Below are 279,855 nucleotides of genomic sequence, written 5' to 3' on the forward strand. Positions count from 1 at the left end.
GCCTTATCTTTCTCATCTTTAAACAAGAGTTGCTTGAAAGTGGGCTTGAATTTCTCAACCTTGTCTTGTTTCTTTGTCTCATTGATTCACCACTTGCCAACCTCTAGATTCTTTGGTTTGATCATCTTTGGCTTAGCATTGACATGCCCCTCGGTGGCTAAAGTGTTCTTCGCAGTCTTGACTAATCCTTTGGCTTTAGGAGTTTTTTCAAGTAACACATCTTTCAACAAGTTTTTGTTCTCCCCCAAAGATTTTGGCCTTTCTTCACCAACGATTACGTCTTTCCATTTAGCTGATTTGGCTTGAGTTGGCCGAATTAACACGCTCTTGTCTTGTAGATCAACTATATTAACCAGGAACGGTTAAAGGTCTACTTGCATCTCCGCAAACTCCAATCTTCCTTCATTAATGGTCGATTGAATCTGTTGCCGGAAAACATAGAGCCACCTTGTGATCTTGACCGCCGGCAAGTCTCTCCCGCTTTCGATCCCTCGAGCCGTCTTGTCACTTGCATCGGTATCCCTTTCGCTTGACTTCGTCAACACGCCGTCTTCATCCTCCATCTCATGCTTTGCTTGACCTCCGTGTGTACAACTAGGATCACCCTTGACTCTGCCCGGCTCCCTTGATCGTCCGGCACCAAGCTCCATGCTTATCCTCGATCTTCTCATTGTTAGCCGCTAAATTGCATCCATCACCTCCACACCATAAGACAAGCAAACATGTACATCCAACACCATTTAACTCTATCACAAGTTAGTCAAAATAAAAATCCCTATAAAAATGACACATCTATAAAACCATGAATGTCAGATGATCCGGTGTTCACTCATGCTGAGCGCCGGACCATCCGGCATGTTTAACTTAGCAGATCATGCCGATTAAAATCCTCTCTAAAAAAATAATCCGGTGTGTATTCATGCCCATCGTCGGACCATCCGGCATATTTATTCTTATCGAAACCTGTTTTACACCCTCTTTAGAAAAATTACTCCGGCAAAGCATCCAACATACACATTTCCCATCGTTAAACCATCCAGCGTATACAAGTCCGCAAGAGCCAATTTGCAAGCTCTCTACAAGAAAAATTCCAGTGTTCACTGATGCCCAACGCCGGACCATCCGGCGTGTACTTCAACTTTTACTTCTTTGTTGAAATGCTCCAGCGTGTACTGCATATGAACATCGGATCATCCGACGAGTTCATTTTCTTCAGCATTAGATCATTCGGTGTGTACAATTTTCTTGGACTCATCACAAATATGTCAACTCTATTTTCTCTGTAACTTTGGTTAGTTATAATCATAATTGTGCTACATAATCATGCCCGTGCAATCTCAAAAATGTCAAACCACAGCAACATCATTGTCAAGCACTCATCGCATATAAACCAAGGCACAATACAACTCTATTTCTCAATCTCCCCTTTGATGAGTGCATTGACAATTTCACAAAGCACAAAGAATTAGTTTTAAAAAAATCCAAGAAGCTCATCCAAGTGACCAAGAACTCAATAAAGAGCAAAAAAGATATCAGTTGGCATAAGAAGATTGCAAAAGCCCGAAGATTGCAATGGAAACTCAAATGCTCCCTCTCGATGAATGCATAGGATTTTTATAGCATATTTTCTCCTTTCTCATTTATGCAAGATTCTTTGAGCATAGCATATTTTCTCCCCCTTTGTTAATGCAAACATCAAGAACAAAAACACCATGCAATACATTACATTCAATCCTAATGAGTTTTCACAAGTATACCACAAAGCATTTGCAAGAGCGAGAAACGTCAAAGGGCTATGAAGAGTGGAATGAGGAGCTCCCAATTGCACAAATGCTCGAAAAGATATAGTTACACAAGCTAAACTGAAGAATTGTAGGCTCATTTAGGTTCACATAGTCGAATCATGTTAAATGAGATCACCACATAAGCATCCACTTGTGCTGAGGCAATAAAAGTATTAAGAACTAGCCAACTTCAATCTCAAACTTAGACAAACAAGCATTCATGACAGAAGGCTTTGCAAACGCTTACATGTGAAATCAAGACTTAGTTAGATCAAGTGAGTAAAACAAAATTGATCATTTTGGCATATTTTTATTTTTATTTTTATCCTCAAGTTGCCTCTTATCCAAGCGAAGTGTCGCGTGACTGGGTACAACAAATACCTTGAGGCTTCATGACAACTGTATTGGATCACATTTGAGCACAAAAACCTTGATTCTACAAGATTTTTCAATTTTCACAAGTTATCAAGTCTTCACAAGATCAAATCAAGTAGTGTCTTTACGACACAAGAAACATATATTCCCTTAAGGTTCTATCATGAGCTAAACATTGGACAAAGACAGAAAATATAGTACAATATTTCTCAATCCACTGTCTTGAACTAAGAAGCCTAAAGCAAGATATTCATCAAACTAGCCTTAACACGAGCATTAACTAAGACAAAGAAATGACATACATGGTGATCAAGATTGAAGCATTTCATAGTCTATATGATTCATAAAATTGTCAAATATCATCTTTATAAAAGCTAGCTTGCTTGAAATATTTTCATGTCAAAGCATTAAGAGGGGCTTAAGATTAAAAGATTGCTCCATACAACTACTCAACTTAGTCGAAATTCAAGTCTAGCAACTAAAAATGCTAAAGACATACAAGCCAAAGCTCAACTACTATATTTATCTTACAAGATGAGATGCAATGCAAATGCAATAAATGTAAGATAGAATATGTACAATTGCTACTCCCCCTCACACAATGTCATAGGGATGGTAAACACCAAGCTCTCCCCTCAGAAAAGAAAATCTGGAAGCATTAAGAGACTTGGTGAAAATATCAACAAGTTGATTTTAGGTATCTGTCAGAGGATGAACTCCTGTCGCAGGGATCCCGAGAGACCCCTTTTTAGATATTCGGCCGGGGGGATGATCCTGGACAAGCTTGTTTGGGAAATAAGCGGGAACAAAAATAAATGCAGTGGCTGGTGGGAGATGATCGTCCTAGTGCGAGAAAGATGGGTGCACCGGGGTTTAGACAGGTTCGGGCCGCACGGAGGCGTAAAACCCTACTCCTGTATGAGTGCTATATTTATCCTTGAAGGGAATTCTTCAAGGATGTATCTGGTTACAGGGGAGAGCCGTTTACAGAGAGCTTGAGGCTCTCGTGTTCTAGCTCGGCTTGAGCTGGTTCGAGCGTGGGCGTTGTCGGGCTTTTTTGCCTTGTTTACCTTGTTCTTCGGTCTGTCTCCAGAGAGCTTTCTTTTTGAGTTCTCCATCCTTTCCTTTTATAGGCGCGCCGACCTCGACTTATCCAGAATGGGAAAGAGGGGGCGCGAATACCAAGGCGCCACGGAGAAAGGCATTATCATTCCGTCTCGGCGAAGTGACAGGGGCGGTGGAAAAATGCGGCGCGCATCCGACCACCCGCCACTGTGGATGCCCACCGGCACCATTAAGGGGGCCTACCGGGCAGCCTCAGAAGGTGCCCGGTGCGCCACCCTGTCTTGTTCTTCTGCCAGGGCAGGGTGGCAGGCGGAGCGCTTCGATTCTGGCAACGTTATCCCGAGGCACCCGGATGAAACGGGACGGGACCCGTGCATTAAATGCACCCACGCCCCCTCGCCAGTGCATGGCAGGGTCTGACGCTAGGGCGTGGGCTGCTGAGAATGTCAGGATGTCAGGATGTCAGGCCGCGCGTGCCTATTAAATGCGGCATTAGGCCCTTGACTGGCTGACACCTCGACGATGGGACCCCTTGGGTCGTCAGACGATCTTGCGCGAACCTTCGGGGAACCGAGTCCTCGGGGGCTGCCACGTGCAGCCCCGAGCACTCTCTCCCGAGCACTCCGGTGAGACCTTCGGGGAACCGAGTCCTCGGGGGCTGCCACGCCGCCGGAAGACGCGACGCTGAAGCCGGTGTTGGATCGCATCCTGGAACTGCGCGAGTCCGGGCTGACCTCCGTCATGGTGGTCGTGGACTTCCTGCGCCGTCGGCTGGCGCCTTTGCGAGAGCGGGCCCGGCCGAGCTGGTTCTATACCGGGCCGGAGGACATCACCAGGACCCAGATCGGCGCGAGCTGGGATCTGGGGCAGGCGGAACTGCGGGGGATGACAAGGGTGATCACCGGAACGGAGGACATGGGCCGGACGGAGCTCCCGTGGCCGGAGATGGCGCTCTGCGCCAACCCTAACCGGGTGGCCATTATGGCGGGGCTGCCGGAGTTTGACGCCCAGGGGCCCGTGGACCGGCCAAGAAGCCGGAGTCCCGAGGCCTCCGAACTCCCCGGGCTGGAGGAGTTACTGGGCGAGGAGGTCGCTGGCAGCTCGGCGCGGGCTGGCGAAGGGGTCGCCGCAGGCGGCAACCGCCGTGCCAGGGAGGAGGGCGCCACCGAAATCGTCGAAGAGGTGGCGCCGGGAGATTGGGGAAAACGTCCCCGGGCCCTGATCCTAGTGCCAGACTCTCCGCCGTCGCCAACGGCAGTGGCGGCATTCCCGGTGCTGGAGCCGCGCTTGGTGCGGATGGGGCCTGCGCCGGCGCCCGCGACCCGCATGGCGGAAACCGGGACCCGCGCGGCGGCACCCGTGGCCCGCACGGCGGCGCCCGAGGCCCGCGCAGCGGTTCAGCCGAGCCCCCAGCGGAAGAGGCGGCGGGAGGAGTCCGGACCGACGGCGCCGGACCCAAACATCAGGCTCCCAGCGGCCAAATGGCGGTATCGGTGAGTCTCCTTTCTTGCTTCTCCATGGGCATTTCTGGCCCAAACTAAGCTTCGGCATTTTTCATTCGTCTCCCGTAGGCCGGCCGCAGGCGCTACTGTGACGGAGAAAGAGCGGGCGCCGAGACCAGAGCCGAGCCCGCCTGCCGTTGCGTCGGAGGCGGGCACCGGAACGGCGGAGGCGCCAATTGTCGTGGCGGCCAGCAGGAGAGAGACGGAGGCGGCGGCCGAGAGGAGGACGGAGCAAACGTCCGGATCCTTGGCGCCGGCGGAACCTACCCCGGGCGCGGAGAGCCCGGGGTGGATGACGGTGGAGGTGGACGCTTTGCCGGGGCCGGCGGACAGGGCGGCCGATGCGGGGATGCGGCCGCCGTCCGAGTCTTCGGCGCCGGCGGAGCCTACCCCGGGCAGGCAGAGCCCGGGGCAGATGGCAGCGCAGGGCCCTGCAGAGAGCTCGGCCCCCCTGGAGGCACTCTGCGGAGAAGCCTGGGCCCCACCGGTGCCCGGCCAGCCCGCCGACCCTTTCCTGGCCGCCATTGAAGGCGTCCAAGTAGCGGTCGGGCGGCTGGGCGCAGCGGTGAACGCCAAGGAGGGGGAGCTCGAGGCCGAGCGCGCCCGCCTGGCGTTGGAGAAGGCGCAGCTGGCGGGCGCCCAGGAGGAGGCCCGTGTGGCGGCCGCGCGGGAGCAGAAGCTCCTAGAAGATATCCGCGCGGAAGTCGCGCGGGAACAGGAAGTTTTGAAGACCGCGCGGGCAGAAGCCGCGCGGGAGCGAGAAGACGCCGCCCGCCTGGCTGAGGCGTCGAGGCAGCAAGCTGCCGAGGCCCTTACCATGATGGGGCAGGCACAGGAGAGGGAGGTAGCAATCGCAGCCCGGGAGCAGGCTGCGGAGGAGCGGCAAGCCGAGCTGGCCCGCCGGGAGGGCACGACCGAGAAGACGTGCACCGACCTCTAGCGCAGGGAAGACGACCTTCGGAAGATCAGGGAAGAGATCCACCGTTGGGAGGAGGACGTTTCCTTGCGGGAGGTGAACAACGAACTATTAGCGTCGGAGCTCGATGTTCGGGAGGATTCGGTGACTCAGCAGGAGGACGCGCTGGCCCGGCGGGAGGGCGAGCTGAGTCGCTGAGAAGGCGAACTGAGTCGCCGAGAGGGCGAGGCTGACGCGGCGGTGGCGGCCATGGCGACCAGGGCGGAGCAGAACGCGAAGCATGAGGCGGAACTGGCCGCCCGCGAACGCGCTTTATCCGAGATGGTGGCCAAGACGAAGCAGGCTGCCGCCCCCGCAGCAGTTGGCGGTTCTTCCGGTCCGGTCAGGAACCAGGGACTCGAGGCACAGCTGCGGGCCGCCAAGGAGAAGCTCGAGACCGCCTTTGTCTCACGGGTCAACCTCGAGCATATGCTGGAAGACATACTCCGGCGGATGCGGCGGGCCGTAGAGAATGGTGGTCTCGGACGGCTCGTTGAAGGCGAGAAGGGCGACGGCCCCGCACGACAAGTGTTGGGGCTGCAGCAGGTCTGCGAGCGCCTCGAGGCCCTGCCTTGGGCAGTCCAGGAACTCGCTGCCCGGGAGGGACGTGGCTTGGCACATGCAGTAGCCGAGCACGTTCTGGCCTGCTACCGAAGCAGGGACCCAAACTTCCCGCTGGAGCCGGCGCAGGAGGGAGTGGTCGAGGCTGAGGGAGAGGCCGCCCGGGTAGCGATTCGGAGTACCGCCGCCGTGGTGGCGGCCGGCTTCAGGCGAGAGGTGCCGCCGCCGCCAGCCCCCAGGGACGACTCAGAGGATTCAGCCGACGCCTCTACTGCCGACTAGATCTTTTGTAGTCTTTTTTCTTTTGTTGTCTTGATAAATGTAGATGTAGGAGTGAACCCTTAGAAAATGCCTTGTATATATCCTGTGAATATTAATGGCAGCTTTTCCTTGGGCTCGCAACTCCAGTTTCTCTGAGTGTTTGACGTTTCTTCTGGTGTTTCTCTGAGTGTTTGACGTTTCTGCCTTGTATATCTCCCGTACTTCACTTAGAAGTCTGGTGTTTCCCGACCTTCCCGTCCCCGAGGATGAAGTTGTCCTGATCGCTGTTGCTGGCGCAGTCGGCCTTTGAGCTCTCGCGAGTCCGCATTGCCTAAGTTAAGAAACGTAGACACAGACTCCCTTGCCCGGGAGATAGATCGATCCCGCTCGGAACACGCCGTGCCTAGTGAACACTTTTTCACTTTGCGACCACTCAGTTAGTAGAAGGGAGACGCGTGCGGGCGAGAATGTGACCAAGAGTCCTTGCGGTCCAGTGGTGCCCGGGCTTAAAACGGGCCGGACCGAGCACTGACAGCCCGCCCCCGAGACCTGAGCTCTGGACTACCCGAGCAGCTCGAGCGATAGGATTACCCAGGGTACCCGAGGACTCGGTAGTGCTCAGGGTCCTTAAAAGCGGACCGAACACCACGACCACCACGAAGGGCTTCGGTCAGACATTACCGCACGCGCGCTACTCCTTTCTGCAAACCGCTCTGTCGTTCTGGGAAAAAGTAGACGCGCGGCAGGGTTTTTGCGTGCGAGGAAACCACCTCACCGAACAGATTAAGGTGCGAGAGCCCTCGAGAATGACTCGGGAACATAAATTTACTGAAAGCAGACTTGTCTGAATATAACCACTCACTGGACAGCTGTCGGCCTTCCGGCCCACCGATCCAGGAGGAGTGTGCTTCCGAGCTCGGGTGCCCGGGGACTTGATTCTTTCAACGGAGCGCCCGAGTGCCCAAAGGTATACGAGGCTCCTGGGGTCGGGTGATCTCGACCACCCATGCCTAAGTGGTAGGACCACCCGAGGACCCTTGGGGCCGACCAGAGACCGGGGCATTGGAGCCCTCACGGCTGAACTGCTCGTGATTGCCAGCTTGTGACTTAAGAGAGAATATAGAATTTCTTTGTCTGGTGCGCTCTGTTAGTGCGGTACTTACTATAGACTGCTCCCGTTTTCGACCCGAGACCTCTCGAATACCCAAACCGGCGGACAAGAGCGGGCAGAGGCATAACCCAGAGGTCCTATGGTTCGGTGGCGCCTAGGTATGACAGACCAGACCGAGCACCGACAGCCCGCTCCGGGGGCCCGAGCTCCGGACTACTCGAGCAGCTCGAGTGATGGGATTACCCAGAGCACCCCGAAACTCGGTAGTGCCCGGGAGCCTGCCACGACACCGAACACCACATCCTACCATGCCGGACGTAAGTCAGCGGCGACTGCTCGCATGCATACCGATCGGGATTCTTTTATCAGCGGGAAAAAGAGAGAGAGTGAACTTTTTCTCGCACAACCGAGCACCTCACCAGACAGATTAAACATACGGAATCCAGAAAAAATATTTTGACATAGCGATTGCTTATTGAAATACTGAATGTGCAATATTTACAAGGTTGGGCGACATCGACTTACCCAAGGGGCGAAGCCCTAGGACTGCTTGGGCGGGGAGAAGCCCCCGGCCTTGCTGACCTGAGCCGCGAGCACGACCATCTACGGGTAGAAGCATCGGAGATGCTCGATGTTCCACGGATTCGGGAGTGGCTGTCCTTCCTCCGTCGCCAACCTGAAAGAACCTGCCCGCGGGACCGCGATCACGGTGAAGGGACCTTCCCACACAGGGGACAGCTTATTCATTCCTTCGCGCGACTGGACGCGTCGGAGAACTAGGTCCCCCACCTCGAGAGACCGGGCCCGGACATGGCGCAGATGATAACGCCGCAGACTCTGCTGGTACCGAGCCGCCCGGACAGCGGCACGCCGCCGGCGTTCTTCCAGGTAGTCCACGTCGTCGCGTCTTTGCCACTCCTGCTCACCCTCAGAGTATGCATGCACTCGAGGGGAGCCCAGAGTGAGCTCGGAGGGGAGGACTGCTTCGGCGCCATAGACGAGGAAGAACGGAGTCTCCCCGGTGGCGCGGCTTGGCGTAGTCCGATTAGCCCACAGCACGGCTGGCAGCTCGTCCACCCATCCCTTCCCGTGCTTAGCGAGCACGTTATAGGTCCGGGTTTTGAGGCCCTTCAGTATCTCCGCGTTGGCGCGCTCGACCTGCCCGTTACTCCGAGGATGAGCGACGGAAGCGAAGCAAAGCTTGATGCCGAGATCTTCGCAATAGTCCCCGAACAAGGCACTAGTGAACTGGGTGCCGTTGTCGGTGATGATCCGGTTCGGGACGCCAAAGCGGCTGGTGATGCCGTGGATAAACTGGAGCGCCGTGTTTTTGGTCACCTTGATGACTGGGACCGCCTCCGGCCACTTGGTGAACTTGTCGATAGCGACATATAGGTATGCATAGCCCCCGACTGCTCGGGGGAATGGACCCAGAATGTCCAAACCCCAGACCGCGAAAGGCCATGACAGGGGAATGGTATGAAGAGCCTGAGCTGGCTGGTGAATCTGCTTTGCATGGAACTGGCACGCCCTGCAGCGCCGAACCAGCTCGGAAGCATCCTGGAGAGCTGTAGGCCAGTAGAAACCTTGCCGAAAGGCCTTCCCGACCAGCGTGCGGAACGATGAATGGCCACCGCACTCGCCCTCGTGGACCTCAGCGAGAAGATCGCCGCCTTCTGCCCGGGAGATGCATTTCAGGAGGACACTTCCTGCGCTACGCCGGTAGAGATCCCCATCTACTATGGCATAGCGTCTGGACTGCCGAGCAACCCTTTCGGCAGACGCCTCATCCCCAGGTAGGAACTTTTCTTTGAAGTACCCTCGGATGTCAGACATCCACGAGGCATCTTGAGAACATTCGGCGAGCACAGCGCACTCGCCGGACTGCGGCGCCCTGACGGGGCTTCCCACTGAGGGCACCACCGGGGTCCCCTGAATTGAGTTCGAGGTTTCCCCTTCATCCTGTTCGGCAGGCAGGACGGAAGGCCGTGTGAGTCTTTCTTCAAAGACTCCGACAGGGACGTGCACACGTGAGGAGGCCAGGCGAGAGAGCTCGTCGGCCAGAGCGTTGTCGCGGCGAGGGATGTGCCGCAACTCGAGGCCATCGAAGCGTCTCTCGAGCTTCCTGACTGCAGCCACGTACGCCGCCATTTGAGGATCCGTGCACTGGTACTCCTTGGATACCTGGTTGACGACCAGTTGGGAGTCCCCTTTGACCAGGAGGCGACGAATCCCGAGCCCCACCGCAGCCCGGAGGCCGGCGATGAGACCTTCATACTCCGCCATGTTGTTGGATGCGCGGAATTGCAACTGCACGACGTACCGGAGCTCTTCACCTGTTGGGGAGGTGAGAACCACTCCGGCCCCTGCGCCTTTAAGCGAGAGGGAGCCGTCGAAGTGCATGACCCAGTACCCGGGCGTCATGCCCGGGATAGGTAGAGATCTCTTCCGGGATAATGTAGGGGACGGGCGTCCATTCTGCCAAGAAGTCGGAGAGTGCCTGGCTTTTGATTGCCTGGCGACAGACGAAGTTTAGGTCGAACTCCGCCAGCTCGACCGCCCATTTGACAACGCGCCCGGTGCCTTCCCGGTTCCGGAGAATGGGTCCCAGTGGATAAGTGGTAACCACCGAGACCTTGTGCGCCTGGAAGTAGTGGCGCAGCTTCTGGGAGGCGACGAGTACGGCATAGAGTAGCTTCTGCGCGTGGGGATACCTTGTCTTGGCTTCCCGGAGGACTTCGCTGACGAAGTACACCGGTCGCTGTACCCGGCGGGCCCGGACTGTGGCCCCACCCGGGGGGCTGCCGCAGCCCCTAGGGTCGGCGGCATGGTCGGGGCTGGCCGGGCACTCGGGCTCGACTCCTTGGCTGGGAAGAGCAGTGTGCTCGAGCTCGACCCCTTGCCCAGGGGGAGCCACGAGGACAAGTGAGTGGTCGGGGGCCTCTGGGAGCTGGGACCCAGCACCCGGCCCCGAACACTCGTCGCGCTCCACCACCAGCACTATGCTCACGACCTGAGGAGTGACCGAAACGTAGAGTAGTAGGGGCTCACCTTGAGAGGGAGCCACCAACACGGGTGGCGAAGTAAGGTACTTCTTTAAGTCGCGGAAGGCCTGCTCGGCCTCCGGCGTTCAGTCGAAACGACCGGATATCTTCAGCAGCTTGAAGAGAGGGAGTCCTCGCTCCCCGAGCTTGGAGATAAAGCGCCCGAGAGCTGCCATGCAGTCGGTGAGACGCTGGACCTCCTTGAGTCGGGCCGGGGGTCGCATCCGCTCGATGGCCCGAATCTTCTCCGGATTGACCTCGATTCCTCGGCCAGAAACCAAGAAACCAAGGAGCTTGCCCGCCAGCACCCCGAAGACACACTTCTCCGGGTTCAGCTTGAGGCGGGTAGTGCGGAGACTGTTGAAAGTCTCGGAAAGGTCCTCGAGCAGGGTGGCGCGGTCTCGGGTTTTGACCACGAGATCGTCGATGTAAGCTTCGATGTTGCGACCAACCTGCGAGTCAAGAGTAATACGAATAGCGCGCTGGAAAAAGGATCCAGCGTTGCGCAGGCCGAAAGGCATTGACATGTAGCAATAAGTCCCCACCGGAGTGGTAAAAGCAGTTTTTTCCTCGTCCCCTACGGCCATGCGAATCTGGTGATACCCAGAGTTTGCATCTAGGAAGCATAAAAGATCGCATCCCGCAGTTGAATCTATAATTTGATCAATGCGAGGTAAGGGGAAGGGATCTTTAGGGCAAGCCTTGTTAAGGTCGGTGTAGTCCACGAACATGCGAAGCTTGCCGTTGGCCTTCGGGACGATGACTGGGTTTGCTAGCCAGTCGGGGTGGAGGACTTCTCGGATGAATCCAGCGTCAAGGAGCTTGCTGACCTGCTCGCGGATAAACTCCTAGCGCTCTGGCGCCTGCCGCCGGACCTTCTGCTTCACCGGGCGGGCGTCCGGACGCACCGCCAAGTGATGCTCGATCACCTCCCTAGGGATCCCGGGCATGTCGGACGGTTGCCAGGCAAACACGTCTATGTTAGCCCGGAGGAAGGCGACGAGCGCGCTTTCCTATTTGTTGCCCAGGTCGCCGCCGATACGGACGACCTGGGTAGCGTCTTCGCCCACCACGACCTCCTTCGTTGGAACAGAGGTGTCGGCGGCGAGTCGGGCTTTGGATGAAGAGGGTCCCGGGCCCCCTGTAGAGCCATCGATCTCGGCCTGCGCTGAGACCAGAGCCATGTATGATTGTTCAGCGCAGGAGACGGCGCCGCCGGAATCGGCGATCACAGAGATGGAGCCTGCGGGGCCGGGCATCTTAACCGTAAGGTATGCATAATGCACGGCCATCATAAACTTGGCGAGCGCCGGGCGCCCGAGGATGGCGTTGTAGGGGAGAGGGAGCTCCGCGACATCGAAGAGGACACACTCCGTGCGGAAGTTGTCCCGGCTCCCGAACGTTACAGGCAACTCAACCTACCCGAGGGGCAGGGAGTGCCCGGGGGTCACTCCACAGAAGGGGAGCGACGGCTTTAGGTATCGGGAGGACACCTGCAGCTTCTCAAAAGCCTCTTTGGAAAGGAGGTTGAGGCCGGCACCACCGTCGATCAGCACTCTGCCGACCTTGACATTGCAGATAGTGGGAGACACTACCAGAGGTAGCCGTCCCACGGCTGCAGTACTGGCGGGGTGATCAGCCATGCTGAACGTGATCGGAGCATCCGACCACTTCAGGGGCCTGGCGGCCTCCTCGCTCGGGGTTGCCGAGCACACCTCGCGTCGCATGACCTTGATGCCGCGGCGCGAGCAGGGTGTGTAAGCGCCCCCGTCGATGAAGGAGACGGCGTGCTCGGGCTCCTGGAAGCCGAGCTCGGCGTTGTCGGGGGCGACCTCAGTATCGCCTCCTCCGCGGGACTCGTCGCGCTCCCTCTGGCGCTGCTCCACAAGCCCTTTGACCGTACGGCACTCCGTGAGGTCGTGCCATCTGGTCTGGTGTATGGGACACCATTTACCTGGCTCGGGCCCCGCGGGAGCGGGGGCCCTCGCTGGAGCAGGAGCTCGGCCGGGGGCCGGGGATCTTGCTGGAGCCGGGGCCCTTGTGGGCACGGAGGCCCGAGGAGGAGCCCGAGCAGGGGCCCTGACGGGGCGTCGATCGACACCCGGCCGGCGCTCTTGCCGATGGTCGGGCTCTTGCGGCACCCTGTGAGCCGGGACCTGGGTTGGCTCAACGGGAGCGGCCTCGCGCTTCCTCCTCTTCTTCTTTTCCCGCTTGTCGGAGCGGGAAGAACTTGGCTGGTCGGAGGCGGGGCGAGGAGCATGCCACGCCCTGGCCTCCGCGGCCTTGGCGCACTTATCGGCCAGTGCGAAGAGTTCCGCAGTGGTCTCGATCTCGTGCGTACCTAGCTTTTCGAGCATCCGCTCATCGCGGACGCCCTGCCGGAAAGCAACAATAACAGCATGGGGGGCCACTCGTGGAATGGTGTTGCGAACCTGGCTGAAGCGCTGTATAAAGCGCCGTAGCGTCTCCCCTTCCTGCTGTTGGACGGCGTGAAGGTCGCACTCCAAACCGGGGCGCGTAAACGTGCCCTGAAAGTTGGCCACGAACTGGTGGCACAGGTCATCCCAGGAGCCGATAGACCCTGGGGGTAAGTTCATAAGCCAAGAGCGGGCGGAGCCCCTCAGGGCAACATGAAAGTAGTTTGCCATCACCTTTTCGTTGCCTCCGGCCGCTTGGACGACCGTCGTGTAGATCTGGAGGAACTCGACGGGGTCGATGGACCCGTCGTACTTCTCCGGCAGCTCGGGGCGGAACTTGGATGGCCACCTGACCCGGCAGAGCTCGGCGGTGAAGGCACGGCAGCCGGTGCCGTACCCCGCAGCGCGAGCGGGGGTCCTCAGTGGCGAGTGGCGGCGAGCCAGGGATCCCCGGTGGCCTTGGTCCGGGAAAGAGGAAGCCTGGTCCTCTGCCCCGACCCCCTGCCGGGTCTCCCGCTGACGCTCGAGAGTAACTCGGGCATCCTCGTGGCCCCTCCGCTCGTCAAGGCGCAAACGAAGGTCTGAAAGGACAATGATGTCGCCTAGAGGGGGGTGAATAGGCGTTTTTACAAAAATTCAACCATTTCTACCGTTGGCCTAAACTTGCAGCGGAATATAAACTAACGAGTTTTTCACAAGAGAAAAACCTAAATATGCTAGGCTCAACTAGTGCACAATCACCCTAAATAAGTGTGGAAATTACAATCCTAAGGTGACAAAAATTACTCAATTCTAGCAAGAGATATGCAATAAAACATAAATTGAAAAAGGCTGAAAATACTGTTCATATGCCTGGAATTACTGTTCACCCCGGAGTCTCCGGTGTAGTCCGGATACTCCGGTGTGTACAGGTCCGGAAACTCCGGTAAAGTCCGGATTCTCCGGTTTCTGTACAGAACAGAGCCCGAAACTGAATAAAATTAATGAGTGGAGAGTTCTAGCTCAAACCAAGTGATGTCGTGTGTTCCCGGAGATGATTCCAAGTAGATTCACGAAGAACCTACACTCAAATACACACAAACAAGTAGATCGAGCAATATGCACAAAGATTTGAGCAAGAACATAAAGTAAGGAAACAATAGAGGAGACACAAAGATTTGTTTCCCGAAGTTCGGATTCACCACCGTGAATCCTACGTCTCCGTTGAGGAAGCTCCAACGAGCCGGGTCTCTTTCAACCGCTTTCCTCGATCCACTAGCTTTATCTCTTCCCTTTCGGAGGCGAGATCGACCTTCACAAACTTTCCCGCGGCTCACCACACGCGCGGGAGCTCACCGGGCAACACCTAGCCGGCTAGGAGGCTTCACCTCCAAGAGTAACAAACGCGACAACGAACTTCTTGCCGAGAACTCAAGTGCTCAAGATTGGATTTTGCTCACTTGCACTCAATCTTCCAATCTCTCAACCCAACTCTCTTTTCTTCTCAAATCACACACTAGAATGGAGTGGGAGAGGTTCTTTTGGCTCTAAAAATGTGTTCTTTTCGTGCCCTTCCAGCAGCCCCAAAGGATGGGGTGAGTGGGGTATAAATAGCCCACTCCAAACAACTAGCCGTTACTGTTTTTGACAGAACTGACCGGAGTATCCGGTGAACACCGGAGTATCCGGCCCTAAATCCAAATACGGCGTCAGAACGGTCACAGAATGTGTCAGAACTAGCCGTTATGCTCTTTTCTGGACTTTTACCGGAGTATCCGGCCTACACCGGAGTCTCCGGTCGACACTTAACCCAGAAAACACCCCCGGAGACTTCCCGAAGTCTCCGGCCACTCCAGGTACCGGAGTATCCGGACTTCACCGGAGTATCCGGACTACACCGGAGTCTCCGGCCTTTCCAGGTACCGGAGAATCCGGTCTTCACCGGAGTCTCCGAGTACAGCACAGCTGACCTCCGAAAAACGGCGATAACTTTTGATCCCGGAGTCCGATTTCGACGATTTTGGACTCTATGGAAAGCTTATTCAGAGGGCTACACATCCCAACTGAATTCATGACCTAAAACACATAGGATCAAATTAGGAACACTCCAAAACCCATTTTGGACACTTCCCCACTTTCCGCTCCGGACTCTTAACAACAAACTCTCACTTTGGGTTTGGTTGGGAACTCTTGAGCACTGAGACGCGACAATTAGCTCACGTTGCATCCCTCTTAATAGTGCGGCATACCTATACTCAAATTCAAAGATAAAACTCGTTTGAACCACTTTGAGCATTTGAAAACTTTCAAGTACCGCTTCTTTTTCTTTCAAACCTTGAGGGTTACCAACTTCCATATATTCTTCACTCCATCTCTTCTTGATTCTTCATATGATTGATGTGAATCATCCATAGCTTCCCATAGCCTCGCACGGTCCATCGGCGCAAAGCCTTCACTCGCTCTTCACCACCGCCTTGGTCCTTCGGCGCCAAGCCATTTGCTTGCCCTTCACCACGGATGGTCCATCGCAGCCGAGTCTTGCTTGCCCTTCACCGTTTTGCCATAGAAAACCACTTTGTATTCGACATCTTCAATGAATTCACTTTTTCATATATGGAGTCCACTCTTGTTCTTCACTCTTGGCATATATGATTTCAATTCAACTTATGCCTTTTTATGGATCCTAACCCCAACTCACTCTCAAGCACAAAGTACATGGGTTAGTCCATAAAACCTAAATGACAACATTTATACCTTAAGTTACTTGATCTCCACAAGTAACTTATTAGCCTTCATGCATATTGTCAATCTTCATATAGAACCTAACCCCACTCATTCTTAAACACATAGCACACGGGTTAGTCCATAAAACTCTATTGACAAGTCATACCTTTAGTTACTTGATCTCCACAAGTAACTTAGCCTTCAAGCTTGTTGCTAATCTTATTGAGCTTATTCTTCTTCTCATGAGCATCACTAAAAGCTCATTTACTTTTGATGCAATTCTTTGAACTCATGGCATTTCTCAAAGAATCCATGCTTCATCATTTATGCATCTCCTATGGAATAACCTAATAGCAATTCTCAATATGATTGTTAGTCCATAGGCATTGTCATCACTCAAGCTTCTTCTTCTTTTTATGAGCATCACCAAGAGCTCATTTATCTAGATGCATATTTTCAATCTTCCCATTCACCTAGAGTTCATGCATGTCTCTTCTCCATGCATCACCTATTGAACAACCTACTAACAATATCAACAACATTGTTAGTCCATATGTATTGTCATTAATTACCAAAACCACACATAGGGGTTAGATGCACTTTCAAGGTCCCGGGCTTCAGACACGGCCAGGGGGACGGCACTCCGCCTGGAGACCCCTCGGCCCGTGCGGGTGTTGCCCGTTGAGGAGCCGGCTCTGGCGGCACCATGCTAGGAAGTGGTGCGAGGACTCCCGGCCTGCACCTGGCGACGAACAGTGCCGACCAAAGCAACGACATCTTGGATCCACCGACCTTCCGGAGTGTCCGGCGTGGCCTGAACGGGCGGGTGCCTAAGGAGAGCATGTGCTGCAAGCAGCGCGCTCCCTGGGCCGGCCTCGCTGAAAGCGAGCCTGCATCGAGGTGGCACCCGACGTGGTCCAGAGGCGGACCTAGCGGCCGGGGTCCCGACCACCTGCTGGGGGTCGGAAAGTGCGTCGGCAGCGGCGGCGGCGGCCCTGATGGGCCCAGCGCCTTGATCCCCTTGAGCGGGAAAAACCGCGCACGTGGATGGCGGCTGCTGCTGGCATGCAGTAGCGACTGGGCTCCCCCTGACGTCGGGCAGCGCTCCGTCACTGGAAGTGGAGCCGGAACGCTGGAGACGGTGCCCACCGGCCATCTTTTCCTGTGGGAAAAAAGCGAAACAAACAATCCAGGGATATTCCCCCCTACTTGGCGCGCCAGCTGTCGGAGGATGAACTCCTGTCGCAGGGATCCCGAGAGACCCCTTTTTAGAGATTCGACCGGGGGAATGATCCTGGACAAGCTTGTTTGGGAAATAAGCGGGAACGAAAATAAATGCAGTGGCTGGTGGGAGATGATCGTCCTAGTGTGAGAAAGATGGGTGCACCGGGGTTTAGACAGGTTCGGGCCGCACGGAGGCGTAAAACCCTACTCCTGTATGAGTGCTATATTTATCCTTGAAGGGAATTCTTCAAGGATGTATCTGGTTACAGGGGAGAGCCGTTTACAGAGAGCTTGAGGCTCTCGTGTTCTAGCTCGGCTTGAGCTGGTTCGAGCGTGGGCGTTGTCAGGCTTTTTTGCCTTGTTTACCTTGTTCTTCGGTCTGTCTCCAGAGAGCTTTCTTTTTGAGTTCTCCATCCTTTCCTTTTATAGGCGCGCCGACCTCGACTTATCTAGAATGGGAAAGAGGGGGCGCGAATGCCAAGGCGCTACGGAGAAAGGCGTTATCATTCCGTCTCGGCGAAGTGACAGGGGCGGTGGAAAAATGCGGCGCGCATCCGACCACCCGCCACTGTGGATGCCCACCGGCGCCATTAAGGGGGCCTACCGGGCAGCCTCAGAAGGTGCCCGGTGCGCCCAACCTGTCTTGTTCTTCTGCCAGGGCAGGGTGGCAGGCGGAGCGCTTCCATTATGGCAACGTTATCCCGAGGCACCCGGATGAAACGGGACGGGACCCGTGCATTAAATGGACCCACGCCCTCTCGCCAGTGCATGGCAGGGTCTGACGCTAGGGCGTGGGCTGCTGAGAATGTCAGGATGTCAGGATGTCAGGCCGCGCGTGCCTATTAAATGCGGCATTGGGCCCTTGACTGGCTGACACCTCGACGATGGGACCCATTGGGTCGTCAGACGATCTTGCGCGAACCTTCGGGGAACCGAGTCCTCGGGGGCTGCCACGTGCAGCCCCGAGCACTCTCTCCCGAGCACTCCGGTGAGACCTTCGGGGAACCGAGTCCTCGGGGGCTGCCACGTGCAGCCCCGAGCACTCTCTCCCGAGCACTTGGGTGAGACCTTCGGGGAACCGAGTCCTCGGGGGCTGCCACGTGCAGCCCCGAGCACTCTCTCCCGAGCGGTGTTTTGGATCATCGGGGGACTACAGTACTCGGGGGTAAGCGAGAACCCTTCCGAGCACTTCCTTCCCGGTATTTGGGCTCTGCGGATCATCGGGGAACTGGGGTGCTCGGGATCCAGAGGCGGCGTCCCTGAGCACCTTCTCCCGGGACTTAGCTTCTTCTTATCTTGCGGGGTGGACCTTGCGGGATGGTGACATGTGGCGGATGGCCGGCCCGGTCTCGGGACTCAGGGACCCCTGGTTCCGAATACACCGACAGTATCTATGTATTTCAGCTCAATGTCTCCATTCTCATTGTGGTCTCTCAAAAAATGGAATCTCACATCTATATGTTTGGTTCTAAAATATTGGATTGGGTTATTGGTTAGGCTTATGGCATTGGTGTTATCACATCTATATGTTTGGTTCTAAAATGTTGGATTGGGTTATTGGTTAGACTTATGGCATTGGTGTTATCACACAGGAGTGGCACACTATTAAAGTTTAATCCAAAGTCTCTCAAAGTAGCAACCATTCATAAAATCTAAGAACAACAGCTAGCAGCATCAACATATTTAGCTTTAGCAGTTGACTTCGCAACACTAGACTGTTTACGAGAAAACCAACACACAAGAGAAGTTCCCAAGAAATAACAAGTACCAGAGGTACTCTTCCTGTCAATTCTACAACCAGCAAAATTCGCATATGAGAAACCACGAAAAGAGGGGGAAGAAGATGCAGAAAATCAAAAACCATACTTGAGGATGTGTTTGAGATATCTCAATATTCGCTTCACTGTTTGGCGGTGAGATGTCCTTAGTGATGCTTGAAAGTGAGCACAGAAGAAAATGACGAAGTGGATGTCAGATCTTATCGCCGTTAGATATAGGAGGGAGCCAATCATGCTCTTGTACTCTTGCTGGTCTACATCCAGATCAAGTACGATCAAGGTAGCCATCAGTGTTGCCAAGGGCTTTGCATTGCTCATGTCCAACTTCTTCAGCAAATTCTTGGTGTATTTCATCTGGTGGACAAATATACCTTGCTTAGATTGTTTGATTTGTAGCCCAATGAAGAAGTCAAGTTCGCCCATCATTGATATTTTAAATTCTCTACTCATAGTATCTGTAAACTTGGTCACAAGTGCATGAGAAGAGCCAAAAAAATGATATCATCCACGTATATCTGAACAAGTAGGAAATCATTGACATTCCTAAAGGTAAACAAAGTTTTATCCACTGACCCCATCACATACTCATACTCTAGTAAGAGAGACTTAATCCTATCATACCAAGCGCTAGGCGCTTGCTTAAGCTCATATAAAGCTTTCTAAAACTTGTATATTCTATGTGAGTATTTGGGATGCTCAAAACCTGGGATTGCTTGACATAGACCTCTTTCTCTATGAAATCATTTAGGAAAGCACTTTTGAAATACATTTGGTATAACTTAAAACCTTGGGATGCCGTAAATGCTAGGAGATCCTAATGGCTTCTAGTCTAGCTACTAGAGCAAATATCTCTCCAAAGTTTATCCCCTCTTTTTGAGTGAAACCTTGAGCCACAAGTCTATCCTTGTTTCTCACTACAGACACATCCTTCCCATGTTTGTTTTTGAAAACTCATTTAAGGCCAATGGTGTGAACATTTGGGGGTGACTCTACAAGGACTCAAACTTAGTTTCTCTCAAAATTTTCTAATTCTTCATGCATGGTATTGACCCAATGTGAATCAGAAAGATCATATCCAACATCATAGGGCTCAAAAGATGCAACAAATGTAGAATCAGTGAAATGGGCATTTTGAGCAGATATTGACCTCGTTACCCTCTCACCAAGCTCGTTGATTATCAGCTGCAGGAATGTCTCCACTGAATGTGTTGGGGGGTGCCTCGCACTGTAAGACGACCTCTCCCTCAATCGCTGTAGGTTCAGGCTCAAAAGTAACTGAAGTAGACGTAGAGGCTAAAGGACCATCTACCGGTGTCGAATAAGCAGGAACCAGCTCAGGAGAAGGTGTGATGGTAGGAAGTAGTAGATTATCCTCATCAACACCTAGAGTTGGAAGGTTGTCGTGTATGAAGATGCTTTCATTCATCTCTTGTTCACCTGGATACTCAAGAACAGTGCTAGCATAAGGGGTTGATTCATCAAAGGTCACATCAACGGATTCCATGATGGTGTTAGTGTTAAAATTATAAGCCCTGTAAGAATGACCATAAAGTGAATAACTCAAGAATATCTCATCGGAAGAACATGACTCAAACTTATCAAGATTGCCACGCTTTAGGATGAAGCAACAACATCCAAAAACTTTCAAATGAGAAACTTTCACCTTCCTCCCAAAACGTAGCTCATAAGATGTCACATTCAAGATCAAGCACAAGAAAATCTAATTGGAAATATAGCAAGCGGTGCTAATAGCATCAGCCCAAAACTTTCTAAGAGCTCTATGCTTATTGAGCATCATCCTAGCCATCTTCACCAAAGTCAAATTCTTCCTTTCAGCCACGCCATTCTACTGAGGAACGCGCGGGGCAAAAAATTGATGCTCAATGCCATATTTAAGGCAGAAAGCATCAAAGCGATAGTTTTTAAACTCGGTGCCATTATCACTGTGAATTGCTTTCAATGCACTAGGGAGTTCCTTAACAATCTCAAAACTAAGCTCTGAAAGTGTTAGAAGACTTCATCCTTGCTCACTAGAAAGAACACCCAAGAGTAGTGAGAAAAATCATTAATAATGACAAGTACAAACCATTTTTCACCCACTGAAAGAGCCCGGGAAGGACTAACAATGTCCATATGGAGAAGTTTTCCCGCTCATTTAGTCATCACCAGATTGACTAGTGGGTGAAAAGCGGCAACCATCCCACCATACCGATAAGGAGCATAAACTAGATTCTTCTCAAACTTAAGCTTAGATAATCCTCGGATCAAGCCTAGGGCACTCAAACGAGAAAACAAATTAAAACTCATGTTCCCTAGTCTCCTATGCCACATCCAAAGCTCAGAAGAGGGTTGAGTAAGTAAGCATCGAGAAAAACCAAAAGACTTAGAAAAATTAGCTCCAAAGATTTTTCCTACTTGAGAAATCCAGTACATCAAAGCACCCGAGGAATCAACAACTCTAGAAGTATCACGCTTGAAGCACACCTCCAAGTCCTCATCCAGCAACTAAGATACAAAAAGCAAATTGTATCCTAGATGCTCCACTAAGCTATATCCTTGATAGTGAAACTCTCATTCACTCTTACCATACATTTGCATTCACTCTACCTTTTCTATCATCCCTGAATGTGATGTACTCATGTTGCTTCGTCGGGGTGAGGCTGAAGAATCATGATGCATCTCCGGTCATATGGCGCGAACAAACAAAGTCAATGAGCCACTTGTTTTCCAAGCCTCCGCCTGCCACCTATATATGAGAAGAACAATAGGTGGATAGCTCAGTACTAGGGTTAGACAAGAACCTTTTGGGAATCTAGTACTAGGTCATCTACCTTGAAGCAGTATAAGCATGTGCATGAAAATCAATACTAGTGCGCTGAGAGCGAGTGCCACGATAGGAAAAACATGGCCCGCCAAAGTGTGGCAGCTCAAAGCCTCTTTCACGTGAACCAAAACCATATGAATCATGGTAAAATCTACACTAGGCAACATCTCTAGGAGGAAACTGAGAAGCGTCGAAACCACATGAGTAAGAACGAGGAAGATGCTCATGTACAACTGAAGAGGAGTGATACATGTCCTGAGTACTCCACTCTCACTCACGCCGTCATCCCTCCTACGATGAAATAAAAATCCAAATAGGTGACCCTCTCTCTGCCAGTAGGTGCAGTAGTAGCATCTTTTAAGAACTGGAGTACCGGTCACTCTAGGCTCTCTCTCTCTCTCTCTCAGGGGATTTCATCTTTGGCTATGAAGCTTTCTTGGGTTGTGGTGTGAATTTCTTCTTTATGGGTTGTGGTGTGAGTTTTTTCTTTGTGGGTTGTGATGGGGTATTGATCTTAGATTTCTCGACCTCAAGGGTAGTAGGTGTGGTAAAAACTGTCTTACCATCCGCATTGTAAGGTACCATCTCAAAACATAACCCCAAAGCTAAACCTGTCTTATCTGTACATATTTTGGTCTTGGCCAAAATCAAGTTCATCTTGTACTTGCCTTCTAAGCATTTCTCCTTAAGAGAAAGGAGATAATCATTCTCAATCATGAGCTTTTTCACTTGCCCTCTAACCCATTTGAGTTTGTTCTTAAGGATAATACAGGTAGAACAATTTGGCTGCACATCCTCAAAGCTCTATGCACTCTTCAATCTAGATACTATCTTCTTAATATGCTTGTCTTTCATCTCAACATCCTTTTGCAAGCAAAGTGCAATTCTTGCAAGCACCCAAGAGAGTAGACCTAGACTCCTCCTCAGGGAGCTTCTTCTCGGTAGTCTCAAGCCAACTGACGACTTGAGCATGCAAAGTCTAAAGCTCGGTAAGCTTACTCATGACCATAAGGTAGCTCTCACACTCTTTATCTTTTGCCCTAGACTTCAACATGGCAAAGCCACATGTCACACACTCATATCTAGACTTGACCTCCTTCCATTCATGAACCACTTTCTTAAGTAACATATCTTGACTAACAAGAGCGTCATTCAAAGTATCAACCAAAATAGAAAGTTGGTCATAGGAAAGGGATACCTCATAAGGATCATGCTCGGGGTCGTCCTTGTTGTCCGCTGTGAAGTAAATGCCGGTGAAGTCCTTGTTCTTCCTCTTGTACATCACGGTTTGATCCACCTTCTCTGAGCTCTCCTCCTCACTTGAGGAGGTGTCGCTATCGCTGAGAACCAGATGCTGCCTTGGCCAACTTGTCATGGTTCTTGAAGAAGGACTTCTTGAACTTCTTGTGCTTGTCATGGTCATGATTGCAGTCTTCCCTTTTCTTGAGCTTGAGGCAGTCCGCCTTGAAGTGGGTGGTGTCACCACGCTCAAAGCAGGCCCGAGGACCATCCCATGTCTGGTCTCGATAGTTGTAGAAGCAGGTGAACTTCTTGACAATCAGTGCAAGATCATCATCATCGAGAGAATCCACCTACTCCTCTGTGATGGAGACCAAAGAAGATAAAGCAAAACCACTCAGTGAAGAGTTAGCACAAGAAATACCAACTCCAAACTGACTGTCACCGCTAGGTCCTGAAACCAATACCATGTTTTGAGACAAAGGGTTTCCTAAGCCTATACTCGTCGCCTCGGTGATCTCGGTGGACTTGAGCTTGCTGAAGAGTTCATCACAAATCAATGTATCATAACTGGATAACTCTTCAATGCTCAAGATCTTTACTTCTCATATGCTATGGTCAAGAGCATAGAGAAGCTTGATCGCTCTTTCATGAGCAGAGTAGGGCAAAACCCTAGTAGATCTAATGTTCCTCACAATTCCATCAAATCTAGCAAACATAGCATCCGAAGACACTCTAGGGTCTTGCATAGACATTTGACATTCTTCGTTGTATGTGCTCTGTCGTCTAGTCTTAATTTGGTTAGTGCCTTCATGGAAGACATTGAGAGTAGTCCAAATTTCCCTGGTTTTACGAAGGTGTTAAACTTTGCCAAACTCATTACGACTCAAGCTAGTGAATAATATATTTCTAGCCTTGTTGTTGACTTCATATTGTAACAGAAATCTCATAGTTGGAGTCCACAACCTCTCATATTAAACTTTTTTGGCTTAAGAGATAAGCCTCCATGCGCACATTCCAGTATGAAAAGCCTTCAGTGACTATCATATTCCCAAGGGGTTGATGGAAATCAAGAGGCGGGGATTTCCCTGGACCTCTAGCAGAGAGGCAAGTTTGTCATTGAGTACGTGCATGTGTTCAACCACCTTGCACAATTTGCGTCGAAAGAGGTCAACAACGATCAGAAGAAGCGATATCGTTTTGTGAATGGCCTCTCATCCAAGATGCAAGACCGCTTATCAGCTTATGAGTTCACCAATTTTAACAAGTTGGTGAGCACCTCTCTCACAGTCGAGTTCAAGATGAAGAACCATTAAGAGGAAAAGAAGCACAAGAGGGTCTCATCACCTTCCATGGGTGGGAGCTCTCAACATCCACGGACGAAAAGTCAACCTCCTCCATGTCTCGCGGTGACTTCGGCTGCTCCACGACTAATGTAGGTAGTTTGATGTCCATCCTCCTCGTCGCAAGGGCAACCTCCAGGACCTGCAGGATCGCAAGGGAGTGTAATGGGTGACCCAGGCAGCTCATGTTACAACTGTGGGCATGTCGGCCACTTTGCACGAGTTTGCCCTTTTCGAAGCCGAGAGCCATGGTGACTTCTCCAAGGCCTTCACTGTCAGCCCAGCCCACTCCACAAGCTTCCAAGATGGTGCATATTCCCAAGCGTGGTCAAGTGAACCACATCACCGTCGAGGGAGCTCGAGAGGATGACAGTGTGCCCATCGGTACGCTACTTGTGAATTCTCACCCAACAGTTGTACTTTTCGATTCTAGTACATCTCATTCATTCATCAAGGAAGGTTATGTCTTGAGTCACAATATGATCACTCAGACCCTACCTTCTTCATTCCATATCGATGCACTTGGTGCTAAGCTACAAACTAATCAGTTTGTTCCTTTGGTTAATATTCTTATTTAAGGGGTTCCATTCTCTACAAATTTCATCCTGCTTGATACTAGAGGAGTGGATGTCATATTAGGAATGAATTGGCTAATCCGATATGGTGCTCGTATTGGTTGCGCAAAGTGGGTTGTTTCTCTCAAAAATTCAAGTGTGTGTAGATTTTTATTCACCTTGGAGAGGGTGGTCCCCACTTATATGCCTTGATGAGTGTGGCAACCCCGAGTCTTCTGGATATTCATGTGGTCTATGAGTTTCCTGATTCTTCCCAAACGAATTGCCAGGAAGGCCACCCGACCGAGAAGTAGAATTCTCTATTGAGCTTTTACCCGTACAGCCTGATTTTGAAGAGGTCTTATCGGATGCCTCCAAATGAATTGGCAGAGATGAAGAAGTGGATTCAAGAGTTGCTCTCGAAGGGTTTCATTCATCCAAACTCCTCACCTTGGGGATACCTGATACTTTTTGTGAAGAAGAAGGACCAAACTCTGTGGATGTGTGTTGATTAACGTCCGTTAAATGAGGTCACTGTAAAGAATAAGTATCCACTTCCTCGGATTAACATTTTGTTTGATTAGTTGACCGGTGCCCGGGTTTTCTCCAAGATTGATTTGAGATTAGCCTATGAAGATATTCCAAATAAAGATCCGACCGGAGGATATTCCAAAGATGGTTTTCTCTACCCGTTACAAGCTCTATGAGTATACTGTTATGTCCTTTGGCCTAATCAATGCACTGGTATTCTTTGTGTATTTGATGAACACGGTCTTCATGTAGGAACTCGGTAAGTTTATCGTAGTATTCATTGATGATATTCTCATCTACTCCAAGATTGAAGCAAAACATACAGATCATCTCCAAGTTGTTCTTGGTCGACTACGAGATCACAGACTCTATGACAAGATCAGTAAGTGCGAGTTCTGACTCAAAGAAGTCATTTTTCTAGGTCATGTCTTATCTAAGAACGGAGTCGCTGTTGACCCGAGCAAAGTACAAGAAGTCCTCAATTGGGTTCAACCCAAGAATGTCATTGACATCTAGAGTTTTTTCAAACTCGCGGGTTATTACCGCCGGTTCATCAAAAACTTCTCCAAGATTTTCAAACCCATGACTGAGCTTTTAAAGTAAGGGAGTGTATTTGAGTGGTCAGGTGAATATGAGTCAGCTTTCCAAACCTTGAAGAAACTAATCATGGCCGCTTCTGTTCTTGCTCAACCTAAAGTAGACAAGAGTTTCAATGTCTATTGCCATGCTTCCCTCATAGGCCTCGGGTGTGTTCTCATGCAAGAAAACCGAGTTGTTTCTTAAGCTTCACACCAATTGAAGCGGCATGAAGAGAACTACCCGACTCATGACGTAGAGCTTGTGGCAGTTGTGTACGCTCTAAAAGTTTGGCGCCACTACCAATTGGGTAATCTTTGTTGTATCTACATAGATCACAAAAATCTCAAGTATATTTTCACTCAAGTTAATCTGAACATGAGACAAAGAAGATAGCTTGAGCTGATCAAGGATTATGAGCGGGAAGTTCATTATCACCCCGGCAAAGCAAATGTTGTCACTAATGCACTGAGTCGAAAGGCTCGATGCAATTATCTCTCGCTCCAGCCTAAAGTCACCACGCTTTGTGATGATTTCTGAAGACTCAAACTCAAGATAGTTTTGGAGGGATTTCTTGCAAACCTGAGGATCAAATCTACCCTCTTGGATCAAATCAGAGAAGCTGAAAAGGATGACAAGGGTATGTCCCGAATTCGAGACAAAATGAAGGAAGGCAAGGCTGCCTATTTCTCTGAAGATGATTAGGGTGTCTTGTGGTTCGAGAAGAGACTAGTGGTCCCTAATGTTCCGAAGCTGAGAAAGAAGAATCTGGATGAAGCTCATGATTCAAGGTTATCCATTCACCCGGGGAGTACCAAGATGTACCAAGACCTCAAGTCCAGATTTTGGTGGACCCGCATGAAGCGAGAAATCGCTCGTTATATCACTGAGTGTGATGTTTGCCGAAGAGTAAAGGACAAACACCTCAAGCCAGCGGGTATGCTTCAGCTCTTACCTATTACCTCTTGCAAATGGGAGGAGATCGGTATGGATTTAATTATCGGATTACCTAAGACCTCTCGAGGGTATGACTCGATTTTGGTAATTGTGGACCGACTATGAAGTTAGCGCACTTCCTCCCTATGAAGACTCGATACAATGCCAAAGACTATGCGGAGCTATACCTCACTCGAATTGTTTGTCTTCATGGAATTCTGAAGAAGATCATCTCTGATTGAGGCACTCAGTTCACCTCTCATTTTTGAAAGAGTCTTCATGAAGCCATGGGAAACGATATCTTCCATAACACCGCTTATCATCCCCAAACTGATGGTCAAACCGAGAAGGTAAATCAAATTCTGGAATACATGTTGCAAGCTTGTGCTCTTACATATAGGAAGAAATGGGAGATTTGCTTACCATTTGCTGAGTTCTCCTACAACAATAGCTATCAATCGAGCATTGAAATGTCGCTATTTGAAACTCTCTATGGCCGAAGATACCGAACATCGTTGAATTGGTCCGAGTCTAGCGAAAGAACTTTTCTAGACCTGAATTTGGTCAAAGAGGTAGAAGAGCATGTTCTGAGTATTCACCAGTGTCTCCTCATGACTCAATCTCGTCAAAAGAATTATGCAGATCGCCACCGAAGAGAACTTGTGTTTGCCATTGGAGATTTTGCATATTTCAAGGTGTCTCCTCTCAAGGGGATTTGGCGCTTTCAAGTCAGAGGGAAGTTGGCTCCTCGCTATGTAGGGCCTTTGCAAATCGTTGCTTAGCGAGGAGAGGTGGCTTATTAGCTAGAGCTACTTTCATCCCTCTCCGCTGTGCACAACATCTTTCATGTCTCACAATTGAAGAAATGCCTTCGGGTCTCTACTGAAGTCATTGAAGTAAACCAGGATTTGCAGCCGAATCTCTCTTGTTGCGAGTGACCCATACGGATTTTAGATAAAGCTGAGCGCAAGACTCAATGTCACTCCATCAAGTTCATCAAAGTGCAATGGATTAATCACTTAGAACACGAAGCGGCGTGGGAATGTAAAGATCGATTATGTGCCGATTATCTCGAGTTCTTCTCTAACCTATGAGTGTTACCTTAGTGCTATCTCTCACGGCATGGTATTTTGATGTCATCCGCATCATTTCTTTGCCGCTCAATTCATGAAGTTCCTAGAGTCATCGTACTGTCTTCTAAGCTCACCCGAATCTCGGGACGAGATTCTTTTAAGGGGGGAATTTTGTCACATCCCAAAACCCGTAATCATGCAGCATTAGCATCATTTATAATTTTTACCAATTTTATTTTTGGAGCACTAGAGCACCTCGGTTTGGATAATAAAAGAGAGAAAGAATAGAATTTGCAGTTGAAATACCTTGTTTCTCTGATGCATGGGACCCACTAGAGTTGGCCAACCACCCCCTCACTCTCCCTCAGCTGCAGCCCCACCCCCTCACTCCTCCCCACGCCTCCTCACCCTCTCTCCCAACTGAAACAGCAACATGAGCTGTTGCCCCCCCCCCCCCCGCCCTCTCAATCTCTCTCCCATTCTCCCCCCAGAATCCCACTTCAAGGAGCCAAATCAAAGTATGCATGTCACACCATGGCATTCCCTAGCTCATTATCTTCACATCCATCCAATTCTTCTGCGCAAGCATAAAGGATTCGAGCCATTCTTGACCTCTTTTGGTGTTCTTGATGTTTATAGCTAATTAGAGGATTTTGGATGAGTAGGAGCTAGGACAATTCGTGTTGTGGAGTTGGTGGATGAAGTATATAACCTATGTGCTAGCACAAAACCCTTTTTTCCCTTGGATTTGTGAGGTTTGCAAATCGAATCAACCAAAGTTCCTTGCAAAACCCATGTTCTGCTAGAACCTGGAAGTTCCAGGTTCAACTCGAAAATTCCGGGTAAACCGAATTGAATTATATTCAGAAAATCGCGTAGGTCTAGTGTGTAAATTGAGTCTATAACTCTTGGGCTAGTGCATACACATGTTTATATGGGATAAATTTAACATGCAATGTGAATCGGCAAGGAGATCAACAAGAACGTGTTTTCTTCCAGAACCCAGATGTTCCGGGTTTGTAACCCAAAAGTTCTGGGTGATCCTAGTTAGAGCTAACCAAGAACCCCCACCCGAAAGTTCCGGGTATAGCCTGGAAGTTCCGGGCTCTAACCGAGCACCCTCGCTTGGAGCCTCACCCGGAGTATCCGACCCAACCCGGAAGTAACAGGTATAACTCAGAAGTTCAGGATTGATCCGATTTAGGATTAGCTAAGCACCCCCATTCGGAAGCAAATCCAGATATTCCAACCCGACCCAGAGGTTCCGACCTCAACCCAGAACCTCCGTGCCAATCAAAAAGTAGCAACCCGAGGACCCCCACCCAGAGGTTAACCCGGAAGTTCCGAGTTCAACCTGGAACTTCTGGATTCTAACAGAGTTTTTGAACTTGTTAGATTGTAGACTTCGTTAATCTTTCACATCACTTGTAATTTTAACTTATTGTTATGCATCTTGTGGCATACATCTTTGCATTTCTTTCATGCTCATCATTGCATGCGTTCTTCTTTAGAGAACGAAGAACCGAAGTGTGATGCGGGCATGACCGAGGGTTCTCCGAAATTCTGTGAGTGTTGTGCAGGTAGCATTAGGCAGGTGCCGGAGCAGTAAGGCAAGTATTTAAGCATACTCTGCCTACTATTTTGGATCATCTGGTGTCTATGTGATGAATTATGTCATATGTATGTTGCGCATGTAAGCAAGTCAGTGTCAGGAAATAGTGGGTAGCTCCTATGTTGTTGCATTTGTTCCTACCTTAGTTATTTGATGTTTTCTATCCTTGTAATCTGGGCTCAACGATGTGGTTGTCTAACTTAAAAGTTAAACAAGATGCTTAGTAGGGTATTAGGTCATCGATAGAAGTTGAATGGTGGAATATCCATCGTTCGTGAGGTATAGGTTTAATTATTGTTCACAATGACAATAACAATGATGGATTGATGAGTAGAGAGAATGAGAAGAGATGTGGGCAGTGCTAGGGGTAGGTCAGGAGAGGAACCTGAATGCCATAGACCACTTGCATCGGTTAAGTATCGTTTGTCGGTGTCTTGGCTTTAGCACTTTCCGTACTAACCAAATGTTGATCTAATGGTAAGATAAGTTGATTAACATATGCCATGCTAACGCTTGGCGTGCGTCCCTATGACGAGTAAGAGAAAAAGAATAGGATAAGCAAGGTGGCATAGAGCCGAAGGTGTCTAAGACACGCTCACGGTAACCCCGATGCTATAGGAGCATGTGCAAGTGGGTAATTCTGAGTATGAGAAAGTTTGACATGAGCACCCCTTGTGTGGGCCTATGTGGTCATGCAAGCCAAATGGTCCTCGAGTCATGTAGGTAAAGATGTACCCACTGCATGGTGTAAAAACAATTCAAATTGCCACACTCTCGGTCATGAGCATGCTTCTTTCCATCTGCATCGGTCGTAGAGTCAGGAATGTGGGATGATATGGTATGGTATGTTGGGATGTAGTTGAGATGGTTCTATTCTCAGATATATTTATGATGGTTCAAGTTACATATATGTTTATGTCGCTGATTATAGGATAGAATTGTACAGGTGGTCATGTGTAGTTGCTAACACATTTATGTCAAAATTGTTTTCGCATGTGAATCTACTTAACATTGTGGTCGTTCCTTGCTAATCATCCAAATGCATAATCCTTGGAGTTGGGTTATTTATATGTACCCATTATAGATTAAGTCTTGTGAGTACCTTCGTACTCACGCTGCTCTTTCACGTTCTATAGGTAAGGAAGAGCTAGTGTTTGGCTACTTCACGCCCGCCGATGTAGGTGGTGGGTATGAGTAGTGCAAACTACTCGAGTGACGAGCTTTTGGGTGGTGCCTCAGGGCAATGGCTCCACCCACCTTTTATTGTCAATAGATTATTTTGTTTTCGTTGTGTAGTGTCTTGTAAATGTTTATGGCAATGTAATAACTTAGTGACATGTAATATATTTTAATTACTCACTTTTTCTTAAGCTTGTTGTGATAACGTATGTTAGAAAGACGTGTGTTCTGATCTTGGGCACAAAACACATATCGGGAATACCGGAATAATATTTTGGTTCATTATTGCAGTCATAATTATGGAAATACTCAACTTAATGATTAATTAGAATATTATTTGGACGGTTCCTCACACCTAGCTCCCTCGATCGTCCGACACCAAGCTCCCCACTTAGCCCCGAACTTCTCACCATCGGTCGTCATGTTGCATCCATCACCTACACACCATAAGATAATCAAACATGTACATCCAACGCCATTTAACTACATCACAAGTTAGTTGAAATCAAAATCCCTATAGAAATGACACGTGTGAAAAATCGTGAACGTTAGATGATCCGGTGTTCACTCCTCCTGAGCGCTGGACCATCCGGCGTGTTCAACTCAACAGGCCAGGCCATTGAAATCCTCTCTGCAAGAAATAGTTCAGCGTGTATTCATACCCATCGCTGAACCATCTAGCGTATTCATTCTTACCGGAAGCCATTTTGCACCTTCTCTGAAAAAATTACTCCGACGAAGCATCCATCATACACATTTTTGATCACTAGACTATCCGACGTATATAAGTCCTTCAGAGCCAGTTTGCAATCTCTCTAAAAAAAACTCAAGCGTTCACGGATGCCCAACGATGGATGTGTACTTTAACTTTTGCTTCTTGTTGAAATGCTCTGGCTTGTACTGCATATGAACGTTGAATCATTCTCTGTGTATAATTTTTCTAGATTCAGTCACAAACACGTCAACTCTATTTGCTTAATCGCAACACGTGTTTTGTGCCTAAGATCGGAACTCATGTCTTTCCAACATATAGCATCACAAAAAAGTTTAAGAAAGAGTGAGCAACATATAGCATTACAAGTTCTTAAGCATTCAATAATTTACATCAAAAGAAAGCTAGGAGGATAAAAAACAGATCACCTCCTAACTAAAACTAGAAACTACGCAGCGGAAGATTAACATCTATGAACCAACAAAGCTAGGTGAAGCCATATGCTCTTAGGCTCCACCCAAAAGCCTCGCCACACGAGTAGTTTGCACTACTCATTCCCATCACCTACATCGGCGAGCTTGAAGTAGCCAAACACGAGCTCCTCCTCACCGGTAGAACCTGAAAGAGCAACATGAGTATAAAGGTCCATAATGGGTGCATATATTGACCAGACTCCAATGATTATGCATTTAAGTTATTAGCAAGGAGTAGGCGACAAGGTTAAGTAAATCCATATGTGAAAGCAACCAAGACTTCTATGTGTGAGCATCTATACTTAACTCAAGGCATATCTACCCTGCAACATCAACCTGCACATAATTGTAAAAGGAACCATCTCATATAGTCAATAACCCTCAACAACCACACCCGACATACCAATCAACCAAAATCCGGAAACTCTACGACCAATACGGATGGACAGAAGCATGCTCATAACTGAAAGCGCGGTAATTTGAATTGTTCTTACACCCTGTAGGGGTACAACTTTACCCAGATGACTCGGGTCCATCATCTTGACCTCCGAGATAACCTTTCTCATACCAGGAACTACCCACTTGCACATGCTCCTATGGCACCAGGTTAACCGTGAGCATATCCCGAACATTTCTGACTCCCCGCCATCTTTCTTCTCCTTAATGCGTCATAGGGCCGCAAGGCAAGCGTCAACATGACGTATGATACTCAGCTCATTCATTCATTATCCGAATATATGGTTGTACGAAAAGTGCTAAAGTCAACGGCACCGACGAACGGTGCTTAAACGATGCAATTTGTCTGTGGCATCTAAGCTCCTATCCTGACCTACCCCTAGCACCACTCATATCTTGCCTCATCTTCACATCTCATACAACTCACATCATTATCATTACGTTTGTAAACATTAAGTAAGCCATAAGCTCACGAACAACAGTTGAACCATTGCTCGTCTTCTACCGAGGACCTAAGTATTGCTAAGCATTTCGAATAACTTGTAAATTAGACATCAACAATGTTATCAAGGCTACAATGATATGGATAATCAACAACTTAAAGTAGAGTTAATGCAAAACAATATAGGTTCTACCTATAAACTTAACATCAACATCGCTAAACATGCAAACATACATAAGTGACAACTTATCAGTTTAGATTTCATTCAATTCAAACTAAAGGATGCAATATACTTAGGTGTTTGTCTTTCTGCTCTAGCGTTTATCTGATACTCCCGGCTCAACACTCAAAGAACTCAGGTAGATTGACGTCGCCTTCACTCGTTTAGATCGCTGGCGTAACACTCTCTAAACAAAAAAAGAATGCATTGAATAAATAATCAAATGGTGAAAAAGTATGCATATGATGCATGCTTGAATATTAATATAGCGTCGTGATTCGAAAAATTTGCAAATGACCAACAAATGATTAGGGTTCCGAAGTTTGAAACTCGGGCAAGGTAACCAAAGTACATACAGTCTTGAAGGGATGGCAGTCAGACCGATATGGAGGTGGCGGTCTGATCATCGACTTGCAGAAGGCTTTGGCGCATGGCGGTCAGACCGACGATATGTCGACGGTCAGACCATGAGACCCTACCAATGTCACTTTGTGAGGTCGCCGGCGAAGGCTCTAGCGAAACCTTCGACCATGAAAGGTACCAAAATGCTCTATGTGACTAGTGGAGTACTTCTAAAGTGATTTGGATAATATTTACCGAGCTAAACTCAAAATACCCATGAATAAACCCTAGGCTAGGGTTAAGCTTGGGTCTAAATGGAATGGGAATCGATTAGAGCTTGAGAACAATTGGAAAATAGTAGGGGACATCTCACCTTAGCGTAGGAAAGTCTTCTATTGGAGGGGATCACTCCGAGGAAGCTCCAGTTTGGAGATCGGGCTCCAGGGTGGTGTAGGAACTTGATGTGGATGAACGCACATAGGAACTCCTCCGACAAAGAAAATGAAGTGGATGAGCTCGAGGAAGCCTTCGGGGGGCTCAAGGAAGTTCCCTTTGTTGATCTTCGGTCATCATGCACGTCAAGGTGGTCTCTCCCTCTCTCTTAGTGTGGGTGAAGGAGTGAGTGAGAGTGAGAGTGTGTGTGAGAGAATTGGCTGGTTTTCTTAAGTGAAGCCTCTGCGTTGTGATGGTCAAACCGCAGGATGGGTCGGTCAGATCGTGGGAAGCTCACGTGGCAAGCCTACGTGGCTATCCCTTAACGGTCAGATCGTGGGGAATCCCAGTCAAACCACAAGAGCGATCCCGCGCTGAAAACTTGATTCTATTCTCTTTTTATATTCTTTTTCATTTCCATGTCATTTAGGTTTTCCTAAAGAGTTAAAAACTACCTCTAAATACTTTTAAAACATGTTTATACTCAAGTTATCAAACGAATACGTATAAATATAATGTTATGATAATTATAAATACTACAGCAACTATGGTTAGTTATGATCATAACTACAGTATATAAATATACTCATATAATCTTAAAATTATCAAAACACATCATCACTATTATCAATCATTTATCACGTATAAAACAAAATATATTTTAACTTGATTTCTCAACACCCTACCTGCCAAATCTGGCAGAAAATATTCCTCATTTCGCATGAACCCCGTCGATAATTGGCTTCCATGCTTCCACTTGCTCCTTTGTCCAAATGCCAGGAGTATCTTTGTACCTTGTACGCATACAGAAAACATTACTTCTTTAGAAATCACTGATCTGTGAAAAGGAAAATTGACATGACAACATATAGTTTAAGAAGTCGCAGCCTGAGGATCTAGCAGGCGCACCCTTGAGCAGTGTCGGACACTCTAGTGACCTTAGCAATCAAAAGGACTCCTTTAGTTGTTCTTTGTTGATAATACAGTATGGCATGGGGCTGAGGAACGTCACCACCGTAGGACCGTTGCCTTGTCAGTGGTGCAAGAACCACCCAATACAGAAATGGAGGTTCTTAGGAACAAAGGGATATTACGAAATTGTTGATAAATACGTCTTGCCATACTCCCAGAATAAATTCATTGAACTTTCCTTCGCAGTTCGAAAAGGAAAAAGAAACAGTTGGACCTTTTTTTGCCACCCATAGAATAACAACTCGTTAACAGCAACTGTTTCGACAAATACCACACTCGCCATTCTTTTGATCACCCCAAGATTTCGGAATAAGAATCTCTTCCACATGCAAGACGTAAGCAAGCGTTTGAGAGGGGGGGGGGGGGATGGGGATTGCGGAACCTGGTATTCCTATGAACAGCAGAGCAGTATCCAAATAATTAAAAACAAAGAAAGCTAAACCTCCACAGGAGAACAAAGATCATGCAATCGTCTTCTGCCGGCCATGGATGTCATCTTCCTTCTTTGGCAAAAGCAGTGCTACTTTGTTTAGACGCTTTGACACCCAAATGGTACCCCGTACCCCTCTTGCGCAACTCGCATGAACAGAGGATATCAAACGAATAATTTCTTGGAGAAGTAATCAAACACCATTTGCTAATTGAGGATTAGGAAATTGGGATAGGTGGAACCAGGCACAGAGAGACGGAGCGGTTATACCTGTGGGAAAGATCAAATCTTCCCTTCTTGTAGGGGGTGAGGAGGGGCACTCTACTCATCTTTCCCTCTCTGTCCTATCTCTGTACCTACCCCTTCCCCTTTCTCCTTTACCTTGGTACCTCTCTTTAAGCTCGCAAGTTGGGGATGATAATTGGTGAGCGGAGAGAGACTAATGGCGTGCTCACATTTGGAGGCAGAGCAGTGAGGTGGTGGGTGCTGGTGGTTGATTCAACGAACCTGGCCCGATTCCCGACGTTGGCTTCCAAGATCGCTCAAGAAAGAGACAAGACAACAGCAGGCAACAGTCTTACTGAGGTCACTGATGCGGTCATGGAGGGACGCGAATTCTCTGCAGTTACTGTATAGAGATTGATAAGGTTTGAGCTCACATATCAGCATATGTGTATTACTGAGGGTCCTGATCTGTTATAGAGGAGTTATGACCGGGTGAAATTACAAGGTCTGTTTCTTGTAGCTTTCTGCACGTAATGAGTTACTGACACCCGCTTCTAAACGGCACGTACAGATCGATGAAAACGGACGGTATAAATGTGTTACGATCGGTTTTCTATATTTTTTCTAATTATTTTTGAATTTTTGGACTTACACGAAAATAAAATAAAAACGGTTTTACTGTTTTCGCTACCATATTGCCAGTGTCCTGTTTTTATCACGAATTTTTCATTTTTTTTTAATGGAGACCAAACGTCACGAATCATAATATAGGATGTATGCCAAGCCTAGCTAGCCCGTCTAAATATCAACCTATCCTAAACTTCACCCAGGTCATAGTAGTCCAGTCTCAGTCAGCTGCTAATCTACTGTTGTCATTCAAGCTCATGTGCCTACGCTGCCTCTAACCCTAGCTTTTATATGACGGTATGTTGTGTCGAGTACTCGAGTTACGACATAGTGGCTATTTTTGAGTTGAGATTTATGTCACTATGTGGTTTATTTATTATGAGTTATTTTTATTGTTGTGAATTAATTATATGTCGTATCAATACTTAAAGTTATGGTACTATGGGTCAGTGTTGTCGATTTAACTTATCGGTTTTCGATCAATACCAACATGTTTTCGTTCAGATTGGTTCGTTTTCGATATCCCGATATTCCTGAGTTCATACCTATTTCTAGCTTTCTTATTTATTTTCAAGAGAAAATGTAAAAATAAAAATAGTTATTTGATTTTTCTATTTTCGTCTGTTTTCATCCTTACATAGAAGCTAGAAATGGCCCAAACATTGGAAATTATACACATTCCAAATAAAACCTTACCTAGAAGCCTTCAAATTTTTTGAAACATGACGCAACTATAGGTGAGGTTAGGATCTAAATTCACACAAAATTCAAGTGAATTCGATCTTGTTTAAGAGAGATTTTTTTGACAAATATCAGGTGTGTATGCGCTAGTGCAAATGCACCTGAAATTTGTTATTTTTGTTCTCTCAAACAAGATCGAGTTTTGACATGAAATGTTGTGTGGATGTAGAATATAGTCTCACCCATATGTGACAGAAGTTTCAAAAATTTTGAAGACTTCTAGGTAGAGTTTCTACGGAATTTGCGTAATTTCCAGTTTTTAGACCATATGCACCCTGTGAACAGCCGCTATTGGCCAAGATGTTGCCGAAACTGTTTTTTTTTTCACATCTCATACACTTCAATCTTGAATTTTACCTTTTTTCACATCTCCTGCACCCCATCGCCTAAATTTTGTATCTCTTACAGTCAACAGCGAGCTCCGTAGCAATTTGAGTTTGGGAGGGGAATTTTCAGAGTCCGGTGGTGGCAAATGCGAGTGTGGGACGGCAAGACGGCAAAAACATCGCCGACCATGGGAGGCCAAGGACCACAGGTTAAAAAAAGGTCAGATGGGGGAGGGGAGACAATGGAAAACCATCGTGCTAGTATGGTGCGGCCGGCAACAAGGACGCTATCGAAGATGGGAGGAGGCAGGCGGGGTGGGGATAAGCAGAGAGAGAAAGGGTGTGAGAGAGAGATGGACACAAAGCAAACTGGGCGGGAGGTATAAGACAATGTGAGGTGCGTTGGATCATGATCTGGCGGTCCAGATTGCTCGACTACAACTGCCTTCGCTTTTAGTCACATGTGATTTAGCAACCCTTAAGAAATTGCATATACGCTGGCCACTAAATGTCGCGAGTACCTCTACAAATACAATTGTTGCAACTCCACAAATATGCTCGGTGCAAAATCACCTTTGAGCAGGGGGGCAGATCGAGAAAAGGTATCATTGGGGTTACTCTAGTAAATATAATGGTACTCTTGCTACTTAAAAGAAACTTTTGTATACTCGACGAGGATTTATACTTGAACTAGGAAGAAGTCATTGGGTCACACGACCCCAATGCTCGCTTACTCGATTAATATGTCAAGGTACTATCTACTCAAGAGTACCATGATGTGATCTCTGCCTAGTGTGTTGGCATGAAAATGATGGAAGGGGAAGAAGTTAACAAAGCAGTAGGTACCACTAGACTGATTGCTTCATCTTGTCCCATGGAGCACACTGAAACGGCCCATTCAATTTACGTCAGGACAGATATGTTAATATCGTATCGTCTAAGGGAAATTTTACACTGAAGTTGTACTTGATGAGCCGTGAATGCAATTATTATACTTGTAGCAAGACATTTGCAACTTGAAATGACTTTCATTTGCGATTTCCAACCTCTCTTTTTTAAGGGAAGATGCTCGCAAACTATCTTCCTGGAGCAGTTTTCGGCCGAGTTCAGCAGCCTGGGCCTAAACCGAATAGCAGGCCAATGGCTTCCCCTCTTGTGATGGCAACAGCCCCACAGCTTTCGACGTGTGTGACTCCACAGTCATTTGCACCGAGCGCTCACATGACGCGTTCGGCTCCGACCCAGAGGCGCTCGGCAGTCGGCACACACACGACACATGGACCATGGCGCCGGCGCTCGGCGAGGCCGGGTTGCTCTGTGTCCACACGACGAGGAGCCGCTCATGGCGCGGCCCGATGAACAAGCGGAGGCGAGGCACACCCTGATCCGACCGAGGAGAGACTCGTTCAAGGGGGCATTCATTTTCACCGGCGCGTGCACAAGGGAGGAAGGTAACCCCGCCGTCGCAGACCTCGTGGCATTCGGGCGGCTGTTCGTGGCGAACCCCGACTTGCGCCGGCGGTTCGAGCTGGACGCGCCGCTCAAGAAGTACCACCGGATCCGGTTGTCTACCGACTCGATCGGGATCCTATCATTTTTTGTGATAGGATCGGATGGTAGAATCATAATTTTATCAATATTTTAAAAATATATATATATTTAATAAGAATTACAATATGTTCTAAGAAATAGATATTTGTAATGTTTATTTAACTAAATTTCATCAAATTTTGTAAATTCGAGTGCACTTTTTCACAACAAATTCAATTTACCTTAGTTTTATATTATTTAAAAATTACCTTAGGATCACATAAGTTTTGCCCAATTTTTAACGTTAACAATAAGATTGTTAGAACGAGATCTTATGTTTTATCCTATCATCTTATGTGATGCTACACTATTCAGTATTCACTTGATAATACACAAAGATCATGATCTGGTGAGATTTAGAGTGCGTTTGTTTGAAGGATAATGTTGGATGGGATATGAATATCTTTATATTTTATGATGAGATGATCTAATTTTCTGTTTGGTTAGATGAATGAGATGAGTCAGTTTTCTATTTGGTTGGTGAGATTAAAGTGAATAGCATGAGCCAGATTTCTATTTAGTTGAGTGAATTGGATAAGCTGAGTTTGCTACGATGATCTTTAATGAACTTACCACTTGATTTATGTATTCACTCTAATGTTATGATGAGTTGGTTATGAGTTTTCTGTTATGATGGTTCTTGATTGTGTAGCATTTGGATAAATTTGTGTATGTTTGAATTTTTTTTTAATTCAAATTGAATTAAAAAGAGAATATCATATGAAATGATAAAAATGCATATAAACGGAGCATTACAAAGGAACTCACTTTTTCATCAAATAACCTAGAGTTGAAAATATTTTTATAAATTATTAAATCACATGAGAAAAATATTAGTGATTTTTACCTGATTTTTGGTAATTTATTTGAGGTATTAAAATTTTCTAGAAGTTATAAAAGGAGGTTTCTTTAAAGATTTTTAATTAAATATTGGCTTAGGATTTTTTATCAAACTAATTAAAATAGATTGCTAGTGAGCTCTATTTTTATTATAAAAATATTTAAAAAATTTGAACCACTTATATCTCTAGATAAAATCAAGAGTTAAAAAAAATATAAGCGCCCACATGCTCAACAAGCGATGCCGGATAGCTCTTTCCGGCCGTTTAGCCCGGATCCCCTCCAGCATCCTAAGGGTATATTATCTTTTCCCATCCAACTAAATACTAAAAAAATGATATGCTTATCTCACATCCATCCAACCAAACATACCTTACTATCTACCAACTGACAAACTGATAGACAGTAGGATTCTAGTATTATCAGAATCCTAACAACCTTGCCGACTACCAATTCCTTGATTCTTCCAACTGATCAAAAATAAAACTAATAATTAAGGGGTGTCATATGTTTTAAGAATTAAAACTAATAAAACCTCTGTAATTCATACAGGTATATTTATGAGAAGTGCTCCGGTGGAACTTTCTTAAAAACATGAATTCTAAGGCATGTTTAATTAATTAATTAAGCCATATTAATAATGATTTTAACCATTGGTAGGCCCGGGCCTGGCCTTACCTTGCCCAGTCCAGTTCAGCCCATCCCAAGTGAACTCTTGATCTAATCGTGTATGTTCGGTTGTTCCTCATTTCACTGTGACTCGGCTGATTGGAGCTAAATGAGCTCTACTTCGCGCCGCCATCATCCTTTTGCCCTCGTCCACTCCCTCCCATCTCCCTCATCGGCATGCACTTTATGGTCTCTTGCGGCCACGTCATCTGCGCACCCTGCACTGCCTAACCTCACCATCGCACTAACCCCTTGACTCCTCCCTGAGCTGCCTCGCCAATCGCCAGTTCGCCTCTCTCTTCAACACCTCCTCCCCTCTCCCACTCTGGTTGTGCGGATGTTGTCGTCGGTGTCGTTGTGGCCACCACAACACCCCGCCTGTCCTTGGCTTCCCCTTCGCACGAGACATTCATGACTTTGGGGATGACGATGACTCTGTAGCTATGGTCGCAGCCGCCGTCGGTGTAACACCATGAATTTTAGCATTTAGATAATAGCCAAAAATCACTCCAAATTTGAACTTTGTATAAAGAGGGCAACTAAAATGAATAATAATTAAATTGGATTAAGTATTCCAAACTCACCTCGAATTAAAGAACATTTAATTCTAAAACCTTGCATTAAATTTCCATGTGCATTTTGGTTTTATTAGGTGATTCTTGGTTCTTTCAAATCTAGATCTAACCAAACCCTAGACCCAATCCCTATTTCCTAAAGGAAAAGGTCCATATTGCCTCCTTCAACTATTGTTCGAGTCTGTTTTTTCCACCTGAATCGTAAAACCAGATATCTCACCTCATTCAACTATTCAAACTGGTGCAATATACCTCCTTAGCTAGTTTTGATGGCGGTTTTCTCCTACGTGGCTCACACATGATGGTGGGACCCACATGTCATATGACATCTCATCATCTTCTTCATCTTCTCCATCTTTCCCAGCCGATCCCCATGGGCGGCGACCAGCAGGGCCTCTAACTGATCCTCCCTTCAGCGCCATGGGCAACGATAGCAAGGCCTCCGGTTGGTTCTCCTCCTCTGCCTCGGTGGGCGGCAACAGTAGCTCCGCCCCAATCGTTCCCAGTGGGAGAGCAACTGGGCCTCGGTGGGACAGCAACACAGCTCAGTGAGGCAGCACAATAGAGCTCGGCAGGGTGGTAACAGGGCTTCGACCTCCTCAATCCACGGCAATGACAATCCTTGGCGTAGTGGGATGCGCAGCACAGCTTGGCGTGCTACGGCAGCAGGAGCTCCAGCCCATGAGGAGTGGGAGGAGACGACCGTGACCGACAAGAATTTGGTCTTCATCGTGAGGACCAATGCTACGGCGAGTGAGGAGAAGAAGAAGAAGCAGCGAACCCCATAGTAGGAGGCGACGAAGCAGATGTCGATGGTCATGGTGCCATCGATGCCAGTGTGCACGTCGAGCTGCACCAAGGAGGAGGTGGACACGATCCTCATCCTGTGCGGCCGGCTCAGCCTAACCAACCATCTACTAGCCTGCAGAAGGAAGGAGGCGGACTGGGGCTCACTGAGAAAGAGAGCGACAGTCGGAGTGGAAGAAGACTTGATGAAGTGGAGCAGAGCGACGACGGGGTACAAGGCTTGTGCACGATCCCCACTGGTCTAGAGTTCATCCTTGGCATCGGTGCGTCCTAGTCGCTCCTCGGCTTGAGTGACAAGCCACGATTAGGGACGCTCGGGATTCCACCGCAGGGCTCTCCTCCGGTACCTGAGGATTGTGCGAGAGGATCACGAATGCATCCACCATAGAGAGAAGGAGATAGTGCTCAATGAGCGTGAAGGGGAAGCCTGCCAGGGGGTTCTCGGGCCAAGGGCCCGGCTGTGGCCCGATCGGTGGCGTGTGGCCGAGGCACTCAATCACCGCGGAGAGGCACGCCGACGTCAGGCTAAAGGAAAAGGGACGAGCACAAAAGAAGGAGGAGTGCGAGGAGAAGCTCACCGTGTGCTTGTTTGGCCGGAAAGAGCGTTGTAGCGGCGGCTCAACATGCGATCGGATCGGGTGGTGGCCGAAGTTGGGGAAGATGAGGCCGACGCACTCAATTTAGGTCAAGAAAGGGCTGAACAGGGTTCGGGCGTTGTGGATGGTGCTCGGTGGCAGCTTTGCGCTTTGCTCTATGCTCTGGACGAGAGAGGGAAGAATGAGGGAGAGGGAGAGGACGGAGGTGCAGCTCCCTTTAAAGGGCTCGGGATGACAGCGTCCATGGGCTAGTGAGCTCTATTTTTTTGAGAGAGAGAAAGAAGAGGAAAGAAGAAAAGATGAGATGTCATATGACAAGTGGGACCCACTACCACGTGTGACCCACACTAGACAAAACCACTGTCAAAATCACGCGAGGAGGGAAAAATTCCATTATAGATAGTTAAAAAAAGTAAAATATCTGATCTTACGATTGATAAAGAGAAAAACAGACTCGAACGCTAGCTGAGGAGGCAAAATGAACTAAACATTTTCAGTTCCCTCTAAACCTATCGGGCCGAAAGCCCCTACCTCCCTAACCTAAACCCCTCCTGCGAACCCCGGCCTTGTTCCCTTTTTCAGCCCAACCCACCAAAAGCGGAGGCCATCCTCGTTTCTCTCGCAACGCGTTGAGTCAGCCCAGCCGCCCTCCCTCTCATCTGCGCCAACTGCCGCAGCGAACTGGCCTGTTGGGCCCAACCGCATGGGCGTCGTGCCCCGGCCGCTTTCCCTTTTGTCGCTCGCTGACGAGTGGGGTCTGCCGCCTGGCCGTCGTCTTCCACCTCGCAATCACCCCACAAAATGACTGCCAAGCCTTATCCCCGAAGCTGGTCGAGCCGTTGGAGCGCCCGTGAGCGCCTCGGGTTCCCCCTCCTCTCACCCTCTTTGCCCGGTTGCCGTGACCAGGCCTCGACTGCTGCTCGCCTGCCGTCTCAGGGCGACGCGATTCGAAATCGCGCCCGCCCGTGAAGCCACCGCGCGCGCCCGAGCCCGAGAGCTTCCCAAACCCTAGCCACCCTCGTTTCCCCTGTAAATGGAGCCCTCTCCGCTCATTCCCTTCCCCTCCCTCCATTCCACCTCTCGGCCGCCACTTTTCCCCACCGAGACCACCCACTCCCTCTCTTTTCTCCCTCTGCCCCGGTGAGGGCAGCCGACCGCGACCCTCACCACCGGTAAGCGCACCCGCCACCCGTGCTCCTTGCGGCCTCGCTGCTCATCCTTGGAGGCTAACCGTGCCGATGGTTGGCCTTGAAGGCAGCAGGGAAAGGAAGATCCGCCACCGCCGTCGGAGGATCGCCGACCCAGCTTTCGTTCGCCGCCGTCTCTCTCCCTGGTGAGCCTCCTCGCCATTGCACCTCCCTTGTCCCTCATCGCGCGGTTCCCTAACCGGCAACCGCCCCCCTTTCGCAGCTCGAAGATGACCGGAGATCGGGGCACGTGAAGGAGACGCCGCCGGCAGCATCTCCCTCTCTTCCGAGTTTCGGTGCGGCTTCCCCGTGCTCCCTTCTCCCTCTCCGTGCGCTAGCCAGCTCCCCCTTCTCTTCCTCACTGAGCACTGCACAAGCACTATCTCTTTTCCCCACCGCCGGCCATCCTCAGGTGACTAGCGCGGCACCAGCATGCGCCATGGCTTCCCCTCTTCACGTAAAGCTGCCTAATGCCTAGGTTAGAGCCGTTAGTTGCCGCCGCCTTCTTCTCGGTTCCTCTTACTTAACTGCACCTTAACTGCACCGTGTGAAGTAGCCACCGTCATGTGAGCTGCACGGGGTGACATAGTTACTGACACGTGTGACTCATTTAAATTGGAACACATATTAGTGGTCACATCATGATATAGTTAAGTTAGAGCATCTCTTTCTCGTCGTCTCAACGTAGGAGATGGTATTCCTTTGTTTCAAAGGACCATGTAGGAGATGGTATTCAAATCCTATAAAATTTCTCTAAACATCCTATGTTCCAAATGACCTTTAGTTTTGAATCATGTTAAGGGCCCTTTCAAGTTTTGGATGAAGGGTGACTAAAATAACCTCCTGCCATATCTTATGACGGAAAACGAGGTAGTAAATGAATAGAGTTATTAGAGGTAGTTTGCAAACCTTCAAGTATATGTAAACAAAATTTCTAGTGAAAAAATCCAAGTATCTGTAAACGGAGGGAGTGCTTACAAGCACACATCAAAGACATCACCAAACTATAATAACTATAAGTTGGAGATGTGTGATGTAGGTAAGTTTAATTTCGTATCGCCTAGCATCCAACGGCCACCAGCCATGTACTGCAACCAGTGCATTTTTTGGTTTGATGCATCATGGGATTTTCACGATGGCACAAATGGCCACGATACGCCAAGAACCATGTGCTCCTTTTGCACCATCTTAATATTTAATAAAAATGTGAACAAACCATCAATTCATATGTTGAATTACCTTGTAAAACCGAATTAGTTCAGATCGATAACTTCTCTTCATTCAGTCCAACGAAACGTAGATACATAAAAACAATTCCATCCAATGAAGAACCTCCAATTGTTGCTTTCCAATTATGTAGCAAGCCAGCTCCCAGATCGCTGGAGCAAGAGTCGGACCAAGGACATCCAGCTCTTCCATATTTTCTTCTGTTTTGGTAGATGCCATTATCCCCTCCTGTGGAGCTCACTGGCTCACAGTCCTCAAGAAATGGGTGATCCGTGTAGCCGACAACAGGATCATCGGTATAGAATGTTGATCGATCGTACTTGTTCAGAGGAGAGTTCAAACGTCGGCAGGACAGGATTAGCCAAGAACAAGCGACCATACACGACCATGTCAGTGTATCCATCAGCCACAACTTTGTTTCCCTCCTCCCTGTCGTACCCTCCACCAACCATGAACGTTCCGTTGAAGGCCTTCCTCATTTGGTTCCACCGCACCGGAGTACAGGATGTTGTATTTTGTTCAGTTCCTGAGCCATGTAGACACCCAATGTGTATGGGTCTGAGTCATGCCATCTGAGGTACTTGCCATGAGAGAGGCGGATCCCGACACGGTCGGACCCAACCTTGCCACCACGGCGTCAACTACCTCAAGGGCAAAGCAACAGCAGTTTGTCAGTTATCATCTCGGTTAACTCCAATAATCTACCGAGTCCTAAGGGCATGTACAATACAAAATACAAAGACTCTTATCTAGCTGCTTAAAGAGAGAGAAAAATACTACATCATCAAGTAAATATGCAAGAACCTCAATCTACAATGGGAATTACTATTTTATAGATGTTTAAAGGGACCGTTAAATTTAAGAGCTCGTTTAAGTGTCTTCGCCCACAATGCACCTGAGCTGCTTCCACCATTTTTGCCTCAAGTAACAACCAAGCGCCAGACTCCACCAGGTCGCAGGCAAACTGTTCAACGCGTCGATCTCCAGAGGGAGCAGCGACTCCGCCTGCAAGCGTCCTTGAGCGATCGGGTTGGCCTCCACCGTGACATGATATCCGAAAGGTCCGAATTGTCTCTAGTTGGGGTCCGCGAGTTGAACTTAGTTTTGGACCCGGAAATTCCGGGTGAATCCGAAACCTCCAGATTCTGTTAAATTGTCGATGTTCTAAGTGAAGCTAACTCCGAATGAATTCGAATATTCTAGATTGAGCTAGAATTTACTGAAACGGCTAGTTTTAGGTATAAATATCCCCTCACCCCCTTCTCTCATGGCCTGCCAACCTAACCCGTGACAAACCCATTGAAAGCACCACTAGAGCACTCCCCATTCCCTTTGGCTTTAATTCTTGCTAGGTTTTGAAAGTTAGATGAGAGATTTGATATTGAGTGCAAGTGAGCATCATTCTCATCTTTGAGCACTTACTCATTGTCAAGCCACATCGACATCGAGTTTGCTACTCTTGGAGGTTCATCAACCTAGATGGCTAGACGTCACTCACCGAGCACCCAAACTTGTAGAGTGCCACAAGAAGTTTGTGGAGGCTCCTTCAAACCTCCGCAAAGGAAGTGGACAATTGAGTAAAACCGAGCTCAATCTTTTTGTCGCTTGATGATGTAAAGAGTTGAAATAGATTCGCGTCTTTGTGAGCTCCTCAATGGAGACGTAGGATTCTTAGATTCGAACTTTAGAAACAAATCACTTGTCTCGTTGCTTATGTTCTCATGTTCATGTGTTCATTTTTGTTCTAGTTGACTTTTGATAACTCACCCCGATTTACTTGTTTGTGTGATTGTGGCTGCAAAAAGACTTATGGAAAGAACTTACCACATCTCTTGTGACCTGTAGTAACATCTAAAATACTCTAGGAGTGCCTAGACGTTGTTCGATTTCATACTCTGTATTCGGAAAGTCCGGGTTAAGCTCATAACTTCTGATACCCAGAAGTTTCAAATTAAACCCAAATGTTCCAGATTTTGTTTAATCCGATGCAAAATTTTAATTTTTTAGAAACGCCTATTCACCCCCTTTAGGTGACATCACAAACCTTCATAGTGCCGCAAGTTGACACCTGGGCGATGGTGGCGTGGTGGCTAGAGTTAGGTGTGAGGACTAGGAGTGGAGACTTGGGGTGGCAAGCCGTACGCGTCGTTGCGGGTAGGGGTCTAGCAGGGTTGACAGGTGAGTCGGGCCAGCATGGGCATGGCCTAGCTCGGGCACGAGACGGCCCAGGAGGCACGGCACGGCCCGGGCACGGACGGCCCAGCACGGCACGGTCGGCCCATCACGCTAACGGGTTAAACGGGTCGGGATTGCAAAAAATTCAAAAAAATTGCAAAAATCACCATTTTTCACCTATAAATAGAGGAGCATTCTACCCTTCCATTCCACACCAGCAACACCATTTTCTCTCTTGTTTCCTCCTCTCATTCTTGTCTCAAAGTTCCTGAGAATTAGCGATAATTTAGCAAAATTAGTTTGAATTGTTGCAAAAAAATCCGAGCAATTCCAAAACCGTCATCCTACTGACTTGTTGTCTTGAAGTTGAAGAAATCTTGGTGATTTTTTTGTATCGTTGTTGAGTCTTATTTTATTATTAGTTTTATTACTTGATTATTTCTAACTCTGAATATTTGCAATTTTTGTAGTGTCATTCGATATTGATCATGGATGCCGGTGATCATGATACATCCATAGATCATAATTTTTTTCTCCAAGGACTCACAGGGGACTACGACCCATTTGATACTAGTGCTGCAAGTGATGATGGACCCGACGGTGAACCTCCGGTTGGTTCACATGCAGGTGATGCAGCAGCAGTTCCATCGTCAGGCTCTACAAGTGCGCACACATTAGCAAGCACCGGGCCTAAAAGATCAAGAACCGGTACTTTTCAAGTTTGGCAAGACTTTAAAAGGTTCTACAAAGAGGAAGATAGGGTAAGTGTCAGGTATACTAGGTGTTATATTTACAAACATGAATTATCTGCAAAACCCTCGGGTGGAACGGGGCACTTGAAGAGGCACGTCACAAGTTTCAAGCGAAAGAGTGGAGCAGCCATGAAGCAGACGGTGTTGCAGTACAACCCCGACGGCTCTGTTTGTCATTGGGAGTACGACTCTGCCAATGCTCGAAAAGAGCTATGTCGCTTCATTGCAAGAGCGGATCTACCACTCAATATCGGTGAGTCTGCTGCAATGGTGGCACGAGCACAAGACGAATTATCCAGTGCTTTCACTGTTAGCACGAGATTTGTTAACGGTTCCTGTATCTACAGTTTTTTCTGAGGCCGCCTTCAGTCTTACTGGAAGGATAATCGAAGAGAGAAGAACAAATCTGTCAAGTAAGATGATTGAAATACTCACCATAGTAAAGGATTGGGAACAAGTTGAAGCACGAATGCAACACACTACAGAAAACACTGAGCTTGAAGAATCATTCCAAAATTGGTATCTAGATGCTGATGAGAACGTGTAATTTCAAATTTTCTGAGTTAGGTTGTACTCTTTTTTCCTTTGCTAGAAAGGTTTTTAATGAGGCAACCTATCAATAAAGCTCATTTTTAGAATTAATCATGTGTCCCTATTATTTCTAAGTTTTTTTTATTTTATTCATGTTTTTTGTTTATTTTTTTTAAAATAACCCCTACGGCCCCACCCCCACCCACCTCTCCTCTCATCTTGGCCTATAAATACCATCTCAAACTCCATGTGTTCTCATCGGCCACACATCTCTCTTTTCATAGTTGCTAGCCAAGTAACCAGTAGCCACTTCACATCAAGAAACCAATTCCATATTTTAATTCATAGATCAAGACGCTGAGAACTCGCATGCATGATCATGGGTGTGGCAACATTTTAAAAAGGTCTTTAGAAAAATTAACAGGGAACAGGTAAGATTTGCTATGTGTAATATATGCAGCAAAAAATTAGGTGCCAGATCTCTAAATAGAACGGGACACTTGAAGAAGCATATTAAATATTGCAAGCAAAATTCTAGAGTTTCTAATGAAACCATATAATTTTCGAAGCATAATCATAGGTTGTACTCTTTTTTCCTTCTAGTAGAAAGGTTTTTAACGAGGCAACCAATCAATAAAGCTCTTATGTATTTATTTTCTATATTTTTATTATTATTTTGGATTTTTTTAGCTATTATTTTTTATTTTTTTCTATTTTCGGAGTGCTGACGGGCCCAGCATGCCTCCACCGTGCCGACCAAGCCCGTCGTGCCTTCCCGTGCCGACCTAGCCCGTCATGCCTCCACCGTGCCGGTCGGGCCCGCCGTGCCAAACGGGCCCGTCGTGCCTCCACCGTGCCGATTGGGCCCTCCGTGCCGAACGAGCCCATCGTGCCGACCGTGCCGTGGGCCGACCCGGCACGGCATGGTAACAGCTGGGCCGTGCCGTGGGCCGCCGACTCGACACGTGGGCCAGCACGGCACGGCCCGTTATAGTAAATGGGCCAATCGGGCCGTGCCGAGCTAAGTCCGTGCCGGGCCGACCCGATTGGTCCATTTAGTCATCTTTAGAACCGATCACTGAACATAAAAAAAAACTAATAATTTTGGTGGTTCGGTTACAATTTGGTTCGGTTTATCGGTACCAGTATTATTATTATTATTATTTTGCCCAAGGCCTACCTATCATAAAGAAATTGGCTGCACCTTAATTACTTAATTTTTCTGCAGTACCTAGTAATCTTCAGGATGTTGACTTGGCCATAGTGAGAACTGCAAGCATAGTAATAGATGGTTTTCTTTGTAACTTGTTTTTCTTTTCTCTTTTGTTAACTATCAGCTTAGGCCCTCTCCAACAGGATCTGCAAATTTGAGGATTCTAGTGCTACAGTACTTTGCAGGGTACTGTAGCACTAAGAAATTCGTCTCCAACAGAGTCTGTATCCAGTGATACAGTGCTGCTACAGTGTTAGAGATATGGGATACTGTAATAGTGATAGGGGATGCTGTAATAGTATTTTGAGGATGAAAATTTGAGGTAGCTGTTGGAGATGGTCTTACCAGCATCTATAGCATTTCTTGCAGCTGTTCTGAAATGATTGACGTCATCGGGGATCTCTTCTACAGTTAAGCGTATTGGAAATCCGGAAATGGATCTTCTGACTTCGCTAAGCAAAACAGTACCGTGACTTTAGCTTTGTTGTGAGCCTGGATTGGAAATGGATGATCAAGATTTAGTGCCACAGTAATCTACAGTATGCTACAGTACCTACATTGCTTTGCTTCAGCAAGTCAGATGATCCATTTCCTGGAACTTCATGTAGTCATCTTCATTCTTTTCCACTGGCTTATCTGTGCTTGAGATGGGTTCTTCCTCTGGAAATACAAATGATAACCATCCTTCATAGTCATTATTGCTTCGAAAAGATCAGATGAAATTATTCAACTAATTTATAAATTCAGATGCAATGCGGCACTACTAGAGTACAAACATACTGAAATAATTAATTTTTCAGTTCAGTGTTGGAGCAGAAAGAGAGCAAGTGAGGCTCCAGTGGTTGCACCAAAACCAGAAAAAGAAGATTCCTTGCAGCAGAAGATACAAAAGATGACCTATAAATATGTATAACGGAACCACATAATACTCGGGTTAAATTTAGTTGTATATGTTACAGGTTGAGGGCTATGTTGAGTGTGGGAAGAAGATAGCATTCTCCAAACATCATTTTGCATTCATCATGATGGTTACGACATAGAAATGGAAGGGATCATGTAAGAAACATTTACCCATGTCAGATGCTCTTCCGACATGCCAAATCTGGCAGAAGAATACTAAACTCATTCCTTGAGCATCAGATGGCACCCCTGCGACTTCAGCAATCATAAGCCCCCCCTCTGTAGCCCACTGTGAGTAGTACAGTATGGCATGAGATTGTGGGAGTCTGGGAGATTGCCAAATGATCTGGATCCTGTTAGGGGTGCCAGCACAATTCTGCATGAAGAAAGTGAACAGAGAGAAGATGACAGGTAGCACTGTAGTATGCCATTTACCGGTCCAATGCAATGCATGTAGTCAGAAGACTTGATAGAGCCTTCTCAGACTTTTCTTACTCCTAAAGTATCAGTATGTGAAGGACATGGTTGTTTATAGTTTGATTTTGACAAGTGAACTACTCACAGAAAACATTATCTTTCCATACCTGCATTCTTTTAACACAGGTTGTGCATTTGTTATGATCACACCGAAACATTGAATATGTTTTGTGTGAGTTCAATGGTGTTTACCATTTCAAGCAATATCCTGCTTGTTTTAATATCATCATAGTTACAAAAATGATTGATATTAAGAAACAGATCAATGTCTATCCCAAAGGCACGGAACATGCAGCAGAAAGGAAGAAATAATTACAGTCAGTACACAAACTCTACCCATACAAGACATGTCTGTATAAGAAGAACATAGTGTATGAAGAGAAGAAAAGGCAAACTTTAGATGATTGCCAAAACAAAGGTGATGAATTTGCAGGTCAATAACACAACTGATGCATCAGAAAGTTTGAAGAACAGAAGAAAGCAAGGAGATATAGGAAACTGACAAATGAAGCCATCCGAGTTTACTGAAACTCTGGCTGAAAATGACTGAAAAGGTTGTCCAACTAATCTGTGTGAGAGCCTGAATCTTCCCGTTTCATAAGGACTCGGAAGAGGCATAGCCTCCATGATGGCCCTCGCTCTTGCTCCTCTGCTACTACTCTTTAGAGGAACCTGAGAATGGCTTGCTATTTAATGTCTAGTGCACTACAGGATGATACTTACATAAAATATAAGAACTTGAAGTAAGAGAGAATATAGTGCTTTTACATAGTTGGCAAGATTCCTCTTTTTGAGTGCCTTGAAGGGACAAATGCCACACCCATCCCCACACCTATATAATGATGCTGGTGGGGAGGTAGCACATCAACAGAAAAGAACAGGCTAAGAAACCTTATACACCCTTTTAACTATATGATGAAATACAAGTTTGGGTGTTCTTTCTTAAGAAAATAAAGAAAATACAATACAAAAACTCCAATAATGCAACAATGGATGTCTAAATGTCAATTTTCATCTTAGACACTGATTTAGTCTAGTGTGGCAGAAAAAAATGTAAATCTTCCATCAGTATTTCTTCACAATGGCATTTATGATGAATACAGTGTAAAGAATCACATAAGAAAATCTTACCCATGTCATATGCTGTTCCAACATGCCAAATCTTGCAGAAGAATATCCTAGTCTTTCCATGCACCATCACAACTGGCTTCCAGGCCTTTACTTGTTCCTTGGCCCATTATACGTGGAGCACGCAAAGTTGCATGTATACCTGGAGCATCCGGCGACACAATGCCGCTTCTGCAATCAGAAGGCCTCCCCTTGTAGCCCTTTGTGAGAAGTGCAGGGCTGTGATATGATCTTGATCTTGTTAATGGTGCCAACACAAGGCTCACAAACCTTAGACGCTTCCAAACCTTAGACGCTTCCAAACAATCTCAAAGAATGTTTAAGGAAATATTATACAAGACACTGAAAACATAACAAGGTATGACTGAATGTCAATTCTAACCTCAGACAATAATCTCATGAGTCCTGACCATGTCAACATGTTAATAGCTGGTGGGACTTATTATCTGGATAGTCTTATTCTAGAATATTTGATGGAATGAAAACGTAAGAAGGCTAGAAGTAAAAGGATCTGGTGATCTTCTTTAATTCAAGCATAAGTTCTTACAGTACAGCGTAGTGTAAGATTTGCTGTCCATATCTGCTATATCATATATAGAGCTTCAAGTGTTACTGAAGATTGACTGAACATAAGTAACATAGCCACAGGAGAGAATTCAAAATTATAAAGTGCACTGTATTAGCCATAAACATTAGTTCGTCAATGGTAACCAGGAAAATATGTGAAGTACACAACTGAAGCCCCTGGATTGTGTCAAAAAAGAAAATTCAAATTCAGGTCTGCATCCTCTGTTCCAGATTACAATTCCTTGTTTTCCTCGGCCATTTCCCTTTTATAGGCCTGCAACCGTTCTTTGAATTTCTTGCTTTCTTCAAAGTTTACTTTTCTCTTCAAAGCTTTCTGGATTTCAAAGTGAGTAGCACAGAATTTAGAGGGAATACAAAAATCCGGAGTTTCAATTCTGACATTGGAACAAATAAATAAATCTTAGTATCAGTTCTAACACAGGACAAAGAGGTGTGTACCTCCTGCCGAAAGCACTGATCTAGCTTAATCTTAAGATCGGTGCATTCGCCAAAGAACTTCTTTACGGGGTGATCCACATGGCACTTCTGGAAAGCTTCAATAATCTGGGTGACAAATTTACATGAACTCTATGAAGAATTGCGCAAAATATACAGCTCAAATGCAAAAAGGCTTTAAAAAACCCAGAGATCAGCACAAAGTTAATCATACCTCAGCACACATAGGATGCCTGTGTAAGGTTAGAGGGGGATGCATCTCCGGAGATGTCAAGACGCAAGCCTGCATGATCGCTGACCATGTTAGGAAACGGGGGCGACCTTAGATTGGGGGATGAAGGTTTAATTGAGCCCCCGAAACTTATTTTTTACTGCTATCAGTAGCCTCTCCTAACAGGCAAACATCAGACGAATCTGCGACGAACTGGACGGATTAGAGCATCCATCGCAGCAAGGACGACTCGGGTTTGATCGCTGACAGCAAAGAAAAGATCCTGCGGAATAAAACTCACTCATAGAACAATGCATCCAAGCAGGCTAGGGCTTCCTTACCAGCAAAAGAGGAAACCAATCCAAGTCCGGACGGATCTCCAATGAAATCGACGCCTGTCTAGTTGATGGGGAGGAGGTACAGGAGGAGGAGGATTACAATGGAAGAATTCCTTCGAGGTGGCCTGCTTCGCTTCGGTGCAACGGATCCTGGAGGCGTACGCCGCCTCGAGGGAAGGAGGAACAGAGGAAGAAGACGAGGGCTGGAGCGGCGAGGGGTATTTTTGTACTTTCCAAAGGTCCTTCTCACAAACATGCCACTTTTGGACCAGAAAAATGCAGCTAGACCCGGGTTTTGAATTCGATTTTGCTAATATTTGGCAACTATGCGGGTTTTGAAGTCGATTTTGCTAATTCATGAAAGTCTATGAGATTCTATTTCATACCTATGAATTGATTGTCGTTGTTTGTCTCTTGACGTATGATTTAGTCAGCACAAACAAATGTATATGAGCATGTGATGGATATATGAGTGAGTTGTATGTTGATGGTTGAGGGCGATCATCTATTCTATATTTTTGAAATACATATTTGATAATGCTCTAGTTCTAACGGATCATAAACGTTCTAATTGAAACTGAAGTTCTAATTGAAACTGAATTTTCCCTTCATCAACTTAGCTCGCACACTTTCATGTTCAACCAAATCTTGATTTGTCAGAGCTCACTTAGCTCGCACACTTTCAGTGCTAGAGCTTTGTCATCTTCGTTGCAGCCTTGCTTGGTTCTCTATTGAATAGAGGCCACTTCACTCTCTCTACATACACTCTATCGACCAAATCACTTGATCACACACGGTTGTGCCTCCCTCTTGCTCTTATCCTCCCTCCTTCTCCAAGTCTAATCATTGCTTTCCCTCCCCGTCCTGCCCCTTGCATTATATCCTCCTCTCTTCAGTGCCAAAGCTTTGGCAAGTCATTGCTGGTCAAAATCAAAAGATGAGGCCTCTCCCTCTCTATGCCCACCTCTCTTTTCGCTCTCCTCCCTTCTTAATTTGCTTTTCACTCCCATTCTCCTTTTCTCCTCCCCTACTGCTCCTCTTCCCCTTTCATCAAAGAGACATATCTCTAGTGAGTCATCGTTGCAAGGGATGGACAACAGATGTGAGCTTTGCTCTCCTGCACGCCTCATCACTCCTCTACAGCAAGCATGTTACCTGACTTTGTAGATAAATATTGTGTGCATTTTGGACAAAGGTTGCATGCGTTTTGGATGGATGTTCTAGTGATTTCAAAAATTTGTTGTAGTAATTGTTTCGATTTGTTGCAATAGGCCTTTCAATTTGTTGTGGTAGGTCTTTCAATTTGTTATAATATGCCTTTCTATTCCTGTGCGGTAAACATGTTGCATGGCTTTTAGATGGATGTTGCATGCGTTTTTGGCGGATGTTGCAGTAATTTCAAAATTTTGTTGTAGTCTATCTTTTTATTTCCTTTGCAGTAAACATGGTGTATGGCATTTAGATGTATGTTGCATGCCTTTTGGGTGGATGTTGCTTTGATTTCAAAAATTTGTTGTAGTAGTTGTTTTGATTTGTGATAGTTTATATTTCTATTTGTTGCGCACCCTAACCCAGAATGGGTGTTTTTGGATGATTTAGGGGCAAAAACTCTTATTTCCTTTTATTTTAAGGATGTAAGACATGTTTCATGTGATTTTCCTGATCTATAGGCTAGGGGAGTCAAACTCATCGATGTTTTCTAGAGGTGTAGTTCGAGGATGAGCCTCCAAAAGACAAAGAAGGGGATTCACCAAGGATGTTGCGGGCAACAACGAAGAATATTGTGGTGGGAGTTTTTTTTAATCATATGGTAGAGAGATTGTGCATCTACTCCAATCATACTGCACGAAGAGCGTCCGATGCTATCATCGGGATCGGAGGTCTAGGCACTAACAGCGCCCATACAGATTTGGTTGTTTTAATGCACCTTAAATGGTCGTTTTAAGTCGCATCATAGGTCAAAAAATAATTTTGTGCCTCTCTTTAGTCTTCACCAATGAAAATATTTTTCCTATCTTTAAAAAATTGTCTTTTGAATTGTTTGTTGGGTTTAGCTATTTATTTTCCTCTGTTATACTACTACATAAAAGGTCATCACCGCTGATTCAAAATTGACATCACTGCCGATTTTTAAACCAACAGTGAATAAGCGGTAGTGATAATCCATGATTATCACTGTTGGTTCCAGAACCGACAGTGATTGTACATATCACTGTCGGTTCGTAACACGAACTGGTAGTGATATAAGATATACTGTCGGTTCTTGATCTTACTCCGCTTGATTTGTATACTTATCACTGTCGGTTCTAGCTATGAACCGGCAGTGATATTGTATTCAGGACCAAAAAATTAAAAAATTAAGCATTAATAGTGATACTTAAATGAGATTAGTATTACTAATCACCATATAAATAAATTTTATATTATACTAAATTTTATATTATACTAATTACACCAAAAGTTGCCATCATGCATACGACAACACGCAAAACCCTAAACCGCATGCAAAAACCTTAACACGCACATCGACTAACCCTAAGCTAGCTAGATACCCCCGGCTGAGATGATACTCGACCCACAAACGGAAGTCATCGTCATCGTCCTCGTCTTCGTTGTGGGCATTGTCAGCGCCATCGCCGAGGTCCTCCTCCTCCTCTTCCAAGCTCGTCCAGGCCTTCGGCTTGTCGATGAAGAGATCACACACCTCGTCGTCCGACGAGGGGGATCCCAACAAAACACCAAAGTCCAAGGAGGTCAGAGGTGCCTCGTTCTATGACCCACCTAGTGGGGCCTCCTCCTCCTAGGACGAGATTACGGGTGTGGGAGGCGTCCTTGAAGAAGGCGATGGAGGCAGCAGTGGGCGAGAGCGAGAGAGCGCGTGCGTGCGAGAGAGAGAGAGAGAGAGAGAGAGAGAGAGAGAGAGAGAGAGAGAGAGAGAGAGAGAGCAAAACTGCGAGAGTGAGCAACATTTAAAGTCGCTGGAGAAGCCGAGCAGTTGGGCGCGTGAAGCCAAGCAGTCGGGCACGTGAAGACGTACGGGTTTTAAGTATCATTGTTGTACGATGTCATTTTGTCGTATATTTGCACAACGTATATACACATATACATAAAAAAGAAGAAAGAGAGTCTGGGCTGCCATTCGTTCTCCTCTCTTTTCCCTTTTTAGCCTAATCGTCATGTGCTTTTCTTTTTCTTTGCGTGAAGCCAGAGGGAGAGGGGGAGAGAGGCCAGAAAAGAGAGAGGAGATCTAGAGAGAGAAGAGAGGAGAGAAGAGAGAGAAAGCCATCCTTGCCGCATAGGTCCTCTCGCCACTGCCAATGGCCATCGTCATTGATGCCTAATGTGGTGGGTTCCCGCTATGATCACCTCTTCATCCTCTCTACTACAAGTGTGCTTCGGCCAGCCTTCATTCCATGGCCGTGAGGTGTGCAGGTGTTGCTCCAGCTGGCCTTGCTGCCGCGACCGTCGAGAGGTGCTTTGTTTGATTTGGTGGCTGGCGGTTCTTTTGATCTGTGATGAGTTCCAGTCGGCCCTATTGCCACTATCTTCGAGAGGTGCTTTGTTTGATTTGGTGGCCGACGATTCTTTTGATTTGTGATGAGGTCTAGCCGGCATTGCTGCTGCAACCGTCGAGAGGTGCTTTGTTTGATTTGGTGGTTAGCGGTGCTTTTGATCTGTGATGAGCTTCGGCTGGCCTAGTTGCCACGATTGTCGGAATGTGCTTTGTTTGATTTGGTTGCCGGTGGTGCTTTTGATTGTGATGAGCTCTAGCCGATGCTTGCGTTGTGGTCGTGTGGGTGCAGGTGTGATCGGGCCAGCCTTTTGTCGTTGCTGTTGATATGTGGTGGTCATCTTTAGTTTTGTCGATCTGTGATGGGCTTTGGCTAGTGTTTATGCCATAGACATGGAAGTGTGTGGACATGGCGCTTGCCATTGAGATGTTTCCATCGTGCTGCCCTGTGGGTGTTATCTCTGGCCAGTCTTGTGTTGTTCCCGCTGAGTTCGTGCCTGTGCGTTTATCTTTGGTTGGATGCCGTTGAGTTCCTGTCACCAGTCGGGTGTACCGTGCCGCTGAATGGCTAGGTGGGCTATGCCGCTGGTGTGCGTGTTTCGGTCACCTGATTTAACTTGTGCATTGACGTGTGTATTTGTCGTCGTTTCTTCTATCTAGGCATATATGTGCATGAGCATGTGTGATGCTGCATTTGTGTGTGCGTGTGGTTGCTAGCTCATACGTGTTAGTGTGACCTCCCTATGCCTGCGCGACATACTGGAGTGCTTGAAGCCTGGTCAGCACGTGCACTGTCGAGGTGCCATCCGTGGTATTATGATCTGCTGGTGATACTCTTTTCTGTTGGTGATGACCCTGTGCCCGTGTTGTCACTTGGTGAAGAGCTGATGTTGCTATGTCTTAGCACTTGGGCCTGTGCTTGATATCCTTGTTGGGTTATGCTGTTACTTTGGTATGGAAACTGATGGGGGTTCATGTAGCCGCGGGGCATGATGCCGCCGACCGAGAGTCAGTACCGTCGACATTCATTGTTGGCTTGGTAATTTGAGGGTCGTTGTGTGTATATGCTCGATCTGTCATTGTCATTATGCGTGCCACCTTAGCTGTTGGTACATTCCATATTATTTGATCTGGCCATGTGGGGTGCTGTTGTTGCATTCTGCTATCATGCTGCTTGTTGATAATTCTCTTTGAGTTGTGGTGGCTATTTGATCTACTAAATATTTGATTGTTACCCTCTTTATTAATGATGGATGATGAATGTATGGTTAAGTCTCTCTCTCTTTCTGTGTTGTGGAAGCTATTTAGTGCTGATGTATCCTTCTTTTGTCATCCCTGTTGCCTACTTGTTGGCTTGAGATGCTGATGTCAGTCTATGTTGCCTCGGTGGCTCGATGCTTATAATGCTCTTGCCCTAGCTATGATGATGGTTGCTTGTATCACTGCGGATGTTGTTTGCTTACATGTTACTTTGTGATGTTTGAGTAAGCAATGGAGAGATCATTGTTGTCGGTTGCCACTGCTTGCTCACATAGCCTTTGTGGCTTCGTTATTATTACCACGCCTATGTGGCAGAAGCCTTTGTGGCTTGCCCCTTTGTTGCCTTTCGGAGTCGGACGATGAGGTTAAGTCTGAGGCCCGAGGAAGTTAGTGAACTTTATTCATTCACGACGTTAGGCTCCTGGTCGCGGCCTCGCTGTCGCACCGGTTGTAGCTATGCGTCATGTCGTGCTTCTAGCTCACCTCGATTACATACTATTTTGAGATTGTTTAGCCGATGTTGACCCGAAATACATAAACAGTCTAAGAAGCTCATGCTAGACTATTATCCTGTTTTTTCTTCTTTTATTTTCTAATGCAATTACTTTGCTTTGTTTGTGTTGCTTGTGACTACAGCTTTGCAGACTCGAAGACAACCTCTATAAGACGACTGGCAACGTAGCTTAATCGAAGATAGCTCAAGAGATAGGCGTAATTAACTGGAGGCTTTACGAGGCCACGGGAACCAGGATGACGTAGTCATCAGATTGGAAGCTCTAGTCAGATAGGTGTGCGTATGTGTGGGGCAGAATGTGTAATCGACAAAACTTGTACTTTATGAGTTCATAATGAATGAATAAAGTTCAGTGTTTGTATTACATTGCTACTATTTCTTTCGTATACTTTACGTATACTAGCACGCCCGCAAATGATCTATTCCAAGTTTATACAATACACAGCTCGAAAGTCGAGTTTCGAATCTGCGAAACAGATTTCGAATGAGCGAAACAGTTGCTAGTTCATAAACACAACCGGCAGTGATAGCCATTACCATCGTCGGTTATAAAAAAGTACATCTTTTGATGAGCTAATATCTCTGTCAGCTCGTGTTATAGACCGACAGTGATAATTTAAATATCATTGCCGGTTTGTAATAAGAACGGACAGAGTTAATCGTTATCACTCCCGGTTCTTGCTGGCTCAACTTTTTATGTGCGGCTAAAGCTTTCGAACTGGCAGTGAAGAGGAGGTGTGGATGATCCTTTTGTGTAGTGTTAGAAATTTTTTGATGGAGAAACATCCAATATACTTACATAATTAACTTAAAAACATCGCTTAGATTAAATGAACCCAAATAAGAAGGGGGCATTTCAGGATTTGCCACTCTTAACACCGAGTGGCAGGCAATTTACCACCCAGGTCCAGTTTCATAGACTCAGGATGGCCCACATGTCAACCTCAGCGGAAAATTGGCACCTGTTAAGGGTGGCAAATCCAGAAATTATCCAATAAGAAGAGGCTATTCAAATAGAGAGTTCAATATTTCAACACCAATTCGTGCAAGATGTGCATGCATAACAAGACATATTGTAATATAGATGAAAAATACAATATAAGAATAAAACTTCTTATCATTGATCGTTCATCACAAAACAAAGTAGAATGTATGCAAAACAAATGCTGCCGCCTACTTCCAATCCAAACACACGCTCTACATCAGTACATCTATACTCGATGCGTGACAAAAAAAAGAGTTAAATTCTTCTGTTTTTCTGCATGCACACAGAATTTAATCACTGATTACACACCAATATGTATCCTTGGCTCTTATTACACCAAACCAGCAACAAATAATACGACATATACAGTACACATCGTAAACACCAAAACTAATCCAAACAAATCAAATTATATAACCCCAAGAAACCGCATTTGCAGGAGCTCATGCACACCTGTTTATGATTTCCATTGATCTTTATCGAGTTTACCTCCCATACCCCCATAAATCCATCTCTCCACCTCGTTGGCCGGAACTCATGGTGCCGGTCATCTGCTGCACCGCCGCGCTCCCACCGTTGCTGAACCCATCCATCGCCTGCCACTGCTCAGCGGCCGTGCCGCTCGCCTGGTCTCTGCCTTCGCCCAGCAGGCCACCGTCCGCAGCGACGCCGTCGCTGCTGCCGACGTCTAGGCCGCCAGCTGTGTGCTCGACCGGCAAGCCGGAGAAGTCGTAGACGGCGTCGGCCACGGGCCGGTGGTTGGTGAGGAGGTCCTGGACCTGCACGTGGTGGGAGTAGGCATGCTGCGGCTCCGGGGCCTGCATCTGCTGGGAGTAGTAGGAGGCGTGGTGGTAGTACTGATGCGGGTGCGTGTAGTGGGACGCCAGGGCGACCCTGGCCTGGTCGTGGTGGCCGCCCAGCGGCGGGGACATGGCCAGGTGGCCACCGGCATCCGCGCCCTGGCTCGTGCTCCCTTCACCGCCGCCAATCTTGAAGAAGCACTTCTTCTTGAACACGCGGCAGGCCACCCATCCGTCCTCCTGCACGTACGACGAACACACCATGCATCAACAAAAAACTACACATGAAGCTACGTGAAACCCTAACACGCGTGCATGCGCGCACCAGCACGCCGGAGTTTCGCATGCATGCATGTTGGGGAGGAACTGATCGGGAGAGCTTACGCTGGTGCCTCCCTGTGCGTCGTCGACGTCCTCGAGGCGGTACTCGTGCATGATCCAGTCGGTCTTCTGGCCGTGCGGGGCGCGGCCACGGTAGAAGACTAGCGTCTTGCGCATGCCGATCTTTTGGTAGCTGGTGCGGATGCACTTGTCCCGGCCCGTGGCCTTCCAGAAGCCGGCCGTCGTCGCCCGGTTCGTCCTCGATCCCGTCGGGTACTTGCGGTCCTTGTGGCTGAAGAAGTACCAGTCGTTCTGCGGCGCCGAACCGATCCGGCACCTCTCTGCATCCATCCATGGCCATGCACGCACACGTAGGTGTCAACAACAAGAAAAAGCTATCACCATGGACATGCAGGGGATGGATTGTTAGCACTTATCTTGACCAGTGGTTGTTTAGTGTCTTTGCACGAATTAGTGTATGCATGGTCAATTGCATGTACGTGCAGTATATGTGTTTCGAGTCTAGCATGTAATAGGTGTTGGTTGAATCTGTGTGTTCCAAGTTGTACAGCGTGTGTGGCCGGATGACTTGAGTCGAGTCCTTGAATAATTCGCTAGTGTATACATGCATGTGTGCATGTCTAGTTGGTTGAGCACGTCCGGCGGCGTGGTTCGTGGTCTTGTTAGAGGACCGCTTCATGTGTTTGTTGAGTCAGTCGTGCATGAGTAATGTACATGTTCTTAGTGGCTTAAGAATAGGACTAGTGGTTGAGTGCGTTGGAGTTTGTTGATGATCAGGGTGCTTTGCTATATGAGAAGAGATGCATGAAATGGCGTTGGCCTGTGTGTGCTACGTTGCAAAACTATCTGTGTTGTTTGGTTGTTGTGTGAGTGCATCATATCCACCGGAGAGGCAAGGCAGGAAAGCCTGTGCGTGTGTGTTTGTGCCAAACGCAGGAGAGATCGGAGAGTGCCCAACATGCATGAGCTAGCTTACTCAGTTTACCTTGCAGGTCCCATGGCTCGATCTTGTTGAGGTCGACCTCCGTGATGACCTCGAGGTCGAACTTCTCGAAGCCGACCTTCTTCTTGAGGTAGTAGAGCAGCAGCTCCTCGTCGGTCGGGTGGAACCGGAATCCCGGCGGCACGCCGTTGCTGGACGAGAAGGCCGCCATTCGATCGATAGGTTCTAAACCTTCAATAATTTTGACGCGGGAGAGGCCTGTAGCGCGTATATATACACGCGTGCCGACCTCCATGGGCAGGTCACAGGTGCATCAGCACAGGCATCTAGTTGTAAGCCGTTGCTGCAGGCAGGCGATCGAGGGTGGTGGGGGAGAGTTGACGCCGGCCGCCACGGCGGTGGACGGGGATAAAAGTTGGTCGCGTATGACGCAAGGCACGGCCATGAGCGCGCGGGTAGCTCGATTGCCCAGAGGTCAGCTGCATTATTCTACGCCGTTAACGATCCCGAGGCTCGTTGTTTAGGGATCGCTTAATTGCTCTCAAAGCAAGTGCTAGCTTTGGAAGAGCTAGCTGCAATCCACACGGCTACTAATATCTTATTACTATAGTATTATGTATAGCACGTAGTTTTCCCCGTAATTGCATTAAATTAGTTATTCGATCATCCATTGACAGGCGACGATGATGATTGTATGCGGTGGTGGTACTATAGTTGTGTAAATAAAGGATTAAGTTGTGATTGTTAGCTATACCTAGAGATATCGTTCTTGTGTGACGAATCCTTTTTCATGAACATGCCCATGCACAGGATTTGAGGACTAGCTAGTGACGAATCCTTCTCACTGTTTCAGTTTCTCCTTGCAGTAGGCCTATCGTCTCCTATTTTCCTGTGAAGAGTAACTGTAGTCATCCTACCTCATTACATCTATGAACATCTTATCTATTTATTTGTTTCTTATCAATCACTTATACCTTTTATTCTCAATCTTATGTTCCTTTCTTGCTCCCTGACCCAGCATCAATTGATCTACTGGCATCGAGTTTGTGTTGCCGGCTCGTTGAAGCTAGTTCATGTTTAATCTAATCAGGGCCTTGGGGAGCAAATCTCTGCACCAAATAATTTGTGTGTTTGAGTGGTAATCTAGTTTTCAGCCATGTCATCTAGAACTAGGACGGAAAATACAACATTAGTGTTGACGACGTTAACTTGGATTGTTCAACTAGTGAAAATAATAATGACGACGTTGATATAGTTGTTAATGTAGTAATGTTGATACTTCTTTTCAGCCTGACATATTTGGTCCAATATATATTGATGCCAATAATGGTTGACATCTTAGGTAAAAAGGTCCTAAAAAGATTTATCAATTAGTCGAGATGAATGATGCTTTTTAAGTGAAGGTTATATGCTAGTTCGAAGGCATGTGTTTCACTAGCAATATATTCAATCCTTAGTCTGTTTGAAGTTGTATATAGTACAGTTATATTATAGAATTTTTTTAGTAGTTAAGTTGAGGGCCTAGTTTAAAATTTAGCACATGGCCTCAGGATTTTCCGGGACAGCCCTGATAATCAAGAGTGGGTTCTACAAGAAAATTACCGCTGATCTGAGTAAATTTCGGGAAGTGAATAAACCAGGGAATTTCTGGTTTTCTACTGTCAATTATTTTGCTCTGCATGCAATTCATGCAAGTTTGGGATTACTTGGACACTGGAGGAGGCAGGGGTGACTAAAATTAAACTAGATCATGTGTGGCCCAACACTTCGTACCGACACCTAAACCAACCGATCTCCCTAGGGACTGAGCACCACACACACACACACACACGCACGCACGCAGGCGCAGCTTCCACTATACCTTAGCTGAGCTTAACTAGAACTGAAGGATAAGTTGACATCCATCCTCAGGCACTAAACTAGAATTCTATACTTCGCCAACGCCAACTGATCAAACCAATTCTAAAGCATACTGAAATAGTTGCAGCAGAACTAATTAGGGCATGGTGGCATGGACACCGAAAAGTTCAGCCAAAAAAAGAAGGTTCTGAAAACTTAAGTTCCCAAACTTCATACATCTCTCAAACTGAACAGGAATTGAACTTGATCACAAACCTAACGAAACACGGGTGGTCTTGTATTTCCGGTAGCTATATATATTTTTTGACGGGCAAATATAGGACTGGCTATGTAGACCTCGTTTACATACATTACCGGTTAACTGAAATATCATGGAACTTAACCAAATATAGCAACCAGTCAGCATGATTAGTGTGAGCATGAGTTACGGGGCGCTCCATGTGAGGGGCAGGCCACCGAGCCACGACTCGAGGGGAGTCGTCGTCCATGGTGCACCTTGAGTGAGATCTACTGCTCCGCCGTCACCGTGACGCTCCGCCCGCGGCGGGGCTCCCGACGAGGCTGGGCGGCCGGGGGCTCGTGCGGGCGCGGGGCGCGCGCTCGCTCGCTTCGGTTGCATGCGTAGCGTAGCACGCACTACTCGATGGGGATCAACGGAAGAAACCTCAAGGCTAGCTAGCTCCCACCGTTTGCGCGCGCTTTGAGTGAGAGATCGAAGCCTGTACGCGCGCCCGCGCGGCAAATGATTAGGCGAGCCTAGCGTTGAGTTTACTGCAATTAACCGGCTGTGCGGTGCGAGCTCGATCTGGGATTATTACCACCTGACCTAGGAATAGGATCGATAGGAGTAGGACTCCAGGCTCCAGCTGATGCTGGTCTCAGCTTGCTTCCTGTGCAATTTGCTTGCTGCTCCTGGTAAACTTGTGTGCGTGGTGAAACGTACTCCGATGTACTTGCCATGAAAACTTGTGCCTCCAGCCTCAGTTTTAAACTGCCAATCTGCCACGCATCGGTGCTTGTTTGCTTAAGGTATCTGCTGCTCTGTTTGGGCGGATGATTCAAGACAGCAAGCTTTCCTCGGAATGAATGCAACTATAAGAGCATCTGAGTGCAACCGAAACTTTTACTGAAGAAGCCTCCTATGTTTATAGACATTTTTATCAAGTCTTGTATACGGAGTGTTCACTGTCCATCCTTTCCTCAAGCAAAAAGAACTTGGACTACTGGAGGAACTAGATAATTTATATTAAGAAGGAAATACGCACAAAAATTCTGCGACCACACCACTCCACTACCAACAGTTTCTCAAGGATGTGGGCAATGTCTAGAACAATACCAAATGAATTTTACAGGAGTAGGTGTAAATCTTCAGAACTTCCTTCGCGATTGCCATGTCCATACGAGCCGGATGACTCATTATGCTTTGAGTGGTTTGAGTTTTTTTGTCTTTTGGACTGTGTACATCTTAATCATGTAGAGGCTAGAAGTAATTTTTTATATGATTGTATCCGCTTGTTATGACGCGATAATAGTTAATAAAGTTTTTATTATTGAAAAAAAGGAAAAATAAGAAATCCCTCTACGAGGCTTAATTTATCAGCTAATCTTTATTCCAATAGTAAGACAGGTGGCTCATCTCGAATATAATAAGATATTAGCATTAGAAACTATAGAATGATTTGCTTTCTATTCAAGTGTCATAAAGTGGATTCCGTTGAAGATGATCAAAGTAGTGTTTAATGATTAATCCCTCACAAAGTCAATCATGTGAATTGTGGATACTAAAGTAGCGTTTAGTCTCTTCAGCCATGCATGCTGGCATGCGGCACCCCTTTCGCGCGCTCTTATCTGCGTGCGAGTTACGTGATCGAGTAGTTCACCAGGTCCCTTTACAAAAATAAAAATCTAATATCGGACTAAGAATTTTCTACGACTCAACTAAAGTAATTTGTATGAGGTCAACGAAACTGGAGCATGTATATATCAACAAAAGATTGCAATGCTGTTGTTTAGGAGCAACTGAGCTATGCACCTGTATAGAATAAACAGCACAAGAAATTGTGGTGATGTTGTGGGTTCAAACTCCCATTCTCCTTCCTTAAAGAAGGTGTAGATGCGATTCTTACCGGCGTATTCTCGTTTAAATGTTGTTGTTCTGCATAAAACTTTCTGAATCTTATGCATAATTTGCACTACAGGGAACATAGTTGTAATCAGTGTGCTTGTACTTTCTTCTGAAGAGAACGGCCATAAAAGCTGTGATCAACACCTTCTTGAACTCTGAAGATGTTGCAATGAGCACTCCAGCAAGAAAAGATTGGAAAGACAGCATCGGGATCCTCCCCCTCCTCTCCTGCAAGTACGACTTGAGCCCCTCCTCCATGTTCTTGCCCAGTTTTCGGTCATCAGCTGGGCTATTTACCTCCTTAGACATCGTTCTAGCCAAGCATCGTGCGAGCACAACCGTATCCTCCAGGTTGCAAGAGCCACCCTGGCCAAGAAAAGGTCCCATCGCATGCATGGCGTTGCCTGCTACAGTCACCGTGCCCTATTGTAGGATCATGTGCCATGGTGCCCGGTAGCAGAGCTGCATGAAGCTCAGAGGAGATGTCACAGCGTCGTACCAGGTCGACGATCTCTTCAGGGAACCCTGCATTGCCTGCAGCGTTACCTTCTGGATGAGCCCCACGTCCCTGCTGTTGGCACACTCTGGAATCCGATGAAATGATAAGAATGGGTGTTCACTGTTTACCGTCCGACAAAACAAAGGGCAATGTGCATCTTTCTATCTTGGTCCCTTTGAATGTTTCAAACCTTTGGGAGGTTGAGATTAAATCGCAGAGAAGTAGGCAGCCTTATCATCTATGGGTATGAGCCGAAAGTTTATTCCATCGTCAGTTAGTTGCAAGAAGCGATTCCCATAGTTGTGGCCTTCCAGATTGTTAGAGCATGAAAACGTGCCCCAAATTGAAAACAGCAAGAAGCCTACTCACTAAGGAGGACTCAAGCTTGAAGATGGCTAATAACTTTGAGGAGAGGAAGAGAGAAAGTCTGTGTCATATGGAGGGGAAAATCTGGCTTCTCTCCCTACCCTTTGAGAACTTATTTAATAGAGAGAAGGGGCAGAGGAAAGTACCACCGTGCCCCTGAGATATTATGCTACAATCATATGCATAGGAGGGTATTCTGGACCTTTCACCATTTTACATACCATGTGGTAGCGGGGATATTATGATCATTATAGCAATGCTACAGTACACCATCTAAATATCCCAAGTTGTAGCGTTCCCCCCACCCACAGCACACCCTCATCTGCTAGTTCCAAGGTTCTGAGGGGTAAGCGGATGCACAATGAATTAGCTCCAGCCCCTTTGAAGTCTGGATATCTTGGGTGGCCTTCTGTTGTTGCAGCGTGGGCACCTTCGTTCCGAAGTAAGTGCCGCGAGGTTCGCCAAGGTCACCTGTCGAGGGTGATAAGGGCGTAGCTTGATGGAGTCGCACCACCTAAAGCATCGTTGTGGCGGGGCTCGACGGAGAAAGGCCACCAGGACTCCCTCGACGGCTCCAAAGGTGGAGTTCGACAGTGTCACCCGCTGAGGGTGACGATGGGGTAGCTCGGTGGAGTCATAGCGGCAGTTCGTGACCCTTTAACGGATAGCCGCGGTGAGGCTCAACTGAGGCAGGGCCATCCGGAGCCATACAACGAGGCCGGAGGTGAAGGTGACAGCGAGGCCGAGGGAGGCGGTCCATGACCCCTTTAACAGTTAGACACAACGAGGCTCAATGAAGGCAAGGCCGTCCGGAGCCCCACGGCAATGATCGGAGGTGAAGTCGACGGAGGTAGGGCCGGAAGTGAAGGCGATTGTGAGACCGAGGGAGGCAATCCATGACCCTCTCAGTGGTTATCCACAACGAAGCTTGATAGAAGCATGATTGCACCCCGTGACGATGGCTGAAAGTGAAGGCAACAACTAGACCGAGGGAGGCAGTCCGTGATACCCTCAGCGGTTAGTCGTAGTGAGGCTTAATAAATGTAGGGCCTTCTGGAGCCATGCGATAATGGCTGGAGATGAAGTCGACGGTGATATGGAGGCAGTTCGCTACCCCCTCAGCGGTAGACACGGTGAGGCCCTACAAAGGCATGATCATTCGAAGCCACACGACAATGGCCAAAGGTGAAGTTACGGAGAGACCGAGGGAGGAAGTCCGCTACCCCCTCAGTGGTAGACGCAGCGAGGCTCTACAGAGGCAGGGCCATCCGAAGCCCCACAGTGTTGGCCGGAGCGACCCCCTCAGCATGTTATCGAGGCAATGCTTGACAGAGGCAGCCCGTCCAGAGCACCACGGCGGTAGCTGAATGCAATGTTAATGGCAAGGCTGAGGTTGGCGGTCTGTAACCCCCTCAGTCAGCGACCCCCTCAGTGGTAAGCCACAGTGAGGCTCGACAGAGGCAGGGCCATCCAGAGCCCTGCATCGATGGCCAGAAGGGAAAGCAACAGTGAGGCCAAGGGAGGTAGTTCGCAACCCCCACACCAGTTAGCCGCGGCGAGGCTCGACGGAGGCAGGACCGTCTGGAGCGTCGTGACGATAGCCTGAGGTGGAGTCGATAGCGAGGCTGAGGGAGGCGGTCCGCTACCCCCTCAGCGGTAGATGCGGCGAGGCTCTATGGAGGCTGGGCCGTTCGGAGCCCCACGGCGATGGCCGGATGTGAAGGCGACGACAAGCCTGAGGGAGGAAGTCCATGACCCCCTCAGCGGTTAGCCACGATGAGGCTCGACGGAGGCAAGACTGACCGAAGCATCGTGGTGGTAGCCGATGGCGGAATCGATGGGCGAGGCTGAGGGAGGCAGTCCACTACCCCTTCAGTAGTACACATAGCGAGTCTTGACGGAGGTAGGGCCCTACGGAGCCCGCAAGAATGGCTGAAAGTGAAGTCGACGTCAAGGCCGAGTGAGGCAATCAGCTACCCCTCAGCGGTAGATGTGACGATGCTCGACGAAGGCAGGGCCAGCCGTAGCGTCGTAGCGAGGCTGGTCACGGTGATGCTCGATGGAGGTGAGGACATCTGGAGCACCACAACGGTAGCCGAAGGAGGAGTCAATGGGAAGGCTAAGGCAGGCGGTCTGTAACCCCCTCAGTCTGCGACCCCCTCAGCGGTTAGCCGTAGTGAGGCTTGACGGAGGTGAGGCCGAGGGGTCATCATGATGATAACGAGGCCCCTGAGCCACCCTATTTCGAATCCCACTCATGTTTCTCAGGACCTTGACCCTTGCATTGTTCCTGATCCAGCGTTGCACGATGCTTACCATCATGGGCGTCCTGATCCCTGGCTCCCCTCACGTCTCGTTCATGAGGAAGTGGTGGGCGCGTCCTGCAACATACGTGCAGTGTGTATTGCACGGAGTGTCATCCCGTGTAGTGTGACATGTCGTATGTGGTGCACGACGCATCATCCCTGACCCCCTCGTGTCTTTTGATAACTAGTGAGAGGATGGCACATCCCGCACCCGACGTGCCGTATGTGGCGCACGACGCATCATCCCTGGTGAAGGATTTGATGCTCGATGTGATGGAGGCCATGACGCAAGTGGCGAAGAGTATAGCTCTCGACGCGACCGAGGCTGATGCCTTCGAGGTGGCAGAGGGCATGGGCCTCAACATGAGTGACAAAGGTTTTTGACCTCGACGCGATCGAGGCTGATGCCCTCGAGGTGGCGGTGGGTTTGGATCTCATCGCAACTGAAGCTGATGCCTTTGAGGTGGCAGTGGGTGTGGACCTTGACATAAGTGGTGGAGGATTTTATCCTCGACATGACCGAGGCTGGTGCCTTTGAGGTGATGAAAGGTTTTGACCTCAATGCAACCGAGGCTAATACCTTCGAGGTGGCGGAGGGTGTGGACCTCGATGCGAGTGGCAGAGGGTTTTGACCTCGACGTGACCGAGTCTGATACCTTTAAGGTGGCAGAGGGTTTGGACCTTGACGTGACCGAGGTTTATGCCTTCGAGGTGGAGGAGGGTTTGGACCTCAACGCGAGTGGCAGAGGGTTTTGACCTGGATGCGACCGAGGCTGATGCCTTCGAGGTGGCGAAGGGTGTGAACCTAGACACGAGTGGTGGAGGGTTTTGACCTTGACATGACCAAGGCTGATGCCTTCAAGGTGGCAGAGGGTTTGGACCTCGATGCTAGTGATGGAGGGTTTGGACCTCAACGTGAGTAGCGGAGGGTTTGGTTCTCGATGCGACCAAGAATAATGCCTTCAAGGTGACGGAGGGTGTGGACCTCAATGCGACTGAAGCTGATGACTTTGAGGTGGCGGAGGGTGTGGAACTCGACGCGAGTGGCGAAGGGTTTTTGCCTCGACATGACTGAGGCTAATGCCTTCGAGGTAGCGAAGTTAGTGCCACTATCATGGGATTTTGCCAGGGCACGATGCCATCAAGGCAGGGTGTCACACCACCGAGGCTTATAGCCTACGATGTGTGGAGTTTTCAAGGCTCATAGCCTCAGAGCGCATGTGGGCCTCCGGTATGCCGTGGCCTGTGGAGCAAAGGGTTCGAAGACCTGTTGCGGAGGAGTCTCCCCATTTAGAGGGGGCCTCGCCATGCGGTAGGGGCCTCCCCATTTCGAGGGGTTTCCCTGTTCCGAGGGCCTCCTTGTTCCAAGGGGCTCGTCGTTCGGAGGGGCCTCCCCATTGCGAGGGGTCTCCCTATTCAGGGGGCCTCACTATTCTGAGGGGCTTCCCCGTTCCAAGGGCCTCGCTGTTCGGAGGGGGCCTCCCCGTTCGGGGGCCCCCGTTATTTTGAGGGGCCTCCTCGTTGCGAAAGGGGCCTCATCGTTCGGAGGTGGATCCTCCATGCATGGTTTAGTGGAGGAAATATTTTCAAGATGCAATAACTTCTAACACCATCCAACTGTGGCCATTTGCTTTTGGTATAAGCTAGAGGATAGCTAGCTTGCTTTTGTTACAAGCTAGATGTTAGCTAGCTGACAGGAGACAGAGGTGATTGGATAACATCTAATAAATATGGCAGGCCTTTTGACCATGCTCCAAGCTCGCATGCCCCTAGATTGACTTAAGTGTACCACTTTTTTTAAGGAGTGGTCGGCAGGCAGCCAGCTTAAGATATTTTAATGCTATCGCATGCTGCCTTTCTAGACGTAAAATAATGTGGCATTCACTGTGATCCTAGCAACACATGGCTCCTATAGCATAAAGTAGTATAGACTACACACGTCGCGATTTAGCAATGAATGTGAGCATGGTGGGCACATAGCATGTCGCGGGAGACACGGCAGGCCCTTGGCCATGCCTACCCAGATTCACATGATGCTAGCGTGTGCCCACAACCCCTATTAAAATAGGTTAGCATATAGCCGGTAGTGGTAGGCAGCTAGAGCCGCGTGCTACTTGAGCAGTTCATGTGACGTGTCAACTATCACTACCTAGTCTTCACATTTAAGCGACATTGGGCGCGCTGCAACCACTGTGCTAGGATAGGAAGCATGTCAAAGTATTACTTGACAACTCACGATGGATTTTAACGTAGAGATATGCATGACGCTTACCTCCATGTGTGTCCTCGTGTGGACCAACCTCCGGGTCCAAAGGTGCCTCGTCTCGAAGCTACAAACGCTCTCGGGAGCACATCGATGGTGGCCTTTCTCCCTGCCGTGAGGCTACAGTGGCAATGTCGAACCCGCAAAATGCGACAACGGTTCCATGCGCTCGCAATGGCATGGCGGTGTTGCCCCTCGCATGTAGTTCCATGGGGCGAGCCTGCAACAGGTACAGATGTAGGGCCATGGTCTTCCCTTGGACGCCTGATGTGCGTGGCGAGCCTGTGGAAGATGATAGCGCTTCTGCGCGCTCACAGCCGCATGGCCGTTGTGCGTGGCGACCGTCCCCGATGCTCTATTCTGCAAGAAATTTCCCTGCGACTCTCAGTCTCGTGATCCTTTCCTGGTGATCTCTTCTCTAGTTTCCCATGGACAGCGCTATCTATTGGAGCACAAAAATGTGCCTTGAATAGAACATGGTGAGAATCCTGCTCACTAAGGATGACTCAAGCTTGAAGATGGCTAATAGACTTGAGGAGAAGAAAGAGAGAATCTATGTTGTATGGAAGCGAAAATCTGGTCTCTCCCCCTGCCCTTTTAGGAATTATTTTATAGAGAGAAGGAGTAGAGAAAAGTACAACTTTATCCCTAAGATATTATGTTACAATCATGTGCATAAGAGGATATTCTAGACTTTTCACTATTTTACATACCACATGGTATCGGGGATATTATAATCGCTATAGTAATATTACAGTACACCTTTTAAATATCTCAGGCTGGGGTATTTTCCCCGATATAGATAAATAGTAAAACCCTATAGCAAGAATTTCACCGCCTTCAGACCCAAGAACTTTGCCACTACTGAATTTGATCTATCACGGCCACTTACGAGCTGTTGACATCACAATTCCATTGTTGTAATACCCTTTTCCGTCTTGTGCTTGTTCTTGGTTTGACTTATTACATTGTTAGAGTGAGAAGGCAAAAAAATCCACGTTTAACATTACCTTTGCTTTGATGATACTACCGTCACTGGTTGAGACGATTGGAAAGCGAGTAATCGGTTCTATAGAAATTGCTTCAACACCTGGCACCCAAAGTGGATTGATCGTGCAGGTAAATTTTCTGCTAGTGTTTCGACAAGGTCACGTCTTTCAGGCACAGTGCTTCAATCCTGCAGTCAGAGCAAACAACATTGAAAATTAGAGAATAGTGACTAGTTCATTCTGCTCCTGAATTTGCAGTGCCATTTCTTCCTTACAACCTTGACTGTTGTTGTGTTTACAGGTGCTGGAAACGGTTCTAAAACAAAGGCAAACCAAAGTAGTATTTCTCCTCCGAACTCACCTGTATGATACCACAACTGTTCTGCCATCATGAATTGCCCTTTTATCCCTTCTACATACAGAATTAAACGTGAGAGCAATAGACATGACAAACAAAGAGCAACAATATCTGGAAACATAGTTACTAGTAGCTAGCAATATGCCTATAAAGCATGACCATTGTCTTCATAACTAATAACTGAAAAGAAGTCCAAAACAATGCTGAGAAGGAGACCCATTCAAATAGGCATGTCAGGCCAGGCCAGCATGACCTGATAGCCCATTTAGTTTAACAGGCCATATCATGTTGGCACGTATGCTGCGCTCTTATTCACGGTATGGCTCATCAGCCACCGTGCCGTGTCGAGTCGACTCAGACACGGTTGAGCACTACAAGGCCCGATGGGCACGGTCGGCCCAGCAGCACTCTAAAAATAGAAAAAATAAAAAGCTAATATATATATATATATAATTGATAAAAATGAGTTTTATTGATTAGTTGTCTCGTTAAAAACTTTCTACTAGAAGAAAAAATAAGTACAACCTATGCTCCAAAAATTACATAATTTCATTAGGAACTTCATATTTTTTCTTGTAACATGTATTATGCTTCCTGAAGTGCCTCGTTCCACTTGTAAACATGACACATAATTCATGACTGTATATATTACACTTAGCCAATCTTACATATTTCCCATTTATTTCTCTAAAGATCTTTGCAAAATGTTGACATACTGATGATTATGCATACGAGTTCTCGATGTCTTGATCTATGAATGGAAATATAGAATTGAATTGTTGAAGTGGGTAAGTGGCTTTAGCTAGAAAGTAGAAAAAGAGATATTAGTGACCGATGGGAACTCTTTTGTTGTGCTTCTCGGGGCTGTACTCGTCGAGGCTTGCCCGCACACGTCGATACGGTGCGATGAGGCTTTGTATCTCCGTCTTCCTCGTTGGCAGCAACGACGGCAAATAGGATTTCTAGATAGCAGCTTGCTTGATGTGTCTTGCCTCGCTTATTGACTCATTTGATTGCATATCACTATGAGTATTTAAGGTTTCCTCTCTCTATGTTCTGTACAACACTTATGCTCGATGTTGAATAAAGGTTTAAGATTGGGCATGTTCCTTAAGTACATTAGCATATACTTGTAGTTTCTCTTGTCGTTGGTTGATTCTGGTGGTAACTAGAGGCTTTTCGATGTGTATGTTATTTATGTTCATATATATTGAGCTACACTTGGTATTGGGTCCTCAGTTTCTGCCTGTTAATCTAATCCTAGATTGGTGCTGCAGTATGATCTGAATATACATAATGCATATGTCTTTAGATGGATTGCTAGTTCGAATTGTAGTCATTGTCTTTGGTAATTTTGTAGTTCAGTTCCATCTCTGTCTTGGTTGTTTTGCTCTTACTGTGCCGACTTTGTGTATTCTAGTTTTGGACCACAGTATTGTCCAGGACAAGAATTTAGAACTTGAGAAGTCAGATCAGGTTATAATTTTGCTAGATGAGATCTTAAGAATATTGGCTAATTAATGAAATACTTGTTATGACAATTAGGGGGCAAGATCTTTATGGTCCTGGGGCTAATTGTCAAATCTTTTCTAAGAGCAACTTCACAAAAGATGTATGTGTGTTGTTCAGTTCTTATGTCACACATGTTCCTGGTTACTGTTGTTATAGAATTGCAGTTGTTTTGTTACTGTTCATGTGCAATGAATTTATGTTATTAAGCTACTATGTTTATATATGAAATAATATCAATGCTCAAATTATCACATTATTCACAACATATTTTTAACCCACTCGAGTGAAGATGCATTACTCTTAAAATTTGTAGGTGGGTTGGTTATTGCCTTAATGTGGTCTATTAGCTTTAATTAACAAAGATGTTATTGTATATAGTATTTTTAAAAGAGCACACCAATATGGGTCTGACTGTTGGACGGTCGTAGTTTGTGAGACTTGGGTAATCTCTATTAAGCTCATAAAAAGATCAAGTAGTATGACCTATAAGCTCCACTCACAAGGTAGCCTACAGGCAGCCAAATACCATTTATAACTTTAAGTGAAACTTATTCGCACAAAACTTGTAATTTAAGATATAGTCTATTGTTCAAGTTGTGAATGAGTGTAACTCGAAGCTCTAGATGGATATTCAACTTAATAGTCTCCACCGCTAGTATATAAACCAACAGAGGGGATTAGATAAATCTCTATAGGACTTTGAGATCTGGTGAGGGATTGTTAGAATTATAGGGACCTATATAATTTTAATAATTCTTAATAAATCTCAAAGGGTCATCTTGTGGAGAGACTACCCATCATGAGGTCTTCCGTCTATTAGTACCATAATGCTAATCGAGGTGGAGGTGAGGATTTTCTTCCTATATATATTTAAAGGCCTCTATCTCATTAGAGATAATAATATGGACTACTAATTAGATAGCATCCCTTAATTTGGAAACACTCTCATTACGTGAGTCTATATAAGGATTAGAATTTTTGCCTCTTCATCTTCCAGTTGCGATGTCGCTTTAGTCTACTCTATCCCAGCGTCGGTGTGCACCGGCGAACGGAAAAACAGATCTCTGAAACCCTCGCTCTTGAAACCTTGCACCAGAAGAGGGAGAATAAGATTTTTAGGAAGCGTTCCGCGTGACTGCTCAAATTATTTACTATGGTTCATCTTTCTAGTCGGCTGGACGCCACCTGCTATCATCGTCAATAAATCCAGCGCATCATCAATAGAATCGATCATGCCATGAACACGGCCCAATTCACATCTTTAGCGATCTCTACAGCGCAGGACCAGTACGTAAAAATTATGTTACTCGTACTGTTTTTCCGCGGTTACTAATTTCGAGTATAGTTTATCTAGTCATATATAGTGCAATTATATGTATATCTAGATTATACTATGATAATATTAATATGTTATTACATCAGTTTGTGCTTATGAATATCTAAATTATGCTATGATAATATTAATATGGCAGTTCATCGGTTTACACTCATGAATAATTTATAGATTAAATTAAATTAAAAGAGCTTATATTTCCAACACATTTTATGCGGTGATGACGTCTACTTCCAGGCATGAGGCCGGCAGCGATGCCTCTGCATGGATGCAACTGGGGCTTTGGGCATGGCTTAGCTCATGGCTGCTTCGCCTTCAATGACGGTGTCGACGTATGTTTGGAGTGGTCCCAAGGCTTACAGTGCGGAGTAGGGCACGATGTGGCTCAATGAACGCCATAACCGAGCTCCCGCCGACCAGCCCGCTATGGCTGCTTCTTTCAGGTTCTCTGCCGCGTAAGTGAGGTATTCTTTGTTGAGTTTTTTATTTTTATTTTTTAATATTTGCAAAAATATATAGTTATTTTAAAATATTGCACATCTAGTCTATTATTAAAAAGGTAATAATAAGGTGTTACTCATACAACAAGTGATACCTTGTAAGATATACACCGTAATAGATAAAAATTAAATATTTTAACTAACATAGTGTCCATGTTAAAATATGGACCAACCAACATACGCTTAGTTATCATCCTTTAAAAGGGTGACATGATTGCTTTTATAGACTTAAAAAAGTAAAAGCATGCATACATGTATGTTGTTGCTCTGCATGTGTATCCAGAAGCATGTATGCGCCGTATATGAAAAGATATCAAACGATAACCTTTTTAGTGGATCTAGTATTGGTGAGGGTATTTAATTTTTGATCGTTATGGTATGGGTCTTATAGAATGTTGCATGTTGGATGTGTGAGGTATTGCTCTCGCTCCCCTAACAGTGATGATAATTTAAATGTACAATATTTTAAAATAATAGTATATTTTTATAAATATTAAAAAATAAATTAAAAATATAATTCTTTGTTCACCGTTGCGCTCTTTGGCGGCCTGGATCCATTGTGGTTGGATCTGCGCTATTGCGTCGCCTGTTCGCAAACTCCACGTTCCAGCCAGCTTGCTAGCACTGATGGGCTTGAAGGTTCATGCCCTATGCATCCAGGCTGATTGCAGAAAATTAATCCATTTTGCCATTACAGAAAAGTGTGTTGCATTACGTGTCAATTTGCTATTGGCCCAAAAACACTGACTGCAATTCAAAAGAAAATTAGCTAAATATTAGGTAGTCAGTCACATTTCGAATGAGAACTTCTGCTTTGATCTCGGAACTTCCAATCGCAAGAAATACTCCAAAGGCCATTCAAATCTTGGTGAGGACCCGGGAGTCCAAACATTCTCAGTATGCGAATACATTTAACATGGACCAGCGGCCACGAGGGCCCAAAAGAAAATCTTTCGGTGTATTTAAGAAAATCTTTACTAACGCACTTTGAGATTTGGGCACAACGGTGTTGATTTTATTTTCTTCCTCTCCTCCCGATGCATGCCTTCTGAACTCGCCCTCCTAAGTGATGGCCCAGCGGCGATTCTGTGGCAACGCCTCTTTGACAGAGGTTAGGATTAGGATTGACAATTGGAATAGTGAGATATCTCCGGAGGTCAATTAGCCCAACGATGGTGGGCTAGACAATGATGTGGCAAGGGTGTTGTCTGCCACTGTGGTTGAGGATGACCGATTGGGCGGCTGGCGGCAAGGACGACTGCACGAGAAAGGTTAGAGAGGGGGTAGAGGGAGAGGATTCGGCATCGGGACTCACCACAGAGGAGGAGGATAGGATAGGGTGTCTCGATAGAGAGGGAGGAGGAGGAGGAGGTTGGGTCGGGTGGGGCAGTGAAAGAAAAGTGACGTGTCAACGATAGAGGTGATCATAGGATGATGACGACGAAGTGGCAGGGAGACAGAGCGTGGAGTAGGGGCGGAGCTAGAGGCAACAACGGCTCAGGGTGAAGAAGAAGATGGCCGTGGGCGTACTCCGTGTAAGCCGTGGGCCACGCTGCCCGGAGGCTAAGAGTAGCACGCCCGTTGTATAGGGAGTGAGTGACCGACGGATCCACATCGGATTTGTCATTCCACCACGTTTCCGAGTATCTTCATTTGAATTCTGGAACACCTACTGAAGGACAGTTTGTGGAAGTTGCAAAATAAAAGGTCGTACACCCCAATTGGATTCTGGCCCATCCAAGCACCTTCTAGGCCACTTGCTGAGTTGCTCGCTCGCATGTCTCTAGCCCCTTCTCTACGTTCGATCCCCTCTATGATCACACATTGATTGGAAGCGAAAAAAGTTAATAACACTTTACAAACCCCATACAGCATCAGCTCGAGTTGCTCAACTCAAACACCGATCCCCACTCACGCCATCACACCAACTCCAACCGAGGCATACCAACTCCAAGTGCACCAAAACCTCTCCAAGAACGCAAAACCTCCTCATAAATCGTAGCAACGAGACATCTCATAAGCTCACGCCGAAAGGCGACCAAGGGCGCGAGACCATGTCATCGTTGCCGGAGGACGACGCGGGCAGCGACCCGCCGGTCGCGTGGTGGAAAACAGCCTCGCCGGTGGGCGGCGACGTCGTCCTCTCCGGTGTCGTCCTCCTCTTCGTGGCCCTCGCCTTCGCGTTCGTCCTGTACCACTACTTCACGGCCAGTCGCCGCGGCCCGCGGGACGGCGTGTTGGTGTCGTCGTCGAGCGGCCAGCGCGGCACGTACAGAGGTGATGCCGCGGCTGGCACCAGCGACCGAGGCGGCGTCGACCCGGCGGTGCTCCAGAAGTTGCCGGTGATGGTGTACAGGGCGAAGGACAGCGCGGGAGAGGCGCTGGAGTGCGTCGTGTGCCTCGCCGAGCTCGCCGACGGTGAGGCGGCCAGGTTCTTGCCCGGGTGCGGGCACGGTTTCCACGCCGAGTGCGTCGACCTGTGGCTGCGGGGCCACTCCACCTGCCCGCTCTGCCGCCTCGACATCGACAAGACGGACGCCCTCCTTGCGCCCTCCCCGTCGGCCCTCCCTCCGGCGCTGCCGGAGCCCGCGAACTACCCAACAAACCTGCCGACGAACGTCCTGTTCTGGGGTTCCCAGGACACGGTGACGACCGCGACAACCGCCGGCCCGAGCTCTCCCGGTGGAGCATCAGCGGCCCTGGTCATCGAGATCCGTGAGACGGCACCGGCTGTGGCGCCGCCGCGTGAAGGTGACGCGGAGAAGGCGCAGGGCTTGGCGAGGATGAGCTCGCTCAGGCGGCTGTGGAACAGAGGGAGGCATGAGGCGGCTGCTACGAGCTCCCCCGTTCGTGCTGCGGCTGCTGCCGTGCCGCTGCAGATGATGACACTGAGCGAGCACCTGCATCGCTGACAGTGAAGTGTGTTACAAGATGAAACGTGTACTTGGACTTGCACATACAAAGCCTGACGGTGGAGTTAGGAAAGTTGGCCTTTTGGTTTTCTGCTCTACACGCGAACGTATTAGACCTTTGTTGCATGCTAACCCGGTAGATTGACAACATCCGAGTGCATAGTACAAAGCTGCAGTTTAACTATTCCCTCTCGAAAAAATTGCTTAAGTTCAAGTTTGTTGGCCCCAAGAAATTTCCGATCTTCACCGCCATAAATCAAACACCGACAATAACCCGATCATTTATTTCTTTCTGGGACCTCACATTGGTCACTGCCCACGAAGCGACACTAGTGCACCCAGAAGCACCATGGAGGCATGGAGCCGGTGACTCACTGACTCCACTGAACGACAAGCATGTACAGTAACATCTCATAAGAGACCAGCACACCCACAATGGAGAAATGCAAAATAGCATGAGCTTAGTACACACGATTTATGTCAACCGTTTGTCCCTATTATATAATATTTATCTCTCTTAATTCTTCTCGTCTACTGTACAATTTTTTTATAATACTTCTCTAGCACGAATCTTAATGCAAATGAATAATTGTGATAAGCCATATATGAGCGTACACATAAGAAAATTTCCTTTCCACCAACAATGCAATGGAACTACGGACGAACAACAGCGGTGCCCCATCGCCACGCTCTCCTTCACTCTGCCTGCACCGCAATTTGCCTCCCCCTCGATCGTCGTCCTTCCAGGCTACCTTTCCTGGAGTGAGCCCCTATGCGTATCACGTAAACTTAGGCCTGGCTCGCTGACTCTGGTTTGGATGTCGAGACACATGGCTTTCTATGTGGCGGCTCAGCGACGCGCGCTGGTTGTACATCGTGTTAGAATATATGAGCTTACTCTAATATATTTGAGTAATTCTAAATAAATCTTAAATACTCAACTAAATAGAGGTAAGATGTATCTTTTAATCTCACCTTGCTAGTGGAGGTGAAGGGAGACTAATTTATAAGAAACTGTATACTCCACCAACTTAGCAGTGTGGATGAGATGACTAGGAGAACAACCCCACGCACTCGCTCTCTCATCAGACCAGGGCCGAAGGGCGCGTGTGCACGGCACCTGCGTGAATGGTCTGTCGAAATTGGATCCAGTAGCTTGCGCAGGTGCGACCTCCTTTTGCAGTTTTATTCTCTTTACTGCATGGACAAACATATACATATGTAAATCGTGTCGGTTAACAATCCGATCGTGGCACGTAACCAAGTCTAATCGTGGCGCATCTCAACCGTGCAATTCTCTCTCTATATATATGTAAATCGTGTCGGTTAAGAATCCAATCGTGACACGTAATCGAGTCTGATCGTGGCGCATCTCAACCATGTAATTCTCTCTCTATATATATATATACTCTCTCTATATATATATAGAGAGAGAGAGAGTGTGTGTGTGTGTGTGTGTGTGTGCCATCGCCACAAAGGATAAGGATACATACGCAATTAGGGTTTTTGCCTCTTCTCTTTGTTGCATCACCATATGTAGTCTATTTCATCACACAGCGTCAGTGTGCACTGACAAACGGGAGAGCAAGTCTCTAGAACCTATCGCTATTGGGATTTTGCATCGGGAGAGGGCGAATAAGGTTTTTAGAATACGCTCGGCATGACTACTCACGATCCACTTCCTCTACGTCATCGCGGTCTACTTCCTCTTCATCGTCTTCTGCTGCATTGCCATCACGGGGGGCTTCTATATCGCACACTTCCATCAAGTATGTTTATTGTGATCTGTCATGTTCATCATGCATGTTTTCTTGCTGCTTTCATTCTGGAATATATTAGAGAGGTATAAATTTAGAATAGACACTTGCAGTATGATGATAGTCAATATGTTCCTTGTCATGTTATATTTAGGAAGTAAATTAAATTTGAAAGTGTGCATTTATTCGACAATCTAAAAAACTTATTGTAGGTAAAGATGACTAGTTTTACTGATGCACTGAGGCTGGATAAGTTTATCGATGTGCACTTAGATGGCAAATTAAAGCCACTCTCTGGCTTATGGCTATGAACTGCTACTGGGTTGAGTCCGGTAAGCCTGCAAGAACTCTATCCTCTGATGAGAAGAAGTTCAAGGAAGCTAGCACACTCTTTGTAGGATCTATTCTTAGCGCTCTTACCGATCATCTATATGATGTGTACATGCACATAAATGATGCAAAGAAGTTATGAGACACACTGAATACAAAATTTGGTGTGTCAAATGCGGGCATTGAGTTGTATGTCATAAATTAGTATTATGACTACAATATGGCTGATAATCAGTCAATAGTCGAGTAGGCTCATGAGATTCAATGCATTATGAAGGAACTAGAACTCCTAAAGTGTGAATTGCCCGATAGGTTTATGGTTGGGGGCGTCATTGCCAAATTGCCTCCCTCATATAGGAATTTTGCCACTCCTCTAAAACACAATGGACAAGAAATCTCTGTTGAGAGCGTAATCGCGTCTCTTGATATTGAGTAAAAAGATCGAGCTAAGGATATGCATGCTAAAGGAGGCGATAGACAGTCTAGCATAAATATGGTGCAACAGTCCTCTAATGGAAAGTTCAAAAGGAAATATTACAAGGCTAAACAAACCACCAACTTCAAGTAGAAGATGATGAACAAAAATGATAAACCTTGTTTCATGTGCAGCGAGGTTGGACATTGAGCTAAATATTGTCAATGCCGCAAAGGGAAAAAGGGTTAATCAAGGAAAGAACACCAAGTTTGTCAAAGTGATCATTGACAACATTGAAGATGGAACTATTGTGTATGGTAAATTACCTATTTTTCTTTCAGTGAATCAATCTACCAATTAGTGGATTGATACTGGGGTAATGTATATGTATGTGCTGATATTTCATTGTTCTCTTCTTATCAGGTGGCTCGGGGTTCTTTTGTCCTAATGGGGAATTAGTCTCCTGCTTTTGCTCATGGTGTTGACACGGTAGATCTGAAGTTTACTTCGGAAAAGATTGTGTAGCTGAGGAATGTGCAGCATGTCCCTTCAATAAACAATAATCTAGTTAGTGATTCCCTTCTATGTAGAGATGTGTTTAAGGTGTTATTTGAGTCTAATAAAGTAGTCGTGTCAAAATATGAACTTTTTACTGGTTAAGGCCATGAGGACGGAGGCATGTTCCACTTTTCCCTTTCTAATTTCTGCAATAAATCTGAGAACCATATTTGTGGCAATAATAATAGAGATGAGGCTAGTGTTTGGCACTCATAGTTATATCACATAAATTTTGGTGGCATGTATAGGCTTTCCAGCTTGAATTTTATTTTAAAATTTTTCATTGTCAAAGGTTCTAAGTGTCAAAGTTGTATGCAATCTAAACAATCTCATAAGCCTCATAAGGCTATCGAGGAGAGAAATTTGGACCGTTGTAACCCATACATTCAGATATTTGCTAAATGAATGGTGTGTTGACAAATAGTGAAAAAAGATATTTCATGACTTTAATTGATGACGCGTCTAGATTTTATTATGTGTGCTTGTTGAAAATAAAAGATAAGGCTCTAGACTACTTTAAAATCTATAAAGCAGAAGTTGAAAATCAATTGAAAATAAAAATCAAAAGACTTAGATGAAATCATGGTGGAGAGTATTTTGCTAGTGATTTCGACTTATTCTAAAAGGAATATGGAATTATTCATGAGAGAACACTTCCCTAATCACTCCAATCAAATGGGTAGCCAAAAGGAAGAACTGTATCCTGATTGACTTGTGTCGGAGGGTGAACTCCTGTCGCAGGGATCCCGAGAGACCCCTTTTTAGAGATTCGGCCGAGGGGATGATCCTGGATAAGCTTGTTTGGGAAGTAAGCGGGAACGGAAACAAATGCAATGGCTGGTGGGAGATGATCGCCCTAATGCGAGAAAAATGGGTGCACCGGGGTTTAGACAGGTTCGGGCCGCACGGGGGCGTAACACCCTACTCCTGTGTGAGCGCTATATTTATCCTTGAAGGGAATTCTTCAAGGATGTATCTGGTTCCAAGGGGAGAGCCGTTTACAAAGAGCTTGAGGCTCTCGTGCTCTAGCTTGGCTTGAGCTGGTTCGAGCGTCTGCGTCCTCTTCTTCACACACTTCCGGTCCCCTTTTACGTGTTCTCCATCCTTTCCTTTTATAGGCGCGCCGACCTCAATATATCCTGAATGGGAAAGAGGGGATGCGAATGCCAAGGTGCCACGGAGAAAGGCGTAATCATTTCGTCTTGGCGAAGTGACAGGGGCGGTGGAGAAATGCAGCGCGCATCCGACCACCCGCCACTGTGGAAGCCCTCGGGCGCCATAAAGGGGGCCCACCGGGCAGCCTCAGAGGTGCCCGGTGCGCCCACCCTGTCTTGTTCTTCTGCCAGGGCAGGGTGGCAGGCGGAGCGCTTCGATTCTGGCAACGTTATCCCGAGGCACCCGGATGAAACGGGACGGGACCCGTGCATTTAATGGACCCACGCCCCCCTGCCAGTGCATGGTAGGGTCTGACACTGGGGCGTGGGCAGCTGAGAATGTCAGGATGTCAGGATGTCAGGCCGCGCGTGCCTATTAAATGTGGCATTGGGCCTTTGACTGGCTGACACCCCGACGATGGGACCCTTCGGGTCGTCGAATGATCTTGCGCGAACCTTCGGGGAACCGGGTCCTGGGGAGCCGCCACGCGCAGCCCCGAGCACTCTCTCCCGAGGACTTCGGTGAGACCTTCGGGGAACCGAGTCCTCGGGGGCTGCCACGTGCAGCCCCGAGCACTCTCTCCCGAGCACTTCGGTGGGACCTTCGGGGAACCGAGTCCTCGGGGGCTGCCACGTGCAGCCCCGAGCACTCTCTCCCGAGCACGTGGGTGAGACCTTCGGGGAACCGAGTCTTCGGGGGCTGCCACGTGCAGCCCCGAGCACTCTCTTCCGAGCACTTGGGTGAGGCCTTCGGGGAACCGAGTCCTCGGGGGCTGCCACGTGCAGCCCCGAGCACTCTCTCCCGAGCACGTGGGTGAGGCCTTCGGGGAACCGAGTCTTCGGGGGCTGCCACGTGCAGCCCCGAGCACTCTCTCCCGAGCACTTGGGTGAGGCCTTCGGGGAACCGAGTCCTCGGGGGCTGCCACGTGCAGCCCCGAGCACTCTCTCCCGAGCACTTCCTTCCCGATATTTGGGCTCTGCGGATCATCGGGGAACTGGGGTGCTCGGGGACCAGAGGCGGCGGCCCCGAGCACCTTCTCCCGGGACTTAGCTTCTTCTCACCTTGCAGGGTGGTGACATGTGGCGGATGGACGGCCTGGTCTCGGGACTTAGGGACCCCTGGTTCCGAATACACCGACAGCAGCCCCCGGGCCCGTTGGTAGGTGACGGGACGGAGACTGCGAATGGGCCCTTCGTCGCGGCCAAGGCCGAGGCTGGTGCAGACGCCATGTGGCAAGCTTCCGAGAGGTGGCCCTTGCGGACCCGAACCTCAAGTACGCCCCAACGGGAAAATGAGTGGACGCGTGTCCACACAACTTCTGAAGGGTATAATGACCATACGGGCGGCACGCGCGGTCGCCGCGCAGATTGAGGAAAATACGCCTGGCAGCCGCTGACATCGCGCGATCGGCGGGAGATTCGCCTGGCAGTTGAGTCAATCGAGGCGACGCTTCGCCGAACGAACCGTTTGGGCGGCAGTTTTTGAACTTTGAGATATAAAAGGGGGAACGGATCGGTCCGTTCCCCTCTTTACGCTCTTTCGCACTTGTGCTCCTACCTTCTTTGTGCTCCGAAGCCCTTTGGAAATTCTCAGGCGACCGGAGCATTCTTCCTTCTCTCTCTCTCCACCACCAAAACACCTTCCATCTTGTCGAGATGACGAGGGTTGGAGGAGGACGCCGGGACAAGGCTTCGGACAGCATCTTGCCGGAGTCTCGTCTGAGGAACAAGGAGGCGGCGGACAAGATTAGGAAGCTGCTGGTGCCGGAGGGGCAGGAAGGTGCTGTGGTGGTGAGGCCGGCGACTCTGACGCCGGCGACGACCGTCCTTGGGAGGATCATCCTCTTCACTTCCTTTGTGGCGGCGGGGTTGGTGCCGCCGTTCTCCGCTTTCTTCCTGCAAGTGCTGGAGACGTACGGCATTCAACTGGTGCACCTAAGCCCCAACTCTGTGGTGGTGTTGGCGGTCTTCGCGCATCTCTGCGAAATGTTCGTGGGGGTGATGCCGTCGGCGATGCTGCTTCGTCATTTCTTCGTCCTTCGGCCGGTGGGGAAGAAGAGGGGGCACTCCACGGCGGACGTCGTGGGGTGCTGCAACCTTCGGCTCCGGGACGGCCTGGGGGATCGTTACATTCCCCAGGTGCTGCGCAGCAAGTGGGAGGAGTGGCGACGGGACTGGTTCTTCGTCGACGTCGACCCCCACGAGCGCCTCGAGCTGCCGGAGGCGGCGGCGGAACCTCGGCGATCGACGTGGGAGGCGCCGCCACCAGAAGATGCGAGACTGAAGCCGGTGCTGGAGCGCATCCTGGAGCTACGCGAGTGCGGGCTGACCTCAGTCATGGTGGTTGTGGACTTCCTGCGCCGTCGGCTGGCGCCTTTGCGAGAGCGGGCCCGGCCAAGCTGGTTCTACACCGGGCCAGAGGACATCACCAGGACCCAGATCGGCGCGAGCTGGGATCTGGGGCAGGCGGAGCTGCGGGGGATGACACGGGTGATCACCGGAACGGAGGACATGAGCCGGACGGAGCTCCCGTGGCCGGAGATGGCGCTCTGCGCCAACCCCAACCGGGTGGCCATTATGGCGGGGCTGCCGGAGTTCGACGCCCAGGGGCCTGTGGACCGGCCACGAAGTCGGAGTCCCGAGGCCTCCGAACTCCCCGGGCTGGAAGAGCTACTTGGCGAGGAGGTCGCTGGCAGCTCGGCACGGGCTGGCGACGGGGCCGCCGCAAGCAGTAGCCGCCGTGCCAGAGAGGAGGGCGCCACTGAAGTCGTAGAGGAGGTGGCGCCGGGAGACCGGGGAAAGCGTCCCCGGGCCCTGATCCTAGTGCCGGACTCTCCGCCGTCGCCAACGGCAGCGGTGGCATTTCCGGTGCTGGAGCCGCGCCTGGTGCGGATGGGGCCTGCATCGGCGCCCGCGACCCGCATGGCGGAGACCGAGACCCGCGCGGCGGCACCTGAGGCCCGCACGACGGCGCCCGTGGCCCGCGCAGCGGTTCAGCCGAGCCCCCAGCGGAAGAGGCGGCGGGAGGAGTCCGGACCGACGGCACCGGACCCGGACATCAGGCTCCCAGCGGCCAAATGGCGGTACCGATGAGTCTCTTTTCTTGCTTCTCCATAGGCATTTCTGGCCCGAACTAAGCTTCGGCATTTTTCATTTGTCTCTCGTAGGCCGGCCGCAGTCGCTACTGCGACGGAGAAAGAGCGGGCGCCGAGACTAGAAACGAGCCTGCCTGCTGTTGCAGCGGAGGTGGGCACCGGAACGGCGGAGGCGCCAATCGTCGTGGCGGCCAGCGGGAGAGAGACGGAGGCGGCGGCCGAGAGGAGGACGGAGCAAGCGTCTGGATCCTTGGCGCCGGTGGAACCTACCCCGGGCGCGGAGAGCCCGGGGCGGATGACGGTGGAGGTGGATGTTTTGCCGGGGCCGGCGGACAGGGCGGCCGATGCGGGAATGCGGCCGCCGTCCGAGACCTCGGCGCCGGCGGAGCCTACCCCGGGCAGGCAGAGCCCGGGGCAGATGGCAGCGCAGGGCCCTGCAGAGAGCTCGGCCCCCCTGGAGGCACTCTGCGGAGAAGCCTGGGCCCCACTGGGGCCCGGCCAGCCCGCCGACCCCTTCCTGGCCGCCATTGAAGGCGTCCAAGTAGCAGTCGGGCGGCTGGGCGCAGCGGTGAACGCCAAGGAGGGGGAGCTCGAGGCCGAGAGCGCCCGCCTGGCGTTGGAGAAGGCGCAGCTGGCGGGCGCGCAAGAGGAGGCCCGTGCGGCGGCCGCGCGGGAGCAGAAGTTCCTAGAAGACATCCGCGCGGAAGTTGCGCGGGAACAGGAAGTTTTGAAGATCGGGCGGGCAGAAGCCGCGTGGGAGCGAGAAGACGCCGCCCGCCTGGCTGAGGCGTCGAGGCAGCAAGCTGTCGAGGCCCTTGCCAGGATGGGGCAGGCGCAGGAGAGGGAGGTGGCAATCGCAGCCCGCGAGCAGGCTGCGGAGGAGCGGCAAGCCGAGCTGGCCCGCCGGGAGGGCGCGGCCGAGAAGACGTGCGCTGACCTCCAGCGCAGGGAAGACGACCTTCGGAAGATCAGGGAGAAGATTCACCGTTGGGAGGAGCACGTTTCCTTGCGGGAGGTGAACAGCGAACTATTGGCGTCGGAGCTCGACGTTCGGGAGGATTCGGTGACTCAGCAGGAGGACGTGCTGGCCCGGCGGGAGGGCGAGCTGAGTCGCCGAGAAGGTGAATTGAGTCGCCGAGAGGGCGAGGCTGACGCAGCAGCGGCGGCAATGGTGACCAGGGCGGAGAAAAACGCGAAGCACGAGGCGGAACTGACCACCCGTGAACGCGCTTTGTCCGAGATGGTGGCCAAGATGAAGCAGGCTGCCGCCCCCGCAGCAGTTTGCAGTTCTTCTGGTCCGGTCGGGGACCAGGGACTCGAGGCACAGCTGCGGGCCACCAAGGAGAAGCTCGAGACTGCCTTTGTCTCGCGGGTTAACCTCGAGCATATGCTGGAAGACATACTCCGGCGGATGCGGCGGGCCGTAGAGAAGGGTGGCCTCGGACGGCTCATTGAAGGCGAGAAGGGCGACGGCCCCGCACGATAAGTGTTGGGGCTGCAGCAGGTCTGCGAGCGCCTCGAGGCCCTGCCTTGGGCGGTCCAGGAACTCGCCGCCCGGGAGGGACGTGGCTTGGCGCATGCAGTGGCCGAGCACGTCCTGGCCTGCTACCGAAGCAGGGACCCTAACTTCCCGCTGGAGCCGGCGCGGGAGGGAGTGGTCGAGGCTGAGGGAGAGGCCGCCCGGGCAGCGGTCCGGAGTACCGCCGCCGAGGTGGCGGCCGGCTTCAGGCGAGAGGTGCCACCGCCGCCAGCGCCCGGGGACGACTCGGAGGATTCAACCGACGCCTCTGCTGCCGACTAGACCTTTTGTACCCTTTTTTCTTTTGTTGTTGATGTAGGAGTGAACCCTTAGAAAATGCCTTGTATCTATCCCGTGAATTTTAATGGCAATTTTTCCTTGAGCTCGTAACTCCAGTTTCTCTGAGTGTATGATGCTTCTTCTGGTGTTTTGCCCGGAAGTCCCGGGGAGTACTCAGTCGAGCCGTTCCCGACCTTCCCGTCCCTGAGGATAAAGTGGTCCTGATTGCTGTTACTGGCGCAGTCGGCCCTCGAGCTCTCGCGAGTCCGCATTGCCTAAGTTAAGAACAAAGACAGACTTCCTTGCCCGGGAGATGGATCGATCCTGCTCGGAACACGCCGTGCCTAATGAACACTTTTTCACTTTGTGACCACTCAGTTAGTAGAAGGGAGACGCGTGCGGGCGAGAATGTGACCAAGAGTCCTCGTGGTCCGGTGGTGCCCGGGCTTGAAACGGGCCGGACCGAGCACTGACAGCCTGCCCCCGAGACCTGAGCTCCAGACTACCCGAGTAGCTCGAGCGATAGGATTACCCAGGGTACCCGAGGACTCAGTAGTGCTCGGGGTCCTTAAAAGCGGACCGAACACCACGAACACCACGACCACCACGAAGGGCTTCGGTCAGACATTATCGCAAGCACGCTACTCTTTTCTGCAAACCGTTCTGTCGTTCCGGGAAAAAGTAGTCACGCGGCAGGGTTTTTGCGTGCGAGGATACCACCTCGCCGAACAGATTAAACCGCGAGAGCCCCCGAGAGTGACTCGAGGACATAAATTTACTGAAGGTAGATTTGTCTGAATATAACCACTCACCGGACAGCTGTCGGCCTTCCGGCCCATCGATCCAGGAGGGATGTGCTTCCGAGCTCAGGTGCCCGGGAACTTAATTCTTTTAACGGGGCGCCCGAGCGCCCGGAGGCGCACGAGGCTCCTAGGGTCGGGTGATCTCGACCACCCATGCCTAAGTGGTAGGACCACCCGAGGACCCTTGGGGCCGACCAGAGACCGGGGCATTGAAGCCCTCGCGGCCGAGCTGCTCGTGATCGCCAGCCTGTGACTTTAAAAGAGAAAATAGGATTTCTTTGTCTGGTGCGCTCTGTCAGTGCGGTACTTGCTATAGACTACTCTCGTTTTCGACCCAAGACCTCTCGAACACCCAAACCGGCGGACAAGAGCGGGCAGAGGCGTAACCCAGAGGTCCTATGGTTTGGTGGCGCCCGGATATGACAGACCAGACCGAGCACCGACAGCCCGCTCCGGGGGCCCGAGCTCCGGACTACTCGAGCAGCTCGAGCGATGGGATTACCCAGAGCACCCCGAAACTCGGTAGTGCCCGGGAGCCTGTCATGACACCGAACATCACAGCCTACCATGCCGGACGTAAGTTAGCGGCGATTGCTCGCATGCATACCGATCGGGATTCTTTTATCAACGGGGAAAAAGAGAGAGCGAACTTTTTCTCGCACAACCGAGCACCTCACCAGACAGATTAAACATACGGAATCCAGAAAAAATATTTTGACATAGCGATTGCTTATTGAAATACTGAATGCGTAATATTTACAAGGTTGGGCGACAGCGACTTACCCAAGGGGCGAAGCCCTCGGACTGCTTGGGCGGGGAGAAGCCCCCGGCCTTGCCGACCTGAGCCGCGAGCACGACCATCTACGGGTAGAAGCGTCGGAGATGCTCGATGTTCCATGGATTCGGGAGGGGCTGTCCTTCCTCCGTCGCCAACCTGAAAGAACCCGCCCGCGGGACCGCGATCACGGTGAAGGGACCTTCCCACACAGGGGACAGCTTATTCATTCCTTCGCGCGACTGGACGCGTCGGAGAACTAGGTCCCCCACCTCGAGAGACCGGGCCCGGATATGGCGCAGATGATAACGCCGCAGACTCTGTTGATACCGAGCCGCCCGGACAGCGGCACGCCGCCGGCGCTCTTCCAGGTAGTCCACGTCGTCGCGTCTTTGCCGCTCCTGCTCACCCTCAGAGTATGCATGCACTCGAGGGGAGCCCAGAGTGAGCTCGGAGGGGAGGACTGCTTCGGCGCCATAGACGAGGAAGAACGGAGTCTCCCCGGTGGCGCGGCTTGGCGTAGTCCGATTGGCCCACAGCACGGCTGGCAGCTCATCCACCCATCCCTTCCCGTGCTTAGCGAGCACGTTATAGGTCCGGGTTTTAAGGCCCTTTAGTATCTCCGCGTTGGCGCGCTCGACCTGCCCGTTACTCCGAGGATGAGCGACGGAAGCGAAGCAAAGCTTGATGCCGAGATCTTCGCAATAATCCCCGAACAAGGCACTCGTGAACTGGGTGCCGTTGTCGGTGATGATCCGGTTGGGGACGCCAAAGCGGCTAGTGATGCCGCGGATAAACTGGAGCGCCGTGTTTTTGGTCACCTTGATGACTGGGAGCGCCTCCGGCCACTTGGTGAATTTGTTGATAGCGACATATAGGTATGCATAGCCCCCGACTGCTCGGGGGAATGGACCCAGAATGTCCAAACCCCAGACCGCGAAAGGCCATGACAGGGGAATGGTATGGAGAGCCTGAGTTGGCTGGTGAATCTGCTTTGCATGGAACTGGCACGCCCTGCAGCGCCGAACCAGCTCGGAAGCATCCTGGAGAGCTGTAGGCCAGTAGAAAACCTTGCCGGAAGGCTTTCCCGACCAGCGTGCGGAACGATGAATGGCCACCGCACTCGCCCTCGTGGACCTCAGCGAGAAGATCGCCGCCTTCTGCCCGAGAGATGCATTTCAGGAGGACACCTCCTGCGCTACGCCGGTAGAGATCCCCATCTACTATGGCATAGCGCCTGGACTACCGAGCAACTCTTTCGGCAGACGCCTCATCCTCGGGTAGGAATTTTTCTTTCAAGTACCCTCGGATGTCAGACATCCACGAGGCATCTTGAGAACATTCGGCGAGCACATCGCACTCGCCGGACGGCGGCGCCCTGACGGGGCTTCCCACTGAGGGCACCGCCGGGGTCCCCTGAATTGAGTTCGAGGTTTCCCCTTCATCCTGTTCGGCAGGCAGGACGGAAGGCCGTGCGAGTCTTTCTTCAAAGACTCCGGCAGGGACACGCGCACGTGAGGAGGCCAGGCGAGAGAGCTCATCGGCCGGAGCATTGTCGCGGCGAGGGATATGCCGCAATTCGAGGCCATCGAAGCGTCTCTCGAGCTTCCTGACTGCGGCCACGTACGCCGCCATTTGAGGATCCGTGCACTGGTACTCCTTGGATACCTGGTTGACGACCAGTTGGGAGTCCCCTTTGACCAGGAGGCGACGAATCCCGAGCCCCACCGCAGCCCGGAGGCCGGCGATGAGACCTTCATACTCTGCCATGTTGTTGGATGCGCGGAACTGCAACTGTACGACGTACCGGAGCTCTTCACCCGTTGGGGAGGTGAGAACCACTCCGGCCCCTGCGCCTTTCAGCGAGAGGGAGCCATCGAAGTGCATAACCCAGTACCCGGGCGCGTCGTGCCCGGGATAGGCAGAGACCTCTTCTGGGACGACGCAAGGGACGGGCGTCCACTCTGCCAAGAAGTCGGAGACTGCCTAGCTTTTGATTGCCTGGCAACAGACGAAGTGTAGGTCGAACTCCGCCAGCTCGACCGCCCATTTGACAACGCGCCCGGTGCCTTCCCGGTTCCGGAGAATGGGTCCCAGTGGATAAGTGGTAACCACCGAGATCTTGTGCGCCTGGAAGTAGTGGCGCAGCTTTCGGGAGGCGATGAGCACGGCATAGAGTAGCTTCTGTGCCTGGGGATACCTTGTCTTGGCCTCCCGGAGGACCTCGCTGACGAAGTACACCGGTCGTTGTACCTGGCGGGCCCGGACGGTGGCCCCACCCGGGGGGCTGCCCAGCCCCCAGGGTCGGCGGTATGGTCGGGGCTGGCCGGGCACTCGGGCTCGATTCCTTGGCTGGGAAGAGCAGTGTGCTCGGGCTCGACCCCTTGCCCAGGGGGAGCCATGAGGACAAGCGAGTGGTCGGGGGCCTCTGGGAGCTGGGACCCAGCACCCGGCCCCGAATACTCGTCGCGCTCCACCACCAGTACTACGCTCACAACCTGAGGAGTGGCCGAAACGTAGAGTAGCAGGGGCTCACCTTGAGAGGGAGCCACCAACACGGGTGGCGAAGTAAGGTACTTCTTTAAGTCGCGGAAGGCCTGCCCGGCCTCCGGCGTCCAGTCAAAACGACCGGATTTCTTCAAAAGTTTGAAGAGGGGGAGCCCTCGCTCCCCGAGCTTGGAGATGAAGCGCCCGAGGGCTGCCATGCAGCCGGCGAGGCGCTGGACCTTGTATCTATCCCGTGAATACTAAGACACGACTGACCCTAGCATGTTTGGCCATGGCGCAACAGCATGTAGACGTCGGTAGTTGTTGTTGGAGAACCTGCCACTTGGATTGCTAGAGCTATTGCTGGTGCGCGAGGAGTCACCTGTGGTAGTGTTAGAGGAGGTACCGGAGGAATCGCCACTGCTGGAGGTTGTCAAGTCCCAAATTCTATAATCGCATGATTAAGCTTAATCATGCATCATTACCATCATAATTAATTTTGAGGTAAATTATTTTGGCGCACTAGAGCACTTCGTTTGAAATCAATTGGATGAGAGAAAGAAATTCGAGAGAGAAAAGAATTAAATTCGCAGTTAAAACGGACATCTTTCTCTCTAACATATGGGACCCACCCGGCCCCACACCTCCTTCACTCCAAAGGGGCAGGCCACCTACCCTCTCTCTCTCCTCCTCACTCTCCCTCGCATCCCCACCCGAGCTCCCTCTCCCTCTCACTTCCTTCTCAAGCACTCTCTCCCTTTCTCCCTCAAATCCGCGCTCTAGGAGCCGAATCAAGGTGAGCATGTGGTACCATTACGATCATGAGCTCGTAAGCTATCCATCCCTCCAATTCATTTTCATTTTCCCATAGGATTTAAGCCGGATTTGGTGTCTCTTGGTGTTTAGGGTGGAAACGTGAAGAACACCGGGTTTTTCATCTTCTGAGCCTTTCCTCCTTCAACCAACGGTCCTCAAGCTCGGCAAAACATCTTAGGTGAGTCTCCTAGGCTCCCATGGCATGGATGCGCGAATTGGTTGGTCGAAATCCAAGAATTTGGAGTTAGGGTTGAAGTCCATGAGTTCTTGATGTTTTGGTAGCAATAGTCAAGTTTTTGTCGATTTCAGCATATGCGTGTGATCCTATGCAGTAGAGGAGGTCAAGGTGATGTTCTAGGTCCAAATCCCAACCCCAAAGGTCGCTAGAATCATCGCCGGCGAGCTCGCCAAGTTTCCCCAGCTGAATACAGCGGTCTGACCGCCAGCTCAGGCCGGTCAGACCGCCAGGGGCCAAAACCCTTTGTACACTGGCAGTCTGACCGCCCATATACCTACGGTCTGACCGCTGTCAGCTGTTTCAACACAGTTTTTCGTTGGCTGAAATTTGTAAAATTCATAATAAATTCTCTGTAACTCCAAAAATTATGAAACCAATTTTTTTGTTTCATAATGAACCACTACATCTATTAAAAATATCCCCAGCCATTAAATGTTGAATTAAATTTCTGATATTAATTAATTAGGTTAAAGCTTCATTAATTCATGATAATTCTTCACAAGTCCAAAGTGGGTGAATCTAATTTTGCTAGTTTTCTTATAACTTGTTCTAGCTAGGAAAAATATTTTCATGCATTGTAAAGAATATTTTTATGGCATTTCATCTTGTGCATATTGTGGCATGCATTGTTGCACTTTATTCATACTCATGGTATTGCACGCATTATTCTTTTTAGAGAACGTCGAGCCAGTGATCCAGGAGAGCGAGGAAAACTTTGGGCAGCCACTTGAACAGCAAGGCAAGCATCTAACATATTGCACCATGTTAATTGAATTGAATGAAGTCTAAATATTGATAAATTATGTTTATGTATATGTTTGCATGTATAGGGAGTTGATGTCGGAAACAAATGGGTAGAACCTACGCTAATTACATTCTTTTATCTTGATGACTTGTTCATCCACGTTCTTTGTAGCTTTGAGATGATGTTATGTCTAGGTACAAGTTCGACTTATATGTTTTGCCATACTTAGGTCTTTCGGTAGAAGTCAAACGATGGCGTTTTTCGTTGTTCGCGAGCATAGGATTTACTTTTGTCGCATACATACATGGTTGAGGTTGTTATGGTTGGTTGAGTGGTGAGTATGAGACAAGATGTGGGCAGTGTTAGGGGTGTCATCTGCCCTCAAGGAAAGTTCAGGGGTAATTCGGGAAGGGAACTCGGACACCGTAGGCCGCTTGTATCATTTAAGGCCGTCTGTCGGTATAGTTGGCTTTAACACTTACCTTACTCACCACATGCCGATCTAATAGTAAAGCGAGCCGAATACCTTCGTAGCTGTGGCTTTGTGGGGCCTGAACATCGACGGTGTGAGCGGACGGGCTTATAAGTGGTACTAGTTTGCTCCGGGAGTAGTTCTAGTATCGCCGTGCCGAGCGATGCATGCCGCACAAGGTTGAGACTGGTTAGAAAAGGTTGACACGGGTACCCCCCTTGTGTGCACTTTAGTGGGTGGCACAAGCCGTATGGTCCCCGAGTCGTGTGGGTCCAGGAGTATCCCTCTGCAGTGTGTAAAAATAGTTCGAACTGCCGCGCTCTCGGTCATGAGCATGCTATGTTTTATTTGTATCGATCATAGAGTTCTCGCTTGTGGATGATGGTTTGGATATGTAGTTTGTGGTTCGGATATGTGGAAGGTGGTTGAGATGGCACTTGTTATACATTGATACTATTATGGTTACAGTTTCATATGATCAGTTGGTAGTTGCAGGGTAATTTCATATATGTTGGTTAAGTTAGTTGCTCACACATATTTCTAGATTGCTTACCGCTTTAATTAACTTAACCGCATGTTTATATTCTTGCTAACAGCTCAATGCATAATCCTTGGAGTCGGGATATTATATACACATATTGTGTAAGTCTTGTGAGTAACTTCATACTCATGGTGCTGCCCTTAAGTTGATGCAGATACTCCGGCTACTGAGGAAGGAGCGGTGTTCGACTACTTTGTGCCTGCCGATCAGGGTGGCGAGCAGGAGTAGTGCATCCTACTCTGAAGCTCGAGCTTTTGGAGTGGAGCCTAAGGGCATGTGGCTCCACTCTCTTTTGTTGTCTAGTTTATTCTTTCTACTGCGTAGATCTTTGGATAGTTAGGAGTTGAGGGGTTTTGTCTCCTCCTAGCTCGCTTTTATTATAAATTGTTGGAATCAGTTACATACTTAATTTTTGTAATGTAAATATTTGTTACTTGCTCTTTATTAAGCTATGTTGTGATGTAATATATTAAAGGTATGTGTTCTGATCCTTGGACACAAAACACGTGTCGAGACTACCAGAACAGGATTCTGGTTAATTATTAAGGTTAGATTATAAATAATGATCCTTCTAATAATTAATTAGAATACTGTTTGGACGGTTCCTCACAGAGGTTTCCTTTCCGCCGGTGTTGGAGTAAAGTACAGAGGATGGCGCATTGTCAAAGGACGGTGAGGTGAGCTCCTTGAGTAGCAGGGCAGATTGAACCTCAACGTACGAAGAGAGGAGGCGCTGCATGCAGAGGAGTGTGCGCATGTGAGCGTAGAGCTGGCCGAGCCCCCGAAGCGTGTTGTGGACAAGGTTCTCGTTGGTGATGGCGGTGCCGACGATGACAAGCTCATCGGCGAGAGATTTTTGTCGGTGGCAGCAATCGCCAATGGACATGGTGCCCTGTTGAAGTCCATAGAACTCCTGCTCGAGGTAGATAGTGCGGGTGTCCGCATTGTTGCGGTAGACATCGGCAAGCCTGTTCAGATGGTGTGGGCGCGCATGGAGGAGTTGCATATCACCATGGTCAGAAGCTGGAGGGAGATGGTTTCGTACAGCCACTGGGTGGTTGACGCCAAGGGAGGGGCGTCGATGACGTGGTCCTCGAGAGCATACATGCAGAGGGCGATCGTGAACAGGACGCGCCACCGGGGGAGTAGTTGCCGGTCTGGAGATCGAGGGTGAGGGGAACGGCCGCCTTGACGCTAGGAACATCGATAGCCTGTTTCCAGAGATCCTCTCGGGTAGCAAGATCAGCCGTGGCGGCGAGAACAGCCTGCTGGGCGTGCTCGGCTTCAGCCTTGGTGGTGAGTTTAGCGAGGCGAGCGCGTTCAGCATCGTCGTTGGTCTGGGACAGCACCATGAGTGCAGGAAGGACAAAGAAAGGATCTCAGAAAAGAACCAAAACTGATACCATGAAGGCGTTTGGAGAATACGCACTTGTTTTTCGGCATGGGTATTTGTAGAATAAGTAGCAACCAATACGGTTAAGATACATGCCAAAAAAATAGGAAAGCTAAACAGGAAACCTATCTCCTTGATTTGCTCCTCTCCGTGCTAATCTCCTAGGCGTGATTGCTACTAGCTGGCTTCGATGGCACGCGCATGCACGTTACCTGCATGAGTAACGTGCCTGCCTAACAATCTCAACTCTACTTCTTTCACCCTTCAAAAGAAAAACACAGAACCAATCAAATTAGACAGCCTGTTCGTTTCAACTGCTGTAGGCATGTATCTCTCCTCACACACAAGCGCTAGAAAGGCTACCATGTTTACCAAGCAAAGGTTCAGTGGTGGTCCAGCGGAGGCGACAGATTGAGAGCACAAGCTACCGTTGGCTAGCTAGCTTCAAACCGAGCAGTACAACACATTAGTGACAAATGGCAAAGATATATTCGTTTGCTGCATGGAGAAAAAAAGCCACATTCCAAGCAGGGAAGACAAGAACTGAAACGAAGCAAAACAATTCAAAAGATTACATTGCCACGAGAAATTTTCGAACGGACTTTTTGGTCCCAGCTGTACATGCTATCCTCTGAACAAGTTCAAACGGATCACAACCGAGCAGGCTTCACAGTTTTTCCCATGCGTACGGGCGAGGTCCCAGTTCTGGACAGTAGTTAACTCTTGTGCAGGGCCTGGATGGAACATCGGCACTGTGGCGATGAACAGTCATATAGGCGCTCACAAGCGATATCCGATCCGATCAACTTTCGCCCGGCGCCTGCGCCCAAACCTGGATCCTACTCTTTAGTGGCAAGCGCGTAGGCACGACGCCTAGACCGGTCTAGCAGCAAGCTCGGCTCCGACATCGCCGTGTGACGCTGCCCGTAGCGATCGACGCGCACAGCTGCTGCGGTGCTGCCATGCCTGCGACTGCGTGTGCATGCATGGAGCTAGCATTGTAGCAGCACAGGCACGGGTACTGTGAACGGTGACGGGACTGATGAACCAGGCTGCTCGGACGGCAGTGGCGCCGATGATGCCATGTGAAACGCCCAAGGTTTATCATGCATGCGTACAGCTTACACAGAGTACGCTGGAAACAGGGCGCAGCTGCATGCATGGATACATATCGGTCCCAGTGATTACGTTGTTACTGTGTGAGAGAAACGGTTGAAAATGCATGGATCAGTCAACCCATGCATGCCATCGACGATCTCCCGTAGGTTGTCCATGCATGCATGACTCATGGCCATTAATTACTGCATATGTGTCCTTGCGAGCAGACAAATTTGTATACTTTTCAGGATTCTGAATCCCGATACAGCCATATACAGGCAGTCAGAGAGAGCTAGAGAGAGTAACGTAACCTAGGCCAGAGAAAAAGCTCGAGGCTAATGTAGCAACACATATTGCTGCATGCCTCTGGCTGGCTCTACCTTAACCTCTCGTGAGACCAGCCCATGTTCATCTCCATAATTAGCTCGTCCATGGATTCCCAGCAGCTGGCTCGTGAAGTGTCCTGTTCACGGAACAGTGCCTCGACTCTGATTCGTTCAGGCAACTTGCTGAACCACCCTCGCTCTTGGGTAACCTTAACTTCCTCATAGTGTACCCTTCCCTCTTGCCCACCACGCACGTACCGACAGGCTTCTGAACTGTCCTCGCCGGTTCTCACCCGGCCCTCTTATGGCTCTGTCTCCACTCCCCGGATGAGCTCACTACATAGGTTTAATCTCTGGAGTAGTATATATGTTGGTATTATGTTGTGTAATAAATTTGTAATTACACACAAATACATGCAGTGCTAATATATATCAACTGAGATGAAATCATGAAATAGATCATATTTATCGGATCGAGGGTAAAGGCGGTGGATAGATGGATTCGATGAAGTTATTAAGCTAGAGCGAATGCGTGATGATTACAGGCGGTTTGGCTGTCGCTGTTCCAGATCGAACTGAAGCCCCCAGATAATGAGTTAGCTCGGCTTGTGGGTAAGCTAGAGGATAAGGAGCTCAATAACGCATGTACAAGAGAAGTCACAGAGTCAGAGACAGAGACCATGCACTTAGTGTACGCCATTCAAGGCCCGGTATAGCTAGATGACCAGATCGATTTCCAGTGCGTTCCCAATGAGAACATCGCCCATGTCTGTCCTACGAATCCTAGCTAGCCGAGTTGGCGTGGTCCTTCCCCTCTCCCCTCTCCGTGCGAGCACAGTGCCATGCACATACGCGTCAACAGTTGAGAGGTGAAAGCGCGCGCAGACAGACGTACGGCACGAGTCGATCGATCGAGATGAGTAGCCTAGCCTGGCCTAGCCGAGTAGCCGGTGATCGGCCAGAGCAGGAAGAAAAGCGCGCCGCGAGTTAACTGTCCTGGGCATGCTTCCCCGCCGGATCGATGATGCCCTGGCCGCTGATTTTACTGCGAAAATTTGTGTGTGAGAGGCGTTGTAAAGTGTTCAGTTCCCGAATCCGACAGGCACAGCCCAAGCCGAACCCCACATGCAGCCCAAGCCGAATCACAGCAAAGCGCGCGCCTCCCTCCTCCAGTGGGGAGCTGCCACATTTCATCCCTCCGGATCATCTCGTTTCTGGGTTGTTCCTGGACCTTGTATAACTGCTAAGGCAGGTTAGGTAGCTAACCCAATGGACAGGGGGGTGGACAGGGCCCTTGGTTCTTGCATACCGGGCATGGGGACGGACAGGGAAGAAGAGGGGCTCGAGCTCAGCCTGTCGCTGCACCCGTCGCCGACGTTGCCGCCGAGGTTCCAGGCGGTGTTCTCCTGCTGCTACTGCCCCAGGAAGTTCCGGAGCTCGCAGGCGCTTGGAGGCCACCAGAACGCGCACAAACTGCAGCGCAACCTGGCTAGGCGCGGCCGGGAGGTCGCGTCGGCGCCGGTGGCGGCGGTAGCCGACCAAGGTAATAATGCGCCCGCCGGCAGCGAGAGCGCGCCGCCGCCGCGTTCCACGGCGGAGCTGGGTGCCGATGCGTGGGGAGGGGACAGGCGTCATCGTCACCGTCCCCATCCTCATGAGGGGTCAGCAGACGATGCGGCAGCTTCATCCGGTGCAAGAGGCACCGGAGACGATGCAGAGGAGATTATTGACCTATCCCTGAAGCTATGAACTCATGTATGTATGAGCTAGCACTAGCAGCAGCTCCTCTTCTCTTCCATTAGGTTGCTTAGTCTCTTTCACGTCATTTCTTGTTCGATCTACCATGTTATTCCTAGTCTCGATTGCCTTATGGACTCATGCATGATTGAGCGATTGTAGTGTTCAGTTCAGGGATCACGCACGGATCAATTCAGTATTTAGTTGCACTCAGAAGAAGCTTTTTATGGAACTCCTTGTATTAGTATTGGTTGCGCCATGTAAATATTCCGTCCTAGAATTGCTTTGAACCTAACCTTCCAGTTTTTGAGGAACTCTTTTTTTTTGGTTTTGTCGGCCTGATGGGCTGATGTTTCTTTGACTTTTATTTCTACTCTATCAATATAATCTTGTTCCTTCGATCGTTCCAAAAAAAAAAAAACCTTCCAGTTTCAGTTAACTTCTGGCTAGCTTGTTGCTTTAGGGATTCTTCCATGGCTTTCTAGCTCTCCTAGTCCTAGTGTGGTTAATTCTCGTTTCAAACCTCATGTGGTTCACGCCTAATGCTGTTGTGTTCAGACAAAACCCATTGTGATGTGCTTTAATTTTCCCAGATTTTGATAACAAGAAAGTGATCTAGACAAACTCTAGTGTTCCAGATGCTCTCACCGATTTCCTTCTGCCCAAAAAAATGATTAGGAATTATATATCCTTTCGTGGGGCTAGACAAAAAATTAGAAGCTCGTGAGCTAGCTCAGCTCGTGTTTAGCTCGGCTCGTTTTAAAATCTGACGAGCCGAGCTAAAGTTTTAGCTTATTTAGATAACGAGACAGGTCATGAGCCAAACAAACTAGAGTCATCGTATTCATCATATCGCTCTCTTTTCACTATGATCATTAGTTTGCTCATTGTTCATCTTCATCTTCGATGGAGATGCTTTTCGCCAGTCTACTTGACTTTCTATTGATCAGTTCCTCGTTACAATGCAGCTCTTATCTTTTTTCTTCTCATATTGATCATTCCTTCAAACTTTGCATGTGTACACATATGTGTAAAGAATGTTGTTTCATTTTTTTTTTGGAGGAATGTTTTATTTCAGTAGCAGAATATATATAGGTGAATCTATCTACTGATGTGCTGCATGTGGGTTAAAAAACTTTCAGAAGAGATATAGCTTATAGCAATTATATATCTGATTAAACCATGCAAAAAAGTATTATATTTGTAGATGTTATTGTTATTGTTGTATGATTTTATCAATGTATTTTTCAGTGGATGTTTATATTCCTTTTCATCCTAATAATGAGTTGATCTCTTAAAAAAAAATAACGAGCTGCTCGCGAGCCAAACAAGCCGAGTCGAGCTAGCTTTCCTATTTGTTATATTAAATTAAGCCCAAACAAGCCGAGCTGTCTTGTTATTTAGCCATATCATTTCGTGATGTGCTCTTGTAATTAGAGTTAATACATTTGGACAATGCATTTAATTGATTTGTTCTTCTTGAGCATCCATGTATAAAATCTAGTGTAGCAGGTCCAGTGGTAGTCACAGGTGATGGCCATATATTTATTCATGCATAGTTTGCACCAAAGCACGTATGAATGAAATGCAACAACTTCCGGTGAAAAATATTGCAGTGCATATCTTTAGTCGCAGCCATATATGAGAGTGATAGGGAAGCTTACAGGACTACTGTGGAAGAGCAACACCACCAGCTGAGATGTTTTATGTTTGTCACTATCTATTTTTCTACATTTAGCTTGACCGGCCTCTCTTGATGTTTGACCAGTGATTAAAAGTGTAGAGATTGAATACAGACTTACAGAGATGCGTTCTGCTCTTTTTATGCGACGTTTGTTTCTTTCCATGCTCCTGCAATGTTCCATTACTATTGGTCTCCATAAATATGTTTTGCAAAATTAATATTATAATTTTGGGGTAATTCATTATATGTCACTGTTAAAACTCATAAATCTCTAATATGTCATCGTGTGTCTATAACGCGTGAGCCCATTACAGTCATTGACGCATGAGGCTAATGACATATCGAATATTTAGATTTTAACCAGTGACATGTGAGGAATTAAACATATATCAAATCCATATGGCGTCAACATGCTTGATGGACAATTTCTTTTAAAAAAACTGGATGATATAGATGTTAAATAAAAAAGGACAAACGTAGCAAATTCTGAACTTCTGAAACCTGGATTTTCCAGGCACCTGATGAGATTTTATTTAACAAACGATTAAGATACTCATTCTGATTATAAATATAGGTCGTTTTAGTCTCCTCGACTATTTTTTAAATATAAGTCGTTCTCAAACTTCTATGCACTTTTTTCTCTTTTGTTCCTTTCTTACCCTTGTTTAATAAATACTATCACTCTCACAAATAAATGAATGAGTTATCTTTTTCAATGCAGAATAAATAAAGGGTAACAAGGTCATTTGATCTACTTTCTTAATCCTTGTGTATGAGTCTAAAACGACCTATATTTGTAATCGGAGGGAGTACATATGAAGGTTCGAACATAATTTTGATGTTGCTAGAAACTAGTTCTAAAGCCTAGTCAGATTGTAAGAGATTTGTTTTTGTCTTAGTAAAGCAAAAAAAGAAAACGAGTTGAAAATACAATGTGTAGCCACTAAAAAGTTTACTCAATCACCTGTGAGACCCGTGCTCATTCACCAACTCAATCGGCCAATCATATACTCCACGTACTGTTTCAAAGAAAAAATATTTGTAGCCCACGTGTAGCCCACGTGCCGACCTGCTTGTCAGCGAGACTACTTATTTCTCCCGCTAAATAAATAGGTTTTTTAGCTTTTTTTAATTAATATTTTAAAACAGGATATGAGATCTTAAATTTATAGCAACTAGTCTCTTTTATCACACTAAAATACATATTGTGACTCATAACACTCTAATAGCGGTGGCATAACTAAAATGGCCATATTGACATTCTATCACATCCTATATTGTTACATATGTATTGATGTTATCGTAAGATAAATCATGTCAGGTATTTTAGTGTGACGAAAAGAGTTAGTTCTAAAAACCTAAATAAACACCACAAGTTTGTGGACCCACCTGTAATTGTAATATTCGTGGCAGAAAAAGGAGTAGTCCCACAATATCCCACCACGCCGCCACCGCACCAACTCCGCCAGATCCACCACTCCCACTCGCACCGAGTCCACCTCGTGCCGTCCCACCTGTCACTCTAACCTCACGACACACCGGCATCTCCCGGGGATCCCGCCTGTGGGCCCCGCGCGTCAGCGAGCGTGCACGCTCGTCAAAGCCTCGGACGCGGACCATAACCAATAAACAAACCGGTGGCTGAAAGGCGGGCACGCACGCACGCACGCACACACACGGATCTCTCGTCCTCGCTGTTGCGCTCGCCCTAGTCGTCGCCCAGTCGCTGCTCCGCTCCGACGCGAGCAGAGCTAGCGCGGGCGCGAGCGCGCGTCTCCCTCTCCCGCTCGTGCGCCGCGGTTCCCTCGGTCGCGGGTTTTTGCGCCGGCTGCTCGCGGTTCGGCGGTTGACTGGTTGGTCCCCTCGGTCGCGGTTCATGTGATGGGTTTTGCTGCATATTTGGGGGATTTTTTTTCTTCTTAATCCAGATTTCGGGCGGTGGATGCAGATCTGACTGGCGCCGGCGGAGGCGGCTGGGTACTGCGGGGAGGCGACGCAGCGATGCAGAGGCAGGGGAGACACCTGGAGCGGTCGGGCTCGAAACGGGCGCTCGAACCCGGCGGTGGCGGCGGCGAGGACGACGACGAGCGTGCGCCTAAGCGCCCGCGGGTCCCCGCCCTGGCGAGGTCAGTGTGTGGAACCTGATGTAATGGACCGTTGTGGAGTGTGTTGGTTCTGTTCGTATATGTGTGGCAGTGTGGGTGCTGTTTAATGCTTCGGTTGGTGGTTTTGTTTGGGAAGACTGAAGAGTGTTTCGCTCGTATTCGTAGTAGCTTCAGTTTGGAGGAAACGTTGATCCGCTAATCGTACACTTGAAAATCAGTTGGTCCGCTAATTAGGTACAAGTTCTACTGTTCTCTTTAATGGACTAGTTATTTAGAGTGAGATTTTCGTTCTAAAAAAGTTAAGATTGGGACAATGGGATTCAAAACATATATAGTTCGTCTGAGAGAAGAGAGCAGGTCTTGAATTAATCGTTTTAGCTGAACGCAGTGTTAGCGGATTTCCCTCACCGGACTGCACGCCCGCCAGCTAGAGCTGGGACTTTGGGCCATATTTTTTGGGCCGGCCCGAGCCCAGCACGGCCCGGTGAAGCTTAAGCCCGACCCGACCCGAGCACTGATGGGCCGGGTCAGTTCGGCCCGATTTATGGGCCGGGTCGGGCCTTGATATGGGGCCCAATGGGCGGTCCGGCCCGGTAAAAATAGGTTCGCGACCTCACATGCGGTGGTACTGGGCCCGTGCCAGCCCGGCCCGATAAGGCCCATCGTGCATTCGGGCCGGGTTTGGGCCTAGCTGAAGGAGGATTGGGCTAGCCCGACCCGACCCGAATAGTTTATCGGGCCATCCAAGCACGGCCCGAAAAGCCCGAAGCCCGAATGGGTCGGGTCGGGCCGGCCCGACCCGGCCCAAGTCCCACCTCTACCGCCAGCTACACGCGCTCGCTCGGTCTCCGCTGGTCATACGCCTGCCTGCGGCATTACAGGGCATGCACATCCGCCGGGATCACGCAGAGATATACACGGCAACAACCATCAGCACGATCAATTGTTTTCCTTTGATAGAGCAACTACCATACGAGTGTATCTCTCCTTCCGTTTTGCATGTACTGTGTAACCTCTATTTATGCCGATCCCAGCTGATGAATGAAGTATTGTGTGTGATTGCCCAATAGCTTTCATGCTTTCATGGTATCATTAGCAGGACGATCCTGCCGCTTCTACCCATCCATCTCGAACGCAAGAATCCCCATGTAGATCGCCACCACCATGACTGGCTCTAGCCCTGAGGAACTCGCCGCCAATGCTCAAGCCGATGCTGCCGCCAAAGTTGACGCCACTGCCAAGGCTGTCCTTTGGGCGCAAGCTGTTGCCGTTGCGAGCATCAAGTCCCTCATCCCGGTCACTCTTGATCTCCATGCCTCCAACTTCTCCAAGTGGTGCACCCTCTTCCGCCTCACGCTGTGCAAGTACACCTTGGAAGACCACATCGTGGGCGCTCTGTCCGACCCCAATCCGACGTGAGTGTGCCTCGATGCCACTGTGCTCTCCTGGCTGTACAACTCCGTCGCCCTGGAGATTTTGGAGATCGTGATGGACAATAACCCCGACACAGCAACCGTTTGGGCCAAGATCATTGATCTGTTTCAGAACAACAAGGAGAGCCGTGCCCTCTATCTTGAGGTGGCATTCAAGAATTTCGTCCAAGGTGACCTCTCAGTCAACGATTACTACCGCAAGATGAAGTCCTTCGCTGATACGTTGGCCGATGTTGACTAGCAGGTCACCGACAAGTCCCTCATTCTCAACACCCTTCGTGGTCTCAACGAGAAATTCGTGCATCTCCGACCGGTCTTCAGCGCTCAGCGACCCTTCCCATCCTTCATCGCGTGTGCACCACTCTCCTCCTCGAGGAGATCCAGAAGAACACTGACACCTCGCGCACCACCGCCCTACTCTCTGAGACCTCGGGTCCCAAGGGCTCTAGCAGCAGCTCCACCCACGCATTTGGCGGCTCTGGCGGGACCTCTCGCGACAACAACAACGGCTCAGGCTCCTACGACGGCTCATCCACTGGCTCCTGCGGTGGCAACAACAGGCGTCATCGCTCCCACGGTGGCCACAACTTCGGCGACCAGAACACTGGAGGCTTTCACTCTGGCTGCGCACCTGATGGAAATCGGAACCAGCAAACGCAGCAGCTGACCTAGCCCACAGTTTATAGCCTGTGGACCGGGTCCTTCCAGATATGGACCGGGCCACCTCAGGCGCCCCTCGGTCCAACGTCATCTGGCCTCCTTGGGCCGCGCCTGCCTGTGCAGCAGCAAGCTATGCACGTTCAACATGTCACGCCCGCGGACTCCATGTTGTCATCCGTGCTGTCTCCAATTGTGTCGCCCCAGTGGCCAACGTGGCAGCATTGGCCTTCCACGCCCACGGCTCCCTCGGCATTGCCATCCTAGGATCAGCAGTCCCTCGTCAACGCTTTCAACACAATGACGATGGCGCCGCCACCACAAAATGATTGGTTCATGGACTCAGGCGCCACCGCCCACATGACCTCTGATGCCGATACTCTTGTTTCCTCTCAACCCCCCTCCTCCCATACACCTCAAAATACCATCGTCGGCAATGGGTCAATGCTACCGGTTGCCTCCATCGGCCACACATCCTTTCCCACTACCATACGTCCATTTCATCTACATCATGTTCTCGTTGCACCTCATATCGTCAAAAATTTAATTTATGTGCGTAAGTTTACCACCAACAATCATTGTTCCATTGCGTTTGATGCTTTTGGTCTTTCCGTGAAGGATCTTCGCACCAAGAACGTGATTGTCAGGTGCAATAGTTCGGGGCCTCTTTACCCATTCAGGCCATTGGACGCTTCTCCCTGCACCCCCACTGCATCCACCTCCGCGACGCTTTGGCACCACCGCTTAGGTCATCTTAGTCGTCAGGGCCTCTCCAGTTTAGCTTCCTCTTTGCCATACAATAAACTTGTGCACGATGATGCCATATGCCATGCTTGTCAACTCGGTCGTCATGTTAGACTTCCCTTTTCAGCCTCCACTTCTACAACAAATAATGTGTTCGATGTCATACATTGTGACTTATGGACTTCTCCTCTTTTAAGTGTTTCTAGTTTTAGGTACTATCTTGTCATCCTTGATGATTTTATTCATTACTTGTTGATTTTTCCTCTCCGTCTCAAGTTTGATGTGTTCACCACTCACACATTTTTTTGCTTATACCAAAACCCAATTCAACACATATATTTAGAGTATTCAGTGTGAAAATGGGCGAGAATTTGACAATTTAAGTACTATCTTTCTCACTCACGGTGTTGTCCTTCGCCTCTCGTGTCCACATACTTCTCAACAAAATGGAAAAGCCGAACGTGTCATTCACACCACAAACAACATTGTTCGCTCTCTCCTTTTCCAGGCAAGCATGGCTCCCTCTTACTGGGTTGAGGCTCTCCACACTGCCACTTACCTCTTAAATCGACACCCTACTTGAGCGCTTTCCTTCGGCATGCTGTTTGCTGCTCTGCATGGCCATCCTCTTGAGCTTGACCATCTTTGAGTTTTTGGGTGCTTGTGCTAACCCAACCTCTCCTCTACCACCACTCACAAACTCACCCCTCGGTCCACTCCCTGCGTCTTCCTCGGTTACCTAGCAAACCATAAAGGCTATCGTTGCCTTGACACCTCCACGCAGCATGTGATCATTTCCCGTCACGTGGTCTTCGATGAGTCTACCTTCCCATTTGCTGCTCGTCAACCGACTCCACATTCTCATGAGCTAGATTTCCTTGACGCCTTTGACGTCACCTCCTCAATCATGCCGACTCATCTGCCTGTTGTGCCTCGGCTGTTACCTACCGCACAACCCACACATGAGTCTGCTGATGCGCTCGTGCATGACTAGCCAGCCATGCCTGCTCCCGCGTCTCCTGCACCAGTCATGCCCGACGCACCCGCCCAGGCTCCATAGCAGCCGCTTTCTGTGCCGGTGCAACTCGCGCACCAGTCAGCTTCACTTCCTTCGTCTGTTGTGCCTATTGCATCGGTAGAAAACGCACACGGCATGCAAACTCGTGGCAAGACAGGTTTTCGTCAGCCGGTACATCGCATGAGCCTGCATGTCGAGCTAGTTTCCCCCTTCCCAAATCCTACCGCTCCGCTCTTCATGATCCTATTGGCTTGCCGCTATGCGCGCTGAGTTTGATGCTCTTCTTGCCAATCGCACCTGGGATCTAGTCCCTTGTCCTCCCAGTGCCAATGTTGTGACCGGCAAGTGGATTTGTCGGTATAAACTCAAGCCAGATGGATTTTTGGAGCGCTATAAGGCTTGTTGGGTTCTTCGCGGTTTCTCCCAGCATGAAGGCATTGATTTTTCTGAAACCTTCAATCTTTTCGTTAAACCGGTTACAGTACGCATTGATCTTAGTTCGGCACTTTCTAGTAATTGGTCGTTTCATCAACTCGACGTCAAAAATGCATTCCTCCATGGGTCTTTAGCTGTGACTGTCTACTCTCAGCAACCTGATGGTTTCCTTGATTTGACTCACCTAGATTATGTATGCCGCTTAAACCGTTCTCTCTATGGTCTTAAGAAGGTACCGCACGCTTGGTTCAGTCGCTTCGCTTCCCATTTGCTCTCTCTCGGTTTTGTTGGTTCGAAGGCGGATACTTCTCTTTTCATCTACAAATGAGGGACTGACACTATCTATCTCTTTCTTTATGTTGATGATATAATCCTTACCGCCTCCAACACTGCTCTTCTCCGCTGGACTATATCCTCTCTTTAGCGAGAATTTGCCATGAGTGACATGGGTCCTCTCCATTTTTTCCTTGGCATGATTGTTACACGTGATGCTGAGGGTATGTTCTTATCCCAGCGTCACTATGTCACAGAGATTCTTGATCGCGCGGGTATGAGCTCCTGCAACCCATGCACCACACCAGTTGACACTCGTGCTAAGCTCCCGGCCTCCGGCCCCCTTGTCAAATCCCACTCAGTTCCGCAGTATCGTGGGTGCTCTGTAGTACTTGACTTTCACATGACCCGCATTGTTTATGCCGTTCAGCAGGTGTGTCTTCACATGCATGATCCTCGTGAGCCCCATCTTAACTTGGTGAAGCGCATCCTTCGGTATCTCAAAAGTACCATGTCTTTTGGCCTCTGCTTGCGCTGCACGGATCCCGCTGCTCTTGTTGCTTACAAGGATGCTGACTGGGCCGGTTGTCCAGACACTCGCAAGTCCACTTCCGGATATGCGGTGTTCCTTGGCGACAACCTCATCTCCTCGTCATCCAAGAGGCAGCACACGGTCTCCCGCTCTAGTGCTGAAGCGGAGTATTGTGTCGTTGCTAACGCTGTCGCCGAATCATGCTAGTTGTGTCAACTCCTTCACGAGTTGCATCGACCTCTTCGTCGAGCCACTGTTGTCTACTGCGACAACATCTTTGCCATGTACCTCTCCAACAATCCGGTTCAACACCAACGCACGAAGCACATTGAGATTGATCTTCACTTCGTGCGTGAGCGTGTTGGATTGGGTGATGTGAGAGTGCTTCATGTCCCGACGACTCAGCAGTTTGCATACATCTTCACGAAAGGATTATCGGCTTCGACTTTCGGCGAGTTCCGCTCCAGCTTGAGTGTAGGTGACGCTACGCGTGCGGGGGGTGGGGGAGTGTTAGCGATTTCCCTCACCGGACTGCACGCGCTCGCTCGGTCTCCGCTGGTCATACACCTGGCTGCGGCATTACAGGGCATGCACATCCGCCAGGATCACACAGAGATATACACGGCAACAACCATCAGCACAATCAATTGTTTTCCTTTGATAGAGCAACTACCATACTAGTGTATCTCTCTTTCCATTTTGCCTGTACTGTGTAACCTCTATTTATTCCGATCCCGGTTGATGAATGAAGTATTGTGTGTGATTGCCCAATAGCTTTCATGCTTTCATGCAGTGCTTAAAAGGATGGGTATAAGCTTATGACTGTAGTTTCATCCACCTAGAGTCTGTCTTTGGTTGAGATTATTTAAGAACACTATCCACAACCTTTCAGATATCTGTACATTTTATTGTACAATTGAAATATGGGGGCATTTACTGGGATTCATAGTTATTCTATTTTTGATAGTCATACACTTCATGAGGACATGCACTTCCGTTTTAAGTGATATATCTATGAATTAGTCTTTGGTCTCCAAATGCCAACAAAGTATCGTCTATCTAGTGAGTTTCTTTGAGTAATTGGATATCCATTTTCTAGGACCATACCAAAACTGATGAAATATGCCTCAGCTAAAAAATTAATATTTGTAATCTATAGTGCAACAAGTATTTGCAAATCAAACCAGGGACAGTTGTCTGAGTTGGGTTATACGTGGTCCCCCTGTTTGTTTGTGTGATCCACACTTGTGCTTTAATACTTTTTCCTGATGGTTGCAGTGTCATTGTTGAAGCTCTCAAGGTGGACAGTTTGCAGAAGCTCTGCTCATCACTGGAGCCAATTCTCCGCAGAGTTGTGAGTTGAAGTCCTTGTACAACTTTTGATATAACCATCTGTCTGCTTTCCTAATCAGTAACCACTGATCATTTGCTGCGTAGGTCAGTGAAGAAGTAGAGCGTGCTTTAGCCAAATTGGGTCCTGCAGGTCCTGCTAGAATCCAAGGAAGGTACAAGATCGTGGAGCTTGATTTTTGCAGTTCTTTCTGTAGTTTTATCTGGATATGCCTCATTAAATTGAACTTCTAATACCGAATAAAAACAGGAGCTCTCCCAAACGAATTGAAGGCCCTGGTGGTAGAAATCTCCAGCTTCAGTTTAGGACTAGGCTATCCCTCCCACTCTTTACTGGAGGAAAAGTAGAAGGCGAACAGGGAGCAGCAATACATGTTGTGCTTCTGGATGCAAACACTGGGCATGTCATTACTTCAGGACCTGAGTCGTTCGTAAAACTGGATGTTCTTGTGCTTGAGGGTGATTTTAACAAAGAGGACGATGAGGGTTGGACTGAAGAGGAATTTGAGAACCACATTGTCAAAGAACGTGAAGGGAAGAGGCCTCTTTTAACCGGTGACCTCCAGGTGACTCTTAAAGAAGGTGTTGGGACCCTAGGAGAGCTTATCTTCACTGACAATTCCAGCTGGATAAGAAGCAGGAAATTTAGACTTGGGTTGAGAGTCTCTTCTGGGTTTTGTGAAGGAATTAGAATTAGGGAGGCAAAAACAGAGGCTTTTAATGTTAAAGATCACAGAGGAGAGTGTATGTTTCTTTGTACTTTAATGATCTTGTGTGGTTATTAAATGATATAACATATAATTTTTAAGTGTGATATGTTACCTAACCTTTTGTAGTGTACAAGAAGCACTATCCTCCTGCACTAAAGGATGAGGTATGGAGGTTGGAAAAGATTGGAAAAGATGGAGCGTTCCATAAGAAGTTGAGCTCAAATGGAATATATACAGTTGAACACTTTCTTCAACTTCTTGTTAAAGACATACAGAAGTTAAGAAGTGTAAGTTAATTTACCTGTTTTTAAGCTATCATTAATCCACTTCGTTGAATTGTGACAAAAAAACCAGTGTATTTTTTCTGGCTCCTGTGTCAGATTCTTGGCAGCGGCATGTCAAATAAGATGTGGGAAAGCCTCATTGAGCATGCGAAGACATGCGTTTTGAGTGGCAAGCATTATATATATTACTCAAGTGACGCAAGAAGTGTTGGCGCAATATTCAACAACATTTACGAGTTCACTGGTTTGATTGCTGATGATCAATTTATTTCAGCTGAAAATCTCACTGAAAACCAGAGGGTTAGTGTTTTTAATGCCTTTTTTAGCTCTGGAATTGAGAGGTTAATATCTCATCAGCACTTAATAATCTATAGATTGAGATATTTGAAGGTAGAATGAATTTCATTTCTTCATATCTTGAGCAATGTGCTGATAGAATGCTCAGTCATGCTTGTTTAACACAGGTAGAACATTTGCACTATCCGAATAGCTCCATTTCTGCATTTCAGTTTGGTCTTCGCCTATATAAGTAGCTGCACTTAGCGTATTGGTCTAGATGCCATAGCGTATTTGGTAATATGCACCTAAATACTTAAGTGCATCAAAAATAGGTTGCATATTACCAATACGCTATGGCATCTAGAAGCATTTGAAACGTCTCATTATAGCATACATTGGTTATGTATGTATGGTCGAGATCTATAACCTATTTTTGAAGCATCATTACTTTAACGGTTCTTTTAGATGCTCAATTTGGACATTTTCTTATCTGAACAGATAATAGTAACGGTTAGACTATCACCATTCATGTTTGAGAAGATCTCGATTTTTCCCTTAAGATATATCTTTGGCAGGCACCATGCTCAATGAAAGCTGTTGTGTGGTGTGCCACACAATAAATATAACAAAACTTAGTATGGTTTTCTTGCCAACATTCTTTAAGCGATCGATATCACCAACCTTTTTCATGCTACATTGAAACTTTCAGCTCTGTTATGATTATTCTCTCACCTAAATCATTGTCTTTGCAAGATGACAAGATGTAAAATGCCTGATCCTGAATGATGATAAATTAAATAGAAAACCAGTTCCTGCAAAATTCACAAGCTCACTTTACTTGATCACAGGTATTTGCTGATACATTAGTGAAGCAAGCATATGATGACTGGATCAATGTTGTAGAATATGACGGCAAGGCACTATTGAGATTCAAGCAGAAAAAGAGATCTGTCACAACAAGAAGTGAAACTGCAAAGGCTTCAATGAGCTACCCTGCATCACACGGTTTAGCGCACTCACAGAAACAATTGACAGGAGCACCTGCAAATGCTGAGCAATCTTCCTTCAGCAATATTATTATTGAAGGTATCTTGATCTTGACACTTGTAGCATACTAGCATAACATTCAGCTTCTGTATGTTCTTGTGCACTCTTTGTTTTACCTTACTTCTTGAACTCTTGTTTTTATCCTTTTTTTTTTGGTAAAAATGAACTCTTCCTTTCTTGTGTGGGCCCAAAACCCAATGATCTGAACTGAACTGCATGATTTCAGTTTCTGTTTGCCTACCATCTTTACTGGACTTCCTATTTTGATCGCAGAGGTTTCCTTCGTTACTCTTCAAAATGGCATGTTGTTAACATTGCATTATACTGACATGTTTGTAGGACCTATTCAATGTGCGTAAACATGAGTGTCTCGAGAGCCTAACATTAATCATTCAATCTAATTCGTGGATGCAAATTGTTTTATGATGGTTGCTTTACTAATTGAAGTTAACTTAGTTCTTGGAAAAGTTTTGTTTACACCATTGCTACTTCGTCATGTTCATCTAGGAGTATTTACTCGCTGAAAATAACATGGTCCTGCATTTATAAGCTCACATAGCAGTTCTATTATTCACTTTGTTAGTTACTACAAGCTGCCGATTAATGCTACTTTGAATTTATAAGCCCTTTTGCTCTGTTCAGCAGATAGAACTAGAATCTCATCCGTCGGGAACCAAGTAGAAAGAGGATATGCAGCCAATCCTCAGGACATCGCACCAAGTATTACCATGCAATATGACATGAGTTCGTTGACCCCTGAAGGTCAGTTCAGTGGTTCTTCCTCCATCCAGACACAAGCTTCAAGAAGCTCCAGCACGCTAGCATTGCGACCTACACAGCAGCAGCAGCAAAACTTTGAACTCCCAGGACTTGGCCAGTCCATGCAACCTTCAGCGGACAACTCTTTCAGTGACTGGTCCCGGTTGCAGGAGAACCGTGGAGGCATCGATGACTACCTGATGGAGGAGATAAGATTGAGGAGCCACGAGATACTAGAGAACGACGAGATGCAGCAAATGTTGCGCATTTTGAGCATGGGCGGGGCACCAACCAGCCTGAACAATGGAGATGTCCTTCCTTCCTACATGCCGATGCTGAGTCCTGCCCCAGCCTTCAACTTTGAGGATGACCGCGCTCGTCCATCTGGTAAAGCTGTTGTCGGGTGGCTTAAGATCAAGGCCGCTATGCGGTGGGGCATCTTTGTCAGGAGGAAAGCGGCTGAGAGAAGAGCCCAGCTTGTTGAGCTGGAAGACTAGCGGGTGCAGAGCTGAGTGTTCAGCTTATTCATGCGGAGAGCTAGCAGATACTGCAGTGTTGTAACACGTCTCCCTTTTGGCTGCCCTTGCACAATAGCTCCATTGATATTTGTATACTATTGACAGCATGGGAGGGCAATCAGGACCCTGAGATTTTTACGAATGAACTCACGTTGGTTGTATAGCTGTCTGATGGTCACTGTCTGGTTTTTGCGAGTGTCATGTCTGGCTTGCTAATCCTATAGGAACCCTTTTCACCTGAGCTGTGAAAAAAATAATTACTGAAGACTTTAACGAGAACTAGAATGAGGCGATCAATGGGGAAAGCTCTGTAGTTGTTTTGTTCTGTAGCAATCGAAGGGAAAGTTTCAGAGGTTCAGGTTCTGTCCATCTGTGCATCACTATCAAACTTTTCGCAAATCACAAGCAAGAATTTGTCTTTGGTACGTACGATTTGACGGCGATTTGCACTTGGGGTTTTGCAGCATAGCCATTGTGGAGCTAATCATTAGTGTTTGCCATGCATGAAAGTCATGTGGGACGTAACAAAATCGAGGAAACTTCTGGAATGTGGTTGTGGCGAGGCATTCGTGGCTATTTTCTCAAATACTACATCCGGTGCCTCTTCGACATGAGGAAATATTTGTTTATTTTCTCAAATACAGGGACGTGCCGGATGACAGTGTCTCTACTCTCTACTTTCATTTCTTAAAAATCCTTAGAGATGTGTTGCCTAGCTACCTTCTCTATTCTTGCTGTATAGTTTTGGAAGGGCTTCCAGAAGAAGAAAGTTTGTTGTAATTCAACGATGGTCGCGGGCAATCTAGCAACTAGAAGAAGAAAAACAAAAGTAACGAGCGATATAGGAATATCATAGCAAAGTTGATTTATTGAGATTTTTCTTTTTACCTTATGGCTAGATTAAGCCTACCCCACATGTCAATTGTGCGGTTTTCCGGAGGAGGATGGTTTCCATGCAATGATTGAGTGTCCTCATGCTCGCCCCTTGCGTGATGCAATGAAGAAACACTGACTGCTCCCGAAGGAAGAAGATTTCTGTTCTTGTGATCTTGAATGGTTATTGATGCTTCTCGACAAATATCCCAAGGATGTTCGTTCTAATATTTTCATGCTTTTCTCGAGAGCCTGGACTAGTGTGATGGCCGGAGAATCAATTTCCATTGATGGTCCGGTATTGTTTTTGACCAAATATATGGATGCACTGTGTACCATCTGACAAAACAAAAGACCAGGTGATCTAAAAGGTAAAGCTTAGTTACTGTTTACTGGTCATCGTCCAGTTCTTCCCTCGGCTAGCATCAGATATACGGATGTTCGTTGGGTACCCGCTCCAGTGGGGTCTTTGAAAAGTAATGTTGATTGTGCTTTCTTGCCGGCCATGGGTGAAGTGGGAATTGGTGTCCTTCTTCGTGACTCTGAAGGGCAACCCGACTTCTCTCTTGGTGTGTTCTATTCCATTGCAGAGACGCTGAAGAAGCTGAAGCCATTGCGTGGTAGCTAAGTTGCTTTCAAGAACCAATGATAGATGGGTGGTGGCTTCCATCATAGCTGAAGCTAAGCAGGAGAAGGTTAGTATGCCCCCGTTGGAGATCAAGAAAATATGATCTGACGATGCTTAACAAATAACCAGCCATCATACTTACATAATTAATAATACAGGGAAAAAACGGAGTTATGCTACACACTCTGAACTAGAAAGAAAGCTATTGAAGAGGAAGGTGCCGTCCATCAAAGAGAACTTTCTCTAATCCAACGCCGTATTCTCCGATTCGAATGATAAACAAAGAGGGATAGGGATCTATTCTTCGTTTTTGTTCCTGTCTGAAAAACTATAAGTAGCTTGAGCCTTTGAATGAACATTTAGATAGATGTCTCAAGCCTACAAATAGGGTGGGAAGGGGTTGGGGGAAACCCCTACAAATCATTTTTCCTAAATCTGATATATAGCAGTCAGACCAACTCAACTAGAAGAGTCAGTCTTTTACTTCCACACCTGTCCGCATCCCAAGCACTAAATGAGTGAAATCCAATCCCGGAAAAAGGCTCTCTTGCTTGTTTTGCCAGATGCAGGGGGTGTTTTCTGGCAAGAGTTTGCCTGCAACCTACCTAGCTAGACTGTAAAATTGTGAATGGCTTGTGACCTTCTGAAACTGCAAATGGTCCGTGATCTTGACAATTATCGGACCACATCCATTCTCCTACTCAAGGCTTGTTTGCATAAGGAGGATTGCTCTAAGAAATATTAAAATTTAGTTTAAATTTGAATTTGATCCCAATTCCCTCGATCAACGGACCCTCATGAGGACATACATCATACTAACTTAGACAAAGTGATCACTCGAATTATACTTTGGCTCTTGCAGGTTGCCACCTGACAGCGCTCACATTCTAAAACTACATCGGTTTGATCATAGAGTAGAGGCAAGTATTTCTTTCGTTCAGAAATAGTATGTATATTTTATTTTAAAAAACTCAAACTTCGTATACTTTAATTAACATTAAATCAAATTATAAGAATATATATATAAATTATATAACTAGGTTCACAATTCAAAACGATTTCACGCTATATATGTTTTACCGTTATAAATGATATATTTTATAAGAAACTCTTACTCAAAATACAACTTCAAACTAAAAAAATAGATCTACTGTTTCTGAACGGAGGAATAGTACGGGAGCATCAGGTGTGCTACACCATCCATTTGATTTGCAGTAAACTAAGAAGTACTGGTAGAACAAATCAGCATCAGCATCACCGTGACACTAATATATCCGTGATTCCCCCGTCTCGTCGCTTTGTAAAGGCCAGGCAACCAAGACCTGTCTGGCCCCTGAAAATAAAGTTCTAGATTTCCGGTATGATTAACAAAATCGCGCGCGCAGGGGCAGCGAAGCAGATACCGATGATAAAGCTGGAGCTGGCTGGGCGTAGGTGGTCAGGGATGACCGAGGCGCGCGGCAGGGATTGGCGGCATGCACTGGCTGGGGGCGGGCGCATAGAAAACCCAAGGAAAATGGCGGCTGAAGGCACGCACGACCAGGGGAGAGGAACCTCGGATCCCCTGGATCCCTTCGGAAAGCCCCGTCCCCCACCGCTCCTGTATAATATTCGCCCACCATCGCCACAACTTGCATGGGGGTCGATGACTAATTGCGTCAGATGCACTGCATCGGTGCATCCCCTTTCTCTCTCTCCTTCCCTCCCTCCCTCCCTCTTCTCATCTATCAGCACTCACAGGATCGGCCCTACAATCCTCATACCAAGCTAAGACTGGCATGGAAAGATGCTGCCGTCGATCTCATCAGGTAAGCTGTAGCTGTAGCTCTCGCACGAAACGATCGCAATCTGCGTTTGTTCGATGCAGGTGTTCGCGTGTGATCGTATGTGTTCACGCGTCGGCGTGCAATTAAGTATCTTTCTTGGATTGGAACTTGGAGAGCGCGCGCTTGCATGTATTCGTGCTTAACTAGGAGCTTATTTAGTTCGATATATGCTTTAGTTCCGCCATGATCGACCTAGCTAGTCGCTATCAATCGACCGTCCTCACGTCCTGTATGCTTAGTACTTCACTAGATCTAATTTTGTTGGATCGAGCACTATACTGCTCGATCTCTTTTTTACCTGCATATTCCTTCAGCTAACGGGTATGGTCTCTTTTTCAGAAAGAACATGGAATTGAACGTCTTTTGCCTCCTTTATGATGAATTTCTTTCCCTTTGTCTACGGCTTTACCAACTTTTCTTGATAATAAAATAGCACTCGCACGTATAGCTTACGCAAGGAACCGATCAGTTCGATCGCTTCTCGAGCTGATTGAATCTTTTTTTGGCAAAACCGCAGGCTAATAACTAGATCTGATCTGATTCAGCATGCTAGCAGTCAGAGTTACGAGAGCTTCAGCTCCCAAGACTCTAGCATAGTAGCATCACGCTGCATGTGTGCCTTCAACTTCAAGAAGACACACGCAAAGGCCAGGGGCATCAACTGATAGCAGCGCCTCATGTTCTTGAGCCCGAGAAATGAGCCCCAAGAGGACACCCAAGAACTGATCAACAGTACTGGTCCCAACTGCTGCCCATCATCTGCCGCACCCGGCGACATGGAGAGCGGCGGAAGAGCGGCTGCTCGCACTTCGACGTCTGACCAGCTGAGAGTCCACACGGAGGAGCCTAGCCGCGGCGGTAGCTTCTGGGCCAGGCACTTCTCGGTGTCGTTCCTGCTGCTCGTGGGCGTCACCGCGTCGCTGGTGATCCTCCCGCTAGTGCTGCCGCCGCTCCCGCCGCCGCCGTCGATACTGATGCTGGTGCCGGTGGCAATGCTGGTGGTGCTGGTGGTGCTGGCGTTCATGCCGACGTCGGTCAGTCGCAGCGGGACGGGCCCGGCATACTTGTAGATAGCCACGTAGTTTTCTTGTTCTTGTTCTTTTCCATTCGGAGGATTTTGTGATAAAGAGGTTTCGCATGAATCAATTTAAGATCCTCCTCTGGCCTGCTTATAAATCATATCACGGTCGTTTTTAGGTTATGTTAGTCTTTTAACAAATTCATTGTGCTTATTCATTTGCATCTTCTTAATGGCATGTTTACACTAAAGTTCAGATAGATAATGTTACTTCTTCCTCTTTTCATTAGTACTTCGTTTACATAATTACATTCCAATAGCTTTTGCTGGGTTTACATATCAAATGCAATAGGAATATAGGTAAAAGATCAATTTATCGTGAGAAAATGGTCACAAAACTCATCATGAAAAGCACTATCCTTAGTAAAAAAAAAAGTGGCACTTTAGAATGTATGCAGTTAAACTATTCAAACTTTGCCAACAAGTATTTTTTATATGAAGTTTGAAATATTTGAAAACAACATGAGTCAATTCTTCTAGAAGAGTAGTTCAAGTCTCCCTCTCGAAAATGTCATTGAGCCTCAACACGTTCCCTTAAATGCAATTGTGCCTATTAATTTTTGTGGTAGTATATTTATCAAACATAGCAAAATAACACTATTATGAATCTACTTTCAAGACAAATATACGACTCATATCATTTTTAATGTTCACAATACACAAAAAGTAATTTGTGAGGAATCAAAGTTTAGACTGCTTGACTACATGGAACCGAAAACGTCACTTATTTTTTACCAAGTGGAGTACTGTAATTTTGCATACGATAGTATCATTGATTATAAATTATATACAGAGAAATTAGTCTAGTCCCATTCTATTTTTGGAAATTTCATAATGCGTGCTTCCGCGCGTGCATGCATCCGCGTGTGCAACTTTCAGTGTATAGGATGATTGAGACGGACGTTTGGATGGGTGAATGACCAGAGCAGCCTTGCACGCACGGGTGCAGGCATACGGTCGGATGCTGCATCCGTGCGTGCGTTCGATTCGGCTGTAGCTGCTGTCCTGGCTTGCCAGATGCAGCTAGGTCCACTCGTCAGCGACAGCGAGCTCCTTCATGCAACTTCAGATTTAGCCTACCAAACACAAACTTAAATTTAACCTGCATCCGCTCATCCAACCAACTAAACACACTTCTTTTCCAAAATACGGATCCCCTCAGCCTGCTTCCTCTCATCAAAGATATACGATGTAGCTCTACAAAACCTCATACGAACAACTAAATACACCCTAAGTAGGAACTAGTGTGCTCCTCTAGAGCACAGCTATATCTACAAAGGCTTTTTGACAGAAAGACCTCACGATGGCCAGAGCATGCACTTTCCCACTCAAGAGGCACTCGTGAGGGAGGAACTAAAATTTAAGCCTAATAGATGCAAGAGTTTTTATGTACTTTGAATAGTAATAAATTTTAAAATATTAAGCATAGTAAAATAGAAATGATATCAGATTTACCATCGAAAGTAGTTTAAGAATATTGTGAATTTACAACTATTTGCATGTGTATTTGTTGAAAGTTAATGATCAAAACATTAACATCAAAGTTAAAAATGTCAATATATTATCTTAGTATAACGAAGTTAAAAAGAGGTACCTCATTCGCTTTCAAGGTTTAGAAATTACCAAGTTAATCGGTAGAAAAAGAGAAAGGTCTATACCATTGATTGTCGTATGCCAAAGTTATGACAGCCTAGATCTATTAATTAGTTAGGAAAAATATCAAATTGGAATTGGAATAACCCTATGAGATAGGACAACATTCACTACTAGAAACTATGATGCTCCCGGGGATTAAAATTAGGGAACAGTAAAAGAACGTAGGGAACATATTTCTTTAGAAATATTACTAGGGAAATTTTCATAGGGAATTTTTTTTTGAATTGTGTGCCCTAAGTTTTTTTATCTAGTTCCTAGGGAACATTCGTTTCCCTACAACTCTACACTGTAGGGAACTGTCGTCCATGTGGCTTTAGATCCTAGTGTAAAACGCTCCTTCCCCGACGATCTTGTAGTTCAAGGGAAATAAACGACATGCCCAGGTGGACAACACATCATCAGCAATCCTTTCCCTACAAATTCTTCATGAGCACTAAGGATCACTATCTAGCTTTTTTTATAAAAGGAAAAACACAGCATTTAAACACTACCCATTTCAATGCACATACATGCCAAATGCATCAACAAGAACAAGTCATAAAACACGAGCATATTAGAGGCAAGGGATCAGCAGAGGAGAACATGTGAGCTAGGCTAGGTTATTGTCATGTCTCAAAGCTATAATTATGTAATTAAGTATAATTGTGTTTTATAAATATTATATTTAATTTTAAGTAATTTTTTTTCGAAGCATTAGAGCACTTGGTTTTAAATCAATTGGATAAGAGAAAGAAATTTAGAATATAAATAAATAAATTCATAGTTGAAAACAGACTTCTTTCTCTAACATATGGGACCCACATGAGTGGCCAATCACCTCATCTACTCTTGGTGCAGCAGCCCCCACCAACTCCCTCTCTCCCTCACTCCCACCATGCTCTCTCTCACTCCCTCCCGTTTCCAATCGGCCAAGGTGAAGAGCTCCCCCTCCCTCTCAAGTCCTCTCTCTTTCTCCCTCAATTCCTCCCTCTAGAAGCCAAATTGAGGTACGCATGTGGTATTCACGTGATCACTAACTCCTAAGCTTCTCATCCATCTAATTCATTTTTCATTTTCCCGAAGGATTCGAGCTGTTCTTGATGTTTTTGGTGTTTTTACTTGAAGCACGAGGAACCGCGGTTGGACTCCTCTTTCTGGGCAATTTCTTCATTTTCTTCATCAACTGGTGGTCACCAACTTCCACAAGCATCGTGGGTAAGTCCCTTAGGCTTCCCTCGGCAACAATGCGTGAATTGGTGGCTCAATTTCGAGTTTAGAGCTAAGTTTGGGGAGTTCTTAAGCTTTGGAGCAAAAAGAGAGGATTCAGATGAGATTTGTGCTAGGAATCGTGTTGCTAGACTAGTGAATGAGTTTTAGACTCTATGAACTATCTCAAACATGTTTTCCTTTGGTTTGGAGAGGCTCTCAAATCAAATCGGCTAAGTTTTTTTCCATCAAAGCAACCTCTCTGGACAACCCAAATAGTCTGGGTAGCCCAGTGAAAACCCTAATAATTTTTGCTAAAAAATCGTTAGGGTTTAAGGTGCAAGTTGAGTCTAGAACCCTTTGTATAGTGTATATGTATATTTATGTAGGATAGATTTACCATGCGAGTCGAATCGACCGAGGAAGATCATCAAGAAGTGCAAGTTTGCCTAACTCGGATAGTCCGGGTTAAGCCGGGAGGGTCCGGGTAATTCATAGTACTTTAAACCGAGCACCCTCGCTCGGAGTCTCACCCAAATAGTTCGGGTTAAACCCGGAGGGTCTAGGTTAATTCGATTTAGATTTATCAGAGAACTCTCACTCGGAGTCTCGCCCGGAGGTTTTGAACTCAGCCCGTACCTTCTGAGTCAATTCAAAAATGACTAACTGAGAAACCCCATCTGGAGTACAACCCGGAGGTTTCGAGTTTGACCCAGAGTCTTTGACCCCCTGTTAGCTTTCCGAAGTCGTTTAGATCACAAAGTTTGCTATTATTTTTGCATGTCTTTGCGCTTTTAGCTTGTTCTTATGCATTTTGTAGCATACATTGTTGCACTTCATTCATACTCCTCATTCCCCGGTTGCACTTCATTCATACTCCTCATTCCCCGCGTTCTTCTTTAGTGAACGAGGATCCGGAGCGTGACGCAGGTATGGTTAAAGGTGACATTGAGCCACACAGGTTCTGTGAATTCTATGTGGGTAGCATCAGACAGCCGCCTGAGCAGCAAGACAAGCATCTAAGCTTGTTTCTCCTATTAATTTGGATCATATATGTCTAATGTAATAAAATATACTCTATGCACGTTATGTATGTTGTTGAGTCGATATCAGGTCTTGTATGGGTAAAACCTATGTTGATGCATTACACCCCCACTACTAGAGAAATGATGTGTACAGATGGTTCGAAAATCCCGTGCGGGACACTTTTTCGAACCGTTTGTCAAAAAGAGTCTGTATAAATCAGATTTGTATAGATGATTCAAAAATAGTATGTATAAATAATTAGTATAGACGGTTCTAAACTGGAACTATTTGTACTAATAATTTGTATAGACTGTTCTAATATTTTAGAATCATCTGTATAAATTATTAGTACAGACGGTTCTAATTTAGAACTGTATGTACTAATAAAAATAGAAAAAAAATTACATTGATCTGCTCTCTGTCAGTTGAGGTCATCACATGCAAAAGAACTTGAACGGATTTGGTTTATAATACTATAATAGCAAGATCTACAATTTTCATCTGCATGTTTTTGCTTCAAGAAAGTGGAAAGCAGCCAACAGAATTTGCATATTGTCTTCTCAACCTTTTCCTGAACACAATAGCATGCTGAAATCAAAAACGAAAGTAGAAGTCGATGGCTGTACACATTTTTCTCACACATAAGAAGAACCTCAGCAAGCAAAGATGTCTTTTCCTTTGAAGCAGTATGTAGAAAAGTGGAGTGTGGATATGCCTCATTCAGCAGCTCTTGGCGCTGCAAGGAATAGGGAAAATTAGACTCATATCTAACAAACAAACCAAGAGATAGCTTGTAATCTTGTAACAATAGAAAACAATGAGCTATATCATGATTCCACTACCCAGTGAAGGAAAACTTTGCCCACAAACAATCACAATATCCAATTGAGGGGATTAATTCCTATTTCCCATAGTTGTATGCTATGCTGCCCCGAAATGATGTTACAACCAACCAATACTCAACAACAGTGCAAGGCATGCACGAGCGGCATACTTAAATGCACCCATGGACGGTGAAGTGGGAGGTGAACTTGTCCTGGAGCATGGCAAGCAGCTGCTCATAACCCGCGTATGCCTCGAGGTCCACCTTGCGCCGGTACGACATGCCAGCCACGACCACCTTGATGGACTTGCCCCTGGGGAGCACGTTCCTCTGGTTCCTACTCATCGGCGGCCATCCCACCACCCGTGCCCTGCACCAACACAAACCAATCAATCAGACCCAAATCAACCCCAAATGAACCCTCCTCATGAGTCCCTCGCATGTAAGCAAAGGATTGATTTACCTTGTGCGAAATCCTTGGATCTTCGTTGAGAGTCGATGCAGAGATGGCTTGTTCGTGATGATGCTTCTCTGCTTCTTCATGCTACTTCTTCTCTGTTCTTGGAGCACTCGAAGAAGTTGTTCACTTCTCCACGTCAGCTAATCGGAGTAGGAGACGGCGGCGCTAAGTGGAAAACGCCTAGATCCAAGGCGAGATCGGATAGATCCAGGCGGGTGGAGGGGAGGGAATTTATTTTATTCCTTACCTCCCCACCGTCGGGGTTGAAGACAGCGAATCCGGTGACGGACACGGTGTGCTTGATGGGAATTGGGGTTAGAGAAGGTTCTGGGGACGTAAATGAATGCGTGGGACGCTCGCTCCAATTGAGACCCATCTATAAAGTGAACATGTGGGACGTGGGACACTCTGGTTGAGACCCATCTGAACTATATGATTTGTACAGACGGTTCTCATTTAAGAACCGTATGTACTACTAGTATAGATAGTTCTTAAATAAGAATTGTCTGTACTAAAGCGTCTCACTTCGTGGAAACTGCTCCTCGTTATTTTTTCTAGACGTTTCTAGTTTGGATCTCTGTTATCCTTTGCACAGATGGCTCCAAATAGGTGTCTGTACAGGGACGTCCCACTAAATTATTTCTATAGTAGTGCCCGTCTTAATTTATTAGTGATACATCTCCTTGTAACAGGGGTATAACTTGATGATAGTCTCATTTGGAAGTTAATCGAAATGCTTAGTCATGCATAGATTCTTCGGTAGAAGTCGAGCGGTAGTTCAACCTCATTCGCAAGCTATAGGCTTTAATTACTGTCCCATTGATAACAATGTTGGGTTGATGGTGTTGGTTGATTGAGTAGTGAGGATGATGCGAGATATAGGTGGTGTTAGGGGTATTTCTCTTGCCCCGATATAGAGTTTTCCGGGGTAGGTCGGGAGAGGAACCCGAACACCGTAGACTGCTTGTGTCACTTAAGCATCGATCGTTGTTGCAGTTGGCTCTAGCACCTACCGTACTTACCACATATTGATCTAATGGTAAGATAAGTCGAATACCTTTGTAGCTGTAATTATTTGAGCTTTCACATTGACGGTGTGAGTAGACAAGCTTGTAAGAGATATTTGAGGTTGCTCCGGGAGTTCACCTAAGTGGGTTCCGCACCGAGTGATGTCTGATTCAAATTGTTGGGGTTTAGTATGAAAGGTTGACATGAGTACCCATTGGGTGGACATATATGGTCACTTAAGCCGTATGGTCCTAGAGTTTTGTGGGTAAAGTTGTACCCTCTACAGGATGTAAAAGCATTTCGAAATGTCACGCTCTCGATCATGAGCATGCTTTTGTCAATTTGTAGCGGTTGAAGAGTTTCGAGTTTGGTTTAAGGTGGTTGATGGGTTGAGATGGTTCTTTACAAATATTATTGCTATGGTTTCTTTTACATATATGTTTAGTTGATGGTTATAGGTTAGATAATTGTGTTGGTTAAGTCTAGATGCTCACATATATTTTTGTCAAATTTTGCTTTCGCATATAAATTTACTTAACCATGTGCCGTATTCTTGCTAACATTCCAATTCATAATCCTTTGAGTCGGGTTATTTATAAATGCCCAATATGGATTAAGTCTTGCGAATACCTTTGTCGGTGATATGGGAACCGGGGGTTCCCGAGTCCCGAGGCCAGGACAACGTAGTGCCACATGGTGCCAATCCTCGGGGACCATCTTCCCAAGGGCCCGAGGAAAGCCAGACCCGGGAGGGGTGCTCGGAGCTAAGAATAGTTGGTCCCTAAGTACCCAGAGTTCCCCGAGGACCCGAGAAGAGCCAAGTCCGGGAGGGGGTGCTCAGGGCCAAGAATAGTTGGTCCCCGAGTAACCAGAGTTCCCCGAGGACCCAAGAAGAACCAGGCCCGGGAGGGGGTGCTCGGGGCCAAGAACAGTTGGTCCCCGAGTACCCAGAGTTCCTCGAGGACCTGAGAAGCCCCTTACCGGTGGACCCCGCAAGGGCTCCACGATGAGGTGTAAATCGGTGGGAAGCCCGATGCTGCATTTAAAAGGGAGCGTGGCCGATCACATCCAACCACTCTCCCCCACGCCTATCGTACTGAATCTGTCAGTCCGTGCCACCGCCTGACAAGAAGGCGTGGGGACAATTAATGCGACGGGTCCCATCGCATGTCCCTCCGCGGGGCCCTAAAGGAAGACGGTTTGAAGATATCATCTATGGGCTCGAGGCGTATCACCTGTCACCCCGCCGCGTCAGACCGTATCAGACCCACTCTGATCGAACGGGCATGCGGGGATATTCAGTGGCTGGCCGGTGGGCCCCCCTGCACCTGCTAAAGTTGGGGCGTAAAGACCGACGAGACCGACCGAAGGGCGCATTTTCAACCCCTGTAACATCAAACTTTAGACCCATAATGGTTGTTTTACATTTATGGTTTACGGGAACTTATGCCCCCGTTCTGGGCACGCTGAGCCTCCCCCTGGTAGGATAAAAGGGGAGAGCACTTCGTAGAAGGGCAGGTTGAACAAGTTAGAAGTTCAGGCCAAGTTCAGGAAGTTCAAACGGACTGAACTTGAAGAAGGAAGCTCAAGACTTAGAATAGCAGCAGCTTGTAACACAGAGATCCAGAGAAAGGCATTCCAAGAGCATTAATAACACACCAGACACACAGGAGTAGGGTATTACACTCCGTGCAGCCCGAACCTGTCTAAATCCCTTATGCATTTACTCCTACTAGTCGATGATCATTCGTCCCGCCTAAGTCCCATACATTCGCATTAACCCCATGTACGAGGTAGATCCAGAATCAGCCCCCGGCCGAATCTCAAAGGGGGTCCCTCAGTATCCCCGCTTGCGATGTTCATCCACTGACAACCTTCGTACTCATGCTGCTCTTTCAGGTGCTACTGGCCATAAGGAGCTGGTCTTGGACACAAAACACATGCCGGGACTATCGGAGCGGTATTCTGATTAATCATTAAAGTTATAATTAAAAAACGATCGATTTAATGATTAATTAGAATATTATTTGTGTCGGTGATCTGGGAACCACAGCACAATGCCACATGACGCCATCCCTCGGGGACCATCTCCCTGAGGGCCGAGAAAAGCCAGTTTCGGGAGGGGTGCTTGGGGTCATGAACAGTGGCCCCCGAGTACCCGGAGTTCCCCGAGGACCCGAGAAGAGCCAGTTCCGAGAGGGGTGCTCGGGGCCATGAACAGTTGGCCCCGAGTACCCGGAGTTCCCGGAGGACCCGAGAAGAGATGAATCCAGGAGAAGGTACTCGAGGCCAAGAACAGTTGGTCCCCGAGTACCCAGAGTTCCCCGAGGACCTGAGAAGCCCCTTGCCGGTGGACCCTACAAGGGCTCCACGGTGAGGTGTCAATCGGTGGGAGGCCCGATGCTGCATTTAAGAGGGAGCATGACCTGTCACTTTCAACCACTCCCCCCCCCACGCCAGTCGTACTGAATACGTCAGTCCTTGCCACGGCCTGGCAGGAAGGCGTGGGGACAATTTAATGTGATGGGTCCCATCGTGTGTCACCCTGCGGGGCCCATGAAGGAAATGACTTGAAGATATCGTCGCTGGGCTCCAGGCGTATCGCCTGCCACCCTGCCATGTCAGATCTGCTCTAACCGAACAGGCATGCGGGGATGTTCGGTGGCTGCCCGGTGGGCCCTCCTGCACCTGCTAAAGTTGGGCGAAATGGGCGACGGGATCGGCCGAAGGGCGCATTTTCAACCCCTGTAACATCAAAATGTAGACCCATAATAGTTGCTTTCCATTTATAGCTTACGGGGACTTGTGCCCCCGTTCTGAACACGCCGAGCCTCCCCCGGTAGGATAAAAGGGGGGAGCACTTCGTAGAAGAACAACCGAACTTGGACTGATCGGAGCTCAAGACTTGGTAGATAGAGCAAGAAACCTTGTAACACGGAGATCCAAAGAAAGATATTTCAAGAGCATTAATAGCATATCATACACACTGGAGTAGGGTATTACGCTCCGTGCGGTCCGAACCTGTCTAAAATCCCTTGTGCATTTACTCCTACTAGCCGACGATCATCCGTTCTACCTAGATCTCATACATTCGCCATTAAATCTACGTACGAGGTAGATCCAGAATCAGCCCCCCGGCCGAATCTCAAAGGGGGTCCCTTAGGATCCCCGCTTGCGGTATTATCCACCGACAATTTGGATGGTTCCTTACAACCACACAGCTTGCAATCGCAGTGGTCGACGTGCGAGAGCAATGTTTGAGTCTTTATATGACCAACAGAACAAGCCTATGTGATTATGTTTGATTAAATTTGTTAGGGAAACAGTGACTTACGATAGTGACAAGCGATACCGATAAAACCATTTATCAACAGGGTAGGACGTGGATGCCAGCTTAGACTGTACAGCTTGTGGTCATGGGATATGTAGCCATAAGCAAGGTTTCCATATATTTGAAATCTTTGGGTATATCCGAAAGAAACAGAAATTAAGTTAGATTATATTTTTTCTTATTTTATACTTAAAATATTATGATTTATTTGATGTGCTACACGCTATTTGAACTTACTTCAAAATAAAAGTTATTGTGATGTAAAAAATAATATAACGAATCTACACAACTATTTTCACAAGTCACCTTATTACTCCCTCTTTCTAAATAATGGACCACTTTGACCAATACACACTTACTAAGGTGTTTCACTTTTCAATATAAAATGACCAAATGCCCTCATGAGGTTATCCAAATATTTATATAGAACAGTAAAAGGTGGAGGAATGAATATTTTATAAGGGCAAAATAAAAAACTAAGTCTTGGAAATCGTAAAGTGTCAAGGATTTAAAAACAAATAAAATAGTTAAAAGTAATAATTATTTTATACCTCAAAGGTACAAAAATATCCTGTGTTTGTGGGCAATAAGCATGGCACATTGGTTTCTTCGTACTACGGGAGAAAGGTTGTCGGTCGCCCCAGATATGCCGCAGATATATCCTGTGGTTCTGTCAAAAGTATATGAGCCCACGACAAAAGGCACCCGAATCGAAATTATAAAATAAAAATTACCAGCGGTGGTACAATTATTAAATAGTTTAATTCCCTGTAACGATGAACACAGTTGTGCCGGCTTTTCCATCGTGCAGGGTCCCTCCGTCGAATACTTGAGAATCATGCGGTCACTCGTCACCAAGTTACACCTGCCTACGAAGACGATCACACGACACGGTGTGGTCGACGCGGAATTTTCCTGCCAGTACGTTGCGTGCCCCCGGACAGCCGCCGGATTCGTAACGATACCTGCCACGACCGGCCTCCGTTCCGGCGCGAAGGAGACGTGCGTCAGCAGCGGCAAACGGCGTAGATGCGTGCGTGCGTGCGTGCGCGAGCGAGGCGCGGCGGCGGTGCGGCTGCCGGGAAAGGCCCAGCCAGCCGCCAACAGCAACTACGGCAGCCGCCGCAGTCCGAGCGGGGAGTCCCGCCTCCCTCTCCCTGGTCCCGCGCCGCACGGCTCAGACAACGCAACCGAGTGTCCCGGCCCCTTCACCTCACCTGCGCGTGCCCGGCCGGCTCCTGTGCCCATCAGCCCAACGCGCCGCCGCCGCCGCATGATCCGTCACGCACCAAGCCCACTTCCATACCACGGCCGCGCAAGTGACCCACGCCCGTTCCGCTTTCGCCCCCGCGCAGCACGCCGCACCTGACCCCCGCTGCCCCGTCAAATCGCCCCCGCGGCTTCGCCTCGCCCGATCTCCCGCGCTCACGGCGTCCGGGTCGCACAAACTCGCAGTGCCGTGCTTTCCCTCCGGTCGGCGTGCACTGCACGGTGAGGAGATTTGAATGCGGTGGATAATCTCTGCGTAAAAAGCGCGGCTGCGGCGTCGAAGTGGGCCGGCCCATCTGGTGTGGCTGGGACTTCGGCCACTAGTTCGGGCTCAAGTCGATGAGGGGGAGCAGGTGAGCAGCTGGGATAGGCGTCGGCGTAATGTGCGCTTGGGTGGATCTGGTTGGGGGCTCGAGTGGTTTGGCTAGCGGCGGAGGAGTTTGGGCGGCGTGGCATGGATGACGAAGTCACCACGGACGGAGGCGGCAGGGCTAGGTGGGGAGCCATCGACAACGCACGCTACTAGACATGGCGAGCGACGGCGGTATGGATTGACCCGGAAGCGGCGATGGAGCTGGTTCGGAAAGGCACCACCCTCCTCCTCCTGGACGTCCCCCAGCTCACCCTCTTCGGAATCGACACCTAGGTCGGTTTGATTCGCCCCCTACAATCTCATCTCGTATCCACTGTGTGGTTATTTGTATGATGTCATTTTATTTACCTAAGTTTTAGCATTGTCCAGGTTCGGTGTTGCTGAAGTTTTCTTTTGGTGAGCTATCGTAGTCGTGGTGAGTGAGGCGTCGTGGACTTGTGATGCATGCAGGGAGTTCGATCCATGGGGTGCCTCGGTGAAGCTTGGGCAGATTTTCAGAAATGTTATATACCGCTTGTGCGGTTTTTTTACACATAGCATCTGAACAAGTCTTCTAACATCTTGTTCATCTTCCTGCTGTGATGCCACACTGGCCTCCTTCCTCCATGTCTTTCTCTCATACACCTCCTTCTTGCGTGTGCCTATGGCACAACCTTCCATTCACGCCACCAGATGCGCCCCCTCCTCTCATATCGACGCCCACCGCCATCCTCCCTTCGCACCAGCATGTCGCCCACCATCATCCTCCCAATGTACCAGCATGCTGCTTGTCGTCATCTTCACTCGTTCCCATTTGCTCCCTTTTCCACTTTTGATTGGAACTTTTTCCCTCTTGATTGGAATCTTTTTTTTTTGTCTTTGATTAGAACTTCCCACTCCACAATTAGAACTTCTGTTCGATCCGGCTGGAACTTCTTATCGATGAGGTTTCAGACTCGACGAAGAGGCTCGCTTGTGCCAGTGAGGAGGATCGACATGGCGGCGGTAGTGCAAACACAGGGTTGGCGAAGTGGTGCGTACTGGGAGAAGGAGAGGCGTGTGGCATTTAACAGATGCTGATTTACTCCCTAGATTTTGCGAAAAAAAAACTATGTATCGCATATGCGGTATCCCTCAACTACTGTGCACCCCTATAGTCATCCTCCTCCTTATGACACCTCCCGTCGTCCTCCTCTCGCCCCCTCGCCATCGTTCCTCCGCCCTTCCTGCTACGTAAACCAACCCCCTTATATGTCGCTGTCACGACACCGCTGCTAGGTGGTTTAAGGTTCGGAATTAGGGTTGAGTTAGGGTTTGAGGTGAAGACTCTCGAATCTTAAAGGGAAGGCTTAGGCTAATAATGAGACTGATGGTGGACGACAACTCAGCGGGACGACGAGGCGGTAGTGGTAGCACGCGATAGGTGGGGCTGACAACGAGGGCGTCAAATGAGCCTCCTGGCAATATCGGGTTAATGTGGCGGCGACCAGCGACAGAAGCTATCAGAGGCGAAGGAGGAGAGCGAGCGGGGTAAAGATGATGTTCGTAGAACTAGAAACGAGCGGAGTGGAGAGGTCGCGTGTGATTGGAAGGAAGACCGAGGCACACTTAAAAGTACCACGCGATACATTCCAGTACCGTGCGAGCGGTATCATTTCCTCCCAGATTTTGGGATGTGCCGGGTGTCGAGCCGGCCGGGCAACCCAAGTAATGCAATTCGGGATCTATTTGGGCCTAAAACGAAATACAATGGGATTAGGGATCTATTTGGGCCGAAGCTTAGAACCTCCTTAATGTACGCACGCCTTACCAATCCAGCTCGAAGCCCAGCCCACAACCTCTTGTTGTAGCCCACAATCAGCCCACTAAAAAAGAAGCCCTTTCAATTCGGTCACCCTGAGCTCGTCCTCTTCCTTTCCTTTCGATCTTTCCCCTTGCGGTGGCTGCGGTGAGCGAGGCTACACGACAATCCATCGACGCCGGCCCCTTCCTGCCTTCTCTCGTAGTCCGACGCCATCGTCGAAGCCTCTCCGCCGGCCACGCCTCCGTAGATCCAGCCGTCCTCCCCTTCCGCCGAAGCACGGGGCTCGGCGCCACCTCTCCTCCTCTCGTTGGTGAGTAAGTCAACCCTAGGTTGCCTAGATGGGTCGCTCGTCTAGTTATGCTGGATCGTTCCTTTGTCGCGAGCGATGAAATCCGAAATTGTCTTTCTGGGACGGGTGCTCCGTACTACAATCCATCTATTTTGTGGCCGATTTGTTTGATGCGTGACGGAGTGGTCGATTGGATCTTGCTGGTAGTAGACTTCACAATTCACATCTTCCCCATGGTTGTCTGCTACTAGATTGGGTTAGGGTGTTTGATTATGGCTATTAGGTTTAGGGTTTTGTGTGGAAAACCAGCCTGATTAAGAGTTAGTTCATGTATGTACTGGTTGGTTAGGGGTTAATCATCCCCTATACTGCTTAAGGGTTTGTTGTCTCCTACGCTGTTTCATAAAATGTGCTAGTAGCATGGAACTTTACCACAAGGGTTTGTTTTTGTTTCGAACAATACCGTAAGGGTTTGCTATCTTCTGTAGTCTGTACTTGTTAGGGGTTAATAATCTCTTATACTTATTAAGGGTTAGTTATCCTCTGTGTTGATTCATAAAACGTGCGAGTATCATGGAACTTTTACCGATTTGGTCTTAGATAAAACGGCGTCTGTTTTGCATATAGCTGAATTAAAGGCTGTGGCTGTTTCTTTTTATCCACCTAAATGTATGTAAGTTCCCTTGGCACTGTTGAAGCATGGTTATTTTGCGCGATGTTGTTTTCTGGGTATTGCCTTTTAAGTATAATGAATATGGTTGTCAGCCAAGGTGGCAGTGAAGTTTTTCACAACTTGAACTATTATGTGATATTCGTAGATCTAGTGATCTCTTTGTACTCAATGGTATATTCAACCTACAGTAACTGATAGTTGTTCCCTGCTGTATTGATATTTTCTTTCACACACAATTTAGCACCTGGTTACGCTCTTCTCCTTTCGAATGTGTAACTTTTGTGCTGCCAGTTATAGTATGGAAGTACTTGGTGTTTCTTCTTTTTTTGGTGGTATGTGTGGATTCATCATGCATTTAGCTATTCCTGAATATATCTAGTCTGACTTTGCTAATAGAACAAAAATAGATTTTTTTTTTTTGTGCTGCCAGAAGCCATGTGTAGTTGTGGTGGCTGGATCATAAGTCTCATGCATGTATCTCTACTCTGACGTGTTAATTTGAGGCTGTAAAGGAAATTTATGCTTGCTTTTTCCAGATGTTGCATTATTTTGTACGGCGTGTAATTTAATGTTTTTCCCGTTGTTCTGGCCGATTCTTAGTTCATTTTCTAACAGCTGGCACCTTATCCTTGTTATGTTGTGTAGGGAGTAACCATGTCTTCAATGGAATCGTCATACCTTCCTGCTACAACTGAGTCGTTAGCAAAGGCTCAGGAGGCTAAGGATGCTTCAGAGTCCATTTCAATCCTTTACCGTGTCCTTCAGGACCCATCTTCTTCTGCTGATGCACTGAGAACAAAAGAAGTTGCAATTACAAATCTTACGAACTACCTCACTAAAGAGAACCGAGCTGAGGAGCTGCGGAATCTTTTGACCCAGCTCAGGCCATTTTTTGCTCTGATTCCCAAGGCAAAGACTGCAAAAATTGTCCGTGGAATAATTGATGCTGTCACCAAGATACCTGGATCATCTGATCTTCAGATTTCACTCTGCAAGGAGATGGTGGAGTGGACCCGTGCAGAGAAGCGTACTTTCCTCCGGCAGCGTGTGGAGGCGAAGTTGGCGGCCCTCCTGTTAGAGAATCAGGAGTACACTGAAGCCCTTACCCTCCTTACTAGTCTTATCAAGGAAGTGAGGAGGCTTGATGACAAGTTACTTCTTGTGGACATTGACCTTCTGGAAAGCAAACTTCACTTCTCCCTGAGAAATCTGCCAAAGGCCAAAGCCTCATTAACTGCTGCTAGAACGGCAGCAAATGCCATTTATGTTCCTCCAGCTCAGCAAGGCACTATTGATCTCCAGAGTGGAATCCTTCATGCTGAAGAAAAGGATTACAAGACTGCTTACAGCTACTTCTTTGAGGCATTTGAAGCTTTCAATGCACTGGAAGATCCAAAGGCCATCTTCAGCTTGAAATACATGCTCCTGTGCAAGATAATGGTTAACCAAGCTGATGATGTTGCAGGAATAATCTCATCTAAGGCTGGCCTAAAGTATCTGGGTCCTGATGTTGATGCTATGAAAGCTGTAGCTGATGCTTACTCTAAAAGATCTCTAAAGTACTTTGAAACTGCCCTTCGTGATTACAAGTCCCAGCTGGAGGAGGACCCTATTGTCCACAGGCATCTTTCATCTTTGTATGATACGCTCCTGGAGCAGAATCTCTGCAGGTTGATTGAGCCCTACTCAAGGGTGGAGATTGTGCATATAGCAGAGATGATTGAATTGCCAGTTGATCATGTTGAAAAGAAGTTGTCGCAGATGATCCTCGACAAGAAATTTGCTGGGACTCTGGATCAAGGCGCTGGCTGCCTCATTATCTTTGAGGATCCCAAAACCGAGGAAATCTTCCCTGCGACACTCGAAACCATTTCGAACGTTGGGAAGGTTGTGGACAGCCTTTACTTGAGGTCAGCCAAGATAATGGTTTGAAAGCAGCACGTGCTACCTTACTTGCCAGCTCTGATTTCATCATGTTTCATTTCTGTTGTTGTCCTCAGACATTTATGCTTCCATTGACATTTTATTCCTCAGTTTGATCACTTGTTTAGTTAAACAAACATACCATCTTTTTTTTTTTTTGGCAAAACAAACAGGCATACCATCCTGCTCACGAACAAGACAATTTGCCGTTTCTGTTGGGGGGGGGGGGGGGGTCGGAATACTGTGAACACTAGCTGGTCACTAGCGTAAACCATTTTGTGATACTGCAGTACCTTTGTTATGATTATCCTACTGTATTCCGTCTTTGTGACAACGGCAGATGCATGTTGGAGAATGGCTGGCTACCGTTGTACTTTGAACAGCGGTTAATGTTTTCACCTCGTGCCTGACGTGTGTCGATCTTTTCATGCCTGTGTGCATGTCGGTTGATTCTGCTATGCTGTTGAAATATATATGCCTGCTGCTACCGCACTATGCATTCTGCACATCATGTGAGCTCGTGCTGCTTAAGCAGCAGGCCTTGTGATATCTGAATCGAGCTAAGGATTAGTCGGTCACAAGGTTTTGCTAAAGGTGTGCTTAGTGTTGTTGCTCATGCGGTCCACTACTGGGTTACTGAGGTATTAGTGGAATTCTCATACCAAAAATAGAAATTTATTACCAAGAATTATTGGGCTAACAGTGGTTAAGGTGTCATGTAAACTGGACTGCTGAGATACACGATGAAAACAATGCAGGGGAATGTCAGACCAATAACTCTTCCTCAAGTGGAGTACTTATAAGTTCAAAAAAGGAAAGAAAGAAAAAGGAAAACAATTAGCTTGTGCTGCTCTGAGTGATAACACCTTCTGAACTACACCCAACATGCGCCACAACTGACTAGCAATAGGCAGTGTTCTGTAACAATTAAACTGAATTATTTCTTGAAAAATATTTCAGAATCCGTCTAAATCTTGGCACAATCTCGTCATCTTCTCTTCTCTACAATGCTAATCCTTTTTCTGGACCCTGTTTCCTGACAATCACAATCACCCAAAGCACAAAGAAGAAATCAATGGAAGAAACAACAAGCACATTACCAACCGGCGCTGTGATACTGTCAAGTCATGGGCTTCTCGAGCAACGCCGAGAGGTACCACTCGTTTCTTTCGGCGCCGAGGTCGAGCTTCCGGCCAGCCTTCCACCGGAGCCGGCGGAAGCCGACACGATCGACCATCGGCACGTAGGTGCCGTTGAGCTGCGGGCCGAGGCAGAAGAAGTGGTCGAGCCAGAAGACGCCGCCGGGCCTGAGCACCCGGTAGATGTCGAAGAGCGCGGACTCGAGCACGGCGTTGGGCACCCAGTTGCTGAGCGCGTTCATGGTGTGCACGATGTCCAGCACGCCGTCGGCAAAGGGCAGCCGCTGCATGAGGCTGAGCTGCAGCGGCACGAGCCCGCGGGAGGCCACGAACCGGTTGAAGGGCGCGTCCAGGTCCAGCGTTGTGGTCACCACGGTCACGTCGCGCTCCCGCATGCGCGCCGCGAACGTGCCCGTGCCGCCGCCGATGTCGAGCCCGATCCGCACCGTGCCCGGCGGCCGGGACCGCAGCACGCTGTCGATGCTGAACCCCGGACCACCGTTGTCGATGAGCCACCGCCGCCGCTCCTTGCCCTCCAGGTCGAAGCAGTCCTTGCAGAAGTAGGACCCGCCCCTGGTGCGCGCGCGTTCCACGAGGCAAGTGTAGTTCTTGCACGTGTACGGCGCCCAGCGGACGGTGGTGTCCGGCGGGATGGACCACAGGCTCCGCGGGAGCGGGGCTGGCTCGGCGTACCGCGCCGGCGACCTCGGCCTGCAGCGGCGGCGGGGCAGCGGCTCGCACCCCTTGAGCATCAGCTGCAGCGCGAAGGCGTCGTCGTCGGGGCACTGGGCGCTGACGTTGTACGTCATGTACTGCGCGAGCTCATCCTGGAAGTTGCGGCAGGCGAAGCCGAGCCCCGGGAAGAGTTCGTCGGTGCCGAAGTTGGCGTGGAAGCCGAGTGGGAGCCTGTGGGGCTCGATGGCGAGCTTCAGCTCCCCCTTTGGCTCCTCGGGCCAGCCGCCAAAGTCCTGGGCCGGCGGCGTGTCGCCGTGCACGTCGCCGAGCCCGGCGAGCACGGACTCGAGGAGCAGCGACGACGTGTTGCACTGCGCCCGCAGCGCCGCGAGCTCCGCGCGCGCCCCGGCGAGCGCGGCGCGGGTGCCGTTGAGGTCCCGCAGCAGTGCGGCCGAGTCCCACAGGTGGATGCGCGGCGCGGACGCCGGCAGGTGCACGGACAGCGACGCGCCGGAGAAGAGGTAGACGGATACGATGTTGGTGGCGATGACGAGTAGGAGGATCTTGAGCTTGGCGCGCCGAGGCGCCGGCCGCGCCGTTGGCCGGTGCCCGTGGCCGTCCGCGGCGCCACCCATCGCCGCCGCGTCGACGCGCTGCTGCTGCGATGAATGGCCCCGGTGCTTGGGCGCGTACATGACCACCACCCGGTGCAGCCCGCGGCGACCGGCGACAACTGGTAAGCGTCGATCGATCAGCTCACTATTTGCCGATCATTTCGACATGTCAAATGGTGTTTCTTGATGCGCCTGCAAAATTCGCGAGTGCAATGTATCGGTCGATCAAGCTGGGAGAGTTTCTAGATTAAACTTAAAAGGTCCTGTTGACATAGTTGAAACTTACTATTTTTTTAAAAAAGCTGTTTAGGGTTTTGAGAAAAACTATTATCTTATAAGCTTAACTTTTAGACTCTCGTTACACAATTTTTTAGAAAAGTCATCATGAGTCAGATTACTAACTTTTTGGTTTATTTCACCAAAAATCAATCATAAGACCAATCTATTTAGCACAGTTTATTGCTTCTAAGATGAAAAACTACTCTAAACTATACAAATAAAACCTAAAGCGTAGAGTTGCTGCGCGTTTGACTTTGGATGCGTCTGCATGTGTGCGTGGATTGCAGATTACACATCGACGCTCCCCTCACCGTGTGCGATTGCTTTGAGATGGGGAAAAGGAGGCAGTTTTGCTTCGCAAGCCAAGTGCTCGTTCTTGTACATGTACCGTGCACAGCTATCCATCGGGGAGCGAGCAGTGTGACCGACTTGTGGGCCCACTTCAGCGGATGGTTTTAAGTCCTCGGGCATTGGTCTGCGGCCTAAAATGGGGATTCTACCATTGTTGGGGGTAAAGACACGGAAAGTAGGAAAGGATGGAGATGACTCTCATCTTGAAGAAGCAATTTGAGCGAGTAATAAATCATTTTCCCGTATTTGCAGTAACTTCTCTTTTAATGAAGAAAGTATAACTTTTATCTCTGTACTCAGGGCATCAAGAATATATAAAACAATTTTATAAATATGAGCAGCCATACAACCTAGGTACGCATGTTCTACCACAAGACCCTAATCAACGGGGCTTACTCAATAATTTGAAGAAGTGAGTAATAAATTTTTTGAGCGAGAAATAAATAATTTTTTCCTGTATTTTCAGTAACTTTTTTAGATAAAAAATACAACTTTCTATCTCTGTACCATCAGAACGTCAAGGATATATATATATATATATATATATATATATATATATATATATTATAAATGTGAGCACTCATACAACCTTTTTTTGTGAATTAAGAGAATTTTATTAAATATTAAATAAAGTCATTACAAGCCAGAACACTAATACTCTCGGGAAAGCTAGAAAAGAAAACCCGACTACACCTCGATCCCATAGCTATTTATGCGAGTTCGTGCGCAACCTTATTCTGCTTTCTACCTACCTTAACAAAATCAACACCGTTCATCTGCTGAGCTTCATATCTAGCATCATGGATGAAAGGCGCCACCATCGAGGAGTCGGGAAGACTTGCTTGGAGTTTCTGCACCACCGATGAGCAATCAGACTCAAGAGTCATCGCTTGAGCCGACCATCTAGCCACCAGGCGAATTCCTTCTAAGCACGAAGCTGCTTCCGCCTCCTTCGCATCTCTACAATGGAAGAGAACCCTCCCTGCCGCAAGCCTTATTTGGCCCCAATAGTCGCGAATGACCACCCCAACAGCTGCTTCACCCGTTTGGGCTAAGAACGCCCCATCAACGTTGATCTTTAGACAACCCTCGCTCGGTGGAGACCATTTCTTGTTCTGTTGTGGCTTGCCTGCCCCGGTAGACCTTCTGCTCCCAACCAGACATGCACCCTTTTGTTTAGGATTGGACCTCTATCCCTGCTGCCGGATTTGGAGCAGGGAATCCATGTAGCTCTTTAGAAAAGTCGTTGAGCCCTCAATCAAAATTCTCCCGCCTGCTTGTAGAACTTCATTACGCGCAGTCCAGGCCCTCCAAATGAGCATGAGAAAATTGACCAATATTTCAGTAGGATATTTATCAATTCAGAAGCCAATTCGGCCCAATCATAGTGATATCACACTCCGCTGGCAAGCACCAATAAGATTTCATCAATTGTCTTAAAGCCAAAGCATGTGGACAATTGATTACAGCATGTCGGTGATCTAGGAACCAGGGATTCCCGAGTCCCGAGGCCAGGACAGCACAATACCACGTGGTGCCATCCCTCTAGGACCATCCCCCCGAGGGCCGAGAAGAGCCAGTTCTGGGAGGGTTGCTCGGGGTCATGAATAGTTGGCCCCCGAGTACCCGGAGTTCTCTGAGGACCCGAGAAGAGCCAAGTCCGGGAGGGGGTGCTCGGGGCCATGAACGGTTGGTCCCCGAGCGCCCAGAGTTTCCGGAGGACCCGAGAAGAACCAGGCCCGAGAGGGGGTGCTCGGGGCTAAGAACAATTGGTCCCCGAATACCCCGAGGACCTAAGAAGCCCCTTGCCAGGGGACCCCACAAGGGCTCAACGGTGAGGTGTCAATTGGTGGGAAGCTCGATGCTGCATTTAAGAGGGAGCATGGCCGGTCGCATCCAACCACTCCCCCCACCCACGCCTATCGTACAGAGTACGTTAGTCCCTACCACTACCTGGTAGGAAGGCGTGGGGACATTTAATGCGACGGGTCTCATCGCACGTCACCCTGTGGGGCCCATAAAGGAAACGGCTTGGAGATATCGTCGCTGGGCTCGAAGCGTATCGCCTGCCACCCTGCCGTGTCAGACCATGTCAGGTCTGCTCTGACCGGACGGGCATACGGGGATATTCAGCGGCTGGCCGATGGACCCCCCTGCACCTGCTAAAGTTGGGGTGTAATGAGCGACGGGACCGATCGAAGGGCGCATTTTCAACCCTGTAACATCAAACTGTAGACCCATAATGGTTGATTTCCATTTATGGCTTACGAAAACTTGTGCCCCCGATCTGGGCAAGCCAAGCCTCCCCCCGGTAGGATAAAAGGGGGGGGGGCACTTTGGAGGAGCTAGGTCGAAGTCAAGCAAGAAGCAAGACCGAAGCTCAAGACTTAGACAAAAAAATCTTGTAACATAGAGATCCAGAGAAAGGTATTTCAAGAGCATTAATAGCACATCAGACACACATGAGTAAGGTATTACGCTCCGTGCGGCCCGAACCTGTCTAAAATCCCTTGTGCATTTACTCCTACTAGCCGACGATCATCCGTCCCGCCTAGATCTCATACATTCGCATTAAATCCACGTACGAGGTAAATCCAGAATCATCCCCCCGGCCAAATCTCAAAGGGGGTCCCTCAGGATCCCCGCTTGAGGTGTTCATCCACCGACACAGCATGAAAACAGTCCTCCTCTTGATAACCACAAAGATCACATACCTTCTGAGTGTCTAGGTGCCGGTAATATTTATTTGCCTTAGTTGGTAGACCATTATTGGCAAGCTTCCAGGCAAAAACCTTCACCTTTCGATGGCACAAAGGAGTTCCATAGCTTCTTCCACATCCACCTCTCCCCATCTGACTCCAAACTGCTGCCAATCATCCCCATATCATGGCTGATGTGCATAGCAAGCTTATATGCACTCCTCACTGAGAAAGTACCCATTTTTTCATAATTCCAAGCAACAAAGTCATTTGCACGATTTGAGGACAATTTAATTTCAGAATTTCATATATGTCACATGGGTAAAAATACCTTCGCACCAAAGTTTCATCCCAGGTTCTGTTGGACTGATAAATCAACTGGCTTACCTTCCTAGGACGACACAGCCTGGTGCTGCCAATCGGCCGCAATCAATATGCTCGAGACAACCAGTTATGACGCCATATTCTTATAGATTCTTCATCTCCGATATGATGGATGACTCCCTGCTTTAAGAGATCAAGCCCAAACTCAATCGCACGCCAGGTGGGAGATGCATCAGTAGCCGTCATAGTGTCGAGAAAATTTCCATTCGGGAAGTACTTGGCCTTCAAAATGCGAGCACAGAGGCTGTCCGGCTGATCAATCAGGCGCCATCCTTGGCGAGCTAAAAGCGCCTAGTTAAATAACCAAAGATCTTTAAACCCCATCCCGCCTTGTCCTTTTGGTAATATCATCTTCTCCCATGGAATCCACTGTACCTTCCTTCTGCCATTCGTAGATCCCCAACAATACGCCCGGATTTGCTTCATTAAGTCGACGCACAAGGACATCGGCAATTTGAAAACACTCATCACATATGTAGGCAGTGCCTGGGCCACTGCCTTTATTTGTATCTCCTTACCTGCGATAGATAAATCCTTTCCTTCCAAGCTACCATTCTCTTCATAAATCTTTCCTCAATTGGTTGGAAGACTCCCCTTCTAATACGACCGTGAGGAGTGGGCAGTCCCAAGTATTTTGCCTCAAACTCAACTCTCTGGACTCCCAAGATGGTTCGGGTCTGCTGGATAGCATGGTCATCACTGCCTTCTCTCATCAACAGAGAACACTTGCTCGGGCTAAGCATTTGGCCATTACATTGTTCAAATGTACCCAGAAGTTGCCTCACAGCCATGGCCTGTTGGGGGTTTGCCTTAAAAAACAGTAAGCCGTCGTCGGCGAAAAGAAGATGAGAAACACTTGGAGCTCTTCGACAAACCCATAGCCCGTCGATATGACCCAATCTTTCATGATACTTTAGGAGAGTAGAGAGACCATCAACAACTAGTAGGAAGAGATAGGGTGACAACGGATCACCTTGTTGAAGACCACGTGAAGGGGTAAAGGGATGTAGCGGCACCCCATTGAAGCGAACCGAGTAGCGAACAGTCAAGACACATGTCATGACCCACTGAACCCACTAACTTTGAAAACCTAGCTTCACCAACAACAACTTTAAGAAACCCCAATCAACGCGATCATACGCCTTGGATAAATCCAATTTGTAAGCACAAAACTCATCCTTGCCACACGAGCCCCTCTGAATCGCATGTAAACAATCAAACGCTATGAGAGCATTGTCTGTTATCATACGGCCTGGCATAAAGACACTTTGCTCTGGAGAAATAATATCATTGAGAATCAGCCGTAAGCGATTGACCAAGCATTTAGATATCACCTCTTATATCACATTGCATAGATTGATCGGACGAAAATCCTTTAGCTCTTCCGGGTTGGGAACTTTGGGAATAATTACTATTGCTGTATCGTTGATGCTTGTTGGTAGTATACCATCCGAGAAGAACTTTCAAACAATAGTTATAATATCCTCACGCATCACATCGCAGTGTTTCTAAAAGAATCGAGCTGGAAAACCATTTGGTCCAGGGGCCTTTAGCGGACCCATCTGGAATAGGGCATCTGAGATTTCCTGAGCTGTAAACTCCCGGCAAAGTGCGTTGTTCATCTCATCACTGATTCTTGTATCAACCGAACTCAATAAAGATTCTGGATTTACTCCCGGATCAGCCGTATATAAGCTCTTGAAGTAGTCAGTAACCATCAATTTTAGATGCCCTGGTTCTTCACACCACTCCCCATTTGCAAGCTTCAGCTTCTTTATTTTATTTTTGCAAGCCCTCCAGACAGCTTGATGATGAAAATAATTTGTGTTTCGGTCCCCTTCCTTCAACCACGCAATACGTGAGTGTTGTAGCCACATCATTTCCTCTCTATAAAGAAGCTCGTCCATCCTATCAGTCACCGCTCGCATTTCATCTCTACTACACTGATCTCTGGCCTTTATCTCCTTGAGCTTCGCCCTCAGATCATCTAGCTCTTTTGTAACCGATCCAAAATTGTTTTTGCTCCATTGGCGCAGCACACACTGGACATGCCGTAGTGCTGCCAGAACACCACCCAATCCCTCTCTATCCGGAACAGAATACTGTGCATCCTTTATCTCAATTGCTAGAGATTCAAGCCATTCCCACATAATTTCATACCGGAAAATACGTGGTTTGTGACGTTCCCCACTCTCCTTCTTAAGTTCCAGCAAGAGCAGACAATGATCAGATCTGGAGGAAACAAGATGATAAAGCGTTGCTTCGCCAAACATATCTCTCCATTCCGTATCCTCAACAGCTCGGTCCAACCTCACCTTTACATTTGCTCCACCATCACGCCCATTGTCATATGTGAATGGAAGACCCACAAACCCCAAATCTATTAGGTTAGAATCAGCGAGGGCATCCCTAAAAATAGCCATTTGACGAACCGGTCTCTCGCAGGCCGAAAAATACTCAAAACCCCACATTGTCTCACTAAAGTCCCCCATAACCAACTAAGGAAGGTCTGACACACCGCGAAGCCGGTGGAGGAGTTCCCACATTAGGTGCCGATCCTACATTCTTGGTTCACCATAGACAAACGTAATTCTGAATGATTGCACATAGGCATCCTCTCTGACCATTACATCAATAAATCTCTCATGTTTTCCGATAAGCGTTACCTCCACCATCTCATGCCAAAACAAGGCCAGACCACCTCCACCTCCCTGAGTTGCAGGAGTCACAGTGATGCAATTCCTCAGCCCCAACCTCCAACGACGTTTAGACACTCTCGCCTCTGAATTTCGCGTCTTGGACAAGAAGACCAAACTGGGATTTTTCGCTCTTACCAGAGCAGTTAGCTCTTGAATTGTCCGCGGGATCCCCAACCCCCTATAGTTCCAGCTTAGGGTATTCATTGCTCCTGACGGGCCTCGCCATGAGAGCACGTCAGGTGTTGAGCCAACATAGTTGGCATCTTAGAACCCGCGGCAACCACAGATAAAAACACTGAGCATCCATCACCATATTCAGAGATCTCTCTGGTCACCCAGCTCAGCACATAAGGGTTATCCGTACCCAGCATGCCCACCAACCCCACAAACACCAAAGGTTGCTGACTTCCTATCATACACCTCATCAGAACTCATGTATCTCCAAAACAGCCCCTCTCCACACTGCAGATAGGAACCCCGGCCCTCTCTCTGGTCCCACAGCCCACCACGTAACCCTCAAACACTCTTAGATTGCCCATAGATCTCACAGGCTTTAACACCTGACTATACCCAGCCTTGCACCTCCCCAGCCCCCCAAGCATTACCTCTGCCAAACCGTTGCCCTGGGTTCTCACTCACTAGCATGTTAACAGGAATGAAAACACCAAACCCACCAGCACTCAGGCACATTGGATAGATCCAAGTGATCCAAACATACACACCAATATATGCTCCCTCTATTCCTTTAACACACATAAGCAAGATGACATATCCATACTGATCAAAGCCAAAGTTGCTACTAGACCAAAAACAACTAACAAGAACTTTGTAATCAGACCTATTCATCAACCAGAGTGGGCACAAAAGACAGACCCAGGTGATCCAAAAATACACACCCATATATGCTTCGTCTATTCCTTTCCCTTCCACCAGCATCAACACAGACATAACTCCTACAAAACTCCCCAAACCAGATCGACCACAAGAAAAGCTTCTCCAAAACTGTGCTCCCCTCCAATCCACCACCAGCCAGCTGCATCCTGTCATCCCAATCCAACACAACAGAACTAAGGCCACTAAAGCCACCCAAAAAACTACCCCCCACCAAAGCCTGTTATACGATATCATTTTGTCGTGTATTTGCACCCGTGTACATGCACATATACATAAAAAAAAAGGAAAAGGAAAAGGCAAAAGAGGGGGAAATGGGTCCCATTCTTTCTGTCGGCCCAGCCCGGCTCCCTCCCTCTCCTCCTTTCTTCACCAGGTCGGCCCGACCCATCCCGGGCCACCTTATCCCCACACGCCGGCTGCCCTAGGGCGCCTGGGCGTTATTCCTCTTCCCCACATGCCCGAGCGACCGCCTTTCTCCCTCATGCGCGCTGCCGCCTCGCTCGAGCTGCGCTGACGCTCCCACGCCATGCCGCCGGCCAAACCGGCTCGCTCCTTTCCCCCCTCCTCTGTTACCTGGGCCAGGGTGCCCGAGCGCGTGCCACGGCTACGCCGCACTTGAGCCGCACCACCCCCGCGCCCGAGCCATGCCAAGCACGCTCACTTCGGCACCGCACCCTTGCCCGATCTCTCGTTGTCAGTGACATGGGAACCAGGGGTTCCCGAGTCCTGATGCCAGGACAACAGAATGTCACGTGGCGTCATCCCTTGGGGACTACCTCCTCGAGGCCCGAGGAGGCTCAGTTTCGGGAGGGGTGCTCGGGGCTATAAATAGTGGTCTCCGAGTACCCGAGTTCCCCGAGGACCCGAGAAGACAGTTCCGGGAGAGGGCGCTCGGGGCCATGAACAGTGGTCCCCGAGTACCCGAGTTCCCTGAGGAACCGAGAAGGCAGTTCCGGGAGAGGGCGCTCGGGGCCATGAACAGTGATCCCTGAGTACCCGAGTTCCCCGAGAATCCAAGAAGACACAGTTCCGGGAGAGGGCGCTCGGGGCCATGAACAGTGGTCCCTGAGTACCCGAGTTCCCCGAGAATCCAAGAAGACACAGTTCCGGGAGAGGGCGCTCGGGGCCATGAACAGTGGTCTCCGAGTACCCAAGTTCCCCGAGTACCTGAGAAGCCCCTTTGCCGGTGGACCCCACAAGGATTCAGAGGTGAGGTGTCAACTGGTGAGAGGCCCGATATTGCATTTAATAGGGAGCGTGTCCTGTCACTTCCAACCACTCCCCCTACGCATGCTGTCAGTCCCTGCCACCGCCTGACAGGGAGGCGTGGGGACATTTAATGCGACGGGTCCCATCGCGTGTCAATCGTCGCGGCTTGGAGATATCATCGCTGGGCTCGAGACATATCACCTGCCGTCCTATGGTGTCAGGCCTGCTCTGACCGGGCGGGCACGCGAGGTTGCTCGGTGGGCCCCCCTGCTGCACCCGCTAAAAGGTGGCATGATGACGATAGGACCGGTCGAGGACGCATTTTCAACCCCCCGTAACATCAAACTGCAGCCCTATGATGGTTGCTTTCCATTTATGGATCATAGGGACTCGTGCCCTCCTTTCTGGGCACACCAAGCCTCCCCGACGGGATATAAAAGGGGGAGCGCACCCCGGAGACAAAGACAGACTGAGAGAAGTTCGACAGTTAACAAGTCACGACATACGAAGCATGAAGCAAGGAACAAGCTCAGAGAGATCGACACTTAAAGACCGAAGCTCTAGACTTAGACAAAAATCCTTGTAACCCAAGAGATCCAGATAAAGGCATTCCCAGAGCATTTATAGCATACACACAGGAGTAGGGTATTATGCTCCGTGCGGCCCGAACCTGTCTAAAACCCCTCGAGCATTTACTCCCATTAGCAGTCGATCGTCCATCCCGCCTACATCTCATATACTCGCTTTAAATTCACGTACGAGGTAGATTCAGAATCATCCCCCTGGCCGAATCTCAAAGGGGGTCCCTCGGGATCCCCGCTTGAGGAGTTCATCCTCCGACACTCGTGCTTATCCTTTCCCCCCAAACTGATTCATCCTGATCCCCAACCGTGTCCGATCGGGACTCTTCTTCAAATCCCAATCGCCTTGACGTCTATCTCTCCGTGAGGGAACCCTAGCCACGCCTATATAAAGAGTAGGGAAGGGGTGCCCGATGGAGAGGGGATAATTTTTTTTTGAGGAGGTGGCCTCGGTGAAGCTCTGCCGCGACGGTGACTCGCCGCCGCCCGCGCCACAGCATCTGCTGCACAAAGTCGTCGCCTCCAGACCACACCGGTGTCACTGTCACCGACCACCACTCCATCACCCTCGATTGCGAGCTCTGGTCGAAGCTTCCTCGCTGCCGCCGTACCACGAGGTGAGCCCCAGCATGATTGATCCTACCTCCCCTCTTTGTGCTCATGCACGGCCGCGCCATTGTAGCCGGTGTCCCGGTCGCGCCGTTGTGTTTTTCCCCTCCCCTCTGCTGTGTGTTGATGCCCCGCCATCGTGTCGTCGTGCTCTCTAGACGCATGTTGCCGTTGTGCTTATGTATGAGCCTGGCTGCCGCTGCTTATGTCTATGTGCTTGTTGTTGTCCCATTGAGGCCGGCCGGCGCCACACCATGCTCTGTTCGACCCTTGGCTACGTCCAAGTCGGTGAGCCTCTGACAGTGTCGGCGCCATGCCATTGATCTCGTGATGTTTCTAGCCCAGCCTTCGTGCTGTTGTGCTTCTCATCTGAATATTGCCGTGTTCGCGCACCACCGATTGGAGGTCTGAGTGCCGTCGTGCTTGCATCACCAGCTGGGTGTCAGTGCCGCCGTGCTAGTGTACTGCTGGCCAGTGATGATAAAACTGAAGCCAGGCCGCTACTGTGACGCCATGCCGTGTGCAAGTCTGTTAAGGCACTCTTCCTGATAAGTTGAGCTTCATAATGTTGGTGACCACGGTTGTGTGACTGATGGTGCTGCTTGGCTGGTGCGGCATGATCTCTAATTGCCCTCTCGGCCATGGATGGATTGTGACTAGATGAGACATGTGGATGTTTAGTTATTCAGTGATGCTTGTTTCATCTCTGTTGGTGATAATTGATTAGTGGTGGCTGTTCCTTTTGTTGGCCATGCTGCTCTAGTGTTGGTCAACATTGTTATATTGCCTTTCTATGTTAGATTAATACTGTTACATTGCCTTTGTGGCTTACGGTTGCCGGCTAACATTATTACCCTGCCTGTGTGGTTATTGCCTTTGTGGCTGACCAGAATATGCGCCTTTGTGGTTGGAGCTTGCGTGGCCCACAAGTGATCACCCCGCCTTTGCGGCTTTGGCCTGTGCGGCTCGTTGCCTATTGCCTTCAGGGATGGCCGATGAGGACAAATCCGAGGCCCGAAGAGGGAGTTAGTGAGTCAGGCATGGCGTTGGAGCTCCTGGTGATGGCCATGCTACCACTTTCAGTAGAAGCTACACGTCGTGCTGTGCTCCTAGCTCACCTCTTCACACAAACACAATCAGAGTCCTACGTGGCCGATGATGACCCGGGATACACAAATGGTCCAAAAAGCTTATGCTAGACTGTTGTCCCGTCGTATTTTATTGCTAACACTTACTTTGCTTGGTCTTTGTTGCGTGTGACTACAGCCTTGCAGACTCGGAGACAACCTCGGTATGATGACCGCCAGCGCACTTAATCGGAGATAGCCCGAAGAAGGGCGTAATTAACCGGAGAGCCTCATGAGGCCACGGGAACAAAGACAAAGCAATGGCCAGATCGTGAAGATAGTCAGATAGCGTGTGTGTTGTGGAGTAAAAATGTATATGAGAGAAGCTGTACTTTATGATTTCGACATGAATGAATAAAGTTACATATTTCGATTATTACATTCTCCAGTCTTTCGTATACTCAGTATACTGGTACGCCCGCAATATTACATACACAGTTTCAAATACAATTCGAACGCATATTTTGAATCCGCAAAACATCTGTCAATGCAAAAACATGCGCCTCTATCACCCCCACCATGTTTATGTTCCCTTCCCTCGAATTGTCCTCCCATCCAGAAATTCCAGGAAACAACACACAAGGAAAAAACCAGCAGTAAGGTATTCCAAGTGATCAACATATACACAGCAACATATCTATTCTTTATTCATTCCCCTTTCACCAGCAGCATCACAAACTCCCCAGGTAAGAGCCAACAGAACTCCTACAGGACTCCCCAAACCATACCGATATAACTCCAACTGAACTCCCAAATCTATCTCCACCTACAAAACCGCTCAAACCAGACATATTGATCAACCCAATAGCCCTAACACACTTAGAAATTACATAATTAAGAGCAGCTAGTTGGGAACTACAGGCTTTGACTAAAGCCCCGAAAACATAAACTGCCGGGATGTTCCTGAGACTTCGGCAGTTCTAACCTAACCAATTCATGGCTCCTGACGGAGCTCCCTAATTGGCTTCGTCAGTTTACCAGTAGCCCCCAGACTGGTTGCTTCCCTACCATCCCTGCTTGCCATCTCATCCTCCATCTCATGATCATGTATCGTAGCCCCCATTGAGGGATTCAACCTCTTCTTCTCCCAAGCCCCGCCCTTAGCTGCTCCTACCGGCATCACAACCAAAGCCAAAGCTAGATCAGCATCAGTTGGCACTTGCTATGCATCCCCCCTTTTAGGCCGCAGGGAGCCGTCCTCCAACAGATCAGAAGTGCCATGAGACTCCAGCGTCGACCCCAACGACTGCAGCGCTGGAATCATGTCACTAGAGGTTAGGGAGTTCCTAATGCTTGGCGCCACTTTGTTAGGCACAACTTCTACACTAGCTGCCACCCCCACACCTTTGAATAGCTTCACCAAATTAGAATGAGCCTCCCTGTCCTTCTGCATACTATTCGTATCCTTCCTACCCATACGTTCAGCAACAGACAGTTTCTTTGCTTGCTCCGATAACTCCTTACCAATATGCATATCGCCGTCCTCCTCATGAGCTTCAAAGTCATCCCTCACCCCAACCTGAACTGGCCAAACACCCCTAGCATCCTGAGCAGGCCCTCTTTGCCGATTCGATGAGGACCCAACACTACCCGCCTGATTAAAAGCAAGGTGGCGCCGAACTGAAGGAGTACCTTCAACCTTAACATAGTTCGTTCTCCGTTCAAATTGCTTAAATGGAGAGCCCCACAATTCTGCCAAATAATGCAGCGAGACATCTCCATCAACATCCTTTGCACACCCCTTATCCGAATGTCCCATGAACCCACAATGGAAGCAAAAGAAAGGCACCCGTTCATACCTTAGATCAAAACTACGAACCACCTCCTTGCCTTGAACCTTCACCTTTGTTGGCAGTTTAACCTTCAGGGGGCGATCAACAGGGAGTTCAATTCTAACACAAAGGAAATCATGTTTACTTCGGCCTTTTACCTCAACATCCACCTCCTGTACAGACCCCAACTTCTTTCCCAGTGTTTCTCCAGCCCGTTTGGTCATCATCCCAAGAGGCAAGTCATAGATTTGCACCCAAACTGGAATAGCATTAAGAGGGACCTCTGAAGGACTTGTAAAGCCATTAAAAGGGGCGACAATAAGAGCATCACCATGATGAATTCAAGGTCCTCCCCTTAAAACAAACGCAAAATCACCTTCCGACCCAAAGGTAATGATGAAAAGATTATCCCGCAGGGCCTTAAAACTAAAATCTGTACGAAGTTGCCATGCCCTCTTGAGATCATCAAATAATGCCATCGGGTTAGGACGCTTCAACGAGTAATACCTTGCTAACACCGTCCGTTGCCCCGCCGATAAAGCTTCCACATCATCGATCTCAAATTCCACCGCATCATCACCCTCCTCAAGCCCTCCACCTTCTAGATATGCATCAGGCCCTATATTGGTGCCAACTTTCCCCAATTGATCACCCACCAAGCTCTGACTCACTCAACCTTGTTTGTCCTCAGCGCCCATACAACCTTGGTATGTAGGTTCTATCACAAATTCAATAGGACCCTAATCAAGTGTACCAATTAGACGTTAATAATATATATAATTATTTTATAAATATGAACATCCGTGTAACCCGGATGAGCAGATTCCGCCGCAAGACCCTCAATTCACAATGCAGTAACTGATGACAGATAGGGGTAATAGAAAATCTAAAAATCTCATGAAGCCCAGCTATGTACACCGAAAAGAACAGTAGTGTGGAGCCTAAACAACGCAGCAACGAGGATATCATCCTCTATGCGACCAGAAGAACATCTCACCAATTCGAACAATGAACTGGCGCAATTGTTTGCTCTCAACCAAACTCTGAAACTCATAAAGTTTAGCGAGGAGAGTGCTATAAGGAAGATGCAAACTAACAATTGAGGAGTCAGGAGTGCAAGCTAGCAAACTCGATTGATTTGAGCCTCAACTAATACGTCCAATAAACGTGAGCTTACCGTGCCTTTGGCAAAGGAGGGCTAGATGATATATATTTGTAATTTTTTAAAACGGATATATATATATATATATATATATATATTTGTAATTTTTCAAAATTGAACGCATATATTTAATATTAATATATGTATACAATTTCCAAGGGAATAGCATATAAGCGTTTGTCTCCTGTCGGAAATATGACAGCTGTCTGTCGTCCTTTCAAACTTCAGTGCCACGAGACTAGTGGCCATGGTATTTCAGTGCCCGGGCCCACGAGAGAGCTACTGCCCGGGCCCACCCGTCCTCGTCTCTCTCCCGCCGTAACTGTTACCTCCTCGCCGGAGGTTTCAGCAGGAGATTCCCATGGCTCGGAGGGGCGAGGACCACAAGCAGCCCGGGAACGGACAGATAAGCCACGGCGACCGCGCTCCCCCCCCCCCCCCCCCCCCCCGGGGCAGCCACCTAAAATCCCTTGGCTGGAGGATAACGAAGGGGGTTTATCAGCCGATGAATGTGATGTTGCCGGGGGAAACGAACCACCTCCAACCAATGAAGAATCTTCACGGGAATACGGGATGATAACGAACCAACATTCAAGAAGAAGGTTTGGCGGTAGGTGAATGGATCCTATTTTTACTCAAAAAAATAGTTCTTTTTTATCCTTAAATATTTTTTTGGCACTCGTCTGTGTGCCACAAAATGTTTGTGCGTATCTCTTGATAGCGCTTATCGGAGTGCAGGATTTCTATGAAAAATAATATTTGCAGTAAAAAAATTTGAACAAGTTTTTGCAGTGAATGGATTTTTGACCTTGGGAAGCACACGGGTGGGCCTTCTGAAGCACATATTGATTGTGTGGCTCACTGCGCCACTATACTCAGCAAGGCCATAACCACCTGACAATAACCTTTCCTGCGCGCCCTCCTCGTCCACCCATTGCCGCCGGTGGATTTTTTACCTATTGGTCTTATTTTAAACATATTCTACAAATAGATTTTACAAAAACAATTTTTAAAAATAAAATCTTTTGCATGACACGGTAATATTCGACGTCATAGTAGAATAGTTGAATAGCATATCGCCATAATATTTGATATTATGCTACCGATTTTCTATTTAAAACTTAAAATATCAACCACGATATTAAATATCTTGAACTTGAAATATCACTACGCTAAATATAATGATGCTAAGTATTTTGGATTAAAAATATCACGACACTAAATACCATGATGCATCTTTTAATTGTCATGATACCGTGTTATTGAACTCTGACGCTACATATCATAGTATCGTAAAAAAGATCTATTTTTATATTGTTTCTCATAAATTCATATGTAAAAAAAGTTTTTTTAAAAAAGACCAAATTCTTAAAAAAAATCCACTCGCCGTCGAAGCCTAGGCCCTATAAAAACGACGAAGCCTAGCCGCACGGGAGGAGCTAGCAGAAGCGCGCCCTTAGATTCTCCCGCAGTTCTGCTGCTCGTCTCCCCACCATGGCCCAAGAACGGGACCCGCTTCTGCAACAGAATGGCGGCGGCAGTGCCGCGGGTGCCGGGGCGGTCAAGTGCTCCTCCTCGCGCGCCGCCATACTGCCGTCGCTGGCCAGGTCCGTGCTCAAGTTCCTGATGTGGGCGGTGTTCCTCACCTGGGCGGCGGGGATCTTCCTCTACCCAACCAAGCCCGCGCAGGCGGTGTTCAGGAAGTGTATCGGGCTCACCAGGGAGTCCCTCTTTGGCATCACCGGTATACACTCGACTCATCGAGAATTCACACTCTTGTTCTAGTCTCCTTTTTCCATGAAAGTAGGAGAAAGTAAGTGACGGACTGACGGGGCTCTTTCCCCTTCTTCTTTTCTTAATTCTTGCAGGGAGCATTTTCCTCACCTTCAGTGCGCCGATTCTGATCATTGCGCTTCTGGCGTATGTGTACATCTCCGCCTTCCCCAGTGATCATGTGGAGTAAGTATTCAATTTTCTTGTTCATGATTTAGCTCTGAATTGATTCCACGTGTGTGAAAGACGTGTGCGGTTGCTAGTTTCAGTAAAAACTATTGAGTGGACGTGGAATTGGAAATGAAAATCAGGCAGAGTGTTTGTTGGTTTGGTACTTAATTTCTCTGAATAGTTTCACCAAACCTTAGCATGGTGGTCCAATTCTCTGATGTGTTATTGCAAGCTTACAACGAAGTTACAGAGTTTTGCTCATTTTGATATAAAAATCAAGGGCGCGAAACAGGCCCTGCTTACTTCATGCCTAGATTTCTTAAAGAGGCCCTGCTTACTTCATTACTCTTTCTTGCATGCTAGGAAGAAAAAGCTGAGATCGTTGAGTTTCCGTCTATGGACTTTCCCTGTTCTTGTCGATGGCCCTTTTGGAGTCGTCTCTGCAGTTGAATTCATCGGAATTGTCCTATTCGTCGTTTATGTTGTCTACTCAATGACATATTACACTGTGGAGAGTGTGAGCCTCGTCTCGAAATTCCATTTGCCATCAAGTTATGAGAGGTATGTTCTGTTATGAAGGATTGTTTGTCATACTTAAAATATGTTGAAGTGGAAATGTTACTCATGCTAGTACCATTATTTAGGCTCAAGACCTAAGTATTACTTCCAGTGTCACCATCAGTACCTTGCCGCCTCTATACAGTTAATCATTGCTGAAGCTAAAATGATGTATGGCTTCAAATAATTGAATTTATGTTTTCTTTCCTGAAAATATTGCTGTGGACGATACATAATTTTTTTTCAGAGTTACACTAAATGTGGTCTCAAATGGAACATACGCTTACGCTAATTCAGAAACATAAACAGTGCTGTGTCTGAAGTCACTGATATTACGATATCTCATTTATACTGTAATGATTTATATAATTTTCAGTTCTCTGTGTCTGCAGTACTTAAATTTCAGGCCCATAGGCAATACAGATTACAGAGTACAACCAATCATATCATCAATGAAAAAAAGAGGAACTATATTATAAAAACAGCAGAGAGAACTCGGAAGAACGTGACTTAAGAAAAAGGAATTATGATTTAGTGAATCAGGAGATAAGTGCTATGCTGCTTCAGTTGCATGCTACTACTGATGATACTGCTGAAAAATGCACTGTAGGAAATCTTAGGTTTATCTGATCATACAAAATTCTAAGGTATTATAAGTTTTTCCTTGCAGTGAGTTGATACTGGATGTTATCGGTCTCCGTTTAGGGTCAGTTGGGTTGTTCTGCATGCTCTTCCTGTTCCTGCCTGTCTCGAGGGGCTCAGTTCTTCTTCGGCTCATCGATATTCCATTTGAGCACGCCACTAGATACCACGTCTGGCTGGGGCATCTCACCATGGCTCTCTTTACATTGCATGGCTTGTTCTATGTGATCTCATGGTCCATGCAGGGGCGCCTACTTGAAGAAGTAAGTGCAGAGTGATTAGAGCCATTCAGGATTTATGATTTGCTATGGCCAATATCTTGCGTGCCTTTTTTTCTTCTTGTTTTGATAAATAGGGACATCACTGTCTACTAATAGTGAATACTTGACAGCATAGAGTAAACAGATGAAATAACTATTGAAAATATCTGTGACTTAAAACGGTTTCATATCTGAAAGGTTTGCATGTGATGGCTGACAGCATAGTTCTCTGTTGTTACAAGTGTTCCATATCATAAATTTGATGACACTATTAACAAGCCAAGGTACGTTCATTGTAGATGCTAGAATGGAAGGAAATTGGAGTTGCAAACCTCCCTGGTGTGATCAGCTTGGCAGCCGGCCTGCTTATGTGGGCGACATCACTTCACCCAGTGAGGAAGAGGTTCTTCGAGCTCTTCTTCTACACTCACCAGCTGTACGTTGTCTTCATCTTGTTCCTGGCGTTCCACGTCGGCGACTTCATCTTCAGCATTTCAGCCGGGGCCGTCTTCCTCTTCATGCTCGACCGCTTCCTGAGGTTCTGGCAGTCAAGGGCCAAAGTTGACATCATTTCAGCCGCCTCCCGCCCGTGTGGGACCGTGGAGCTAGTCTTCTCAAAACCAGCAAGTAAAGATCTTATTTCCTTGCACTGTATTCATCACTATTTCATTTGTTTTGTCACAGTTGCTTGAACAATTGCTTCTTGTTCTGCAGGTCTTCGGTACAACGCTCTCAGTTTCGTCTTCATACAAGTGCGCGAGCTGTCATTCTTGCAGTGGCATCCGTTCAGTGTATCTTCAAGTCCCATGGATGGGAGATATCACATGTCAGTTCTCATAAAAGTACTTGGCTCATGGACTGAAAAACTGAGGAGCATCATCACCGATGTCCAGGAGCAGAACAGGAGTGACTCAGAGTCGCAATCCGGCCGCATTACAGCCTGCGTGGAAGGGCCGTATGGGCATGAATCGCCCTACCACTTGATGTGAGTTTTCACTTTTCAGTTCATCCTAATAGTGTCTAATTGATGCCAATGGGTAAAGTTCACGTAAAGACTTCTCTGTGACATGTGTTCAGGTACGAGAATCTCATCCTCGTGGCCGGAGGCATCGGCATATCACCGTTCTTGGCGATCCTGAGCGACATAATCCACAGGATCGAGGAGGGTAAGCCGTGCATGCCAAAGAACGTGCTGGTCCTATGGTCAGTTAAGAAGTCCAAGGAGCTTTCTCTCCTGTCGGCCGTCGATACTCAGACCATCAGTTCATCTGTCTCTGACAAATTGCGCCTGGATATCCAGGCCTTCGTGACCCAAGAATCCCAGCCTCCATTGGTAAGCACATAGTGCGTCGCTCTAATAATCTTCTTTGCCTTTTCATCACGAACAAAGTAGCTCACTCACTGTTGATTCCATGGCGTCGGCACTGCAGGAGGACGGCATTGTTGGGGACGAGCAAAAAGTCCCCGGCATGTTCGTCAAGAACGGGACGACCATGTCCGGGCTGGTCGGCACAGGGGACAACTTCTGGGCGGCCATGTACTTCTCGGCGTCCACGCTCGGCTTCGTCCTGGCGTACGCCCTGGTGCAGGTGTACTACGTGAAGCCCAACAACGTGGTGGCATGGTGGTACTTGGGCCTCCTGTTCATGCTGTGCATGGCCGCCGGCGTCGCCCTCCCCGGGGGGCTCGTCGTGCTCTTGTGGCACCTGTCCGAGAAGCGGAGGCTGGAGGACTACAAGTGGGACGCCGCCGCCGCTTCCCAGTCACCGCGCTCCTATCAGACAGCGGCCGGCGGTGGCGACGACAACGCCCCGAGCACCAGCCTCGCCGCGCTGCGGACGACCCGGTACGGGTGCCGGCCAAACTTCGGAGGTAACCGCACCACACCTAGCTTCCTGAACTTGATCGCGGTGGGTGATGTGGAAACGACTGACCGACCAGGCTTGTTTTTTTGCGGATTTCCAGCGGAGTTCGCGGCGTTCGCGGAGCGCGCCGGGGACGCGGCGGACGTGGGCGTGCTGGTGTGCGGGCCGCAGGGGCTGCAGACCAGCGTGGCGAGGGAGTGCAGGGCGCGGAACCTCGGCTGCGGCGGCGGGCCGGAGAGGAAGGGCCGGAGCCGCGCGGTGTTCCACTTCAACAGCCACAGCTTCGACCTGTAACTATACACCGATCGACCCAGCACGTACTGCACACTGCGCAGTAGAGATATACATGCAGAACCTGTAATTATTATGCTGTATAGTGCGAGTACAGCTAGATGACACTTACTAAGTTATACCGTATGCGTGTAGCATATGCATGCATGATCTAAACACATAGGTTAAGGTAAAGGAATCACATGACATCCTGTGAGGTTTCAAGTCAAATGCGTAAATTAATTAATTTGCACCTTAGTTTCCCCCATCGGCCTGCAATCGGGCAAAGTAAAATTTTTCCCTAAACTCTGCACCGTCAGATCTGCTCTGAGATCCTCTGACGTAGGGTAAAAAAACTGCAATTGTCTCTGCCATTCGCCAACGCCGCGAAACAATCTTCGAGAGGCTTGATAATCCGAAAGCATCGGGCTGTTGGTGAGTGATGAGAACCAAGCCAGCCCCATGAGTAGATGCGGCCCGGCCTAACTAGATAATGCCAGCCTGGCTATGACCTAATCCCATCTGGTCTAAAGTGTGGAACCATAGAGGAGTTCAGGACTAAGATCCTCTGTATTAAAAGAGCTAATGCGGAGGATAAATAGTCATCTACATTAGCTCTCATCTGAGATGGGACATTTCGGACGGGTTAGATCAGTGGCTACAGAAGTGCTACAATGCATAACTACAGTACCAACTCAGGTATATACGAAACAGGAGAACTGTTTTCACATTAACAAATAATTAATTAATATAAAATACTGTCCGAGTCCCTCCAGGCCGGCCACATCTTCAAAACTCAAAACCAGAGCCCGAGTCACACGTGCCAACACTCCCAAATTCCCAAACCCACCACCAACATTAATAAAATTACAATAGAGCCCTCCTCCAGCTCCCCCCCCCCCCCCCCCAACACTACCATCCCCACCACCACCACCACCACCCTCCTCGGCCTCTTCCGCCCAAACCCTAGCCTCGCCTCGCCGGCCTTCCACCGCTTCTCCTCTCCGGAGATTGTGTGTCCGCGATGAGCGATTCTGGCTCGGCCCCCGTCCACCCTAACGCGCGCACCCCCGAGGACGTCTTCCGGGACTTCCGCGGCCGCCGCGCTGGCATCGTCAAGGCCCTCACCACCGGTCTCTCTCTCTCTCTCTCTCTCTCTCTCTCTCTCTCTCTCTCTCTCTCTCCTGTAGTCGTTTTAGTGTGGATTTTGGTGCGGGACTCGTGGCTTACGTTCCCTTGCTTGGCTGTTTTGTGGTGCGCAGATGTGGAGAAGTTCTACAAGCAGTGCGACCCAGGTGAGGATTCTTGCTTGCTTCTATTATTGGTTTCCGCGGGAGATAATTCTTGCGCAAAGCCGTGGTTTTCTGTTGTTCAACCGCTTCAGGGGTACTGCGTGTTGTTCTTTCGCGGTATTGGATTGAACTGCACTTCTGGCGCTTGATGTAGTATCTGTGCGTCCTGTTGTTGTATGATTGGTTTCTTGGTGTTTCGTTAATGGATTAGTGATGTACAGTTCCGTGTGTCTTGGATGGTGTCGAATCACTAGTTAGGTCAATTGTAAGTGAGGACATCAAGACTATGGGATAATGGAAAGACTTGCAAATTTGGGCCACTTATAGGGTGCGACAAAGCTTTACATGCGTTATCTGGCTTTTGCTCTTCATTAATCTGAGTTGGAGGCTGCTAGCAAAACGTTTAACTTGCAGTTATGCTTATTCCAACCATGTTGGAAATCAGAAAAAAAAAATGGGCCATTGATGATAAGATGTGGTAAAATGCACAAGTTTTTGTGCTTGGAGCTGCAAAATTGTCCCAATTGCTTTGAATTGATGCTTAGGGGCTCTTGGACAAATATGTACTCGTGCTGTTCTCTCTGATAGCATTCGTTTTAAATGCTTGTTTGTTTTCTTTAGTTAATCACCTGTAACCACTGGCTTACACATGATATGTATCATTTTGTGTTATGGGCACTTTGTTGAATGAGCCGTGCTGTCTTTTTCATAGGCTTAATGCTGATGTAACATGGTCTAATTTTGCCAGAGAAGGAGAACTTGTGCCTCTACGGACTACCTAATGAAACCTGGGAAGTGACCCTTCCGGCTGAGGAAGTTCCTCCTGAACTTCCAGAGCCAGCACTGGGAATAAACTTTGCTCGTGATGGAATGACCGAGAAAGATTGGCTGTCGCTGGTAGCTGTCCACAGTGATGCATGGTTACTGGCTGTGGCATTTTACTTTGGGGCTCGCTTTGGATTTGATAAAGAAGCCAGGTCACCTTTTCAAGTAGATTATTTCCATGTATCCTATATAATTGTCATAGTTTTTACTGCAATATCTTTATTTTCTTATATCACTTTTTCAAGTAGATTATTTCCATGTGTCCTATATAATTGTTTCAGAGCATTGTTACATTACTTGCTACAATGCCTGTCATTCAGAAACATTGTTGTCTACTTGTATGTTGGTTCCCGTGTTATGGTATTAGAGCTGTGAGTATAGGGCCTTACTAATAATTGGAAAGGTCAGTTGCGGCTCCCAACCAACAGGAACATACCTGTAGTATCCCTAAACCATTAACCTATTCATCGTGCATGAATAATTATTCCTGAATCCTCAAATTGCACATAATATGTCTCAAGCAATCATCAAGCCACAGAGAATCATACAGAAGCATGATACATACACATGATCCCACCCTACGGAAAAGATCCTCTTAGGAAAATGCACATGTATGCACAGATCCATCAACAAAAGACCATACCAGATGGAGGCAGCATCACCTCTATCAACTCAAATCTTTTGTAGTAGTAAAGAGTTGTGACTAATACCTTTTCAGTTGCTTGTTATTTCCAAAGTTCAAGCGCTAATACTGGGTACTGATTCTACTTGCATGATTTCTTCTGAATTCTTGCTTCTGAAGAAGACTTGCTTTCTGAGTCATTTTATTTGCATGATTACATTTAGCTTGCTAAAAGTTACTGGTCATCTGAATTTGAATAGCAGGAGACGGCTCTTCATGATGACCAGTGGTGTTCCCACTGTATTTGAAGTTGTGACAGGAAGTGGGAAGAAGCAATCAAAAAACCCCAACGGCAACAGCAAAAACAAGTCGGACCCTAAAGTAAGCACAAATGCTCAACGTAACATGCTTTGTTTCATGCTCATGTTCACACTGGTTTCTGTTAATTCATTTCCCTTCAATTTCAGCCATCCAAGAAACCCAATTCTAATAGCAAACCAGCAAAGCAGCCCCCACAAAAGCATGAGGAACCAATCAGCAAAGAAGACAAAGGCGTTGAGGAACAGGCTTACCTGTGCGGCTCTTGTGGAGAGAGATACGCAAATGGTGAATTCTGGATTTGCTGTGACGTTTGTGAGACGTGGTTCCATGGTGACTGTGTCCGCATCACTCCTGCCAAGGCGGAGCACATCAAGCAGTACAAGTGCCCCGGTTGCAGCAACAAGAGAAGCAGAGAGTGAGCATGGAACGCTCCTGGCTGATGTAGTTAGAATAGTAGTGCTTGAACCGGGGGATTCTCGCTTCCTTACTGCTGTTTCGGCAGCGCCGGTGCCCCCTCGTCGTCGTATTACTTCTATCTCGACACTGAACGTAGTAGTTAGTACTGTAGTGGCCGCTGCTGCTCTTGTAGTGCACTAATGTTAATGGATTGTCAAGCGTAGAAACTCTCTTTGAGTAATGAAGTGGTTTCGTAGTGTATGGTAATGATGCTTTTCTTGCATGCCGTTGTCACTCTTGCTGTGGTTCCTGTTGTCAGAGAGACGCCTGGGTTTTTTTTCAGAGGCCATGCTTCTTATCTTAGCCGGAAAATGTTTTGACATCATTTGTGCAGATGTTTGATCTTGAGATTATTTTGCATTGTTGTATAATATCATCTTCCTTGCATATATTTTTCTCCCCCTGAGAATTTGTACTTGTTTTGTGTAGTGGTATCCACGGTTCCAACGAATTGGTGATTTCTATCCAATATTTACGCAAAACGGGGAGGCGGTTTAGATTACATAAAAAGTGTTAAAGCACGCTTACGATGTCAGAGTTACATGAAAGAGACATCTCTACATGTTAATTTTCTATTTCCTACACGAAGCAAAGCTCTCTTTGCACAGTAAACAGCAAAAAAAATTTAACCCCACACATCAGGCACCTTCATCTGTGACCGCAGAAGATCCAGATAGTCTTCTCAATTTTTTTTTTCTGTGTCCAGACCGGCAGACCCCAGCCCAGACTCCAGGCCCCTCTCTCCGTCCCAGTTCTTCCCTAGCCGCCGCTGCATCCCCCCCGGCGAGCGGCCGACCCTGCCGCACATCCAGCCTACGACCCACCCCAATACCCCGCTGTCCTCGTGCCAAGGCGGCCAAGCGCGACGCTCGCGTGCCTGAATCCGAAGTCCCCTCAGGCTTAATCTCGTCGGTGGTGACGTGGAGGCGCCGCCGGCAGGGCAGGAGGAATGGCGTGGCGGATGCTACGAAGGAAGGTATTGTAACTCGTAACCAACAGCTGAGGGCGTAATCCTCACCACTGCGAGGCTCCAAGTTTCCCTTCGATTCTCCCAGTAATAAGCTTTGCAGCGGCAGTACTAATTTCTACGTATTGCAGGATTTTCATACGGGCCTTGTGAATTTGGCTTTCCATACAGATCACGGAGCAAAGAAGCATTTTTCCAATGGAACAATCGGAAAGCTGGCACGTAAGTTGATCGTAGTCATGCTTTCATTGTGTCGAGTTTAGTTTAATACGCTGGACCCCTCGCACTGTGATTTATCGAAGTTACGTTTGTTTTGGCTTCCAAAATACAGATTTGTACCACAGTGATAGGCCCAAACATGCTGCTAGCTGCACGACCTTTAACCATTTCACTATCAGGTACGTTTATCTGTGTGCTTTACATCTACATATTCTGCAAGTATATGACACATACCTGAAGCATCCAACTTATATATTTAAATTGATCATTCGATCCCACCAGAAATAATCTCCATGGACGAAACTGGCTTCAACATGATTGTTAATTCTGAGTGATGTCGCAACTTTTGCATGGCACAATGTGCATCTCATCTTATTTGACCTTTCATGTGATCGCAAACTAAGGCACTAAATAGATGTGATAACTCATCGTTGAAGCTTTTTTTTTGTTCAAGTTTGACTATTGGTGCTTACAGATGGATATGTTGTAAACGATTGTATGCCATATTTGTGACTTGTATCCTCAGATGCCATTTGACATATTGTATGTGACTAATAATATCTTAATTGGTGATATATGATCATTCATAAGTATGTGAATTTCACCACAGTAGTTATACTGAATGCGTGCTGATAGTACATTTATTTTTGTGATACTTAGATTTATCACTGATTCTTATAAGTCATATGTGTAATTGATGTGCACATGGATGTGAACTTGTGATTGTTTTACATCTTTTTCATTAAGTGTTAACTAGAAGAAAAAGATCGTTGGATGGGTGGAAGTTAATATCCCTCTAAAGAGAGCGTAGAGATAGGCTTGATACATGGACTGTGATGACATGATGCCAGGTTGTATTTTGTCCTGGGCTGGTTTGCATTGGATATTTCATTAGGCCCTCTGATGACCCACCTTCTGGTCTATAAAAATAGGGAAAAGGAAAAAAAATCCCTGTCCTCATTAATTAGTAATGTTTGAATTTAACAAATGTGGATCACAATGATTAACATTATGGACGAACAAAGGAATGTTAACAGTTTGTTTGCCTTTGTGTAGTTATAGAGAGTTCATGCTGAGAACATGCTGATAGCATGGTGGTAAGTCATCCAATTGTGGTGCTACCAACCAGGGCTCGAACCCTAGTTCTCGCAAAAAAAAGGCGCCTCGCTGTGTGTCACTTTTAGTGTGGCTCTGGGTGGTCGTGAAGTTGCTTTCAGTGATGCCCCTGGGTGGCCGGCCTTCGGTGCCTTTTCTTGGCCGTTGTAATGCCATGGGCTGTCTTCCCGCATAGGTCAAGTTTTTTTCATAGAGAGTTCATGCTTAATAAATTCATATTTCTCAAGTTCCCTCTTGTTTCATTCTGTTAGTACGTTTATCTTTTTGTGTCTCATATTTTTATTTTGTATTTTGAAACAATTCATGTTGTATAATTGTTTAGCCTTGAAGTTTAGTCACCATTTTGCTAGGATTCTTGTTACTACGGCTATTTTATGTGGATTTTAGGCTTCATATGTCAGGTAACTATACTGTCTTCTTTATAGGAATTTTCATGTAGGTCTTTACATGTTAGCATGGAGTCGGAAAAGGGAGGATGTTGTAGGGCTAAAAGCACCTAAACAGGAGAAGCGGGTGAAGAGAGAAAATAGAACTCAACCTCCTGTAGAAACACCATATGTTGCACCAAAACCAAAGAGAGCTATCAAATCATCACCAGATAAAACTGTTGAGATTTTTGATGGGATGACATTGCTTGATCTCTCTAAACGAACCGGTGCATATATTAGTGCACTTCAAGGCATACTTGCAGATCTTGGTGAAAAGGTTGAATCAGAGTTTGACTCCATCAGCATTGATCTTGCTGAGTTGGTTGCTATGGTATGTCTTAATTATGTTTCTCATGAACTTACATAACCTGATATTATTCTTTCCATTTAGTTGCCCGAAGCATACTAGAAACGAGCTATACATGCATGCCATCACTCCTTGTATTTCATTATACCTTGTGAGTCTATCACAACTCAGTGAGATGGTAGCGAAATGATCTTGTTGCAAATTGTGATATGCTAATGTGCATATGTTTTCTCAATCGTTTTGAAATCTGGTATCTTTCTGATGCCTTTATTACATAATCACAAATATAGGCCCCGTGTGCAAATTTTATTCTCTTAGACATGCAGTTTAATCAGTGGCACTGATTATAACCTGCTTTGCCTCCATTCTGTTATAATCCATCGACAACAATTTTAGTTCACTTATGTTAGAAGATAGATTCTTCAAACAATAGAAAATGTGGCAGACTGGCAGTGATATATTCCATGCAGTTGCAAATATGGAAGTGAAAGGTGTTAGAATTAACATACATACATATATATATATGCCACGGCATGAGTAATTAAGTAAAGCCTATATTTGGCGCACAGGTTTACTTAGCAAGGAGGTAACCGGTTCTAATTTAGATAGACTCCATGTATAGGAAGAAGCCGGATTACCTGTCCTTCTAGTAACCGAGTTGTACTCTAACTCTGGATTGGTTTGGGATTCCTTCCTATATAATTAACATGCAACCGTGGGCAGACCAAGTAAGGCAGCCACGTTTACCTCTAGATTACCTAATCTTTCATGGTATCAGAGCGTTCTTCCTCAACCCATCTAGCTAGCGCCATGGCATCTCCCTCTTCTGCCGCCCCCCCAAGCTCTGCCCCTCTAGGGCAGCCTGTATCAGAGAAACTCACGCGCGACAACTTCCTACTATGGAAGGCGCAAGTCCTCCCACCAATCAGGGGTGCTCAGCTGATCCGCATCCTTGATGGATCTTCCCAGGCGCCGGAAGAGACAGTGGAGGTGACGACGACGGACGGCAAGAAGGAACGGGTATCCAACCCGGCCTATGAGACTTGGCTGGCCAAGGATCAGCAAGTACTCGGTTTTCTGGTCAATTCCCTCTCCAAAGAGGTATTGGCACAGGTCGCTACGCTTGCATCTGCTGCAGAGGTGTGGGCGGCGCTAGAAGCTATGTACTCGGCGAAATCTCGCGCACGAGTGACCAATCTGCGCATGCAACTTGCAAGCCTCAAGAAGGGAAGCATGAACATCGCAGCTTACTACAACAAGATGAGGGCCATAGGAGATGAGCTTGCTGCTGCAGGAAAATCTGTTGAAGATGATGAATTGGTATCTTTTATACTCTCTGGGCTTGATTCCGATTACAACCCTATTGTTTCCTCTGTTTTGAGCAGAACAGACCCTATCTCTCTTGGCGATCTGTTCTCTCAACTCCTCACCTATGAATCCCGGCTTGAGATGCTTCAAGATCAGCACGCCGGAAGTGGCCAATTCCAATCGTCGGCCAATTCTGCTTCCAGAGGCCGTGGGGGCTTCAATTCCCGCGGCAGTGGTCAACAGCGTGGCCGTGGAGGAGGCCGTGGCTCTGGTGGCCGCGGCAGAGGATCCAATGGAGTCAAGACTGGTGGACAGAATATGAAGCCCCGCTGTCAGATCTGTGATAAGCCAAATCATACTGCCATGGAGTGCTGGCACAGATTTGATGAAGATTATCAGCAAGGCAACAGATCAAACAACTCAGGAGCAGCCGCCTATGGAATTGACACAAACTGGTATGCTGACAGTGGTGCTACTGATCACATTACCAGTGAACTTGAGAAGATGACAGTACGAGACAAGTATGGAGGCAATGATCAAGTCCACACAGCTAGTGGATCAGATATGAAAATTAGTAATATTGGTCATACGTCTTTACATACCCCAGTACGAAATCTTCATCTCAAAAATATCTTGCATGTTCCTAGTGCTCATAAAAGCCTTGCTTCTGTCTATCGCCTAACATCTGATAATGATGTCTATCTTGAATTTCATCCAAACTTTTTCCTCATAAAGGATCAGGCAACGAAGAAGGTCATACATCAAGGAAGATGTGAAGGTGGCCTTTATCCTCTTTTCAGCCCTCAAGATGGCGAAAGTCCCAAAAATAGAGTAGCATGTAGTGTCAGCAAGCCGCCCTCTACTTCTAGGTGGCATAGTCGCTTGGGTCATCCCTCTTTTCAGATTGTTAAACATGTGCTTAAGAACAATCAGTTATCCTTTTCTGATAGTAATAGTGAGTCGGTTTGTGACCCTTGTCAAAGGGCTAAAAGTCATCAGTTACCTTATTCCAAGTCCAATAATATATCTACTGTCCCTCTTCAGTTAATTCATTCAGATGTGTGGGGTCCAGCGCCTGAGTCTGTGGGACGTCACACCTATTATGTAAGCTTCATTGATGATTACAGTAGATATACATGGACTTATCTCCTGAAAAACAGATCTGATGTTTTTCAAGTTTTCCTGAATTTTCAGAATCTTGTTGAAAGGAAATTCGATAGAAAGATTCTCTCTATGCAAACCGACTGGGGGGTGAATATGAAAAACTAAACTCCTTTTTCCAGAAAATAGGCATTGCTCATAGAGTTTCGTGCCCACATGCTCATCAGCAAAATGGTTCGGCTGAAAGAAAGCATAGGCACATTGTTGAGGTTGGTCTTGCCCTTCTTGCAAATGCAGCTATGCCCTTGAAATTCTGGGATGAGGCTTTTCTCACAGCCACCTATCTCATAAATTTGCTCCCAACAAAGGTCATTGACTATCACACGCCAGTAGAACTCCTTCTTCAGCAAAAGCCAGATTATTCTTCCCTGCGCATTTTTTGTTGTGCTTGTTGGCCAAACCTTCGTCCTTTCAATAAGAGAAAACTTGCTTTTCGATCCAAGCAATGTGTCTTTCTTGGATATAGTTCTCTCCACAAAGGCTTCAAGTGCCTTGATGTGTCTACTGGCCGTGTATATATCTCACGTGATGTGGTCTTTGATGAATCTGTTTTTCCTTTTGAAAAACTGCATGAGAATGCTGGTACTCGTCTCAGGCAGGAAATCCTTCTCCTACCTGATTATCTCTTGAATAGTACTGGGGATGTAAATCGTTTTGATCAAATTATTACTAATGAAGCTGAGGATGGAGCTAGTGTTGTGCAGTTTTCACAAGAGAACAGCGACAGAAACATGGAATTGTCGAGTTCTGGTGCACCTGGAGGCAGTTCAGCTGAATCTTCGGCTGGGCTGGATGCTGAAGAGACCACAGATCAAGTACTGGCGTCACCTATTCTATCCAGTGAAGATGTTTCTGCCCAGGAATCGCCTGAACCTGCAACAGGAACATCATTGTCGCCTGGATCTGCTACAGCATCGAGTTCAAGTGTTACTGCGCCTACTTCAACTTCCACTGGAACATCTTCAAGCTCTACTGGGTCGCCTACACCAAGCCCTCCTTCAACTCCACCTAATTATCATTCCCTTCGTCGCAGGACTCGTCTTCAAAGTGGTATTATTAAGCCATTTATACGTACTGATGGCACAATTCCATATGGGAATTTTTGCTCTACAGGTGAACCTGAGAATCTGAATGAAGCCTTGGGTGATACTCGCTGGAAAAATGCTATGAAAGAAGAATTGGAAGCTCTCTACAGGAACAAAACATGGCGGCTGGTTCCAGCTGTTCCAAGGAGTAATTTGATCGACTGTAAGTGGGTTTACAAGGTGAAAAGGAAGGCTGATGGTAGTATTGATCGCTATAAAGCAAGGTTAGTAGCAAAAGGCTTCAAGCAAAGGTATGGCATTGACTATGAAGATACCTTTAGTCCAGTGGTGAAAACTGCTACAATACGCCTTGTTCTGTCTATAGCCGTATCCAGAGGTTGGTGCTTAAGACAGCTAGATGTACAGAATGCGTTTCTTCATGGTGTTCTTGAGGAAGAGGTGTACATGAAGCAACCTCCTGGGTTTATAAATGACAAACTTCCTGATCATGTTTGTAGACTAGACAAAGCGATTTATGGTCTAAAACAGGCACCAAGGGCTTGGTATTCCAGGCTGAGCTCGAAATTAATTCATCTCGGTTTTAAGGCCTCAAAGTCAGATGCATCCTTATTTATCTATTCCAAGTCAGGTGTACAGATTTTTATGTTGATCTATGTTGATGACATTATAGTCACAGGGACATCTTCAGAAGCTATTTCAGCATTACTTGCTGATCTGAGAACCGAATTTGCACTCAAGGACTTGGGTAATCTAAGTTATTTTCTTGGAATTGAAGTTCAACCAACTCAAGGGGGCATACTGCTGTCACAAGGAAAATATGCTTTGGATATTTTGACAAGAGTTGGTATGAAAAATTGTAAGTCTTCTTCTACACCATTGGCTGCATCTGAGAAACTATCTCAAGAAGATGGAGTATTGTTATCTGCAGAAGACAGTACTCAATATCGAAGTATAGTTGGAGCTCTTCAGTATTTGACTTTAACTAGACCTGATTTAGCATTCTCAGTTAACAAAGTTTGTCAGTTTCTACATTCTCCTACTACTGCTCATTGGAGTTCAGTAAAACGTATATTGAGATATATCAAAGGGACACTTGATGTGGGATTCAAAATAAATAAGTCTGTATCAAGGTTAATAAGTACCTTTTCTGATGCAGACTGGGCAGGTAGTAGAGATGATAGAAGGTCTACAGGCGGTTTTGCAGTTTATTTTGGCACTAATCTTATTTCTTGGAGTGCTAGAAAACAGGCAACGGTATCTCGGTCAAGCACTGAAGCTGAATATAAATCATTAGCTAATGCTACAGCAGAGACAATCTGGGTAGAAGCTTTGTTGGCTGAACTTGGCATAAAGCTACAAGAACCACCTTATTTGTGGTGTGATAATTTGGGAGCTACATATCTGTCAGCAAACCCGGTATTTCATGCTAGAGCTAAGCACATTGAAATTGATTTCCATTTTGTTCGGGAAAGAGTTGCAAGGAAGCAGTTACAGATTCGATTTATAGCATCACAAGATCAGTTGGCTGATGGCTTCACAAAATCATTACCAGCAAGGGATTTTAAAAAATTCAGAAACAATCTCAACCTCTGTAGAAAGCCCGGTTGAAATTGAGGGAGGCTGTTAGAATTAACATACATATATATATATGTATATATATATATATATGTATACGTATATACGTATATACATATATATACGTATACGTATATATATACATATATATATACGTATACGTATATATATATACATATATATATATATATGTAACATGCCACGGCATGAGTAATTAAGTAAAGCCTATATTTGGCACACAGGTTTACTTAGCAAGGAGGTAACCGGTTCTAATTTAGATAGACTCCATGTATAGGAAGAAGCCGGATTACCTGTCCTTCTAGTAACCGAGTTGTACTCTAACTCTGGATTGGTTTGGGATTCCTTCCTATATAATTAACATGCAACCGTGGGCAGACCAAGTAAGGCAGCCACGTTTACCTCTAGATTACCTAATCTTTCAAAAGGTTCCATGGATTTGCATTTCATAAACTATACCTTTTCTTTCCTCATTCATTTTTTTCTTGATGTTTACTTTTTTGTCGATATTTTCCTCTTTTTTAGCAACTTGAGTACTCGGTAGTAACAAAATAAGTATGCAATACTACTTGTTTGATAAGATTCTTTTGCATTTTTATGGAAAGCTTTGCCATCATGAAATATTCTAATGTATCTAGCAAAATTCTGTATCTTATGATATGAATCCATATGTTCGTGCTTCTTCCCTAGGAACTTGGTGTTAATACCAGAAGAATGCACACTGGTGTAGGCACGATTGAATCACGTCCTGCTGTTGTAACGGTAATGGGCCATGTTGACCATGGTAAAACATCGCTTCTGGATGCTCTGCGTCAAACATCTGTTGCAGCAAAGGAAGCTGGCGGTATCACTCAGCATATAGGTGCCTTCATTGTTGAGATGCCATCAGGGTCATCTATCACATTTCTTGATACTCCAGGACATGCTGCCTTTAGTGCGATGCGGGCTAGAGGTGCTGCTGTTACAGATATTGTAGTGCTCGTGGTTGCAGCAGATGATGGTGTTATGCCTCAGACACTTGAAGCTATGTCTCATGCAAAAACAGCAAATGTTCCCATCGTAGTTGCCATAAACAAATGTGATAAATCTGGAGCTGATCCTGAGAGGGTTAGAATTCAGCTTGGTTCAGAAGGCTTGCTTTTGGAAGATATGGGTGGGGATGTGCAGGTTGTTGAAATCTCTGCAGTAGCAAAATCTGGTTTGGATAAATTGGAAGAGGCTTTGCTCCTTCAAGCTGAGATGATGGACCTGAAAGCCAGAATAGATGGGCCTGCTCAGGCTTTTGTGGTGGAGGCAAGGTTGGACAGGGGCAGGGGTCCACTGGCAACAGCTATAGTCAAGTCCGGCACATTAGTTAGTGGGCAACACATTGTTGTGGGAGCAGAGTGGGGAAGAATTAGGTCTCTTAGAAACACAGCAGGGAAAATAACAGAGTCTGCAAAACCTGCAATGCCTATTGAGATTGAGGGACTAAGGGGCCTTCCAATGGCTGGGGATGATGTTGTGGTTGTTGATTCTGAGGAAAGGGCAAGAATGCTTAGTCAAGGGCGGAAGAAGAAGCAGGAGAAAGATAGGCTTCGGAAGATTGACAAATACATGATAGATGATGCAGTAATTGCAGAAGAGACTCCTGAAAGAGTTGAAATGACCATTATTGTCAAAGCTGATGTACAAGGCAGTGTTCAAGCTGTTACAGATGCCTTACGAAGTCTTAATAGTGCACAGGTATTTTCTCATGCAGATTTGATGCCTTATTGTCCTTCTGGAGTTTGTGTAACAAAATTTGACAGCATGCAGTTTTAAATTTAACTGACTCCCAAGTGTCAATTATCAATCTCTTGGTGGATATTCTGTTTATATTACACCATTTTTTTGTTAAGTTTGTCAGTTAATGCATAATATTGTCCTCGGCAGGTGTTTGTGAATGTTGTTCATGTCGGTGTTGGCCCAATAAGTCAGCATGACATTGATCTAGCACAAGCATGCGGGGCATATATAGTTGGTTTCAACATTCGCAGTCCACCTAGTGTGATCACTCAAGCAGCAACAAGATCCAACATAAAGGTATCATGTGTGTGAATTATTATTGCTCTAATGTCAGTCCTGATTATTGCACGTCAAGATTTTTTTTCTTGGAGTTTGATGCTAGCGGTGAGTTTCAGTGCATCTGTGGATATACTTTCCATTTTCCTTGCGCTGTTTTCTTTTCCCATGGGTTCCTACTTCCTAGTGAATCATTATATTGTTTATTAGATATTGTTAGAAGTTATGGGAATCATTTGGGAGGATGATATTAAGATAATTCAACTCCGGAAGGAATTGATGATATGGCTGCCATTGAATTGAATATGGCAATGCGACTTGTAGATTGGAAAATCAAGTACATAATGCATATGTAACATTCTGATTTCAGAATGTACAACGGCTTGTTCCCTATTTTGGTGTTGATAGCTGTCCCTTCTCACTCCATGACACGAAATCAATTTTCTGTTGTGACATCTGAACTTCAGTTCTTATGACAAATTGACAATTGCTCTCTGGATTTGAAGAATAGCCTGATTAAAGGTCCATAGAGTGCTATCATGTTTTTTTTTTCTGATCTGCTTGCTTCTCGTTCCATTGATTCAGCACCTCGTATGCACTTATTCAAACATTAACTTGAGTCTTCTCCTGAAAATGTGCTACTTTAGCAATTATAATTGTGTGAAGTATTGCAAATCTGGTTTGCTATGTTGGTCACATCATGCATTGTTGTATTGAGTGTTGCAATATGAGACCCAATGGTTAAGTATAGTCGTATCTCCACCTGCCAAAGTCATGGCCACTTGCTGTACTACTGTAGTTCCAGTAATTGATTTTTACGTTTGTATATTCTTGGTTGATCTTTAATCTTTATATACAGCTGATGCATATCTGACTTGATAATGTTTGTTCTTTAGATTTTGCTGCACAAGATTATCTATCATCTCCTTGAGGAAATGGGAAGGCTCATTGTAGAAAAGGCACCAGGGACTGCTGAGACCCATATTTCGGGGGAGGCTGAGGTTCTGAACATATTCGAGCTTAAAGGGCGCAGTAAATCAAAAGGACCGGACATCAAAATTGCTGGCTGCCGGATAACCGACGGCCACTTCAGCAAATCTGGAACCATGAGACTTTTGAGGAGTGGAGAAACAGTCTTTGAGGGTCCATGTGAGTCTCTGAAGAGGGAGAAGCAGGATGCAGAAACAATAGACAAGGGTAACGACTGTGGACTGGTGATTCAGAATTGTGATGATTTCCAGGTAGGGGATATTGTCCAGTGCTTGGAGCAGGTGATTAGGAAGCCCAAGTTCATATCGACACAGAGTGGTTCGGTTCGGATTGAATGCTAATATAATAACTGTTTGCGGCTGACATTGTTCCATTTTCTATTGATTCAGCCAGTTGTGCTGAACTGACCAAAGTTTCAAGTGTAACAAGATTTTGTTCGCTAGCAACTTGTTGCAACTGCGACCAACACCCTTTCTGAGATATACCAAGGACAAAATTACCACATTCAGGTGCTTTTGTTGCCTTCTGTGTCATGCCTACGAGAGAAAGAACAGTGGGTTGTATACAACGTAAGTTTTCATAATTTATCCAAACTACGTGGTGGGAAAGCAAATTGTTCGCTATTGTAATTGCCACACCATTGGTGCTCCATTTTATGTAGTCAGTTGAGCCAGCAAATTATCAACTATATGCCTTAACCTGAATCTCCTATCGGTGTTGGGATAGAATCTCATGTGTAATATTGACGTTTTATATGTTCCTCCCAGTCGGAAAAGCCAATCCACGGGTGCGGGTGTTTGAATTTGATGTCAGTAACTTATCCAAATTCAATAGAAACCATTCATTCCGCTGCTTATTTCAGCTGCAGAGATTTTGAGACGAGCATTTCTGACATATGTTTCCATCACTTCATAACGAATATATTTCATTTGCCAATAGTCTCCACATGTCCTCCTATACCGTTGTATCTCCTATTTTTGGTTTTCAAATTGCGGAAGGAGATAATGGAGAAAAGGCATTTTCTATTGAAGAATATGTAAAATAATAGAAGGTTGTCTGGGAAGTTAAAGAGAGAGCAAAAAATTGACTTTTTGATCCGTCACTCGGATGGAGGATCGGAGACCACGGATGCGTAGAGTTCATCAAAATGAATCCGTTTTGTTACTCATATGTACTGTTTGGAGTTCGGATGGTGGAGTTGTGTTTTTTGGAATTTTGAGATGAAAAGGGAAAAAACAGTCGATTCTAATATGTGTCGTTGCTGGTCCTTGAAACCGAGTCTGATTCCAGCTCTTTTTTTTCCCCTCCCCCATTACGCTCCCTGCCCTAAACCCTAAACCCTACTGCGCTCCCTGCCTCTTTCTTTATTTTTTTCCCGTGCCAAACCCTGCCAGTAGCTGCCATCGCTTCTTCGTTTCCTGCTGCGTGCGCCAGGAAGAGGGGAGAATTGTGCAGCAGCCGCAGCCTGCACATCCCGCCGCAGCCGTTCCTCTTTTCCCATTCAAGGTGGGCACCCTCCTTTCTCATGTTTTCCCCAAATCCATGCTTTCTCTTGCTGTTCATGATGGTGTCGCCATGCCCTAGGGTACAGCAAGGTCGCAGCAAAGTTGCGGCAAGGTCGCAGCGAGGAATTGAGGAGAGATCGCCGTGGGAACTATTGCCGTCGATGTCGCCTTCGCTGTTTTCAAGGGAAAACCCTAGGTGAGGCTTGCCCCCTCTGTATAACGAGTTTCTACCATGTTTTGGGCGCTGTAGCACGTGGTGGTTGTCGAGTAGAGGCAAGGTTTCGGTGGAATTCGTCATACCGGTCGTTCTCTGCAACTTCAGCAGATTGCAGTTTTTGCTATTCTCTGTTCATCACGCGATTAGTGCATCCTAGTGACCGAATTAATTTTTGCTATAGTTTAGAAAGTTGTATAGAATTTCTCTAGCTTTCCATGAGCGTATATCTTGCTGTTGTATCCCTTTGGTTTGGGAGATATCCTTGTCGCAAGTTGGTTGTTCTTGCAGTATCGATACTCTGTCACTAATAGATCTATTCAGTTTTCGACCACCCTAGAAGCTGAATCGGCTAAACAATAACAAAAGTTGTAGACTTTTTCTCAAGCTTTATAGATTGGTAAAGTATGCAAGTTTTTTTGCTAGAGTAGAACTTCAGTTATGGTCTGTCAAATTCAACTGTCATGTTATTGTCGTCAGAAAGTTCATTAAAGTTCAGAGCTTGATTAGGCTATGATAGTGACGTTTTATGTAGATCCAAATTATACCAAAGTTGAAGCTGGTGTTATGATCTACATGTCTGCAAAAGTTTAGATTTTTTTTCCGTTGAGTATCTTTAGAAATAATCAGTTTTGAGTGTGTTGTTTGAAATTGATGACAATTTTTCGGAGCTGTTTTGATAGGCCGTTTGAGGCCTTAGAGGCATGGAAAAATTATGTCGCCACAATGAAAGTTGTAGTCCTCGTTCTATAGTTTCCAAAAATGTATTTATTTGCTATCATATCTGCAGTACAAAAAATAGATACGAAAAAAGAGAAGTATTGCTGCTCCTGTCAAACGAATACATGTGTTCTCCTATCAAACAAATACACTTACACTTGCAGGATGGGTAAGGGTTTGCATATCTTTGCTCCTATCACGTGCTATGATTTGTGTAGCTCTATGGTAAATCTGATGTTAAATCAACCTGTGGTTTGAATATGATAAAACAAGTTTGTTTGTTGAGATTTTCAATCTCACCCTTGTATTACTCTTTCCAAGTACTTGATGCATGCCGTGAAGGGATGGGGATGTAGCAGCACGTTTTGCACTCCATGTTTACACCTTATATTATTGTGCTGTAATAATAAATAAAAAGTTTAGTCTTTAGAGTTGTACGTTTGAAGTTTAAAGTATGGTTGTGATGTTAAACTTAGTATTTTGCTCTTGGTTCATGTTAGGATGATTGTATCTTCTAATGTGATATTTTGTATATCTTGTTTATCTATATTATTGCTTCTGCGATGGTTAAAATTATAGAGAAGATGTTGCTATTTTTTTTCCTATGTTGAGCGGTAGATTGTGTAGTTTTAGTAGCATCCTAGGTCTTAGTGGCTCCGGAGGTGTTACATCCTTATCCTCCTTGCATGCAGAAGTAGATGATTGTGGTGCATTTCACTATATCTCCTCACCTCATGCTGATGGGTGTGTGTTGGGGATCAATTACCTTCCGAATGCAGGTTTCTTCAAACTCAGGTTTGAGTATGTTATGTTTGTGGCTCTGTGCAGTTTGCAACGAAACCAATTTGATTGACCGCCCCCTATTAATGCAAATGAACAAGGAATTCTGCATGACTTTTGTGCTTTGTATTGTGTTGCACTTCCATGGTCTTAACTGATGCATTGCCTCTGTTTTGCATTCACAGGTCTTGCTATGCCCATTTGCTGCTTCGCTTCATAAGGTTCGTCGAGGCTGATCTCATTATATGCAACCGAGGAGGTTTTTGACCAGTTTGACTGAAACCACGTTTTATATACTTGTCGGTTGACACTCGTTACTGTAGATCGCGCTAGAGGTACAATTCTGCAAAATTTGGAACTATTGTTCATAAAATAATTACATGACCTGTTTTTTTTTCTTTTTTTCCTGAGAATGCTGTTCTGCGAACTCCATTGACCTGGGAAGGGAAATTTACACATGTGTATGGATTATACTTATCATTCATTTATGTTGAGATTTACGTTAGAAGGGTTTGTGAAAAAATTATATGTATGTGAGAGAATTAATGAATAGATAAATATTATATAGGAGGAATAGATGAACAAGATTAATTATACATGTGTAAGTGCATGTGGAACTGTATTTCTCGATTGCCCTGCCTTGTCTTGGCATTGCTGTCATTATGCTGCCTAATGGTCCAGTCTGGCTCTCTGAGCAGTGGCAGTAAGCCAGTAATTTTGGCCACGAGGCTCATCTTACCGTAGTAACGTGGTCTCACTTGCGTAGAGTCTAGCAGGCCGTAGTAAGGTGAGGCCAGATGGGCCGCATGGCCCGGCCCACTCGGGACGCTGCCTGAGATCCTTCTGGAACTCTCTCCCACCATCGTCACTCGCCAACCCGTTAGCCGTGCAGCGGTCTCGGAAACGCGCTCGAAACATCTCCAGCTCGTCGAACCTTCTCGCTCGCCGGCCACCGCACTGCAGCTCTCTCAAGTTTCGCCACCCTATAAATGGACCCCCTCGCCGTCTTGTAGCCACCGCGTCATACCAAGCGGAGAAACAAGAGACGACGAACTAAGGCTAACGGATACTCTTATTAGCGACCTTGATCACGTGGAGTTGCTGCTCAGTTGATCTTCGTACGTACGTCCTCGGATCAGTGATGTTGTCGAGGAGAGCTGCTGCATTCGCGCTTGCTTGCTTCGCCTTGATGGCGGCGCTGGCGGACGGCGCGCTGCTCCCGTGGTTTGGGGAAGGCAGGCGCGGGCGCGACGAGGCCGCAGCGCCGCTGTCCGACGTGGGCCTCCTCGCCGACCCGTTCCGGATCCTGGAGCACATCCCCTTCGGCTTCGACCGCGACGACGTGGCCATGGTGTCCATGGCCCGCGTCGACTGGCGCGAGACCCCTGAGTCCCACGAGATCGTCGTCGACGTGCCGGGGATGAGGAAGGAGGACCTGAAGATCGAGATCGAGGAGAACCGGGTGCTGCGGATCAGTGGCGAGCGGCGGCGGGAGGAGGAGCAGAAGGGCGACCACTGGCACCGGGAGGAGCGCTCCTACGGCAGGTTCTGGCGCCAGTTCCGCCTGCCCAACAACGCCGACCTCGACACCGTCGCCGCCAGCCTCGACAACGGCGTCCTCACCGTGCGCTTTCGGAAGCTGGCGCCCGACCAGATCAAGGGCCCGCGCGTGGTCGGCATCGCAGGGGGCGACGCCAAGAAGAGCATTGGCGGCGGGGCCGGCGCCGAGGAGCATCAGGCCAAGAAGGTCGAGCTCTGAACCGCGAAGTTAGGAGGGTGACTGCATGTCCTGTGTGCCCACTCATGCTTGTTGTCTCTATGCTGTGGTACTCCACGTTGTATCCTGTCGAGAGAACGGTGATGTATCATGTAAGCGTGCGAACTGTGGAATAAAAATTTTCTGATCTTCCTTAACGTTCAAAAAAAGTTGCCGAGCAGTTTTATATGACTGAGACATAGTAAGACATTTTCACACGCTCGAAAAATCGTACCAGCAAAACCATCGATCACTTGCAACCTGTTTCGCTCGTCACCGTGCGGGCTGGGCTCTAATACGCAGGAAGCCAGGAACCATGTAGTGGGCGATAGGGAGTGGATGGGGAATGCAACTCCGTATTTTCTGTTTAATATTTATCTATCTATTAATTCTCTTATTTATTTTATGTTTTTTATAAATGATTTTGATAAACCGAGCAGATGCGTGGTGTACCTTACCTGTGATCAAATGTCAGGTCACGCACCGTGTCGATTACCTTCTCGAGAGACCCATCACGGAGGTCGGACCCGTAAAGGTCGCTGCCGTCAACGGAGAGGTGGACCTTGTCTCGGCCGGCCGAAGCGCAGGCGAGGACACGGAGAAGCCTTGGCTGGAACAAAGGCAAGCAGACGCGGCAGCGCAGCGACCAGGCGAGGCTCGCTCGCGCCGTCATCTTCCCCGAACCAGATGGCGACGTCCCACAGCCCGTTGGCGCTCAGAGAGGCCATGCGCGGCGGGACAGGGAGCACGGTGAACGTCTCGTCGCTCAGGCTGAACCGGAGGATGGCGTCCGTGTCCGTGGGGACCTGATGGCCGTGGCCGGCCATCGAGCGGACACCGACCTAGTAGAAGAACCCCGGGAGACAGATCGGAGTCCTCGCCTTGATAGCGTAAGGAGGGTCCACGGTGGCCCTCCAGCTCCAAGCGCCTTCGCCGACGTTGCCGAGGGTCAGGACCTCATGTCCGGCGCTGTACTCCGCGACGGCGCCGCCCCCGTCGGTCGGGGTCTCGCTGTACGAGCGGAAGAAGTGCCTGGCTACCTTGTACATGCCGCTCCAGGCAGGGGTCGAAACCGAAGGCGACCCTCTGGTCAAACGCGACGTTGCGGCTGCCCGGTGGCAGCTCGACGAACTCACCGGTCGCCGGGTTGCACACAAACACCTATCTGATCGTCGTGCATGGGATCAGGACCAGGCCGTCGCAGTGCAGCGGCACGCTGAACATCGGGATGCCGCCGGGCCACCTCTTCTCGAAAATGAGATCGGCGACGTCGCTCTCCCCGAGCGGAACCCGTAGATGTTGACGCTCCGGGTGCCCAGCTTGCACGGGTTTTTCTCTGCTTTGAGCTGGTTTGAGCGATTAATTTTGAGGCTTTGAGCTGTTTTGAGTAATATGCAAAGGTGCAATTGGGATTGCTTAAGCTGATAAACTGTTCGTTTGTGGTGATTTGGATCGTCTCCAACCTCAGAATGGTGACCTTTAGAGGAAAGATGAGTTTCTATTTGGTTGCCAAATTATTGGCTTACCGGTTGGGACATTGTAGGTGAGCTCGAGCCAAATGGTTGAGCATACATGGATTCAATGATCCAACAGTTCTGCCAGTTAACTGAGCTAAAATTCGAAAGAGAAAAGGGAAAATGTTGAGAACGGGTCGGGTTTTTCTCTAGTGAATTTGTTCTATGCTAAGGAGCCACCATCAGTGAAAGATGCGCAACATCTGATGCAGAAAGTTAACTATCTGTAGTATCTTATTAGACATAGGTCATCTATGGAACACTGGTGTGTAAATTTGCCCCACTCGTGTTCTCTTGTAAAACATGGATTTCGGCCATGGGAGCCCGCATTATTAAGCCTATGCGATGCATTAGGGGATTGTGCATGGAACATTGTTTCAATGCATGTAGCTGTGTTTTTAGTGCAGAACTACATAACTGATCTACTTGACTACAGTTTGTGCATGTTGTGATTCTGAGACGAGGAGGTCAAGGCTCAAGAGGCCGCTATGTGCCAACTTGCAGGGAGTACTCTGTGCAGGCTTACAAAGAATAGTGTTGTGAAGGTATCGTGACTGCTTGGTGCCTGTGCCGCTGCAATCCTCTTGGCATGCAGTTTTCCTGTTGGTGCTTAGTGATTGCTGTTTGTTCGACACTTTCAGGTCTGCATTGTATCATATTTATGGGACTTGAGCCCTGTGTTATACGATGTACATGCAGGTGGATACGTACTTGAGCTATAATGCCTGGTAATTGCAATATAGCAGCTCAATGCTTCAGTTGGAGATAGTATATTCTCAGTAAATAGCTGAAATTAAACCCCCATGCGACAAATGACAGGAGAAAATTGTGAGGGAGCGTGTGTATCTGATTATCTGCTATTTGCCTATGGTGACTTTGTGTATAACGTAATTATCTTATTGACGTGTAATTCTGCCTAGTTGATTGTATGAGCGAAATTCATATCTTACCTACAATTTAACATCCAGATTTACCCCTAATGTTGATTAACTATTCTGCGCCCTAATTGTTTCAGTCCTGTATAGTAGTGTCAGGACTTGTATGTGACTATGCGAGTGCAGCAGATGCACTTTGTTCCAACCTCAAACATGCATTGAATATACGAGAAGTGATGAAGATAAGCGCCAAGGAGATATGAAGATGGCAAATGCATCCCAGAATGTGGAAACAGCACAACCAAGAAATGCTCGGGCAAATTATCAAGAGGGGGCGCTGTAGTGTAATTCCACTAATCTGGAGCTTTATTATGCCGGTCTGGAGCATCACATCAGAGCACAGCACGTCTACAAGGACAAGCATTCCGAATAGGCGATTATCAATTACTACTGCGTACCATACATCACTGCCGGCTGGAGGTGGAGGGCTGGCTACTCGAACTTATAGTGCTTGTCGACGGCCTCGGCGACGTCCCAGGTGCAGCTCATACCCTTGGGGAAGACGACTAGGTCCCCCGCCGCGATCTCCACGAACTCCTCCCCGTGGCCCTCCGGGTACACCTTCACCTTCCCCTGCAGCAGGTAGCACGTCTCCTTGGCCGAGTACGTCCACGGGAACCTGCTCTTCTCGCACCCCCACCTGATGATCCGATTCATTCGACAGATCGCCGTCACCAGGGGCACGGACAGAGAGCGGAGGGACAGATCGAGATGGCAGCGCGGTAGCTTACTTGGGCCACTGGCGGACGCCGAGCTCGGAGAGGCGCGACTCCGGGGGGTTGCGCTCCACCCTGACGCCCAGCTTCTCCGTCGCCATCGCCTCCGCCGACGCCCTCGCCGCCGCGAGTCGCCGCGCTGCAGTCCTCGGAGGTGCGTTGGGGGAGGAGCAGAAGCTGAGGCGACCGGTGGTGCGGAGCTGGACCATTGGGCTCGCCATCTCTCTCAAGTTGAGCTGCTGCTCAGTTGGGCGGTCCTCCGTTTGGGCCCTTCGTCGCGCGTACTAGTGAAGCATGGCGAAAGGAAGTTTCCCGATGGTGCTGCGATCAGTGGCCCAGGATTCTCGTCATCGCGGAAAGGAAAACGGGACGGAAAATCGAGGCCCACCCGTTGCTTATCCTTTCGTCAGGAAACCGGATGAATCTGCGTGCGCTGTGAATTTTTGGAGTTTTGCCTCTTTTTTGTTGAGTTCGAATTTCGCTCATTTTAGGATAGTGCAGCAGTTTTTTATATATTATATTTTTAATTTAAAAATTACAAATATATATGTCTATTTTAAAATTTTACAAAACTATACACATATCATCCGTTAGAGAGCAACCAGAGGTGTTATAGGCCTTCCAACGGTCGACAATTGTCGACCAAGATGGCATCTACATCGGATACCACTCACCTATCGCTGTTTGAAAGGTGACATGACGAGAGGTTTGCCTATAAAAGATATGTTTAGTTGATCAAACGAGGTTTTGTAGAGTTGCATCTTATATTCTAGATGAGGAGAAGTGGACTGAGTAGAGCTATATGTGTTGAGTAGAAGAGTGTTTGATTGATTGTATCTGAGGCCGCATGAGCGGATGCAATGAGCTGATTTTTTATTTGCCTGATTAAATCTGAGGTCGTATAAACGGATGCAAGAGTTAAGATTAGATATGGCAATAGGACTGATCCCCGTCAAAGAATACTTTCACATCCCTGTCCCTGTTTAACTATCGGAGAAAAGATTTCTCACATCTCCATCCTGAGGAATTTTGTGAGGATCGGGTTCTCAATGGGAATGTAAAATTGAATTATATTTGATTATTTTTATATATTAACAATGTGTACGTAGTATAAATAAGTAATTTATTGATAAATAAAGGGTAATTAATATAAGATTAATTAACTATCGTAGGTTAGATAAAAAAGAATAAGAATAATTTATTATTTACTCTACATAATATAATGTTTGTATATTTATATATTAAGAAAATGTGTATATACGCGATATCAAAAATATAGCGGGGACAGGGAGCATCTTCCCGTCCCTATCTTAGAAAAAAGTTCACAGGGATGAAATCTCTCCATCCACATCCTCTAATAGGGGAATTCCCTACGGAGAATTGAGGGATCGAGTCTCCATTAACATCCCCGTTCCTGTCCTCGTCCTTGTTCCCATATGAATTCACGGGGGGACAAAATCTTCTCATTTTTATCCTCATAGAGGAATTTTTCATGGGAAATCGGGGATCAAGTCCCTATTAGCATCTCTAGTTGAAATTGTGATTAATTACTCGTCTGAAAACGTTTTTTTATACTGATTAGTGGGTACATATAGAATGAGGAGTGAAACTCGATTCAAGCTTTACTCTTAACTAGACTGAGGACATGTATTTATATAAATAGATACAAATAGAAATAGTAGATACAGATAATAAAAAACATTTTTTTTAAAATTATACCCATCTACTTATGGAGACTGATACTTATTCAGGAACAAAAAGACCTAAAAAAAGCCCGTGACTCTTCTCCTTGGGCCGTTTCATGGGCAGTTCTGAAGACGCCACCTCGTTCCTGGCGGCCCCGCCCGTGCGTGTGACGTATACTTGGCATGGCATCTCGGCGAGCAGGGTGACGTATAGAACGGCTGTCAGACTCCGGAAGCTGACAAGTCTTACAATTTTTTATTAAAAAACATAAAATTAAAAAAATCCCATATAGCACGCCCTACCCACAACGGGAGAGTTGGCGAGCAGCACTGCGCGGGATCCAAATCCTCTGTATTGCACGGTGAAATGAGTCCTGTGCTACCATGCTTTACATTTATTAATCAATTTTACTGTTACTGCAGTAGTTCAATTTACTGTGCAGAGGCGATCGTCAATCTGCAGATCGGACGGCTGAAATTTGAGATCACTGCAGATTACTCTGCGCGAGCCACTCCATTTCAAATCCGTGATCTCTCGTCACCCAATCCACCGACCGGAGAAGCGGCGCATAAACTCCGGCGAGCCCGGCGGCGAAGGTGGGATCCTCCCTTAGCCGTCGACCGTACACCCCCATCCCCTAACCCGTGAGACCGCCCCGCATCTCTCTTCACCGGTGCCTGGCGTGCGGGAGAGGGAGGGAGTGGGGCCCCGGGGGCTAGGGTTCCGACCAGCGAGGACGCGGGGGCGGCCACTCCGATGGCGGCAGATGTGGGCGAGCGGCTGGAGGTTGACGACGTCTTCTCTTTGGCCGACGACCTCGTGGGCGTGCTCCGCGGCACCGACGACGCCGACGCCCTCGCGCAGGTGGGTGCGAGCGCGCGGATGCTGCGGTCCGCCTGCCACTCCGAGTCCGACGACCTCGAGCTGCAGCGGAAAGGTCTGGTTCCCTCCTGTCCTGCTGGGGTTTCGCTCCGTGTCGTGCTCAGCGCTTCTCCTGTGGTTGAGATGCGCGTCTGCTCCAGTTGGGACTTCAGCGCGGAAGATTTTAGAGAAGCTTCCGCCAATTCGACTGTTGACTTGGGTATCTCAGATTGAGCCTAGCATAAAAAGGGCATTTTCTCTGCGAGGGAAACATGTCATAGCATCAATTTTGGTAGGGATCTACCTATGTAAATCATCCTGTTTTCATGAGCTAGACTAGCATTCCAGCACTCACACACCAAAAGGATTCAAGAATCCCTTTAGGCACCAGCAAATACAATAAACTAAAGATCCAGCACTGGGTTGTACCTGTCTCAGTGATCAGTCGCTTGGGAAGCTCACAAATAGACAGAGCGTGTAAAGGGGCATTAGTCCATCAGCTTTAATCAAAGATTATCTTCTACAATACGATAGCACTCTAGTACTTCCCCTTTCTCAGTGATCATTGCTTGAGAAGCAGCTATCTTCTGAATATTTGCTAGCTTTGAAAACCAGTATTCTTTTCTGAATCCATTGTCATGAAAAAAAACTGAAAATTCATGGGTATGTATGGGGTTTTGTTTTCAGTGGAAGGGTCATACATTTTGTAGAACAAGTGCAGCCTATATCCTTTATGAAAACGGAAAAACGCCTCAATTACAGAACTAAAGGGGATAAAATCAACAATAAACTGTTTGGTGGCACCTGAAATCTACTGTGGAACAATAAATTTCAGAGATAGAACATTATTGCCATCTTAATGCCATGTTCTCCTTATGCATAACAGAGTATCGGGAAAAAAAACACTCCTGCAAGGAAAAGATAGACGAAGTAAAAGCTGAAACCATTGCTGATGATGAACTTAATGCACTGCAAAATAAGATGGAAGAGAAACTCCATGAAGAGAAACAGCTTCGCCAAGATTTAAGATAAGTTCTTGCTTCAGTATTTGTATCAACTGAAAAGCTGCATTTTAGGAATTAAGAATTTGAGTTACTTATATAAATCTTTTATGCTGTCAACACAGTTGTACGTGATGAGCTTGATAAACTTGACTGTCAAAGAGCTTCTATAGAAGAAAGAAAGAATGCTATCAGGAAGAAGGAGAAAGACATGCAGAAGGCACAGTAAGTTGAGAATCGTTCAGTATGTTACTGATGATTGATGAAATCTCAGGACATTCAGCTTTCATAACTGCACTCAGTTTGAAAACTTTCTGGATGCTGAAATTGTTTGGAAACTCTATCTTGCAAGGGCTAGCTATAAACTAGTGCTCTGCTGCTTGGTGCAACAGCAAGAGTAGTGGATGGATTCATAACATAAGTTCAACTCAAAATGGACAAATATTCTTTTTTGTGTCGAAAAAAATTGAATTGTGCTGCCTAATTTCTCTGGTGCTTACCCTGTTTCTGAGTTGAAATAAGTGACTGACTACATTTTTCATGCAGAAGTATGCTTTCCATGTGTATGTCAGTTACAAATATCATGCCAAATTTGAAAGACCAGGATAAGATCTCCGGCTGTATCCTTTCAATTTGTTACTTTGTCCTTATTCAAAGAAAAGAATTTGAACCCATGCTATGTCGAAGAAACTATGCTGCTAGTGGTTGTCTTTGCACTTCATATCAGCTTTCTCTTACAGCCAACAGAAATCTCTGAAAGTCCTTAGCTTTGATCAGATATTGTCGACAAGAATGGGAAGAAGATAGAGAAGTTCGAGTTTGAGAAGAAGACGTCACCAGTTGAGATCTGCAGCAAACTCTGGACGAAGATTTAGCGCGCGCAGACCATTGTTATTGTACGGTGGCGAGAATTGTGCTTGTGGATGGTGGACCGCCCACTAACATGAATACAGTTCGCCACATTGTTTGTATTATTTAGTTTTGTGACATTGTAATGTTTCGGGCATGTTGGCAAACAGATCGGGCTAGCTTTCAGTTTGAGCTCGATGAATACTACTGAATCTTAGGCTATGTTTGTTTGAGCTTATGTTTTTTCTAAAAAGCTATGTTTTTAGTTTTGCTGAAAAACTTTTTTTGAATACTAGCTGTTGGGTTTTACAATATTTTTTTAACTTCTCAGTACACTACTTCTCAGAAAAGTTACCCTCAGCTAATTTCTTAGCTTTTAGTTTATTTTCTCAAAGCAAGCTTCTGATTTCTTCAAAAGCTATTTTTGAACAAATTTGTTTGTTTGGTTTTTGGCTTCTGAGTTTTTGATAGAGACAGAAGCTAGAAAGAGACTGAAACAAGCAGACCCTTACGAAAACATTAGCTGGAGATTCCAAGTCACCTTTGCATTAGTTCTAGAGTTATTTCGAGCTGTATCGTCAATAAACTGTACAGGATGTGAAGATTTGCCAGTTGGTCCTGATTTTACAGTTGCTTTTATTGAATGTGGTTTTATTTCTTCCGAAGTTGCTTCTAGATTGCAAGAGACCATGAATCCGTTATGCTTTCTGCGGTCATTTTGTATAGTACTGTGGTCAAGGAACGAGTCCCCCGGCCTGCCTCGTTGCTGGGTTGCACAGGAAGACTGGCGTTGCCGGTGAAGATGCCGGCACGCCTTGCAGCTGCCGAGTGCCGACGCGCCGGGAGCCGGGGAGCGAGCGGCCTCGGAGGCAGCGGGAGGGGGGGGGGGGTGTCGTCTCGGGGACGCTGGCTGGCATCGGAGTTGGCATGTTGGTACTTGCAGGTTGCTACCTATGAAGGTGTGCAACAGTACGCCTGCTTGATTGCTCTCATGTCAATTGCCATCACCATTTCGTTCTGGATTCGTTTTGGCAAAAAGAGCAAGAGGTGCCAGTGTGCCACGCATGTGTCTTCACCCCGTGGCTCCCCCAGGCATATCATGGTTCAGCGCCCACAAGCGAGGAAGGTCAAAATGCTGCAAGAAACAGCATCAACCGAGCACCGATTACCTAAATACCAGGGCATCGTGACAATGCTATATATACAGATAAAAGCAGTCGAGGACATGCTGTGCACAGAGCAGGATGGAATGAGGTGCGTTGAAAAGAACATTATTTGTTTAAACATAATTTGATGTATGCCACTTTGTTTCAAAGACGTTACTAACCCTCTTAGCACCAAGTACTAGAAGATTGAACGTTCGCAAAAGCAGTGACGGTACTCTAGGATACTAGTGGCCAGAGATGCATACCAAGATGTTCAATGGTTTAATTATTCATACTGGTCAGTGTGGAACGGGAACAGGAGAATGGCGAGGTTTGGAATCACGGTGTTGGAGTACAGAACCACCATCCCCGCGAAGGGGCACACGGAATAGGAGACTACGCATGCAGGCCAGCAACACGAGGTAGGAGACGCGGAGGAAGACATCACCAGTGCCCATGGTCGCCGACACTGATGCGATCCAGAAGATTCACGAAACCACTGGCATCGGCCGTCGATGCAGCACCACAGACAGCAGGGTGTAAGCACAACGAAGAGCAGCAGTCGGTAGGAGAGGCTGGCCGTGCTGCTCGGAAGCAGGAAGAACCTCTTGGCAGAGGGCTCGCCGTCCCGTCCCGGATCGGGGAAGTCACCACTCATCAAGGCGGCTGCGTCGCCGTCGTCCGTGGTCCAGGCGGATGTGTCGGTGTCGTAGTCGTCATCGTCGGTGATTTTTTTTTAGATGGAACAAAAGGCTAATTTGATGTATAGATTTACATTAAATAATAATAATAATTTGATGTCTAGACGGTGCTACCGCATCTAAAACCTGGTACTAGAAATCTGGGATCACTGGTATCCCTGCACAAATGCCTACGCTGATACAACATGTCTTGTCTCCACATCCAACATCATCGTCCCATTCTTGACACAAATTTCGGGTAACTATGTGTGCTTACTCTCCATTAGAGTGATCTTATGCATCCAATATGCTGTATATTTCATTTTCTCTTCTATATTTGTCTCCTTTTAGTACAGAGCTATGCAGATTCTGTGTATAGCAATCTACTTTTCTATATCCAGTTGCTGTCAAGTTCAAATCCTCCGCACAGCCGCGCCATACGCAGAAAGAAATACAACAACTCTGTTAGTAGTAAAATTCAGACTGCGAATCTCTACCTATAAACAACTGACCGTATCTTCAGATAATCGGATCCTGCAGCCTGCAGAAAAGTTAGATTCCTCGGTAACTTCTGGTTGAGAAGAGTTTTCCTTTATATGATTGGTTGCACATAGCCACTTGGCCAGTACTAAAGCAGAACCAACATCGCCTGAAACTGGAAGAGCAACCTGACATGCATCATCTGAACTCCAGCCTTTAAGGTCTCGCTCATTCTAAAAGGCAAAGCATTACACCGCACAATCTTCATAGCATTCCAAACATGGATCAGTTCCATCAACTCTAACGATTGATTGATTGCTTTTCCAAAGAGCAAGCATTGATACAATGGTTTCACCAATTCTTGGCACAAATGAGATGACATCAGATGTTATTGATGCAATGTGGAGAAACAAGCAAGGAATTGACTAACACGTGGTAAAGGAAGGGAGATTATCACAACTATCTAATGCTAACACTACTTACTAAGATGCTCAAATTCCACTATTCCCAAGTCATCTCTTCTCGCGTTCACATATATAAGTTAAATTGGAGCAATGCAATTCAATGGCGATACCGATACAAATTCTTGAACCATGGTGATTCACCGATACACTGTCCGGATATTGAGTGCCATTACTGGCTCTCCTCTTCTTCTTCGTCCTCCTCCTCATCGTCGGACTGCTCGCCGTCGCTGGCAACTGCAGCAGTGGCGAGATTATTGTCATGGTACTCATAACGTGGGCGCTGGGCGTGGCGGTGCCTGTCACTGTGGCTGATTCGGTACCGGCCGTGGTGATTGCTGCTGGCACCGGCATCTGTAGTTGTTGACATTCTTCTAGAGGCGCCACCAACAGTGGTGGCACCGGCTGTGCCAGGAGAAGCTTGATTATTGGTCTGCGAGAGCTCCATTTGTGTGTTGAGGAAGAACTGCACGCGCTGTGACTCCAGCTCCCGCGCGAAGTCCATACGCCGCCGCTCCATCTCGGCGGCCTGCTCCAGCTTCGCGGTCTCCACGCGCTCGTACGCCTCGCCGAGGCGCCGTATCGCCTGTGACAGTTCCCGAAGCCCCTGCGTGCGGTCGCCCGCGCTGCCACCGTCACCGCGCCCTTCGTCCGTCCTCCTCCTCTTCCCGTTCGCCGCCGGGAGGGCCGCCATCGGTGGGAAGCCGTCGGAGGACTCGGACGACGCCGACGGCTCAGGGGACGGCGCCCTCCGCTTGAGCGCCGCGGCTGCCGCGGGCATCAGCGGCGTGCGGCTGCGCTGCGGGAAGCCCACGCGCAGCGCAGCGGGCACCGGATTGCGGCCGTTAGGGTTGCGCCCAACGTCGGCGACGGCGGCGGCGGGCTTCTGGTCGTAGGTGGGGGCGAGGAGCGCGTCAAGGCGGTCGAAGAACTGCCAGGACGAGACCGGCTTGGCCCTCTCGATCTTATACTTCTTCTTGAGCGTGTCGATGCGGTTCTTACACTGGATGTCGGACTTGGGGGCCTTGGAGTAGCCGTCGCGGGAGGAGACGGCGTCGGCGACCTCCTGCCACTGCGGGTGGCGGAGGCTGCCGCGGCCGAGCGCGACGAAGCGCTCCCCCCAGGCGTCGATGAGCGCGGAGGTGGCGCCCTCGCTCCACGCGTCCTCCCTCCCGCCGCCTCCGCCCCCGCCCCCGCCGGCGCTGGCGTACAGGGACGCCGCGGTCCTCTGGATGGGGAGCGCGAGCGCGAGGACGCCACCGGGCGGCGCGGAGGCGACGGTGACGGGCTCGGCGACCGGGAGCGCGGAAGCCGCTGGAGAGGAGACCGGCGACGGGGAGGCGTCGGCGGAGACGTCATCGTCATCGTCCATCGCCGCGGATCGGAGCGAATTCGTCCGGGATTGGAGGGAGGCGAGGGGGATCGGATCCGGTTTGGTTTGGATTGGGATTGGTGGTGCGGCGGTGCCGGCGGCGTGGGGGAGTCGTGCTTTGACGGGGAATCCGGTTGGGTCTCCCCTCGGCAGTCGGCAGGGCAGCGCGGGGCGCGGGGCGCGCTGGCTTGGGCCAGGCCGGAAGGGTGGGCCGGCGCCGCGGTGGGTCAGGTTCAGGTCAGGTCAGTTGGGGTGAGGTGAGGTGAGGGAAAACGGCCGGCGGTCGGAGCGGTTTGGGCTGGTTGGAGCCCGACGCGTCGGCCGGCAGGAAGACCGGTTTCCACGCTCCACTCATGGTGCGATAGCTCGAGATGGGGTGCGCGAGACGAGGGACTCTGCCTTATTTGCCCGCGAAAAATCAATTCTTGTCCGAGGGTGATCTGGCAATGCATATCTACCTTTTATCAAATACCAATAGCACATTCGGACTACAATCGTGTGTCTGCAGAAAAGAAGAGAACTTTAGGATTAGCTATTGGATATATACATGGGCTTTGTTTCTTTTCAGCGCTAAGGATTTTTAGAGTTAGATATTTCTAGCTTCAGAAAATTATAGAGCTGAAGTTATGGATACACTGAAAGTATTTTAGATGAGTCATCATGTTTCTATTTTAAACTAAAAGTTAAGACTTTATTTTTACGCCTTTATTTTAACCTATAATCTCAAAACCTGATGTGGAGCTGAAGCTTTGCCAAACAGGACTATAATCAAGTAGTCTGTTAAAGAGACCAAGAGATGAAGAGGCATATGTGTGCAATTGTATTTCAAGAGTGAAAATTGAATGCATACTAAAAGTTTCTTACAAATGCTTTTACAAACAATAATATAGCAAGTCCTGATTAGGTCAGGAAGGACAGTGGTCTTCCTTGGCCACTTGTAAATCACTTAAGAGGATAGAGGAGTAGACGCGGAAGAAACAAGGAAGATAAATGAAATGGGAGCAGGGCAAGGGAGGGAGGAGAGCATGGTTCTAGTGGTGAGTTCCAAGTGCTAACTAGGAAGGCATTGGCCAGCGAAGGACAGGAGGAGAGTGTGCGTGAAGTATGGAATGGATGAAAAGGGAAAGTATTCATAGGCCGTCCCTGTGGGAAGGTCATGTTGAAAACCTAGCGCACAACTTAAGTATTCCTAAGTCGTTTTTGAATAGGTGGTTGTTAAACATATTGAAAGCTTTTTTTGGAAAGGGGGATTTAGATGCGAATTCTTATATCCCAAAAGTTCTGAAAGTGTCAAAACAGCCTCTTAAGGTTGACCATATCAATATTCAAAGCATATAAATGCATACACTGTTTTTGTAAAATGAAAAGTATCTAGATGTTTCACTGGAATCCCCCTCTTTCAAATACCTCCTTAAGTTGGTCATTTGCACATTTTATGCCGAGAGTTATCCCCTTATAATGCGAAGTTTTAAAGAACAACAAACTAGTAAACTGGATGTCTGAATTATAGTTTGTTTTACATCCTTCCATATTTCGTACAATATATGACATACATGAGGGGCACCCAAACGAATTGGCATCTAAACAACCGCATCCGGTTGTCGCAGCATCACTCGATCAATCAAAACTTGTTCCTTTGAAGCCGGAAATCAGAAAAGGAAAAACATAGGCTACATCTAACAAACTCCTGCTAAATTACCAGTCGTGAGAAGGTGTTGCAGGCTGTATACATCTGTAGCAAGGACAAATCATGGCTTGAATGGTGCAAATACCACCACCGAATTGTGTCCCCCGAATCCAAAGGAATTAGAGATGGCTGCATTTTAAAGACAGCAAAACATGCATAAGACACGCAGACCAGGGGCGAAAATTCTCTGTATTTAAGAAGGGATGATAAATTGACTTGATATATATCACGAGAAAGAAATGTGAGCTTGTTGTGGTAAAATTCAATTCTTTTTTTCTCCACTCACAGTCTGAACAGTAAAATTTGTCACTCTGCAACCTACATCACACGAGCCTCCTTCAAGAAATAATAGGCTAGCGCGAGGTTCTCTGGTGATGGTGTTGTCGAGGGATGAAAAAACTCACCAACATTCACTTCATGCTGCTTCTTTTCATTGGCTACTGTATCGAATTCAACTTCAGGCTCTGGGTTCTGCAAGATTATAACTGAAACATGAGAAAGTCTCGCAACTAAGGACCACCAAACTTGCAAAATAAGGTCATTATCTCCCATCCTGACACTGAAAGTAAATAGATGAACTGCAAGAATCAGATGAAGTTTTTTAATTTCTTTGTGACACTGAAAGCTGGTATTAAACCTGGATCCTTTATATCTTTTCATTAGTTCACCTGCTCTAGTAATTCAAAATAGGTAAAATAGAAGGTTATAATAAGCATCGCTAGCATTTCTTTAGCCTAAACTTTGCCAGTTTTTTTATGAAACATCACTCAAACAGAAAAAGGAGCTTCAAAATTCATAATGATTACTTACAAACTGATTAATGGTAGGATGCACCCATCCAGTAGTTATGGCTTTTACTGTGGCAATAGCTTCTAATCCACCAGCTGCACCTAGGCAATGGCCTACCATAGACTGGTAAGGAAGGAGGAAATGACATTAGGGAAGAAAGCTACTACAAAATGAATAATTCCAATTGATAAAGCTATAAAGTTCCAAATGGAGGTGAACAAACCTTTGTTGAATTAATTTTAATCTCAGATGTATTATTGAAGACTTGTTTAATGGCTCTTACTTCAGCCAAGTCACCAGCAAGTGTGGAAGTTGCGTGCGCATTAATGTAGTTCACCTAAAAAGGTGTAGAATCAAATTAAAAAGTGCAGATTGTTAATAATGAGAGTAATTTACAAAGCTACAATCTGGAAGTACAGCTAACTAGAAGAACAAAAGGTTCAAAAACAATAAGCTGGTGTGTTCATTGTGATAGCAATGTGTTTCCATGTAAGCCCATTTCTAATTACTGCATTGTATGGTACCTTCCAATTTCTGAGGGACCCCTCAGATGAAAAAATCTACCTTACTTTTCAACCTAACCAATGTTTTGATTTTAGGCTATTGTAGAAACTTTGAATTAAAGGCGTTCTGAGATTCGTATTCTGGATGAATACAGATACCTCCTCAGGTGCAACACCTGCATCTTCGAGGCTCTTAGTGATACAGGATGATACACCCAGTCCATCTGATCTAGGATCAGTCATATGGTAAGCATCGCAGTTCACCGCCCCTCCCAAATATTCTGCAATTATTGGTGCATCACGCTTCATTGCATGCTCCAGGCTCTCCATAACCTATTGTCCAACCAGGGCATCACGGATTAAGCACATACAACAGTTCATGTGACTAAATAGATACTCTTGGTATTATGCTCAAAGTAATGATTAAAATTCATGGTGAGGAAGAACATGAAACAAGACACGTAACAAGCGGCAAACACCGAAGAAAGAATGAAAATGGCTAAAATCATGTAAAGGCTCAAACTAACATGTATAACATATCTAAGTATTCAAAAACATGATATCAAACACTGAAGAAACTTTTCTTTCGTTTTTTTCCTTTCCGTTCTCTTTTTCGTTGGTTGTAAGTTTGTTTTGAACTTGGTTTCTACTAAAAGAAATCGGAGGGGCATTGCCCTTACCTTATCTAAAAAAATAAAAAAAATAAACATGATATCAAGAAAGCATATACCAGTACACCAGCACCTTCACCCATGACAAAGCCATCTCTCTCTTTGTCCCATGGCCTAGATGCGGTTGTTGGGTCATCATTCCTCTGTGATAGAGCTCTACAGGCCACAAAACCTCCGAGACCAATGGGGATAATTGCAGCTTCAGTACCACCAGCAACAATAATATCAGCCTCACCACGACGTATATGGTTGGCAGCAGCATAAAAGCAATAGTTGGAGGTTGCGCATGCAGTTGAAATTGAGTAGTTCGGACCCATGAAACCAACATCCATCGCAAGCAACGCTGAGCCCATGTTAGTTATAGCGTACGGAATAAAGAAAGGGGAAATTTTTCTGTGTCCCTTCTCAATGAGATTCTGAACGCCATCGGAAAACACTGTAAGGCCACCCATGCCAGTTCCCACGAGAACTCCAGCGCGCACTTTGTCAAGCTGTTAACAATAAAGTAATCAGGGAAACAAGTTCTCAAAAAGGGAAAAAAATCATGAAACCTACACAGATGCATATAGAACAAGTAGAATGGACTGCAATAAAAAGAAAATCTTAGTGTCGGCACATTAGCAGGCAATAGGGTGGATAATCAGCCTGATTAACTTATCACATCATGCACCATACAACAGCTTTGTTAATGATGCCAAACAATTTCTATGCGCTGAAGCCTATCAACATACACAAATCAAAAGGAGATAATTGGGTTTTGATTTAAACTCACAAATGTTTTCAGGGATTCTGTGGTCGTTCATCTGCAGTTATCTAACAGCTTATATGCAAATCGTACCGGCTAAGCAAAATAGAAGTTTTTGCACATTCCTTAGGGAATACTTCTATTAAAATCGCTAGTGCTAGTGAAACTTAGCGTGAGCTGAATTCAATACAAACAGAGTAAAAAAAACCCAATCTTCAACAGGCCCTTCATCCCTAACGCATCAAAGCAAAATCCAATCGTTTCCTGAAGTGGCCTGCATACAGAGTTGTTCTCGAGCATGAGCTATAAACGCAACTGCACAAACAACCTATCCTTTTCCCGCACTGCACGTTGCCTCGTTCACTCGCTCACCTTGGCGTGCGCGTCGGAGCCCTTGTCGAGCCCCGCACTCTCGAGCGCCTTCTTGCCGCTGACGATGCAGTAGCGGAGGCAGTCGTCGAGCCTGCGGTCGTTCTTGCCGTCGATGTAGCCCTCCGACGAGAACCCCCTGATCTGGGCCGCGAACCTGGTGGGGAAGCTGGCGGCGTCGAAGCGGTCGATGGGGCCCACCCCGCTGTCCCCCGACAGGAGGCGCTCGTAGAAGGCGCCCACGTCGCTCCCGAACACGGACACCAGCCCCATCCCCGTGATCACCACCCGCCTCCGGGGGTCCGTCTCCCGCCGCGGCGCCGCCGACGTCGCGGCACGGACGGCGGGGCGCGGGCGAGCGCGGTGGCGGCGGCGTGGGGAGGGGGGAGGCGGGAGGCGGAGCCCGAGGGCGTGGGCGGGCGCTTGCATTGTGTGATGGTGGAGTCGGAGTCGCGACAGGTGGATGGAAGAGTAAGGCGGCAGAGGGAGGTGGGCAGTTAAATAGAAGCGGCGGCGGAGGAGGAGGCCAGGGGAGGCGCCGCGCGGCGAGAGTGGCGGTGCCCGCGCCGCACAGCTAGCGGAGGATGGATGGGTTTTGGAGGGAGAGAGACTTTGTGGATAGGCAGATGCGTGTCGCTTTCTTGCTAGTACGCTAGCTTCACATTTTTTGAACTTCACTTCCAATCCACACGCTCTCTGTGAAGCTCATGCTAGCACAATCTACTAAATGCGTTCCAAGATGCTTAGGGCCTGCTTGTAACGCAAGTATTTCACATGAATTTTGTTAGAATGGTACAAGTCCTACTAAGTACTAACTCCATTAGAAATATTTCATTGCGATAAATAAATGGCTAAATACCAAATAAACATATAACGGTCTAAATTAAATCAAAGAGTTCATATTAATATAATTAATAAATAGATAATTTCGGAATAAAAAATATAAAAATTAGTAGTTCGATTTTCATACGGTTTTAGAAGCAGAATATCTAAATAAATAGTCCAAATAAAATAAAATTAATAATTAAAAAAGATTATTTTTTAATTAAAGGTTATCGTGAAAAAAATATTTTAGCAAGCCACGCTATTAAATTTAAGCATCTTGCTAGTTGAACACATGTATGGATACTTAGGATGTAAAATATCAAACTCATTACACATTGGAATAGTAATTGTTTTCGCAGAACATGTGCATGTTATTAGTTCATTGTACTTGGTTTGTTACCTACTACTTGCTTGCGGTACTCATGTACAATCTTCTAGTAGTAGAAATACACATCATAGCAACGAGCTTGCGTGCGCGGAAACATTTGTTTTGCCGTATGTGCTCAAGTTTGTTCTTCACACAATTATTGTTTTAGTGGACTACTGCCTATAGGATTATTTGCGTATTTAATCATGAAATTCTTCATTAAACCTTGTAAGAATCTTATTAGAGTATACATGTAAAGTCATTACGAATTTCTTGTGGAAACGAGCACTCAATTAAAAATATACAAATTTACATACCGTCCTTTTCTGAGAGAGAAGTTCTACTCGATTAGTCGTATTTCGTATCAAATATTTGATTGTTGGGAAAAGTAGACTGAGACAATTAATTCTTTTTTTATACAACACACGATACAGTACATAACTATAAGAAAAAAATCCCCTAGCGACAATTAATTCTTTGATAACAACACAGAAGTGGAGCTACCACCGGCAGCGAAACAAACTAGTTTTAAAACCAACTTCCATCTCGAATGTCACACTTTACACGTTCCAAACATTGCAAGGAAGCGTTGAGCACATGATGTCATGTAGGGCTAGCGTAGCTAAGCGTTCAACGTCGTGGAAATTTTTAAAATAATATTATTTTATTAAAAAAATGTAAAAATATAATTTAAAATATATGTTAGTTGGTATTTCGATTGCCAAACAGTGCATCATCAGCAATTAGAGTGCTGACTAGTCTTAATATGTTAATAAGAGGTGGGGTAGGAGGCTATATCGATGCCACATAGGCTGTTAGTGTGCGCGTAGCACTTCTCAATCTTGTTGGTGGGTTCTATCGATAGGTGGTATGTGTCAAATGAGATATTAGCATTTTAATTACCGATAACACTCTAATCGGCAATTAGAATATTGATTGTCATATATTCCTGCAACTTTACCATTTTGAATAGTAATATTTTTACATTTTTTAATAAAATAATATTATTTCCAAAAAATTATTTTCACGCCGAATATCTTCGTCTATAGGTTAAGCTATCAACTTTTGTTTTTCAGATACATTATTAACATTTTACCTAATAAAAGTTTGTTTATTGATACCTCGTTTTCTGTGTGTTAGCCTAATTGAACATTGCAATCTGAGCTGCACCCACCCTAGAAACACAAAAAAAATCCCACCGGTCAGTGGATCGTCGCGCCTCTTATCAAGTACCAAACTCCTTCTGTCTCCTTCCTTCTCTGCCCCTCTGTATCAACCAACTCTACTCCTCCCTGCTTCTCCCGTTCTGTCCAAACGAGAGAACTCCACTCTCACACAAACCCTAGAAGCGAACCCGACCAAGCTGTAGAGGCAATTCCGATCCAAGCCGCGGCTGATTTGGGGCTGTCCGCTGCTGTTTCTGGCGCAAGATTTGGGATCTGCGCGATGTCTTGGGCCGGACCCGACGAGATCCTCCTCTCCACCTCCCTGGCCGGCTTCTTAGACAGTGAGATACTGTGATCCTCTACCTGCGAAGTTTCTGATATTTTTTAATTGCCACGATGCAGATATTAGTTCGTGGGTCGAACTGATGTACCAAGATTTGATTTTTTTTATGGGGGGTTTTTGGATCCGATTGGCGTAGTTTACGGCTTGTCTAGGCCGCAATTCTTAGTTAGTGTGAGAATTTCGTGGTGAAGATTGACTTCTTACGAGTTGTTCAGACCAAAAATAGTCACACTATTTTGTGATTTTTTTGCAAATCTCTGTAGCTTTTGTTAATAGTAAAAAGCTTAAGTGGACTGTGCAGGCTTTGACATTGCTTATGTGAGTAGTTTGGGCAAAAGGTCGTATCTTTTATCTGTTACTCGCACCAACTTTGTGTGAATGTGTTGAAACTCTCTGTGGTTTATCAAAAGGTGGAAGCTTTTGATAAGTTATTACGGGTAGAGTGCAGGTTTTGCGTGGACTTACTGTGCCAAGTCTGAATGTTATTATCTGTCTGTACTAAAAAAGAATGCCTTATGTTATTGTTGGAAATCTTACATGGATCTGGTTGTGCCTTGTGGCATATGGAGGTGGAGTGGGGTTACACGTAGCATGCGTGATTAGTACTGGTGGATTATATTATATTATAAGAGGTAGTTAGGTCCCACAATTTGTTTGGTTCACAGTGATATTGGCAATTGTCAATTGTGTCAAGTCCATTGTGCAAACTTTGATGCTAAGTATGAAATTATGGATTATTGGACCCATCTCATGTGTGTTAGAAAAGAGCTCTTTCGTGGTACATAATTGTATTGCATTGAGCAACTCGGTTGTTTGGATAGGCTAGATCATGAATATTGCATATTTGAGTTGTTTGTACTAATTTTGTGTTGAACCAACCTACCTGAAAGGTGGGAACTTCGGTTTGTTCTTTATTCTCTAGATGCATCTCTCTTTAGTTGTCTGATTGTAGATTTCAATTCTTCTTTCTATTTGGGCTTTTAGTAGTATGTGCTCCCCTTGAGTAGAATATAAAGTTTTCATTACGGTAGTCATTAGTTGTTTAAGGCTGTTATTTGAGCCTTAGCCCTCCATTTACTTTCATTAAAAGATGTCACTTTAGGTATTGCCTGTAGTGAAGGATTGGTCCGCCTGAGCTCTGAATTAGTTGATAGATGTTTGGTTGATCCATGCCTCGATAGATGTTTGGTTGAAATTGTCTCCGCTGTGACAGTAGAAACACTTTCTGACTTCCATTGGTGTATATGTGATAATGAGAGGAAAGACTTCACCTTGAGTATTATCTGTAGTGGAGGAGTGGCCCACCTTCATTTGATTACTTTCATGCATTGATAACTGTTTAGTTCAAATTCTTTGCCCTCTGATGGTAAAAGCTCAGGATGAATTTATAAGCAGATGGCATTATGATTGTTTGGTACTTTTGTTAGTGTATATGAGATAATGAGAAGAGAAGAGTTAACTTATGCATTCACTGGCGAACTGCTGAGCTAAGCAAGAGTGTTAGTTACATGATCACATAAATTTACTGGAGCTAAATGCCAACGGAACTTGTCTCTCCTAAGCGATTCACTTGATAGTTGATACATTATTAGTTGTCAGTTTATTGGCATCTATGTAAATCCCGATCAGATATTTCATTCTACACACAAAAGATGTTAGGTCTTGAATCAGCTTATTCCTACTGCATACCACACAATGTAACAATAGTTTCATACTTTCATCCTTAATCAGTGTAAATAGGTAGGTTACTTTGGAACATATGTGGATAAGTTCATCATTTGTCAATTTTCATTACCTTGGAAAGGTAATTGGGGAGTGCATGAATAACAAATGATCTCTGAGATTTTAGCTAAAACTATTGTTGTTGACCAAATAGTTAAAATCGAAGTACTGCAGTAGTGACGTGAGTCATGTTACCGCACATTTTCTTTTCTCTAATACAAAGGAGAACAATTACACCTGAATGTTTTGCATGCATTGGCTGTTTCATATGACTTGCTTCACCTCAGAAGCACATTTTTTTGTTAGTTCTATTTTGTTAACCACTTACATTCCCTGATCCCAGAGAAACTCATTGTCCTACTAAGAGATGGACGGAAGCTGCTTGGCACCCTCTGCTCATTTGATCAGTTTGGTATGCCACTTTTACGCTCACTTTCCTTGACATTATTTCCAATAATATTTTCTACCATTGAATCTCTCTCTCTCTCTCTCTCTCTCTCTCTCTCTCTGCAGCAAATGTTGTTCTTCAAGGTGCTTGTGAACGAGTAATTGTAGGGGAACAATATTGTGATGTTCCTCTTGGTCTGTACGTGATCCGGGGAGAGAATGTTGTTTTAATTGGAGAATTGGTAATGATCTGTGTTGCAATAAAAAAAAGAGTACTAGTATTATGCCATTTGTAACACAAAACTACAAGTACTGTGCCTAGTAACATAAAACTACAAGTATTGTGCACTAATTTCACACAAAACCCGAATTTTAATTAGATTCACCAAAAAATGCTTTTATGTTTCTCCAAAAATCCTAGAAATTTTTGTATGTGTTTCATAATACATGTACAATCCATTTTAATTGGATTCAACAAAAAAAATCTGGGTGAAATTTAAACTAAAATTCTTCAAAAGGGCTATTTTTATAATTCCTAATAATAGTTAGGGCCTCAAATTAAATCTCAAAATATGGGAAAATTCATTAATATTCTTTTTATATGATGGATTAATTTTTAAAATTATTTCCAACCCTAAGTTATATGGTGAAAAAGTGAGTACCTTTGTAAGTATATAAATGGAGTATTACAAAGGAACTCACTTTTTTACCATATAACCTAGGGCTAGAAATAATTTTAGAAATTAGTCTATCATATAAGAAGAATATTAGTGAATTTTACTATATTTTTAGGATTTTATTTGAAGTCCTAACAATTGCTAGGAATTATAAAAATAACGTTTTTTGAGAATTTTAGTTTAAATTATATTTTTTGGTGAGTCCAATTAAAATGGGTTACATATGGATTATGGAATACGAACAAAGATAAACATAAGACCATTTTTTGAGTGAATCTAATTAAAATCGGGTTTTGTATAAAATTAGTGTATAATACCTACAATTTGTGTTACTATTTACAATACTTGTAGTTTTGTGTTACAAATGACACAATACTTGTAGTTTTGTGCAATTCACTCATAAAAAAAATGATCATGGTTAAACCATATCTCCATATTCATGTTATAGATCTGCTATTGCATTGAGCAGGATCGTGAGAAGGATGAACTCCCTGCTCAGATGACCTGTGTTTCAGAAGCAGAAATAAGAAAGGTACACACTTGTACTAGATCTAATCTTGTTTTGAAGCGCTTTCTGGTGTTTACCTAAAGTTTTCTGCATTTGGAGTGCAACTTTGCTCTAACCTTGCCCTTAACCTATTGTATATTTCACACGCTTATGTTCTCACTAATATTAATTAAGCACTACCACTTGTCTCCAGGCCCATAAATACAGCGCCTTTAGTCTCTATCTATAGACCTATACAGGATTAGCGCAGTATGTTTATATAATTGTGGTACATATTGCCCGTAAAGGTCCTTTGTTTTCCCTGGAGCAGTCTGGAGGGCAATTTTAATGTGGCACTAAAATGTTCATTATTCTGTTTCTCCACTGGGTGTTACACTGTCATGTGGTTCAGGCCTACATTTTCAACCTTACAGAAATATAGATAATAATTTTGATTTTTTAAACTTGTACAGGCCCCTAAGGTATACCACGGAAAACTGTGAATGCAATCAATGTTTTGGCCCTTCCCTCTTTGCTCTCTGTTCTGAAGCGCTTTGCTACATATGTGCAAGCAGTCTAACCTATTTCTTGAACTTACTTGAACAATAAACATGAAAATATATGTTTACTCAGAGCTCTCAGTTCTGAACTTTAACCTTGAAATTGACTACATCTTTTGATTTATTCTGGAATACATTTGGTTGTTACTTGGAGCAAAAACGGCACTTTTACGTAAGTTTCTGTAGGACCATGTTTTCTTCTTGAGACCTGGGCACCAAACAGCTAGTTTTATGACAAATATGAAGGGGAAAAGGGGCATGGTATTATCTTTGTATTATTATTACCCGTGCTGATATGTTGTAGAATGTAGACTTCTATAGAAACCAAAAAGTTGAGGACTTAGGATTCCAATTAACAATCAACTGACCACATAACTTGAGAAAGGAATAGCTCCTCTTCACATCGAGACAGCAATTCAACAGAATCAAATTTGAAGAAATCCAAGTTCTTAACAAGACCAAACAACTAAGAAAGCAACAGCATGTACAGGCCCAGAAACACCACAAAAGCAAAATAAGATCTATCCTACTCCCGTCTGCTATCTATCTTCAACTTCCTGCATCTGTCGTAGTCTCACCTTCAACCTGCTATAGTGTTCTACCGCTGCTTCCTTCTTGTTGTTTGTTTGGCGTCCCCTAGCATCAAAATTTGCACTGTGAAATTCTCTGGTGTCCATGTGATTTCTGTTAGAGATATATATTGCTTTGTATAATAACCCCAGACTATAAGGACCTTCTTGCATATTGTCATCTGTATGTGTGCATATATTCTAGCCCAGGGCCTCTAGGGACTACAAGTTGCTATTCCTAACATGGTATACAAAGCTAAAATTTAGAGTTAGGGTTCCTCCTCTCGCGTGTTGCAGCTTCACGCTTCTTCTTCTCCCGTCGTCACCCATCCAGATCTGCTTGGCGCAGCTCCGATCCGGCCGGAGCCCCTCCGCCGGATCTTTGCTCGGTACAGACTTCCCTCCCGCCGCTGTTGCCGCCCCCGACACTCTCGGAGTTGGGCTCGTGTCGGGATCTCGCTAGGATGCGTTGTCGCAGCCCATGTTCGCCGCGCCTCTATCAGATTTGGCGGCGCCGCCGTCTGTCCGCTGCAGGACGTCGGGCTCGACGCCGCCGGTCGGAGTCGTTTCGCCGGCCTCCGCCCTCCGTCCCCAAGGCTACGCCGGCCAGCTCCGCCCTAGCTCGGCTCTACCCCGCGTCATCCAGATCCGCCCTGTGCCTGGCCGAATACGTTTCCCACCCGGCCTGATCTGCCAGGGGCCGCCATTGCTCTCCGTCGTCACTACGCCACTGGCCATCGCTCGCCAGACCTCTCCGCTGGTTGCCCGTCTCTCTCTTGATCGGACCAAGCTAGGCTCATTATAAGGAGATCAAGTCTGGTTTGACTCGGTAAAAAAAAAAGAGAAAAATTGCAGCAGCTCGCCGCTTTCTTTGCGTTCTTGCCATCGACTGCTGCTACCTTTGCGCTCTTGCCGTCGACTGTTGCTACCTTTGCGCTCTCGCCGTCGACTGTCGTTTCTCCTTTGCACTCTCGCTGTCGTTCATCATCTCTTTATGATGTTGTCGAACACCGTTTCAGTCCCTCGGTGCTCGGTGATCTTTGATGATGCTAATTACCTGGACTTCGTGCAGCATATGCGCGGCCTTCGTCTTCAGGGTGTTCTTTGTGGTGACGTTCCTTGTCTACCTTCCCTGGAGCCTCCGACGGAGCCCGTGCAGCTGACTGTTGACAAATGAGACAAGACAGCTATTGATATCGCCACAGCTGCTTATGAGAAGGCCGTCTCCGCCTATTCGGAAGCTTTGGAGCTGTACCGTGACCGATTGTTTGACATTGCTCAATGGATGGATGATGATGCTTGTGTGACATCTATTTTGATTGCTAGTATGGAGCACAGGTTTCTTTTGAGATTGTTGGATTCTCTACTGCCTTTCAGATGTGGTCTCATCTTTGTCAGACCTATGAGCTGTCATTGGATGCTTTATCTGTTTGTTATTCGCTAGGAGCAGTCTTTTCAGCAGGGTGATACCACAGTTGATGCATTCTATGCATAGATGACAGATGTGTGGCGTTAGTTGGACTCTTTTTCTGTTGCTAGTTGCCACTCTTGTCAGTGCTGCTTGGATCTGCGTGCTGAGCATGACTTTCAAAGCCTCTACGAGTTCCTGACTTTCCTTCGTCTGGAGTTTGAGCAATGTTGGGTTCAGCTGCTTGCTCGACATCCTCGTGTCACGCTTGTGGAGGATCTTACAGAGCTGCGCTTAGAGGAGACTCGTCTGCGTGGTTTTGGACTGCTGCCACTCCCTTTAGTACTGGCTGATCGTCCACCTACTAGGCCTACGTCTTCGACTACGCCGTCATCTGCTACTCGTGCGACTTCTTCGCCACCTGCGCCCACTTCAGGTGGTGGTGGTCGCCCTTGCTGCACCCATTGTAGCGAGGAGGGCCATGTCAAGGCGAATTGCTACCGGAAGAAGAAGCATCTTCGACGTTCCTCTGGTGCTTCTATCTCGGCTACCTCCTCAATTACTTCTTCGACCGACGCTCAGCAAGAGATTGTGACGCTGTGTCGTCGCCTGGTTGTTATCTCTAGCTCTACACCGACAGGTTCTGCTGGTTCTGCTACTCTCTTCTGTCACTGAGAGAACACCTTCTACGCAGTCAGGTATTTTACATTGGATTCTTGGCTCAGGAGCATCTTTTTATATGACTTCTAATTCTTCTAGTCTGTTCCCGCTTCATTCTCTTATTTCTCCTATTCATATTGTTACTACTGATGGTACTTCTCTTTCTGTTGCTGGTCGGGGCATTCTTAGCACTTCTTCTTTTAGTGTCCCCTCTATTACTCATGTTCCCCAACTCATCATGCAACTCCTATTAGTTGGTCAGCTTACTGACCATGGTTGTCTTGTTATCCTAGATTTTGACTCTTGCTATGTTCAGGATCGTCGCACGGGTGCTCTGATTGGTATTGGCCCCTGGCGCCATGATTCTCAGCGTCTATGGGAGCTTGACTGGTTTTATCTTTCTTTCGTTGTTGTCGCTAGTTTTTCTGCTTCCTCAACTACTGGCTTTTTCCAGCAATGACATCATCGTCTATGGCATGTTTGTGGGTCACGTCTGTCTTTATTGGTTAGTCGTGATCTTTAAGGGTCTGTTTTAGGAGATGCGTCCTTAGATTGTCAGGGTTGTAAGTTTGGCAAATAGATTCAGCTTTTATTCTCATAAGGAGTTAGTGTCTCAACGTCCTTTTGACATTATTCACTCAGATGTATGGGGTCCGACTCCCTTCGTTTCGAAAGGGGTCATAACTACTATATTATCTTTATAGTTGATTTCTCTTGTCACACTTGGATTTATTTCATATCTTTTCGTAGTGAGGTATTATCTATATATAAGTATTTTGTCACTATGATTCATACTCAGTTTGACACTCCTATTTGTGTCTTTTGTGCTGACTTTGCTGGTGAATTTTTGTCTGGGCATCTTCGTTCCTTTCTTGCTGAGCAGGGTATGTTGTCTCAGTTCTCTTCCCTGAAGCTCATGCTCAGAATGGTGTTGCTGAGCGCAAATATCATCATCTCCTTGAGACTGCTTGTGCGTTTATGCTTGTCTCTTTTGTTCCACCCCATTTTTGGGCTGAAGCAGTCTCCACTACCACATACTTGATCAATATCCAACTCTTTTTTGCTCTCAAGGGTGGGATTCCTTTCGAGCGTCTATGGGGACACCTTCCTGACTATTTCTCTCTTCGTTTTTTTTGGCTGTGTTTGTTACGTTCTTCTCGTCCCGCGTGAATGTACCAAATTGGTTGCTCAATATATTGAGTGTCTTTCTTGGCTAAAGTGCTGAGCACAAGGGTTATAGGTGTTGGGACACTGTTGCTCGTCGAATGTGTATTTATCGAGATGTTACTTTTGATGAGTCTCGTCCCTTCTATCCTCGTCCCACACCTTCAACTTCTTCAGTATCCTTGGTCAAGCTTTTGTCTTTTCTCACTTTTCCTGCTATACCTGTTTCTTCTTCACTTCCTCGGGCACCGTTGGCGCCCACTCTTGTTGTGCCTGCTCCGGTGCCTTGTACGCCTTTGGCCTTCTCGTCTCATGCTCCTACTATTTCTGGTCTGGTTGAGCCTTTTCCTTTCCACTACACTTACTGTTTTCGTACTGTCTCACATCCTTTTGAGCTGCTTTCTGATGAGCCATCTCCTTCTGGTGATTCAATTCTTTCCTCTTCTCGGTATTCTCTTCGTGATCGTCAATCGATTCGACCTCCTGATCGTTTTGGCTTTGCTGGTGTTGTTCCTGCTGAGCCGTCTTCTTATCGTGAGGCTGTTATTCGTCAGGAATGGCAGCATGCGATGGCTTAGGAGCTTGCTGCTCTTGAGCGCAAGCGCACTGGCACATTAGATCTTGTTCCGCTTCCCCCATATGTTCGTCCTATCACGTACAAGTGGGTCTATAAGGTTAAGACTCGCTCTGATGTTTCTCTTGAGCGTTATAAGACTCGTCTTATTGCTCGTGGTTTCCAACAGGTGCATGGTCGTGACTATGATGAGACTTGCTTCGGTAACCCATATGACTAAGTGCGCACTCTTCTTGTTGTTGCTTCTGTGCGTCAGTGGTCTATCTCCCAACTTGATGTCAAGAATACCTTTCTTAATGGTGAGTTGCGTGAGGTCTACATGCACCCACCATCAGGGTATTCTATTTCTGAGGGCATGGTTTGTCATCTCTATCGCTCTCTTTATGGCCTTAAGCAAGTCGTTCGAGCTTGGTTTGAGCGCTTTTCTTCTGTGATTGTTGTTTTTTCTGCTAGTACTCATGATCTTACGCTCTTCGTTCACACTTTCTCTCGTGGTTGGACTCTTCTTCTCTTGTATGTTGATGATATGATCATTGCAGGAGATGATTCTGAGTATATTGCCTTTGTGAAGGCTCGTCTCAATGACCAATTTTTTATGTCCGATCTTGGTCTTCTCTGTTACTTTTTTGGGATTAAGATTTCTTCTATCTTTGAGGGCTTCTTTCTGTCTCAAGAGAGGTATATTCAGGATCTTCTTCATCATGCTTCTCTCACTGATGAGCGCACTATTAAGACTTCTATGGAGCTTAATCTTAAGCTTCGGTCCTCTGATGGTGAGCCTCTTGCGGACCCTGGTCGCTACCGTCATCTAGTTGGGAGTCTTGTTTAACTTGGTGTCACTCGTCTTGATATTTTCATGCAGTGCACATCCTCAGTCAGTTTGTTTTCGCTCCTACTCAGCTCCACTATAGTCATCTTTGCGTGTTTTGCGCTATCTTCGTGGGAGTATCTCTCGTCGTCTCTTCTTTCTGTGCTCTAGCTCTTTATTACTTCATGCTTATTCTGATGCTACTTAGGCTAGCGATCATTCTGATCATCGGTCTTTTTCTGCCTACCATATTTTTCTAGGTGGTTCTCTCATTGCATGGAAGACTAAAAAGCAGATCGCAGTTTCTCGTTCTAGTGCAGAGGCTGAGTTACAAACCATGACACTGTTGACAACAGAGCTCAATTGGTTACGGTGGTTACTCGAGAATTTTGGTGTTTCTTCTCCTACACCTACTCATCTTTACTCAGACAGTATAGGTGCTATCAGTATTGCTCGGATCCGGTGAAGCATGAGCTCACTAAGCATATTGGTGTTGATGCTTCTTACACACAGACACATGTACAGGATGTGGTTATTGCTCTTCAGTATCTTCCTTCCGAGCTTCAGTTGACCGATTTCTTCACGAAGGCATAGAGTACAACTCAACACATGTTTTATCTCTCTAAACTTAGTGTGGTTAATTCCACATGAGTTTGAGGTGGGTGTTAGAGATATATATTGCTTTGTGTAATATCCCCAGACTATAAGGAGCTTCTTGTACATTGTCACCTGTATATGTGTATATGTTCTGGCCTAGGATCTCTAGGAAATACAAGTTGCTGTTCCAGGCTCACTCACGTCTTAACAAACATATGTGCTTGGCACCTTGGCTTACTTGTACGCTTAGACAGGAACCTGACTCCTTGAACTTGTTATTCTAACTTTGCAACTAATAATATGTTCCCATCCTTTTTTTTTCTTGACCCAGGCTGAGAAGGCAGAACGGGAAGCAAGAGATCTGAAAGGCACGATGAGGAAGAGGATGGAGTTCCTGGACTTCGATTAGCATCCGTTGATCCTCCTGGTAGTTGCTGCTCCCCATTGTGGCCGCAGGTTTTTGAATGGCGGCTTGTGCTATATATGTGGGCAAATGAAAGCCTGATTGCATTGTATCCCAGTCTCATACTTGTTGTCCAACCAGAACGCTTTGGATTGAAGAGTTCAGTGGACAGACTAGAAAAAATAGCGCACTGTTGACGTGCCATTCAACCCGTGGGTTATGTTTTTCAGTCATGCCCACATAATTAAATGTGTAGGCTATCCACATGGGTTATGTTTAAAAATGATTGTAGTTTCATGTGGAAATGCCTTTTTTTATCAACAATGAAAACATGCTGTAATCAGGTATAAATGTGTCACAATTGGAGTCAAAAGTTATAGTACACATGTTGCAGGGTCGAACTTAAGCAACCCTATACAAATTTTTAAGGTTATTATTCTGTATCAGTGAGGTACATGTGGGGCTATTGTTAAATAAAATAATGGCCAAGGAATATGTTATTTACTTACCTTGTAAAATGGAAACGCTATTCTGCAGATGCATGTTCACCTCATGCAGTTTTTGTACTCTTCAGAGACGGCTCAGACATTTTACCAAGGCAAGGCACGAGTGGCAAGTTCAGGAATAGGGAGTGAAAGCACCATTCTGCATGGGCACATCCGGGTCAAAGCCTGGTTCCTCACGCTACCATCCAATGTCTTCACCTGCAGCTCAACAGCGTAGACAAATGTTGCAGCCAATAGGTTTGGCCTCATTACACAACACCAATCCAGTGGCATGCTACTGGCGTATGGTGCAGAGGCAACAGGTTGAGCACCTGATGGGCACTCTTCTATCCAAGCGAGGGCGGTGAGGGCAACGACGCACAGCTCTCGAACAAATTGGTTCGCTTACTGATGTCGCGCACGCTGAATGCCTCTAGCTGCTCCTCGTGAGGCCCATGCATAGCTGCGCGCCTCCGGTTGTTCCTCTTGCGATCTAGGCAGATGGGTCTCCATGGTCGCCGCACCCATTGATGCTCACCCACCATTCCTTGTGGAACCAGCCAACCAGGCAACGCTGGGCGCGAGCCGCCAGGATTGACCACACATGGCGCGTCTCCGCGCTACGGGTGTATGGCCGAAGGTGGGGCTGCCTATCCCAGTAAAGATGCCCAAGTGGGGTATTACGCCTCCGTGCGGCCTGAATCTGTCAAAATCCTTAGTGCATTCATTTCTACTAGCTGACGACGATCCATCCTGCCTAAGTCCCTTACGTATTAACCCCACGTACGAGGTAGTTCCAGGACCAGTCCCCCGGTCGAATCTCGAAGGGGATCCCTCAGGATCCCTGCTCGCAGTGTTCATCCACCGACAACCGCCCCTGCGCCTGGCCTAACCGGGCAGCACCGCGTTGCTTCACTTTGGATGCTTGCACCAGCGAGCACGTGTGACTCGCCATGGATCAAAGCTGTGCTTCCTCGGCCCGGAGTGCCGAGCCCTGCCACCAAACTTGCGCAGGTCTGCCAAATCCCTGACGCCTCTTCACAGTCTGAGCTCATCGCGCCATCGTCTCCATGTCATGGCAGGGCCGTCGTCAGTATTCCCAGCAGCAGCGATGGCTCGACAAGCTTGTCAGGAGCAGGTTGACGACGCGGCAGCTGGGTGAGGAGGAGGAGCAACCCCCGACAAGTAGCTTCGCAGCAAGGGCGACGGACGGCGGCAGGGGCGATTCGTCGAGCACGTGCCAGGCGCGACAAGGAAGATGACCGGGTAGGCACGCGTGCAGGAGAACTGCCCCGTGCATCTCTTCTGGCCCTCTCGCGGGGGGTCGACGGTGCGGACAACAGCAATGCCAGTGGGGAAGACGTTGGAGCGGTCAACGGGGTGGTTGGGGGAGCACCCAACGCCGGCTCGGGTGGCGGCGGCGTGGGTGAGGGTGAGGGCGCATACAGCAGAGCGCGGCACGGGTGAGGGTGAGGGCGCATACGGCAGAGCGCAGCACGCTCCGAGCGCGCGACTGGTCGCGTGGCCAGTGCTTCGACCAGAAGCAGCAGCACATTGTGGAGCGACCGATCGAAGCAAGCACCGGGCGTGTGACGGAGGCACACGGACGTGAGAGGGGGGGGGGAGATGGACCGTGGTGCTGGGGAGGGGGAAGAGACAACGGGCCGCAGGGTGGGACGGCATTGGCGGGGCGCGGCGCGAGCGGGCGGCGAAGTGAGCTTGTCCTTTTCGATCATTTTATGTTGTTGCGTTGCCCTGGTCTAGAGACTTCGACACTGATATGGAACCTATTTGATACACAGCAAATCCTAGACGTCCGTTACATATCAAGTGGTTCTTGTTAAAAAAGATGATGTGGACAAGGTCATAGACGGCGAACAGCGACCGCGTTTAGAGTATAGAGATTCTTTTCATAGCAGTGTTGTACCTTCGCTGTTACAGTTTCTTCAGAGCCCCTCTTATAGTTTTGCCTTTATTTCTGCTTGCCAGAGGAGATGGCTCGTGCTTTTGTTTCGGCCTAATTACCGCACAATACAAACATCAGCACATGATTGGTTTGCAGGATCCTTCAGCTGATTGATTAAGCTGCCTGCCTGGTGTAGTGGTCTTGCGATATTTATATCTCCAGTCTGTTGCTGCTGCTGCTGCCCGAGTGTCTCTATCCTTGCCCATTTTTCTTATTTTATGCTGTATCCATCAAGGTCAAGGTGCCCTCACTAATAAGATCACACTGATTTACTTTTTTTTTAACTCATAATTCTTTGGTATTTATCTATACATCGACAGGGCCATGGCATTGGGCTCTCAGTCCCGGCTGCTGCCGTCATTTCCCTATCAGAAACAGTGCTGCGATCAACAATTCAACATCGGTGGTGTTATCAAACACAAATGGGGAGATAATGTGTGCTGCTGCTTCCTAACAAACTCAATGACTCCATTGTTTCCGACACCAATCTCTCACACGTACACACACGCCCAGCCTACATGGCGCAAACAGGACACTGAAGCGAACAAACAGTCACTCGATCATCAACAATGCCGGCCCAGGCAATCAAGCGGGCGCGAGAAGAGGTAACCGGCAGATGAGATCTGCCTAGTCTCGGAAGCTAACCATGTTGCGCGCACGCACGGTAGGTCTGGCGCCTCCATTGATTAGTACCAGCATGGCAGGAAACAGAGCAAGCAGCGCACATGACATGGCGATGCAAGCGCGGGCAGGACGCCTGCCCTTAATCCTTATCCGCCCGGAGCATTGAAGACGGCAACGTGCATGTGGGTGTGGTCACAAAATCAGCAGTGTTAGGTTCCCGGCCAAATCATCGATCGGTGTCTCATGGAGGACCGGGGGATCCACAGAAATCAGCAGTGTTAGCTGGACATGGATATGAGTGTGTGAATTTGATTTGGATTTAGATGTTCGATTTGGCAAAGAAAGTATAGGCACGTGAAAAACAATTTGAAATTTGATTCGGATTCGAGTTGTCCGATTCAATATAAAAAAAATTAGACAGGGATGTTTGAGGTAACACTGAAAATCATGCATTAATGGCGGCTGGCTTGTTGATCGGTTTCACGTGCGATCAGCCGAACGACCACTTACCGAACCATGCATGCTGTCCGGAGGCCACAAACGCGCGGCAGCTCGTACTGTACTGGACAGGCTTCAACTGGGAGATCTTGACTCGTACTGTGTCTGTGTAGGAACCAGATTGGACATTTGGACCGCAAGGCAGGTGAGAAAATGAAGACGACCCTCTTCTGAGCCATGCCATGAAAGGAAAAATCTCTCTGATCCGGCAAGAAGAGAACGATCATCTAAGAAGATTGGACACCATGCAGTTATACTTTGCATTGATATTGATAAGCAGTAGCAGTACAAAGAAGCAGTAGTTTAGGCCATCACCAAGCTGCATTTGCCTAAGCTACAAAAGAATCGAAAAGAATCTGTAACGCCCACATGATTGGAACTGCAGCAGCACACTGTTTGGCACTGCGTGCTTCTTCGTTGCTTTAAGCAGAAGGGAGGAGGGAGGAAGAAGGTGTAAAGAGCACAGTGCGCGCCTGTACTTGATTCAGATGCGTCATGCATGTAATCTTCAGATATCACACGTCAACCACACCGCAGTACGCCATCGCCGCGTTCTGGATGGACCGTGGCGCAGCAGCTAGTTAGCTAGTCTTGCACTTCCGCGCGCTTCATCAGCGCGACGGGGACGAAGGGCGCCGCGAAGTACGGCTCCACGCCCGTCCACGGCGCAGGCGCCGGCGCCCTGGGCCCTCCTGGGTGGCCCGACAGCGCCGCCGCGCAGAGCTCCGCGAGGCGCCACACCGAGCGGCGGAGCCACCGCCGGAGCCGGAGACCGCGTCCGTTCCAGCGCGCGCCGCCACCGCCGAGCCGGACGACGAGGACCTTCCGGCGGCCGTGGCGAGGCAGGCGGAAGTGCGCGGCGGCTCGGCGCGGCGCGGCGATGCATGGCGCTTCCCCCATTCTTGTGCTATTGGCGCTGCAGCTCTCTCTCTCTCTCTCTCTCTCTCTCTCTCTCTCTCTCTCTCTCTGTGCTCCCTCTGCAGCTCTCTCTCTCTCTCTCTCTCTCTCTCTCTCTGGCCCTCGTAGTTTTCTTCTCTGTTCCATTCTCGATCTCCCGAGCTTATATAAAGGGAGGAGGGACGCGGTTGAGATGGGCCAGTGTTTATCGTATTTTTAATTATTCAGATGAAATGAAAAGGAGAAAAAAGTAGAAAGAAACAACTAGTGCTTGGATTGACTAGCTGGTTGGCACTTGGCAAATGAATGCACACGCCTTTTGATTTGGAGAGTGCCATTCTGAAAAAAAAATATGCGGCATCAGAATCAGCTACTCAGAGGGTTCAGATCGCAGGTGGCAGAAATTGAGGTGCCAGATAGTCCTATGGAATATTTTCAAATCACTATGTTTGATTTTATCTTATGAAAAATATTCAAGGTATTCTTATGGAAAATCGAGAGTGCAAATTCTGACAAAGTTGGAACTCGGGAAAGACAAACATATGCTCAGAGGATCGTCATCTTCTGAACCAATTCTTAGAGGATGGTAGGAGAATTATCCTGCACATTTTCAGACCTTCAGGCTTCAGTACACCCTTGACTGTGAACGTCCAGGGTAGCTAGCAAGGGTAGTTCAAACACGATTATCAGGACAGGTTATGCTCACGGTTGGTGAAATAAAAAGATGGTAGAAAAAGAAAAAGGCTGCTGAAAATAAATGAAAAGGGGAATTCCAGACGAGGACCATGTGAATCACTGATGACACGCCTTCTCTTTTCGTACGACCACATCTCAGATCGTTTTAATTTTTTATATATCATTCACGTACATGTTGGTTTCTCTTTTTTATTTGCTCTCTCTCTCTCTTCCCGAAGACAAATTTATACAGCACTTGCAAGCACAAAACTTAAGCTTTGGCTCCGTTCGGAACTCGGAAATTTCTCGCATACCAGTAAAAATTCCATGGAACTCTGTAAAATTCATGCACTCTAATCATACACCTCTTGATTGATTTGTGTGTTGAGCCAAAAGGGTGTTGTCTCCATCAGCCATGAAGATGGAAATAAAAGGGGGGCCCAGGCGATAGGACTGCAGTTGTTTACATAAAAACAGAAAAATTATGGATCGCCCTCACCATATCAATTATTATGAGCATTGCACACAAGGCTCCTGACCTCAATTTCCATGCACAGAATTTGTTGAATGGATGAAAATAAGCATGCCAATGGCTGTCGTTGTAGAATAGGTGTTGTCTTATCACAACTGGCAGCAAAAAGGTAGGTTCGATCGATCGATCATCAGATTTTCTTCAGAGGCCTTGAACGGCTACCCTGTTTGAGGTTGCTCATCTGTCCTTCAAATTCTCCGGTTTCAACACACGAAAATATAACTATATCGTGACGTGGCTGATGACACGCGAATCAACTCTCAGTAAGCCTTCACACGGAAAGGCACCGTTCACTCGCCGCTTTTAAAAGCGAAACACACCGACGGATACATCAACGAAGTGCCGGTATTTAGAGCTTTATCAACTCTGGGATGGAACAAGTTAATGACAAGCATTAGCAGGTATAGGAGTAGATAAGTACGCCATCGGTGTACGCCAATAATCCAATGATCTGAAGATGTGAGCTTGTACCCAGGGTTAATGCCAAGGAGTGGCAACTGGTTACTGAAACAAATAAAACATTCTTGCGTCACCCCGGTGCAGCGTCAAACGCTGCAGGTGATGTAGAGAAGCAACGGTGGTTACCTGTGTCGCTTCGTCTGTTGTTTTGGTGAGTTCCGGCCGATGGAAGCTCAGGACGGCATGGCGCATGCTAAGAGCGACTGACATTTGGACAGGACGAAGCTAGCAGCATCTCATCATCTGCCGATGCATCGATCGATTGGCCTGTGTGTGTGTGTGTGTATCGGCTGCACGTAGCGTGAGGCTGGCTTGTACGGCGCTTGCCGACGCTCACAGACACGTTCGTCTTCTCTGGTGACAGGGCCAAGTAATCGGGTTGGTTATGTTAACAGAAGGAGAGGCAGCGCACGCGGGCAGGGCAGGCCAGGCGCGGCGCGCCAAGGAGCCGAAACGGGGGCGCTGCCCACTCCCCTCCACAAGACGCGCGCGCACGGGCCGGCGGGGCGGGCGATTTCAGACGTGCGGCGCGAGGTTTTTCTGGCCTGTTTTGTTTCCGCGCAGGCGCAGCCCATAGGATGCGCGTGGCGGCATGAGAGGCTGGGCGGGCTGCGCCTGCGCCTGCGCCTGCGCCGCCGTGGTGCGGGTGAGAACGGAGAAGGGGATGGGAGCGGCAGATGCCGCCCGTCAAGCTGATGCCCGAGTGCCTGGCGAGTGGCGATTTTTTTAATTTTATTTTAATTTTTTAAATTTAGCAATTTTAGGCTGCCGAGAAAATAGCAATTATAAGCGTCTAAGTCTGTTGGAAGGTTTCAATGAACGACGTTTTAAAAAATACAGTATTTTATTGCTCTCAAAATTAAAAACACTATGTAAATAGTTACAAAAAATTCTAAAAAATTATAATGTTGAAAATACTATCATCTAGCTCTCACAAAATTTCAGCACAAAAAGTTACTTGCGCAATGAGAAAAAAAAGATAAAATTATAAAATTTGTCTTTTTTATTTCTCATTGTACAAGTAACTTTTGAACTGAAATTTTGAACCAGATAGTAGCATATTCTACTCCATATTTTTTTTTAATTTTTCATGACCATTGACATAGTGTTTTGAATTTTGAGAGTATTGGAATGATGCATTTTTTATTTTTTTAACTTGTTGCCTGTCAGAAGGATGGCAAATTTATTTTCTAAAACGTGTTACCTACTGTCGCCCTTCTAACGAAAGACAGATAACTATTCATGCTATTTTTTCAAACAATCACCTAAATTTATAAAATTCGAAAATTTAAAATATAAAAATAAAAAATTGGTGCGTGTGGTGACCACCAAACTGGCCACGGATTTGGAGATCCGTGCGAAGTCAGCGGACCGCCAAACTAGTCGTCACGCCGTGCGGGATGTCAGGCCTAATCATGCAGACGATGAGAGTTGGCTAAGGAGTAAGGGGTTGTTTGGTAGAGCTCTTTAACCTTTTAATTCTATAGTGAAAATAGATTCTGTGGTGAAAGTGATTCTATTAGTGAAGTCGTTTGGTATGTTAGTGGTGGAAGTGATTTCTGAGAGAAGATTGTGTTGAAATTGAGGAGAATCAGCTGAGAATCGGTGGAAGCTAAATTTTTCGGCTCTCACCTCGCAGTACAAAATGTGGGAGTGATTCTCTCTGATTCTGGTACGAAATCAATTCTACGACACGATATTTGATAGTGCTCCCGCTGATTCTAAGATGAAATCAACTCCCAAAACTCTATCAAACAGTCCCTAAGCCTTTGTTTGGATTGAGCCCCGGCTCACTCAGCCAAATCGTCGGCTAGCTAAAAAATTGGCAGATGATTTGGCCGCCGGCGTTCCGTCAGCACGCAGGCATAAAAATGAACTAGTGTGAGTGTCGGCGGCCATATAAACACGCGCGCAGGCACAACGTCAATGCCAGAAAATTGATCCGGCGAAACGGAGCGTCGATCCAAACAGCCCCTAGGTAGCCGACCGCCGCAGCGGTTGTGTGCGTTGTGCCCCGGCCAGGTACACAGATGTACCACATGGTCGTGGATACGGCCTCAGCGAAGAAAATTCTTGCATCTTCGGTACCCAAGAACCGATTTCCCAGAGCACCAATCATTACACAGCATTTATTTAATCAGAAAGGTTTGGAGGCATCAAGAGCTAAAAGGTCTCCGCCGAGACTTGGTGAATCTTCCTCGCTGCCAATAGGAATGGATCGTACCAATATTTTCCCTGTCACGAATAATAGCTCCATATGTCATAGGTGAAGAAAGAATAAAGCTGATCGTGTGGCATCTAGTCTGGTTCACATGTTACGTCCATTCGCAGGCTAGCAGATTCCAGATTTATAAACTACAATTGCAGAGACATGATGCCGTCGAGTTTCCTTTAGTAGGTGGTTGCTTAGTCCCAAAGGTTCAGTCAGAAGAGTTCACTAGCAATTCCTCTTACGACCACTTAATACGTGTTAGCTGGATACCCATGTTTAATTATTATTATTTTTTCAAATCGGACATCTTGAATCCAAATCGGATTCTGACATCGTATTGAATTTCAAGTTGTATATCATAGTATCCATTTTTTTTTCTGAATCAGATACCTAAATCTGAATCAAATTCAAATTCCGACACTTGTATTCATGTCCAGGTAACCTGCTTAAGATGTCAACACACCGTTGTTAACACTTGCCAGAAATATTTGACAATGTTCCACAATCCACTGTTCAACTTTCCTGGCCACAAGTAAATAGTAGGGTTAGGCAAGAGAATCCTTTAGGTTAGGCGCTTTATACCAAAGCTATATACAACTTCCAACAAAAGGTCACGGCTATAGCTAATACTTGTTCGACTGTTCTACAGCATAGTCTGTAAACCAAGGTCAGAATATGGAGGGCATGCAGTTTAGGACACCAAGAAATTCCAAAACCGGTGCACCAGCAGCCGTCAGATTTACAGAAAAGGAAGAATTACCAGTTATTCTTTCCCAAAATCTTAATACTGGTTCACTAATCACCAGTGAAAGAAGGGAATATAGGAAAATGAAGCATCTTTTAATTTCTAGATCCTCAGAAAGAAAATCTCGATTGCTGCATCCGAAATACTCTCTTTTTTGTCAATCAGAAGGCCTAGAAGAGAGTTTCATAAACTAAACATTTACAGGCCACCAGGAAAAAAAAACACCAGTCACAGAATATAGTCAATACTTTTCATCCCAAGTGAGATTCGCATCAAGACTAGAACGTGTAGTGCACTTTTTCTTGCAGAGTATCCTAGAAATCAAGGATCCTGGGATTCAACAGCTCCAATTAGCATGATTGATTGCATGAAAGGAACCGTCAAGAACTCTAGTTATTCAAACAAAATAAAAGAAAAAAATTGTCGTCAACAATAAAAGGAAATGATACAAACAACATCAAAACCAAATTTTGATCTAAGCATATCGACAATAAAAGGAAATAATACAAACAACATCAAAACCAAATTTTGATCTAAGCATATCAAACTCATCTGTCGAATGGCAATAACTAAAATCAAATAAATCTAGGGTAAGTGGAAAATTAGGAATTCAACTGCCTGCACTTTAGTTATTTGTCACATGGAGCCCAGAGGCCAGAAGTACTTCTCCATGTACATGTATTAACTGATTAAGCAAACCTAACTTTAATTAGATAAAAGCATGTGTAATAAGAAGTGGTGCCGGTGACCAATATTCTGCATTGTAATCAAATTATTATTTTGCGTGTATGCTGCATTATACGATCCTTGCTCCCCTCAAATGAAATGCATTAGAATGTACATAAGAAGCACTCACAGAGATGCATACAAATGAGCAACAAGAAACTTCTGAGCAATGTCACCAGAAAGATGCTGCTTTATGAAAGTTAGACAAACTATATTCAACCAGAGCAGTTTTTCTGGAGTTGAGTTATGCAGGGCTTTTATCCAACTTGAAAGAAAAAGGTTCTTGACGTGACTTTCCAATGCAGAGACTCTTGAACCACAACAACCTACTGAATTCTCCTCTTTGCTTCTTAGCTTGGGAGACTGCCTTGTTTAAAACAATTGTCCTCTGCTCCAATATAAGTACTCGCCTGATGGCCACAGAACTTGCTAGAGCCCAGGTTGACACACAGAAACAGAACATCAGATACAAGTAATAGATCTCTCTCTCTTTACTTCGTGAGCAGCATCAAGCGAAATGGACAACAGTATTCCTGTAGTTAGCAAGATTTTTTGCAAAGGCACTCCAACAATGCTGATGATCAGGAGGAGACCCATTGTCGTGAATGGTGGTGGTTTTGTTGTTACTGACCTCAGTCAAAATGTTGTTTTCGTCGTAGACGGTTGTGGAATACTTGGATCAAAGGGAAAGCTTATGATCAAAGATGGTGAAGGAGAACCAATACTATTCATTTCTAGAAAGGTAATTAAAACTCTTGGATATAGTACATGTTTTCTCTATTTCCCATTCTTTTGAGTGCTTCACCTGAACGAAAGTTAATTGATTAGGTCCAGAACTATATGCTCTATGAAGTTGTTCTAATTCCTATGAACTTCTTTATGTTGAGTTCCATACTTCAAGTACTTTTCAAGAGCTTATTTTGAGGTTTAGCTCTTAAATTTTGTGGAGAAGCTGGAACTTCTTTCTGCTCCGGTTCCCATTAACTATAAGGAAGGTAGATCTTAAAGAAGCAAATACTAAACAAGAAGGGTGCAAGTAACTTCAAGAACTTCTCTTCAGAAAATACAGAAACAAAACTGAAAAATGAAGGCACAAATACTTGCCCTCCAATGTCTTACTTCCTATATTTGTTTGACAATCACCATATTAAAACTCTCTACTGCAGGGAGGAATTGTCCAGGCCCTGAGCACTAGGAACAAATGGAATGGGTACTCAATGGATTACCAAGGAAAAGACAAATTGGTCTTTAGCCTAACTGATCCAAAATCATGCATAGCAAAAAGTGCTCCAATTAGAATTCATATTGAACCCAAGAGGCACTGCAAAAGTTGGGATTTTGAAATTGGTGGATCTTTTGCAGATAGAGATTGTACAATAATTGATTGCACTGGTAAAATAGTAGCCCAGGTATGCTATCCCATCCATACTTTCATAATCCCCTGCAAGCAAATATTTCCACCTCTATATTTCTTTGCAGAATTTTTTTTGTTACTAAATTGATTAAGGTATACATGTATTTTAGGCCGTGTTGTGAAACTACAGATCCGGATCATGATTAACAAGAACTAGTCCATGACAGCAAGAAAAACAAAGTCTATTCTACAGTAACGGTGCATTTTTTACTAAGAAGAGTGTTTAATCATTTCCAGCCATATTGCTTGCATGTTATGACTATGTACATGTTCGTGCAAGTCTATCTATGAAAGTGTAGAAGTGTTTGGGCATTTGCATGCATGCATGCCAATATTTGAGCGTCAGAGGGAGTGAGATCACAAGATATCTGTTCTGCAGATGGGTAGGGAAGAAATGATAGGAGGCAAGGACTTCTACCACGTGCAAGTGCAGTCGGGCCATGACCAGGCTTTCATCATTGGGGTGATGGCAATTCTTGACAACATACATGGAGAATCCACCAGATGCTGATAGCAGAATTTGCTCTTGTTCACAAGAGTAGACACTTATGTTCAATAGCACTGATCTTGCAACCTACTTTCATTTTGAAGTAAAAAATCGATACATGTTCACCAGCTGTTAGTGTAATCCTTGTGTGTTGGTAAGAGGTCAGTTAGTTTTATCTTTTTGCTATATCGGTTTGCAACAGCATGTCGGTCACTGTAGCAACAGTATGATGGTTACTGTATCAACACTATGGAGTATGGTGTTCACTGTAGCAACAGAGAGTGTTTTGAGCCTGTATAATGAGCTGAACCCCCTGGTTGTAGTATGCATTGAATATTCTAAATCCAATAGAAACTGTTAGCAACTAGAAAACTCCTGTACCTAATGTATGCTCGCGTGTGTTCTTCCAACCCACCTCTCGCAGGATTGAATCCAACAATTGGTATCAGAGCCAGGGTTGACGATCCCGGCGACATCGGCTCCTACGAGTGGTGTGGCTCTGAGTCCCGGGTGGCACTTCAACCGCCACGACGATTGTGACACCGAGACGTCAGTTGACACGATGTGGTCGTCTAGCAAGCAGTAAGGAAGGTTGGCGGCGCGTCGTACCCGATCCTCACACGGAGCAACGACGTCAACTGGAGCCTACTCATAAAGATCATGCTGTAGGCTAACGGCCTCTGGGATGCAGTGGAGTTTGGCAATTCAGCTTTCCAGGAAGACGACATGGTGCTGGAGGCCATCCTCCGTGTTATGGCCCACGAGATGATCGGCACGCTCACTATCAAAACGAGCACTAAGCAGGCCTGGGACACCATCAAATCGATGCGCGTCGGCGACAATCGCGTCCACAAGGCCTCGACGCAACAACTAAGGAAGGAATTCGAGGCAATCTCGTTCCAGGACAGGAAGACGATCGATGATTTCACGATGTGTCTCTCCGGCCTCATCACCAACCTCGCCACGCTCGGAGAAACGATGGAAGGACAGAAGGTGGTAGAAAAATATCTACGTGTAGTTCCCAAGAAATTTTCGCAGATTGCTCGTTCCATTGACTCTTCTCGATCTCTTGATGCTCACGCTGGAGGAAGTGACTAGGAAGCTAAAGGCGGTGGAGGATCGTTTCGATCCGGAAGAATCCCCTGCCATCAGCGGAAAGCTCCTCCTCACCGAGAGGCAATGCCTGTCGCCATGCACGCGCACCGCGGAAGAGAGGGGGAGGCGGTGGCTCCGATGGAAAGGAGGTCGTGTGATCTCTCCCGCGACAAGTGCCATAATTACAGCCGCTACGGCCACTGGGCCAAGGATTGCCGAACACCCAAGGAGCAGGATTATTTGGCCCAGGGTGAGGAGGAAGAAGACGAGCCTACGCTCCTGATGGCGCAGGTGTGCGCTCTCAGTGATGCGCAAGAGCCATCGCCAAACCATGTCCAACTCGACGAGCCACGCGCGTAAGTCCACCTTGGTGCGACGACGGCGACCACTTGGAGGGCTAGTACTTCGATACCGGTGCCACCAACCACATGAAGGGTCACCATGATGTCTTCGCGAAGCTTGATCGAAGTGTGGTGGGCTCCGTCCGTTTCGAAGATGGGTCGGTGCTCGACATCCGCGGTTGTGGCACCATCCTGTTCGCCAAGAAGAACGGAGAGCATAAGGCGCTCTTCGGCGTCTACTTCATCCCACGGCTGAAGAACAACATCATCAGCGTGGGCCAGCTAGACGAGGGCGGCTCCAAGATGCTGATCGAGGACGGCATCTTGTGGATCTGGGACCGCTAGCGTCGTCTCCTCGCCAAAGTTCGTCGCAGATGCAATCGGCTGTACATCCTGCGCCTCGACATTGCCCGTCCCATCTGTCTCGCGGCGCGCCACGACGAGAACGCCTGGCGGTGGCACGTGCACTACAGCCACAAGCTTCAACGCACTCTGGCGGCTAACGCACTCTGGCGGCTGGCGCGTCATGAGATGGTGAGAGGCTTACCATAGCGGGAGCTAGGACTGAAAATAAAACTCAAGGCTCGTGAGCCAGCTCAGGCTCGGCTCGTTTGGCCACTGAGCCGAGCCTTTGCGAGCCCGAGCTGGCTCGCGAGCTGCTCAGTCGCTGGACCATCAGAACACCAGGAGCGAAGCGACACACCCATGTCTGGCTGGTTGGGTGGTGCAGAGTAGCAGACCATATCCTAGAGCATCTCAGCGGCAGCCCCATCCCCTTTGACCATGTCTTAGAGCATCTTGTCGTACTCCTCCGAGCTCCATCCCCTTCAAATCTTCGATCGACAGGCCCACCCGCCCATGGCCACCGCCCTCCCGTCGAGATGGAGATGGGAAAGACAAGGAAGGGTTTGTGGTTCCCCCACGCACCTCTCGTCCCTAACGACGAGGTTGAGCGGTGCGAGGAGTGCGGTCTCCTTAGCCTCGGGGGCCCCGGAGTGGAGCATGGCAACGAGCGGCTCGACAGTAGCAGAGAGCTTGCGGCGGTGCCCGGCAAAGGCCCTGGTGAGCCTCCGCACTCCCGCGCGCGCAATCGGTTGATGAGCGCCCGCAGCGCCCTCACCGCCTCGAACAGTCGCTCCGTCGCCACCGGCAAGGCCTCCTCGGAAGAGCATGCTGCCCACCTGCACGTGGCTCCACCCAGCGCCGCCGCCCACCCGCCTATGGCCGTCGTCTCTCTGCTTGGCGCCGCCGCCCGCTCACCCATGGCCGTTGCCTGCCCAATGCCGCGGCCCTCCCGCCCCTTCTCTGCCCGTGGCCGCAGTCTAATTTGGGTCTCACCTTGGCTCGCAAGCCGGCTCGAGCCAGCAACAGCAACGAGCCCGAGCCGAGCCCATTTTTCAGCTCGATCATCTAACTAAGCCGAGCCGGGCTCAGCTCGGCTCTTTTCCACCCCTAGCTGGAGCACATCAAGCAGCTATGCGACATGTGTGTCACCACCAAGCACCGCCAAGCTCCGTCCTCGTCACAGGTAAGTATCGGGCGAAAGAGCGCCTCGACCTTGTCCATGGAGATCTTTACGGTCCCATCATGCTAGTGACACCAGGTGGACGCTGTTTCTTCCTACTGATAGTGGATGACGCCAGCCGCTATATGTGGCTGACGCATGTTGCCCGTCTGGAGTCTGTATGCATGCTGCTAGTGCTAGCTATCCAGGAGGAATGACTGGTCCATCACATGGATGTGAAATCAGCCTTTCTCAACAGCAAATTGGAGAAAGTGTATGTTGCGCAGCCACCGGGGTTCATTGTCTTCGGAGAAGAACACAAGGTCCTACGACTGTAAAGGCGCTCTATGACCTGCAACAAGCACTGCGCGCATGGAACACGAAGCTCGATAGCACTTTGAGGGCTCTTGGTTTCAAGCAAAGCGCACTCAAACATACAACGTACCGACACGGCTATGGCAACATGCTGCTTCTCCTTAGGGTCTACGTAGATGATATGATCATCATAGGATTGGCAAAGGGGGAAATTGATCGATTCAAGGTGGAGATGAAGACTCAATTCAGGATGAACGACCTCAATTTGCTCTCCTTCTACCTCGTTCACACGCGGTCGGATCTCGACTTCAGCGTCGGGTCTGTGAGCCGCTTCATGGAGAGACCAACTTAGGAGCATATGGTGGCCGTGAAGAGGATCCTGCGTTATATTGCCGGGACGATCAACTACGACTGCCGCTACGGGAAAGCAGAGGAGGGACGGCTGGTTGACTACAGCGACAGCGACCTCACCGGTGACATTGATACGCAGAAGAGCACTTATGGCACTCTGTTCTTCTATGGTGACAGCCTGGTGAGTTGGCATTCTCTCAAACAAAGGGTGGTAACACTGTCGTCCTGTGAAGCAGAGTATGTCGCCACCACCACTGAAGCTACACAAGGTGTGTGGCTAGCTCGATTGCTCGGTGACTTCAAGGGGAAGCCTGCCGACACCGTCGAGCTCAAGATTGACAACAAATCAGCTCTAACATTGAGCAAAAATCATGTGTTCCATGAGCGCAACAAGCACATCAATGTGCGCTACCACTTCATTAGAGGGTGCTTGTACAACAGAATTGTCAGTGTAGACTTCATTAGCACCAAGGACTAGCTCGCACACATCTTAATAAAGGTATTAGGGTGAGTTCGATTCCAGGAGCTTAGAGTTAGGACTGGAAAGGTCCAAATTAAACCTAAGCAAACACACAAGGCTTAGGAGGAGTAATGTTAGTGTAATCTTTGTGTGTCGGTTAGAGGTCAGTTAGTTTAATCTTTTTGCTATGTCGGTTTGCAACAGTATGTCAGTCACTGCATCAACAGTAACTTGTTTACTGTAGCAACAGTAAGCCGGTTTTGTGCCTATGTAATGGGTTGAATTCCCTCTGGTTGTAGTATGCCTTGGATGTTCTAAATCCAATAGAAGCTGTTAGCAGCTAGAAAACTCCTGTGTCTAGTGTGTGCTTGCGTGAGTTCTTCCAACCCACCTCTCGCGGGATCGAATCCAACACCAGCATCATCCTATTGTATCACCCACATTGTATATCATTTAGAGGCCAACTGATGATAGGAGCCTAGCTAGTACTGCCGCTCAATTATTTCTTTGATAAACAGAGAGGCACGTAACAAGCAAAAGAAGTATTAACCAAGTACACAGGTAGAACATCCCTGGTTCAGTGTTATCAACCTGCTATGTATATCCAATAGATAATTCAATACATAACAATTGCATTTTTCTTGAATTGTGATCAAAGTAGCTAAATGTGTACCTTGTACACTCAAAAGTAATGTTCAAAGATATACTTTAAGCAGAGAAAACAGAAAAAGGATTGCAAAAGTTTCAACTTATTAATTGAAAATTACAGCGAATGTTACCAACTGAACTTGGGCTTATCTGGAACAGCATAGTCTTAATTTCAATGCTGCAATGAGCTTAAGACCTCGCAAAAAGTGTGTTATCGAAAAGGCCTAGCAGATAAACCAATGTGAAACTTTCATTAAAAAAATTAAGTCCTTCCTTGGGTTTACCGATCCCAGTTCCTTGGACAATCTACTATTGCCCCTAAACAGGCCTAAGATTCTGTGAAAACTAGAAACTTGCTATCAAATACAAACATAGTTCAGAAGAAAGATACCCAGCGCCTTAATGGAAAGTTTAAAAATTGCAGAGCAAAAACTGTATACTCAGGCTTGTCTAGATATAGCTATTTGGAATTGAAAAATGCACAACAGCTGAACGGCGTGCATATCCTTTCCTGGAAAAATATTCTATATGAGGATGAACAATACACAGAAAGGAAAGAATACATATGAAGTACCTCTGCTAGAGAGTAAATTACTTCCATCAAGTTCTTCAAGCATTGAGTCTTCAACTGCTAACTCAATCTTATTCAGTTAACAATCTCCCAATCATAGCTGTTCTTGAATCTTCGCAAAGGTAACAACACATCTAAAGGAACTAATGCTCTGAAACCCAGGGAAGTGACCGATCATATACAGTGTTTAGAGGTGAATGGCAAGTATCCATGTGTTCAATTTCTGTAACATCACCGCAGCAGATCAGCACTATGGCACTTGTTCGACTCCTCTTCGTGAAACTCACTGAATCACTTCAATGAATACATGGAGCACCAAATAGCTTAACTTTTTCATTCTTACTCGCCATGAGCCATGAAGTTGGTTTGATTAATTTCTCATAGCTATGTAGGCTTGGTGCAACCAAGATCTCAATATTTATATTTGAGTTTCTTTTAGCTGAATGTCCTGCAAAAGAACAAATGTTTAAAGAAAAGTATAATGACTTCCAACCTTCAACTGTGTTTCATTGAATAAAACTGAAGAATGACAAGGCATGCTAAAAAATTAGGAATCATGTCAGTTAGGTCTTTAATTTAGAAAGAATCGCATTAGGACCAGTGCAGTAAAATCTTGCGCACAACATTTCTCTCAGATTAATCATTTTATCATATTTGTGATGTACTAAAACATAGAGAGGACATTAGGAAGGCTGTAGACATTCAAATCTTACGCGGTTTAAAGAACCAGAGTGCTGATTAGATAACTAAGAGTTGGAATGGAAATAGAGATAGTTTCAAAAACAAAATGTATTGGTTCGTATAGTGATGCAGGAGGCAACTACTAAAAAAATAATTAAAAAACTCACCAGAGCTTGTTCTTCTTATCTTGAGAAGAGCCAGTTGTGCTGCAGTATGCACCGGAAACAGTTAAGGTGCTCTTCCCTACATTCTCTATATCAGTACAATTCAACTATACAGCTACTGAAATATCTAGGCCTTGGCTCAGGGGAGAAGAAACTTTATGACTAGATTTAGCACGCCCTGAAGCAATAAGCATTATGTGATCCACCTCACTAGGCATCCCAGCCTTCAAAAGACAACTAATAAAAGAATTAACTGTAATATTGTCAGGGTAACACCCATTCTCCACCATTTTGTGGAACAATGCAATAGCTTCTGGTATCCTACCCTTCATGCAGTAACCAATTATTAGAATAGTATATGTATACTTGTCAGGACGACACCTTTTCTCTTCCATATCCATTAGGATCAAGTTTGCTTCATCCACCTTTCCGCCCTTGCACAGTATATCAATCACAGGGTTGTATATGAATGCTTGTGGTGCAATATCCGCTCTCATGTTTAATTCCCTCAGAAGATCAAGCGCTTCCTCTGATTTGTTCTGCTTACAAAGTGAGTGTATTATGATAGAAAAGGTGTACACATTTGGTTGAATATGATACCGAGCCATCTCCTTCCAAATCCTCATTGCACCATCGAGCTGTCCACACCGACAATATCCATCAATCAAAGAACTAAATGTCACAACATCAGGAGGGCAGCGACGGAGCATCATTTGCTGATACACTCCCACTGCAGATCCCATATCTCCAGCCTTTCCATATCCATTAATAAGCACATTGTAAGTGACTGCATTGGGTGCTGTCCCAGAACCAACCATGTCATTGTACACTGCCATTGCATCCTCCATCCTGCCAGCCTTACAATAACCCGAGATCACTGAGGTGTATGTCACAACATTGGGCATGCAAACACCATCCTTCTGGAGCCTCCTCAAGACCTCACAGCCCTTGTTCACCTCCTTCACTCTGCATAGCCCATCAACAAGAATATTGTGTGTGACAGTATCCGGTGAACAGCCAAACTCATCCATCCTTTCGACCAACTGGAGCGCCTTTTGGACATCCCCCACCCGACACACCCCCTTGATGACAACATTAAAACTCCAAACATCCGGGGTATACAATCCCTCCTGAACCCACCTCTCAAACAATGCAACAGCATCATGCGCCCGGCCATGGCCAATGAAAGAGTTCATGAGCCTGTTATACGCATACGGCTCGATGCAGCAACCAAACTGGGAGCCCTTTGAGAGCAAGGCCGCGGCGGCATCAAGAAGTCCAGCAGTGGTGCACGAGCCGACCACGAACGAGAGAAACCCCTCGTCGGGAAAGCACCCCGACTGGTCCGTCATTTGGTCGAACAGCTTGAGCGCGTTGCCGTGATGGCCCGACCTGCACAGCAACGCGACCACGTGGCGGTAGGAGTGCTCAGACGGGGGAACGGACAGCGGCGGGGAGTGCAGGGCGTCGAAGAGCCGGAGCGCGGAGGAGGCGCACGGAGCGAGGCGGAGCGCGGCCGCGGCGGCGAGATGGGAGAGCGCGAGGCCGCGGAAAGCTGGGAGGTGGTGCGGCCGGAGGAAGGCCGCGGCCACGAGCGCCTTGGCGATCCAGAGCTCGGCGGCGTGCGGCGGCGGCGGGTGGGCACCGGGGCTGGAAGAGTGGAGGAGTTGGATGAGGGGGTGGCGAGGAGGGAGGTGGAGGCGGAGGCGGAAGGCGCCGTGGAGACGAGGGAGCATCGGAGAATGCGGAGGCGGAGGCGGCGGAGCGTAAGCGAGGAGGAGGAGGAGGAGGCGACCGCGGTCATGGACTCAGGGCGAGGAGAGGAGGCATAGACGCCAGTGGTGCGCGTGGGAGGGAGAGGACTGAAGCGGCGGAGGGTTTTGGGGTTTTCATGGTGGAAAACGATGACGAGGGCAACGCTTTGGCATGAGACAGATTCAAAGTGCAAACCATTTCTTGTGCGTTTTATGAATTCGTTTCGTACACAATTTCTTGGAGGTTACGTTTTCAGGTTTGTTTTTCAATAATCACTGGACAAATAGCGTGAAACAAGCACAATCAGTGATGGAGTGTTTGGTTCGACTGCTCCCGTCGATCGAGCGTTTGGATGCCTAGACGAGTTCCCAGTGCTTTCACCCGCTCTTGCAGTTGCACGCGCGCGTGCAGGACGAGGGAGACGCAGGAATCGACCGTAGGTGAGATGCAGGCCCAATGGATGCAGCCGGTTGTGTGTTGGCCCACTCGTCAGCGACAGCGAGCCCTCTTATGCAGTCTCAAATTCAACCTACCAAACACAAACTCAAATTCAACCTGTATCCGCTCATCCAACCAATCAAACACTATTCTTTTCTAAAATACACCTCTCACATCCTACTTTCCCTTATCCAAAATATCGGTACATGTTAAGTCCATATTCATATAATATTTGACTAAATTTCCTACGCGTAATCTAACAAGTTAATATGGCTTAGAAGACCACCAAATGTTTGCGAGTGTGACAGGAAGATCCTGTTTAGCAGGTTGTAGCTTTTATAGCTTTACCTCATATCTAATGTTTATAAATTAATATAAAGTGGTTTAAGCTATTTTCAATCTAAAACATAAACAAAATGACTCACTTAAACATCTTCAATGTGATCTTAGCTCTACCTTTGTAGATTTATGAAGCTAGGAATACTCTATAAAAATCATGAAATTGAAGCTCTACTAAATAAAACCTAATAGTATATATATTTTGTTGATCTTAATATTACGAGTAGTATAGGCATGTAACGTTCAAGCACTTTAGCTCAATTGTAGGGGAAAAAATCTAAAATTAGATAACATACGCGATCATATTTGTCGAAATAGATAACATATCGTCGAATTTATAATTTTAGTATTCGTATTCGGCACTCGTTTACCGAAAACTGAGTTTCGGTATACCGTACGTCGAAAAAACGTGGGCTCAGCCATATTCAGCACACGAGCTGCCGAATACGACACCGTAGCCTATATTCGACACCTCGTATGCCGAATATGGTCTGTACTGGCTACGGACACTTTGATACTGCCATTTTATGCCGAGAAGTGTTGCGTTATGTAACACTTCGTGTTTGTTATTTTATGCCGGGACCGGCTGCATCACGTAACGTCCGTCGACAGAGATAGAAAGAGGTGTGTTGTCATTTCATGTTTGAAGCTCTGTTATATAGTCACTTCGTGTCTAAAGATAGAGTCATGATAGAAGTGTTGTCATTTTATACTTAAAGCTCTAGTCATTTTTTGTCTAAAAGTTGAGTCAAAACACTAATGTAGCAATTGCCAAGTATGGATAAAATTAGAAAATATTTTCTAATTTAAATGTATATTTCAAAATTCTTAATTCAACATGTAGTCTCAAAGTCTGTGAGCAGCCTTTAACACCTAGCCATGTTTGAAGATGCACGGTTTAAAATATAGTAGTGGTAATATTCCCCCTTGTATCATTGATCTCAAGATGTATAGTGCATAGCTGTTAATTACCTAGATCATCTTAAGATGGCGGTGGAAAGTGGCAACGTAAACTAGTGAAAAAATGTCAGTTGTGCTAGTACATGTTATCAGGGTAAGATAGTTGTCGTCGCTGAGGTGGTGATTGGAAGTTGTAAGGATAGGTAGAAGCAAATACATCATAATATTCATGATCCTCAGTGTCCTCCGGAGATGGAGGCCTCGGAGGGAGTGGTCGTTGTGGCATGAAATCATTGTCCTTATCGTCATCTTGAGCTATCATGGTAGGAACACGTCCTATTTCCTTATTGGTCATACGCCATGTCGATGCGGTGCGTGAACGTTTTGCAGTGTTCCTTGAACCTTCTCCTGTATTGCTGCTGGAACATTGTGGCATTGGTGGTATGAAATCATCGTCCTTATTAATCTCGTCATTTTCTAGTTAAATAGTAGATGGCACCCTTGTACCCCTTAGATTCGCTGATCTTTGTCGTCTTCTATGCGAACCAGGGATCACACCCCCGCAGAAGAGCATATACATCACCAAGAAGTTTGGGATTTCTTTGTTGATCAACTCAGCGTATTTCGAGAACGCCTAACGCAAAAGAGGAGCATTTGAATCAATGAAAAAAGATAAGTATCGTGACCAAATAGAAAATAATAAACCTAAATGTGGGATGCATTGATCAGGCAACATCACCATCTATCTTTGCCTCATAGAGAAACCTAGCACAGAAGGATGGTCAGCTATTTCGCACACCCTGAAATACATTTGATGTCGCTCATGCAAGAGGGCCCTAAGGTCACCGGTGGTTAAATGTTGGAGCGGAGCGGTTAATGCGGAACATAAGAGTCTTACATGCAATTTGGACACAACTTGGATTAGATTGTTCTCTTTGAAGGGATCATCCTTCCCTCCACACATAAGCTGCAATGAGGCATTTAATGTTATATCGATCATTGTATGTGTCTACAAAAAGGCTGTACTAGAAGATCCCGTCATAGATTTATTGCTCCTTAACTACAACGCTCTGGCTCTCCACCAAAGCACGAATCCCTCATTATTTAAGAAACATTCAATATCATAATTAATATGTAACAATGCTTAATAAATAAGTAATAAATAAAGTTATGTGCCATAATTATTTCACAAATATTAAATAAATTAAAAATAATTACATTAACAATATAGTAAATAAGAATAATAGAGATGACTACGAAAATAAAGTGAATAATGCATGTGTCATGAACAAATACAAGTGCACTACCTACTCAACGACAACAACACAGTACGTAATCCCCAGGAGTGTAAGCGTTTGGCAGGTGTATGGCCCTCATCCCAGCGGCATACACTAGCCCCTGCCACGCGTGCCCTTGCTCATCATTGTCATCGTCCTGACCTGTTGGACCCCCACTGAACGTGTATCCAAACCTACTAACTCGGTCATGCATGTACCATGATGAAAGATCCTCACACAGAAGTGTGGATGCCTGTAGTACGTGCTCCTATGAAGTTTGGTGTGCCGAAGTCTCACCATGTTGGTACCACTGCAAACCATCAGGTTCATCAGGATATTAGGGGTATTGGCCGCTTAGAAGCTCGACAAAGCTACTGGCCTATATTGCAGCAGCCCAGTCAAAATTATGTGGGCCGCTCCAGTTAGGCATATGCTGTATGGAGTCAATGATGTCCTCGTGACGAGTCGATACTACACGCAGAGGTGTCATCATAGTATGAGAAGGTTGTGTCCACTACAGGGACTGCAAACCCAGTGTACACTGCTCGGGCTCATGAGCCTCCGTGTACTCCTCGGATTCAGCATCGGAACGTGACACATGATGCTCTGTAGCTGAAGGACCCTCTCGCGACTGTGCTCGAACGGGTTCCTCACGGGCGTTGGACGAGCGCCTGTTGTGGGAGGCACGGGATGAGTCCATGGTTGGTAGGTCGTACCCCCTCAAACGCGGGGCACAACCACCTAGGCCACTTAACGCGGATACCAAACGAGACCATATCGTCCTCATTTAGTCTCAGAGAGGGTTTTGATCCCTTCGTGTTGATGACCCGCTTGCTTCCCCACAAGCTTGCTCCACCTGCGTATGCATTTGGTATGTCGTTTCAGTCTGTATAAGATGAGGGTCATGTCAATAATATATAGGTTTAACTAATGAAAATTGTTAGAAATACCGCATCACTTACCGCAACATGAAAAAGGCGGGAACGATCCTCGGGGAAGGGTCTGGGGGCTAGCTCTACAAGTTCGCTGAGTAAGGTGGCATGCGTGCGTGAATGGTACCACGAAGTGTACTCCCAGTACGTGTCATCGTCGTATTGTCCAGTAGAAATGATGACATCCACTGCGACTAACTCGATCCACCTGTACATGTGCTCGGCATTAATGGATGACCAGTCTTGCATGCCTACGGTCCCCTGTGCTCTCCTCATATACGTGACATAAATAATTATAATTTCTTAATATGGATCACTTAAGGTAATAACTCACTTACTCGTGTGCCCGTCCAGCGTCTCATGGGGAAGGTACTAGAACCAACTATCAGTACCTGAACTGCCTCTGTACATGCTCACGAGAATAAACTTCCATGTTATTCATGTACAATAAGAAGTATCTAGTCATCCATAAATATGAGTCACGCAAACAAGAGGATGCGATGAGACCTCCAGTCACAATTTCAACCACACATGCCAAACGTCATGGATCTCACTCCACGATATCGGCGCTAAGGACATCTAGATCACTGATTACCTGAGAGTAGTTACCATGGTCTTGTTGCTGACTCCATCTCAGCCTTGCATGAATCTACTGATACCCTATCATAGACCTCATGTTATCTACAACGCCATCAGAAATGGGAACAGGATAATAGCTCTTGCTCACCCAAGGTGGACAAACCGGGAGGTACTCCCAACTCCATAGCTGTAACAGTTGTAGGCAGCCTGAAACAGATCCATTTTTCTTTGATTGCTGGGTTGCGACACACAATCCTCTGTACGTAGCAGCCAGCACAGCCAATTCCCAACTGTAAGATGTTGGCTCATAAGGACGTAACGTAAGCTGACGTGCTAACCATACAATACGAGAGAGGACATAATCGTCTGCCATGTTACAGAACATAATGTCTCCCAGCAGGATGTACAAGTACACTTCACAATGCTGCATAACTATAGCCTTGTTTGCATGCGGTGGTCATGGACTGAATTGTGGTAGAACATGAATTCAGGACTTGGAGAGGCCAACATCCTTCATATCGTATTGCACACCAAACCTACAAAATACAGAGGGTCAGTGAAACATGAATAGCACTAGGGCATATGAAGTGAATTGATAACAAATAATTACCTGTCATGAATGTAACTCTTCCACTTCTCCTTTGTTGGTTGCGAAACTATTAATGGGGCACCCCTGATCGGCAGTCCGGTCAGCATGGCCACGTCCCTCAATGTTACAGTCATCTCGCCAAAAGGAAAGTGAAACGTGTGCGTCTCAGGATGCCACCGGTCCACAAGAACTCTGAGCAGTGACACCTCAATCGGTGGGAGAGGTGTCATGCCACCACCCGCCATGACAGCTTCGGCCATCAAGAGAGCGAACGGTAGTAGTCCTACTCATGCGACTGGCTCGTGGAATCGAAGGTCTAACTCCTTAATCGTGTGCACACTCCTGGCACGCAACAGAACCAACTGCAAAGGTATCCAATACATGTACTGAGTAAGTAACTAATTATCGTGGCAATTCAAAGCACATATAATCGTTGCACCTGCTGCCCTATGAAAATCATCCTCCCTTATGGTTCTCGTTGTACCGCGACTGAAGAAGCTCGGGAAGACGACTGTGAGCCATGACAATGATTTCAAGCTTCATGATTCAGTTAAAAAACAACATAAGACAACAATTATTATGTGAATAACAACGATACCAGTACCATACAGTATATTACATGAATATATATGTGATGTCAGTACCATTATGATATATTACAAAATAGGTAGTACAACTAATAGGTGAATAACAATTTAGAATACAATCTATGTCTGCGATCAACTTCATAAAACAAACTAAATTACAACAACTCTAATACAATATAGGTTGATCGTGGCCTGATAGTTTACTGCCGGGTCGGACAAGTCCTCCTATCATGGCTAGGTTATTTGCAAATTTTGCACTTGCGTAGGCCGTCAATAGCATCTGCTGCATCCATATCACATTGCAGCCTCGTGGCTTTAGATCTTCTAGGATCTGTGTGTCATGCTCGGGGATAAGGTACCCACTTACGCCCCTCGATCACTTTGTAGTTGCTTCCGATGTTGAATGAACGTATCTTTGTAAGTCATGTGCTCCTTAATGCATCGATCGTGGAGTACGATGATACGTACTGTGATCCATCGTTGTCGCCCATGTCCCTGCAAGTAGCAAAGACATGGGAGCACGAGATATGATGCAGATTTGGCTTATTGCATGTGCACTTCACCTCGTGAGGCCCAAATTGACATTGTTGTATGGTGTCCCCCGCGCTATATCCTGAAGCATACCTGCGGCGATACATGACCTCGAATTCATTATTGGTCAGGTCGTAGATCCTAGTCTGATGAAAGTGTATCTTGTTCCTCCTTCTGAATATGATTTTCTCCACCTTAGGTACGAACTGCGTGCTGCACTCCATAGCAGCTATACCACGATCTTGAAAATAGTCCGCCGCTCTATAGAATATGAGCTCAATGATGGCACACAACGGGAGACCTCGTACACCCTTTAGGACATTGTTGAACGCCTCCGTTATGTCCGTTGTTATGGTGTACATAACATGAGAGACACTAATTTTAGAAGAGATATTTGTATAACAAAGGGTAGAATACGATCATTAAAATGTTATGTGCTAACCTGGCACCGTGAACATCATGGATTAGGACCCAATGCTCCACCGACTTTCCCGCTATCCCCTGGCTAAACGTAGCACATGAACGGCTAACGATAGTTTGTCCCCCCACCATTTACGTCCGTAGATGGTCCTCCTGTGCTTCCTGCTCTGCCATCATCTTGCGAGTGATCTCATTTAACTCTCTCCATATCTCGTTGAACTTCGCTTGCTGGTTCTGAAAACACAACTATTTGAACCTCTTTACAAGAGTCTTGTTGTGGTACCTTGTGTATAAGTTCGTGCCCAAGCGTCGCATGCACCACCTTCTCTCCACATCAGGCCATGCAACAGAGTATTTTGTGCTGTCATGCAACACGTCAACGCATGCAGAATGTGTTTGTTACGAACTGAGATGATGCAAACTCGTTCCTTATTGGCCACGACATGTGTCCTCACCAAGGTAAGGAACCACAACCAACTATCATTGTTCTCACTCTCAATCATTGCAATCGCAGGAGGAATGATCTGATTATTTGCATATATCGTCATCACTGTCATAAGGTTACCATGTTACTTGCTGCTAAGAAATGTGGCATTCACGTATACAACCAGCTTGCGATGTCTGAAAGCTCCGATGCACTATCCAAAGGACCAAAAAACCTAATGAGGTATCGGTCAGAAGTGCTGTATGACCCATCATCCAACTTGATCGGCTCATTCGTCATGACCCACTGAGTCCCTGAATTCATCATGGTAATCTTTAGCATCAGCCTCAGAGCATAGTTGTAAGACTCTTCAAAACTTCCAAATAGCATCTTCAACGCCTTTTGTTTCGATCACCACGCGGTGTGGTAATTGATAAGCATACTCATCTTAGTCTGCACCTCCTTCATAATGGATTTTGGCGACAAACATATGTTTGTGCCAACAAGGGTGATGAGGAGTTGGGCTATGAACCTCGCATCAACGGCGTGGCTCACATTCCTAATAACCTCTTCGCTGCATGTATGTGGGGTGTGCCTACTGAGCACAAAATAGTTCTCATATTTTGGCTTATGTGCTCGTACGAAGTAAGGACAATTCAGGTGCTTGATACACCTAACCTCATACTCCGTAGGGTTAGATCGGCCGTACTTATGGTCTCTTCTTGTGATTACAACATAGTTGCTAATAAAGTGAATGACCTCCTCCCTGTTACAAAACCATTGTCTGACCTGAATGTCGTTATTTTGGTATCCCCAGTTAGATAGGGTGTTATACTCAACGACGGCACAATCCAGCAGCCCAGAACCATGGAAGTACTGGATCGCTAGCACCGATTCATCGTTGTCAACAACTTTTTCATCCTGCTACCACCAGCTTCATCATCCATGCATCTTGCATCTACCTCATAAGGGTCCACTCCAACTCCCTCTGTACCAGAACTGCCCTCCCTGATATGCCCTCCTACCTTTTCATACATCACATGCTGGCCTAAATCTTCCACGCTAGTCACTGCATCACCTTGCATCAGTCGTGACACTATATTTACATACACTCCCATTTCAAAGTTCTCCTCCAATGCCTTGCGTGAGTACAAATATCATGCATTGTTCCTTATCATCTAAAACAACGTATGAATAACGACTGAGCTGTTTAGAACAAGATGTGGCCGCACACCCTCTAGTATAATATTATATAACTGTTGGTTCACACATAAAAGGCTCATAACATGTGATTTCAGCTATCTAGATCAATAGGTATCTCAATCATACTCTCTATGTGCTCGCAATTTTGAATTGATACGAGTCTTCCGAGCAAAATAGCGAGACGTTCTCCAAAATAAATATAGATAGTCATAGCGTATCTACTTAACGAATGTATATGTTATAAAATAACTACTTATATATATATATATACGGTACACTATTAATTACACCATCGATAAATAATACATACATTAACCTAAGTGATTAAGCTAATTAATCAAATCAGTTCTGTTAAATTAATTACTCAAATTAATTATACAACTCTAATAGCTCTAATTAAATTACGTAAATACTCTAATTATACGGGTTAATGACATGCATACAATTATACTAAGAGAATAATCTAATTACACCGATTAAACAAAGTCAATAATATATTTATACTGACTAATTAAATTCATATAATCAAACAATTCAAATGATCTAAATACTTTAATTTATCAACTCAATATAATTTAACATATTAATCAATCTAATTACTCTAATTACTATTATTAATCTAAGTATTAATTACATACATAATCTAAGTACTATAATTTATCAAATCTAATTGATCGGCTTAAATAATCTACTTACTCCTATTATTATTACTAATCTATATTAATTACCTACATAATCTAAGTATCTACTATAACTGATCTCGCGCTACTGCTCCTCCTCTCCTTGCGATACTGCTCCTCGCCTCGCGTTACGCTGCTACTCCTTCCCACCTCACGTTGCGCTGTTGCTCCTCACCTTGTGCTCCGCTGCTCGCCTCTGTTGCTCCTCGCCTTCTCACTCCTCATTTTATAGCGGGTTGCAGGCAACACGATGCACCGAAAGCACTGACAATAACAAAACGACGCTCCGACGCGCAAAAAAGAAAGCAACATACATGCATATTGGCCATTTGCGCAGAAAGCAAACACCGAAGTGACAATGACGCAACAAAAGCGAAACGTGATAGTTGGGCCCATCCATATTTGCCACCTCATATGCCGAATACAACTGATTTTCTGTACATGAGATGCCGAATATGTGTTGCAGTGCTATATTCAACACGCGTGTTGAATATGGCTGGACCCGCGTTTTTTCGACGTACGCCGTACCGAAAGTCAGTTTTCAATAAATGAGATGTCGAATATAAATACTAAAATTATAAATACGATAATATATTATCTATTTTAGAAAATACTATCGTATATATTATCTAATTTTAGATTTTTCTCCGATTTTAGGGCGTGCGTGTGAAGCATGAATCCTACTGTCTCAATTGTAGGATCAATCCAATCCACGCGTTTTGCAAACATCACAAACGGATGCGGCTGTGCAGTATCTAAAGACGTGAGGGGGCGATGAGCAAAATCGCCGCATTTCTAGATTACGGCCGGGTGGCGGCGTGGCGCGGGCCGGCCGCTCCGCCCCTTCCTCCCCATTCTGTCGCTCCGCCGCCCAAATCCACCGTAAGAAAGGGGGCCTCCTCTCCTCACCTACTCTCTATCTCCTCTCGATGGCCTCGAGCTCGGGCGGCGGCGGAGGCGCCGAGGGCGGCGTTGGGGAGGGGCCGACGATGCTGGACGAGCTGTACCAAATCAACGTGGTGCCGGCCGAGCTGCACTTCAAGTTCCGCAAGGAGCTCCAGGGCCTCCGCGTTGGCCTCAACCTCGAGGTCTCATCTCTCTCTTCTCGTCGCCCTTTTAAAACCCTAACCCTTAAGCATTGGATATGAATTGAGGTCATTCGTAGATTTGCCTGTTCTTTCCCCCATAATCATTTTCATCTGACAGTAAAAAGGATTTCACAAGAATCTCCTTGGATTTGGAAATGTTAAATCTTGGGGACAATTGTGCATTGGAAATAGTTTACTCGTCCTAACCTTTCTGTCCCTTCACACTGGGCATAACATCCACCTGATCATAATCTTGCCAAGGTGGAATTATAGGGTTACGTTGTCACAGTGGTTGTTATTACTCAGCGTTGTGTGAAACCTTTTTCTTATGTCGCAGTGTCTAAATGTGATGATGTATCTTCTTTCAGTTCTATAACCTTGAGGTGAATGATTTCGAGGCGAAGATAGTTCTTAAGCCCCTGGACTACGACCGCAAGTGGAAGTTCCAGTACAAGCCCATCAGTGGTGACATACAGCTGCTTTCCAAGAAGATACCAGTTACAAAGTTTCTCAATCTACAGGTTATTTTTCTCTCACCCGAATCATAATTGCACGGCGCTTTTGTGATTGCTAATTTATACTATTAACCTGCATCTCCCTTACAATATGTGTTTGATGGTTCACTACTGATGTTAACTTGTCGATGTGGCTGCAAATTATGCGTGCGATGCTTACTTGAATGCATGGAATTGATGCGAGTAGAATTTAGAAATAAAAAGATTAAGAGTTGAGGCAGTTTGGGCACCAGGTTTGGAGTGCTAGAAAACTTATCCATGTGTGTTCCTTGCCATGATTCTGATTGCGTAACGTTGAAGAAAAATATCTTGTACCGCAATTGGGGACAACTATTTTCTATAGAAACCGCCACTTGTATATGCATCGACTTTGATCACAATATTATTTAGAAACTTCCCCTTGGCATCCATCAACTTTTATTACAAGAAGCTTGAGTGGCCCTGTTAATTTCTTAGTTTATGTGAAACATGGGACTACCTAAATGATGAGTAGATGTCTTTCTCTTCCTGTGATTTAGAAACTTTTCACGAGCAAATGGGAGAAATTAAAAACATAATTTCCTCAGTATGCTATAGGCCATCCCTAGGGTTGCTATTTGCTCAGTTTTCAATCTCAGCGGCATATTGGTCATTAAAAATGGTTCACAAAATATTATCATGTTTATTTTCTTCCCATTTACATCAGAAACAGATTGTGGTCCATTTTTCCTAGCCTGAGATTATATTCGGCATTGTTTCTCGCTTGCAAAAATAACGCAGTAGCTATCTGCATCTAATTAGGAAAGATCAGGTTAATTGGCCATACCACACATGATCAACATGGCCAACTCCATAAATGGCAAAGTGATTAAAATCAAATACTCTAGAGAGTTCACTTTGATTGGGGAAGTTTCTTTTGTGACATACTGGCATATAAATTTTAATAGCAATGGTAATTCAGGTTGGCATTGGTCACAATTATCATCTGAATGCAACTGGATGGAAGTGGAAGCTTTCTACTTGCCTGGGAGGAGATGGAGTCTCTCAGATAAGAAACAAATCAAAATTCAGCATGTTCCCAGGGTTTGATTTGAGAATTGGATGGAAAGCTGAATACGTGCTTCCTGAGATTCATGGGTAAGTCCGACTCAGTCACTCTGACACATTAAATTGCTTGTAAGTAGACACCGTTACAAGAAGTCGACATGTCCTAGTATGTATGAAAACCCACTGACAAAATAATTTGAACTCACAAACACAGCAAGTACAACTGTTGTCATCTTTGCTCCATGCAGGGCGGTTGGCACCGGAGAACCTGCCTTCAGTATGAACTACGGACGACTGCAAGCATCTATAGATCGGATTGAGGCTATAGTTACTCAGTCAGATCGGTATTGATCTCCTAACTCCTATCATGGAAGTCGAAGCAAGAGGAGTTTATCGGCAACAGTTATATTTGTTTTTGAGGTTTTTGTATCTGATGTACAGCAATTAGCGAACTGTTCTTTTAGGACTACTTGAGTACATTGAGTTTCTTCAAACCCTTGCGCGGCATTTCTTGTTTCGGAAAGCATAATGGATACTGTTCATGCTGCCTGTCTTTAGCATTTGGACCGTCTTACTAAAGACTGGTTGTATTTTCGCACTAGCAGCGCAATGGTCAGTCTGACTAGTGGTGCTGTGCTACGATGTGAAATCTAGAGCTTGTTTGATTTGCTACCCTAGCAAACCTTACCAAATATTGGTAATACCCTTATGTTTTGGCCCCATTTGATCCAGTGCCAAATTTTGGCATGCCCAGCTACAGTCAACGCGAAGCTGAGGGCGAGCCGTGGGTGAGCAAAACGCTCGCCACGTTTTGGCAGCTGCAGCAGCATACCGTGATGGCAATAATTGCTGGTAGACTTTGTTGAACAGGCTTATAGCTCCTAAAAGCACGCCTAATTTATGTAAATCTAGAAAGAAATAAGTGCTTTTAAAAGCCACAAAAACGGACCCTAAAACCATATAAAACGTATTTTAATTTGAAAGCATTAGCAGATTGGGCTGGATTGGTGCGTACCGCACATCAGATGAGGAACTTGGGAGGTTGGTACATGAACTTTGGCCTCTTTTTTTCTTTTTGAAAACTAACTTCAGGCGTTGAGAGAATGCTAACAGCCCAGCACATCACAAGTACGAAATTTTTGCCTACAGCTTGCATAAGTACTCCTAGAAAGGAAATTAGGCAAGATGTAAAAGTGCTTCAACGGCTATTTCATTTATGTTGGAAAATGATCCGGTGACAAGGACACCGGAACGAACATAGTTGTGAGCCCAGGCCACGGTTTAAGGATATAGAGCGACTAGATTACAATTGGTAGACATGGTAGAAAGCTCAGACCAAGGTTTATGAACGGTATTCATTTCACTAGTCAACCAGTACAGTATCACAAAATGTCTATTCTGATTAGGCTAAGCTTTCTTCCTCAAAAGGGATTTCCCTAGACAAATGATGTCTCCAGATGGTCAGAGACACGAGCCATCAATTCATTTACTCTTGCGCTCGCTGTTGTAGTCATCGATCAGCCTCTCAACATCCTTCCAGAACAGGCCTTCCACAAGAATTCCTTCCTTAGTAAACCTGCCCAAAAATACTTTTAGTAAGTGTGCAAATGAAGATCCAGGATTTTCTTTAACAAAATTAAAAAAAAGTTATGTCATAAGGATGTCCTTATAGGTTTATAAGCCAATATACAGCCAAAAAAAATGGCAAAATGCTTTTCAGGAGAACTAGAACTTCATGTTGACGGTTTAAATCATAAGCTATTTATATGCACTCAAGCATGCGTGCTTTTTCATGTCACAAAATAAGACCTGGAAGGTTCGCCCAATCGCCCTATGATTTACCATTAGTACCTGGTATTTGCCGACTACCTAGTGTACTAATACAGGACCACATAGGAGTTTTAGATTCATACATGAAACATATTTGCAGCACTCATGCATGAATTACCTAATGACATAAGTTTAAAGTAGGGTATAGGCATCAGTTGATTGCACAACGGATAGTAAGCATTTCAGTCAGATTTAAAATGTAATTAAAAAAGATAACTAACTATGATTCAGACAAAAAAATAGAAATACATCTGCCAATGACTCAAAAATGTAAGCCCACTAAATTGAGGACTACTGAACACGTACCACTTTGCCACGCTCTTAGTGAGATGGATTGGCTTATTGGCTGAGATAGACTGTGGATCCGCACTGGCTATTGTGAGAGTGTACAAGTCCGAGAATCTTGGTAGCTTAGAAGAAATAACAAGGCCAGTGCTGTTGAAAGAACCCTGGAAAAAATTCACAAGTAAGCAAAGCTATACACATTATGTCATTATGAACAAACAATGCATCCAAAAAGAGCAGAAATCTCAAAGAACTGCTAATCACAATTCTCCGTAGTTCAAAATAAGAGCATGTTGTTCAACATTTAATAAGTAAGGCATTCACTACCACATTGATCTTAAAATAAACGCATTAACCAAAAGGAACCGTTGGATCAATAAAAATGCTTAAGTAACTACAATGACTGGATAGTGCAGCAAACTTATGGTCAAGGATCTGGAAGCAAAAAAAAAGTCATATCGTTTACCTTAACACCCTTTGGCTGTTCAAATTATCCAATATAGTTTCCTTTCTTCTACATTGACAATATCTATATTATCATGTAAGTCGTGACTAAAAACCTGACACCAAAAAATTGCAACTACTCAACATAGGGTATCACTCCTCATCGCAGTTACTCGGCATAGTGTACCACTGTGTTCAGTCATGATGAAGCATAATACACAGTTGAACAACTGCACCCTAAGATGCGGGGAAATGAATAAAAGTCAATGTGTCCTAATTAGCATAAACAAAAGCTTGGCAACAAATGTTCATAAAGCGGGAATATGAAACATATCACAGCTTTTAGAACTCAAAAACTTCCGGGGCGATGGCAATCAGATGTTGCAACAGGTAACAATTTCTTAACAATGTTCAATAGTGGCAAACAACTTCACCGAATGAGTACTTGATTGAAACGCAACCTCTTCAATTGGTTGAATCTAACATTGTTCAACACTGGAAACAACTCACATAAACTTTTCATTAAACATATCTAAGATAAGCACTTCATAGTTCATACACTTCTAATGTCAGTGTCGGAACTACTTCCTAATCGTGATCAACCATGTCTAACTGATGCAGATACACAAACTAGCATTAAAATGTTTGATTTGATCGGATAGAGTACAGCTAGGCCGAAAGAATGCATAAGATCTACACTTCGAATTCAAGAGCAACACATCCATATGAAGTACTCACCGCCGGAGGATGGGTGAAGAGGATGGCATCCTTCTCCTTGGTGTAGCTAAGGATCAGCAGCACCACATTCAGCACCACATACGTATCGACCAATCTGAGTCAAGACCAACAACAACAAACAGCAATTTCACACAATCCCTGACCGAAATCAGATATAGCTGATTCATCAGAACCAAAAGAAGGGGGAAAACCCTGTGAAGAAAAGGATATAGCGCGATGCAGAAGAGGAGGAACTCGCGGTTCTGCGGGAACTTCTTGGGGTAAAACTGCGCGAGGAGGGCGACGGCGATCACGGCGGCCCCGATCCCCAGCTTCCAGTTGCCCAGACGCGTGTCCTCCGCGTAGCCCTTGCTCTTCACGACCTGATAGAACCAAGGAGTCACCTCGTCAGATGACAAATCTAGAGGAACCTGAGAAAAAGGGGGGGGGGGGGGGGAAGGAGGGGTGTTAGGGTTTAGCCGAAGCGTAGTACGTCGGAGATGGTCTCGTCAAGGAGGTGCTTCATGGAGTGGGTGTCGAGGAGGTTGGCCTTCTTGGGTGTCGCCTTCGCCGGCGAGGCCGCCGCACCGTCGCTCGCCATTTGCGCCGTTCGCGAGATCGTCGAGTGGGAGGAGGAAGAGGCGGTGGGAGACGGAGCGAGCGACGCGGGGCTCGTGGGTATATGCGGGATAAGTCACTGACGAGTGGGCCCGGCAGTGTTTGGACCGGCTGGTCAGTGGAACAAGGGTCTGCTTCTTGATACGCTGGCAGGTGGACGGGGTCTGCCACGAGGATGGTGGGCGGACCAATGGGAGAGCAGGAGCGCGCCACTGGAGCGCCATGTCAGCACTGCCATTCCCGTCATTCAAAATTTGTAGGAGTGATTTTTTTGGGAAATGAGATGAAAGTGAATATTAGGTAAATTTTTATAAAAAAGTGGTTTTGTGAGAAAAATAATTATGAGAAGTAGGTTCTTCTTGTTCTCAGCATTTCATTTATTTAAAAAATCACTAAAATCACCTTAGATCTGAAAATTACAAACTATTATTTAATAGCTTCTAATAATTTCACTCTAAAAACTCTACCAAATAGCCCTGTGCTCTAGCAAGCCATTTGGGACATGACTCCCCTCCTTTTTAATCTAAAATAAAGTTTATTGTTGAAAACAGATGAATTCATATACAAGCCTATTTTTGTTATGTAGGATGATACATAAAATAGTTATCTCGCTCCGTCGCACAAATCCACTGAAAGAAAAGGGGACCTCCTCTCCTTTCACCTACTCTCCGTCTCCCCTCAATGGCCTCAAGCTCGAGCGGCGGCGGAGATGTCGAAGGCGGCGTTGGGGAGGGGCCGACGACGCTGGACGACCTGTACCAAATCAACATGGTGCCAGTCAAGTTGCACTACAAATTCCGCAAGGAGCTCCAGGCCTCCGTGTTGGCCTCAACCTCGAGGTCTCATCTCTCTCTTCCCTCTCGTTGCCCTTTTAAAACCCTAACACTCAAGCATTGGATATGAATTGAGGTCACTCGTAGATTTGTCTGTTCTTTCCACCAAAATCATTTTCATCTTACAGTAAAAAAGATTTCACAAGAATCTCCTTGGATTTGGAAATGTTAAATCTTGGGGACAATTGTGCATTGGAAATAGTTTACTCGTCCTAACCTTGCTGTCCCTTCACACTGGGCATAACATCCACCTTATGAAAATCTTGCCAAGGTGGAATTATAGGGTTACGTTGTCAAAGTGGTTGTTATTACTCTGTGTTGTGTGAAACCTTTCTCTTATATCGCAGTGTCTAAATGTGATGATGTATCTTCTTTCATTTCTATAACCTTGAGGTGAATGATTTCGAGGCGAAGATAGTTCTTAAGCCTATGGACTACGATCAGGTCCACATGATATCACATAATTATATTTTAATAAAAAAACTAAATATATGACAAAGGGTTTAACAAAATTGTATCTAATATCATCTAAGTTTTATTCGTCCAATCAAACAAGAAATTAGATTACCCTATTTATACTACCAAATAAAAAATTAGATCATCCTATCTGACAAAATATAAATAACCATACCCTATCTAACACTGTTCTTCAACCAAACGCTTATTTGTTACGGATGCCTCAGGGCTAGCACAAAGTCTATGAAATTAGGTTCCGACAGGTCAATGATCCAAGAAGGTTATGGTTTGAACCTTAATGCTAAATGAGTCGTTGTTAAAATAATATCTTGTGAAAGGTTATGGTTTATAGGTCTATATAGAGGTGTATAGTCTCCTATTTATGAATGTACTGAGTTATGATATTTCTCTGGCACTTGCACCTGAAATTTGACATTTTTTATTTCTCAGACGAAATTGAGTTTGTATTTAAAATTTTACGGGGATGCAGATCATAATCTCACCTATAGCTGTGTAATTGTTGGGAACTTCTAGGCGTGTTTTATATTAAATTTGCACAATCATTAGTTTTCTGTTTATTTCTAACTGATCTATATCTATACTCTTATAAATATATGAGTTATGATAAAACTGGATGATATTAACCATATATTTTACATAATTAAACGGTCTATAATAAAATATTCTCCCCATTCACTACCCTCACCTTCTTTCCTCGCTTTTTACGTTATTTTGAAAACAATTCAACTATTTACACGCTAATGGGAAAGCCATGTCAATCAATTCCTCCACCACACCCAGTCCTCGATTCCCCAGCAGCGACGACATGCAGCTAGCAGAGCCCATCAAGCTAGCTTTCTCGTTGCGGCATTCGGCCATTCCCTAAGACTATCCTTAATCATATTCTCTTTATTTTATTTATTTTTAATTCTTCTCTATATTTTTATTTTTTTTATTTCTCTAACAACTTCTCTTCGAAGAAATTTGTGAAGAGAAAAGACAGAAAAGAATAACTTTGAAAATATTAAAATACTGAAAGAAACTAAAACCCTTCTCCCGCGTGGACTCTGATTCGATCTCGTGCCGCCGCCCATGTAGTCGCGTTGCTTGCAGGAGCCAGCGCTATTCCTGGCGCCGACCTCGTCGTTCCTCCACGCCGGCACGGCCACAGTCCATATCGAGATCGGGAGAAGGGGGGCGCCGCTGCCGTGAAGAACGATGGGATGGAGGGAGGAGGGGGGTCGCCACCGCTGTGAGGAACAGAGGGATGGAGGGAGGAGGGGAAGATCATGAGAGGGGGGAGGGGGGCATCGGCTGTAGCGGTGTAGCCCCAGATCCAGAGGAGGAGGACGAGCTCGCGCGTGTGTGCCCGGCAGCTTCAGACCCGTCGCCTCTGGTCCTACGCCCTCGCCTTCGGTTGCGCGGCCGGGTTCGTGCTCACCGTGCTCACCACATTCCAAGACCAGCTCGTCTTCTACCTCACGCCCACCGACGCGCTCGCCAAATTCTCCGCCGTCCCCTCCAAGTACCGCGTCCACCTTGGCGGGCTTGTGCTTGAAGGCTCCGTCGCGCACCCCTCGCCGGCCTCCACCGAGATCGAGTTCGTCGTCACAGACCTCATCACCAACGTGCTCGTTCGGTACGAGGACGCCCTTTCGGACCTCTTTCGCGAGGGCCACTCAATCGTCGTCAAGGGGTTCCGCAAGCCGTTACCTCCGCCGCGACAATGATGGAAGGAAGGTGTCCGAGAAGGCGCGGGAGTGTATTTGCGTCTTGCGCGGTACCAAGGTGCTCGCCAAGCACGACGAGAAGTACATGCCCAACGAGGTCGCCAAGGCGCTCGAGCGCAACAAGAAGCAGCTCGAGGCGGAGGTGGAAGAGGCCGCCGCGGCTGAGGGGACGGTGGCGGTTACGGCGAATGGAGCAAAGGCAAGCTCTTAAGATTTTGCATTCCAATTTGAGATTTACTAGATCTTACGTTCGAGGCATCGGTAGATTTGATTTCCCACTGGAATTTGGGGATATCTGTGGCGTGATTCAATTCAAATTGTTGTGATTGTAGCATTGTCAGTCAGGGATAAGGCAATTTTTGTTAGATGAATAATACAAGTGATGATTGGACACGGTTATATATATTCTTTTTGAAGTAATATTATTGGTATACTCCTTCCACTGAGTAATGTGGAATTTTCTTGTGCAATTCGTGGGTTCTTTTGTACTGGGACATAGGTAGATTTGTTTTCCCATATGACTTGGAGGGTATCTGCGGCTTCATTCAATTTAAGCTGTTGTGATTGTAAAATTGTTAGCCCGGGATATGACAATTTTTGTTTAATGCAATAATGACAACTGAGGATTGAACACAGCTATATTTATTCTTTTTTTATGCAATAGTAGTGGTATACTCCTTTCTCTTGGCATTGCCAAGGGATTGGATCACTTGCATACCGGCTTGGAGAAACCGATCGTTCATGGCAGCCTCAAGACGAGCAACATTCTGCTTGATGCTAATTATGAGTGCAAGATCTCGGACTATGGCCTCTACCTTCTGCTGAATCCTACCGCTGCCCAGGAGATGCTTGAAACATCTGCAGCATTAAAACGCAGAAATGAATAAGTAACTGTTAAAAGTAATATTTTTTGGCGTTCTTTTATTTTTCAAAAAAAAAAAATCTGATTGCCTGCCTGAATATGGTTTGCATTGTACCGTTATCTTTCTGATGGCCGTGTCCCCCTATTTTCAGGTGCACTAAGAGGCTGGCTGAGCAGCGGCCAAGAGTCCGAGGGCAATTTGTTCGACAATCCGCCGACTACACATTCATACCAGTAGGTATGTAACTATTGAAATGTTCAGTGTATGGCTATATTTTTATCATGAACGAGCCCTGTTCTCTGTGTGATCTCTCGGATGATAAAGACCAAGTTTTAAATTGAAGCATAGAGCTTCACCCATGTAAGACATAGGGCAGCAGTGCGATGGTTGTGTGTCTTATTTGTAGATAGCACTATGCAGGTGCTTAGAGTTTTATTAGCATGCAAGTATTAATTCATGCTGTTTTGCAGAGACAGAGAGGGACTCCAAGTTCTGCACTATGAAGTTGGACAGAAGTATGAACCTCGCTTTGATTATATTCTCGATGAGTTCAACACCAAGAATGGTGGTCATAGGATGGCTACTCTTCTTATGTATCTGTATGTACGGTAACTTGTATTCATAATGCTGTGTTACATATGATACTTATTAAATTTCTCATATATTCTTGTATTTTCGATGGGAACAAATCAGATGTTGAAGAAGGGGGTGAGACTATTTTTCCTGATGCCAATGTGAACAACACTTCTTTACCATGGTATAATGAGCTTTCAGAGTGTGCCCAAAGAGGTCTTGCTGTCAAACCAAAGATGGGAGATGCGCTGCTTTTCTGGAGCATGAAACCTGATGCCACTCTAGATCCACTAAGTTTGCATGGTTAGTCCAATGATTAGCCCAGTGCTCTTGTTAACTCCCTGTTTCTGGATACCAATTTTTTGAAGGATATTAAACCTTTTACTCTTGACACCTTGTCCCATTTTCCCTCTGGAGATTTACTCCCTTAACCTTTATCTGATGCTCTTCCAGTTCTTGTTATGTGCTATACAAATCTTACACTAGATTGTTCTTTCAGGGGGTTGTCCTGTGATTGGAGGGAATAAATGGTCGTCAATCAAGTGGATGCATGTCCATGAGTACAAAGCTTGAGCTTTTTTGAAGTCATCATACCAAAAGTATGTGCTGTTTTTGTGAATTTATACTATGTAAGATGCTCATGTGGTGGTGCTACCTCGTTTGTTTTCTTAACAAGTATTTTAGTGTTCGTCAAATGTGGCTTTGCGCTTTGAAGTGATTTGGCACCCAGTTTCATTTTGTGTCCTTTGGTTTTTACTCCCAGGCAGGTACTCTGTAGCAACAGAAATTTGCCATCCCTAGATATTGATCTATATGAACCAAGGTTTGGACTGGATTGTTTGAAACATATAAATTTTTGTTTTGTAGTATGATTTGTGTCATCGGGAGCTTGATCATCTGATGGTCTACTCGAATATTTTTGGAAGCTGATGTGCTGCTACTTTCTCTTGCAGATGGATCTCTATGTCCATGTGACTTGGGCTCTTTCCAGGATGGTGCTTGGGTAGGCTTTACAGATCCACTCCAGATGTATTATTTATTCATTGAAGGAGATAATATGACCAATAAGCAGGTTGGAGATGACCAATCTTCGCTGACTTGGGTTCATTTCTTTTCTTGAGGTACCCCAACTATATAGGGATGATGTAGTGTTGGGGTTATAGGATTTGGAATTTTGCTTTGTACCTTTTTTTGTGTCTCACCGCTAACATCAGTACCATAAATCTATAATGTTACGGTATAAGCTGTGTTGTTGATCCTTAGACCTCACCTACCACCGATCCTAGGAATCCGTGTTGGAGGACATATGATTGTTCTGCAATTCAGAGAATTAGGAAGTTTCTTTCCATTGCTGATATCAGCTCATTGGTTCCCACATTAGAGTGATCATTGAATAAGAACTCGAGTTATTATTATTCTCTGGTTGCCCCAGATGAACATCCAAGTGCTATGGAGTCAGCTGCATAATGGATAATGGCCATCTGGTGTACTATGTTAGCTGTCGTGATGGGTTGCGATCTTCAGTTCCCTTGCACAAATATACCTGGTCAAGAGTTTTAGGAAGGATCAAAGCAGCAGCGACATTGTCATTGGATCATCTCTCTCTCTCTCTCTCTCTCTCTCTCTCTCTCTCTCTCTCTCTCTCTCTCTCTCTCTCTCTCTATTATTTATATATATCTATGAAGCATTTGTTACTCTTGAGCGTATATATTTCTACATATGTATCTCATAATATAGGGAATATCTTATATGATAAATGGTATGTACATAAAACATGTGAGTATATAAGATCATCCAAGTGATATGTATAGTTTTTTTAGGTGGTTTGCACATATTTTTTTGAATATATTATATTTTATGTACAAATACAGAGGTATTATTAAAATCTAATAAAATTGATGGATTTTTTTTCTATTTTTTCATGCAATTCACATTAGAGTATCTTAGAATGAGTATATATATACTCATAGCGACAAAGTAGTATATCTATTTCATTTATGTGGTATATCATAGTAGGGAGTATGTACTCTCGGGAGTACAGACTAGTTTATATATATATATACACGGCGAGTCTGTTATGCACATAGGCACAACGGTGAACTACGTTGCACCACCCTCAATTGTTGTAGTCATTTTCGCACCATCACAGTTACGACTAAGAAACTAGTCAATTACGACGGCACAAATAAGTGAGTTACAATCACATAATAAAAAGTGTAAGGGGGTGTAAGGGGGTTGAGGACAGCACCGACTTAACTAAGGTGACACGCCCAGGTTTAGAGATTAACTTGGCTTGTCATATTGAAAGCTTGGCAGCAACTTTATCCACAATTGGCTGCAAATGACATCGGCGGAGTCGGCCAACTGTGAGGGGAACTCCCAAATATTGATTTGGGAAAGATGACAGTCCACAAGGGAGATTCTCGTTGATAATGCTGATATGTTCTTCACCACAATAGATCGGGACTGTTGCACACTTATTCAGATTTGTTTTTAGCCCTGAAGCAGTCCCAAAGAACTAGAGAATATCCAGGTGAGCTCGGATGTCATACGTCGTTAGTGATAAGAAAATAACCGCCTCATCAGCGTAAAGGGAACATCGATGTATGATTGAAGCATGGCCCGAAGAGTCGATGATCCCTGCTTCTCCCCCTTTGGATAAAAGACGCGAAAGTATGTCCATGATCATCATGAACAGGAAGGGGGAGAGAGAATCCTCTTGTCACAGCCCTTGAGCGTGCCTAAGAGCCGACCCAGGGATGGAATTAAGAAGAATTCTGGTTGACGAGGAGCCGAGAATTGCCTCTACCTAACTGCACCAATGAGGGCCAACTCCCAAGCCCGAAGCACCTCCAGGAGGAAAGCCCAACTCACCGAATCAAAAGCCTTGGCAATGTCCAATTTAAACAAGATCTTAGGCTGCTTCGACCTCTTGAGCAACCTCGCAATGGAGTGCACCAATTTGAAGTTATCATGAATTGAACGGCCGACTATGAAAGCACTTTGGCTGTTGGTGACCAGAGAGTTCAAGCAAGGTGCAAACCATAGAGCCATTGCTTTGGTGATAAGTTTGCCAATGCTATGGATGAGACTGATTGGGTGGTAATCCGCCACCGAGGATGCCTCTTCTCTCTTTGGCAGCAACGTGATCAGGGCGTTATTAAGATGATGTAAACCCCTATGATCACCGAGGCTGAATGCACTGATAGCAAGGGTCATGTCCTCCATGATGACCAGCCAAGTGGTGTTGTAGAATTCTGTCATGAAGCCATCCGATCCCGAGGTTTTGTTTAGAGGTAAACACCTAATAGCTCAGAGGATTTCCTCTTCGCTAAATGGCGTGTCCAGCAATTTCCATATAGTTTTAGTTAGTGTGGTGCCGAGTTGAGAGGAAGCGGTGTACCAATTCGGATTTTTGTCAGGCTGAGAACATTCTGGGCGTCACAGGTCCCCAAGGCGCGTTTCATCTGGAATGTCCATTTTGATTTTGCCAAGGGGCTCACTTTCTCAGCTGAAATTCTTGTACCTGGACTTCTACCCCAAACTTATACATCTACTCCTCTCGCTGCTGGTACTGCCAAAGAGTGAACCTCTACGAAGACTAGAGACCCTTGAGATCGTGTGGTGTGGTGTGGTGATCTCAGGGAGGTCTTCCACTTTTACACCAATGCCAAAAGCCACCAACAACAACAACAGTCAGCTACCGTTGAATTCACGAGTCTGATTGTCTGAAGCACATCCACCTGCACGAGCTGCCCATGCTACAGGGCATCCGCGGGTGCTGGAGGATATCTGCGCCCAAGCTCGAGACTGTCAAGATCAGGGGTTGCTGGAGCCTCACGCGCCTGCCGGCTGTCAGCAGCGGTGATGGGAGGAAGAAGGTGGATTGCGAGTGCGAGAAGGAATGGTGGAACTAGAGGTGGGACTTGGGTCGGGTCGGGCCGGCCCGACCCGACCTCTTCGGGCTTCGGGCCTTTTGGGCCGTGCTAGGATGGCCCGATAAACTGTTCGGGTCGGGTCGGGCTGGCCAATCCACCTTCAGCTAGGCCCAGACCTAGCCCGAATGCACGATGGGCCTTATCGGGCCGAGCTGGCACGGACCTAGCACCACCACACTCCACCGTGCGTGAGGGCGCGAACCCATTTTTTACCGGACCAGACCACCCATTGGGCCCATATCAAGGCCCGGCCCAGCCCATAAATCGGGCCAGGTTGACCCGGCCCATCAATGCTCGGATCGGGTCGGGCTTAAGCTGCACCGGGCCGTGCTGGGCTCGGGCCGGCCCAAAAAATATAGCCCAAAGTCCCAGCTCTAGGTGGGACAGGCTGCAGTGGGACGGTGCAGACGCCAATCACCATGGAAAATACAACTCATGCATGTCATTGCTCAAGTACGGCATATCTCAGTTGGCGATCACTCTCATTTATATTCATTCATATATTGGTTCTCTTATCTGTTATATGATTTTTTTATATACTCTAGTACAAATCTCAACACAAATAAATGATCTGGATAAGCAATACGTTAGTTTTCCGTGGTAAATTTGCGTGTTCCAATCGCCACCCTTCCCTCTACAAGCCGACCCACTCGCGGTATTGCAAGAAGACCCTGCTCAGATGAGGTATGGACGCCGGTTCGTGAGCCTACCATCCGTTACAGGTACATGCGCACGCGCGTGCGTCCGACACACTTTGTTTTACGTTGGTGTGAGCGACTGAATATAAATGGATCTCTGTTCTCTTCTTTCCTGCAGGTAACAGACACTACTCTGCTTGCTTGCTTCCTCCACCCGTGTAATGTCTACACGGACGGACGGTCGCTGCAGTCGCTTGCCAGCCGGTGCTTCTGCTTCGATCTCACCTGCTGGCTTCCCCCATGCTTTTGGTTGAATGATTTGTGTGAGATGGATGCATGCTTGCGTGTGTCTGTGCGGCCTGCATCTGCATCCACACCTGCATTGCATTGTCATGGTGTACATGGCCGTGCGCCTTCCACTTTGGTTTGGTCGGCCTTGTCCGATCGATCTATCCCGTCCGTCAATGAGTACTATCATCCCATCTTACCTTATTGTATTAGATGGGGGTCATATAGACCTATGTCTCTACTCTGAGCAATGGAGACATAATAAGAGTGAGCAGGCATTCAGCAGCTGAATTCCCTTCAGCTTATGCAGCAGCAGTATGAGCCCGCTGCCTGCCTCGCCTCATGCTTGCTAATTGCTATGCTCTTGCCTCGTGTGTGTTGTGTGCTGTGCCGTGTGATTTGTCAGCAGTGTGTGGACTAATCACGCATTCTTTTTTCTTTTAAATGAACCAGCACAAGAGCTGCCAAACCACACAATACTCGATTTTTAAGAAAAAACTAAGCTCAAAACCACAACAATGCGGACAAACTATCTAGCTAAACTGAACAAACAACACCACATCCACCTAACCATCTATCTAGCTACACTAGTCCTGTGATGATCAGCATCGTTGTAGAGCAAGCCAAAGGCAGGACCTAAACCGGCCGCCACCGAAAACACGAGGAAAGAACACCCAGACGACGCCTCAAAGGAGGGAACGACGCCGTCTTCACCCATCTGAAAGAACCAAAATAGGGTATTCACCCAGAGAACCTCTTAGAGAGGCAGAGAACACCATATCACCGCCTCCAAGGAGGGAACGACACTCAAGGACGTCGCCAGCATTGGCATCGACAAGATGCCAAAATAGGGCTTTCGCCTGGTGTTCTCGCCCCCAACCGTGTAGAAGGGGGCCAGGGCGGACGCGGACAAACCATCAGCACATCGCAACCCCCGGAATCACATCACCAACAACGCAGTCGATGACCCCTCGAGCACGTGAAGCCACAAGCCGTAGAGTTCCGACACCACTAGGCACAAGCTATCACCAAGCCGTAGAGCTCCTCGTGGACCAGATTTGGGGGGAAGGCAACAGATCTCGCAAGGGGAGGAGGCTGCACGACACCGGCGAGGCTGTGATGAGGGCATAGCTAACCCATGGCGACCGGCACCAACAAGGAGACCGTAAATCGGAGCTTCGACACAACCCAATAGACTAGAGCATCGTGGAGAGCTATGTGGAGTTCCTGAAGCTGCTACGCGGCGTGTCTCCATCTCTGTGCATTGACACCGTACACAGGCAGTAGCCGGAACGCGACCACCTACAGCGTGCACCGCTAAATCAAGTGCCGCCACCCCACCAAGCCACTGCCACCATGGCTCCTCCGCGCGTAGATCAAAACGGACGCCACCACATCACGAGCACACCCACATGATGATGCCCTCATGGCGATTCTCCACGCTGTCATCTGCAACGAGAAGCTCCTCACGAAGCACACGCTGCTCCCAGGGGCGGCCTACCCCACCTACCGAGCATGAACCCGGTCGCCCACCCACACTGAATCACGGATCCCGGTGGCCCCACGCCGATGAAGCCATCAGCCCATCGGACTTCGCACGCCTACACGTTCGGATATGGATGACGGAGCGCATATCCCACCGGCCCGCCCGCCCACATAGACATGCGGAACCCGACTGCAGGCTCCACAAGCGAGCAAATCCGGCCACAAAATGCACGCCTATGTGCAGATCTCGCCGAAGGCGCAAGGATCCTGCCGCCCAACGCCAAACCGGCCACTAGAACCACCGAAGGGAAGAAAGGGGAGGAAGGGAAAGGGATGGAGGGGCCGCAACAGAAGACATTTGGTTCCGTTGCTAGCCACCACAACCGACCGACAATGATGGCAACGGCCACACCACACACGCAAATGGGGCCGAGGGCGGCGAAGCTTGAGTCACACCTGAGTGGAAGCTTGAGTCACACCTGAGTCTCCCACGAGGAGCGATGGGAGGGCCTGTTTGGTTTGTTATTGCAGCAAACCTTACCAAATATTGGTAATACCATATTTTGGCCCATTTGGTCCACTGCCAAATTTTGGCATTCCCAGCTACGGTCAACACGAAACTGAGGGTGAGAGGTAGGTGAGCAAAACGCTCGCATGCAGCGGCACACAAGCTGCTAGACTTTGTCGAACAGGCTTATAGCTCCTGAAAGCACGCCTAATTTATGTAAATCTAGAAAGAAATAAGTGCTTTTTAAAAGCCACAAAACGGAGGCTAACCATATAAAACGTATTTTAATTTGAAAGCATTAGCAGATTGGGCTGGATTGGTGCGTACCGCACATCAGATGAGGAACTTGGGAGGCTGGTACATGAACTTTAGCCTCTTCTTTTTTCTTTTTGAAAACTAACTTTAGGCGTTGAGACAATGCTAACAGCCCAACACATTACAAGTCCAAAATTCTTGCCTAAAGCTTGCGTAAGTACTCCTAGAAAGGAAATTAGGCAAGATGTAAAAGTGCTTCAACGGCTATTTCATTTCTGTTGGAAAATGATCCGGTGACAAGGACACCAGAACGAACATGGTTGCGAGCCCAGGCCACGGTTCAAGGATATAGAGTGACTAGATAGCCATTGGTAGACATGATAGAAAGCTCAGACCAAGGTTTATGAACGGTATTCATTTCACTAGTCAACCAGAAGAGTATCCTTAAAAGGGATTTCCCGAGACAACTGATGTCTCCAGATGGTCAGAAACACATCATTTACTCTTGCGCTCGCTGTTGTAGTCATCGATCAGCCTCTCAACATCCTTCCAGAACAGGCCTTCCACAAGAACTCCTTCCTTAGTAAACCTGCCCAAAAATACTTTTAGTAAGTGTGCAAATGAAGACCCAGGATTTTCTTTTTAAAAAAGAAAAGTTATGTCATAAGGATGTAGGTTTATACGCCAACATACAGCCAAAAAAATGGCAAACTGCTTTTCAGGAGAACTAGAACTTCATGTTGACGGTTTAAATCATAAGCTATTTATATGCACTCAACCATGCGTGTTTTTTCATAACACAAAATAAGGCCTGGAAGGTTCGCCCAATCGCCCTATGATTTACCATTAGTGCCTGGTATTTGCCGACTACCTGGTGTACTAATACAGGACCACATAGGAGTTTTAGATTCATACATGAAACATATTTGTAGCAGCCATGTATGAATTACCTAATCGAATAAGTTTAAAGTAGGATATAGGCATCAGTTGATTGCACAACGGGCAGTAAGCATTTCAGTCAGATTTAAAATGTAATTAAAAAAAGATAACTCACTACGATTCAGACAAAAAAAGAAATACATCTGCCAATGATTCAAAAATGTAAGCCCACTTAATTGAGGACTATTGAACACATACCATTTTGTCACACTCTTAGTGAGATGGACTGGCTTATTGGCTGAGATAGACTGTGGATCCGCACTGGCTATCGTGAGAGTGTACAAGTCCAAGAACCTTGGTAGCTTAGAAGAAATAACAAGGCCAGTGCTGTTGAAAGAACCCTGGAAAAAATTCATAAGTAAGCAAAGCTATACACATTATGTCATTATGAACAAATAATGTATCAAACAAGAGCAGAATCTCAAACAACTGCTAATCACAATTCTCCGTAGTTCAGAATAAGAGCACTTCAACATTTAATAAGTGAGGCATTCACTACCACATCAATCTTAAAAGCAAAGCATTAACCAAAAGGAACTGTTGGATCAATAACAAGTATTACTTCATGAAACGCTTAAGTAACTACAATGACTGAATAGTGCAGCAAACTTATGGTCAAGGATCTGGAAGCAAAGAAAAAAAGTCAAATCATTTACCTTAACCCTTTTGCTGTTCAAATTATCCAATATGGTTTCCTTTCTTCTACATTGACAATATCTATATTATCATGTAAGCCGTGACTAAAAACCTGACCAAAACATTGCAACTACTCAACATTGCGTATCACTCCTCATCGCAGCTACTCGGCATAGTGTACCACTGTGTTCAGTCATGATGAAGCATAATACACAGTTGAACAACTGCACCCTAAGGGCCTGTTTGGCAGAGCTCTCAGAGCAGCTTCCTAGCTAGAATCAGGGAGAGCTCTGCCAAACAGCAACTTTCAGCTTTTAGCTCCCTGAGTGAAATTCGTGGGAGTGATTCTCTAAAATGAACTAAAAGCTAGGGAGCTGAAAAAAACAGTTTCCCTTGATTCACTTCCCGCGTAAAATCACTTCCTCCATATATTTTATTTTAGAGAATCACTTTCAGACACAGAATCACTTTCTCTAGAGAATCACTCCCCGTAGAGAATTTGGATCAGTGAGAGCTCTACCAAACAGGCCCTAAGATGAGGGGAAATGAATAAAAGTCATTGTGTCCTAATTAGCATAAACAAAACAACTCCATTGGCAACAAATGTTCATAAAGCGAGAATATGAAACATATCACAACTTTTAGAACTCAAAAACTTCCAGGGCGATGGCAATCAGATGTTGCAACAGGTAACAATTTCTTAACATTGTTCAACAGTGGTAAACAACTTCACCGAATGAGTACTTGATTGAAATGCAACCTCTACAATTGGTTGAATCTAACATTGTTCAACACTGGGAAACAACTCACATAATCTTTTCATTAAACATATCTAAGATAAGCACTTCATAGTTCATACACTTCTAATGTCAGTGTCAGAACTACTTCCTAATCGTGATCAACCATGTCTAATTGATGCAGATACACAAACTAGCATTAAAATGTTTGAGTTCATCAGATAGACTACAGCCAGGCCGAAAGAATGCATAAGATCTACACTTCGAATTCAAGAGCAACACATCCAGATGAAGTACTCACCGCCGGAGGATGGGTGAAGAGGATGGCATCCTTCTCCTTGGTGTAGCTAAGAATCAGCAGCACCACATTCAGCACCACATACGTATCGATCAATCTGAGTCAAGACCAACAACAACAAACAACAATTTCACACAATCCCTAACCGAAATCAGATCTAGCTGATTCATCAGAACCAAAAGAAGGGGGGAAACCCTGTGAAGAAAAGGATATAGCGCGATGCAGACGAGGAGGAACTCGCGGTTCTGCGGGAACTTCTTGGGGTAAAACTGCGCGAGAAGGGCGACGGCGATCACGGCGGCCCCGATCCCCAGCTTCCAGTTGCCCAGACGCGTGTCCTCCTTGTAGCCCTTGCTCTTCACGACCTGATAGCACCACAGAGTCACCTCATCAGATGACAAACCTAGAGGATAAGAGGAACCAGGTGGGAGGAGCTGAGAAGGGGGGAAGAAGGAGGGGTGTTAGGGTTTGGCGCGAGCGTAGTACGTCGGATACGGTCTCGTCGAGGAGGTGCTTGATGGAGTGGGGGTCGAGGAGGTTGGCCTTCTTGGAGGTCGCCTTCGCCGGCGAGACCGCCGCGCCGTCGCTCGCCATCTGCTCCGTTCGCGAGATCGTCGAGTGGGAGGAGGAAGAGGCGGTGGGAGACGGAGCGGGCGACGCGGGGCTCGTGGGTATATGCGGGATAAGTCACTGACGAGTGGGCTCGGTAGTGTTTGGACCGGCTGGTCAGTGGAACAAGGGGTCTGCTGCTTGATACGCTGGCAGGTGGACGGGAGTCTGCCACGAGGACGGTGGGCGGACCAATGAGGGAGCAGGGGCGCGTCACTGGAGCGCCATGTCAGCACTGCCATTCCCGGGAAATCTGAAAGTCTGCAATGCTATGCTATAGCAAGCCATTTGGTACATGACTCCCCTCCTTTTTAATCTGAAATGAAATAAAGTTCATTGCTGAAATCAGAGGAAGGTTCATGTGCATCAGATTCAAGCAAACAGATTAGTTCATGTGCAAGCCTATTATGTTCTGTAGGACGATACATGACATAGTTCTATCAAGAAAAAATTAAAAAAAAGTCCCTGGATTCACGAATAACAGCAGCATTCCGTTTGAGGAGTGGGTTGGTGATGGATTATCCGATCCTAGCTCCAAACCTAATATTTCTTGTTTGATTTGAGGAATAAGATTGGATGATCCATCGTCACCTCGTTCCTCGTGAGCACATTTCTAGTGTAAGTATGAGTAAACACGATGAATAAGGTCATCTCATCAGATGATCTTAGACTATCACCAAGAGTTTCCTTTCGGGGTTCAGATTCACTTTACGATGAGATTTTCGTTCCATTCTGCGCTCCAACGGTTTCCCTTTACTGTTTCCGTTACGAAGGGATTTTCAAGATCATTCCCTCTAGAACGAGATTCTCTCTCCTTTCCCTTCGTGATTCTCCTCGAAGAAAAACTGTTGGAGATAAGAGAAAATAAAGGGAATATGAACGAAGAAAAAAATCGGGAAGAGAATGCAATGAAGTGAATATAGTTGGACCATCGAAGTGAAAGGAGAGAGATGAGAGAAAATAAAGGGAATGAGAATGAGAAAGGGAATCAAGAAGATAATGAAATGAAAGAAGTATGGTTGGAGATGATTTTACAGTGAACAGTTCCATCTATAATCAATTGACTTCTCAAACCAAACACATCATAAGTATGTTAATCCACCTATAAAGCTCCTTACTATTACAGACGTATCCCACACAACCAGCTCAAATGATTCGGTGGCCCACGTTCTATGAGGTGTTCGGTTTGAGTAGGATGGTGATGGATCATCCGACCCTAACACCAAACCTGATTCAGTGGCCCACTTTCTATAGGGTGTTTGGTTTGAGTGAGATAGTGATGGATCATCCGATCCTAACTCTAAACATAACCCACTTGTTTGGTCTGAGCAATCAAATAAGTTAATTCATCACCACCTCATTCACAAGCACATACTTAGTGTATGTATGAGGAATAGGATCATCCTACCAAAATTCATAGGATGATCCCATGATGGATCACTCCATTCTAGATGCAGTTGGTTCCTCATACCAAACACCCCATTAATCTCTCTCTCTCTCTCTTCGCCGCCAATCTCGCTAGTGCGGCCAGCCACGATCTCGACGCTCTCCGCAGCCTCCTGGGCGGTGTTTCCCTGTCTGAGCATCCTGATGACCCTGGCTGCTACCTGCTTTGAAGACCAGGACGCCTCTTAACATCTGGTCAACGTGTGCCCGCAAAAATCAAGTTCTTCGCGTAGCTCCTTTGCAATGATCGCTTGAATCCTCGTGCCAGCCTCCTCAAAACAGTGTCGCCTTATATGCTGAGTTTGGTTATGGGATTATAAGTTAGTACCACTGAAAGCTTTGAGATCAACAAGCTCATCACTCAGTTGACACGACGGCATTTATCCTTCCATAAGCTCATTTCACGAGAAGAACAATATCTACTCAAATGATCCAAACTCATATACCTCGAAAGATACAGAGAGTAGGCAGAATTCCGATATCTAGTCAAGAACATTCCACATTTTGGCATTCAGCAGACAGCTGCTCTTTCGAGGTCAGCGCATTTCTGATGCCGGTCCTCGGGGCTTTGGATCTGAGCACTGAAGTAAGATCAGATTTGTCGAGCTGTCCCAGACGCATGCCAGAATATGCCAGTGCACAACTACTGAGACTGACTGGCTCTCACATGCGTGGCCAATGATTCTCACACCATTTCATATTCAAAAACTACTTGTTAATCTGGGTGTATGACTGTATATGCTCCTTTTTCCCCAACACAAAATGCAAAAGGCGTTTTTTCCCTCTTCAATTTGGATTGAACCAAATTTGATTCATTAATGACTTATTGTTACATGCAGCTCAGGATAAAATGAACAGCTGCTGGGTAATGGTGAGGAAAGCACCAATGGGCTGTTTAACTCTCAAGCATGCCAAAGGATGCACACACAATGTATATAGTATTTTCCTGCAATACATAAAAGATCTACAAAACATGGACTATAGTCCTATTATAGATTGGCAAAATGGACCAGCATTTGAGATTGCGAAGTCATTAAACATTATTTGGTTCCTCACCGGATAAAGAATTTCAGCTTGTTGAGATCTATTCCATAATAGTCCATTGTTCTACATAACGTTTGGCAATTTCAGTGCCACTAGGATGCCATTTGTTGAAAAATGGAAATAAGCTATCCGTTTTGCATGTTGTAGCAATTTTCGAACAAATTGACTTACATATGGTATCATAATTGAGAAGAGATGAAAACGTGCAATTGCAAAACCACCAAAAAAATTACCTTAGGGAATTCAGTGCCTAAGCAAGAAATTAACCCTTCTTGATTCTAAAAAGGAAATTTCATGTTTCTGTCTCGTTTATTTTATTTCAGGAGTTAATAACAGTATTTATCCACATCATTCAAAGCCATAAAATTTTAAGTTCACTAGTATATAGTAGATGCCTTTGTAAAGTTCACCATGCACAAGCTGTTCTGCACATACTTGGAGACATCAATGCACATTTAAAGAAAAGATGGAGCAAGAAAGTGCAGGGGTCTTTCAAGTGTCAAGTAACTAAGCTCTCCTATGAGGCTATGATCATGACTCTCAGGATGGTTTGGGGATCAGTACCGTAAGTGGGACTCAAATGTTTGATTGTTTACTCGATCATTCCACATGGAGTAATTTTGACTGTGAAAAGAGGGGGCAAGTTTAGATTAGATCGTGCCAATTCAATAAATGAATTCACTTTGCACATCCATGCCCATTTAACCTCCAAACCTGAAATAAGCATAACCAAACACTAGGACAGCGTAAGCATCAGCTCACAATCTAGATCAAGTAAGGCGCAGCAATAATCAAAGAAGCAGCACAACTCTCATATCACATAGCCTCTCTACTAGAGCCTGCACAGAGCAGAAGTTGATTGTACACGGTACAGCGGAACGAAAGAATGGCGTCCAAAAGGAAGAAGCGTAGCTAATAGCTACAATCACACCATGGATTCCTTTACAGCAGCAGCGGCATCAGATCAGATCACAAATAAATCACGGACCTGACACTCAGACGAGCTTGGCGCGCGGGCGAGATGAGCGGGGTAGTCAGGTGAGGGGCGTGGAGGAGGACACCTCGGCCCTGTCGAGTCGCCGCAGCTGCCACGCGCGCAGCGCCAGGAAGGCGCCGAGCACCACCTGCATTGCCACGGCCACGCCGGCGAACGCGATCCCGAGCTTCTCCCCGAAGTTGAGCCGCCGCCTTTCCGGCGGCGGCGGCGGCGGCCGGTGCCTCCGGTGGCGGTGGCGGTGGCGGCGCGGGTGCTGCGGAGGCGGCGGCGGCCGCGGGGGAGCGGCGGGGTCGGAGGCGGACGCGACCTGTCCCAGCGGCGGCGCAGGGACCGACTGCGGCGGTGAGGGGGAGGCTGCGGCGGAGAAGGTGAGGGATGACGAGGAGAGGAGGAGGAGCGGGAGGAGGAGGGTCAGGGTCGCGGCTCGTGAGGGCGGGGAGAGGCGCTGGCGCGGGCGTGGCGCCATGGGAGGCGAGGCGGCATAAAGGTGGGGGCAGTCGTGGCGGGGCGAATCTGGTGGGATTTCGGGAGAGGTGGTGGGCAGCGGAGGAATGGAAGGGGAGAGAGAGGAGAAGAGGAGGAAGAGGCAGAGGCAGAGGCAGAGCTGGGCTGAGCTGAGCTGAGCTGGTGCGAGGCGATGGAGAGCTGGCCGCGTGGTTCGGTGTCTCACTGCCTGGTTGTTTTTAGGAGTTTGGTGGCTTCGGTTCGGTGCGGCCCCGGGGACGGACGGCCGCAGGTCCACCGTACCATAGGCCACGGCAAGCTACGGCAGGCACCGGCGGGTGAGGATCACCGAGGTGTAGCATAGCAACGGTGAATGCAGCTGTACTGTACAGCGAACGTCGCAGCAGCAATGCGCGTGGAGGAGTTCATCTTCATCCGTCCCCTGGCCGGTGTTCGCGTAGACCGGGCTGTTTCTCGCAAAGTTCTCCGGTTGCGCGATGCCCTGAGCATAGGCTAAGGATGGCACGGCGAGGATATCACACGAAGGATCTAATTTCGATCGCTAGTAGATAAGACAATTTTTAATGGTCCTTTGGTTTTTGAGCTTGTAGATGCAACGAAGGGATCATGTTGAAGGCCTTGTTTCGCAAACATCTGCAGCCACCTAAGCCCACGAACAATATCTTTTGTCATCTTAACATGTTTTTCCAGCACGTAATCCTATAATGTCCTTCATCTTTTTTATTCAAAGGCGCCAACGCCAAATTTGAGCTACCGCTGCACATCCGAAATCTGAATAAATAAAAATAGCAACCCGAGAATCCAATGTTTCAAAATTTTGGAAGGTCCGACCTATCAGAAATTCCGATATTTCTATTGAAACTACCGATATTTCCCAAATACTCTCGTCAAGGAGACCTCCTTTCTTTCATGTGCTAATGCAATCATAGCCTAGTGTACATACATCTTCACACATTCATACATCTTGGAACATACTTCATAGTATTTATCATGTTAATTCGCGATGCATCGTCTTTCTTTTTAGCAATCAACGTACCGGAGGCTTGATTGTGTTATTGAGCGTGAAGCTACTGAGTACTAAGAAAAGTACCTATGTATACTTCACCTTTACTTTGGATTATTGTGATATCTAATTTTAATAAGTTATCACTATATGTGTCATGCATGTTTAACAAGTTGTCATTGGAAATTAGGTAGAATCTATTTTGTTGCATGTATTACTACCTTGATATATTGCTGATCTCCATCGTTGTAACTGGGTATAACCATATTAATAGCTACTTAAAATCTATCCAAAATACTTAACAATGCATAGGTCATTGGTAGAAGTCGAGTGTTGATCCGTCCATCATTTATGAGCTATACAGCTTAATTATTATTTATAATAAAAATGATGTTGGGTTGATGAGTTGGTGAGGATGAGATGAGATTTAGGTGGGTATTGGGGATGGTTCAGGAATAGAGGCTCGAATGTCGTAGGCCCAACTAAGTTGTGTTAAGTATTGATCGTTGTGCCATTAGTTTAAGCACTTGTTCATACTTTTCACATATCTGAATATGATAAAGATGAGCCGAATATCTTTTGGTGTTGCGATCCTTTGGCTCGTAGGTCTATGGTGTGAGCGGGAGGGCTTCTAGAGATATTTGAGGTTGCTCCGGGAGTAGACCTAAGTGGTCTCCGTATCGAGAGACGCATGTTCAAACGGTCGGGGCTTAATTGAAAAAGGTTATAATGGGTACCCTTCTCTTACAATTTAATCATTGTTTGAGTCGTATGGTCTCGTGTCGTGTGGGTAAAGAAGTACCCTCCTGCAGGGTATAAGATTAATTTAAATTGTCGCACCCTCGGTCATTAGATTTCTTAATGTCCATTGGACACCAATCATAGAGTTTTTCGATATTGGGTGATTATGACTGTTTATGGTATGTTGGGAGTTGACTCGTGTATGTTTATATTGAGTTGACTTTATACTTATGTTGGTTATGGTTATACTTATGTTCTCATAATACGATAGTATGATTTTAGGATATGTTAGGTGCTCACATTATTAAGTCAATGAGTTGATTTTGCGTATAAATTCATTTAACTTTATAGCCCACTCCTTGCTACTCATTCTAAACGTATTATTGGAGTCGAGTTATTATATGTTCCTATATGAGTAAGTTTTGCAAGTACCTTTATACTCATGTTACTATTGTTGAGTTTTTGCAGATAATGATGTATTATTTTATGGCTACTTTATGCCCACTGATATCAGTGATGAGCAAGAGTAGTGGGGTGCTACTCGTGGTGACACGGTGGTGCTTTAGCGCAAATAACACCACCGCTTTTACTATTTATAGATGTTATTTCGCTGCATAGTAACATTAACATGCTAGGATATGAACTTGTTATATTTTGTTAATCCTAGCGTTTTTCGATGTTATGTTGAGAGCCTGAACCTGTTTAAATAGCTCCCATCATTTAATTTCAGCAAATAGTACTGTTGAACTTGTAATTACTTAAGACTTGTAATATATTTACATTACTCGCTCTTTTATTACACCTTGATATGATGAAACGTATTGTAAAGGTGTGTGTTTTGATCTTGGACATAAAACACATGTCGGTACTATCGGGATTGGATTCAAGTCTTAATCATTTAGTGACTGTGATTGTTATTGTGAGATGTGAATTAGCACGTGGTACGTCGAGAGACGGATGTATGCTAACTCTCATCTTATTAAATGATCGCTCGATTTGATTAATTCGAATGCAATTTGGACAGTTCTCACATCAGAGGTGCTGGCACCGGTCCGCAGGAGCGGGCATCGGGTTAGAGGAGGGGGCGCCAAACAGCAGCGACGACGCTGAGTTGGAGGAGGGGGCACCGGGTCGAAGGTTAGCTGAACGGGTGTACGGAGTAAGTCAGTCGCCTGCACCACCACTGATGCGTGAGAGGTGGTGAGATGTGTGACTGAAGGGGTGTAGGTCAAGAAACGGTGATAGGAAACATTGCGTGTGAGTCACATGAGTGACGAAGAGCGATTAGGATGGCTCAGTCCAGTTGTTTTCGTTGGTTCCACTCGTCCAACATCTCTAAGGTATGTTCTCCACACCTAGCCACCCCATCTACCCACCCATCCAACCAAACAGCCAAAAAACTAGGATGGCTCTCAAGAGTCTATGCTCATCCCATGAATCAAACATATCCTAAAATGATTTTGAGTGTGTTTGGTTCCTTGGTCGATGTTTCATATAGCTACATTGTATAAGCAGACCGAGGGAAAACATGTTAAGTAGAGTTATATTTGTTAAAAAGAAGAATGTTTAATTGATTGTATCTGTCTGAACAGATTGAATTGAGTTTCTGTTTAGTTAATTGAAATTGAGGTCGCATGAGCTGATATAAGAATTGAGATTGTGATGGATTATTCGTATGAAGATGACTTTGTAACACCAACAAATAGTCATACCTATATAAACAGATGCAAAACATACATCTATCGTGCTAGACTGCAGAGTGAAGCTTAAATCAAGATTCACTCCCGAGCCAGGATAATACCGTATATTTATATTCACCGGATCAGAGTTGAACAGTGAATACATACAAACAAACACACTTTTTTATAAAATTATACAAATCCATCAGACCATACTGAAAAAGATTCGAACAACCAAACAAACGCTTTGTATCTGTTGCAGTCGCCATTCGGCCCAGCCCAAGGTGCCAAAGCCCAAACGCACAAATCCGAAGTAGAGAAGAAAAATCACACAAACTGGAGGGCATGACCGCAAAACAACACCCCTCATACATTTCCGTCCACCTCCGGCCAGCGCCGCTCCCCTCGCCTAAAACCCCACCCATTCTAGGGTTTCTCGCCGCCTCTTCTGCCCCCTTTCCTCCCCGCCGCTTCCACCACCCTCTCCAGGCTTCCGCAACTCTATCCATATCTACCCCAGCACCTCCCGTGCCCTCCCCACCGAGCCGCCGCGGCCATGTCGTCGTTCTGGGGTACGGATCGATTCCGCCGCCAGATGTACCGGCTAACTTCTCCATTCCTTTCCCTGTACCGTCTGATCGTTTCGCTGCATGCTTCGCAGGCGTGGAGGTGAAGCCTGGGAAGCCCTACACCCTCACACACAGCGACTGCCGCGGCCGCCTGCGCCTTACCCAGGTCTGCTCCACTCCATCCCGGATTCTCTCGTACTTGCGATTTCGATGCTATCTCTTTGTGTTGCCGGCGACCAATGGTTGGTGTTGCCGGCGGCGAATGGTTGGTGAGGTCACTAATTGTCGCATATATCTGTGATGTTGTGTGACGAATGTACAAATTTGTTGGATGGGCAACGCAGGCCACGCTCGGGAGTGAGGTCGGTAAGGGGGAGAAGGGCGCTGACAGGAAGAAGTGTGTGCTACAGTGCAGTGTGAAGAACAGGGACCCCGTGTTCCTTTGCGTCCTGGTCCCGGAGCAGTCGGAGACTTGCCACCTGGAGCTTGAATTCGAGGAGGAGCACGTCACTTTCTCGGTCATCGGGCCGAGGAGTGTCCATCTCGCTGGATACTATATCGTGTATCCTTTGCTACATTTGTTTACCTGCTTATCTTTGTTCGTAGTAGATGGCTGTGGGATGCTTTCTGTTGTTGTGAATTGTTGTTGTGTTAATCTTTTTTTCCTTAAGCATTTTTTTCAGTGATGATTATGGGGAGGATATTAGTGACAGCGATGCTAGGAGTGACTCTCTTCAAGGCTCCGATGATGATGGTTTATTGGAGACGGATGATGATGATAACATGGTAATGATCGACCAGATGTTGACAGGTAATACACAGATTTTATCCTCTCGCACAACTCATGCTTGTATGGTACTGAGAGGTTATGGGATATTCAGACAGTGAAGATGATGATTCAGACTATGACTCAGAGAGTGATGATGAAGAGATGGCATACAATCAGCGTAGAGGCAAAAGTTCAGGTAATGCTTTTACATGTTCCATTGACCTATGATCAATGGAAGTATGTCCCCGTTTGTATATGTTACTTATATTTTCCCCTGTCTTCCTGATCATTATTTTCAACCGTATGATATGGTTCTCTCTAGGTGTGTCTTTTTCTTTCCTTTCTTTCACAGTATCACTAGCGTAGCATTATGTTTTGAAATTGGACGAAGGGAGAACAATTAGACATAAGCAATTAGTATGTACTGGTAGTGGTAGAAATTGTAAGTGCATTTGTCCAGTGTACAACTAAAGAAAATAAATGTAACATTGATTTAAAGTTTGCATATGGGAGTGCCTACAAATAGTCTATACATCTTAAAAATATTCAATAAGATGGTTGTGGCATTTTTTTACTCATGCCAGGAGTGGAACTTCATATGAAACTTCCAACAAAATATTTATATGCCTATACGTCTATACACATGCTGTAACTGCAGAAAGTGTTGGAGCTTTATATTTTCTAAACCTTTCACATTGAGCTTAATTGGCTGAAACATTACATTTGGTAGGGTAAGTTGGTGCTTGTCAGGAACTCAGGATAGTTAAATTATACTTTTCTGGGCGCTTAATGCCTGCTGTACCTAAAGCGATGGCAGTTATTTGCACTATGTTATTTAGTACTGTGTTGGATTATATGCTAGCTCTATATGCATACATTCTAGTGTTCTATGTGTTGCATGGTACGGTTATGTACAATCTTATGTGGAATTAACATCGCAAACTATATCCCTATGTACCCTCAACATAAGAGAAAACATGCCATTACCATTTGTTTCAATTAGTTTCAATTGTACTTCTCATTGGCATTGAGATTTCATGATTGTTAAATTGCCTCAGGCCTCAGCCAACATCGTTTCATGGGTTTTCTTCCCCGTGACTAAATTTTGTAGTTGTTATTGAGGAAATTCAAGAGGATGACAAGGTTGTTGGGGTTGAAGCAAAGAAGGGATCGAACAAGAAGCAGAGCAGTGAAAATGGTGATAAGTCTCAACTTCAGCTTGTTGTCAGGACTCCACCTGCTGAATCCTTGGAAAGTGAAGATGAGGATGGCTTTCCTGTATCATTTTCTGAATCAAAGAAAAGTGGTGAGAGTGTTTCCAAGAAAAATAGGAATCTAAACAAGGGAACTAGCAATGAAGACCGTAAAAGGAAAAGTGGAGTCATTAGTGATCGTCCTGACTCTTCAGGGTATATGCTAGCTCATTATTTTGCCCCAGAATATTTGTTAATTGGCGGTATAGTAACATGCTGTAATGTTCTGTAATTTTACCTGTGGTTCTAGGGAGGTAAAGGTTGAAAATGATGGGGCATCAAAGAAAAAGAAAAAGGTTAAGGACAAAAGCACTGTTGTGGACAACGGAAAGGTAAACAATGAAGAAAAGGAGATTAAGCAGCAAGATTCTCCAGCTGATCCCATTGTTGCAAAACAGAAGAAAAAGAAAAACAAGAACAGGGGTGCTTCTGAGGTTGATAACGATCAGCAATCTGCTAAGGAAAACCATATGTGAGTATTGTAAGATGTGAGATGCTGTATTGTCTTTGCTTTTCACATAGGAAAGCTGGTTCACAAGGCTCTGTATTGTTTGACAACATTGCCTTCCGCCTTTTCCAGTCACAAAGATGGCGAGGAAGTAACTGCTCAGGAGGCTAACAAAAAGAAGAACAAGAAAAAGAAGACACAGGAAGCAAACAAACGTGAAAATCAGGCACCGACTAGACTTAAGGAGTCAGAGAGCAAGAAAGAGCCACTCCAAACACGGACATTTGGCAATGGTATGATAATTGAGGAGGTAGCAATGGGCAAACCTGATGGTAAAAAAGCCACCAGTGGGAAGAAGGTAAACATTTATGAGGAGCTTCAGAGGGGATGGTGACTTTCCCTTATTTGATTTTATATTTCTATTGACTTTTACTGATAACCATGTTCCCCTTCTCTCCAGGTTTCTGTTAGATATATTGGCAAGCTAATGAATGGCACGATTTTTGATTCCAACGTTAGTGGAAGACCGTTTGAGTTTAGACTAGGTAAGTTTTTCTTCCTGCTGATGTCTTGTTCTCTAGTATCTTCAAGATTAGTATGGAGGATGATTTTAATGATACCTTGCCTGCAGGTGTTGGGCAGGTTATCAAAGGCTGGGACATCGGAGTCAGTGGTATATCAACCTTCATCTTGTTATCAAACGCACAATTGTTAGGTACTGCATATTTTATGCTTTGGGGCTGGTGCTTGATTCCCACACTTGTTGTGTAACAGGTATGCGCTTTGGGGATAAAAGGAGACTCACCATTCCACCTTCAATGGGGTAAAGATAAACGGTCACATTGCTTTGTACAGCAGTTGCTCATTCCAATCCAATCCTGGTTCTTAGCTCCTTTCTCTGTAGGTACGGTAGCGAAAGAGTGGGCAAGATACCTCAGAACTCCACTCTCATCTTTGATGTGGAGCTAGTGAACGTAAGATGAAGAGAGGACCAGATCCCGTGAAGTTCCATGAGAAACTGAGGCAGTTTCACAAGTTTTGGAGCACACCATTTTCCTTCTGCAATGCCTATTTCATAGCCATAGGGACATGTTAAGTGGATTCTATGCCTTAATTTTTGTAGTTCTGGGTAGCAACATTTTGGCATACTTGTGCGTGATCCTGTCACTGCTGATTCCTTTTGGATCATATTGACATTCTTCTTCTGAATGAAATATTAGTCGCACATTTTTAACTTTATCACAACTATGCTTTCTCGGATATCTGACTGGAGTTTTATGTTTTTCACTCCAAATTTGCCGAGCTGTTTTTTTCTCTGTGCAAAATCTGAGCAATGCTAAATTCTAGGTAAAGTTTGATGTGTATTTTGTGATTAAGCCAGGCGAAATTGGGGCGGCTGTTTTGCTCGCCCCAAATTTACCTTTCCTTTGGCCTAGATTGGTGTATATAGTGCCTAATATTTCTTGAGTATGATCAATTTCAACCTCAAACAAAATGAGAGCCAAAATTTCTGCTTCATCAGTCCAAACAGCCACGCCTCAGTTGGATCAGCTCGTGGCTTGCGCCGTTGCTCAAGCCATCGCCTGTGCCGTTGTGCGCGGCTGTCCGACACGACTTCACTAGACCGTTGGATCAGTGGCACCACGCAGCGCGCCCGTCGCCCACGCGACCACAGCCACGCCCATCGCTTCCCGAGCGCCGAAATCCAAACACAATGCTGCCTTCGCCACCGCCCCCTCGCGCCCTGTGCCTGTGCGCTCTCCTCCCCTTCTCCCCCTCCTCCACCTCCGGCCAACCCCACCCCTTGCGCCACCCCGCGCCCCGCCACCTGCGCGTCCGCAGCTTCAAGCCCAGCGCCACCAAGGCCCCGCCGCCCCCGCCGCGCCGCCTGAATGGGGCGGACCGCCGCCTCAGCGCCCTCGTCCACCGTGGGGACCTCGACGCGGCGCTCCGCCTCGTGGGCTCCTCGCCCCGCCCACCTGACGTTCCCCTCGCCAACAGGCTCGCCCGCGACCTCTGCCGCCGAGGCCGCCCCGCCGACGCCGCGCGCGTCGTCGAAGCGTGCGGGACCGCGGCCACTGCCGCCACCTACGGCGCATTGGCCGACGGGTACTGCCGCGCGGGGATGCTCGAGGACGCGCGCCGCGTCGTGGACGCCATCCCCGCGCGGGTGCAGCCCAGCGCATACGCCTACAACCCGCTCATCCACGCGCTCTGCGAGCGAGGGCGGGTCAGGGACGCGCTCGAGATGCTCGACAGTATGTTCTGCCGAGGGTGCGCGCCCGACGTTGTCACCTACAACATCCTCCTTGAGGCGACGTGCAAGGGGAGAGGCTACCGACAGGCCATGGAGCTGATTGACTTTATGTGCTCCGAGGGATGTGAGCCCAACAACGTGACGTATAATGTCATCATCAACGCTATGTGTAGAGAAGGAGATGTAGACTACGCACGCGAGTTCCTCAACAGCTTGCCTTCTAAAGGGTGCAAGCCGAACACGGTCAACTACAACACTGTCTTGAAGGGTTTTTGTAGCGTTGAACGGTGGGAGGATGCCGAGGAACTTATAGCAGAGATGGTCCGAGAGAATTGCCCACCGAGTGAAGCAACGCTCAATGTGATCATCAATGCCTTGTTCCGAAAAGGATTGCTCCAGAAGGCAATGCAGCTTCTAGAGAAAATGTCAAAGCATGGATGCACGGCAAATGTTGTTACTTACAATGCTGTCATCAGTGGTCTCTGTGAGCAAGGGAATGTGGATAGTGCCTTGGAGTTGCTAAACAACATGCAATCTAATGGTTGCAAACCTGATATTGTCACCTACAACACTCTGCTGAAGGGTCTGTGTAGTGCCAAGCGATGGGAGGATGCCGAGGAGCTAATGGTTAAGATGACACAAAATGACTGCCTCCCAGATAATGTGGCATTCAATACAATAATTAGTTTCTTGTGCCAAAAAGGATCGGCTGTGCAGGCCTTTGAAGTTTTTAAGCAAATGCCTGAGCAAAGCTGCAATCCTAATTCGATCACTTACAACACGTTAATAAATGGGCTTGCCAAGGCTGGCAAGATGGGACAAGCCCTTGAGCTGTTGAATGAAATGGCCAGCAAAGGATTCAACTCAGATAAACTTTACCAGTTGCTTACTGAGTGTCTGAGTAAAGAGGATAAAATTGAAGAGGCAGTTCAGATGGTTCACAAATTGCATGATGCAGGCATATCTCCCAAAACCGTGCTCTACAATACAGTGCTCTTGGGGCTTTGCAGAAACGGGAAAACAGATTATGCTATTGATATGTTTGCTCATATGGTGTCCCGTGGTTGCATGCCTGATGAATTGACCTACGTTATACTCATTGAAGGTTTGGCATATGAGGGCTATTTGAAGGAGGCAAGAGAATTGCTAAGCAATTTGTGCTCTAGAGATATCCTATGTAACAGCTTGATCAAGAATGAAGCTTTGTTTTTAGATCAAAATAATATTCACTCTTCTTGAGTCATGATGAGGTCAAGGGCTTGCGTGCATTTTTTAACTTCATTATATTATAGTGGTGGAGTAGGTTAACACTTCCACATTGCTTCAATTTTTTTTGTAAGTTCTCTTTACTTCAGATATGTTGTAGCTTAGAGCTTAGCTCTCCATCTTCTTTAGTTCTTTGTGTAACAATGTAGTTCAATATCGTGCATGTTTGGCTTATTGTAGTTGCATTTTTTTATGGATACTTATGAAATATGAGCACATTGGAACGTAAACATGATTTGATGTTTACTTTCTGGACGCACATTTATTCAATGACATACTTAAGCAGCATATGCATTGAGCCTAGTGTTTAAACTTTAGATGCTAGTTTTGGATCATTTTTCTCTGTTTCCTTCTGGTGGCGATAATTGTCACAGAATTTAGGCATAGGTGAAATGTGCGACCAAGATCAAGGAGCAGGAATGTTATGGGTCTGCACCTATACTAATACATCATTTTAGGAGTTTTGTTAAAGTACTTTGTTTAGAAACACGTGTGTCTGTTTCTTTTTTCTGAGTGACCTGGTATGTATAAATATAGATTAGCCTCTGAGACAGTACAGTATTTGTTCCTCAGATTTTTCACATTGAAAAATGTAGTCCTTAACGTGAAATCGAATGTTAATTTATGATTTGTTTAGTTTAATGTATAAGTAAAATATGAAGAATCATTGTCTAATATGAGCTCAAGTTCCTTCTGAATAGATGTCACCACTTATCTTGTAAGACAACCTTGACTCGTTGTTTGTGGGAATTCAATATAATCCACCCTGTAATGTCGACTGCAGTCTATGATAATTATAATGTCATCTCATGTTGTATTTCGCAGAGTTAGCTACGACAATTAAATTGGAGTAAATTGCATGTTACACCAGTTATATTAACCTCTTCGCACTATCCTTAGTGAAACTGTGGAAGACTTCTAGTGCTGCATATTTACATGTGAATGGTCATTCTTCATTGCCTCAGTTAGGACTTAGGACATAAGCTAATATGTTTGGAATCAAGTTATATAAGCAGTAACAATATTGCATGAGCTAATAGTCTTCTCATTTTATTATGGGGCAATTTGCTGGGTACCATCGCAAAAATCGCAAATGTGGACTCACATGTCATCCTCACACCGATGATATTTTTTCATATAGGCACTTTTGCGATGGTATCCACCTAATTTTGCCTTTTATTATTGTGACCATTGCGTGTGCTCATATATTCACTTCTACTTACATCCATAGTTTCAAATTGGTCCAACCTTTAATGGGTGATTGTCACTTAACTATGTTTATATCTTACAGCCTACAGTTGTTTGATTTGCTCACTTAAGAGTTGTAGTGTAACTTTGTTAGGCTAGGTTATAGTGCCTAGTATTGTTTCAAAACTCTTGTTTTGCTAAAACAAGATAGGAGTAACCAGTAATCACTGTTGTTTCAGAATTCTCATATGGATGGTTGATGGTAGATTGACATGGGATAGTCGTTCTAATATAGTGCACTGAAGTAACTTTGGGTATTTGAACAATGCTAAAATGGTAAAAAAGAGATTGCACTGTACTTGCCTACTCGGATTGCCATCTCTAAGTGCTCAAGCTTTTTGTTTTTCTTAAGAGGAATCTTCAATAATATCTGCAACATGCAAAATCGTGGCCCTTCCTGTTGATTCAGTATTCTTATTTTGTCTTGCACCTATATAGGCCCAGGTAGCAACATGCTATGACAGTATCCAAGTCATAGACCTTGAATCTTGCATCATGCTTAAAGCCTTATGAACTGATGTAGGTGCTTCTTTGTGTAACAGCTGTCCTAAGTTCAAAACCTAAGATATGATGCATTTAAACGTCGCTAAAATTTTCTAAATCTGTGTTGTTTTTGCAGGCAGTTCTTGTATCACTGCCAGCTCGTACCAACTTTCTGGGCCTGAAGAATTCATCGCTGGGCTTCTATTTGAAAGGTACAGCCGTATTTGAATTGAGCACCATCATGTTAGGCTGATTCCATTCAAACAGTCCACGCAGATCATCCCATGTAAGCGCAGCATCTAATTTTCCTTTCTGTCTGTGTTTCTGCTTGTTAGGAAAGCTGCTTGACCATCTTGGCCTCACTCTCCAATCAGGTTGGCTTTACTAGTCTGCCGATCGACGTCTCTCTACCTTCTTCTAGCAAAGCAGTCGAGATGTTTGACTGGATGAGCAAATCGTTGCATGTTCTGCGTGCTTTTCATTTTTAAACCGGTGTCCAAACTCTAAAGGCACTTTCGCTGGCTATCTTCTCTTCTTCTTATCTGCTCGCCACCTGCTAACCATGGACCACGATGTGCTAACTGAGGCTTTGGAAAGTCACGGTTCTTCTTAGCGTCTGCTGTGTACGTTACAAAGTTTTCTTTCCACCCTCTTAATGAAATAATGCGTTCTAAAAAAAAGGCTTTGGGAAGTCACCACATCTTGCGTGTCGCATTGCCTTTCACTGCGTTTGTTTGCACCGTGGCCGGAGCTCCCAGGTCACGTTGACAACCACTGTTTGGTCAAGCCTACTACCGCCTCAATTTGGTGTTGACATTCTCCGCGTCAACATGGACCTGCCGCCCTTTCACATTTGACGACCGCAACTATGTGTGTGGACTCCGGAAACTGGGCTGTTGTTCAGTTCTCGAGCTGACCTACGGATGTTACTGTCGCGGTTTTCAGACCCTGTACTCGCCTCTCCGTTCCTTGTCCAGTCCGTTGGTCATGACGTGTTCTGTTTGACTGCACGCATGGTGCACTGCAGTAAGAAGACCTGTCAAGTACACACTACACCCAAGTCTTTTAAGCCTGTCGGCGTCGCGTGCGACGCTAAGCTGTTCACCGGCATGTGGCAGCAGCTACGAGCAAGGACTTCTCTGCAAGGTTGACAAATTTGTTGTTACAGCGTGTGTCACTGTCAGCGTGGACTTGACCTCTGACAGAATTAGTAGGCCGGCCATCGTCCACCCCAGCGAACACCAATCTTTTGATTCCCATATTGCTTGCTGTATTATGCGAGTTACCGTGGGTGTCGCAGCGGGTTTTCGGGACTTGATCTTGCATCTTCATAAAGAAAGGCATCTTATGGGTTTACGTCTTTCAGGTATGTCATGCACGTCTTCGATCAACTGCTGTTCAACTTCTATTCAAAAGAAAGGCATATGATTCAAAGGCTTCACCGGTGACCAGAGAGTACCTGGTTTCGTCTCTCTAGCATCGGTCTAATGTTCCGGTAGACTGTCCCGGGTCCCGTGTCCCGACCTGGCAAAAGCACCCGGCTGCCCCGATCAAATCAAAATGGTCCCCATGTGCACATCAAAGCGGGATTTTCCCCACTGACCGGATCTAGGAAGGCCCGAATGGGAACGTTTGAACCCAACAGGCCGCCGGCGCCGCACGTCCGCCATGTGTGCCGCACGAGGCCTCTCCGACACGTCGGTGGCGGTCAAGCTCCGACCACCCCTCGTTCGCAAGCCGTGAAGCACACGCATGGACGGTGGACGGTGCTCCTCGAGCCGCATGCGGCCAGCCGTAACGTCCTTTCGGTGGACCGGCGGTGGTTAGCTCGTTGCTCGTGGCGCGTTCAGTACATGGGGATGCACGTTCTGCGCGCGCGCGCGTTTCTTCTCTTCAGACTCGGGTTGCGCACTTGCGCTTCGCAGTTCGTGGTCTCTGAAAACGCGGCACCTTGGCTGGTACTGTATGGTTGTTGGGTCCGTACTTTGACTGGATACCGCTTCAGGGTCCAAGTTAATTTATGGTTCACTTTTGGTCCAAGTGAACTTTCTTGCTGGACGGTTTGGCCCTCTCCTTGTGGCGTCAACCTGTTCTGTTCTGATAGCCGTGTCCATCATGCGTGACTTATCAGCGACGCATTCTACGTGACTAGGTCAATGCCCTCCGCAATCGAAACACTACTACTGCCTACCGGTACCGCTACCATTCCGTCAACGGTTCGTCAACCTTCCCATATATTCAAGGCAAGATTGCATCTCCCTGCGCGCACCATCTGAACCGAAAGCCGAGCGGGCTCCGATCCGTCTCTCGAGTCTCGATACCTGCCTGGCCACGTCGAAGCCAAGCGAGCCTTCCCTTGGTCCCCCATCACACTTGCGTTCCACGCACCTCGCGCCCTCATGTGGGCTCGTCCGCGCTTCAACGCGCGCAACCGCCCGCCCAGGCCGCACGGGCGCGACGTGACCCAAAGCGTCCGCGCCCATCACCGGGCCGGCGTGGCCATCTGCATTCTGGCCAGGCAGCCTACACTGAATGCCAATCACCAAGTGATAATCGAAAGCATATTGCATCCTCTGCATTTTGCACTGCGCGCAATCTATCTGCAAGTGTTAGGTGCCACGACAAATCATTTTCTCTTAAAGTTGCGGTCCAGGTTGTATTTGTTTTTCCTCGTATGCTGCTCGCTCTGCTCGAATAATTTTGTGCGGAAAGAATCTAATTTTCGCTGTTGGCTGTAATTCACGGCCATCAGAGCCCCAGCGCAGGCACGTACGGCGAAACGGCTGACTGACTTTACATGCCCAACCAATCGAGCCTGGCCTCAACCACCACCAAACCTCCCGGCGATCCCATGACTGTCACTCGATTGACTATTTGTAGCTAGGCAGTCCTTGAGGACAGCTAGACTAGATAACGCCAGGTCATGAGACTAAACTACGGCCTATATGGCGTCAAGACTGGGAGACAGCAATAGCTGACTGAGCAAGCGAGGATGTACAGCTAAGATGTGCAGCCTGGGAGGCTGGGACTCGTAGCACAGTGCAAGTATACTAAAAGATCAGAGTCTAGTAGAGATCACGCTACTAGTGACGGACGCTATAAAGTCATGGAGAGAATTTTCTTCCTTCACCTTCTCATATCTCTCTTCTCCTTCTCTCATAAAAAATGAAAGGGACTTAAGAGGCTATAGGGAACTGACAACGATAGGGACACTTGAGCCCCTCCTGTCCCCATGGGATCCGTCACTGTATGTACATCTATTAGTTTACTTCACTGTTTCAAGATGCTATCTATCAAGGGATATTCTTTTCTATGTAAATGCTGTTGGTGAATTAGCATTCTGTTAAGGGTAATTGTTTAAGTACTGTGGCTACTGATTATATTGTCACGTCTTTTTTTCTTTTGAAAGAAGTTAAAATGACTCGGGAATGAAAAAAAAAAATCAAAAGAAGAAGAATGTTAAAACAAAGAGTTCTAGATAGAGATATATATCACGGTTTAAGGAACAGGAATCCCATGAAAAAAAACAACGAGTTCAAGGAACAAAATGACGCGAAGCGAGGGAGATCCAAATTCTACACGATGAACGATAGTGATGCAGGATGGTGCACGCTTTGGAAAGAAGCCAAGCGGGACATGCATCCCAATATGAAAAGCGTACCGCCGAAAAGCCAAATATGCCCTCCAAATCTGGAGCTCTGTACGCCCACCCAACAGTGACGAAGTACTCGAAACAGGGTGTAGAAGGCAGCCTCAGCCCTGTAATGGAAAGGCATAGGAAGCAGGAACGGATCTGCATGAGCAGCGTTCAGAACCCACCGAGAGGCGCACACCTGTGCTCCACGGTCACATCCTCGTGCCGACTCTAGCTGGCTAGATTTGGAAACTGATTAGTAATTGGCAGGTAATGAAACTGCACACGAGTTCATTTCTAAACCAGGCATTTGAGGAAACTCCATGGATGCCCGCAGGGCAAAACTAGCATCTAAATGAAGGGTGCACTACTATTGAAAACACAAAATTTAAAGGAACATTATTCATGGTGGCTATGTTTAGTAGTAATCTTTGACAGGAAGAGACTGCCTGTGTATCCCTCCCATAACGTGACGTTGCTCGTGGATGCCCGTCTTCTTCTCCCTTGGATAAGGCCTCCTTTGAAATGGAGCAAAAGGGAAGGAAATCTGGATGATTTAATTTCTATAGGAAATTTCCCTATGAGGCTTGTTGGAACAAATATTTGCCACATAAATCTTACTATTACTAATCAGTGGCTCTTTTAGAGCCTTCACGTTAGTTTTAAGACGAGACATGCTAGATAAAGAGAAAATTTCTAAAAAAAGTAAACATCCGAGCATCGATTTAATGGACTCTAATCATTATTGATAACAATAGTCATATGATCTAACATGTTTTTAAATTACCCTACGTTTACCATTATAAAAAATAACCAAGTACCCCCAATACATGCTTGTTGAGGGTCAACATCAAGAACCCCCAATGCCCTTAGGCTCCGCCAGACTAAATCCGGAGGCCACCAGGATCAAAACACTTTACGAGACCCCAGGCATCGAGTCATCATAGGGACCCAAGCCTCCGAAACCTGCGGACCTCTGAAGGCCGCTAACCCCTAGAGGCTTAGGGGAGCGATTGACCCCCAGTAGTACCAGCAGGAAAGGGATCCACCAGCCACGTTGTATCTGTCACGAAGTAACTGGCATTTAATGCCAATGTGATTTGAGGTCGACCTAATGACACAATGGACAAGACCGACATCACAATAGATGACCGGCCAAGTACTGTGGTCGCTTGTTGTAACAATCATTGCCACTTACCGTAACAATATTTTACGAGGCTAACCCTAGGTCCCGATTGTACAATGACGACCTATATCTCTACTAAGTTCATAGGGGTATGTTTATACACTTACATTCTGGATGTTAATATAAATACTGACCCATTGCCATCACGTCAAGGGATATAATTTTTCATCATTAAGACATTCTCTTCCTTTTCACTTCTTCTACAAGTTTGATCTACTCCAATAGATTGGCTCTCGTCGCACCTTGTTCGTGGAAGATTTTTTTTCCGTCAACAATACTTCTACATTACACACATCTGTTATTATAAAAAGTTAACCTAAAGTAACCAATACTTTCTTCTAAATTACTTACCTCTGCTATTATAAAAAAATATACCTTTAATTTTAAGATCTACGGTTGATATTCTTGATCCAAAATATACCGCCGGCTCGTATGACAGTCGTGCATGAAACACATTCAAAACAAAATTCACGTACTTTCTATCTTTAAGTAACCTTAGTGGCTACAATTTGCATGGACTCCGAATCAAAGAGTCCTACATGCATGTGCTACTCTTCCAACTTTCTCACGGTCTAACTAGCCAAACTTGCATCCTTCTTCCTTCCTAATAACGAAAAGACTCCGGAAGGCATCCGGACTCTACGTGTTGTGTCTCCACATACGAAAGAAAACTCGGACTCCAAAACAGGCAAACGTGCATACAAGAATCCGGACTCCAGGTTGTGATATTTTGACGTTAACAAATCTGGTGTCATGCCTCGTTTCCTATTCCATACGTATCACAAGAGTACTTCCATCGACACAAGTGGCAAGAACAATCGCCAAACAATCAAATATAGACAGGCGATAAACAAAAGTTAAAAGGACGTGGAACACTAGAAGTACTCTCAGTATTGAGTGATGAAGAATTAACACCTTATTAGTCCAAAGTGACACATAGCACAAGCACAACTATACTTCTCCAAAAGTGTAATAAATAATTTGGGACTCTAACGAGCAACTTCAGTTTCGTGTTGGTGTGCCACATCCATGGCTGCGCAATGCAACAATTTCAAAGTCTACATATGCATTAATCAGAGGAAACTATTTTACAAATAAAAATCATAATTAGAGTTAGTACGAATCAATAATCGATCACTAAATAAAAACAGTGGAAAAGGTTTCTGAGAAATTTATAATTTAATTATAAGTAATGTAACCTACAAAAAGTTATATGTCCAAGCCACATGAATGTATATATATGTTCATGACTACGTATAGTTGCTCATAGACAAAACCCAACGTCACGAGCACTGCAGAGCAAATCAAAGCTCCCCTATTTACCGTCATGGTAATTAAGCCGAAGTCGGGTAGTTGAAATCTAAATGCATGAAGTCTAGAGAGAAGTTTAAACTAAACAAGTGGTGGCCAAACCTAAAGTAGGGAATTCACTACTGCAGAATTGGTATTATATACCAGATAATCACTATCGGTTCCTAATAAGCCAGCAGCGGTGGAGCATCATCGTCAGTTTATAAGCCGCGCGGGAAGAATCAACCATCGTGACTTATGAACTGACAGTGATAAGAGTTATCACTGCCGGTCGATAGCTTGAACTGGCAGGGATGCCCATCTCTATTATCATTGTCAGCTGAAGCCATCGACCAACAGTGATGATGGGCATCACCGTCCACTGATGATATGAGCCAACAACGATGATTATAGTACAAAACAGTGGACCTTCTCAGCTGAACGCAAGCACAGAAAGAGCAGAGCACAGCATGGCGCTGCCAAGCAAAATCCACCGTACCCCGACGAGGTCCCTCGAGCTTGAGCCCGAAGAAGTGAGCAAGGAGGTCGCCCACCACCCCTCCGTCGAATCCCACACGAGCCCTTGATTCACTAATGAAGGACGTACGCCGTAATCATAATGAAGGGCGAATCGTTAAACCTAATTCAGTAGTTTTATTTGTAAATTAACGAAGGACATACGTTACTATGTATTAATAAATGATACGGATTACTATGTATTAATAAAGTACATGGGTTACTGTTTATTAATGAATGTGTTTTTATTATTGATTTACATTAGCTATAGGTATGAGCATATTTATTTTTAATTTTTAATAATTTAAATTAAGATATATAGGAAGCTCCAATTATATGTTTAATTAATTAGCAAGCTCCAATATAGAAATTTAGGTATGAAGATATTTATTTTCTATCATTATTGAATTAGAAAATTTAACCATGAAATTTAGATATATGGAAAACTTTATGTATGAAATTTTGGTATATAACAAGTTCAAAATAAAATAAATATGTATTGGGATTAGAGGTCAATAGAATATTAATAAAGGTATATAGTGCGAATTCAACCAAAGATATTTGAGTATCACAGCGGTTAGTTTGTTCGGACTTGGCCATAGGTCATAGGTTAGACACTTGTGCTTAGCACAAAAAGATTTTTCCTTCGATGCATTGGGGTTAGGGGGTTCACTGCCGGCTAACGTCATGGGCCAGCAGTGAAGCTCCACCTTCACTGTTGATTTACTTGATAGGCAGGTAGTGAAGCTCCACATTCATCGTCGGCACACATTGGAGCCAACAGTGAAGCCCATCCTTCACTGTTGGCACACTTTTTGTACCGGCAGTGAAGCTCCCCCTATATAATCGAAGTGTCGATGCATTGTGAGGAACCGTCTAAATAATATTCTAATTAATCATCAGGAGGATCATTATTTATAATCACAACCTCGATGATTAAACAGAATATCATCCCGGTAGTCCCGGCACGTGTTTTGTGCCCAAGATCGGAACACATGTCTTTCCAACATATACATCACAACAAAGCTTAAGAAAGAGCGAGTAATTAACATTATATTACAAGTTATTAAGTATGCAACAAGTTATCATAATTTATAACAAATGAGAGCTAGGAGGAGACTAAAACCTGCTCAACTCTTAATCAGCAAAAGAACTAAGCAGCGGAAGACTAAAAGCTATACAACAAAAGAGGGATGGAGCCATATGCCCTTAGGCTTTATCACAAAAGCACGACTACTCAGAGTAGGATGCACTACTCTTACCCATCACCTGCATCGGCGGGCACGAAGTAGCCAAACACCGCCTCTCTCTCAGCAACAGGAGTACCTAAAAGCGCATGCATGAGTATGAAGGTACTCGCAAGACTTAAACCATATAGAGCGCGTATACATAGCTCGACTCCAAGGATTATGCATTGATCATTAGCAAGGATGAACCACAGGTTAAGTAAAATATATGCACTAAGCATCCTAGACATATATGTGAGCGACTCAAACTTTACCAAAATATATGAAAACTACCCTCATCTAACAACTGAACAAGTGTAACTGTAACAACATGTATATCAATAAGTAACAAGTGCCCACATCACCATCTCCCACATACTGAACCACAAACCATACTCGAAACTCTACGACCGGGTGCAAATGAAACAATAGCATGCTCATGACCAAGAGCGCGGTAGTTCGAACTGTTTATACACCCGGGAGCTAACTCCATCACTTATCCCGTGGACCACATCATAGCACGGACACTGTGCGAACTACACATTGGTGCTAAAAACATTACAATCGAGGTAGCTTCTAGCGTGACTTATCCCCATGACACCCATGACCTTTTGCACGGGCGCTCGATACAAGAGGGCTATACCGTGGTTGAAGTAGACGAGGCAATTGACCATTACTGTCATATTCAGGTGGACTACTCCACAGAGGAGGGGCCAAACACTAAGAAAAGAACGAGCGCACATTCATCGTGTGGGAGAAGACCTACATAGTATTTACACCAGGGATAGCTCCCAAGAAGCTCTACTCTTCACTACACCCCAGGCCATCATCACCTCGTAGATCTCCCTCTCCTCAGCCATCTTCTAGAAGAAGTTCACCTCCTCAGCCATTGCCTCAAAGAAGTCCACCGCTTAAGAAACCAGCACCATCAAGAAGCCAGCCATAATCTCCAAAAACACGATCAAGTTTCGCAGCATCCAAGAATACGACGCCATCTAAGAAGTTGGAGAAACACAAAGATATCTATTCACTTAATCCTGAGGAAACCAAAAAGATTATGGAAGTTAGTGTAACGGCTCATTTGTATCCTCCAACACCTCCATCCGAAGCCTATTGTGCCTGAAGATAGCATACAATTTTTCATGAATATAACCAAAGTTAAATAGACGAGGGCGGCTTTAAGAAAGCCACAAACTGATTGCGAACACATCAGTAAGAAGTAGGCCAAGAGCAAACTAGGTCCAATTATTGAGGATGCTCCAAGCATTGGAAACTTTCTGGCTACTTCTAGATTAACAGCAGAGTAACTAGCACGGCTTGTTGCGGGAATGAAAATCCCAAAGTTAGATGTTACATGGCTTTTTGAGTTGGGCAAACATTTAGTCAAACCAGATATAGAAAGAAATCTTATAACTCAGATGTACATATTACATCTTTAGTACTTGGAGCAGTCCAGACAGGGTTTTGAGGTGTTCCCCGTAAGATACAGAGATGAATATTTTCTCAACGGAGATAACTATTTCTGGGTGAAATTCGAGTGCTTTAATGAAATGTAAAAGGAAGATGCCTTTGATGTGGCCATAATTAAAGCATGGACTCTGTAAGTGACTTATGTATATAATGCATATTATATGATCTTGTACCTTCAAATCGATTGACAAACTTCTCTCTTTCGTAGAATGGATATCCGTGTACACAGACAAGAATTGGATAATAAAGTATAATTTATCAATCCTAGTCTTATCAATGAGGAACTTATAAGAGAGAGTACAGACTTCACTGAGAACTACTTATTGAAATATCCGCTTCACCACCAACATAAGATATTTGTACTCTTACCCTACAACTTTGAGTACGTGTTTGTGTTCTAAGATGTTCCTTTTATAGGCAACTCGATTCTATTGCCAATTTGCTATGGTGACATATTCCTGCAGTTTTCATTAGACCATCCTTGTTATCCACCCAGACTTGAGCAAGATAATTGTCTTAGACTTACAAAAGAGAGATAAGAAGACTTACCAAGACCTCATCAACATGCTAAACAGGTAATCTCGATCATTTAATCTTCTCGTCAATTGCATCTAAGTTTAATTGGTATTCATATTCACGTACAAGGCGTGCATAAGATACTACAAAAAGAGTGTTGTCTATTGTCCATACATGAAGCAGTATGATGTAAAAACTGACTTTTCGATACGCAGAGAATATTCATATCTTGCATTTCCTACTAATTAAAAAGGTTCAATTTATTCCACTAACGAATCCTTTCCTCTTGAAGTGTATGAGGTATCCACGTATCAACAATCTCTACGGATTGTATGTTCTTACTTTCATGCACGTATTCATGTTTAATGATATTGAGGTATGAAATTACATATTGATGCCTTCTTTTCAATTTCTATATATGTTAAGGACTAATTTTTTTGATTCTTCAAACGCAGTGCTTCAAACAATGCACAAGTGTGATACTCCAAATACATATCATTCAAAAACAGATCGTCAGGTTCTTCATTAAACATATTATCAACTTAAACAATGAGTTTTATAAAAAAGGAAGGGAAGGAGTAAGAAGAGGAAAAAGAGTCTTCTACCTCTTGATTCTGAATTCGCTACCGAATCAGCGTTTTGATAATCTTGCATTCCAATGGTGATCAGACGTGTCGCCTTTTTATCCGATCTAAGAGCACGCTGACCACTCGAGTCTTCT

The 279,855-nt window shown here is 46.5% G+C and overlaps 27 protein-coding genes, 3 long non-coding RNA genes, 1 other non-coding gene and 2 pseudogenes across 40 annotated transcripts; 19 read left to right on the forward strand and 14 right to left on the reverse strand.

The window, feature by feature from the left end:
* Positions 1-31,726: 31,726 nt before the first annotated feature.
* LOC133889716 (uncharacterized) lies at positions 31,727-35,607 on the reverse strand. The gene is made up of 3 exons (XR_009903926.1): positions 35,397-35,607; positions 34,411-34,518; positions 31,727-31,977 (listed from the first exon to the last, which is right to left on the reverse strand). It is a non-coding gene; the product is annotated as an uncharacterized LOC133889716 (long non-coding RNA).
* Positions 35,608-42,896: 7,289 nt separating this feature from the next.
* LOC133888833 (uncharacterized) lies at positions 42,897-47,050 on the forward strand. Its single transcript, XR_009903836.1, has 3 exons — positions 42,897-43,294; positions 43,377-43,455; positions 43,533-47,050. It is a non-coding gene; the product is annotated as an uncharacterized LOC133888833 (long non-coding RNA).
* Positions 47,051-49,553: 2,503 nt separating this feature from the next.
* LOC133888830 (putative 12-oxophytodienoate reductase 12) lies at positions 49,554-52,214 on the reverse strand. 3 transcript variants are annotated; one of them, XM_062329202.1, is made up of 3 exons: positions 51,716-52,214; positions 50,279-50,483; positions 49,554-49,867 (listed from the first exon to the last, which is right to left on the reverse strand). In XM_062329202.1, the coding sequence occupies exons 1-3, from the start codon at positions 51,773-51,775 to the stop codon at positions 49,776-49,778; spliced, it is 357 nt and encodes a 118-aa protein (XP_062185186.1). In that variant the 5' UTR covers positions 51,776-52,214; the 3' UTR covers positions 49,554-49,775. The 3 variants fall into 3 exon arrangements, 2 of the variants coding, with proteins under 2 accessions (XP_062185186.1, XP_062185187.1); XM_062329203.1 differs by lacking the exon at positions 51,716-52,214 and adding an exon at positions 51,088-51,707; XR_009903835.1 differs by lacking the exon at positions 51,716-52,214 and having other exon boundaries at positions 49,988-51,707.
* Positions 52,215-52,391: 177 nt separating this feature from the next.
* On the reverse strand, positions 52,392-53,559 carry LOC133888832 (uncharacterized). The gene is made up of 4 exons (XM_062329204.1): positions 53,288-53,559; positions 52,950-53,018; positions 52,739-52,843; positions 52,392-52,613 (listed from the first exon to the last, which is right to left on the reverse strand). Exons 2-4 carry the CDS (start codon positions 52,992-52,994, stop codon positions 52,512-52,514), a joined length of 252 nt encoding a protein of 83 aa, XP_062185188.1. The 5' UTR covers positions 52,995-53,018; positions 53,288-53,559; the 3' UTR covers positions 52,392-52,511.
* A 6,142-nt stretch (positions 53,560-59,701) lies between these two features.
* LOC133889066 (protein BEARSKIN2-like) lies at positions 59,702-61,925 on the reverse strand. Its single transcript, XM_062329513.1, has 3 exons — positions 61,682-61,925; positions 60,739-61,016; positions 59,702-60,594 (listed from the first exon to the last, which is right to left on the reverse strand). The coding sequence occupies exons 1-3, from the start codon at positions 61,848-61,850 to the stop codon at positions 60,040-60,042; spliced, it is 1,002 nt and encodes a 333-aa protein (XP_062185497.1). The 5' UTR covers positions 61,851-61,925; the 3' UTR covers positions 59,702-60,039.
* Positions 61,926-65,675: 3,750 nt separating this feature from the next.
* Positions 65,676-72,494, reverse strand: LOC133889486 (monooxygenase 1-like; annotated as a pseudogene).
* A 5,045-nt stretch (positions 72,495-77,539) lies between these two features.
* On the forward strand, positions 77,540-78,875 carry LOC133889142 (E3 ubiquitin-protein ligase EL5-like). The gene has a single exon (XM_062329613.1). It carries the CDS (start codon positions 77,805-77,807, stop codon positions 78,660-78,662), a length of 858 nt encoding a protein of 285 aa, XP_062185597.1. The 5' UTR covers positions 77,540-77,804; the 3' UTR covers positions 78,663-78,875.
* Positions 78,876-98,663: 19,788 nt separating this feature from the next.
* On the forward strand, positions 98,664-99,452 carry LOC133889256 (zinc finger protein 4-like). The gene has a single exon (XM_062329759.1). The coding sequence runs from the start codon at positions 98,733-98,735 to the stop codon at positions 99,210-99,212; it is 480 nt and encodes a 159-aa protein (XP_062185743.1). The 5' UTR covers positions 98,664-98,732; the 3' UTR covers positions 99,213-99,452.
* A 3,078-nt stretch (positions 99,453-102,530) lies between these two features.
* Positions 102,531-113,191, forward strand: LOC133887657 (calmodulin-binding protein 60 D-like). 2 transcript variants are annotated; one of them, XM_062327615.1, is made up of 9 exons: positions 102,531-102,737; positions 102,833-103,010; positions 109,360-109,435; positions 109,519-109,586; positions 109,682-110,175; positions 110,268-110,428; positions 110,522-110,725; positions 111,553-111,790; positions 112,397-113,191. In XM_062327615.1, the coding sequence occupies exons 2-9, from the start codon at positions 102,886-102,888 to the stop codon at positions 113,005-113,007; spliced, it is 1,977 nt and encodes a 658-aa protein (XP_062183599.1). In that variant the 5' UTR covers positions 102,531-102,737; positions 102,833-102,885; the 3' UTR covers positions 113,008-113,191. The 2 variants fall into 2 exon arrangements, with proteins under 2 accessions (XP_062183599.1, XP_062183598.1); XM_062327614.1 differs by having other exon boundaries at positions 102,532-102,737; positions 112,394-113,191.
* A 2,869-nt stretch (positions 113,192-116,060) lies between these two features.
* On the forward strand, positions 116,061-117,534 carry LOC133887802 (protein AUXIN-REGULATED GENE INVOLVED IN ORGAN SIZE-like). The gene has a single exon (XM_062327783.1). It carries the CDS (start codon positions 117,033-117,035, stop codon positions 117,423-117,425), a length of 393 nt encoding a protein of 130 aa, XP_062183767.1. The 5' UTR covers positions 116,061-117,032; the 3' UTR covers positions 117,426-117,534.
* Positions 117,535-130,434: 12,900 nt separating this feature from the next.
* On the forward strand, positions 130,435-133,434 carry LOC133888400 (26S proteasome non-ATPase regulatory subunit 11 homolog). Of its 2 annotated transcripts, none has more exons than XM_062328622.1 (2): positions 130,435-130,661; positions 131,955-133,434. In XM_062328622.1, exon 2 carries the CDS (start codon positions 131,964-131,966, stop codon positions 133,239-133,241), a length of 1,278 nt encoding a protein of 425 aa, XP_062184606.1. In that variant the 5' UTR covers positions 130,435-130,661; positions 131,955-131,963; the 3' UTR covers positions 133,242-133,434. The 2 variants fall into 2 exon arrangements, with proteins under 2 accessions (XP_062184606.1, XP_062184605.1); XM_062328621.1 differs by having other exon boundaries at positions 130,435-130,657.
* A 647-nt stretch (positions 133,435-134,081) lies between these two features.
* Positions 134,082-135,897, reverse strand: LOC133888399 (probable methyltransferase At1g29790). The gene has a single exon (XM_062328620.1). It carries the CDS (start codon positions 135,739-135,741, stop codon positions 134,353-134,355), a length of 1,389 nt encoding a protein of 462 aa, XP_062184604.1. The 5' UTR covers positions 135,742-135,897; the 3' UTR covers positions 134,082-134,352.
* A 14,948-nt stretch (positions 135,898-150,845) lies between these two features.
* On the forward strand, positions 150,846-155,223 carry LOC133889780 (ferric reduction oxidase 7, chloroplastic-like). The gene is made up of 9 exons (XM_062330251.1): positions 150,846-151,170; positions 151,295-151,385; positions 151,734-151,931; positions 152,599-152,833; positions 153,130-153,457; positions 153,545-153,815; positions 153,908-154,163; positions 154,261-154,702; positions 154,796-155,223. The coding sequence occupies exons 1-9, from the start codon at positions 150,921-150,923 to the stop codon at positions 154,987-154,989; spliced, it is 2,265 nt and encodes a 754-aa protein (XP_062186235.1). The 5' UTR covers positions 150,846-150,920; the 3' UTR covers positions 154,990-155,223.
* Positions 155,224-155,375: 152 nt separating this feature from the next.
* Positions 155,376-158,704, forward strand: LOC133889781 (PHD finger protein ALFIN-LIKE 7-like). Its single transcript, XM_062330253.1, has 5 exons — positions 155,376-156,098; positions 156,228-156,260; positions 157,006-157,234; positions 157,968-158,085; positions 158,172-158,704. Exons 1-5 carry the CDS (start codon positions 155,990-155,992, stop codon positions 158,442-158,444), a joined length of 762 nt encoding a protein of 253 aa, XP_062186237.1. The 5' UTR covers positions 155,376-155,989; the 3' UTR covers positions 158,445-158,704.
* Positions 158,705-162,817: 4,113 nt separating this feature from the next.
* Positions 162,818-162,956, forward strand: LOC133889876 (small nucleolar RNA Z247). Its single transcript, XR_009903956.1, has one exon. It is a non-coding gene; the product is annotated as a small nucleolar RNA Z247 (small nucleolar RNA).
* An 8,011-nt stretch (positions 162,957-170,967) lies between these two features.
* LOC133889787 (uncharacterized) lies at positions 170,968-173,273 on the forward strand. Of its 2 annotated transcripts, XR_009903932.1 has the most exons (4): positions 170,968-171,165; positions 171,244-171,360; positions 172,791-172,893; positions 173,064-173,273. It is a non-coding gene; the product is annotated as an uncharacterized LOC133889787 (long non-coding RNA). The 2 variants fall into 2 exon arrangements; XR_009903931.1 differs by lacking the exon at positions 173,064-173,273 and having other exon boundaries at positions 170,971-171,165; positions 172,791-172,989.
* A 336-nt stretch (positions 173,274-173,609) lies between these two features.
* Positions 173,610-174,830, forward strand: LOC133889786 (23.2 kDa heat shock protein-like). The gene has a single exon (XM_062330262.1). The coding sequence runs from the start codon at positions 174,020-174,022 to the stop codon at positions 174,635-174,637; it is 618 nt and encodes a 205-aa protein (XP_062186246.1). The 5' UTR covers positions 173,610-174,019; the 3' UTR covers positions 174,638-174,830.
* Positions 174,831-177,368: 2,538 nt separating this feature from the next.
* LOC133889305 (uncharacterized) lies at positions 177,369-178,107 on the reverse strand. Its single transcript, XM_062329823.1, has 2 exons — positions 177,815-178,107; positions 177,369-177,723 (listed from the first exon to the last, which is right to left on the reverse strand). The coding sequence occupies exons 1-2, from the start codon at positions 178,018-178,020 to the stop codon at positions 177,516-177,518; spliced, it is 414 nt and encodes a 137-aa protein (XP_062185807.1). The 5' UTR covers positions 178,021-178,107; the 3' UTR covers positions 177,369-177,515.
* Positions 178,108-179,832: 1,725 nt separating this feature from the next.
* LOC133889830 (kinetochore protein SPC24 homolog) lies at positions 179,833-182,429 on the forward strand. Its single transcript, XM_062330308.1, has 5 exons — positions 179,833-180,422; positions 181,233-181,374; positions 181,471-181,572; positions 181,894-181,967; positions 182,125-182,429. The coding sequence occupies exons 1-5, from the start codon at positions 180,242-180,244 to the stop codon at positions 182,220-182,222; spliced, it is 597 nt and encodes a 198-aa protein (XP_062186292.1). The 5' UTR covers positions 179,833-180,241; the 3' UTR covers positions 182,223-182,429.
* Positions 182,430-184,790: 2,361 nt separating this feature from the next.
* Positions 184,791-186,800, reverse strand: LOC133887992 (trihelix transcription factor ASIL2-like). Its single transcript, XM_062328065.1, has one exon. It carries the CDS (start codon positions 186,332-186,334, stop codon positions 185,135-185,137), a length of 1,200 nt encoding a protein of 399 aa, XP_062184049.1. The 5' UTR covers positions 186,335-186,800; the 3' UTR covers positions 184,791-185,134.
* A 1,018-nt stretch (positions 186,801-187,818) lies between these two features.
* LOC133887993 (3-oxoacyl-[acyl-carrier-protein] synthase I, chloroplastic) lies at positions 187,819-191,746 on the reverse strand. Its single transcript, XM_062328066.1, has 7 exons — positions 191,102-191,746; positions 190,044-190,475; positions 189,473-189,646; positions 189,034-189,147; positions 188,832-188,933; positions 188,426-188,492; positions 187,819-188,150 (listed from the first exon to the last, which is right to left on the reverse strand). Exons 1-7 carry the CDS (start codon positions 191,525-191,527, stop codon positions 188,083-188,085), a joined length of 1,383 nt encoding a protein of 460 aa, XP_062184050.1. The 5' UTR covers positions 191,528-191,746; the 3' UTR covers positions 187,819-188,082.
* Positions 191,747-193,462: 1,716 nt separating this feature from the next.
* Positions 193,463-204,261, forward strand: LOC133888835 (sm-like protein LSM1B). 4 transcript variants are annotated; one of them, XM_062329206.1, is made up of 5 exons: positions 193,463-193,797; positions 195,865-195,933; positions 196,035-196,150; positions 197,034-197,117; positions 203,076-203,724. In XM_062329206.1, exons 1-5 carry the CDS (start codon positions 193,737-193,739, stop codon positions 203,154-203,156), a joined length of 411 nt encoding a protein of 136 aa, XP_062185190.1. In that variant the 5' UTR covers positions 193,463-193,736; the 3' UTR covers positions 203,157-203,724. The 4 variants fall into 4 exon arrangements, with proteins under 4 accessions (XP_062185190.1, XP_062185192.1, XP_062185191.1 ...); XM_062329208.1 differs by having other exon boundaries at positions 193,466-193,797; positions 197,055-197,117; positions 203,076-203,717; XM_062329207.1 differs by lacking the exon at positions 203,076-203,724 and adding an exon at positions 203,744-204,261 and having other exon boundaries at positions 193,468-193,797.
* A 3,363-nt stretch (positions 204,262-207,624) lies between these two features.
* Positions 207,625-208,400, reverse strand: LOC133889103 (uncharacterized). The gene has a single exon (XM_062329563.1). It carries the CDS (start codon positions 208,286-208,288, stop codon positions 207,974-207,976), a length of 315 nt encoding a protein of 104 aa, XP_062185547.1. The 5' UTR covers positions 208,289-208,400; the 3' UTR covers positions 207,625-207,973.
* A 5,618-nt stretch (positions 208,401-214,018) lies between these two features.
* Positions 214,019-215,774, forward strand: LOC133889187 (protein LURP-one-related 6-like). The gene is made up of 3 exons (XM_062329666.1): positions 214,019-214,376; positions 214,801-215,043; positions 215,428-215,774. The coding sequence occupies exons 1-3, from the start codon at positions 214,152-214,154 to the stop codon at positions 215,557-215,559; spliced, it is 600 nt and encodes a 199-aa protein (XP_062185650.1). The 5' UTR covers positions 214,019-214,151; the 3' UTR covers positions 215,560-215,774.
* Positions 215,775-219,148: 3,374 nt separating this feature from the next.
* LOC133889488 (secreted RxLR effector protein 161-like) lies at positions 219,149-219,619 on the forward strand. Its single transcript, XM_062329991.1, has one exon. It carries the CDS (start codon positions 219,149-219,151, stop codon positions 219,617-219,619), a length of 471 nt encoding a protein of 156 aa, XP_062185975.1.
* A 713-nt stretch (positions 219,620-220,332) lies between these two features.
* Positions 220,333-223,582, reverse strand: LOC133888572 (pentatricopeptide repeat-containing protein At2g06000-like). The gene is given in 3 exon segments (XM_062328870.1): positions 220,333-221,268; positions 221,669-223,431; positions 223,434-223,582. Coding segments are annotated over 2 exon segments (1,695 nt in total). The 5' UTR covers positions 223,470-223,582; the 3' UTR covers positions 220,333-221,268; positions 221,669-221,772.
* A 9,516-nt stretch (positions 223,583-233,098) lies between these two features.
* On the forward strand, positions 233,099-235,497 carry LOC133888573 (uncharacterized). Its single transcript, XM_062328871.1, has 4 exons — positions 233,099-233,407; positions 233,776-233,928; positions 234,863-235,038; positions 235,197-235,497. Exons 1-4 carry the CDS (start codon positions 233,249-233,251, stop codon positions 235,297-235,299), a joined length of 591 nt encoding a protein of 196 aa, XP_062184855.1. The 5' UTR covers positions 233,099-233,248; the 3' UTR covers positions 235,300-235,497.
* A 634-nt stretch (positions 235,498-236,131) lies between these two features.
* On the reverse strand, positions 236,132-238,902 carry LOC133888160 (signal peptidase complex subunit 2-like). Its single transcript, XM_062328307.1, has 5 exons — positions 238,718-238,902; positions 238,456-238,607; positions 238,246-238,327; positions 237,085-237,227; positions 236,132-236,524 (listed from the first exon to the last, which is right to left on the reverse strand). Exons 1-5 carry the CDS (start codon positions 238,823-238,825, stop codon positions 236,431-236,433), a joined length of 579 nt encoding a protein of 192 aa, XP_062184291.1. The 5' UTR covers positions 238,826-238,902; the 3' UTR covers positions 236,132-236,430.
* A 621-nt stretch (positions 238,903-239,523) lies between these two features.
* On the forward strand, positions 239,524-244,891 carry LOC133889489 (cytochrome c-type biogenesis protein CcmE homolog, mitochondrial-like; annotated as a pseudogene).
* Positions 244,892-250,656: 5,765 nt separating this feature from the next.
* Positions 250,657-253,715, reverse strand: LOC133888159 (signal peptidase complex subunit 2-like). Its single transcript, XM_062328306.1, has 5 exons — positions 253,506-253,715; positions 253,233-253,384; positions 253,023-253,104; positions 251,547-251,689; positions 250,657-250,998 (listed from the first exon to the last, which is right to left on the reverse strand). Exons 1-5 carry the CDS (start codon positions 253,611-253,613, stop codon positions 250,905-250,907), a joined length of 579 nt encoding a protein of 192 aa, XP_062184290.1. The 5' UTR covers positions 253,614-253,715; the 3' UTR covers positions 250,657-250,904.
* An 85-nt stretch (positions 253,716-253,800) lies between these two features.
* On the reverse strand, positions 253,801-257,700 carry LOC133888161 (formin-like protein 14). Its single transcript, XM_062328309.1, has 2 exons — positions 257,107-257,700; positions 253,801-253,944 (listed from the first exon to the last, which is right to left on the reverse strand). The coding sequence occupies exon 1, from the start codon at positions 257,579-257,581 to the stop codon at positions 257,153-257,155; it is 429 nt and encodes a 142-aa protein (XP_062184293.1). The 5' UTR covers positions 257,582-257,700; the 3' UTR covers positions 253,801-253,944; positions 257,107-257,152.
* Positions 257,701-261,353: 3,653 nt separating this feature from the next.
* LOC133888231 (peptidyl-prolyl cis-trans isomerase FKBP53-like) lies at positions 261,354-265,281 on the forward strand. Its single transcript, XM_062328393.1, has 12 exons — positions 261,354-261,575; positions 261,665-261,738; positions 261,917-262,134; positions 262,256-262,383; positions 262,454-262,537; positions 263,453-263,750; positions 263,845-264,066; positions 264,175-264,400; positions 264,503-264,587; positions 264,674-264,715; positions 264,817-264,865; positions 264,947-265,281. Exons 1-12 carry the CDS (start codon positions 261,560-261,562, stop codon positions 265,023-265,025), a joined length of 1,521 nt encoding a protein of 506 aa, XP_062184377.1. The 5' UTR covers positions 261,354-261,559; the 3' UTR covers positions 265,026-265,281.
* Positions 265,282-265,698: 417 nt separating this feature from the next.
* On the forward strand, positions 265,699-269,966 carry LOC133888230 (pentatricopeptide repeat-containing protein At1g09900-like). 2 transcript variants are annotated; one of them, XM_062328392.1, is made up of 3 exons: positions 265,699-269,332; positions 269,433-269,508; positions 269,632-269,966. In XM_062328392.1, exon 1 carries the CDS (start codon positions 265,757-265,759, stop codon positions 267,536-267,538), a length of 1,782 nt encoding a protein of 593 aa, XP_062184376.1. In that variant the 5' UTR covers positions 265,699-265,756; the 3' UTR covers positions 267,539-269,332; positions 269,433-269,508; positions 269,632-269,966. The 2 variants fall into 2 exon arrangements, with proteins under 2 accessions (XP_062184376.1, XP_062184375.1); XM_062328391.1 differs by having other exon boundaries at positions 265,699-267,634.
* Positions 269,967-279,855: the final 9,889 nt, after the last annotated feature.

The sequence above is a fragment of the Phragmites australis genome, chromosome 13 (assembly GCF_958298935.1).
Source record: "Phragmites australis chromosome 13, lpPhrAust1.1, whole genome shotgun sequence".
Lineage (NCBI taxonomy): Eukaryota > Viridiplantae > Streptophyta > Magnoliopsida > Poales > Poaceae > Phragmites > Phragmites australis.

What these genes read in the sequence shown, in the direction of transcription:
- LOC133889781 (XM_062330253.1), top strand. Translation starts at nt 155,990, where the DNA reads ATGAGCGATTCTGGCTCGGCCCCCGTCCACCCTAACGCGCGCACCCCC. An exon ending in CGTCAAGGCCCTCACCACCG is followed by an intron (nt 156,099 to 156,227) that starts GTCTCTCTCTCT and finishes TGTGGTGCGCAG; the next exon opens with ATGTGGAGAAGTTCTACAAG. An exon ending in CTACAAGCAGTGCGACCCAG is followed by an intron (nt 156,261 to 157,005) that starts GTGAGGATTCTT and finishes TAATTTTGCCAG; the next exon opens with AGAAGGAGAACTTGTGCCTC.
- LOC133888399 (XM_062328620.1), bottom strand. Translation starts at nt 135,741, where the DNA reads ATGTACGCGCCCAAGCACCGGGGCCATTCATCGCAGCAGCAGCGCGTC.
- LOC133888832 (XM_062329204.1), bottom strand. Translation starts at nt 52,994, where the DNA reads ATGCATCCCCCTCTAACCTTACACAGGCATCCTATGTGTGCTGAG. An exon ending in GGCATCCTATGTGTGCTGAG is followed by an intron (nt 52,844 to 52,949) that starts GTATGATTAACT and finishes TTTGTCACCCAG; the next exon opens with ATTATTGAAGCTTTCCAGAA. An exon ending in ATCAGTGCTTTCGGCAGGAG is followed by an intron (nt 52,614 to 52,738) that starts GTACACACCTCT and finishes TTTGAAATCCAG; the next exon opens with AAAGCTTTGAAGAGAAAAGT.
- LOC133888231 (XM_062328393.1), top strand. An exon ending in CTCGCTGGATACTATATCGT is followed by an intron (nt 262,135 to 262,255) that starts GTATCCTTTGCT and finishes CATTTTTTTCAG; the next exon opens with TGATGATTATGGGGAGGATA. An exon ending in GATCGTCCTGACTCTTCAGG is followed by an intron (nt 263,751 to 263,844) that starts GTATATGCTAGC and finishes CTGTGGTTCTAG; the next exon opens with GGAGGTAAAGGTTGAAAATG.
- LOC133888159 (XM_062328306.1), bottom strand. Translation starts at nt 253,613, where the DNA reads ATGGCGAGCGACGGCGCGGCGGTCTCGCCGGCGAAGGCGACCTCCAAG. An exon ending in TCGACGAGACCGTATCCGAC is followed by an intron (nt 253,385 to 253,505) that starts GTACTACGCTCG and finishes TGGTGCTATCAG; the next exon opens with GTCGTGAAGAGCAAGGGCTA. An exon ending in ACTAAGAGTGTGACAAAATG is followed by an intron (nt 250,999 to 251,546) that starts GTATGTGTTCAA and finishes ATTTTTGGGCAG; the next exon opens with GTTTACTAAGGAAGGAGTTC.
- LOC133888830 (XM_062329202.1), bottom strand. Translation starts at nt 51,775, where the DNA reads ATGGAAAGACTAGGATATTCTTCTGCAAGATTTGGCATGTTGGAACAG. An exon ending in TGGAACAGCATATGACATGG is followed by an intron (nt 50,484 to 51,715) that starts GTAAGATTTTCT and finishes TTCTTCATGCAG; the next exon opens with AATTGTGCTGGCACCCCTAA. An exon ending in CGGAAGAGCATCTGACATGG is followed by an intron (nt 49,868 to 50,278) that starts GTAAATGTTTCT and finishes TTGTATTTCCAG; the next exon opens with AGGAAGAACCCATCTCAAGC.
- LOC133889066 (XM_062329513.1), bottom strand. Translation starts at nt 61,850, where the DNA reads ATGGCGGCCTTCTCGTCCAGCAACGGCGTGCCGCCGGGATTCCGGTTC. An exon ending in CGAGCCATGGGACCTGCAAG is followed by an intron (nt 61,017 to 61,681) that starts GTAAACTGAGTA and finishes GGATGGATGCAG; the next exon opens with AGAGGTGCCGGATCGGTTCG. An exon ending in ACGCACAGGGAGGCACCAGC is followed by an intron (nt 60,595 to 60,738) that starts GTAAGCTCTCCC and finishes TCGTACGTGCAG; the next exon opens with GAGGACGGATGGGTGGCCTG.
- LOC133889256 (XM_062329759.1), top strand. Translation starts at nt 98,733, where the DNA reads ATGGACAGGGGGGTGGACAGGGCCCTTGGTTCTTGCATACCGGGCATG.
- LOC133887992 (XM_062328065.1), bottom strand. Translation starts at nt 186,334, where the DNA reads ATGGACGATGACGATGACGTCTCCGCCGACGCCTCCCCGTCGCCGGTC.
- LOC133888230 (XM_062328392.1), top strand. Translation starts at nt 265,757, where the DNA reads ATGCTGCCTTCGCCACCGCCCCCTCGCGCCCTGTGCCTGTGCGCTCTC.
- LOC133888400 (XM_062328622.1), top strand. Translation starts at nt 131,964, where the DNA reads ATGTCTTCAATGGAATCGTCATACCTTCCTGCTACAACTGAGTCGTTA.
- LOC133888573 (XM_062328871.1), top strand. Translation starts at nt 233,249, where the DNA reads ATGGCCTCGAGCTCGGGCGGCGGCGGAGGCGCCGAGGGCGGCGTTGGG. An exon ending in CAAAGTTTCTCAATCTACAG is followed by an intron (nt 233,929 to 234,862) that starts GTTATTTTTCTC and finishes ATGGTAATTCAG; the next exon opens with GTTGGCATTGGTCACAATTA. An exon ending in GTGCTTCCTGAGATTCATGG is followed by an intron (nt 235,039 to 235,196) that starts GTAAGTCCGACT and finishes TGCTCCATGCAG; the next exon opens with GGCGGTTGGCACCGGAGAAC.
- LOC133889103 (XM_062329563.1), bottom strand. Translation starts at nt 208,288, where the DNA reads ATGGGGGAAGCGCCATGCATCGCCGCGCCGCGCCGAGCCGCCGCGCAC.
- LOC133889786 (XM_062330262.1), top strand. Translation starts at nt 174,020, where the DNA reads ATGTTGTCGAGGAGAGCTGCTGCATTCGCGCTTGCTTGCTTCGCCTTG.
- LOC133889780 (XM_062330251.1), top strand. Translation starts at nt 150,921, where the DNA reads ATGGCCCAAGAACGGGACCCGCTTCTGCAACAGAATGGCGGCGGCAGT. An exon ending in AGTCTTCTCAAAACCAGCAA is followed by an intron (nt 153,458 to 153,544) that starts GTAAAGATCTTA and finishes CTTGTTCTGCAG; the next exon opens with GTCTTCGGTACAACGCTCTC. An exon ending in AAGAATCCCAGCCTCCATTG is followed by an intron (nt 154,164 to 154,260) that starts GTAAGCACATAG and finishes TCGGCACTGCAG; the next exon opens with GAGGACGGCATTGTTGGGGA.
- LOC133889187 (XM_062329666.1), top strand. Translation starts at nt 214,152, where the DNA reads ATGGACAACAGTATTCCTGTAGTTAGCAAGATTTTTTGCAAAGGCACT. An exon ending in TACTATTCATTTCTAGAAAG is followed by an intron (nt 214,377 to 214,800) that starts GTAATTAAAACT and finishes TCTCTACTGCAG; the next exon opens with GGAGGAATTGTCCAGGCCCT. An exon ending in CTGGTAAAATAGTAGCCCAG is followed by an intron (nt 215,044 to 215,427) that starts GTATGCTATCCC and finishes TCTGTTCTGCAG; the next exon opens with ATGGGTAGGGAAGAAATGAT.
- LOC133887802 (XM_062327783.1), top strand. Translation starts at nt 117,033, where the DNA reads ATGTTCTTGAGCCCGAGAAATGAGCCCCAAGAGGACACCCAAGAACTG.
- LOC133888161 (XM_062328309.1), bottom strand. Translation starts at nt 257,581, where the DNA reads ATGGCGCCACGCCCGCGCCAGCGCCTCTCCCCGCCCTCACGAGCCGCG.
- LOC133889488 (XM_062329991.1), top strand. Translation starts at nt 219,149, where the DNA reads ATGGTGGCCGTGAAGAGGATCCTGCGTTATATTGCCGGGACGATCAAC.
- LOC133887657 (XM_062327614.1), top strand. Translation starts at nt 102,886, where the DNA reads ATGCAGAGGCAGGGGAGACACCTGGAGCGGTCGGGCTCGAAACGGGCG. An exon ending in ACATACAGAAGTTAAGAAGT is followed by an intron (nt 110,429 to 110,521) that starts GTAAGTTAATTT and finishes CTCCTGTGTCAG; the next exon opens with ATTCTTGGCAGCGGCATGTC. An exon ending in ATCTCACTGAAAACCAGAGG is followed by an intron (nt 110,726 to 111,552) that starts GTTAGTGTTTTT and finishes ACTTGATCACAG; the next exon opens with GTATTTGCTGATACATTAGT.
- LOC133889305 (XM_062329823.1), bottom strand. Translation starts at nt 178,020, where the DNA reads ATGGCGAGCCCAATGGTCCAGCTCCGCACCACCGGTCGCCTCAGCTTC. An exon ending in GGCGTCCGCCAGTGGCCCAA is followed by an intron (nt 177,724 to 177,814) that starts GTAAGCTACCGC and finishes TCGGATCATCAG; the next exon opens with GTGGGGGTGCGAGAAGAGCA.
- LOC133888160 (XM_062328307.1), bottom strand. Translation starts at nt 238,825, where the DNA reads ATGGCGAGCGACGGTGCGGCGGCCTCGCCGGCGAAGGCGACACCCAAG. An exon ending in TTGACGAGACCATCTCCGAC is followed by an intron (nt 238,608 to 238,717) that starts GTACTACGCTTC and finishes TGGTTCTATCAG; the next exon opens with GTCGTGAAGAGCAAGGGCTA. An exon ending in ACTAAGAGCGTGGCAAAGTG is followed by an intron (nt 236,525 to 237,084) that starts GTACGTGTTCAG and finishes ATTTTTGGGCAG; the next exon opens with GTTTACTAAGGAAGGAATTC.
- LOC133888835 (XM_062329206.1), top strand. Translation starts at nt 193,737, where the DNA reads ATGTCTTGGGCCGGACCCGACGAGATCCTCCTCTCCACCTCCCTGGCC. An exon ending in TTGTTTTAATTGGAGAATTG is followed by an intron (nt 196,151 to 197,033) that starts GTAATGATCTGT and finishes TTCATGTTATAG; the next exon opens with ATCTGCTATTGCATTGAGCA. An exon ending in CAGAAGCAGAAATAAGAAAG is followed by an intron (nt 197,118 to 203,075) that starts GTACACACTTGT and finishes ATATTTTTCTAG; the next exon opens with GTGGTTCTCTCATTGCATGG.
- LOC133889142 (XM_062329613.1), top strand. Translation starts at nt 77,805, where the DNA reads ATGTCATCGTTGCCGGAGGACGACGCGGGCAGCGACCCGCCGGTCGCG.
- LOC133887993 (XM_062328066.1), bottom strand. Translation starts at nt 191,527, where the DNA reads ATGCAAGCGCCCGCCCACGCCCTCGGGCTCCGCCTCCCGCCTCCCCCC. An exon ending in GTGAAGGTGCTGGTGTACTG is followed by an intron (nt 189,647 to 190,043) that starts GTATATGCTTTC and finishes GTTGGACAATAG; the next exon opens with GTTATGGAGAGCCTGGAGCA. An exon ending in ATCCTACCATTAATCAGTTT is followed by an intron (nt 188,493 to 188,831) that starts GTAAGTAATCAT and finishes ATAATCTTGCAG; the next exon opens with AACCCAGAGCCTGAAGTTGA.
- LOC133889830 (XM_062330308.1), top strand. Translation starts at nt 180,242, where the DNA reads ATGGCGGCAGATGTGGGCGAGCGGCTGGAGGTTGACGACGTCTTCTCT. An exon ending in CAGCTTCGCCAAGATTTAAG is followed by an intron (nt 181,375 to 181,470) that starts ATAAGTTCTTGC and finishes TGCTGTCAACAC; the next exon opens with AGTTGTACGTGATGAGCTTG. An exon ending in CCAGGATAAGATCTCCGGCT is followed by an intron (nt 181,968 to 182,124) that starts GTATCCTTTCAA and finishes AGCTTTGATCAG; the next exon opens with ATATTGTCGACAAGAATGGG.